We start from the raw sequence: 267,579 nt of genomic DNA, 5'->3' as shown, positions 1-267,579 counted from the left end.
TTTTGAACAAAAGCATCGGTACTGTAAAAATGTCACACAAGTTTCTAGGTATATCTAAAGGCATCTTTTGCATTTTCACCTTAAGATTTTCATAAAACTTGTACAGTTTTAATGAACTTACTAAATGTTCCACTTTGTTATTTTTGCACCTGTTCCACTGACGTACCTACTACTACATACGCTCTTGGCCCCAAAATGTATACTCCATTTCCTTTTACATATTTGACTTATTTCTAGAAATACCATTTAAAACCACACCATATCGTATCAAGTCGAGTATATATATTATAATCTTCTGTGTTCTTCCATAACATTGCGAGAATTGAAAAGAAACAAAAAACTTATAGGTATTTAAGTGCAAAGCGTTTTCAAGTTTTCTATTCTTCTAATAAATAATTTAAATCCTCTCCTCTGCAAAGCAGAGAAATGTTTAATTTCCCTTGCAAATGCATTTCTTACAAAAGACTTACCTCATGACCTAAAAAAAAAAAAAATAAAGCTAGTCAAATAAAATATACTTTGTACCAACAAAAATACGAAAATAGGTTTTAACTATACCTATTCTATACCTTTTGCTATAAACACAATACCAACAAAACTCTATCTATGTAGATATAGTAGCTATTTATATTAGTTATCCTGACTGCTATAACTACGAAGGAAGACAATAATATCAAACAATATATCTTCTGTGCCTTCTTCATTTAGCAGAGGAAAAATCTAAGAAGTAGAAGAAAATATTCCGTCTCTCTATTTAATTTCTACAGCGCCACTGTTTCGTCGTCTAAGTGGTGCCTTGAGACTTCCTGGAATACGAAAAATATACAAAATACGGAATAACGGAATCTACTCTCTCTTTACGTAAAGAAACTATATTGTGGTAGAATGGTAGTAGGTACATGTACAACATTTCAAAATGGATTTATTTTTTGTGTAGTTGTTTGCCAGTGTTTAAATATAGAGGTAGGCAAAATAGACCCCGTGCCAGTAGTACCCGTCAAAGCAAAAAAAAGGAAACAAACCAAAGCCATGGAACAACCAAATGAAATCCTCAAGTGACAATAACTCTCGCTCCTTCTCTATCTCTCTCCTTGGCACCGACACCATAGCATTTATGATGTTCATGGACCATGTAACCAACAGATTTATGGAAAACTTTCTGCCTGATGTATCCTGAGTGGCACAATGGCATCGGTCCACTTGAGCCTATTGTTTCTATTTCTTATTCTTTTTTTTTTGTATATATTTTTTCGTCTTGTTGTTTGTTGTTTATTTTAAAACAACGTGCATTGCTTTTTAGCATAAAATAAAAATGGATACTTTGAAAAATCTATCCCAAAAAAAAAAAGAGTAAAAAAAAAAATTGAGAATCCGAAGCCAAATAGCTTAGTAGACGAACCAATTTATTACGATAATACAATTCCTTGATCCTTTTAGGAGCTGCTTCTGATTTGTTTACAATTTTTCCACTTTCTCGCAACAACACACACATGCTAGAAGCCATATTCCAATATAGTAAATATGTAGGTATGTATTTTCGAAATAGGCATTATCCTTTTTTTATTTTTACTAGAGAAAGTGCGTGTTTTAGCTATATGCGATATGGTAGCGCACTATGGATGCTATTGGGGACCATATGTTGCCAAAACTTATTTATGGATTTGATTTTGTTATCCTTCGACCTGAAAATATCCTTTTTGAGTATCAATAGGATTCTTTTCATTTAACGCTTTATATATTCATAGGATATCCCTTGAGCAATGAATTGGATGTCCAATACTATTTTTTTTTTTGTAGGATATTTTTGATGTGAAAGAAACAAAAAAAAGGAAGGTCACACCATTGGCATTTTGTTGTGGAACATCTGTATAATGATTGTGAGAGAGATCAAATAATAAAAAATAAAAAATAAGGTAAATCAATACAATTTGGTGTATCCCAGTTTTGCAGACAAAAATGTTGGCAAAAAGTTGTAAAAGTTTATTTGTATTAAAGCACCAGCAGCGGTTTCCCAGTTTTCTAGCATGCTAAGGTATGGATGGAACTTCAATATAAAAATGATAAACGATGGATTTTGTTTAATTAAAAATTGTAATAGCCCCTAGTTTGGACCGAAAAATGATAGCAAAAGTGTTTTGTTAATGTGTGTGACATTGAGTGTTATGGGATTTGAAATGTGTCCCAAAGGATTTTTTTTTTTACGATTTTGCAAAATCGTTAAACTCGTGACCTTGTGAGAAAAAAATGTTTGAAAAATTAGTATCATTTAGGATAGTATTAAATTTGATTCCTTTTTTTATTAAGGACTTCTGCAAACAAAAGATTGAAGCGATATGATAACATGTGTACATAAAAACATAGTAAAGTATTGTAATTCTAAAAAACACATGGTGGTTTGAAAATAAATTTTAAAGAATTCGAAGGATCAAGGACGAAAATTTAACTATATGAGGTGCCTGTATAAACATTTGAGAAATAGCTTACAAAGGTTCCAATAGTTGAAAGCTAATTTATTTAAATAAAAACTAAGCCAGCTCTATTCTTATTAGATACACACGGAAAGCTAGTTGAGGTGGTTGGATTTAAAAGTGGTCCAACGATTGCCGTATCAGGATGGAAGGCCTTGAATCAGGCTGAAGGCAAGATACACAATTGTACCTTTTATGCAACAGTAATTTGCATTGCTATTATTGGACAAAAACGCCCAAGTAAAAATTAAATTTGAATAAAAAAAAAAACATTTCTTGGCCACCGCACCACAGTGAAATAGAAATTTTTGATCACGGTGCGGATATGGTGCGGCGGAATAGTAATTTTTGAACATGGTGAAGCGATACACCATCTGGTGCATTTGGTGCTTTTTGGCGTCAAAATTCATTTGAACGGCCATTTCTTGATGAAATGTCATGAAATTTGGGTACAGCGAAAGATATTTGTATGGAGAATACGAAATTCAAATCTTAAGTCGAATAAAATCTATGACGTCACGTTTAGTAGACAAAAATTCCTTTTTAACTTCTTATATCTCAAAAATGTGACGTCATAGATTTTTTCGGCTTCGGTTTTGAATTAAGAATGTTAAAATCTATTCGAAATGTATATTTTGGTTTACCGAAAAAATAAATTCTCAGTTTTATTGAACATTAAAATTTTTCAATACCTATATCATTTTTTAATATTTAATTAAAAACATAGTTTGGCAACCATATAACCCCAAAATACTCAATTTTTTTATGAAACATAAATGTAAAAGATGTCAAAATGGTGCTAATTAACAAAAATATCCATGAAATAGCGTAATACGAGGTTTAAAAGTGTGTTTTACTAATTTTGCACTTTTTGGACTTTGTTTAAAAAATTTTTTAATTTTTTGTGGAATATATGAAACCTTTTTGATCTGAAATTTCTACCTTATATACTATTTTGAAATAGAAAATTCTATTTAAAGGCCTAGTCTGGCCGCCATTTTGGAGCTGCCATTTTGAATAAAAAAAAAGTTGGCTGCTTTTTCGTATTCTCTATACAAATATAATTCATTGACATTTTATGAAATTACGACAACAAATGGCCTTGCAAATGAATTTTGACGCCATAAAGCACCAAAGGTACCACTGTGCGATGGTGGGGCGGAACAGAAATTTTGTATCATGGCGCGATTGTGGTGTGTCGGTGATTCGTCCTTCAAAAAGGTGGTACTGCGGCAATGGATCGGTGAAATTTCATTTTTACTCTGGAAGTGAAGAATTTTGCCAAGCTGAAGGATATTAGAGAATACAGAAAAACTGTCATTATTTTTTAATTAAAAATGGCAGATAGCGACCAGAAGAAGCATTAAAATTTTCTTTTTTAAAACAGAGTATAATTCGAAATTCAAGTAAATTGATACTAAAAAGGTAGATTCACGATGTTTTTATGACATTTCCTAATTTTTATTTTTTAAATTTGCAACCCAAAACTAAATACGACCATCCTGCACATCGAAAGTATAAAAGTCATTTAAAGATCGTCGCTTTAATTTGGATCCAAAGTTTTTGCAATTTTAATATTATCTCATTTGATAGGTTACATTAATTTAAGTAAAACTTGTGCAATTTTGTATTTTTAATGCAAAATCGTTAAAGTCATGAGGTCATCGCACTTAAAATAATAAATTTGTTTCTCTTTTCCTCCACGTCTATATTATATACCCACCATTTAAAGCCAATTTAACTTTTTATGTTTCCTTGTTTTTTGTTCAAGTTGAAACAAAAACCCTATCCGATATCCTCAACCCCCACCACTACTTGCCCACCCCCTCATCAAATAAGTTAATCATACTCGTATCTGATTAAAACGATTTCATGAAAACTTTTATTTTACGTTTCTCTTTTTTTTTTTTTTAATAAAAACAATGAGGGTCAGTATGAAGTTGAAATAAAAATAAAACAACAACAAAAAAAAAAAACCTCTCAGACAACCCCCTGAGGCAAAACCAGAAAATAGTGCATCAACCCAAAAAAAACAAAAAAAAATCCAACAACAACAACGAAAAAGCAACAACAAAAAAAAAATAAATAAAAAATATAAAATCTGGAACAACAACTCGCTATGCAATGGGCTACCTCTACCTACTGGCGTCCAATTATAGCCGCATAAAATACTTCTTGTTGGAAGGCAAAAACTATGTTTTTGGGTTTTGCCATTCAGAAAAGTGAACCTGGCCATATCAACTAACCAAATAGGTCTTCAGCTCAACACCATAATACGCTGCTGGCAGGATATGTGCGAGTGGCCACTATTTTGGGTTGCTTTCTCGGTCAGAATATTCGAGTTTATGGCGTTGTACAATATGTTTTGTCTATACATCACCCCGGACTCGACTCTCGACTCCGGCTCGGCTTGGTTTGGTTTGGTTTGGTTTGGTTCAGTTCGGTTCGGCTCTGGACTTGGCTAAGGTTGGGCATTGGGCATAATATAATACACCAGTATCCCCCAAACTCAAACCCAATTCTCATCCTTCACCCTCTCTTTCTCTTTCATTTCCCCCATTTCTCCCCTTTATTTTCATCGTCCGTCGTCGTCGTCCTCGTCGTCGTCGTCCAAATAAAGCGTTCATGGTGACGCAATGGACTGTTTACCCGAACATTATGTCCAGCAGGGATTTTATTTTCATTTGTGTTGCTGTTGCTATTGCTGTGGGTTGTATGTGTTGTGTTCTGATGTTGTGTTGTATACGAGAGTATTTGTGTGTTTTTTTTGGAGTTTTCATTTCGTTGGTAAACTTCACTATACTCACAGTACCGTTTATTTTCTCTTATACTTTTGTGGGTGTGCAGGTGCGGTGCAGGACGCAGGAGGACTGGATGACATTGGCCGGTAGCTATAGTATACCACTGTCAGAATTACCGACCGACCGACCACCACTTCGACTACCACCACTACCATTAGCTCTCTCTTTCTCTAACAAAAGCCTCTCTCACTCTCTGTATGAAATAAAATATTTTTGCGGTTCCACAAAAGTAGGTACGATTTTGGTTAAAATGCGGCCAGGCATGTGCTGCCTTTCCATAACATACCTAGCCGCCCCCTCTCACCTACATATATAATATTTAAACCTCCCGGCTGTTATTATGCCTATACCCAAACTGCACCTATAGCCCATCCCACTACGCCCCCCTGCTGGCCTGCTGAAATCACATGAATTGAATTTTATTTCTGTAATTATGCATTTTGGGATTGCTTTTGTAGTGCGAATTTGGTTGTCCGTATTAATTGGTTATGAGATATAAAACACGTGAACGTATGAACGCCAAGTATATTGAACCTCTAATTAAGCATTCATAAATACCTAATATCAGCAGTTTCAAATTATGTTCTCCAATTAAACGCCAACTGATTCGCATGTCTGCTTAAAAAAAATTAAAAAAAAAAAAACAACAACAAAAAAAGTTCAACTTTGTGTAGGGGGGAAGTATGACTATCATCATTGTGTGTTCTATTGGTATACTATAGGCTCAGTTTTAACTTGTATATGCCTGATAATGCCTTTAGGAAATTCGTTCTGGATATAACTTTAACAAATTGAACTTAAAAAAAATATTTTTTGGAGAAAGTTTAAGAAGTTGTTATTTAATAGAAATAGCTGTTTGTTGTATATCGAGTTTGAAAAAACTGGGTCAGTAAAATACATTTTACGTCTAATGGTTTTCAATCAAATCAAATCAATGGAAAAACACTTTTCTTGTCCTTCTGTTTTGGAGTAGTAGATGTTTTCTTTCTGTATATCCTGCAGCAGCAGCAGCACTACCATATTTAACATTGTATAGTAGGACAACAGGTCTAGAAATATGGAATTTTATTCTAACCTAAAAATATTGCATTGGGTTTGATAAATTCTATTATTCACTTAAAATTTCTTAAACCATAGCTATCAATTAATGATCATTTTGAATCCGCGAAAAATCAGAGATTAATTCCACTAATCATAAGGCTCTAAAGAAATGGACTCACCTATTTAGTAACTTCTTCTTATAATCCTCGATGGTCGTAATCAAGAGTTTTGTATTCAGTCCTTGATAAAGTTCTGTCGATAAGCCTCTTAAAGTTGCTTAATACAATAGTTTCATGAACCCTTAATATGTTTCCAAGTCGTAAAAAAAAATTTACGTGGGCGGATCTTATACACTCATGTTCAATTAATCAACACCTAAAATCAAAATTTAAAAAAAAAAATCAGTCTCCCGTTTTCGAAAATTCGATTTTTCAAAAAAAATTTGTTTTTAATCCAAAAATGATTTTTTTCAATATTTTATGTATTTTTTGTTTATGTTACCTAAAATCTTATAAATGCTTTTGTAATACAAGAATTTTGTTGAAAAAAAGTTAGTTGCTAAGGGCAAATCAGGATTAAATAAAAATAACGGTTCTATACCTCATAAGCAACGTTTGAAGTCCCAAAAAAATAAAATGCACGACTGGGTCGCACGTACTTGCTCTTGTAGTTCAAAGCATCTTTATCTTAAATATCTATTGGAAATTTAAGATTTTGTGGAGAAAAAAAAATAAAAACAAAAAAAAAATCGAAAGTTAAAAAAAATCAATTTTTTAAATATTTTTTGAAAAACTTTTTTTTTTAATTTTTTTTTACATTTTACACTTCAATACCTATGATGTCTGTAAATTTTGAAAAAATTGACTTATGCTTTGATGAAATATATGAACTTAAAAAACATGTCAATTTTTGGAAAACGGCAACGCCATATTTCCGCTCTCGGCATTTTTTGAGAAAAACTATAAATGCAGTTTTGTTAGAATCAATAAGAGTACTGCGCACACCAAATTTAAACGAAATCGTTAGAGCTGTTTTCGAGAAATTTGAAATACCTCGAAAACGTTATATGATAGATATGCGTTAAATTGGAGATATTAAAAAAATAAAAAAAACGGTCCTAGGGAATTACGTAAAAATCATCTGTTCCAAGTTTCAAGTAAATCCATCCATCCGTTTAGGCCTTAGCTCCATGTACAGATGGACGCACAGACGCACAGACGCACAGACCGACGGACGGCATGACGAAAACCACTTTTTTGATCTTCTCCGTCATCGTAATGTTGGTTTTGATTAAAACCTTGAATTTTTTTTTCTACACGAAACCAATACTTGCCCTATAGAGCAAGTAAAAAGGGTTGGGGTCGAAATTCTGTATGGGCCAAAATTCGGATGCCAAAATTCTGCATTCCAAAATTCTGTATTTTAAAATTCTGTAAATTCATAATTCTGTATTCTAAAATTCTGTAAACACAAAATTCTGGATTTCAAAATTCTGTAAATGATAAAAGAAAAATTGTTTTGATAATGAAAAAAGTGCGCACTTCTTTCATTATCAAAACAATTTTTCTGTTTTCATTTACAGATTTTTGTATTACAGATTTTTTATATTTTCTATGCAGAACCTTGAAGCAGTTTGCGTTCGACAGCTTATGTTAAGTGTTATGAGTTAATCGTGATATAAAATTAATTCAGAAAAATGGAAAATATTAAATCATTAAAACCTAATAAAGGAAAGGATAAATTGTGTGTCAATGGTTTTATGTTAAATAACGAAGAAAGATCAACTTAAAAAAAAACATGGAAAATGAAAATATTTTTTTAATGAAAATCTCGGAAAATAGGGTACTTAACTCAAATTAGTCAAGCACTTAATAACTCCATTCGAATTTTGTCGAAAAAAATTGAATTTTTTGAGAAAAATGAAATTCAAGCCAGCAGAACACGAAAAAGCCAGCAGAACATGAAAATCTCGGTAAATGCATCGGAAAGGTCCGTCAAGCTGGGTACGCCACAACCGAAAATCCAAAATCTGAGTATGCAGGAATTTGTTGCTAATTTGTTGCTAATTTGTTACCCCAATCCCGAATTTGTTGCTCCTGCCCTTACCCCTTAAATCTGTGGCGTGCCCAGCTTGACGTCAAGCTGGGTACGCCACAAATTAAAATTCAAAATTTCAAAAATGTAAGTATGCAGGAATTTGTTGCTAATTTGTTGCTAATTTGTTACCCTAATTTCGAATTTGTTGCTCCACGTTTTGTCCTTCAAATGCACATTAACAGATTATGCAAAAAAGCTAAATCGCCCAAAAATGATCGCACAGTCAAAAAAGTGGTATCAATAGAAAGAGGTCCTTGAAACCTTTTCAAAAAGGTCCATATCAAGTTTTTATTCCAATCCCTTCATGTCCAAAATGCCTTGTGGAGCTTGAATGCATTTGTGGAACATATGTGGATGAAACGAAAAAACGCAAAAACACGTAATACTCAAAATTTCAAAAAAATAAGTATGCAGTAATTTGTTGCTAATTTGTTGCTAATTTGTTACCCCAATCCCGAATTTGTTGCTCCCCCCCTTACCCCTTAAATCTGTGGCGTACCCAGCTTGACGTCAAGCTGGGTACGCCACAACGCAAATTTGAAAATCTAAGTATGCAGGAATTTGTTGCTAATTTGTTGCTAATTTGTTACCCCAATCTTGAATTTGTTGCTCCACGATTTGACCTTCAAATCGACTGCAACAGATGCAATTTTGTGGAGACTTTTTATCTATACGCTTTTTCAAAAAACTAAAAACGCCAAATTTTTGACAGAATTTGTTGCTCTGCAAAAAGCTATTTTTAAATTTTCTATCATTAATTAATCCCATCTTACAGGAGGAAAAATAATTTTTCGATGACGTCATCCAACAACGCAAAAAATCGTAATACTCAAAATTTCAAAAAAATAAGTATGCAGTAATTTGTTGCTAATTTGTTGCTAATTTGTTACCCCAATCCCGAATTTGTTGCTCCCCCCCTTACCCCTTAAATCTGTGGCGTACCCAGCTTGACGTCAAGCTGGGTACGCCACAACGCAAATTTGAAAATCTGAGTATGCAGGAATTTGTTGCTAATTTGTTGCTAATTTGTTACCCCAATCTTGAATTTGTTGCTCCACGATTTGACCTTCAAATCGACTGCAACAGATGCAATTTTGTGGAGACTTTTTATCTATACGCTTTTTCAAAAAACTAAAAATGCCAAATTATAGACAGAATTTGTTGCTCTGCAAAAAGTTATTTTTAAATTTTCTATCACCACCCAATCCCATCTTACAGGAGATAAACTAATTTTTCGATGACGTCATCCATCAAGCTGGGTACGATAAAACACAAATTTTAAAATCTAAGTACGCAGGAATCTTAAGCTATTTTGTTGCTAATTTGTTACCCTAATCTCGAATTTGTTGCTCCACGATTTGACCTTTAAATTGGCTGAAACAGATGCATGATTTTGAAACTTTATGATACAAAGTTAACAATGCATAGATTTAATACTCTTTGCAGATTAATGCTCAAATCTTTAATTTGATGTAAAAACTACCTTAAAATACTGTTAAAAACTTCCAAAAACAGAACATAACGCACTTAAACCAACTAGCTGCAGGTAATTCAATGCTCTTTAAAGGCTACGTCATTTCCAATATTTGGATATACATACATACCTATCATTACCCTTTCATATTTAAAAACCTTTAAAGGCTGGACCTACCTTCAACCTACTTTACTCCCTTCAATAAAACGCAAAGTAAAATTCAACACTCCAACTTGATTTTTATGGATGCTTCTCAATTCTTAGTTTAATAAGTGTTAGGTACTGCTACCCATTCAATTCCTATATTGCCAACAGCTTTTTTGTTCTATTTTTCCCAGAAGTTAGGTTCCTCAATTTCAATATATAAAAATAAATTGAATTTAACGTATTTTTGCATCTTCCTATTTTAAACATATTTACTATATAGGTAACTTCTTCAATATCCTAGAAAAACCCTTAGACATCTTTTGAAAATACAGTAAAACCCGGATAAGTACCTCACCTTAAATGCCCCATTTAGATAGGCACTAAAGCGGGTAAGGTACTTACAAGAACCCGCTTAAGTGCTCATAGGCACTTATCTCTATAATTATTTAATAATTAAAAAAAAGAGTGTGTGTACGTATGCACACGCGACTGAAGTTATACTTTTCACTCACTTTTGTTTTACATTATTATTAAAATAATCAAACAGCGTATTTTTTTAACAATCTCAGCTTATGGTATTCTCAGGAAATTTGTTGATGCTGTCTCCGTACCTTAACCCAAGACAATCTGACTTCCCTGAATATAGTTATGCATGAAAAAATCTTTATAATTGGAAATTAAGAGTCTTGCCACATGCAACATTCCATATGCAACTTGCCACATGCAACTTGCCACATATAACTTGCCACCTGCCACATGCAACTTGCGACATGAAACATGCAAATTGCCACGTGTTGTGTGTTTTTTTTTTACCGTACTGCGGAGTACTGCACTTTTAAATACTTAAGTACTACCAACTCTTAAGGTGAAACGACAGCCCTGCTGCCAATTGTCTCGGGGATGGCGATCGCGTCATAATCCCTTTGACATTCTTGTCAAAAAACAAATTTGCATACCCACCGTCCCATAAGAAGTATAACTTCAAAAACATGTTTGATTACTAAAAACATAATCTTCACAAAACAAAATTACTTTGAAAGTTTAAAATAGCTAACTAGTTAATTTCTACCTTTAGTAGAATTTTTGAATTTTAAAGCGGTTTAGAAAACGAAGTTTTTCTTGCAGTTCAAACTTGTTTCAAATGTGTACTTAAAAGAATTTTTTGCAAGTAAATTCAATTCTAAGTATTTGAAAAGCCAGGCAATTAAGCGGGGAAGGCAGTTAAGCGAAAGGTACTTAAAAGATGAATTTTATATGAAAAAATCCTTAAAATTTTGGTTCTTAAAAAACAAAGGCACTTATGCGGGTTAGGCACTTAAGCGAGAGGCACTTATCCGGGTTTTACTGTACCCCCAATTTTTTTCCATCTTTAAATTTATCTCTATAGCCCTAGTTTTGGAGAGATGCATTTCATTTACTACCACACTAACGACCTAAGACCTCAACTCAATTTATGTACCTACTATTCATCCAATCAGATTATTGCGATTTGCGACTTATTTTTATATTATAAAAACAAACCAAATACCTACATAAAAATGTGTACCTACCAGCGTTACCACTTGCAGAAAAAAAGTCGAAGTAGATTTGAAGAAAAAATGGAAGTAGATTGAGAAAAATCGAAGTTGATTTCAAAATATAATTTTTTAATAAAAATCCATCTTAAAAAAAAAAAATATTTTCTTAAATTTATTTAAATTAAATAATTTAATTAGTAAAAACAACTAAAACCAAAAAATTGAATTCCTTCAAACTCTATATTTTCGGTATAAATATTATTTCAATACATTATTTTATAACAATTTTTAGTCAAATATTTGGTTTTCTGCAAAAAGAAGTAGAATTGGCTTATATTTTGATAATTTGAAGTAGATTGTAACAGAGATTTTAAAATGAAGTAGAATTCGTTATTTTCATGATGGTGCGAAGTAGGAAGTAGATTTAATTTTTTTTTGAAAAAAAGAAGTAGATCTACTTCAATTGAAGTAAAGTGGTACCACTGGTACCTACATTATACTAAATACAAAAAAATCACACATTGATTTTCTATTTTCATAGAAATAATCGAGTGTGTATGCGTTGACTTTAAATTTGACTCCGCCCACAACGGTCTGCTTTGATGAAAATAATACATATACTATTACAATTAGTTAGTATCTATATCTACGCACTACGCCTTGAAATGTTTTTTCTTTAGTCGGCCTCAGACCTCTAGTAAGGTAAGTACCATGTACGTTCTTTAGAGGCAAAAATGTTATGAAATAGGAACCTACATTTATAATGTTATAAACACACATAGGTAGGTAGTTTCATAGGGTTTTCAGTTGAACTGAATTTAAAATTTTTAATTCTGGAAATATGTAGGTATGTGCAAGTTTTTTTTTATGTTTTGGGTCTGCTATTGATGTGATGAACAACGCTGCATATTTTTAGGGAAAAACTTTAAATTCTAATAAACTGAAGACCCGCTTATTGTAGGTATTCTAAATAAAATTAAAACTCTTAGGAAGGTTATAACGGTTTTTAAGTGAAGGTTGAAACGTCTATTTTTTTAACTTAAAGTTTTTGCTTTATATTATGTAAAGAAATGAAGAAATATTTTTGTTCATATGTTAAAATGTGCAGAAGCAATTATTATTGCTTTTTGTTTATATATATATATTGTTTTATTGTAGCAAAATTTACATTATTTTTTCTTAAAACTATATTGCACAATTTACAGAGATTGGTATATAAGCTACCTAACTGCTGCCAAGTTTATCTTTTTGAACAAGTTAGTGATTTATTTAATTATGTTTGAAGGAAAAGCTACTTGTAAAAACCTTCATTAAAGAGAAAAAAAAAATAATAATAATAATTACAAAAGAAGTTATAATTAAAATAGTAATACAAAAATATGGATACTAAAGATAGGAAAATTTGTTAAAGATGGAGAAGAGGTGGCTTAAATTTCAAGACCAACAATGAGTTTTCAAAATTAACTTTTACATGTATATAAACAGTGGCGTATTGAGGGGGGGGCTCAGGGGGCTCAAGCCCACCCCAAGCCTCCAAAATCATGTTACTATTTAGCTGATTTCATCATAATCTACATGATTAACTGAAACTTTTTCGTAAATCGTAGAGATTTAGAGACAGCTCAAATGATCGAGCCCCCTCCAAATTCTAAAATGGTTGTTTGTGTTTGTTTGAGTAAGTGCCTCAGTTGACGTTGAGGTTTGGGATTTTCAGGATTTTAGTCCAATTCAGAATTCTTCAAATAATGTGTTTGTTGTTTTGACGTCGATTAACATCACCGTTAAATTTTGCAAAGCTTCTTATGCAATCACGTCGTATTTTATTGTCTTGAGTATATTACTTTTTTTCAAAAATAATATTTTTCTCAAAGATATTGGAAATACAAATTTTTTATATCTCAATATCTTAGTGGTCAACATAACTAATGGTTTATTTAAGCAAATTCCAGTTTGTGCTTCTGATTTGTATTAAAAAAGAAACATATTATTAAAAAATATATATTTCGGATTAAACATCAAAAGAATATTTCATTGAAAACTAGTTTTTGAGACTTTTTCGTTCTGCATTTCACTTTTTGAGCATTCACTTGCGTTGCCGATAGTGAAATTATTTGTTCTACATTTTTTCGCTCATTTCGATTTTCTGATCGAATTTAATTCGCTTTGTTTCTGCTCGTGAACTTGGTATCTTTTTCAACGAATCTCTAATTTTTGGACAAAATATTATCAAAACTTATATTTTTTTTTCACTTACCTACATATTTCATATGTCTCGCAAAATGTGACTTCTTATTTTTTCTTTCAAATTCTGCTTTTTTCCAATAAAGTTGCCAATAAAATTGCATCCATGTTCAAAATAGCAGTAATTTAACTCTAGAAACAAAATAAAAATGGATGATCCTTTAGTTTTGACAGTTCGAAGCATTTTTTAAGTTTTCGAAATCGATCGAAGATCAATTTCACGTGAAATTGAAAAGTGATGCCAGTTCACTTTCGGTCGAATTGCGGAAATATGGGCATTTATACCGAAAAAAGTGAAACTAGACGTGATAGGAATAAATCTGTAATTTGAATTCAGCACATGAAAAAGTTCTAACGAAAAAGTGTTTTTTTTTTTTAAGATTACTATTTTTTTCTCACAAAATAAAGCACAGAAACGTCAAATATCAACAAAGAATAATTCTTAAAGTATAATGTACTTTATTTATTTATATTTCGGTATAGTTAAAGAAAAAGTCAATAATAGTTCCCAAAAATTATTTATTTAAGTTTTTGTAAAAAAAAGTCCGATTCTCCTAAATTTACTAAACACCTTGCTGTTTGTGTAAAATGTTTGGGATACAAGAACTTGGAAAAATAGCTACTTTGAATGTGAAAGAAGACAGTAGTACGAAGTTGTCGGGAGCAGTAAAATGCTACTATACGACTTTTAGTACCGCAGCACAGCGCTTTTCTCTCGATCAAAGATGAATAAAAAAAGAGACAAATTTGTAGTACATTTACCTTATCAAAAATTTTTGAAAAATTTTTCAGCCCCCCCCAAATTTTTTTCTGGATACGCCACTGTATATAAACTAAGATTATCAGTCTTAAAGGAGTTATAACTAAACGTAGATGAATAAATAAACAAACGCATGAATAAATAAATAATAGATAACAAACGAATAAATAGAAAAACAAAAAAAAAACAAAAGAATAAATCAATAAATAAATTAAAGAACAAACAAAAAACAAAAATATGAATATGTAAATAAATATATAAATAAATAAACAAATAAATAAATAAATAAATAAATAAATAAATAAATAAATAAATAAATAAGTAAATAAATAAATAAATAAATAAATAAATAAATAATAAATAAATAAATAATTAAATAAATGATTAAATAAATAGATTAAAAAATAAATAAATAAATCAGTCAGTAGATAAATAGTAATTAATAAGAATATGATAAGTAAATAAATAAATATTTAAAGAATTAATTTACAATTTAAAAAAGAAAATGCATATTGTAAACAAAAAAACAAAAAAGTATCATTTTAGTAAGTTAAATTTGAAATCAGAACATTGTCAGACATAACGCATGACAAATTATAGCGTTCTTTAAGATTTAAGATTCTGTTGGAGACATATTCAACATTTACTAACGCGTGCAGTTCAGAAGTTGAAAAACACCAAGGAAGGTTTAGCATCATTTTTAAAAGTTTATTTTGCATGACTTGGAGCCTTTTAATATGGCTTGTAGCACAACTTCCCCAAGCAGGTGATCCGTAAAACATGATAGCTTGAAATATAACTTTGAAAATTATAAGTTTGTTTTCTTCACTTAACTTTGATTTCCTGTTAATAAATGGATAGAGTATTTTGATTGTTATATTAAGTTTTCTTATGATTTCTTGAACATGAAGACCAAACGTTAATTTTTTATCTAAATGAACCCCAAGATACTTTACGTTTGATTTCCAATCAGTCGGTACGCTGTTGATAATGAGCGAATTACTAGGTAAGAAACAGGGTTTTCTTTTTCGAGTAAAAAAGATTGCCTGAGTCTTAGAAGCATTTATTTTAACTTTCCAACTGTTAAAATATTCTTCCAGGATATTTAAAGCAGATTGCAAATTGGTTCCAATAGTAGAACCAATAGAATCCGAAGAAAAGATACACGTATCATCAGCAAATATAGCTTTTTCGCAATTTTGCAATTGGGGAAAATCTGACGTAAAAACTGAATACAATATTGGGCCAAGAACAGATCCCTGGGGAACACCCGCAGAACTTACAAAATCATCGGAACAACAACCATTGACAAACACGGCAAAACTTCTCACAGACAAAAAGGACTTCACCATTTTAATCAAGTACATAGGAAAATTAAACATTAGAAGTTTGTGTAAAAGCCCTCTCAGGCTCTCAGAATTTGGTAACATGTTCATCCCAAATCCTTACGGTTTTCGATTTAATGCAATTCTTGTGAAATTTCGAAAAATCCCTACTTGGCAACAGTATTGTGCTTCCTACGCCCATAATTGATTTTTGTTTTTAACAATTCTTTCACTAAAACATTGCCAAATATTTAGGAACAATTAGTTGATCAAAATATTTTTTTTTCATACTCCATTTCACTGGAAATTAATTAACAGTTCCAAGTTTTATAATAACTCAATTTCTAACTTTTATTTCAGAGCAACACCGCGAAAAAAATTTGTATGGTGTTTATTATTTTAAAAACTTGCCCTGTTATTGTAGTTTTCAAAAATGTATTAAAGTGTCCAAAGTTGCAGTTAGATCGAAAAACATTACGGTTTGAATTCAACAAAACAGGATTTTTCATTGCAAAAATACAAACAAAAATAGAGGCTTTTTTTCAAAGAAAAATAAACAAATAACAGTTTGAGAAAATGTGTTTATTTTTGGTTGTTTTTTGTTCTGAAAAACCCTGTTTTGTTGAATTCAAATTGTAATATTTTGCGATCTGACTGCAACTTTGGAAACTTTTATACATTTTTGAAAACTACAATAACAGGGGAACTTTTTAAAACAATAAACCATTCTCACACTGTACAAATTTTTTTGCGGTGTTGCTCTCAAATAAAAGTTTGAAATTGAGTTTTCATAAAACTTGAAATGGCGTATGGAATAAAAATTTTTTTGATTAATTAATTGTTAATAATTATTTGGCAATGTTTTTGTAGAAGAATTTTAAAAAACAAAAATCAATAATGGGTGCAGGAAGCAATATACTATTGCAAAGTAGAGATTTTTCGAAAATTCACAAGAATTGCATTAAATCGAAAACCGTAAGGATTTGGGATAAACATGTTACCAAATTCTGAGAGCCCTTAAGTAGGCCTTTCAGCATATTTCGTTTGATCCATTACTTTTGGGACACCCTGTATAATATAATATAAATAAATATTGAAAAAAATGCAAAAATAGGATTTTTTATTTTTATCTTTTGGGCAATTCCATGGTAACTCACGTTCAATTCACAAAAATTTCCAACACATTAATAATTTTTTTTTTTCAATTTTAATGTTAATTGATAAGAAATTACTATCCATGAATGGAGCATAACTATTACTTTCATAATTAACTAAAAAAATTGTCTGTATTTTTAACATTTGCTTGGGAAAAATAAAAGTTTGATGGTAACTCACGTTACAAAAATCGGACACGAATTTTAAGAGTCCGACAGTATGAAGTTTTTATCTGAAATTAAGAATCTTAATTTGTTTTCAAAGAAGATTCCATACATACAAAATTACAAGCTTTTAATATGAGTGACAAAACCAAAGATTTTTTCAATATTTTGAGGAAAAATTTTAAAATATTTAGGTAACTCACGTAACATTATTTTGGTAACTCATGTTACCTGCGATTTGTGGTTCCAAAAGTAAAGAAAAGATGCATTTTCACTCAAGTTTTTTTTTAATCTAATAGTGTGTAACGAAGCTTGCTTAAATGTTAACTTATTTTAGCACTCACGAGGGGATATTGTCATCGTCACTATTAGACTCATCATATTTTCAGTTTGCTTGTTTTCCCGTCATTTTCATGTGAAATTCTTCTGTTGTTGGCAAGCTTATGCTATAAAAATGCTTTAAGATTATTAAACTCCCTGAATTTTATGTCTATCCATAAGGGAATACAACAAACAATCTTTTCTTGCAACTTGCATAAAGAGTTGCCGTTTGTAAATAGTAATTTGCTAATAAAAAAAGTAAAAAGACTGCATAATTTGTTCAAAATTCGTGTCCACTTTTTCATGAAATCTATCGAATATCTATTTAATATGTTTTTTTGAGAAAAAAGTTAATATTTGGATTTTTAACGAATTTAATTTGAAAAAATAGCCTATTTTTCAATCAAAAAAGTTACCAAAAAAAATTTTCATTTTTGAAAAGCTTGGAATGCAATTATGTATTTAGATTAAAAACTATTTTTTAAGATTAAGAAAACCTACACTTTTGTTTTAGAAAATATTGAGAAAGTTGAAAAAAAAAACTATTTTTAAGATTGATTTTTCCGTAAATGACAGTAATATTGGCGAGAAATAATTTTCCATAGAAACCAAATTATACTTTTCTAATGGCCTTTAACCTTCTTATTTTGAATCTAGCATTAGAATAGCTCTTACGTGAAAAGTTTTTGAGATATTGTATTTTGAACGTCCAAAACACTATTTTTGTGATGTTTTGGCATGGTAATATGTCAAAAATGTGAAGTGATAGATTTTTTTTTTGACTTCGGATTCGAGCTCAGCGCACAAAAAACATTAAACAAATATACTTTGATTTCTATAAAAAAAAACTGTTTGACTAGTGAACTCGAACAAGGCATTCGATTATTTCTGCCCGTTCGATTTCGCCAGTCAAAAAGTTTTTTTTTTATAGAAATCAAAGTATATTTTTTTAATGGTTTTTTGTGTGCTGATCTCGAATCCGAAGTCAGAAAAAATCTATCTATCTTAAACAAAAAGCAATAATAATTGCTTCTGCACATTTTAACATATGAACAAAAATATTTCTTCATTTCTTTACATAATATAAAGCAAAAACTTTAAGTTAAAAAAATAGACGTTTCAACCTTCACTTAAAAACCGTTATAACCTTCCTAAGAGTTTTAATTTTATTTAGAATACCTACAATAAGCGGGTCTTCAGTTTATTAGAATTTAAAGTTTTTCCCTAAAAATATGCAGCGTTGTTCATCACATCAATAGCAGACCCAAAACATAAAAAAAAACTTGCACATACCTACATATTTCCAGAATTAAAAATTTTAAATTCAGTTCAACTGAAAACCCTATGAAACTACCTACCTATGTGTGTTTATAACATTATAAATGTAGGTTCCTATTTCATAACATTTTTGCCTCTAAAGAACGTACATGGTACTTACCTTACTAGAGGTCTGAGGCCGACTAAAGAAAAAACATTTCAAGGCGTAGTGCGTAGATATAGATACTAACTAATTGTAATAGTATATGTATTATTTTCATCAAAGCAGACCGTTGTGGGCGGAGTCAAATTTAAAGTCAACGCATACACACTCGATTATTTCTATGAAAATAGAAAATCAATGTGTGATTTTTTTGTATTTAGTATAATGTAGGTACACATTTTTATGTAGGTATTTGGTTTGTTTTTATAATATAAAAATAAGTCGCAAATCGCAATAATCTGATTGGATGAATAGTAGGTACATAAATTGAGTTGAGGTCTTAGGTCGTTAGTGTGGTAGTAAATGAAATGCATCTCTCCAAAACTAGGGCTATAGAGATAAATTTAAAGATGGAAAAAAATTGGGGGTATTTTCAAAAGATGTCTAAGGGTTTTTCTAGGATATTGAAGAAGTTACCTATATAGTAAATATGTTTAAAATAGGAAGATGCAAAAATACGTTAAATTCAATTTATTTTTATATATTGAAATTGAGGAACCTAACTTCTGGGAAAAATAGAACAAAAAAGCTGTTGGCAATATAGGAATTGAATGGGTAGCAGTACCTAACACTTATTAAACTAAGAATTGAGAAGCATCCATAAAAATCAAGTTGGAGTGTTGAATTTTACTTTGCGTTTTATTGAAGGGAGTAAAGTAGGTTGAAGGTAGGTCCAGCCTTTAAAGGTTTTTAAATATGAAAGGGTAATGATAGGTATGTATGTATATCCAAATATTGGAAATGACGTAGCCTTTAAAGAGCATTGAATTACCTGCAGCTAGTTGGTTTAAGTGCGTTATGTTCTGTTTTTGGAAGTTTTTAACAGTATTTTAAGGTAGTTTTTACATCAAATTAAAGATTTGAGCATTAATCTGCAAAGAGTATTAAATCTATGCATTGTTAACTTTGTATCATAAAGTTTCAAAATCATGCATCTGTTTCAGCCAATTTAAAGGTCAAATCGTGGAGCAACAAATTCGAGATTAGGGTAACAAATTAGCAACAAAATAGCTTAAGATTCCTGCGTACTTAGATTTTAAAATTTGTGTTTTATCGTACCCAGCTTGATGGATGACGTCATCGAAAAATTAGTTTATCTCCTGTAAGATGGGATTGGGTGGTGATAGAAAATTTAAAAATAACTTTTTGCAGAGCAACAAATTCTGTCTATAATTTGGCATTTTTAGTTTTTTGAAAAAGCGTATAGATAAAAAGTCTCCACAAAATTGCATCTGTTGCAGTCGATTTGAAGGTCAAATCGTGGAGCAACAAATTCAAGATTGGGGTAACAAATTAGCAACAAATTAGCAACAAATTCCTGCATACTCAGATTTTCAAATTTGCGTTGTGGCGTACCCAGCTTGACGTCAAGCTGGGTACGCCACAGATTTAAGGGGTAAGGGGGGGAGCAACAAATTCGGGATTGGGGTAACAAATTAGCAACAAATTAGCAACAAATTACTGCATACTTATTTTTTTGAAATTTTGAGTATTACGATTTTTTGCGTTGTTGGATGACGTCATCGAAAAATTATTTTTCCTCCTGTAAGATGGGATTAATTAATGATAGAAAATTTAAAAATAGCTTTTTGCAGAGCAACAAATTCTGTCAAAAATTTGGCGTTTTTAGTTTTTTGAAAAAGCGTATAGATAAAAAGTCTCCACAAAATTGCATCTGTTGCAGTCGATTTGAAGGTCAAATCGTGGAGCAACAAATTCAAGATTGGGGTAACAAATTAGCAACAAATTAGCAACAAATTCCTGCATACTCAGATTTTCAAATTTGCGTTGTGGCGTACCCAGCTTGACGTCAAGCTGGGTACGCCACAACGCAAATTTGAAAATCTAAGTATGCAGGAATTTGTTGCTAATTTGTTGCTAATTTGTTACCCCAATCTTGAATTTGTTGCTCCACGATTTGACCTTCAAATCGACTGCAACAGATGCAATTTTGTGGAGACTTTTTATCTATACGCTTTTTCAAAAAACTAAAAACGCCAAATTTTTGACAGAATTTGTTGCTCTGCAAAAAGCTATTTTTAAATTTTCTATCATTAATTAATCCCATCTTACAGGAGGAAAAATAATTTTTCGATGACGTCATCCAACAACGCAAAAAATCGTAATACTCAAAATTTCAAAAAAATAAGTATGCAGTAATTTGTTGCTAATTTGTTGCTAATTTGTTACCCCAATCCCGAATTTGTTGCTCCCCCCCTTACCCCTTAAATCTGTGGCGTACCCAGCTTGACGTCAAGCTGGGTACGCCACAACGCAAATTTGAAAATCTGAGTATGCAGGAATTTGTTGCTAATTTGTTGCTAATTTGTTACCCCAATCTTGAATTTGTTGCTCCACGATTTGACCTTCAAATCGACTGCAACAGATGCAATTTTGTGGAGACTTTTTATCTATACGCTTTTTCAAAAAACTAAAAATGCCAAATTATAGACAGAATTTGTTGCTCTGCAAAAAGTTATTTCTAAATTTTCTATCACCACCCAATCCCATCTTACAGGAGATAAACTAATTTTTCGATGACGTCATCCATCAAGCTGGGTACGATAAAACACAAATTTTAAAATCTAAGTACGCAGGAATCTTAAGCTATTTTGTTGCTAATTTGTTACCCTAATCTCGAATTTGTTGCTCCACGATTTGACCTTTAAATTGGCTGAAACAGATGCATGATTTTGAAACTTTATGATACAAAGTTAACAATGCATAGATTTAATACTCTTTGCAGATTAATGCTCAAATCTTTAATTTGATGTAAAAACTACCTTAAAATACTGTTAAAAACTTCCAAAAACAGAACATAACGCACTTAAACCAACTAGCTGCAGGTAATTCAATGCTCTTTAAAGGCTACGTCATTTCCAATATTTGGATATACATACATACCTATCATTACCCTTTCATATTTAAAAACCTTTAAAGGCTGGACCTACCTTCAACCTACTTTACTCCCTTCAATAAAACGCAAAGTAAAATTCAACACTCCAACTTGATTTTTATGGATGCTTCTCAATTCTTAGTTTAATAAGTGTTAGGTACTGCTACCCATTCAATTCCTATATTGCCAACAGCTTTTTTGTTCTATTTTTCCCAGAAGTTAGGTTCCTCAATTTCAATATATAAAAATAAATTGAATTTAACGTATTTTTGCATCTTCCTATTTTAAACATATTTACTATATAGGTAACTTCTTCAATATCCTAGAAAAACCCTTAGACATCTTTTGAAAATACCCCCAATTTTTTTCCATCTTTAAATTTATCTCTATAGCCCTAGTTTTGGAGAGATGCATTTCATTTACTACCACACTAACGACCTAAGACCTCAACTCAATTTATGTACCTACTATTCATCCAATCAGATTATTGCGATTTGCGACTTATTTTTATATTATAAAAACAAACCAAATACCTACATAAAAATGTGTACCTACATTATACTAAATACAAAAAAATCACACATTGATTTTCTATTTTCATAGAAATAATCGAGTGTGTATGCGTTGACTTTAAATTTGACTCCGCCCACAACGGTCTGCTTTGATGAAAATAATACATATACTATTACAATTAGTTAGTATCTATATCTACGCACTACGCCTTGAAATGTTTTTTCTTTAGTCGGCCTCAGACCTCTAGTAAGGTAAGTACCATGTACGTTCTTTAGAGGCAAAAATGTTATGAAATAGGAACCTACATTTATAATGTTATAAACACACATAGGTAGGTAGTTTCATAGGGTTTTCAGTTGAACTGAATTTAAAATTTTTAATTCTGGAAATATGTAGGTATGTGCAAGTTTTTTTTTATGTTTTGGGTCTGCTATTGATGTGATGAACAACGCTGCATATTTTTAGGGAAAAACTTTAAATTCTAATAAACTGAAGACCCGCTTATTGTAGGTATTCTAAATAAAATTAAAACTCTTAGGAAGGTTATAACGGTTTTTAAGTGAAGGTTGAAACGTCTATTTTTTTAACTTAAAGTTTTTGCTTTATATTATGTAAAGAAATGAAGAAATATTTTTGTTCGCGTTGTGGCGTACCCAGCTTGACGTCAAGCTGGGTACGCCACAGATTTAAGGGGTAAGGGGGGGAGCAACAAATTCGGGATTGGGGTAACAAATTAGCAACAAATTAGCAACAAATTACTGCATACTTATTTTTTTGAAATTTTGAGTATTACGATTTTTTGCGTTGTTGGATGACGTCATCGAAAAATTATTTTTCCTCCTGTAAGATGGGATTAATTAATGATAGAAAATTTAAAAATAGCTTTTTGCAGAGCAACAAATTCTGTCAAAAATTTGGCGTTTTTAGTTTTTTGAAAAAGCGTATAGATAAAAAGTCTCCACAAAATTGCATCTGTTGCAGTCGATTTGAAGGTCAAATCGTGGAGCAACAAATTCAAGATTGGGGTAACAAATTAGCAACAAATTAGCAACAAATTCCTGCATACTTAGATTTTCAAATTTGCGTTGTGGCGTACCCAGCTTGACGTCAAGCTGGGTACGCCACAGATTTAAGGGGTAAGGGGGGGAGCAACAAATTCGGGATTGGGGTAACAAATTAGCAACAAATTAGCAACAAATTACTGCATACTTATTTTTTTGAAATTTTGAGTATTACGTGTTTTTGCGTTTTTTCGTTTCATCCACATATGTTCCACAAATGCATTCAAGCTCCACAAGGCATTTTGGACATGAAGGGATTGGAATAAAAACTTGATATGGACCTTTTTGAAAAGGTTTCAAGGACCTCTTTCTATTGATACCACTTTTTTGACTGTGCGATCATTTTTGGGCGATTTAGCTTTTTTGCATAATCTGTTAATGTGCATTTGAAGGGCAAAACGTGGAGCAACAAATTCGAAATTAGGGTAACAAATTAGCAACAAATTAGCAACAAATTCCTGCATACTTACATTTTTGAAATTTTGAATTTTAATTTGTGGCGTACCCAGCTTGACGTCAAGCTGGGCACGCCACAGATTTAAGGGGTAAGGGCAGGAGCAACAAATTCGGGATTGGGGTAACAAATTAGCAACAAATTAGCAACAAATTCCTGCATACTCAGATTTTGGATTTTCGGTTGTGGCGTACCCAGCTTGACGGACCTGCATCGGAAAATGGAGCACTTAATTCAAATTAGTCGAACATTCAATTATTTATGTCCAATTTTTTCGAAAAAGTGGAATTTTTTGAAAAAAAAAAAACAAATTCAAGTTAGTAGAACATGAATTTGTATGGAAAATGAAAATATTTTTTTTTAATGGAAAATCTCGGAATTTTTTTTCAAAAATTGGGTACTTAACTCAAATTAGTTAAGCACTTAATTATTCAAGATAATTTGAAATTTTTTTTTTTTTTTTCGAATATCACAGAAAAAAAAATATTTTTGTAAAAAAAATTTTTTTTTGAATTTTTGTTTGGCACCTAAATATTATACAAAACCCGAATTTTTTACTAACAGTTTAAGGCATTTTCTGGTAATTGCTCTGCTAACTTTAAATCGAGTTAGCAGAAAATTAAGTTTTTCTAAAAGTAGGGGAGCACTTGATATAATTTTGGGGTACTTGCTCTGCTTACTTGAGGGACATGTTTTAATGTAGAGATTTAGAATTACAGAATTTTTAAAAGCAGAATATTGGATTTGCAAAATTTTGAAAAACAGAATTTTGGATTTACAGAATTTTGAAATACAGAATAACGACCCGTTCCAAAAAAAAAAAACATTTCACATTAAAAGATAGACCCTGTATAAAAACTAAGATTTGAATAATTTCAACAAAATCGTTGAAGCCTTTTTTGAGACTCTGAGGAGTCACCAAAAAACGTTTCATACTATTATAGTGTGAAGACGAGAGTTCTTTTAAGACTGATTTATTCATCAATATAAAATAACTTAAAACTATGACATTTCTCTTATGTACTAAACTTATATACTAAACTAATAATAAGAACTATACTTCTCAACTTCATATGGTATGTTCTCACAACACATACCAAGTTTGATTGTAATCGGTCCATGCGTTTAGGCTGTAGCTCCTCATACAGACTGTGGTGAGATAATTCCCATACACTCAATGAGAACCTAGTGTTAAGAATAGGTGATACGAGTATGTGTTTTTAATATTGAGGATTATATAAAAATTTGTCAAAAATAATTTCAGTTTACGTAAGCGGATAAAATAAAAACGAATTGGCCAAAAAGCCAAGATATTCATTTTTAAATTTTTTTTTAGGGTGTTGTCCACAATTTATGTTTTTTTTTTTTTTAAGGCTAAAGATCAATTATCGGGAAGGCTTGATATGCACAAATGATATTAATTAATTGTTTCCGTAGATATATGAAAAAGCAACAAGAGTAACCCAATATAATGTAATTCTTTAAAAGCCAAATTATCAAAAGCCAGTTAACCTCCCTTACGGCTTTTACGTAGGAATAAAGCATTATGGTTTATAAAGTCATATTTTTTACGATAGCTCATTTGATGATTGAAAAATCAGCCCCAAGGAATTATGTAGGTAAGTTATGCATTAAAATGAAATAAAAGTAACTTTTATAAATAAAAATAAAAAAAAGTACGTATACGCCTAGGTGTACCTATGGTAAAACACTCCTCTAAGCACAAAACAGTGATTTGTATGTATTTTTTTTTTTTACACAAACGGCACCACACTATCAAACTTAGTTTTCTTAAAAAAAATAATACTAGAAGGTATAAACTGAATGTTTCAAAAAAATTAGTTCAATGCAAGTTGTAGTTGCATGATAACATTTTTGTATTTTTCTTGGAAGTTACTAAGAATACTGACAATATTGACTTGACAATATACTTAAAGAAATTCTCAAAATGTTTCTGGAGTACTCTAAATTTTATTTTAACAAATGCAAGACTATTCAATTTTTATTCATTTTAGTTTTTCCTTAAATAATGAAACATTAAATTCAAATTTTGTTCCCCTCTATAAAAAGATATTAAATTATTTCATAAAACATAAAAATGTTTATTTCTTCCTTTTACTGATTTTAATCCAGTTGTACCATCTAAATTATTCCACTGTTAACAGAGGAGCTTTCAATTGTTAACCACTGACAGATGATAACATTGAAAGATTTTATCTTACCCTGTTGTATTAAAGGATAAACATTCTCTTTTTTTTTTGCTGGTTTGTATTCGAGTATCGAGTATATATGGTTAAACTGGAAACGGGGAGTATATCCTCGCAAAAGAATTTTATATTTTCTTTATTCGATAAAAAATTGCGTTTTTCAATGTATTATTTTTTTTTTGTGGTAGCATTGGGTGCATTCTATTTGATATAAATAAGTTTTTATACTTGAGTGCAATTTTTTATTTATATTTTTATGTTTCACATTTTTAGTGGTTTCCTTGGTTTCTTTAATGCATCACTATTTTTTCAGTTTGAAACAAGAATACATGTGATTGATAAGACAAAATATTTCAAGACCGTAAAGAGGTAGGTACTAAATTATAGGAATGTTTATGATTCAAGAAAACGATCAGACGTAACACTACGGCAATGGAGAACGTAAAATAGATTTGCTTCTAACTTCGTAAATAAGGGTTTTTAGTGATTCCCTAGAAAGCAAATTGAACATTATTTTTAAGATCAAATTTAACTGTACTCATCAATGAACAATATCGAAAAGGTTGTTTTTCCTAAAAAACGAAGAGGATGAAAACACTTTTTGTCCTTTCCTGATTTCTGACTTTTCCGTAAGTCAAAGATTGAGAATGTAGGTAGACTGTTTAATGAATTTGATCCGCACAGAAAGAACAGAAAAGATCCGAAAAGTACAAGTTTTTGTGTTTCATGAATAAATCTCACCCCAACTTGTTCTACAATCTGTCATGTTATGTACCTTGAAGTTGTTCAGCACAGAAAAGTTCAAGTTTTTCTGCTCCTACTTTTGGGCTAGAGCAATTGAGTGAAAAGTGTCAATTGACTAGGGCTGTAAAAGTAACGACAAAATGAGTACCCGCATGTATACGTTACTATTGATACTAGTACCCGCATCAATAATATCGTTACTCGTTACTTTCGTATGCTTCGTATATTTCGTATGCTTCGTGTGTTTCGCATGTTTCGTATGTTTCGTTACTTTCGTTACTTTCGCATGCTTCGTACTTTTCGTATATTTCATGTATTTTATACGTTTCGTATGTTTGGTATTTTAAGTATGTTTCGTACGTTGGTATAAGAGTGAAAAAAAATTTTTTTTGAAAAAAACCAAAAACAATTTGTATAACCTAAGCTACATTTAAAAACCATAAACATTAATTTAAGTTGCGGCGTTCTCATGTTATAAGAGTTTGAAGGTAGCTATACTGATTTTTTTTTCGATTTTTTTGTAATCAAACGTGGAAACTTTTTTTTATTTTTTTCTATTTTTTTGACAAAACTTTGGTAATTTTTTGTTTAAATCCGTTCCGTAATCTTATCACAATTCTTTAGAGACCTTTATTTCAAAAGAACATCGCGCTGATCTCGGAATATTAGCACTTCAATACAACCATGTCCAACAATTTTTCATTTTTTTTTCTATTGACAGTGATTTTCAAACCTCGTTTTCTCGGCTTTTTTTTTTAGTTGAAAATTTTGCTCTGAATATTAACAAATTTTTTCAAAAACCAAAACACTTTTGTACATTCTTAAGCAACATTTCAAGACCATTAACAAAAAGGTCATAAACACATTGGTTTCGGCATGGGTATATTTCGGCCACATAGAGAAAATACTAAAACGTCTCTTTTAATACTTCTGTATAAATTATTATCGATAACTCAACTATACCTTAACACTACTGTTTTTATCGAGACAAAAGTAAACTCCAGATAATTATCTGGAGTTAGCATTCCGACTACGGTAATGATATCAATACGAGATGCTAAATGCGCCAAATTGAGTGTATAAATTCGTTTCGTATCTCATAATCGGATGATTTAGTACTGAAATTGGAATGGGGTCGTTACCCGTATGTTTCGTATCTCGTATGTTTCGTTACTTCAGTACCCAGTAACGAAACATGCGAGTAACGATACTGTTTAAAAAGTAACGTTTCGTTACTCGTTACTGAAGCAAATACCCGCATTTTAGTAACGAATACATACGATTTGCTACAGCTCTACAATTGACACACTAATTGAAAATAAGATTTTTTAAAGTGAATTTCTTAAGAATTTTTGATTAATAACAAAAAAAAAATTGAGGAAATATTAAAAGTGCTAGTACCTTAATCATTTATTTTCATTTCAAGAAATAATTTTTGAATTAAAAATTTGAAATTTGAAAGCGGACCAATGAATATGTCTGTTTAATGAATCTGATCCGCACAGAAAAGAACAGAAAAGATCCGAAAAGTACAAATTTTTGTGTTTCATGGAAAAAAACTCCCCCCAACTTGTTCTTAAATCTGTCATTTTATGTTTCATGAATTTTTTCAGAACAGAAAGGTTCAAGATTTTCTGCTCCTACTTTTGGGGAGCAAGTGATTAAAAAGTTCAACTGACAGCTGTTTGTTTGATTGTGGAAAAAAAGTAAAATTTTAAGAATTTCTTAAGAGTTTTTGATTAATAACAAAAAAAAAAAAAAATTACGGGAATATTAAAAGTGCTAGTAAATCATTTATTTTAGCATAAAATCATTAAAAAAAATGATTTTGAATTAAAATTGTTGCAACTGATATAGACAACTATCAATCTTGTTAAAAACGAAGTTGAAATTTTCTGTTCTTTCTTGTTCTGACAGTTTTTACAAACTTGTGCTGCTCTGATCTGTTCTGTCATAGATTTTTTTCATTAAACAGACCTAATATTTTAGAAGATCTTGATTTGTTTATGCCTAGATATCAATTTAAAACCATTCTTTTAAATATGATCCCAAACCACTTATACGAATATTTTTGAATTACATAATTATATTTATGTTTTGTTTAATGTAACTTATAATTCATAATAATGTACATTAAAATTTTATATTAAATCCAAGCAAAATCTGTGGATGAAATATCGTAGATTTGAATAAATAAATATTGTTGTCAGTGTATAAGTAGGCAAAAATCTATAAATTTGATGTTAATTTTTAAAATTTTATTAAGTGTCTTGTAAAATTAAATCAAAATTATTTTAAATGGATTTTAAAAACATTAACATAATTATGTCCTAAGCAACTTTTAATATAAAAGACAGTTGTGCATTTTTCTTTATAAATGGACGTAGGCACGAAAAAGCCTGACTCTTTCTGACGCCCCCTTGAACCTGTTAGTACTGTGGAACAGATGAATCGTTTATTTCAGAAATAGCATAAGTCCATGAGCACCAACTTTCCAGGAGCAACAAAAAACTGTTTTTTATGTTAAAACTCCAAAACACTTCAAATTTAGAGTATGTCGAGTTATAATAAAGCTAAAGACGCATTTAAAAACCTTAAAAATATAAACCTTTTTTCAAGTCTTAGCGGGTTTTTAAGCCTTTAAAGTCGCTGGACTTATGTCGTTTCTGCTCAAAACGAATTTTTGTTGGTAAAACTTTTGTTTTCTAGTTATAGCTTTTGAACCCTGCTTCTGATTTTAATGAATAAAATAGCAGTAGATAGATTACCTTTACCTATTCATTGATGTATAATTTTAAAGATTGAGTGTCATGATGGCTGCCAAAATAATTAAAAACTGATAAAAGGTCATATATTCAAGAGTTAAACACGCTGCCACCTCGAGGAAATCTGGCTATAACTTTTGAACCCTGAGTTCAATTTTAATGAATTAAATAGATATCGATAGAGTAATTCCTTACCATAACGAAGAAAAAAATAACAAAAATAATAAAAAATTATTAAAATTATTTTTATTTTAAGTGGAGTGATTGAATATAATTCAATATAAGTTCAAGTGAACTTATATTGAAGTACTTCCTTACCTTTTTAAAGACGTATAACAAAAGGGTGTGCGTTTCAAGATTGCTGCCAAAATAACTTAAAACTGGTAAAAAGTCATGTATTTAGCAGTCAAAAATGTTGTCACCGGGTGAAATATTTCCATATATTTTGAACCCTTTTCTTTCAGTTTTCGTATTTGGGGGGGTCCGACATACTTAATTTTTTTCCAGAAGATGAATAACTATACATAAATGAGAAATCTCAAAAAAAAAAAATTTTGGGAAAAATGGACTTATGCTGTTTCTGAAATAAACGATTCAGATTGGAACTCAGGGTGTTACTTAACTCATTTTGTAGGGAATTTGATTTTCTAAAAGTTAATCATATAACTTGATTTCCAGGTTCAAAAACACAAGCATTATGTGCAAAAATAAAAACAATGTTTAAAAACAAAATGTCCGCTATATGTCAACAGGTGCAACAGGTGGTTTTGGTATCAAAATTTAGCTCAGATTTTTTTTTTCCAGAGCACCAAATACGAAATCTAGTAGCCCCTGTCTATAACTCTCTGCACAACGAGAACTATTATTCATATAAGAAAATGTATTGAGGAAAAATGTATGTAATTTAATCTCTACCACTCTACAAAATTGTTTCTTACTATTTTTAAGAAAAGCACTAGGTATAACTTTTAAACAGTAGCAATTAGCGAAAAAGCTTCTTCATATTTTTGTTATGAAATATAACTTGATCTTGTGGTTTTCCGCTCGTGTATAGGAACTGATGCTCTAGGCTCTATCAAATACCAAAGTCAAAATTTGGCTCTGATTTTTTTTCCCAGCAAAAGAATAAATGCATTAATCTAACACTACACTACCACAGGGTTCAAAAGTAAAGAGTGACAAGAGATTTAGGAAAGAAAGAAAGACTTTTTTATTAACTTATCGTCTCTAGTTGAGAACACATTTTGTAAATTTTGGAAAAGTAAATAAGAAAAGTAAGAGAGACTCAAAATTAAGGTGAGTACTTTTAAAACGTGATATGTTGAAATATGATCCAAATGCCTCAACTGAATGCAAGGCTCTATGCTGACGATTCTCGATTGCATCACATTGAAATCATCATTAATAACTCCCGGACCGCGGAAACCCTCATTGAAACAATTCTATTCTACAAAAAATAGTGTGTTAACATCATCTCATTCAAGAGATCATTTACTGACAAAGTTAGCTGCCGAAATTAGAACTTCCAGACGATGCAATAGAAGCACAATACAGCGATAAATATCTACCAACCCATTTAAAAGATTGGAAGAGTCCTTATCATTTTATTACTTAAATTTCAGGATTTTAATTTAACATTTCTGTAACAATTCAAGACCACTTAAAAGACCTTCCACCCTTTATGTCAAGTTTTGGACCCATTAAATCTCAAGCTTTCATTTATTTCATCAAATAAACGACACAATTATCACTGATTGAAGCCATTTTGCCTTTTTTTTTTTTCTTTATAAACTTCAAAATTGAACTTCAATTATTTCCGATTTTTCAAAAGGATTATGTATGGCCTCAATTTTTAATTCTGTTTCAAAAGCCTTCCTATCCTATCCTCATGATCCCAATCACAATACGAGAAAAATAAAAGAACTCAACTGAACTCGCATTTAAAATCAATCCATGGCCCTTAGCTGTGCCTGCGTTAATTCCCAACTAATTTAGATACACGAGATTTCATTGATTTATGGATTTCATTTGGTTGTAATAATTTACCAGTATCTTTCGATTTCTTGTTACTGGCTATGGGCTATGCTCTTGTTATATCCTCAAGACCTTGCGAACTCCGCATCTCCGGTCGAGCCGAAATCCAAAATCGAAACGAATCGAATCGAGGGGAAAAAATGTGTGTGCAGAGATAAAGTGTGAGTGTTGAGTATAGCCTTTTCTGCAGAACACTAAATAATGTTTTCTTTCCTCCTATAAAATGAGGAAAGTAATCCATCCTGAACAAGGAGCAACATTCATCCTTTATTCTTCCAGTTTTCACCCGGCTTCCGTTTTTCATCCCGCATAAAAAGGGATACAACAATGATTCGCAATTCTCTTTGAATCGTCAGATTCTTTATTGATTTGTTTGCTGTTTGATTGAAGGTAGAGAATGGATGGATAAGATATACTATAGCTATATGGGAAAAAGGAAGAAAAAAAAAATAATAAAACGAACCTAACCTAACCGAAGGATATATAACACGTCAGGCAGGACTTCGATCTCCGACTTCGACTCGGAACAGAATTCAAGATATAATTTATATTTATATAGCTCCATCGATATAGGTTTATATCGTAGTTATGTCAAAGCTTCTGTATCTGTATATCGACAGTCTCTCTTTTCTGTTGGTCTGAAGAAAGTATTGCGGAGGGGTGTGCTCTATAAATAAACATTTTTAATACCGGTCCGACACGATAATCTGAGAATGTGATTTTCCTTTTTGTTTATTATTTGATAAATACTTCCGATTACGCCTTATGGTCTGAAGATGTTGTTTGTCATATACGGACATTTCAAAAGGTATTAACTCAAGATCCTGCCTTTCTTGCTTTGTCCTTTCGAGTGGGTTCGAAGACACTCTTGAGCTTTAGGAGAGGTGTTCCATACACTCGGCTTGACCTTGCCATCTCTCAGTTGATAAATGTGATTTAATTCTTTTTTATTTTATTATTTTTTTTTTTTTTCTTCTTCTTTTCTGTTTGGTTAGCTACGGATATTTATTATACCTCTATACTTCATATAGATATTTATTTTTATTTTTTTCGTGATGATTTGACTTCTTTTTATTATTTTTCTGCTTTTCCTCAAACCAAAGAAATCCATCAACGGAAATCAAAGATGGGGATAAGGGGGGACGGTTCTTCTTTTAGCCAACCTAAGGTGGATTATATTTTGCACTCGTTTACGAAATTCTATAATCCTTAGATTTTCTTATAAGATTTGTGCGAGTTGAAGAGGCTTTGAGAATATCGGTGTTTGGAGAAAAATATGTTTGCACAAAAGAAGGTAAGGTTTTGGTGTAATGTCTACTCAATGAACAAAATTTGGCAGTTTTTTTTAGTATATGGCTAAGATTACGGAAGAGGGTGTATGTTTTGAATCATTGAGAACTTATGTATTTTTCATTTATTTTGTTTCATTTAAGAAAACAGTAGGTACCTACCTAAATGCTGACAAAAAATATTTTTTCAAGTTTTTCATTTTTTTTATCCCATAACATACAAAGGTACTCGTAGATTACAATTATTTGACAAAATCAGTTCATGGTCCACATTCAAAATTGAAAAAATCCATTATTCAATACATAAGTAACTAAAAAATATCCGTAAACTTTGTAGTTTAGGGATTTTTGGTGATTCCATAGCGAATCAAATTTAGACTTTAATGCTGATTTTTTTTAAAGTAGAAAATTAAAACTTTGAAAATTTTCCAATTTCTCTTAGCCCCGGTTTGTTCACACTCGATTATCTTTTAATCAAGGATTTTTGTATAGAATAATCCGTGAGCCCAGAACTGCGACCTCAAAATTTTTTAACCAAACTTGTCTAATTCGTTTGTCCACCGTTTGTCCATGTTTTTTTACTCAATTTAATTTTAGAGCAAATTCTTTTTTATTATCGTTTTTCCCCAATCCGTTAAGGAGATATGTATTAAAAAATACATTTTTTTCAAAAATTCAAACTGCTGTCGTTTGTCCACCTCGAGAAATGGTTACAAACCAAAAATCATTGTTTGTTCACCCTGCGTTTAAAAGATAGGTACATATTTAAAAAACAAATTCTCAAAATTCGCAACAAAAATTACGCATACGCCACAGCCCAAGTAACAATTTGGGTTGCATAAGGTTCAATTTTTTCGATTCGACAAGCTATAGTTTTCATAGGTTTTGTTTAAGGCTTAATTACGCAAGTCAACCATTTTGGAAAGAAAGGAGTCTGCTTAAGACTACCTAGAAGTGTTTACAGGAAGCCTTGCAAATTTTAGTTAGAGAAGGCCTTCTTAAGACCTTTTTGAACCGTTCTAAGGAAGCCTCGTATTTTCAATTGACAGAAGGCATCTATAAGCCCTGTTCCAAGAGGTTCTTTTAAGTATGCAATGCTTTTATCTTTTAAGTATGCAATATTTTTTCTTTTAAGCATGCAATGTTTTTTTCTTAAAAGTATGCAATTTTTCTAGTACAATCGAAAAAAAAACATTCCATTTCAATGTGAGGTATCAAGTAGCTCCCTTTTTTCCACTCATCTTTAATGGTCGGGCTATTTGTGAAATTAAAAAATGTGTTTCAATTAAAATAAAATTCTTCCCATTTCAGAACAACAGAAAAAGCATTGCAACTGTCGAAAAGAAGAAAAACAAAATAGAAAAAAATTAAAAGAAAATTCAATGAAATCTTTTTTTTTATTCATAAATTCAACATCTTATAACAACCTCTATAAGGATTTATTATAACATCCAATGCAAATGATAGTTTCCTTAGCAAAGCTATAGCCTCGCTAAAATGTTTTGTTGATTTGTGAAAAGGCCTGCATAAGGTCGTTTTACGCTGTTCGTTACAAGCTATTAGCCTGTGGAGGAAGGTCTTGGGTAAATTCGATAATGTGCGCCAAAATGATTACCATAAGACTTGTCCTTCTTCTTAAACAAGTCAAAAAATAGTTTGCATTTAACCTTATGCGAGTTAAATTGTTACTTGGGAGTGTATCTACTGAAAATTTCAAAATCCCCAAAAATTACTTTTTTTTTCAAAAATTCAAACGGCAATCGTTTGTCCGCCTTGAAAAGGATGTAAACAAAAAATCATAGTTTGACCACCCTAAGTTTAGTAGATATTCAAAAAACAAATTTTGTACTGAAATATTCAAATCCTCATAAATTCCCCAAAAATTAATTTTTTTTTCAAAAATTCAAATTTCGTTTCTATTATACGACGTATACCAAAACTCGTCGTTTGTCCACCTTGCGTTTAAAAGATAATCAAAAAACTAATTTTGTACAAGCAGTTTGCAATTATGTCAGTTAAATTTTGTACAAATCTTTAAAACATTATTTCGCATAGAATTAGAATTTGTTGTAATTTTGTAGGTATTTAAAAATTTTAATTTTTTTTTTTCAAATTCATTGAGTTTTTTTATTCTTTTTAATTACTTTCAGTAGTCTTTTAGTAATAAAAAAAAAAACTTCTTTTTTAAGAAAATAAACTTAGCTTTAATAATAAGCGGACAAAATTTATAATTTATTTTATTTAAAAAAAAAATTGATGCAAAATTGCGGAGAAACGTTTGTCCGCAGAAAAAAAAGTTTTGGGACAAACTAAAACTGTAAAGAATTCTTGATTGGTTGTAAAAAAATCTTTCGAATGAAACGTAGTTTGGCAAAGATAAAGCCAATTAAGGGAAAAGAAAGCAAAAATCATAAAAACCGTCATAACACGAAAACGGGACGAAAACGAGAAAATTACCTCTAAAGTTTTTCGACTTAAAATGACCTAAGGAATCCATGGTTTTCAATTGAGGTGGTGACTGTGGGACACCTTGTATATAAATTACATACATACATCTATGTAGATCACTTTTAGGTTAGGTTGACAGATTGACAGATATTATAATATTGCCAAAGTACGTGTCACTCTATTAGGTACCTATCTAACCTATGCTATTCATACCTACCTACCGAACACTTTTCAGCTTAACCGTGGTAAGGTTTGGAAACAACCATATTCAATAACATAACCCTTAAACGCAATTAGCGGCAGGTACCTACCTACATATTCTTATGAAATATCTTACAGCTACCTGTCTACCTTTCTTACAAAAACCAATTGCTTTGGTCATTCTCTTTCCCACAAATAAATGAAGAGCTAAATTGGTACACATTGATATGAAGATTTGATCCGTCTAACCAAATGTATACCACACTATAGTTATACGGTTGGTTACGTTACATGAATATCATTTACCATTACCATTCAAAACTTAAACTTACATTCCCAACATCCACCTTTTACCTAAATACATACCTACAATGAATGAGTTTCTAATTTATATAAATCCCAATTCTAAATTCTAAATGACTTCATTATACTCCAATTAAATTTTCCTAAAACACTCAAACCTCTTTTATACCATAAATTCTCCCATACCAACCACACTGATATACACGCATGAATCACAATCTTTGCCCAATGAATTTGACTTTTGACCATATTACTTTTAATAAATTCATCATTTTTTAATTGATTATGCATCTCAAAAGATCAACATTCAACATAAATAACATCAAACAAAACAAAATAGAAAAAAAAAAACAAAAAACAAATCACACACATGCGTACATTGAATTTATAACCTACTATAAGTCATACTTAAGTAAATTTATATACCAACAAAAATATATATCAAAAGAAGAGTCAAATATCATCTCTTAAAAAAAAAAACCAAAAAAAGATCCACAAGTAAAATAACCCCCCAATTGCACAAAAACAGGAAACAAATTACCTGACGAAACAGGTACACACTCTGTTTTTTTATTTATTTTTTGTTTTTGTTTCTGTGCGAATTACTTCTATCCCATGCTAGTACACACACTGGTGTTTACTATAAAGAAGATATACGATTTATACTCCTATATTCATAGCTATGAATGTATCTCATCTCTCAAAAAAGCCTACAAAATTAACCCTTCTTGATCAAATCTATTTTGACACAAGCGAACGAGAAACCAACCAACGAACGAATGAACCTAAAAGACAAAAATCCCCCTTTTTCTCCAAACACCCACCACCCCACCTTCCTCCAAATCCCCCTTTTTTTTCTTCCACCTTGAAAAAGAATAAAAACAAAAAAAAAAAACAAAAACCTGTAAGGGCGACAACGAGTATAAACGATGCTTAGATGCCTATTTCTTAGATATTCTGGAATAGATAAAAAGTATCTACGAAAAAATTAAAGAAAGAGAACAATCATACACTTTTCTCTTTAAGTCTTTTTATTTTTTTCATTCTTTTGATAGATATCCTAGTGATAGCATCTCAGTAAAGTGTATCTCATAGATACATAGATAATAAAACAAAAACAACAAAAAATAGAAGAAGATTTTTTTTGTGATATAAGAAATAAAAGAAGAAGAAAACGGCTCCAACAAATTAACGAAACTACCTTATGTTCTCTCTCTCTATGACGTATGTATGAATTTTTCGAATTCGAATTTTTTTTTTAACCATCACTCATTTTTATCTATTTTTTCTTAAATTTTTCTATTTAAGGGAGAACAGCATCATTTTTTCGAATTAAATTTCGAATTTCGAAAAGAGTTTTTCAATAGCTGAATTCATTTCTATCTGCGAAAGAATAGTTTCGTTAAGTTTTATCCGAATGGCAGTTATTAAAGAGATTCTTTTCAAATCTCTCTTTAACCATCAACTTCGAATTTTAAATCGAATTCACTGAACAGATGGTAAAAAAAAACTTGATTCTTGAATTTGGATGCGGAGGCGAGTAAAAAACCTGCTGTGAAAATTCAAGTACTCTCTCTCTGTTCGTGTATAGAATAAAAAACAACAACAAATATAGAAATCCCAAAACTCGTCTCTTTATTTTGTGTGTCGTTTCGTTGGTATATTTCTCGTTCGTCGGATTGTGCCATTGGCATCGGAGTTGAGTTGAGTACCAGAAAAAAAAAAACCAATACCAAAACCTAACATACCAACAGAATTTCCATCTGCACTTGGCTCTTTCGAAAATAACGTTAGTTCGGTTTTGATTCTACAACGGGAGTGACGTATTCGTGCGGATGCATTCTAGTTCAATCTATATACACATCCTTTATTCACAGATACAAAAACAACAAGGCAAAAAAAAGGCAATTTTTTTCCCATTTGAATTCTAATACACATCACAAACCTTGAAGAGATATACGCACCCGCATCATCTAAAACGGAATATACCAACCAAATTTAAAAAAAAAGGATATTAAATAATTTCACACAAAAAGTGTATATAATTTTGAGTTTGAAGATATTTCTCTGTATTTTTTTTTATTGTTTCTTAAAGTAAAATAAAACAAGTAAAAAAGGAACAAACCGGGACGAATATTTCTTTTTCTTTTTTCATTTTGTCCTCTTTTAAGACGGTCGTGTGTTGTAGCAGAGCAAAAATTCTGAATTGGATACACACCTCCCGCTGTGAATACTCTCAAAGTGCCACAAGGGCACGCCAAAAGCTACCCCCACAAAGGACGCTCACTCAGTTCATTCTTTCTGAGTTTCTTTTTTTTTTCTTTCCTCTGATTGTTGTTGTTGTTATTTTGTGTGTCCTCTATGAATTTTAATAGTTTATTTTTTGATATATGAATGTATAATATATAATTGCCCCTCGGAAGCAGGCAAGTGTGGATACATTTAAAAAAAAAAAAAGCAGCACCTGGATATTAAAAAAATAAAAACACCAAAAAGTTATTTGCAAATTATACAAAAAAAAAAAAAGAAATAAAAGTCCTTCATGGCTTTTTGCTTCGGAGAACAAAAAAGAAAATATAAATTATCCTCATCCTTGTTGTTGTCGTCCTCGGCTAAGCTTCAACAGCAAGCAGGAGCATCAGCATCATCATCATCATCATGAGCATCAATGTTGTTGTCGTTGTGTGTTGTTTTGTTTGTGGTGTGATGTGGTCCTTGTAGTTCTTATCTTATAAATCCCATGTGCTAGTTTAAATTCAATTATACGAAAAAAAAAATTTATATAAATAAATTAAAGGATATAAGCAATTATCCTTTTTTTTAAGTTGTTTCGTGTTTTTGTTTTTTTTTTTTTAAAACGAATGAATAGAATTAAATTTATACAGGGAATAAAATAAAAAAAAATAAATATCGTAAATACTAAAAGTATGCAATAGAATTTATACATCTTAAATGCGGATATATATTCTAAAATTAAAAAAAAATAAAAAATAACAAAAATTTTTTCAAATAAAAATACAATATTTATTTATATCGTGGTTGTGTGAAAAATTGATAACAAATAAGAAAAAAATACAAAAAAAAATATTTTAACAATGATAATATCCTAGTAATCGGTTAATTATTTTTATCAAAACCCGCGCGCCTTTCTCCTCTTAGTAAAAAAAAAAAAAAAATATTAAATCTTTCCATCGAAAAGGATACATTTTAAGCTAATTATGGACTTTAAACATCAAAACTCATGGATTAAATTACTTTTTTGTGGTAAGTTTTTAATGTAAACGAAATAATATTACTCAAATTACAAAATTAATAAGAAAAAAAAAATTAAATCCCACAAATTAAAAAAATAATTCCGATTAACAATAATCTGAATTAATTGCTGAATAGCAGATTTTTACAGAATTGAGTTTTTTTTTTTTGTGTGATGGAATTACTTATTAAAAATTAAATGATTTTCATCAATCAATTTTTTAATCAGAAATTCTGATACCAAGAATGATTATTATTATGGAAACTCTAATTAAAACTGTGAGTTAAATTCTAACAAGACGAAATGATTTTCTAATTTGATTTTTCTAAGATATCTATGCACTGCTCTTGGACTTTGAAGACGAGAACGATGAGTATTTTTATCCTAAGATTTGTTTTCATTTTTTTTGTATTGAAGTATAGATTCTAGCCAAGAGAGTTGTATTGTAAGTTCGGTAAACAATAGATCAAAAACAAAAAAAAAAAGTACGAAACAAAGGAGTTATTTTCAGGTTCTTGGGTTTTGTACGTAAAAGGATTACTTTTTTTACTACACATAATTGCGACGAAATTTGTTTTGAAAACATCAAAATTTGTTTTTTAAGTAAAAGAGAGGTTTTTAAAAAATTACCAATTATTTTATTCGAATTAAAGAATATATTAGTAGGTGTTGTTCTTGTGTAGGAATTTTTAACCAGTAGGGAATTTTTTGTTTTCCATCTCAGGGATTCAAATTCCAAAATGAATTTAAGCGAATTGAAAGGATCTATGCTATGGACGAAACAGACGTTAGAAGTTTTAATAGTTGCAATATCTTAACTGAAATGGCATCAACTTGAAGGACAGGTGTTCAGGGGAATTTCTCTGAACAATTTCATTCCAGTGCACTTTGTTAAACGAGTTTTAGGTATTTGGATCTTGAAACTCACGGATTACTTATTATGATGATGCATTATGCTCAAAGTACTTGAGGCAATATCCTTGTTTTAGGAAGAATTTTGCAAAGTGAAGAAAATATTTTTCACAAAAACTCTTCAAAGTCGATTTGATCTTAAAGTTTTTTTTTTTCATGGATGGTCCATAGTTTAAAGTTGTTGCATAGCATATTTCAAAACTCATTTTCTATGGAAGAAAAATAGTTAAGTAGGTAGGTACATAATTCCAAGTAAGTTTTTTGTTGTTGGACTTTGTGTTAATACTTAATTACTTTCTAGCCTCACTAAAACATGGCTGATAATCTGCTTGTCGGCATGAGGTAAGAAGCCCAAAAACTTTAACAGCTCACCGAAATATTTTTGCCCGAACTTGTGATATAAGGTTACCGCCAATCTTATGCATTTATTAGAAAATAAAATAACGAAATCTTACTACAGATAAAATCGAATATGTCAGCAAAAGTCATAAATTTACTCTGAAGATAACTGCATTAGCTTAAAAAATGTCATCGAGGTTTAACTTGATTTCTATAAAAAGAATTGTTTTTAACTTCAAAATTCACGCTTCGATTTTCAGCGAAGTTATAAATAAAAATTAATGATCATTGCCTAAAGTATAGAACTCCAGGGATTTCCTTTCTCCCTGGCCACCTGCAACCCCCTCACTTTCAAATAAGAGTAGGGGCAAGATTTGGTGTATACAAAGTTTCGTTGGGATTCCAAGAAAATGTTAAGTTTATAAGAAATTTTTCCCTTACCAAAACTCGCACCCACCCCAAATCCTATAGTGAACCCAGGGCAGGGAGGCATCATGCCCCTCAAACCTACCTCCCTATTTTTTCAAGTTGCTGTGATTGCATAGCAATTTTTCTCTTCGTTCAGAAATGCGGCATTATTTCAATCTTGAATGAGGCCCTATTTCTATTATGCAACTGAAATAAGGCCCGTCGCGTCGTCGGATGTTATTTCCATTTTTTCAAAAACCGAGAGCCTTATTTCTAAGGGGATTATTGCACCTTCCATTCAAATCTTGCCTATCCCCGCCTATACCTAAAAATATCTTACTAAATGTCACCTAAATTCCCCTGGAACATTGATTGGCGATACTGGAGGAAAATTCTGGTAATCATTTTTGTTCCTTATTATTGTAACAAGGGAAATATATATTCACAATAGGCCCCAGTATTAATATTTTTTTATTAAAACCTTGAATTCTTTGAAGTAATTATTTCGAAAAACTTTACTTTACTCTAAAACAGATTATGTGATTTTGGCACAAAAATCTTGTGCCCTTTTTAAAACAAGATCTGTCTCTAAAGTTAAAACAAAATGCTTTCGTAGTTGATTAACTTTGAAATCAATAGTAATGTTTTTCATGTTTTTCATATTTCAATCAAGTATACACGTGCTAAGCAAACGTTATAAAATCGAAATTAAAATTATTGAACATGGTGAAATCAAATATTTTTATGATTTATATTACTTAAAAAAGTACCTAGGTACCTACCTTAAAAAAAAACTCATAAATTGTTGATTAAGTGTGACCCCTAACTATGTAGATAAAAGCAAGAACAAATTTAATTTTAAAATAACTACCATATTTTAAATTTAACATGCGACACGCTTAAATCAAACATGTTTTTTTTTTTTTGTGTAAAAATATGAAAAATTGTACTCTAAAAAAATATTAAAAGTGCAGTAAAATCTTTCCCTGAACTGTAACCCAGTTATACATTTTATACCATTTTTACAAAAACAAAACAGACGGAAATCGCAGGCTTCCTTGAAGTGATAGATACGTCACACAGTGCGGCGACTAGTGGAAAAAAATAAAAAAAAAAGAATTTGCCAAAAATGTGAAGCAAGTATGCCAAATTCAAGGTAATAAGTTTGAATGAATGAATCGACAGTTAATTTATGATAAAGTTCAATTTTCTGTTGTTAGAGATCCTCAGAAGATCAATAAAAAAAAAAAAAACAAACAATTAGAGTAAGATTTGTAGTTACCGGTTAAAAGAGCATTTACTGAGAAAAAAAGAACATATGATATTTTTTTTTGCTAGGTTCGCATCCAGGAGAGAAAATATAATTATTCTAAATGCATATTTTTTTTTCTAAATTTAAATTTAAATTTTTTTTGAGAGTCCAAAGCTTCTTTGCTCGTGTTAAGTACTAACTTTGATAAGCCATATATTTTGAGAGGGGTCAAATGGGAAAAAAGTGTTTTTATTTAAAGAAAGAAAACAATTATATCTTTTAAAAAAAGTAAGTTTTTTCTGCTTTCTCTTGCAACAAGTGTTTGTTTACGAGTATTTCTTACATAATGTGTTCAGCTAGGGAGCTTTTTGATGTTTGTTTTTCCAACCCAACAGCCCGATTGCGTGGTGTTTTGCAGTTAATGAAGTCAAAATTAAATATGCAATCAAATTTAGAGCCTGAAAATCAAGAAATATTAGCAAAACACTTGTTTTTTTGTTTTTTTCCCGAATTCCCATACAGGAAAGTTCCTGGATTGAATCATGTATACAATAGGGTCGAATAGGGTCGACACTATTTTGTGTTTTTGAACTCGCCTAGATAATCAAATTTCTTCAATTTTATTCAAATTGTGCGAGCCGTTTTCTAGATATAAATATGCACACTCAGAAGTGGGCGTGGCAGGGGGCGTGGAAATTTCCCTAAAGTTTGTAAAACTTGTTGTTATTACATTTAAAAACAATTTTTTTCCAAACTCAACTTATTTTTAAAAATTTGATTTTTTTTCCAACAAATCCATACAATCAACGCACTGTGCGTCATATTGTAGGTTTTAATAGTGAGTTTTAAATTCCTATTTAAATTCTTATTTAGACTGAGGTTTAACCTATGTTTTTCTAAGAAACAATCTTAAACAATGTCTATGAATATCCCTCATTTTATTCATTGAAACAAAAGAAATTGTGCAAAGCGCCTAAAAATATACCTATACCTATTAATGTTATAAAAATGTCATTGTGATAAATACAATATCACAATGCCACATCAAGTGAAACTTAATGATAATAATGCGTTTGAAAATGAAATTCTTTTATTTCTATATTCGTATTCATTTTTTCTTATAATAATGCATTTTAAAAGCTTAACAAAAGAGCATAAATAAGTCTCTTTTTGTGTTTATAAGTTTTTTTGTTTCTCTTTCAAATAATAGGTAATTCGTTTTTTTAATTAAAATTTTTTCTATATATCTTAAACATTATATTGTTAAACTTTAATATATAACCATGGTTTACAAGTGTTTTGTTGCCGAAACAAAAACATACTTTTCTGAAGGTTTTCGGTGTGCTGAATTCGAATCCGAAGTCAGAAACAACTAATCAGCTCTCGGGCAATAAAAAAGATATCGGAAAGATTAAACAGATTTAAAAAGGTGGAAAATAGTTCTTATAAAAACCGTTACTAAATATGCTCAAAAAATGTTCCTCATACCTATTTAGGAACTAGGTCCGAAGTACTGCATTTTCTAACGGTAATATTTCGAAAACGGGAGCTGATTAATTTTCCTTGACTTCGGACTCGTGTTCAGCGCACCGAAAACCTTCAGAAAAGTATATTTTTGTTTCGGCAACAAAATAAAAAGCTTAATTTTGCTAACCAGTGTAATAATAAGATTGTTTTGTTTCAATTTTTCGCCATCTGAAAGTATGCTTCTTATTTTAACTATGTATTTAATAAATCTGACAAACTTAACAATAATTTTTTTATACCCAAACACCATCACCCTTACCTTCTGACCAAAGCATAGGTAGGTATGTAGATAAATGGTTTTGGTTTCATTTCAAGTAATAACTTCTTTTAATGTATTTCTTTGCTATAATAATAAACAAAAGATACTTGTTATTTAATTTCTTAAAATTGTTACCGTCTTCAAATATAATTAAATAATTACATACATATTTACATACTTTTGATTTGTTTACCTTTTCAAGAGTTTTGATTTTCGTTTAGTTTGATTGTTCCAAGAAATATACGTAGAACATTGCCATAAGAAGTCTATTCTTGGTACAAAACATAAAGTAATCAAACTGTAGGGATATTTTATTTCACTTGTTGTTGTTGTTAGTAGGAAAATATTTACCTGTTCCTAATGTTCGACACGTGCAGAAATTTTGGCATGTGTGAACCGGATATTATTACCTTAAGAAAAACAAATATTATAAAAGAAAAACAAATATTCCTGTGAAATTTGTTTATGCTCGGTGAAGTAAAATTGATTCATAACATTATTAAGTTTACTTTCATTGATTTATTTATTATCCTCATTATTTTCTATAAAAAAGCTTGTGAAATTGTTCGGTAAATAACACAGGTCGACAAAAATAAAAACATTTTTTGTGCTTGGGTTTAATTTGCACTTTTTGGATCTATGGTAAACCAAAACAATAGATAATCACCCTTTCCCCTCCTAAGATTTGCTTTTGTAGTGTTGGGAGCAAAAATAAAATTTTCATACCCTGGTGAGCCTAACTCGAGTCTTATGAGCTATAGTGCAAAAACCGTGCATTGTACAAAAAAAACTGTTAAGCTATAAAATGTAGATAATTTAAAGTTCTACATTTTTGCCACAGCACTTTATTCGACTTAAATTAGGTATAACAAAAAATTATGATGAATACAAGGGTTTTTTGCTTCGAAAAACCCTTTTTTGTTGAGTTCAAACTGTAATATTTTTTTATCTATTTTCAACTTTGGAAACTTTTATGCTTTTTTGAAAACTGCAATACTGGGACAAGTTTTAAAAATAATAAACCAGAATCACACAATACAAATTTTTTTGGTCTTGTAGCTCTGAAATAAAAGTAAGAAATTGAGTTTTTATGAAACTCGGAACTGTTAAATAACACTGGTCAACAAAATTAAACTTTTTTTTTGTTACAGAAACCAAGGTATACTTTTCTATAGGATTTTGGTGTGCTGAGCTCAAATCCGAAGTCAACAAAATTCTATCACATCACGTTTTTGAGATAATCCCGTTAAAAAATCGAAAATGCCGCTTTTTACCAGTTTTCGAGATTATTTCTTAGCTTTTGGTTATTTGTTTTAAATAAATTTGTAACTATTTCTAATAGAACTAAATCTTGTCTTTCTAAATCCGTTTAAATCTTTTAAAAATCTCTTATCTTCTTTGAGAAATCTGAAATTGAAATCAACGTGTTTGGTATATCTCATGTTTATTTACTTTTAATAGCGAATCTCGAAAAGTTCTTTGCCAATCGCTTTCAAATTTTGACACAACGTTCCATTTAGAATCTTGCAAGTTTTTATATTTGCGAAGGTGGTGAATCGCAGTGAGATACATCAAAGCGTGACCGTGTCAGATACTTATACTAAATAATTACTAGTGAGAAAAATATAATTTTTTTTCTTGTTAAAAACAAGATAAGAACTTACTGGAATGTAAATGAAACGTTGTGTCAAAATTTGAAAGCGATTGGCAAAGAACATTTCGAGATTTACTATTAAAAGCAAATAAATATGAGATATACCAAACACGTTGATTTCAATGTCAGATTTCTCAAAGAAGATAAGAGATTTTTAAAAGATTTAAACGGATTTAGAAAGACAAGATTTAGTTCTATTAGAAACCGTTACAAATTTATTAAAAACAAATAACCAAAAGCTAAGAAATAATCTCGAAAACTGGTAAAAAAGCGGCATTTTCGATTTTCTAACGGGATTATCTCAAAAACTTGATGTGGTAGAATTGTTCTGACTTTGGATTCGAGCTCAGCACCCAAAAAACCTATAGAAAAGTATATCTTGGTGTCTGTAACAAAAACCTTGTTGACCAGTGTAATTTGCAAAAAAATGGCGTATGAAATAAAAAAATATTTTTATTAGTTAATTGTTTCTTATTGTTAGGCAATGTTTTAGTGAAAGAATTGTAAAAAAACAAAAAATCAAATATGGGCAGAGGAAGTAAAATACTGTTGCAAAGTAGGGATTTTTCGAAATTTCACAAAAACTGTAAGTATTTGGGATGAACAAGTAGTTACCAAATTCTGAGAGACCTTAAGTTAGCCTATCGTTTAATCCATTAGTTCTTAGACATGATTTATATGCAACAAAATAATAAAAAAAAACTATGCAAAAAAATTAATTTAACTTTTCAATAAATAAAGAATTTCAGTATGAACTAGTTTGGCTACAGTTTGGATACAGTTATTTGTGTTAGCAGTTATTTTTGTATAATAAAAATACCATCAGAGTGAATTACTTTTACCATAAATATTGAAAATAGAAGGTATCAAAAAATGCCTCAAGCTCCCATTTGATAAAAATTCGAAAAAAAACGAAAAATTCCATTTAATTTTTCTTTTTTCTTCTTAAATTTCCTTTTTTTTTATTTTTATGAATATGAATATGAATATAAAAACAGCATTAAAACGGGTAAGACGGTCTCGAGTTATTGCCAAAATTACGCACGACAATTTTTGTAAAAGACAGATTTACTTGAAAACCGGAAATTGTTCTGCTGACTTCGAAATGAAGCCATTATGACGATTCTGTCATCTGTCAATAATAAAACGCAGAAATCCAGTATTTTTTCTTTGCACATATAATCCAGTCTTTATATTTTTGATATGCACAAGGGCTTAAAAAACTTATTCTTTCTTTCATAATTTATTTTTTCACGATTTATAGACCTAAAAAACTGAAATAAGTCAGAATTTAATTCTAAAAGCAAAAAAATGAACAAAAATATTTTACCCAGAAGTACTGAAACCATGGTTATAGTTTTTTAAGCACAAAAGAGAGTGATCCTATATTTTTGCTCACAAGTGTACTTTTTTGAAATATGTTACCTACTTGAAATGCTTGAAGTGGTTTTATCTTTTTTTTTTGTCAAATAAATTCTTCTCATGAATTAATTTTACTCAAAGAAGTTACTATGACAAAAATTATATTCTACTCATATTTGTATACCTCTATATACAAAATATAATCAGTGGCGTATTGGAGGGGGGGGGGGGCTCAAGGGACTCAAGCCCCCCCCCCCCAAGCATTCAAGATCATGTTGTTATTTAGCTGATTTCATCATAATGTACGTGAGTAACTGAAAATTGTTCAGCTCAGATATTCGAGCCCCCTCCAAATTCTGAAACTGCTGTTGCTAGTTGTTGTTTGAATAATAGCCGTAGTTGACGTTGAGGGTTATACATTTTTTTTCTAATTTTAGTCCAATTCGGAATTCTTCAGATAATTTTTTTAGTATTTTGACGTCGAATTACATCACCATTAAATTTTGCAAAATTGCTTATGCAACCTCAAAACACCGTTTTTGACCGTCTTAAGTACATTTACTTTTTTTTTCAAAAATAATATTTTTCTCAAAGATATTGGAAATAGACATTTTTGTAATTCCAAAATGTTAGTGGTCAACATTTGTATTAAAAAAGCAGCACATTACGAAAAATATATACTTCGGATTAAACATCAAAAAGAATTTCATTGAAAACAAGTTTTTGAAACTTTTAAGTTCAGCATTTCACTTTTTGCGCTTCACTTGCCGAAATTAAAAATAGGTGTTCTGCATTTGTTCATTTAGATTTTCTGATGGATGTTAATTCACTTTGTTTCTGTTCGTGAATTTGGTACCTACCTTTTTCAATGAATCTAACTTAACCTAATTCATTTTTCTTTTAAAATTTGCAATTATATCGCCCATGCTCTGCATTTCACTTACATATTTGATTTGTCTCGCAAAATGTGTCTTCTTATTTTTTCTTTTAAATTTTTATTTTTTTCCATTAACCCTCTGTCGGCACACGGGTGCGAATTTGGCATTACAAAAATATAAAGTGGTCACAAAAAAGGTGAAAATAATTTTTTTGGAATTGTAAATACAATATTCGAATTCCGTGGAAAATTCTACATCAATTCCATATATGATTCACTATAAAATAGTGAGACCAAAAAAAGATCTAGCGACATGAAAAAGTATAAACCAAATTCGCAAAAAAGAGGTGTGCCTACAGAGGGTTAAAATTGCCAATAAAATTGCATCCATGTTCAAAGCAGCAGTAATTTCATTTCAAATGTTTGGGACACAAGAATTTGATGAAAAAATACTAGGTACTTTGAATTTAAAAGTAGGAGACAGTAGTACGAAGCTGTCGAGAACAGTAAAATGCTACTATACCAGTTTCAGTACCGCGTTACAGCAGCGCTTCACTCTAGATCAAAGATGAATAAAAAAGACAGACAAATTTAACGTGTAGGTAAATTTACACTCTTAAAAAATTTTTGAAAAATTTTCCAGCCCCCTCCAAATTTTTTTCTGAATACGCCACTGAATATAATATGTTTAGGTTTATATAGCTAACTTCTTGCGTAACCACTTAACCTTCTTAGCCCTTTTCAACATACATATAAATGAACTTTTTCTTCTTCAGGGATTAATTCTAGTAGGGACCTAATATATAAGATTCCTGCCACCTTCAAAGGAATTTCCTCATTAGCTAGTTAAATCATTTCCCAAAACAACCAACAAAAAAAAAAAACCTAAAAAAAACTTTCTTTAAACCTATTATCTAAACTCAATGTAGATATAGACAAAAAAGAAGTATCTTTTGCTGAATACCAAATTCTTATCTTCTAAATAAAAAATAAAAAAAAAAAAAAACTCAACGCCCTCCAAAAAAAAGTCAAATACTTTTTCTATAATCGAAGCTATAAATAAAATATGCCCAATTAAAAGTTCAATCTGCAGGTCCCTCTTTTGTCAAACGCCCCCTTTAATACCCATAGAAAAAAAAAAAACCCAGAATCTATATACCCTTCTTCATATTATATTCTCTCCGACTTCGACTAGAGCTATACGACTACAACACTCTCTCAATCAGAACTTTTCTTTTCGACTAGCTACGTCATGTCAAATGGAATCGACAAAAAAAAGCAGATTGCACTTAATATTCATTGTGGCGAGTTATTTTCTTTATGACAACTTTTATGCGGAAGTGTGGGCTAAGGCCGCCGATGACGACGACAACGATGAAATGGTTTTCGTGGTAGTGGTTCAATGGCCTGATTGATTGCATATGAATATAATATAGAGGAGAAAAGCCATCTTCGAGGAGTGTTCAATTCAGTCTGATAGGTTTTTTCTGTTTGTTTCTGTGGTTTGATTTTTTTTTTTTTTGTTTTGTTCAACTTGTCGAATTCTATCTCTAGACAAAAACACGTAGGTGCATATATTTAATATTTATATACGCCCCCTTTGACATCCGATTCTCCTTTTTTTTTTGGTTTTGATTTTTTTTTTATCACCATAGACTTATACCACGCAATATGGAAATACACAATACCGATTTGTGGTTTTTTACGATTTTGAGCATTGTTTGTGTATATAGCTTTTGTTTCCGGTTTTGTTGTTGTTGTTGTTTTGTAACATAATTATGTGTGTGTGTCTACTCATATTTTCAATCAAATATTAAAATTTGATTTTGTAAACAAAACACACACAAAAAAAAAGTCCTCTGGCGCGAAGCATACAATATACTTTGGACATGTTTATTGAACTTGTTGCGCAAAAATTTAAGTCCTCGCATCTGGAGGAAAGAAAAAAAAAGAAGTAAAAACATAATAAATAAGTTAATAAGAGTTTGGTTTGGTAGGTTTGAGAAATGGTGTAACGTTGTTGGTTGACGTTCAACAACAACACGCCTACACTTTTTTTTTTTTTTTTTGCTTGATACAGTCTGTGTCAGTAAATTGGAGTTACCTACATGTTTGAAAAAAAGTTTTATTTTACTTTTTTCTTGCTGGTTATTAGTAGGTGGATTTTAGTTTTTGAACACAATATTTGTAGGTATTTAAATTATTTTGGGTTACCTTTTGCTGATAAAGTATTAACAGAGCCGCTGTTTTAGTTCATAACATTGCTTCTAGACGCCATAGTTTTCTATATTAAATTTATAATGATGTCAAATAGCCCATACTAACATGCGGAGGAGCAACACATTTCCAACAATAATGTATTTTTTTTCAAATTATTAAAACTAACTTAAGTTATGATAAAACAGTTGAACACGTATACCGGTTACACAGATAAACTTTTTGAAGTGAAAACTTCTTTAGTATATTAGTGATTTGAAACAAGATGAAACGAAAACGCGACACGAACATTCAACTTGATAACTTTTTTTGTTTTAATAGATAGATGAATGAAATTTGTACTGTAGATAGGTAATTAAATAAACTCAAAATGTACAAAATTTCAATTAATTTCATATTCAAAATTCTGAGATAACGGTAAAAAGATGTTCTTCTACACACGTTATATCTTTTAATCTAGTGCACATACAAATTTGATTTAACTTTAATACGCATGCTGGTAATATAACCTTTCATTTAATATATCACAATTAACTGTACAAGCTCTACATGTTACACAATCTTAAATTGAAAAACTTGAAAAATACCTCAAAACACCTGTGGATATCTGTTGACGATGAGCAGTGTAGGAAGTACCGTAATCTCCTGACTAACAATTTTGCTTCTGTAAAGCTTTTTACATGCTTCTATTGCTTCTATAATACTTTATAGAAGCAAAATTGTTAGTTGGGCTCAGCTTGAAATTTCGACATAGTTGGATTTAAAAAAATTCTTATTTTTTTTCTAGACATGGTAGAAATATGATTCATACGTCATATAAAAGGTGAAATAACCTTTTATATGATATAAAATTTATTGTAGGTTGTCATTTAAAAAAATATATTTAATGGTGTTAAAAGAGAAAAAATATTGATTTTTTTTGCTTTTTTGATGAAAAGTGATTTGGTTTGAAAAAAATAAGCTCTTTTTGTAGATGTTGTATAGACATGGACGATATAAATATTTTGAGCTGAAACAATTGGCTTTCATATGATATAAAATTAATATAGGTTGTCATATAAAAAAACATGTATTTAAAGGAGATAGAATAAAAAATAGGTAGATTTTTTCTTTTTTTTAGCAAGAAAAATTTTTTTTTAAGGTTTCACTTCTACCACGTGTGAATTGCACACATGACTTTTTTTTTTGGATTCGCAGTTGTAGGATGACAAAAGCATTGAAATACCGATTCAAAAATTTTTGGGGTTTTGTGAGATAATTTATTGACATCCTCACTGATGACTGATTGATCCTTATTTTTTTGATTTAGTCTTTAGATAAAATTCAATTTGATAACTCTTTTGACAGTGTAAATTAGATATTTCTCTGTTTCTCTTATCATGTGGCAAAACACTTCAGGCTGGAAGGTGCACTTGAAATAAAAATGTTAGATCTTGCATACTCCTCGACTTGGGGCCTCTTTCCCGTCGCGTTAAATCTACTACACCAGCTACATCAACGACTTTAAACTTTAATATTTCCGCCCTATCGAACCAAACAAATAAAATTTTAGTTTTTCTGAATACGAGTAAGGTCTGTTAATGTGGTATAGGCGGGTAATGTGGCACACATTGTTTTTTAGGAAACTAAAGGTAATAGAAGGACGTCCTTTGAAGTAATAGGTGACAACTTTTGTTATCCGAAAAATGTGAACTCAAAAACATTAAAATATTCCATACTTAAAAAAAAAAAATTAAAAATCTTTATAAGCGATTACGTGGACTTTTTTGGGAGCTTTACAAAATGCGTTCTTAAACGTACAAAAAGCAATATTTACAAAAATGTATTTTTTAATTAGACGAGTTTACTATTGATTTACTTGATTTCGATATAAGTTTGGTACAAATTTAACTTTTAATACATTTTTTCAAAAATTTTTGTACAATAACATTGTTTCCGCTAATGTGGTATACTTACCATACTCTAATGTGGTAGGTATTGTAAATTCCTTCAAAATATACCAAAAATAAAGTTAATAATTTATCTTAAATTTAACAAACACAAGTAATTTTAATCTTATCATATTTTTTTTTAATTCTTAATAAAAAAAAAAAAAAAATATCTTTATTGGTTATTTCAAAAATGAAGACACTCATAAAATATATAATATTGTATTGAAAAAGTGTATAATACATTAGCAGACGTATGTGTACCACATTACCCTCCACTTTCCAAATGTGGCATTTTCGAGGTCAACGTACATTTTAATACAAAACTTCTTTTCAGAAACGAAAAATCACTGCAAAACATTCAAAACATTAAGATAATATACCACTGCACATCTTCACAAATTTGAGATTTATTTGATTCAATATTTTTTCCTAAATATATTTCAAAAAGAAACATGTATATCACAATACCCGACTTTACTCTATTCTGACCACAACCAATACTTCCCCAGATTCAGTTTACTTATAGTTTTAAGGGTCATCGATGTAGTAAATGGAAGCTCCGTGAAGCCAAAACTGCAATCTCAAAATTTTTGAACCCAACTTGCCTAATTCGTTTGTCCACCCAAAATTCTCGTTTAGTATGTCTGAAAAATGAAAAATCGCCTAAAACGTTCAAATTTTGAGATAGACGTATAAAACCAACTGCAATCGTTTGTCCACCTAAAGTTCTATATAAATACCAAATATTATCGTTTTTCCACCGTCCGATTAGGAGGAAATCAAAAAACAAAATTTGCACTAAAAAAATTAAAATTCCCCTAAAATCTCCAAAATTCATTTTTTAAACGTAGTGGTGATATTTGGACAAACAACGTAAAGAATTCAAGGTGGACAAACGATAGAATTTTTGGAAAAAATTAAATTTTGAGGATTTTAGGGGACTTTGAATTTTTCAGTAAAAATTTAGTTTTTTTAAATATCTCCTAAGATTATGGTGCACAAACGAGGATTTTTGGTTTGTATCCATTTCTCGTGGTTGGCAAACAATTGCCTTTTAAATTTTTTGGGATTTAAGGGGCTTTGTAATTTTCAGTAGGTGCACTGTGGTGTATACGTATTATTTTTTTTTGGGGAATTTTGAAATATGATTTTTGGTTTGTATCCATCTCCCGAGGCTGACAAACGATGGTTGTTTGATTTTATGAAAAAGAAATATTTTTTGGGGATTTTAGAAAATTTGATATTTTGTATGAAGGTTGCTTTAAAAAAGAGTTCGTTTTGGAATATCCCCTAAACGGAGGGTGAAAAACGATGATTACTGGTACCAGTTTTCCAAAATCAAGCGTGATTGAAGATGTACAAAAGTGTATTTTTATCAAACCTGAAAGCCTTAAAAATGAAAAAAAAAACGTCTTACATATTTAAATTTCAACTGATTTCATTTTGATTTAGCTATGTAATTGCTTTCTCTTTTCTACCCAATTTTAACATTAGGAGAGGAAAATGACTTTGACTGCATTTACACTGATCGTTTGATCAATTTATAAATTCAAATACATATAAAGCTTCATAACTCTAAAAAAGACCCTACGAGGTCAAATTTTTTCATTGGTTGACATAGGACCATTTTAGATATAAATACAGTTATCTCATGCAGACCTTCAAGTGCTGATGACATGAATATTTTTTAAACATATAGGTAACATAAGCTTAAAATCGCTTAAAATTATTTATAAGCACTTTTTGCATATAGAAATTAAACCTATAGGTTATATTTTCCCGCTAAAAATATTCCATACAAACTAATGAAAATAGTGCCTAACCCAACGACACACAGTGTATCCATATTGTTTTCTTTTTATTTTTCTTCTATATTTTTACAAAATTATGGAAAAAAGTATAGATAAAATTTATTCAATTTATTGGTTACTTATGTGGGAATTCAATTCGATTAGATAAATTTTTATTTTCAATTTTATTTATTTCACGTGTAATTTTGTAGACGCACATTGAAATAATGATCATTGGCATAAATATAGCGATGCCTACGCTAATTTTTTATATTTTGTATGATGGACTTTGCAGGCAGTCTCAGTAGTTGGTGTGTCTAGTGCTATAAGAAATCCGATAAATTAAAGTGGAAGAAAAACATGTTTTTTTCATCTTGTCAGTTGGTACATTTAATTTGACCGACTTTTTTAACTTTAACATTATTACGAAATATTGAAAGAGACAATGTTTTATTTTTTTTTTCAATGGGCGTTAAGTATCTTATTACAAGATATACAACTGGATGGAGGTGTTTTTGATGCAGCAAGAATTTATTATTAGAAAGTAGGTATACAGCTTCATTCAATAGAAAATCGGTTGGTTTTGGAAGTTTTGAAATTTTCAGGAAGTCAAAATTGAAAGGACTCATCATCCTACTTAAAAATTTAAATCACTTACTTTGATTTTGAAAATTTTCAAAAGAGAAAATAATAAATTTTAAATAAAAATAAATATTATACTATGCTCAAAGTAGCTTTAACTAAGTTCAAGTAAGATACTTCTTCAGAAATAAATTATTAATGATTAAGCAAAAGGATTTTAGGAGAATGAGTAAAAAAGTATATTTGAAGTTTCAAGTTGAGGTTATTGCATCAAACAAAATTCAATTAAATCCGTTTACTCTTGCATTTTAATATTTATAATAATTTTCAAAGAGTTCTTCATTATATTTGAGAATATGAATATGTGAGTGGACTAGAAGAATGTTTTTTGAATTAAATTCTCTTGGTACAAAAGGATTTATTAAATGATTAAACCAAAACTGTTGCATATTTTAAAATTATTTAATGGTTTCTCGAGAAATTTTATTGAAATATATGTATTTTAAATACTAAAATAAAACAAAATAAAAAAAATATAACAAACAAATAAAATAAAATAAAGTAAAATAAAATAAAATAAAATAAAATAAAATAAAATAAAATAAAATAAAATAAAATAAAACAAAACAAAACAAAATAAAATAAAATAAAATAAAATAAAATAAAACAAAATAAAATAAAATAAAATACAATAACATAAAATAAAATAAAATAAAATAAAATAAAATAAAATAAAATAAAATAAAATAAAATAAAATAAAATAAAATAAAATAAAATAAAATAAAATAAAAAAAAGAAAAGAAAAGAAAAGCAAAGAAAAAAAAAAGAAAAGAAAAGAAAAAAAAGAAAAGAAAAAGTTATTATAAAATATTAATATAAAAATTAAAATAATATAATATAATAATATAAAAATAAAATATAAGTACAAGTAAGCATTAATTAAAACGTGTTTTTTTTAATACAAAATAATCTTTGAGTTTTTGCACTTAAAAAAAAATTCAAAATAAAAAACAAAAAAAAGATTGCAAATGCACCTAACGAGTCAAAGAAATTTTCCTGGATACCAGTGAAATTAATGTTATGGATACTTTTTCGTATAATTTATATATTTATTTTTTTTTTTTTTTCAAGTTGAATTTCCTGTAATTTTCTTTCATTAGTTGAAAGCTACCCATGTGTATTTACACAAATATAAATTAATACTCTCAACTATATATAGCATCCAGGATTATCTTTACCAGAACGGCTAATTCTTTTCGGAAGAACTGTGCTTTACCCACGTTTATTGACCATTGGTGGAAAAATGTGTGTTATTTATTTATTATTAATATTTTCATTTCCTCGAATAAAAAAAATATATATACTGTATATACCTTGTACCTATAGATTTTATCAAAGTAATTTTAGTGGGGGCTTAACGTAAAGCATACATTCAATTTTAGCTGCAATATAATGTAAATAAACATAACATACAAATTAATAGCTTTATATGTTGCTATTAAAATTGGTAAAAAAAGAAAAAAAAATGAAAAACTCAAGTTTTTATGCACTAATTGGTCGCACGTACTTGCTCTTATGGTAAAAGTAAGTAATGTTAAAGCTTTTTATGAAACAAAATAACGAAAAAGTTAAAATTTTAATTTTGTAAGGTCCTCATTCTATAAAGTTGTGGATATTGCCTCCCCAAACATTTAGTAAAGCAGTAATTTGCATGGGCATGTCCGGAATAAGGATTGTTATGAAAGCATGGTAACAATTAGCGCATTTCTATACCAGACGATTTCATGATTTGAAAAAAAGTGATTTTTGGGGATTTAAGGGAATTTTTATTTTTTTAAGTGCAAGTTTTGTTTTTAGAATCTCTCCTCAACGTAGAGTGAAAAACGATGTTTTTTTGGTATCTATTAAAAATTCAAGATGGACAAAAGATTGAAATATAAATTTAAAAAAAGAAAAAAATAATAATTTTTGGGGATTCTAGAAAAATTGATGTTTTTAAATTTTAATATCCTCGGAATTATTGCGATTTATTTTTCTTTTAAAAGGAATAAGTTTTCGTGGTCACGGGTTGACCACTAATAATCGTGATATATTCTTAACCTGATATTTTGTATTACACAAACTATTGTTTTTTTCGAAAATTGAATTTTTGAAAGTTGTTCCTAACAATGTTCCAAATTTTTGGATCTCTAAGTTCAATTTTGTTAAAGTTTGAAAATTTGAGCATTTTCGACGATTTTTCTGACATACAAAAACTATCCAAAAATTTTTTTGAATGCTGGACAAACAAAAAATTTGTGTGGACAAAAGGTTAACAAACGAACTAGACTAGTTTTATTAATAAAAATTGAGTTCGCAGTTCTGGCTTTACTGACGTTAGCGTTCTAAACCTTTTATCTTTTAAGTGAAAATATACTTCCGTCAAATTTTGCCTACATCCATAATTCTCTCATTTAGGTCCCACTTTAAGGACATTAAATGTTTTAAACTTAAAAAAAAACATGCGGAAACTCTGTCCATGAACTTGTATCCTTTTATTGAGATGAAAACTATTTTCTTTTTTCATACCTATACTTTCTTTTTATGGAATTTCGCAATATCACTATTTTGTTTTTTTTTTTTTTTTTTATTTTTTGAAAAAAACATTTTAGTTCTGTTTCTTTAGAAATTAATATTCTACCCCACTTTTGAGACTGCTTCGACTGGCTTTAAAATCTGCATTTTTCTGTTTCTCCACCAAAAGTTCTACTGACTGAGTGAAGCATGCAAAACTTTTTTCACAAAAATAAAAAAAAAAGAATCAAAATTCACTTGAATTCAAAGATTCAAGTAAATTTCAAAAAGTGTAAAAGTATAATTAAGTCAAGCTGTTGCCATTCTTTTAGCACGTCATCGCCCAAAACTTTAAAAATATGCAATTTCTGTTTTCCTTGTTTTTTTTTTTAGAATATTCAAAAGAAAGCGAAGAAAATTGAATTAAGAAAAAAAAAATTAATATAGCTAGGGGACACAATTAAATCTCAAGAAACGGATACATTTTTCAAAGAACGCAACTAAGTGGGTCTGCCATTATTTAGGTTTTTTCGGCTTTACTTCAATATTCTATCATATTTGTGCCCTTTTTTAATAACCTAATTTTTTTTTTTTAATTTTGTTAAAGAATTTGAGGTATTTTTTTTTTTTTTTTGCATTTTTGAAGAAGGACATAGAAATATAGTGTAAATGTGTAGCTACTGTAGATAGATAGATAGATAGATAGATACGTGTCTTTGGGAAAAAGGAAAAACCGAAAGTACATTAGGGTTGCGCTTGCATTGGAGCATCTCTCCTTCTTCGTCGTCGTCTAAGCACTCCACTCTCTGCGCTGGTGGTGGACTAGTTTTTCATTTGGTGCAGCATACTTGGATATATATAGAAGATGTATACATTTTTTTTTGGCAGTATAGTGATGGTGTATAACTGCAACCAATGTACTTTGTATACTCTGAACAGGCGTTCTCTTCGTCGTCGTCGTCGTCGTCCTACATAAAGTCCTTTTCACAATGCTCTAATATCCAACAGGCCAATTTGTACGATTTAAGACAATTTAGATTTCCGCAAAAAAAAAAAAAACAGAAAAAAATAAAACTACCCTCGACCACACCCAACACCCAGATAGATATTCACTCTTTGAAAAAAAAAAACTTCGAGGCTACCATGGACTTTTAATAGAATGCAAGTGAGATTAGATATGGCATAGAAATTCACTTCATCTCTGTACAAACACCAGCTGCAAAAATAATTGTGGGTGTAAGGGCTAAAAGGGGTATAAACGTTAAGCTTTATGTTGGGACTTCTTCTTTTTATTTGAAGAGAAGGTCGCTGTGGAATGCATCTAATTGCATAATTTTTTTTTAGAAAGAATCTTACTCTGAAAATATTTTATGTAACTACTATCCTGTTGATTTTATGTTGCTTTGAATATGCTGTTAGGTATATAATTTTGGTGGTAGGAAATGATCCCTAGGGATATAACGCCCACTTCATTATGGGAATCAACGCCCTAGAAAATACAAACAATGTACCTAGTAGTATTGTTTGCATAAAAAGGTATATTAGTAGAATATGTTTGGGTAGTATAACTTTAAGGAAGTCTTTGACATGAAATATTTATAACCTTACTCTCCGAATAACAGGATTCGGAATTGTATCTAATGTTCTCGAAAGGGGAGAACTATGTTATTTACCATGCACCGTTTGCAAAATAATAAGGCTAAACAAAAAAAAAAAAGATTTTTTAATATTATTTATTTTTTATTTGTTTAAACAAAAAGAATGTGCACTAAATCGATAGAAAATGTTGTAACAAACAATTAATAGCTTTATTCTTTGCCGTAGGACATCCTGAAGTGGAGTTATTATCAAAAAACGATATTTTTGGGTGTTTTCGCACCGGTTTTACATGCGTTCATTTATCAATTGCTCGGCCATCTTTTTTTTTTTAAATGCATGTAATTAAAAGGGCTACAAAATAGGCTAGAAAAATGTTAATGATAACATAAGATTTTTTTCGAAATAAAAACGAAAATTTGTTTTTTAACAACTAGAATTTGACTTAAAGTGACTGCCATTTTGTAGTTACTCACTTTAATACAATGAAATTACATTTAAACGATAGAAAATATGATAAGAAAGAGAATATATGTTTATTTTTTGGTCTACGTCATACTGGAGCTAAGATATTCGCTTATAAGTTAAATATCCCAAAAAATGCATTTTTGTAAATAACTCCGCTTTAAGCCTTTAAGCCTTTTAAATATAACCCTATCGATCCACAAAATAAAAACTGACAGTGCCTCTGTGCGCAAGGTTAGACCGTTTTTTCCGACGCTTTGACTGGAGTAATAGGGCAAGTATTGGTTTCGTTTCGAAAAAAAATTTGAGGTTTTAATCAATACTAACATAACGATGATGGAGAAGTGCGAAAAAGTGGATCCCGCAATTTCTTCCGTGCGTCTGTACGTCTGCGCGTCTGTGCGTCCATCTGTACCCATTTCCACAGCCTAAATGGGTGGAAGTGTTTTCTTCAAATTTGGTACCTACAGATGATTTTTATATAATTTTGAAAGTTGTTTTTTTTTTTTTTGTTGATTTTATATCACGCTTAGAAAGTGTACCTCCCATACAAATTTTTCAAGTTGTAGCAAATTACTCGAAAACGGCTATAAAGATTTTGATTAAACTTTGCAGAAGTAATATTCGAAGCAATTTCAATAAAACTGCATTTTTAGTTTTTCTCAAAAAAGTCAAATAACAAATTTTTTTTTTTGATTTAACAAAATGTTGCCCTAATTGTCGTCATCAACAAAATTTCTTTAAAATTTTTTTGCAAGAGCAAGTACGTGCGACCCAGTCGTGCATTTTATTTCTTCTTTCCTTCCTCTAAACTGTGCAACCAGTTGACCTACAAAATCTACATTTTGGTTTGAAAATCTTCTGACTATCTTCTTCTTATTAAGTAGTTAGGATCATGTGAAGTTAGTCCCCCTTTTTTTTAAATTTTAATTCTGAAAGTTGTTCCTGATTTGTTCTGGAACATAACAATTTTTTTTTAACAAAAAACTCTAAGCCTCCTTTTTTCAATTTTTAAGGTTCGCTTTCGAAACTTTTTTCCAAAAAAACTAAAAAAAAAAACTTTTCGCATTTTTGTTTTTCAAATTCTTTTTTTTTTAAGTTCGAATTTTTTGCATGCATTTTACCATATTATCAGTCTGTTTCATTGTTTTACAGTTAAAGAGTCATCGGTCAGGATATTTTTATATTTTCAAAAATTACCATAGGCTCCCTTTTTCAAAAAAACAAAATCTCAAATGTTTCAAGTGGTGTATTCAAATCTCTTAAGCCAGACCAAAAAAATCGCTTATGTCTTTAAAACATATTTAAATCATATGTGTTTAAAAAATATAATCCCAAAAATTACACTTTCCACTCAAAAAGCGGGTAAGGTCAAAAACGGTTTCTTGGATGTAAATCCCTAATTTTTGAAAAATTTTTAATACAAAATTAGGAAAATCGATAACAAAATGGAAAAACAATAAAAATTAACATCATATAATTAAACGGCGAGCATAGTTTTTGTGGTACAAATTACCGGGCCCCCGAAAACCGAAGGGGCATAAATTATACACGGAACGAAAGAGAATGACGCGTAGATGTGCAGAATCACATTTTTTTTTACTTTTTATTAACTGAAATAACGAAATTAAACAAATTAAAACTCGATACAAAATAAAAAAAAAACAAAAACAAAACAAAAACAACTGGAATTCTATTGGAAAATTTCCAATCGACTGGAATGAAATGTCATTCATGAATCATGACTGAATGAATGAATGAAAGCATTCAGCGAAAATCAAAAAACATTAAGGTGGGTTCACATTGGTGCGTTGTTTTAAGATCGCACGTAAACTATGGTTAACTTTCATTGTTTTAGTTATCTAAGTTTAGAAAGTAAGATGTTTGTTTTATTACCATGATTTTTTTTGTTAAAATCGAATTCTATTAAAATCAAGTCTATTACCTTTGTAAACACTTTTGATACCAATGAAATCTATTTTCGTCCTTTTCTCTCTTGAAAGAACATAAGAATTTGTCAGCAATTACATGAAGCCTCAAGAGGCGCGACTCTTTTTAAACATAATGAGTGCAAAAGAGAAAAAAGATGAAAGAAAAAATTATCCGACCGGAGAGTCGTGGGTCGTGAGTCCGAGACTCTTTTTTGACGTTTCTTTTTCCACTTTTTCTTTTTTCAACATTCCCTCACATTTCTTTTTGCTTCTTGGTGCAATACAACAACAACAAATTTTAATTCAAAAGATAAATGTCAAATTTGAGTCCTTGACTCAAGAGGCATCGTGTAATAGTACGCGCCTCACAGAATGATTACACACTCGACAAACAATTTTGGTTCTATAAAGCTTTACAGATGCAATTGTTGCTTCTTTAAAGCATTATAGAAGCAAAATTGTTAGTAGGGCAGCCACACAAAAAAATATAAAAGTTCTGACCTGGGATTGCGACTAGATTTTTCATATAGTTTTTGGGTCGCTGAAACCGAATCCGAATTCCGTTTTGCTCCATCACGTCAGGTTTTCGAGATAACCTCATAAAATGTCACGAAAACAAAAAATTTGTTTCTCTGATCTGGATGTGCGAATATGTTAATCATATAGTTTTTGGATCACTGAATCCAGATTCGAAGTCAATTTCGCCCTATCACGTCAGGTTTCTGGGATATCCTCAAAAAAATGTCAAAACCAACAAAACAAAAGTTTTTACCTGGGGTTGCGACTAAATTTTTCATATAGTTTTTGGGTCGCTGAAACCGAATCCGAAGTCTATTTTGGCGTATCACGTCAGGTTTTTGAAATATCCTCAAAAAATGTCTTAACTCAAAAAAAAAGTTCTTATCTGACATTTTTTGAGGATATCTCAAAAACCTGACATGATACGGAAAAATAGAGTTCGAATTCGGTTTTAGCAACCCAAAAACTATATGAAAAACTTAGACGCAACCCCAAATAAGAAATTTAGTTTTTTTGGTTTTGACATTTTTTGAGGATATCTCAGAAACCTGACGTGATAGGGCAAAATTGACTTCGAATCTGGATTCAGTGATCCAAAAAACTATATGATTTACATATTCGCATATCCAGATCAGTGAAAAAAATTTTTTGTTTTCGTGACATTTTTTTAGGTTATCTCGAAAACCTGACGTGATGGGGCAAAACGGACTCCAGATTCGGTTTCAGCGACCCAAAAACTATATGAAAAACTTAGTCACAACCCCAGGTTTAGAACTTTTTTTTTTTTTGTGGGTGTGTTATCAAAAGAAATTTCGAAAAAAGAGTCAAGCCTCTTGAGGCTTCATGTAATAGCTGACTTTGACAGTTCCTTTACCATTTTACCAAGTTTTCACTTTTAGACGTTTACATTTTTGCATAAAAGGCACTAATATTTTATCGCCGCATGGCAAAGCGTTTTTCTTATGAGGTTCAGGGAAAACTAACAAAAACGTCTTTTTTGTTCCTTATCTACAATAACCTAAAAAGTGAAAAAAAAGGGAAATTTACAAAATTAAATTTTTTTTATTTCTTTCTAGCGCTATTTGTTTTTGTTTATTAAAGCAAAAAATAAGCTTTTTGCATCATTATTTTTGATTTTAAGGTAAGAAAAACTGTCAAAAAATGAATTTGAAAATTTTGTAAAAAAGAGTTAAGGTATAACTACAACGGCCACTTTTTGCAAAAAGTCAAAAAGTGAACATTTTCAAACTCATTTTGTGACAGTTTTTCCCATCACAAAATTAAAAATATTGATGCAGAAAGCTTATTTTTTGGTTTAAAAAAACAATTTTTTCTAAAAAAAATAGCGCTAGAAAGAAATAAAAATTTTTTAATTTTGTAAATTTCCCACTTTTTCACTTTTTAGGCCATTGTAGTTATGCCCTTAACAAATTGTTTTTATACAAAAAAAATATGGTTTTCGCATTTTTTGTTTTAATTTTCTAGCCCGAAGAACCATACAAAAATGCGTTTGAAAATTGTCACTTTTGTACTTTTTCACTTTTTGAGCCAATGTAGTTAAAAGCCACTTAATGCAAAAAGTCAATAAGTCAACATTTTCAAACTCATTTTGTGATAGTTTTTTCGACCAAAAAATTAAAAATAATGATGCAGAAATCTTATTTTTTGGTTTGAAAAACAATTTTTGTAGTTTTTTCCAAAACAAATGGAGCTTGAAAAGAAATAAATTTTTTTTACATTTGTAAATTTCCCACTTTTTCACTTTTTAGGTCATTGTAGTTAAGCCTCAAGGCTTTAAAAGTATAACTACAACGGCAACTTTTTGCAAAAAGTCAAAAAGTGATAGATTCAAACTCATTTTGTGACAGTTTTTACGACGACAAAATAAAAAATAATGATGCAAAAAGCTTATTTTTTGGTTTCAAAAAAAAATGTTTGGTAGTTTTTTCCAAAAATTAAAAAAAAAACAAATATTGCTAGAAAGAAATAAAAACAAAATTTAATTTTGTAAATTTCCCACTTTTTCACTTTTTAGGTCATTGTAGTTATGGTTTTAACATAAAAAAATAAAAAAAACGTTGTTGTGCGACGCAGTTGTCGTGGTAATGCCTTAAGAATTGATTTGTTTAACTAAAAAATGTCGCTTCTCACCACATAGTACCACGGATTACCTTTTTACTACTGTATATTATGAAGATCTACACCTGAACGCACCTTTAATAAATGTGAACATATCTTTAATCATTATTAAGTGTCTGAACGCATTCATTAAAATTTTCCTGGAAGATTTGACATTTCTCAAACGTCAAGCTGAAAGTTTTCTTCGTATTGTTAATTTGAGAATACCAACTTCAAATAAAGAGTAAATTCTAATTGAATATCGTGTTTTTATTGCGGAAAAATATAAAATAAATAAAAAAAAAACCATTTGCGATAAAAATATATTTTTTCCTGGCATAGTTATTGTGAAAAAGTCAAATTACTGTGACTTTTCTTCCCGTGCTTGTCTTCAGGATATTTTGTCTCTGTAAAACGACAGCATACGGCCAAAATAATTAACTTTCTACTTCATCTTCACTCAGATCTTAATAATATCTGCAATTTCCTATTGATTTTGATTTAATTGAATTTATATTACCGAAGAAAATAAACAAAATTATTGATCAAAGGAATCTCTGGTTTTATTTTGCAGAAGTTGTTTTGATTTCAGATTGACGTACGTGTTAAAATTGTTGTCAAAGGACACATACACAATCGCAAAAAGAACTCGGTCTGTTTCATGTTCCTACAAGCTAAATGAAAAAAAAATGGTGTGAATTAGAGATGAGCAAAAAATCACGACCTGTGATTTTTAACCTGTGATTGACAAATCACAATCACTACCTGTGAACAATCTTCAAATAACCTGTGATTACCTTAACCGTGAATTGGATATTCACTTTTTGCTTTACAGTTCGCAAATTTTTTTGTTAAAAGTTAATTAAAGTGCATTTGCGGGTTCAAAACAATTCCCTTTTATACTAGAACTGTTGTAAAAAGTTATTTTTTCCAAAATCACAAGTAAAAAGTCATTTTCAATGCGTTTTCGTGAATTCCGCGTAAAATAATTCACGTTACACAAGTGCATTGGAAATTCAAATTATAACCTGCGATTTTTCAAAACAGCTATTGCAACAGTTCTTTATTAAAAGTGAATTGGTTCGACTTAAATTCACGCAATTGCTTTGGATTTTTGTTTTTGAACTGTGATTTTTCCCAAAACAACTTTTTAACAGTTCTTTATTAAACGTGAACTGGTTTGACTGGAATTCACGTATTTGCTTTCCAATTATTTTTAACCTGTGATTTTTCCCAAAGCAACTTTTGCAATAATTCTTTTGTAAACGTGAATTGTTTTGACCGGAATTCACGCAAATGTTAAGGATTTTTTTTAAACCCGTGATTTTGTTCAAAATAACTTTTGCACCAATTCTTATGGAAACGTGAATTTAAAGCGGAATTCACGAAAATGCATTGAAAATTACTTTTGACCTTTGATTTTGGAAATAAATAGCTTTTGCAACAGTTCTTGTGTAAACGTGAATTGTTTTTATCGGAATTTACACAAGTGCATTGGAAATTATAACCTGTGATTTTTCCCAAAACAACTTTTCAACAGTTCTTCTGTAAACGTGGATTGGTTTGACCGGAATTCTCTTCACAAGTGCTTTGGAATTATTTCTAACCTCTGATTTTTCCCAAAACAACTTTTTAACAGTTCTTGTGTAAATGTGAATTGTTTTTTTACCGGAATTCACGCAAGTTCGGTAAAATTAATGTTTTGTTTACCCCTCACAATCACGTATGGCTCCAGAAGAATCACGGTTTGCCCGCAAATATTTGGTGTGAAATCGCAGGTTGCCCAGATTAGAATAAGGGTTTTCAACGTTACTTTTCCCGTGATATAATAAATTTCTCCCGTAAAATCAAGACTCGCTTAGACAAAATAATGTTTTCCCCAGTATAATCACGGGTGGCTTTGGTAAACCGCGGATCTGTTTGCTTAAACCAGGAGTTTTCCTCGTAAAATCAGCTCCTTTGTTTCAAATACACTCGTATTTGAGCTTCATTAGTACTTCCTACGTGAAAAATCGTAATGAAATGTGTATATTGGAAAATACAAACGTTAATAATGCTACGTGTAATTTTTTTTTTTTTTTTGGGATTTTCATTAATAAAAATTTAAATCACGGTTAAAAATCACAGGTTACAATCACCGTGAATTCAAAATCACAGTCACAGGTATACCTGTGATTGAAAAATCACGACTTAGCTCATCTCTAGTGTGAATGACAAATTTGAGTGAAGTTGGTGGAGGTTGAATGATTGACGGATGGAATTTGAAAAAATGGAACATGAAACAGGTTGAATTGAATTGAAATGCAAGGTGCAAACACAATGCCCTTAAGGAGATTACACTTTGCATTTTCTTTTTCGATACTTTTTTTACGTAGTTGAGCGTAGTTAAAACGTAGTTCAAGAATATCTAAATCAGGCTTAAAATATATCAAAAAGTAGGTATATTATATATTCCTGTGTAAAAAGTGTAGTTAATCGTAAGAAAACAACAACAAATACTATAAAAAATAAAGAAACTATTTTGGTATTATTGTGTTCAAAATTGTTGCAAATAAAAAAAATAAAGAAATTGGCACTCGAATTTCGAGGGCTGGGTCGGCTAGTTTTCATAAAAAGGGGGTCTAACTTCACTAATTCTTATTAAAAATCTTAATAATCCAATGTCCTCAAGTCCCTGAATTTCATGATGGAAGACTTGCAATTACTTCAAAAGTAGTTAAAACCCAACTCTTCAAACTTAATCTCTTAACACAATTTCTTAACTCTTTAATATTTCCAAACGCATCTCAACATACCAAAACCAAAACTTTTTTTTTGTTTGCAAAAAAAAAAAACAAACCCAATCTTGGAAAATTGATATAGAAATAAAGACATCTTGAGTTTATTGGAGGTTTGAAAGAGCACATAAAAGTTAGAGGTATAGGTATATATCCTCTCAAGTTTCTTTTTAATTTTAAGTCAACATGGGTAGACAGAGCGATCAACTTGTATTAGAAAAGCATTTGCATCCAAATGCTTCATACTCCCTTTTACCTATTTTCTTATCGCCCGTTACCGCGCTGCCATCGTCAGTCGTCGTCATGTTGTCGACGTCGTCGGTTGAAGTTAAAAAACTTTTCGAGTGCATTGTTATTTCATTGCAACAAAATGTCTTTTACTTTCACACAAAATAACATTTTCAAAGTTTTCATCGTTTGCCAAAATGTATAAATACACACACACACACATATACAAAATATACCTATACACTTTCAAAATTTCTTCAGTTTTCAAAAGTTTTCGCATATCGATGAGATTCTATATAGATACAGTTATGCTGTATTTCCTTTATATATACTTGTACCTTATAGATTTATGAGAAGACTCAGAAAACGCTAAGTTTTTGAAATTTATTAGGAAACGGCCGTCACACACAATATAATATGTATCTTCTGGATTGTTAGTTAAAAGATACACACAAACCTATATAGTCACCAATGTACCTACATATTATATTATAACTTGTATAGGTAGTCTTTTGCAGAAACCACAAAATTGAACTTGAGCCATACACAAGTCCCTTCCGTGAAAATGATGTGTTATTATAAAGTTAAGTTAAGAAGTTTTCGCCCTTTTGTATGAGTTTTGTGTGCCTGTGCTGCTCTACCTCAAAGTTTTCTCAAACTCAAACTCTCTCAAGCTTCTAGCTACTCCTCCTGATGCTGATGCCTCCTGACAATGTCGATGGGCGGAAATTGTTGCGTAATAGTCTCCTATTGCAAATAATTTTTTTTTTCTTCTTATTTTTGTTCGTTCCTATCTAATAACATCCTGTGAAGCTTAAGAAGCGCATTGAAACCAACCATCACCAACACAAACCAAAAAGAAGGACCCCGCCCCCTCCCATCTTTCCAGAGGATAGAGAATAAACGCAAGAGAAAATACGAGACAAATTATAGTGCGGGAGCCTACTTCTACTATACTCGTAAAAAAGGAAACAAAACACCATAATTAAAAAGTATCTTTCCGAACAACAACCTTTTCATGATAATCCAAATGAGGAGTTTTTTTGTAAGATCTTATAAGTAGGTAAGGTGTATAGTTATAGGTATATAGGGAAGGTGGCTTCTTTTGATTCCTTGATATAGCTTCTGGGTTGGCTTTTTGCGTTTGGCGTCTAGGGAAGAAATAATTTTTTGTTTATTTTTTTGTTATGAGAAAATTATCTTTTTTTCTTCTTCTTTATATTATATTTTTGTTGTTTTTTTTTTTTTTTGTTTTTTGTTTTTTGTTTTTTGTTTTTTTATTAAAAGTTCCCACACACCTTGCGGTGGGAAGCCACAAAACGAAATGAAACAGATAACCGATGTGTGGTTTTTCAATAACCCCACTTTAAATACGTTTACAAGCAACTTGTACGAATGGACATGTGAAAATTTCGTTCGAAGCTGATGATGTTCAACCCCAGCATTTGGCACATCTCAATTTTATAAAATTTTACAAAAAAAAAAAAAAAATTAAAAACATGAATTGAAATGAATAGAATGGCTTTGTAATTATATCCATTCTTGCATTGAATCTGCAATACCTTCTGCTGGCTTCGTATTACCAAACACACACTATTATAACCAACCGCCAACCAACCGACCGAAGGGTGCATGTTTCTTAAAGACAACGATGAGACGATTCCAAACATGGGAACACTGGCATGTAACTTCTTCAAAAGATCAGTTTGTTGACCATCTATGGGAATATCTCTTTTTTTTTTGTATTGTTTGGTAGTTTTTTTTTTTTTAAACAAGTGGGAAAAGTGCACACGTCAAGGATGACTTCTTTTACATTTCTTACCTTTACTTCTACCAACACTCTGAATTTGAAATTGTGAAGTGTGAAGGAAGGAAGAAAAGTTATAACCAAAAGACAAAAAAAAAATAAATAAACAACTTTGTGCGTTTAAACATATACAAAATTTTACCACCGACTGACTTTTTTGTTTTTTTTTTTTTTTGAGAAAGGGCAACTTTCTTTCATTCTTCTCATGGCATTCAATTTTCTGCCATTTATGTTAAAATAAACATCAAAGTCTTGAACCTTTAAGCATTTAATTTATTAAATGATGATGGCAGAGAGCTATACATTATACAAACATATAAACATGTTATATGTATTTGCCTTTTTCCATATACCATTTCTATAAACTTCAAAAAGTCCCTGAAGATACATTTTTGGATGTCAAAAAACATGTTAGATATATGTATAGAATGCGAACTCTCATCGAAAAATAAATAGCTTTCAACGCAATGCCACGCGACATAGAAACTTTTTGGGGAGTTTGTTGTTGAATGTTTAATTTATTGAAAGTTTAAAAAGTTTTTAATTGAAAAATTAAGAAGCAATGTTATTTAATATTAACTTGAGAGAGAGAGAGAGATATAGAAATTGTTTTATTTTTGTGTTCATTCATTAGAGAGTAGGTATATAAATCAACAAATATCCATTTAATGTAAGTAGAGTAGATGAAAATATTCGATGTGGAATGGTTTGTTGAGTTGGGAGTGAGTATATTTCGAGGAATTGACTGAAATTGAGTTTAAAATAAAAATATTTATTCAGGAAAAAGCTCTAAAAAAAATAAAGTAATAAATAAGAGAGGACTGCATAGCCAACGGGTTGTTTTTGGAAGGACTTGCTTATGTAAAAAAAAAATATGAAACTATCATTGCAGGATATAAATTTCAATGTGTATATTTATGCTAATTTGATTTTTAAAACAAAAGGGATACTAAAAGTAAAATTTGTTAGATACTATGCATATCAAAAAATACTAAATAATAAGATTATTCAGCAAACAGAAAGTTTGCTGAAATATGTTGCATATTTTTATTTTCAAACACCATAAATGTCATTACTGTGGCGTGTAACGTGTAACAGGTAATAAAAAAACAATATCATTAATTGAATAATGTACCCAGTAGGGTGGGTCAAAAATTCGAAATTCGTTTTTTTTGATTTGGTACCTCGAAAACTCGATTGCTAGACACCTCTAGAATATACTCACCAAATATGAGCTCTTTATCTTAATGGGAAGGTCCTCCGGCTTTTCAAAATATTTTTTTTATTAATTGAATTTTTAGCCAATTTTTTTACATATTCTTGTAGAAAATTGAACGCTCTACAAAAAAGGTTAAATACACTTTTCTGAATTATCTAACCGTTTAGTAGATATTTGAGGTCCAAAAATCGAGGAAATCTTTAAAAATTCGTTTTTTGTGCTTAATTTTGTAACAAATTGAAAAATTATAATAATCAAACGCGCATGACATATTCTTATAGGAAACAGATTGCTCCACAAAAAAGGTCTTGTTAACTTTTTTTTATTAATCTAACAATTTGAAAGATATTTGGGGTCAAAGTTAAACAAAAATATAAAAACTTTTTTTACTTTTCAAAATTTTCTACTTCACTGAAAAGTCATTATTATTAAATTAGTAAGATGGATTATTGTAAGGGCTTAAATGTTCTTCAAAAAAGTCCTTATCCTCAAATTGGTTGCTTTAACTGTTTAGAAGATATTCGCATCCAAGTTGCAATGCACAGGGACCATAAGATAATAAATCAGTGGGCATTGGTTTGGGTGCGAATATCTTCTAAACGGTTAAAGCAACCAATTTGATGCCAACGACTTTTTCGACCCACCCTAGTAACCAGTCTTTTAGACAAAATAAACACACCTAAGTATTTTTTCAGCTTGTAATAAAGTGTTAGTAGAAACAGAGTTATTTAGAAAGCATGTGTCTTATATAAAGCCGTAGCTTTTATGCCAGCTGTAGAAATTTAGCAAAATTAAATAAAAGTTTCTTGATAGCAACTGAATAGTTCTAGAGTTTCTTATACTTTAAAGAATAGTTATGCCAAATTTGAATAAATAAGTTGAATAAACAAAAATTGTTTGTTAACTTTAGGCAGAATGACAAAAAAAAAGTTCACGTTTTTTGATTGACAGACAGGACGTGTTCTAAGGTCCCTGATAGATTTTTAAAAAAAATTGAAAAAAATAAATAGTACCTACACCGAAAAAAAAAAACAATATCATTTTAACATTTTTTAAATATCAAATTAACATTTTTTAAATATCAGCCAAAAATGCTCTATAAAATGTGTTTTATGATATTTAAAATAATAAAACAACATTTCTATTATCAGGATGATATTTAAATGTCACATTTTGGAAATTTTTTTTTATATTTTATTATCATTTTTTCATATCAATTTCTCAGTTCAAATTATTGAAAAATATTAAATAAAAAAATCTGAATGTGTACTAATTTAAAGGCGCTTTGTGTTTTTTCGAAGTAAAATGTATGATTTACTGAGAAAATTTGATCGGCAATAAGATTTTACTTCACATAGTTTGGGAGAAAATAACAAAACAATTATATCACCTATAATAGAAAAAATAATATCACCATTATTTTGTAAAGAATATTCCCTTTCAGTAATGTTTTGAAAAAAGAAAGAAAATTCTTAAAATAATAAAAATAATAAAAATGATAAGGAAAGAAATAGGTTTCATTATAATAAACTAAAACGTAAAATCTAGTCAACATTGATATTTTAACTGTCAAAGTGAAATTTTCACTTTCCCACCTGAAATTAAAAAATGTCAAAATGATATGACAAAGTATCAAAATTGATATTTTAATTGTTGGACGACTTTTGTCACTGAAAAATGTTAATTTGATAGTTGTTATTATCAAATTTTTTTTTCGGTGTACCTAAAAACTAAAAAAAAAACTATAAATTTTTTTAAACATATTTACTGTTACTCAAATTCAGATAAATTTGATAATTTTTGATAAATAGGACCTTTTTCAAAAAATGCAAAATGCCTAGTTATTCAAAGTTTTAGGGAAAATCAAATATTTCAATATAACAATGTACCTAGGTTTTATTAAAATAATTCAATTGAATTTAAATATATTTTTTTTATAGTAGGTAACAATTGTAGGTAATACATAAAATCTATTTTTCTTGTAAATTCAAGAAGCAATAAATATGTTCAAAAAATTTTGAACGATAAAATATTTTTTAACGAAAAATTTTGAGTTTCAGCGCAAGTTTTCGCAAAAAAAATTCATTTAATTTACTTGATCTTAAGATTAACCCCTAGATATGTAACTTAATTTGAGAATTCTATCGCTTCGCCGAAGAGAGTAGGCTTTATAAGTTTGCGTTTGTTTCTTTTTCTGGTGAAGGCGACTATGGTCCTTTTTTTTAGGGTTGACGTTAAGTCCAACTTTTTAAGATATGAATTAACTAAGGTTTTTTTAAAATGTATGTACCTATCTAGGCGATTTTTTGATATTAATTAATTTATATTTTTTTTTTTAAGTGAAAACTACTTTAGTATCGTAGTGATTTGAAACAATATGAAACGATAAAGCGACAGTAAAAATTAATTGATTATTTATATCTTTTATGTCTTAATAGATAGATGAATGAATGTTATACTGTAGATAGATAATAAAAAGGTTTAATTTGTAATAAATTTCAAATAATCTCATACTCACAATACTGAGATAATGGTGAATACACATGCTAATATTACCTTTCATTTGATGCATCACACATAACGGTACGTGCTTTACAAGTTACACAATCTTAAATTGAAAAACTTGAAGAATATCTCAAAATACATGTGGAGATATGTTGCCGATGACCAGCCACCAGTGTAGGAAGTACCGTAATTTTAGTTTGAAATTTCGACATGCTTGGCTTTAAAAAATTGCAACTTTTTTTCTAGATGTCGTACAAATATGATTAAAGTGAATATTTAAAGCTTAAATAATAACCTTTCTTATGATATAAAATTTATTATAGGTTGTGATATAAAAAAATGGATTTAAAGGTGATGGAATAGAAAAAAATTAGATTTTTTCGATTTTTTTTTTTTTTCAAATAAATTATTTGTTTTTAACGTTTTACTTCTACTACGTGCGAATTGCATACATGATTTTTTTCTTAATCTGCTAATTATGTTTCAGTTTTTTTTTAACATATGAAAACTTTTCGGTACAGATATGTAAGGTTATTATGGTTTCTTGACACAAGTCAAAGTGCCTTGCAATTAATAGAAGTGTGAAAGAAACCTTCCGATAACTAATAGCAGAAATACCCCTCCGAGAGAACTATAGTTTGACCAGATTGATGATTACTGATGTGAAATCAATGTATTTTTTCCAATAATAAATCTCTATTTTGGCCCATAGGAAAACATGCCTATATAGAAACATGAACATAATCCGAAAAATTTTATTCCAGTAATTTCACAACTCGAGTCTTTGATGCAGTTTCCTTCAGGCTTTTTATTGCCCAATACTAGAACACTAGATCTAGATAATTTTCAAGAATGTTAGACTATTTATTTTTCTTTATTTTAAATTAATTATAATCCAATGTTACAACTTTCGTATCTATTTAATTGTATTTTTTGATAAAAGAAACTTCAAGTTTTCAAATTTGTTTTAATATCCATATTCCATATCCATATCCATATGGTTTCGATATTGAAAGACGATAAACGAAACTTTCCCTTTATTCTACTATCTATGTATGGCACTTCCGTCGAGGAAGCTAGTAATAGTTTCCTATTCTCGGTATTTTCAAGAGAAACAATTTCCTGTCAAATGAACATGTAATTACTTTCGCTAAACACCGCAAAATGGTTAAGTTTCCTCTCTAATGTAAATCATGGTGCCGTAATAAGAATGAATATCAACCTTACCTAAAGACTTATTTCGGACTTATCATTAGAAAATAATAGCTTTAATACGCGAATGTAAAACGTATAAAGCCTCCCGGTTTTTCCCTCCCATGTCAATATTCAGAACTCAAAAAATAGGGTTATTTAATATTTCCAGTGCGTGAAACCTCTTTGAGTGTAAACTTAACTCTGTCAATCGAAAGAGCAAACAAAAACCTGTTGTTCAATTTGTTGCCTATTTTAAGGCGATGTTATCATTTAATTATTAATATTTGCTAAAATTAGAGTCAGTTTCATAATTGACACTTAAGTGTAAGGGTGTTAAGATATTGAAAATGTGAATAGGCAAACTTGCAGTAAAGTGCTATTTACTCGACTGTGAAACTCAATTTTAATGAGTTTACTATACCGATTTGAAACATAAAACAGATACATAAAACATAAAAAAAATTCAAAGCATGAACCACTTGACCAGGACTCCTCCAACTTTGGATTTTTTTTTTCCAAAAACAATCAATTAAACTGCAATTGAAATGCATACTCTAAAACAAACATTTAAAAAAAAAAAAAATGGTTTGTTTGATTTCCTTTTATTTGTATGATTTTCATGATTTTCCCAGGTAGATATCTATTCATTCGATTAGGCATTTGAAAGTTCAGAGTGAGATTGCTATCAGTTTTTGGTAACTTCAGTTAAAAAAAAAATTATTAATCCAATTGGTTTTATTCAAATAGTCATATCGCTCAATGAATTTTGTTTTGCACTTCCTCAAACGTTTTTATAATTTTTTTTTTCTCACACTCAATTTAGTGAATTTTGATGAAAAAAAATTAAAGGATTTATCCATATTATTCATGAACACCAGTTTTTTTTTATACCAAAACGATTGGATATAGGTATGAAAAATTTTACTAATTGAAATCACTTCAGGTTTATGATCCATTAGCCTTAAATTTATCTATATAGGTTCTGATATGTGTACTAACATATCAGTTCCAATAAAAATTTTTGTTAGTTTTTTTTTTTTTCTTTAATAATAGCATGCAACTTTAGCAGTGTTATTTTGTTTTTTTAACTTGTTTATGATTTTTTTTTTTTTATTCTTTTCAATTTTTATTTTGCGATAAAAGGTTTGACCTATGCGTCTGTTCACATCACCTCTAGGGACTCTACACTTAGCTGCATAAAAATTTAATTCAATTGTAGCGGTGGTTTTTGCTTGATGGAGTAAAAATCATGCTGGGTCGACAGATATATCGTTTTAAATGTTAAAAAAAAAAAATAAATAAATTAGCAAAATTTTTATTTTTAAAACAAGAATATTTCAGAATGCACTCAATTTGGCAGATATGGTGTTTTTTTTTTTAATTTTACTAAATAAAAGTTGAATTGGATAATTGTTTAAAGTGAGATTCACTTATTTTATTTTGGTTTCATGTTAGAATAGAACCCAGTACATCAGTGATCTCACTTCTTGCAACAGACTGGCGGTGTTTAAAAAAGCAAACTTGCGTTGTAAAAATATAAGAAAAAGCTGTTAAAGAATTTTTGAACATACCTTATTACGTCACAACCGCTTAAGATTAGGTTAATGTAGTTCAGTTATTAGTTCTTAGCCGGGTTGTAAAAATTTTTTTTTTAATGCATTTGTTATCCATTAAAAATTAAAAAAAAAATATTTATAGCAAATAAAAAATGTTTGCATTGAAAAAAAAATGTTATTGCAACTCAAAAATAAAATTTTATTGCAAATAAAAATATTTTGTATTAAAAACTAATTTTATTTCAAATAAAAAATTGTCTGCATTGAAAAAAAAAAATCAATGCAAAATTTTTTATATTTAACATTCAAAAAAATTTGTATTGCAGTAAATTTTTGTTTTTCTAATACAAAATATTTGAATCTGCAGTAGAAATTCTACTTTTAATGCAAATATTTTTCAGTCGCAAAAATTTTTTTTTTTTTTTTTTTATTGCACATTTTTTTTAGTTGCAATGAATATTTTTTTAATGCATTTTTTTTTCATTTGCATCAAATATTTATTTTTCAATTTCAAATCCATTTTTTTTTCAGTTGATATTTTTACAACTCTAATTTTTAGTAAAAATTAATTTCTTAAAATTTTTTTTTTCTTAAAACTAGCCAAAATCATCTTAACCGTTTTAAGTAAGAACTATTTAGGAAAAATACACTAAAAAGCAAACATAAAAAAATACCTATGTATAAGAAAACACTACAATGAAAAATCGTTTCAATAAAATTTCTTGAAATATTTTTCAAATACCTACAATTTCTTTCATTTTCATCATGAGATTCCTTCTTATCTAAATGTTATTTACAATCATTGGTACAATTTATGTTCAATATTGAAAATGTAAAACTTTTCCATATTTGTTTTAGATTAAGATACACACAAAAGATCTTTTCAAACATGAAACAAAAAAAAAAACAATTACTGTATAAATATATTCTATAACGTAAGAAAGAAGCCATTCTATTTCAATTAATCGTTTCGATTATGCAATTCCGCTTACATCGAAAACATTACATCACTTCCTTTCTCGTTTCTATAGAAAAACATTATACCTACCTACTACCTACCTATGTATACACCTCTTATATATTTATATAAGATTTTCTTTTAACCCTTACTCAATGGAAATTCCTTTTATGCGAAGGTATAATTAAAAGAAAACACAAGAAAATAAAATTGAACTTAAGAAAATCAAGAAACTTGGATGGAATATTTTTAAGGTGACCATATTTTTTTTTAACTCAAAGTGAATGAAATACTTAACATTTTGACGAACTACACTGAGCCAAAAAACATTAATGAATCAAAATAAATTCTTTGAATCAGAGTTAAATGGATACAAAATGAACCAAAAGCGAATATTTTTAAATTAAAGGCCAACAACTTTAAAACTTAAAAAAAAGTAAGTTAGTTTTTTTCTAGTATTATTTCTAAAATTATTAACTTATGCACCAAATTACCTATAAATAAGAAGGCTTTAATATTTTTAATTCACGAGATTTGGTTCAGTGTATCACTATTATAATAAAAATCTTTGTTACAAATCTTACATTTAACTTTTAAGCACAAAACAAAACTCGCTAAAACCATGCATTCAATATTTAATATTTTCTCACAGCAATTGTTGAAATTGTGCTTCAAAGCGTCCGCCTTTATTTTTTTCTTTTGAATAAAAAATATTTGCCATTTTATGAGTAAATATTGAATTTAAAGCTTCAATATGTTAATTTTATTAATGATATGGGACTAGAAAACTCAAATTATAATCGTAATTAGTTAAGAAGAGTGTTTCCAAGAAAATCGGAAAAATTTTATAATCTCATTGAAATATACTTAAATATTATTTACTTAACGAAGGCGTAAATTTTGAGAAGGGTCGCATAACAAACCAAAGGTATAGTAAATTCTCTAAAATGTCCCAAAAACTTTATAATTCGTATAGTTCGAAGAAATTTAAAATTAAGGCTCCATTTGCGTTTATTGACAAAAATCATTTTCAATACCTACATAAAAACCCTATTAAATTCATTAATATTGATAAATTAGGATAGGAGCTAAAAATTTAAGGAGTCTAAGGAAGGGAAATGTGTTGATTTTCAACTGAAATTTTGCATACCATATTTTTAGTGCATAGTTAACAAATGTAAAAAGAACACAATTCGTATTGTACATTAATACCTATACAACAATTCAAACAAACTTTTACAATTAAAATATTATAATGTAATATAAAACTTTTTTCTTAGGTATCACTTGAAATTTCAATGAAATGATTATATTTTAATTTTTTTTTTAAATATTTGCTTTGAATTGTTTCCTTCCAAATAACGATTGACAATTCTTGTAATTTTGTCGTACCTACATTATGGAGTTGCTATTTTTTGGCATATTGGTAATTTTTGTTTAATTCGTGTATGTTTACATATTATTTCTTATTTAATTCTTATTATTAAAAATATCGAGCCCAAGCCAGACAATAAAACAACTTTTTAAGACATTTTTATTTTTACTAGCGATATTGGTAGTAGAGAGGGAGTACCTTACTTTCTACTAAAATCTTATGAAATCACTCAAATAACGAAATACTTAAGTTATTTTTGAATATCTTTGTTCTTTGATTTTTTTTTTCAAAATAGATCCATTTTTGTCGTTTAAATTTTGCTTGTTGTATATATGTATAATATACATTGTATATAGTTAATTTTGAAAATTTAGTAAATATTTTCAATTGTCCAAATCTGCCCCCCTCCCATTTTCATGAATTTAGACTTACTCGTAAACGGATTTTTTTGTTTAGAAGCGTTTTACTAACGTAATATAAGAAAAATTGTCAAAATTTTCAAATAAACACATTTTTGGATAGGTACCTATATAAAAAAATTTCATTTTTTTTTTTTGAAAATTAATTTTTCGAACACGCTTGGATGATTTTTTTTTTTTTGAATATTTTGATATTTGTGTCGATTGACAATTTTGAATACTTACATTTTATTAATTAATTGATTTATTTATTAATTTATTATTAATTAATTTATTATTTATTAATTTACTAATTTATTATTAAAAAACCGGTTCCAACGAATGATTTTTTCTCCACTTATTAAAAATTTTATGATTACCTAATTTAATTTTCTTTAATATTGTAAAATTAAAAATTGGAATTTAAAAAAAATTTTACCTTCTAAGAAATTTTACTACAGAAGTACGTGCATTCTATTTCTTACATAAACGTTAAAAAGCCTAAGCTTAGGATCGAAATCTTTCTCTCTTTGACAGGGGCGTACACTCCCTTGGGGCAAGCGGAGCGGCGCCCCGTGGCCCCCGACCGACCCCAGGGCCCCAACTGGAGACAATGCAGAGGAGATAACTTTTAGAATAAATTGAGTTACGAAGTAGATAAATTAAAATGTATTTGAATCTTTTCGGATACAAGGGAGACAAATTTTATCATTCAGTGTAATGTATAATGCATTGGTAGCCACACAATATATATTGATTTAATAAAAAGGTTACCCCATGGGCCCCAAAAAAATAAACTGCTATTTTAAAAGAAAAAAATTTTAATTTTATCTTAGGGCCCCAAAAAATATTACTTGAAAAATCTTTGCAACCACAAATAATACGTTAGGGGCCCCAAAAAAGCAAAAAAACAACTTCAGGCCACGGGTCCCAGAAGCCTTTACTTCGGGGCGTCAAAAAAAAATTAAATTAAAAAAAAATAGTTTTTTTTAAATTAAATTAGGTATATTTGTTGATGGATTACTAAATATTACTTTAGGAGCCCCAAAAAATATGACTTCGGGGCTCCAAAAATATTATATGAACTGTCCCAAAAAATTATTTTTCAGGAACCCCGTTAGTTGAGAGCCGATCAAATATTAATTTGGGGGCCCCAAAATCTATTACTATGGAGCCCAAATATATTCATTAAATTTTCTGATGTCATGACAAATATTATTTGAGGATCCTCAAAAGCTATTACTTCAGTGGTTCAAAACAATCAAATGGAAAATTAAATATCAATTCAGGGGCCCCACCATAAATACATCAGAGCCCAAAATAAAAACATTATTTTATAGGTGGCATTTCGAATATTACTTCAGAACAGAGGCCCCAATACCTATTAATTCTTAGCTCCAAAAAAATTATATTATATTTTAGGGGCCTCTAAGCACTCACTTTTGAGGCCAGAAAAATAGTTTTTCAGGGACCCCAAAATAAAAAAAATTATGTCTGGTGACGGAAAATCAAATATCTAACCTATAGTATGTATTTATTACTTCAGAACAGAGGCCCCAAGAACTATGAATTCTAAGCTTCAAAATTTTTTATTTTAGGGGACTCTAAATATTTAATTTTTGGGGCCCCAAAATTAATTTTTCAGTGGGCGCACAGTAAAAAAAAAATTATGTTTAATGATGGAAAATCAAATATGTACATGTTCATATTACTTCAGAACAGAGGCCCCAAGAACTATCAATTCTAAGCTAAAAAAAAAATTTATTTTAGGGGTCTCTAAATATTCAATTTTGGGGGCCCCTAGTATAAGGACTTGCTACTTTTATGATAAAAATTTTAAGTAAGTATAGCAAAGTGCATTACGAACATAATAAAACATTAAAATAAACCTAAAAATATATAAGCCATACAAAAAAAAAAAAATGTATGGCGTATACGTACTTTTGTTTTTGTATCTAAGTGGCCCCCAAATATCAAAGGGGCCCCAAAATTAAGTCTTGCCCCGGGGCCCCGGCAACTCAACGTACGCCACTGCTCTTTGAATAAGAATTTCTTTTTCTTAGACAATAACTTCATCTCTTTAAGACTTAGGGCCAATTTTTCAATAGTCAGTTAAACAGTCAGTTAGCACTTATTCCTCAAATAGAGAAAAAATCAATTTTTCAACAGCCGGATATAGCTTATTCCTTTAATAAAACATTTATTAGAGGAATAAATCTATCTGCTTCTTTCAGAGACGAATAAAAATTATTCTAAGGAATAATCTCAACAAAAATAGTGTGTCAATTGTCAAAGCTGTTTTAAAGAAAATATTGATGAAATGGATATTTTTGAGATTATAAATTATAAGATGCTTTTTTTCACAAATTTAAAGACCACTAAATTAAAGACCACGTTTAAAAAATATGAGGGAACACAAGAAAACAAAATTAATTATGAACAAAAATGACGTTTAATTTTGAATATTTTTGAATTTGACATTTTTTTTTGTTATTCTGTAGAATAGAGTTTTTTTCATTGAAAAATTCAATTTTGTTATCTGATTGTTTATGAGCCTAATAACTTTATTCGTCGAACAATTAACTGACTGTTTATTAGAAGATTGAAAAATCGGCTCTTAGAGGAAATATATAAATACAAGTAGATTCATATTATTCTCTTTGGCTTATTAAATGAAACTTAGGATATCTCGAGAAATAAAAGAGATATCGGGAAAATTTAAACAGTTTTTGAAAGAAAAATATCTGTTCTTATAATCACCGTTACAAATTTGTTTATAATGAATTACCCCACATAAAAACAGAACCTCGAAAACAGCCAAAATGACGATTGACGATTGAAAATCCAATAAAAAAATACTTTCGCAGTAGGTAGGTATTTTATTCGAAAGATCCTGAATACTGTTTATTTGATATCACACACATTTATGTATAAGTATATATTGAATTCTTATTGTGAAAAATACATCCGCAATATGAGCTTCAGGTGGTACATATTACCACGTGAAGCTCATCTCAAAATTCCATATTCTATTCATAAAACTCGCATAGTTTCAATGTTTTAACTCTTAACTCATTTTTTATACCTGACCCAGTGTACACAGTTAGCTCTTGGCCAATCTACGCCATCTCGGTTTTTCAAATATTTTATTTTTGTATATATAAAAATCCACAAAAATTACCCTTCCATGCGGAAAATTCGCCTAAACATTTTACGGAAAAGTTTTTAGAATATTTTTTTTTATTTTATAGGATGAATTTTCACAAAAGCACTATTTGGTCATTTTTATATGTACCAACAAAGTAAGAGTGATTACAAAAAAAAAAAAATAGTCTTATTGCCTCTTAAAAACTTTTTATATGAATTTTGAAATATTCCCAGCTTTAATCTTTTCACCTGTTAGAAGAAGTGTTTTAGAAACGTTATAGGACAAAATTAGATGAATTGTTTTTTACAATAAAAACACAATGGTCACTCTAACTGACACAAAAACTTCCATAAAAGTTAAAACAAGAACAAGATAATTTTCTAAAATATGATATTTACCATCTAAAGTTAATTAAACTTCCTTCAGGACTTTTCAACTACCTCAATATTTTGTTGTTTTTAATTTTTTCCTCAAATGAGCAGAATGATAACTTAAAAACGAAAAAAAACGGAAGCAATAGGAAGAAAACAAATTTATTAGGTACATAAATTGCCACATTTAATTTCACCATAGACAAAGATCTCTCATAATAACAACAGATCCGGAACACCCTGTACAATAAAAATAAACTGACAATACTGCATTGCATAAAGCAGCTACCAAAGAAAAATTGAATTTCCCTCTTAAATGTGTATGGGTATGTTGGCTTATAGCTGATGGTGGGGATGGCAATGGTGATGGGTGATGTTATAATAGTATATATGAAGCAAATTTTCATTCCTTCCTTAGCAGCAGCAGTGCACTTATCTTAGGAGGGGGAGGGGAGGCTGAATAAGTGAGAGTTGAGTGTAGTAGAAAAGTATCTAAAGGACATAAAGTCATCATACATATACACATACTTACCTACACCGCTGTATCTTTTCTTTCTTTCTTTTTTTTTTTTGTTGAAAAAATATAGCAAGAGAAAGGAAAAACACTCAACCAAGCAAAGTATAGGGACAATTCAGTATTCTTATGCGAATTCAAAATTGCACACCATATCCACAACCAACAAAGTCCCAGAAGCCATAATTATTTTGCAGCAACGAAATGTACCAGAGTATACCGAAAACCCAACTCGCAGAAATTGCACTAGCAAAAAAAAATATTAATACAAAAAAAAAAAAACAAGCAAATTGTTTGGAGGAGAGCTACAAAAGCTACATACCTTCATAGCACATACAAGCAAGGAATATACCTTCTGACATTATCACGGTAAAAAGGGATGCCCAGGTTGTCGGTCATGCTGCCTGTAACGCTGTGGCATTGAGACTTGAATCACAAACCGCCCTTAGTGCTTAGTCCTTAGTCCTTGGTGTGATCCAAAAATGCTAAGGGAAGATGAAGAACATTTACGTGCTACATCATGGTGTGTAAGTACTTGTACCTTGGTTCGCTCTCTTGTTTAATTTTTTTTTTTTTTTTTTTGTGTACGAGTATGCTGGATTTGCTAGCCTTGAGGAATGTCGTCTCCAGGATGGTTGGTTATGAACCATCTACTAGTGGATACTGCTACTGGTATACTGCAGGCTTACCAACCCGCTGATGCTGCTGCTGTTTGTCGAAAACAACAGAATTTTCCTTTTTCACCCTTTTCCTTGCATATAGGTAGTCTCTTTTTCCAAAACGTAGTAGTACTGTGTAAAAGCTACAAACCAACCAACCAACAAACCTTACCACCAGCAACCAACCAACCAAACCCACCGGGGAGACTACATTATAGTCATCATCACTTTTAATGATGATGATGATACATCTTTCGTGTGTTTTTAACTTCCAACCGCACCGCGCACTGTAAAAACATGGAAACAAAAATTCTTTCGAAATTTGAAGGACTTTTTTTTTTTGTTTGTTTTGTTTGTATAATATTTTTCTAAGCCATCTTTTGTAATGAAACTCAACTATCTCATTTTTCTTGATAGTTTTAAGCTCCTTTTACTATGAAATGCCGGTCACTCTAGTAACTACCGCAAAAGTAACATATAGTTACCTTCCACCGCAAAGTAACATGCACATTGCACATAGTTAAACTAAACAGTCAAAACCTCATTTCAGGAAATTTATTTTAAATTGGGATTATGTAGGTACTTATGTATGTAAAGTACTGTATGACAAGTTGGTCATTTGTTAAAAAAGTAACAAAAAAGAAATGAGGTTGAGGGTCCTTGAATTTAATATATATATCTAATCCTTCCTTACAAGAAGCTACAACCTAAACGAGAATGAACTTAGTTCTAAGAGGGTTTTTAACATTTTCCATAATACACACATTTTTGAAAAATTTTTCTGATACCTATGATTTCAAAACAAATAATTTTAATGTTGGACATTAAAAGTTTTTACGATTTTAGACTATTTAAACGGTTTAATTGAAAGGAGAATGGGCAATTTTGTATGGAACTTGGACGTTCCGCGGCCAAGAACGATTTTGTTATTTTTTGATGTACTTAAGTCTTACATACATTGTGCAGAAGTTTTATCCTTCTAACGTTCTTCACAAACGGATAAAATGCATTTTTGCATTTAAAAGTTAATACAAATTGTCTCAATGTTTAAAATTGAACGTGTATTTTAAGTGCAAGATATGATAATCTGTCATTTTCCCTGAGCCTGAAGAACTTAATCTTGGATATCTAACCAATAGAACCCAAAATATTGGCTTTTTAAAAAATCAATTTCGAGTCTATTTTAAGACTTTTTTTCAATTTTTTGTTTTTTTTTTCCTTTTGAAAACTCAAAAACAAAATCTTGAAGTGGTTGGCTTAAAAGGCTTATATTTTGAGTTCCATTGGTCGGATATTTAAGATTGAGGTTTTAAATCATAAAAAAAATGACATAACATCATATTTCATAATTTAATTAAAATAGTAATTCAATTTGCCCTTCGCACATTGCTCGATGCATTAACAACACTAATATTGCAATATCTTCCATTCCAAATACAATACAACGAAACGGCCATAGTAAAAAATTTTCCTACGTTATAGTTCTTTCATTTAATACCAATTTCATTACTGGCCGCCAAACGTCCAATATGCCCATTCTCCTTTGTTAGATTGTTTGTAAGTTTTTTAGTTTGTTATTTTTTTTTCACAAAATTTATATAAAATAAAATGCACGACTGGGTCGCACGAACTTGCTCTTGTAGTTCAAAGTATTGATATCTTAAATATCATACATTTTTATGATTCTGTTAAGTTTTGAGAAAAAAAAATATAAAGTTAAAAAAAAAATTTATTTCCTTTCATAATTTTTTTTTTTCAAAAACTTTTTAAAGAACTTTTTTACATTTTACAATTCAAAATGATAAGAAATAAATATTGGCTTATGCTTTGATGAAATATACGAACCTTAAAAATATATACCTACATAAAAAACGGCAACGTCATTTTTCCGTTCACTGCATTTTTTGAGAAAAACTAAAAACGCAGTTTTGTTAGAATCAATTAGACTATTACGTACACAATTTTAATCAAAATCGTAAGAGCCGTTTTCGAGAAAAGTGCAATACCTCGAAAACGTTATATGGGAGATATGCGTTAAAAAGGAGATATATAAAAAAAAATGGGTCTAAGGAATTGCCTTAAATTACCACTGTGCGGTGTAGCACAGTGGTGCCTTTGATAATTTTTAAGTGTCAAAATTCATTTGCATGGACGTACGAAAAGAGCTCCGTTAAGCCAGAACTGCGACCTCAAAATTTAGAGCAAATTCGTATATAGAACTCAAGGTGGACAAACGATTGCTTTGATTTTATTCGTCTATCTCAAAATTTGAGCGTTTTAGACGATTTTTCACACTTTCTATAAAAAAAAGAATTTGCTCTAAAATTTTTTTGAAGGGTGGACAATCGAAAATTTTGGGTGGGCTAACATGGACAACCGTTGGACAAACGAATTAGACAAGTTTGGTTAAAAAATTTTGAGGTCGCAGTTCTGGCTTCACGGAGCATACAAAAAGTGATAAAATTTGATATTAATATGGAGAATACAAAAAAAATTGCCAATTTTTTATAATATTCAAAATGGTGGCTTCAAAATGGCTCCCCGAACAAAAATTCAAAAAGAAATTGCATTTTCCAAAAAGTTTTTGATCGAAATTTCATAATTTTCCATCAAAAGAAATAGCATTTTGGTACCAAAAAGTATATAAGTTTGATTTACATTGAGGAATGATATTATATTGGCCAGTTTCCTGTGCATTCTGAACAATGCTGGCTATGTCATTGGTCTGTTTCTTCGAAAATTATGGATTCTTATCTCTAAATCGCAATTCTAGAGCTCTCAAGATCCCAATATGCTGGTCAACCCTGTGAGCCTGTAAATTCCTTAAGTTTCCGGTATAGGCTAAAACAACAGCTTTTAAAAGTTCTATGACTTAGAGACTATCACGCAACAATAATAAATACGAGATTCTGACTGTAAGTCATGTAAATATGTATAAAAAATTTCATAAAATACTTCAAACTTTAAAATAAAATAAAACTTTTTACATTCTTATCTCATTTTTTGGCAGCATAAAAAGATAAAAAAAAAATCTTATGAATCTAAACACGTTCTGGTGGTCTACCTCCTGGAACCACCCAGTATACTGCCCCCCACAGCACATCCGTTGATTCTTCTCACTGTATCTATGGTTCTTAATTTCGATAAGGAGTAAATTCTCCATCGTTCTTGACGAAAAATTGACACAGAGATTGAATTGAAGCAACGACGACGACGATGAGGACAAGGACAGTGTTTTTTTTTTTTTTGTATATCGTCCTTGTAGTCTAGGGATGCTTTTCTCATGTCGTGTTGTTGTGTCGTTGTTCCTGAGGAAACCGTTGCTAAATCTCAAACCATTAATTTAGGGACAGTAATTGTGTTCACTAATTTTCATTACCTTAACATTGATACATTTTCGTGTATAATGTATATACTATATATCTATACGTCGTCTGTACATTTATATAAAAAATGTTAATAAAACAAAAACAGAAAACAATTAACTTCTTTTGTTGTTTTTTTTTTTTTTTTTTGTTTTTGGTCTCAGTTTTTGTCTTTTTTATTGTATTTTTGGGAGATTTATGTTTTTAAGACTTTTTTTTCCTCTCATTTAGTGTGGCCAGGGAGGAGTTTCAAATAAATCACTCGCACATCTTTTAATTAATTTTTTTTTTTGTTTTCTTCTAAATGAACACCAGCTACTGGTAGTTGGTTGGTTCATTTTTTCTGACCCATCAAGCTTTATTCAATTAATCATCATTGTTTGGTAGCATTTTGGAGAAAAATAGCCAAAAAATTAATGTTAATATACCAACAACAAAAAAAAAATAAAAAAAAACAAGCATTTTAGTCAGGAAGCATTGTTTTTTATTCATAAAATGTAAAATAAACAAAAAAAAAAAAATTAATTGTCATGCCCCCCAGTTTGAAGCAACATCTTTTCAATGTGGGTGTGAATGGTATTTTTTTTTTTTGTTAGCTAAACTTTCACTTTATGATGAATATTGAAGATATTTTTTTTTGTGCAAAATTTATTGCCACGCAAATTATTTGCAGAATATTTTTTAAAATGGAACCACTCACAATTAATTGTGAAAAATTGCACAGGAATTTCGAAATTTTTGCTAAAAAAAATTGTTTTGAATTGAAAACAATGTGCAAAAAGATGCCAACATGTTAATTAAATTCTGACCGGCATTTTCCATAAAATTCAAATATATCGTATTTAAATGCCAAAGAAAGGTTTCAGTATTTAATTTGTAAGAAACAAAAATGTTTCAAAAAGATTTTTAATAGAAAAAAAGGTTACGCATACGCCACAGTGACCTATCGTTAAAAATCAAAAATAATTAATTTTCTTTCTGTTAAAATTATTAAACCAGTTGAGAGTTGGAAGGGTGAATATCAAGAATGATAACTAGTAAAAGATAGTGTTTTATTATAGAAATTAGGTGAGTTTTGTTGAGGAAACCAGGAAGTTAAAATAAAATTTGAAAGAACTTCTCAAAGATTCAGTAAGAACATGCCTCCAAATAACTTTTTTTCCCACCCGTGGCAGTAAAAAATCTAAATACTCGCCACAGGAGCATTCATTTTTGTTTAGTGTATGAAAATGAATTTTCAGAATAAAGAGTTTTTATTGCTGAATTTGATTCGTTGGCATAAAAGAATATTCCAGCCAAAAGTGCTATTAAATCCATCGGTGCATTTATGAGAAAACGGCAACACTGGTCGGTTTTCAGTTTTTTTGATTTAATTCGAAAACCAAGCCTAACTTTAAAATGGTTCAAAGACTTTTAAGACAGAAAATTAAATTTTCTATCAAGTTAAGATGGTTAAAAAATTTTAAAAATTATTTTTGACTAAAATTCTAACCTAAAATCAATGAAAAAAAAGTTAAAAAATTAAGGATTTTATTTTTTTTTTACTAAATCAAGGGACATTTCCTGTAGAAAGTCGGTACTTTGTACTAATAAAATAAAGCAGAGGTAAAATCCTTTGATAATATGCAACTTTTACTTTTTTTGTCAAGAAACGACTGAAATGTACCTTTTCAAAAATTAACACTTTTTCTACATTTTTTACTTTTTTGGTACAATTTGTTGCGATGATTGGACATTGAACGACTGAAATGTACCTTTTCAAAAATTAACACCTTTTCTACATTTTTTACTTTTTTAGTACAATTTGTTGGGATGATTGGACATCGAGAACAACCGCCATCTTGGAAAAGAGGTTGGCGCCGTTTTTATTTCATAGCTCCATTTTTACTCATTTAATCTAAAAATGTCCAAGGAAAGACTTATTCACAATAAAATTATCTAAAAAAATGATATAAAAATGAATTCCGTGAGTTAATTGAATTCAATTTAATAGTCGGTCAAAGTCTGTATTTGTCTCTTAAGATTAGGGCAAACTGATATTTTTCAAATGTCTAAAGAACTTTTGATTTGTTTGGGATTTTCTTTAAACACTAATCATATCACGTTAAATTATCTATTAAATGAGCCCTATATTGTTATTGTAACCATCACATTGTAGAAGAGACCAAACGTCGAAGTTCACATTGTAGTAATCAAAAGTGGTTTTCGAGGAGATACATAAATAAAGTGAGTTTTCCAATTAATGTGAATAAGCTAAATTGACACTATTTTAAATTCTAAATATAAGAACTGATGCTCTGTTCTTTTTCCTAAACTTGAACATCTCAATCTAAGCGATGCGATAAGTATAACTCAAGATATGAGCTGTGAAAGCCGTAATAGATAATTTAAAGTGATATAATTCATTCCTGAAGAAAATCCCAAACAAATCGAAAGTTCCTCAGATATTTGAAAAATGTCAGTTTGCCCTAACCTTGAGAGACAAGTCCAGACTATGACCGACTATTAAATTAAATTCAATATCTCCTAGGTCCCGATACAAGGCTTCTGCATTTTTTGCTTGAACTAGGTTGCTCTTCTTCTTCGTTCTTTGTTGCACTTTCTGTATTCCACTTCAAAATGTGACTTGTCTTCATCATTCCATCACCATATTCCTTTTCTTTGTTGGAAACAAAGTTACACGGAGAAAAAATAACGCCAGGAATAACTTTACTTCTGGTTTGTTTAATCATAATAAAATTAAATATAACAGAAATTAGTTAAATATACCAGAAATCAAGTTAAAAATACCAGATGTAAGGTTATCCCAGCGTTATTTTTTCTCGGTTCTGGTCTGTTGAACCTCATGAATGGTAGCAATTTCATCGAAGAAAACGCTTTAAGGTAGCAGGTCAACGGAATTGTTTAAATAGACTTTGTTGTGATCAGTTAATTCAAGCAAGTACATAATGAAATCAAGTTTTTTTTTCATTGGTAAAAAAGTCGGAAATAATAGTTGAATCTTTGTATAAAAGAACATAGCCTAAAAATACTCTAGGTACTTAACAATACTTTTGTTGCCGTAAACGATTTAACTATACACTAGATATTGTGGTCCTAAAAAATCCCGGATTTCAAAACTCAATATTTTTTCCTAGAATGCCATTTTAGTTTTATAGTTATTATGAATTAACCCTCTTCATTGTAGGTAAGTCTAACTCAATGTTTGCTCGACCCTCTCTATTTGCACAGAAAAACCTAAATTCCTCTTTCAAATATTCCAACCCATTTAAGTAACCACAAACCTTTTAGAGCCACTATCTATGTATCTTTCTCGACCGAACTTTTATCATTCAAATTTCCCATATTTGCCATATGAATTCACAAATTAAACTTTATCCTTATGAAGAATCACAAATATAATGGTTTAAAAATAACTTTACCACATAAGTTTTATCTTCACAAAAAAAAATATCATACAAAACTACGGTATGTGTGTGCAGATAAAAAGAATCCTTTTTTGCATATCCTACATTATATTTATATATATTTAACGCCAGTATATAACATCAGCAATGTTATTAACAACAACAGAAAACTTATGCTTATTTTTTGATTAATGAACACTTTTCTTTGTTTATGATTAAATTCCGAATAATTAATACAACAAAAGCATTTTTTAACTTTGTTTTGCTTTGTTGTTTTCTTTTGAAATCCCTCTGTAAGCCCATATCAACAACAGCAGAGAAAATAAATATCACAGAGAGAGAGAACTTAAGCTTGAATATACAATTGCTTGGTTGATGGTTTAAAAACGGTGTAAGTATATTTATATCCTTTTGTTGTATAAAACACACTTCAACTTTTATTTGAAAAAATAAAATACAAAAATACAAAAAAAAAATAAATACAAAATCCAGTCTAAAATCAGTGGCATTAAATTACGCACTCTGAAAATCCTTGGTCCTTCATCAAGATACCGTTGGCATCAACAGCTCTAAATACTCCTTTTGTGGCCCCTCTCTCTCTCGCTTTTTCTCTATCACTCCCACCTCACCACCACCACCACTCCTCTCTATGAACTGTGCCTATAAAGCGAATGAACCCTTTTTGACATTTTAAGAATGAGCTCGGTTTTATCTTCTTGAGATTTTATTGACATTCAACCCGTATGCAATATTAGATTACCTAAAAGTACAATACCAACGACAACGAACGCAAAAATAGATTCGAAAAACTGAAAGGGTAAAGTTTTTCAGTCCACCAAGTGGTGAGAGTTGAGTCCTCCTAGAGACATCCAAAGAGTGAGAGGTTTTTCGGCATTTATTTTTGTATATCTTTTTCACAAGTATAAGGAATTTAGAGGCATTTTTCGTTGGTTGGTTGGTGATTTTATACTTGTGTATACTCTTTTCGATATAAATTCTAAATCCATAATGTCAACGCGTTCCCTATTTTATGTAAAATACTTGAATATCTAATACAACACGCAACCCCCATCATCTATAAAGTGTGTATTTTTTGGGGTATGGGTATTATACTCTTCAACTTTCATCTATTTACCTACCTCCTTTTCGTAATGTACAATACCAACTTTGATGACGGGTAATGTTGTATGTATGTACGTAGTATTTTACATTAAATGTTTTAATATCTACCCTTTTAACGGTTTTCCTAGTTAACTGAACCATATTAGACAGAGATATAGATTAACAGCTAACGTTACGAGAGAAAAAATAGAAAATTGGGCTTCGCAAAGTTTAATTTCAATTCAAATTTGGATTATCCTTTGTGTAAAAAGAAAAAAAAAATATGTGTACAAGTGGGTCGCAGCAACTTGATTTTATATATGTTTGATGTATAGTTGAACGTGGTTCGTTTAGACCTATATTTTAGAATAAGGATAACTGGGCTACCCTACTTGATATATATAATGTTTACCTCAATTATTTCTTTTATACTTTAAGCAAACACATTTAGCCATGGTTTGTTGCTTCTTAGCAAAACGGGACAACTTTTCACATAAACAACAGCAACAGCCAGCTTAGCCAATAGACGTATTTTTTGTATGTAAAAATGTTTTTTCAATACAACGGATAAATCAATATTAGAAATCCGAATACCAAAAGAATTTTTTAACTCTTGATAGCCACTCAGCGTGATGCAAGGAACATACATAGATCCAATTTTCAACTATTTCCATAGAAAATACCTTGATGAATGGGCTTTAGGACAATGTTCAAGTCCACTTATCAACAAAAATATAACAACAAAAACGGTCACCCAATTTCAATGATTTTAACTAAATGGACTCATTTTCCATTCAAGTAAGACGAACGTCTATAATATTTTCTGTGAAAGGTGTTACATAAATTCACAATTGATTTGTCCACATTTTGTGCATAAAAGGAAGTGTGAAAAATAAAAAATTGTCTTAAACGCTCAAGATAGAGATGTCCATCAGGAGTTTGCTAAACACCAAAAAACATCGTTTGTTTACCCTCTAATCCAGTCAAATAAGGGTTTAACCTCGGAATGAATGTTAGTAGAATTTTTTTTTGCTCAATATCTTCCTTTTGATATTCTATAACATATCTCAAAAGTCTAGAAAAATCTCATGTCCGCTTGTCGCGATTTCAAGGTCATATCGCGAAATGGAGATTTTCAAAATTAGCAAAAATAGGCTATGGTAGTATATACACATATGATACATGATTTCAAGGTATTTTTTAATGCTGATTCCAAAAAATCTAAAATCAACACAATCTGACGTCTCTGGAAAAAGTTATACCTGTTTTTCATCTGTCAACTCATATTATTATAACAGTTGCAAACTTACTGCCGAAAAACCCTTAAAAGTTATGGTAGATGAACCAAATTTTGCATGAAGATTTTAAGATACATTATCATTCAGAATCAAAACAATGCAATGCAAAAAACATTCATATCTATGACAAAATGGTATTTTTTGAGAAAAGGGGAAATTTTGGGATGTGCACTAAAAAACATCCAGGTACAATCTTGGAATTAGTGCTAATAGGCAATTTTTTTGGTTTCTATGTTTGTTTGGATATTCTATAATTTATGTCAAAAATCTACAAAAATCTCATGTCCGCAAGTTCTTATTTTCCAGGTTAAACTAAGTTAGGTGCAGATTTAAAAAAAATAATAAGAAAACTTTAGATTCTTATATGTATACCAACTTAACCCATATCATTTCAAGGTATTTTTTAACGCTGATTCCAACAAAACCCACAAACAAATCAATATGACCATCCCTGAAAAGTAATGTACCTTGTTCATGTTGATCTGACACAAATATCTGAAGAGTAGTTTTTCAATTTTTTCAAATCTGCACCTTATCTTCAAACCAAGAAAATTAGGACTTGCGGACATGAGATTTTTTTAGATTTTTGAGGGTAGTTAAGGAATATCCAAGCAAAGATTAAAATGAAAAAATTAGCCTATTAGCACTTATTCCTAAGATGAACAAGAATCTTCTTTAGTGCATATCCTAAAATTTGCCCCTCCATAAAAAAATACCATTATTTCGTAGGTATATATATTTTTTGTGATGGATTGTTTTGATTTTTAATAATGATGGATTCTAAAATCTTCATGCAAAATTTGGTTCATCTACCATAACTGTTAAGGGTTTTTCGGCAGTAAGTTTGCAACTGTTATAATAATATGAGTTGACAGATGAAAAACAGGTATAACTTTTTCCAGAGACGTCAGATTGTCTTGATTTTAGATTTTTTGGAATCAGCATTAAAAAATACCTTGAAATCATGTATCATATGTGTATATAATACCATAGCTTATTTTTGCTAATTTTGAAAATCTCCATTTCGCGATTTGACCTTGAAATCGCGACAAGCGGACATGAGATTTTTCTAGACTTTGGAGATATGTTATAGAATGGCAAAAGGAAGATATTGAGCAAAAAAAATTTCTACTAACATTCATTCCGAGATTTACCCCTTTTTTCTCCTTATTTGACTGTATTACTCCGTTTAGAAAATATTCAAACAAAAACAAATTTTGTATAGCAAACTTCATACAAAATACTAGCATTTTTTTTTTAAATTCCTAAAAATTATTGTTTTTTTTTTTTTTGAAAATTCAAACGGCAATCGTTTGTTCACCTCGAGAATTGGATAGGTACAAACCAAAATTCATCGTTTTTCCTCCATACTTTTAAAAGATATAATAAAAATTTTTTACTTATAAATAAAATAAAATTCCCTAAAATCCCCCAAAATTACTTTTTTTCAAAAATTCAAATTTCTGACGTTTTTTTTTAAATTTGTCAGTACAATTTTTGTTTTTTAATTTACCTAAACGGAGGGTAGAAAAACGACGATTTTTGGTTTAAGTAAGGAACTTAAGGAGGAAAAAGGACAGAAGTTTGAATCATCTCAACGAATAGTGGACAACAGATGATTTTTCGTATGTATAAAGAACTCGAAGTGTAAAAACGGTTGATTTTGAGACGATTTTTCAGACTTATAAAAAAGGAATCTGCTATAAAATTTTTTTGCAGGGAGGACAAACGAAAATTTTGGATGGACAAACGTGGGCAAAATGTAAAAAAAAAACGAATCGGATTAGTTTGGTTTAAAGATTTTGAATTGGCTTCATGGAGCTTTAAGATAGGCATTGATAGCTTTAAAAGCTACATTTTAATCATATGTAGGTAGTTGTATCGTAAACCTGACGATAAATCGTTCGAAGGATTTTACTTTTGCTAGCAGAGTTTCCATCAGCCTGTGAAAGAGCCCATACTTCTGCACTATAAAACTGGACTGAGATGATTAGTAATTTGTACAACAACTGCTCAGTTCTCCTCGATTGACCTTTATTTCTAAATTTCTTGCCCATCCTTAAAGAGAAGAAATTTTATTTTATTTTGTGGATGATGACATATTTTGACCACCTCAAAGTTTTATGTTGGAAATCTGCAATTATTTGAAGATAAGATCCGTTTTTTCCTCTAACTGCATGATTAAAAAAGGTACTAGTAATAAATCGTGTATTTCTTCCCATCATGTCAATAACATTAGCAGGCAAATCCTGGGCCCCTGTTCTGGAACTTTATCACTAGCGATAAACGTTTTCCAACGTCTCTAAAATCTATTTCCTTCCATAAATAAAACAAAAATTTCTTTCAAATTTAGAATTTATGAATTAAGACATTATGATTTTGAAGGAAATTTCCTTTATTTTGATGAAATAAAATGGATTTTAAAGTCATTCAAATATTTTATCGCCAGTGATAAAATTTACAGAACATGGGTACTGGACCTTATTCTGAAGTGGCTTGTGAAAGATAGTTACGGCTATCGTTCTAAGAACAATATTGAAGCAGTCGTTTCAAATTTTTAAACTTGTAAAACTCTGCCTTTAGCTTATCACCGATAACTCTCTTATTGACCTCATTTTGTTCAGATTGATTTCTTTTAGAATGTTAATGCAATGTTGGACTTCATCAAATTATTGGTCTCTGGAAGCACACAACATTTTATAAAAACTTGATTTTCTGAGTTGTTGAGGATGGTGTTAATAAAAAGTTAGAGAATACTACGGCACAACTAGGTTCTTGTAATCGGACAGCTCAGGGGCACTTAATCAGCTAAACCAATGACTTTAAACATAAAGAGGTTCAATCGGACTCAATTACTGATTTTTGAGGTGGTCACTGATGTAGTTGATATAGCTGATATAGTTGATCTTGTAAGCTCTGAAATAGGCCTCAGGTCACTCGTCATTAATTTAAGGGTAGAGGACTGATCCAATCTTCAATCCTTAAGGCTTGAGCAGATCCAGTATGAATTTAACTAGGTATTAGAATAGCAGTTTTCAAGTTGAACGAAGTTTACAGTGAAGCTTGCTCTATTCGAAATAGTTTGCAAAAGTATTCACTTTTTTTCTTGAGTAGATATTTTTGAAACGATTTTTATAGCTCTGCTAAAAAGTAGTTGTAATTAGGTATTATTTTTTTCCTGTTCGCCTTCTGGCTTCGATCTGAAATACCTTTAATACTGGTATAGTATGGTATAAACGCAGACATTTTTTTCAACTATTACAAATCCTTGCGGAACCTTTATCAAAACCTATATCGCTACCATAAAAAAAAAAACATTCTCTGCGTTAAAATATAAATTGAAAAACAAATAAGAACAAGCAAGAAATTAACCCAACGCATTTTCGCTCATAAACCTATACATAACTACATAATATTGGAAAAACCGCATATACATACTGACAGAGAAAGCGAAAAAAAAAATTGACTTTGAGTAAGGTTTTATGTTAAGCCCCCAAACCGCTGCCCATTAGACAAAGGGCCACATGTACCACTAAGCCTTCATCACACATAGAAACGTGTAAGTAACGAATATGTGAACGTATTTTTTTTTTTTTAATATTCTTTATTTTTTGTATATCTAACTGCCACAAGGTTGTGAAAATTTTAAATAAATTTAATTAAACCGCAAATATTCGCTGTACCTTCTTTTTATTCCCATACACATGCATATATTTATATTTGAACGGATATAGGAGGCAGAGTATCTCTAGAATATGATTCATGAAACACATTCCTCATTCTTTTGCTCTTTAAGCCTTCGAATACCAGTTACTCTGGATAAGTCGTAAGCTGATAACTGCGTTCTAAAGTTCGCTATTACCGGCGGAGAATGGAACCCTTTTATTCATATCCCAGGATCTTGAAAAGCATTCATAGTGATAGTCCTTTTATACATTTTAAATGCCCTCGTTTGACGTATCGTGTATACCTTTAGCTTAAGCAGGTCTATATGTGGCTTTTAGGTTATTTTATATTAGTGTATGTGTGCGTGTATGTGGTTGGTTTTGTAGGGTATAGGGATGATATTTTGTACTTATTTGAAGTAATTGATTATCCTTTGCCTCCCATATTGTGCTAGGAGAAGAATTTACGACCTACATAGTTTCGTTTATTTTTTTTTTTTTTTTTTGATTCTTTCCCTTTAGTCTGTTTGACACATTTAAAAAAGTGGGTTTAGTTTATTTTTTTAGAGATATGTAGCGGTACAATATGTATTCAGTTAACTAAAAAATAAAAAAAAAAAAAATATTTTTTCCAGCTCGACAAATTTTATTTTATTCATTTCTCGTTTTTTTTTACTGAAGATAATAATTTTTGTTCATGATGGACAGTAGGGACATACTGGACGTTTTATAGGGGTTTTTAAGTTATTATATTTATTTTTTTTTTCTATTTACCCATTCAACAAGAACACTGACTTCAAAAATTCTTAATTTAATTTTATATTTTTTCTAGAAAATGTTCATCTCTCTCATATTTCTATTACATTGCGTTGATGCGGCTTTTACTAAATATGGTCGTTATCGGCTCCCCAGAGCGCAGTGCCGTGTGCTTTCAGTTGGAAAAGGACTTTTATTATATAGACACTTTTATACCTTTTTTTATTTTTATTTTTCATCTCATCCCTCAAGAGAATTGACTTAGTTTGTCACGTAGTTTGTTATTGAAGGTTTTTTTTTTTAGAGAAAGATAAAATAAAATTAAAAATAAACTACAAGCTCTGGAATAAAAAAAAAAACTGAAATGATAAAAAAAGGAAACGCATCTGGTTTTTTTTGGAATATAAAGTCTTTTAACTTTTAACGACTTAAGCTTCAACACAAAACTAACGTTTTCAGTTCGATTAGCTTGATTGAACATGATGTTGGGTTGTATTTCGGTTGTTCAGATAGGTTTAAGAAACTACGTTCTGCTTCTCAACGAAAACTGATTAAAGTGAAATTTTAGTAGAATCAAATGTCAGTAAAAAAATTTGTCTCATAATACAATATATTGATTAGATTCCTGTCCCGTTCTCTTCAGAGGTTCTTCGTTCAACATTGTCAAACTTCAATCCATCGAATTCCTCCGTTTTTCGTCAATTCTGCATTACTTTTTACAAATTAAAAAAAAATTGGTGACAGTGTGTAGCCCTGTGTGACTCCACTTTGAACATCGAATTCGTCTAACAATCTTTCTCCACGCAGGATGTAGCAACGTATTTCCGTATAATGAAAGCAATTAGATCATCTGGTATTTTCCCCTTCGCAAAGCAAGCTAAATTAAAATGAAAAGCTGATAAAGTGGCGATCGATATTCAACGCACGTTATAATATCCTTGGAGTGCTGATGTGATCAATTCAGGAACGCACGAGCCTGCTATAATTTTGACAACATCTGGCAAATCGCATATATTTCTCCACTACGTCAGACAGGTCACTCTTTTGTGAGGGCTCAACGATTGCCAAGGCTGGTCACTATGAGTGTTTGCAGTATAATTCGATGTCGTTGGCGCTGCTTTTAACAATTCTACAGAAATGCCATCAAGTTCTACCGCCTTGTTGTTGGTAGTTTTTTTTCTTCGAGCAATTCAGCAAGTGTAAGTTGTCAGTTCATAGAAATCCAAATGAAAACCGAACCAAAACGCTCCATCCACAACCAAGCTGCTCCTCAACAAATAAATAAATAAACTTAATAGATGCTCGAACGCTAGAGCCCAAATCACTTAGGCTATTTACTTTAAACTTGGTCACTAAATGAATTTTGTTGATATTTCTAGAAGCAAAATTGTGTGTTTTTTTTAGAATACAAATAAACGGCTCCTTAAACTAAAACATAAAATTTTTCATTTTTCAATAAAGACTCTAATGATTTTGATTAAAATATTTGTATGTATCTACCTACCTACTGTCGCTAATAACGTCCAATTTTTTAAACTTTTCTATAGAACCATTTTCTTGCTCTCAGATTTTCTCATAAATGACTTAACACTCCAACTATTTCCAGAAGTGCTTGAGTACCTACATATATAAATTTTCAGATTCAGATTTTTTTGATTGTGTCTTAAGTTTCAACTTTTTTTTATTTGAAAAAATGGACTTATAAATTCTTCAGGACGGAAAACCAATTTTTTAAAGTTAAAAAAAAATAAATTGCACGACTGGGGTTGCATGTACTTGCTCTTATGGTAAAAGTTACTCTAATGTTAAAGCTTTTCACTAGACAAAATAATAGTCCGGTCAAATTAGACTAAAATAAGGGGGTGAGGTTACATAAATTCCCAGCAAGCTGAAAATTGGTAGGATTGTTGGAAATACCATCATAAATTAAATCTTAAAAGTCCTCATCGATCCGAGACGTAGAAAAAAATTTACATGGGGAAGGTCACAAAAACTGGTCTTTCACTATTTTCAGCAAAACGGTAAGTCTTATCAAAAAAATTTCAATGCAAAAATTGTAGACCAGATTATTATCTATAAAAAGTGTTAAGACAGTTTTTTTCCTAAGACCCACCGTTTTTTAGGTATAACGATTCAAAAAGTTGAAGTTGAGTTGTAATCGTCATAATCAGGCCTATTCTGAAAAAAAAAACTCCCAACTGAAAAGTTCTTGAAAATTCATTATTTTTTTAGCTTTTGCTTTTTTGCATTGAAAATTTTTTGATAAGACTAACCGTTTTGCTGAAAATATTGAAAAACCAGTTTTTGTGACCTTTGACCCCTTGTAAATTTTTTCCAGGTTTCGGATCGATGAGGAATTTTTAGATTTAATTTATGATGGTATTTCCAACAATCCTACCAATTTTCAGCTTGCTGGGAATTAATGTAACCTAGGATGTCAAAATTGACCGGACTATAAGGGAAAATTTAATAATTTATATTTGCACGGAATTTCATAAGTGTTGAAAAAAAATGAAATCTGTTTTTATAAATAATTAAATACCCCTGTAAATAATCTTTTACAAAAAACTAAGTGTGCCATTTTATTTCTTGTATAAAAAGGAATTTTTAGCAAAAAAAAAATTTCTAACATTTAAAAAAAAATGGTATGCCATTTTGAACAAATAATTAATTTACACTTAAAAACGGATTTTCAAAATTTTTCACTAACCCGTTTCCAAAAAATTGATTTTTGAAAAAAAAAATTTTGAAATACATATTTTTTAAAAATCCAAAAAGGTGTTTTTTGAAAAAATTTTAGATTTTTAAAATAATTATTGCTTAAACGTTTCTGTATAAAAATTTTGGTTGAAATATATTTTGTCGTTTACGAGAAATTCATAAATCAAAAAAACAGTTCTATGGCAGGTACCGTTAATACCGGTACAAAAAATATTTTTTTTTAATTAAGAAGAAAGCTTCTATGTGTTTCACTACACACAAAAATTTTAATCAAAATCGTTGGAGCCGGTTTTGAAAAAAATTAACGTTCCTATTTCCGTTATATGACAGGTACCGTTAGTTTTGGTCCTAAACAAAATTTCAATTTGTTCCTAGGGAATCACCCCAAACTACCACCAAGTTTGAAGAAAATAGCTCCAGTAGTTTAGGCTGTAGCTCGAGGTTCCTACAGACAGACAGACAGACAACAGTACCTATATCGCAAGTAAAAATATTCATGCCTATTACCGAAGACGCAGAAGCACTGCGGTGGGAATGAGAGTCACTTTCGTCAGATTTCCTATTACTGAACTCGCCGGTGCGGAAGTGATAGAATGACATTTAACATATGTCGGTAAGCAGTTTAGGGTGGCTTCGTGGATCGGTAATATAGTTTATCCCGGGGAGTTCACGGATTGAAATTTGATGCGGTTGCGAGTAGATTGCGGGGGAGTGAATCACTGCGTTTTGGGTAATAGGCATGATTAAAAAAACAGGTCCTACGATTTTTTTAAAGAAAATATTCTATTTTTTTTTTTTTTTTTGAAAAAGTTGCTTTTAAACAAAAATAAAAAAACATTTTGCCTTTTTTTTTTACACATTTCTAATAAAATTAATTATAAATTTAAACTATTTTCTTTTTCTTTCATAAAAATCTTTAACATTCTTAGCAACTTATATTCAATTTACTTGATCCATTTTAGCATTCTTTTTTTCTGTTCAAAACATTATTGACAAACTCTTTAAAAACAAAAATAAGTACATTTCAGTCTTATTTTCAAAATTCCAATAATAACTATCAGCTCAAAAAATGTTAACATGTCAAAATGAGAAAAAAACACCCTTAAATTTTATTATTTTTTCTATAGACTATTATTATTTTTCGTTTAGTGTTTATCTGTTTTTTTTTTTCCTTTTTTTTGGAAAACAAACTGCTTATAATCTCAAAAACAATACTAACGATAATAATAACAATAAAAGAGGTCACTTTTCGCCAAGTTTATTTATTACAGGTATAAGTGGTTGATTTGATTCCAATTGCATTACTAGCTTAAGTAACCAAACTAATATATTTATTTTTACACACACAGTTTTATTGCAAAAACATTTTCAGTTCATTAACCAAACATGGTCTGAGTTAGCTCAGATATTTATTATTATCCTCATTGTCGTATATCTTTACCTACTCGAAGGACACAACATGTTGTATGAATTTGCTATGTCCTATATTGTTTTTTTTTTTTTTTGTTTTATTTTTCTGATGTTCTATTACTTTTTTTTTTGTTGTTATATAATCGTGAAAGAAGAAAAATTCTTTTGCCTTCTTTACACAAAGTCACAAATAAGTCAATATCTAACGTAAAGCACACACCCATAATAATCAGTCAGGGGCGGATTAGAGAAATGTAAAAGGCCTATCTAACATTAATCAATGAATTTATTCCTCTGTACTATTGTAAGAGATAATGACCAAACAAAATGACAAAATAATTGGAACGATTTCCCTTTTTTATTAGAACTAAAACAAAAAAAATAAACCACTTGGTCAAAGTGGACAATTTTTGAAAAGCAATATTTAAGAAACTATAACGCCAACAGAGATGATTTTTGTATATTGCGTAAAACATCAATTCAAATTCAAAGGTAATGTATGAATTAACTCTCTTAATGGCTTGATATAGCAAGTAGGTATAAATGCCAACGTAGTTTAAATTCTTCCCGCTCAACTTGTAATATTTTGATTAAAAATAAAATTGCTACCTATCTACTTTGCTTTTTTTTCCTATATTAAGGCCATAGTCCATTATTGTTAGTAGGACAAAAATAAAATACAATTTTTCAATATCTAATTTGTTCATCTATTTTTTGGGCGTTATTGTAGCGTTGATGAGTTTTCCCCACTGATGTTTTTTTTTTTTTCTTTTTGCTTGTTTCTTTCTTTAAATTAAGTCGCTACACTGTAACATTTTTTTATCAGCATAGCAGAAATTACTTTCGGTTAATTTTACAGAAATGGGCGTTTTATTGAAACCCAGGGGAGTGCTTTGGTTTTAATGATTTTTTTTGTTTTATTTATGGGGAACACGAGAAAAATGTTATATTTTAAATAATTTTTTTTTAAATATACATACAAAGTTAATTAAATGAAGATAACAAAAAAACAAATTATGTTAGGTGCAGAAAATGAGTCAAGAAATAATTATTAGTCTCAATATTTTAGTATTGGATTATGAATACGCTTACGTATGCGGATTTATTTCTTTTTTATACAAAAACTTCGTCCAAGAGTGTCTCTCGATCCAATATTTTGAATTCTGTTTTCTGTTTGGCAGTTCCTTGAATTCAGAACTGTACAATCAAGATTTTTGAACCAAACTTGTTTAATTCGTTTTTCGTATAGACGTATTAAAACCAATTACAATCGCTTGTCCACCTCGAGTTCTTTACGTATACTAAAAATAGTCGTTTGTACAATCTACGCGTAGCTACGTTTAAAATTTGTACTGAAAAATTCAAAATCCCCTTAAATACCTACCCAAAAATTACTTTTTTTCAAAAATTCAAATTTTCTGTCGTTTTTCCACCTCGAGTTCCTTACGTACACGTACTCTTTTATTCAAGAAAGATTTTTTGATGAGGTTTTTTCTTTGGATAATTTGAATAGGGTTGCCATATTTAAAAGCCTACATTCCTTATAATATATTAATTTGTTTTTCACTATTTTGTATTTCAAAAATTTTCTTATAGGGTAAATTAGGGCATTATGGCATACCTAAGCACAAACTCAAATAACTTTACTACGGATTAAATAAGTTTCATAAAATTAACGTTAAATTGAGGTTATTTTCAAATTTAAAAAAATGCAGAGTTACTTTTGAAATTAGTTTTACATAAGGGCATTATGGCGCAGTCGGGTATAATATAGCGCCATATTGCCCTTATTACATCTGCGCCATATTGCAAAATATACACATATTCACAAAACTCCAAAAACTAAACACAATTCTTACTTCAGTTAAAATATAACAAGTGATATAACCAAACCAAAACTGTACTCTGCGTTTCACTCTTTACAACAAACACGTGCACTGTATACTTACCGAGATACACACAAACAAAAACAAAGCGATATTATATTGGAACCCAGAACCGGTATATTTTTTTTGTTTTCTTTTTTGTTTGGCACAAAAATAATAGCACTGACCTGCGATCGTCACAAGGCTAGTGTTCGACGAAGGCCAAAGTTTCTGCATTGGTTTTATTTAAATGCGAGTATTGGAAGTATGGTAGTTGAGAGGTGCGCTATAATGCCTGGTGCGCCATAATGCCCGAAGTTACCCTACATAGGTATGATCATTAGGGTGCTTCTTATATGGTCGAAAAAAATTTGTTTTCGATTTTTTAATGGGACACTCTTGCATTATGTTCTACCATATAACTAAAGCATAGTAAATGGTATTTTGTTTCCGATTTTAATATTAAAATTTAAGGGTCGCTACCATTCACTAAAGATTTAAGTAAAATAAAAAATGATCAATTTCAACAATTTTTTTTTAATGATTTATAGTAGGAAAAACTATACAAAGTACTCTTAAGGGGGGAAATCCCTCTGGAAATTTTTATTTTTGCATTAATTTTTGTTTGCCTTATAAATTCATTTATTAACCGAAGAAACTATTTTCAGTGGTCTTAGCATTAAATGAAGCCTCAAATGCCCCAAGATAGTCCCGAAACCCATGCCCATTGAACCTACCTCAGTACGAAAACGAAAACGCTTTTTCCTCAAAACACGCTTATTTCCGCGCCGTGCAACGTAACTCAAAAACTAAAGAAGCTATGGACTTGAAATAAATTGCAAATTACTCTTTAAATTTTTACAATAAATATTTTTTTAACAATTTGTTTATAAAAAAACATTGTGTTTTTTTCGTTTTTTTGGTCTCTAATTTTTATTTTACACTTTTTTTTACTAAATTTAGGTTCATGCAATGCGTAGGTATAAATATATTTTATTGGAAAAAATTTCTTTTTTGATTATAAATAATTTTCTGGACCTGGACATTGCACGGCGCAAACTCGAGGCGTCAACTTTAAAGAGCTGTAGAGCCACCATTTTTATTTTTTTTGTACTTCAAAAAAAATGTATCAATACTTTATAATGTCAGTAATATCACATACTTTCCCAAATTTCAATAAATGCTTTCAGTTTTCCAAAAAAAATTATTGAAAAAGCTGTCGTCCCGAGGGATTTCCCCCCTTAAGACCCGATTTTTCAATTTTCTAACAAACAGTCAGTTAACTGTCTGACGAATAAAGATATTAGGCTCATAAGCAATCAGATAAAAACATTGAATTTTTCAATTAAGAAAGATCACTCAGTTAGCTATTCTACAGAATAACAAAAATGTCAAATTCAAAAATATTCAAAATTAAACGTCATTTTTATTCGGCTGTATTTTTCTCTAAATTTCTTTCAAAACAACTAAAGATTTAATATAAAGTATTTAATTCTGATAACAAATTTTAAAATTTTCTGAGAAAAAAAAAACAAAATTTGCTGTTTTTTCAAAACTTTGAATTGTGTAAGCGACCCCTAAAACGTGTTTAAATTGGACCAAATTTTACCCAATGTATCTATATTTAAGGCAGAAAGAACAAAATGAAAGGGTGTCCCATTAAAATTTCGAAAATTGATTTTTAAGAAGCACCCTAATGATCATCCTTCATTTTTTGTTTTGAAATAGTGTTGCCACATAGAAATTAAAATTTTAAAAGCGGTAACCCTATTTTTTTTTCATTTTCTCTGTCAACTTATCTTTCACTTGACACCAATTTGAACCCCTAACCTTATGAGCTTTAATTCGACTATTCTTACCCTGTTCTACGTTTATGTCTTTAAACTTTTTTCCCACAGCCAGCGCATTGAAGCTTGTCGCTATATAAACAATTGAACTAGGCAAAAATACCTTTTCAATGACATATATAACTAATGCAATCGTGTTAATGTAAAAGAAGTGCTATTAGATTTAACTTAACGTAACTCTTTTAATTCTTTGGATTTGGCCAAAAAAAGGGTGGTCCTTTCCTCTTCTTCTGAACACACAGTTAATAATAATAGCTTTAGTAGGATCGCCACATCATAATACATCACATATCATCATCGGAAAACTCATCACGTACAGTCGATCATGAGAAAAGTCATCACAGTTCTTAAATAAAACAAATTCACTTTGAGTTTATTTTATTTGAATTTCGGTAAGAGACACTTTTTGTTAGTTATTATTTCTATTGTGTTTGTATTTATTTATTGCCTTGGTATTTCACGAATTTGTTGCACTACAATCATATTTGAATTGAATTCTCTTTAACACTCTGTCAAACCTGACTGAACACATTATATAACAAGAAAATGTATGTTGATAAAATGACACAAAGGATACATTTCGAAAACATGACAAACGAATCACATGTTATCGAATTCCAATTTATATGTACTACATGTCATAATCCCCTTAATTACAATGATTTTTTTTTTTACTGATATCAATATCAAACAACAATTCAGAGTCAATTATTTATGAATTAAAATGAAATAACTTAATCAGAATTATGTAGGTAGAGCCCCCAGGAGAGATTTGTTAAGAAGGCCTTTAAACACGTGCTTACTGTTCTTATCTGATAATCCGGAACTGCATACACACACACACACACACACACACACTCAGATATATGACTTTAACTGTGAGGCTGCTAATAAAAATTGTTTTACCCCAATAATCATTCCGATGCCATTAATTTTCCGTCTGACCCATCATGAGGACTTTTACTCTCGGATCATACATCGTACACACATTATTTATCTCTCCTTCGTATAAAGTTTTTTTTTTTTTCATTTTTCTGTCCTCCCTTTATACCTATTATAAAGAGAAAGAAAGAGAAGATATAGAATATAAGGATACGATATAATCAATGGATGGTAGCCAATTTGAAAATATCTTTCTATAGTCCTTGAGTATATTTTTCGGTGTGTGTCCTGTTTCCTGTGTGAGAGTTAGAAATGTTTTTTTTTTTTTTTTTTTGTGTACTTTTCTACTCTATATAGTGTCGTCGTCCTTATGGTGATGCCTTAAAAATTTCGTGTTTTGTTCGAACTCGAAATGGAGAGGTCTAGCGTTAAGGACATTCTCTCCGGAGTGGGAGCCAAAAATAATTCTGGCAAGTTTTACTCCATAAATACAAGGCATCCGTTCAGAATGTGCAATAATGACGTTTTGAAAGTATCGCAATTTGCATAAACGCAGTCGACGATTTTAACATATATATAAACATACATATATCCTTTGTATATGTTACTCCCATTTTAGTTGCTGAATTAGAGAGTGAAATGATGTTTCATCCATTCATACTTGACTCGTATATATGTATGTAATGTATGTAGTATATTTATCCTTATCCATCCATATGTGACTGACTTATATGACTATAAAACTATGGATGCTATATGGAATGGAACTGTGGATATGATGATGGCATCAGAATCACATTTCAAATGGAACAAGAGTAAACATATGCCCTTGTGTGCTTATGTAGGCAAAAGGCTCCAACACACTATAGAGCTAACGACGTAATGTGTTATAGAGGGGTTTGGTTATATGAGATGGGAATGGGAATATGGAATGGAACATTTTCATCCATATACTTATTTTATGCTTTGGAATGGAATTTGTCTGCTTCGTATGCATATAGTATATCTACCTACCTACTCCAGAATTCCAAATCCAGCTGGCTGATGATGATGATGATGATGATGATGGAAAAAAGGATACATAGTACGATCCTTAGAAGACCATATATATATAAAAATCAAAAGATATCCTTGTTTTTCCCTTTAATATCCCTCGAATCACTGATGCATTCATTATAATATATGCTGGGGCAAAACATCACAACTCCCCAACTTCCCTAAAAATATTAATTTGATTCAGTATATTCATCGTTAAGAAGGGAGACCTTAAATAGCGCGTTGGATTAAAAGAAAAGATGGACACACAAATTCGAATAAATGTATATTATGTATAAAAAGTTGACAAAGTTCAATGATTAATAGCTTCCGACGAGAAGTTCTTTGGTTAGAGACGAATAATTATTAGAACTTCTGGAAATTCAACCAAAAAATTAGGTGTGGTGGTATATCTTCTTACCTACCTCGAGGTATATATACAAGCTCTAAGCCAAGACCTTTTAAATGCGATAATATAACTTTAAGCCTAGAATCACAAAAAAGATGGATAGATAGGTTATTATTATGTAACAACTTTTGAGGAAAACTTCTTCGTCTTTATTCATTTTTGTTCCTTCATTAATTTTTATTCATATTTTTCTTTACAGGCTACTGAGCAGAATTTTATTTATCTGTTTGATATGATGCTTTATGTTGCAAGTATTAATTTTGCTTTAATTTAACTTTAACGCTAAATGGATAGGATTTATAAAAAAAATTTTTTATGACATGAATATAAGCAACAGTGACGGTTAAAAAGATAACAGTAAAATATACATTCATATAAACGATGATGTGTATAAAAAAAAGTAGGTAGATAAAAATTGATGACAAACTGGACATAAAAAACTGGACTTACTCAGATACAAAAAAAAAACACGAACAAAAAAAAATTGAATGAAATACGCCTCCACATCAATATCATTTATTTTAAGGATTTTACTTATATTTTTTTTTAAGCTCATAAGAGATTTAATTTTTTTACTTTTTTTTTTGTTTCGTCATGATTTTTTTTTTTTTTTTTTTTGATTTTTAAGAAGGCGTATATAGTGAGTTAAATGGAGCAGCTAAATCGGTATAGATATCGTCTTACACGTGTAAAATCATTTTTGCTTTATCTTCAGTTTTTAATTCACAAATAATTCACAAAAACAGCAAATGAGTTTGGCAAAAAGACCTTTGATATTGTTTTCTTTTCTTTTTTTTTTTTGTAAAATTAGGAAATAACATTGAGATTTAAAAATAAATGTCTGCTTCCGTTTCTTCTTTTATTCAATTGATCCTTTAAGATAATGGAATTTTATTTGTTATTTTTGGATAATGTTCTTAGGTTTTATATTTTTTATTTTTTTTTTTTTTCAAATAATTTTTTTTGTAGACTGAAGTTAAACCGAATTATTGCCAAACATGCGTAGGTTAGCATTAAATATGTTTTGCTTGAAAGAATTTTAGGATCAAATCGGTTCATAATTGAGATTTAAATTCATATACTTACAAATGTATTGTATTTTATGTTGTAGATTTAATTTTTTGCGGTTCTATTTTTGTTTTGCGATCTAACTTTATCAAATTGTAAACACATAGTTTGAATTTTATCCAAGTCGAAAATCACCATTTGAATTGAAATAAGAATTCAGTTCCAATAGAATTATGTTAGTTCGTAAAAAAAATTTTGGTAGAGGTATTACCTAGTCCACTACTGGAAAAAAGTGCGTTTTTGAGAATTTTTTTTTTTAATTAAAAAAAAGGTGGTAGTAAAAAATTATACGAGTAAAAAGCATAACAAATAAGTACATATGAAACGTTGTATTTGAATGTGGTATAGGTAGGTCCATTTTTTCACGTTTCGAGACATTTAAGGGTTTGCGTTTTTTAATTTTTAAAAATATAGATAAAGTTTAGGGAACTCAGGTTATGCATTTTAGATTACTAAAATGTCAAATTTTAAAATGCAATTAAATTTATCAAAATTCTTAAAGAAAGTTAATTTTTCTAACCTTTAACTAATTCTTTCCAACTGCTCATTAATAAATATACTACTGCATACAAATTTAATTGAAAATTATCATAAAATGGGATCCCTACAGTGAATCTCTATACACACCCGATAAAATAATGACACTGCAGTATAACTCAAGGAATTTTCAAATTTTTTTTTGTTACAAAAATGTATTTATTTATTGAAATTCAATATTCTCAAATAAAGTATAGGTATGTACGTAATCGGATTTTTTTACGGAGTGTCCTGACTGAAAATATTTTCGGTACTAAACAACTTAACTCATTCTTTATTCAGTCTTAAATTGGTATGTTTTTCGTGATTTATTTTTTTTTTTTATTTATTAGGTATACATTTTCAATTTTTTCTATTGGCCTCTTTTGCCAATTTTACTTTCTTAATAAATATCCTTCTTAAAGAAGAATGTTAGAAGCGTTTCAAAATTCTGAACTTTTTTCTTAAGACTTTTCGTTCCTGTGTGCGTGCAAATAGTTTGCAAGAATGGAAAAGATCTAAATTTTTCTGCTGAGTGCAAACGACTAGGCTGAGATACAATTATTTGGACGATTTAGTACCTCTGGAAAAAAATCCTGTACAGGTGGTTGAGACCAGGTATTTTTAATATTTTATTAATCTGGCTAAACTAATTCGAATTTAATTGCTAATAAAATATAAAAGTTGATTAAATGTTGAAAAAACTTACATTAAATATCCTTAAATTAAATTTAAAACAGCTTAAAAATTTTTGTCACACTTTAGCTTTAGTTGCAGTTTATTGTACTTATTTGCAACATTGAGATAGTGTGATATGGTAAATCACTCACACCCAAGAATTGTAAAGTCGATCCTCAGTGGGTACCTATTTTTTTTTTTTTTTTTTGTTTGCTATTTAAATTAATTAATGCTTTTTTTAACAAACGTCGTTCTACTATGTTCTTAAAATTATCGCCTTTAACACTAAATCATTCCGAGAAATAGTATAATCAAAGTGGTTTTCGGAACCTAAACAGAAATCAACTCGCCTGAATGAAATAAGGTTCATTGATCGTTAAGATGTTAAGTAAAAATAATACGTATACACCACAGTGACCCCTTTAAGTTAAACTATAAAAACTAATAAAAATATTTGTTTAGTTGACTAGACAACAAACAAGTTGATCGAAAGCAAAAATAGGTACATTTTGTGATTCAAGCCACTAAGCCAAGTGCGCAGGAATCGGTAAACTTATGTTCTAAAAGTTTTGGTAACTTTTTAGTCAGAATTCGCTGATTTGGTTTGATAAGTTGGTTACCAATTTTATATAGGGTTTTAATTAACTTCAACTTCTCTTAATTTACATATAGATTTACCCTGTCATACTAGACCATTGACAACATTTTTAAAAATTTCAATTCTAACAATATTAAATTTAAAATGAGGAACGCACATAGAATTGAAAATTTCCTTGTATTGCTTTAATTAGTTAACCTCAAATCAGTTCACCATCATTATCATCATGTATCCTCAACGAATTTCTACAAACGAATTATATTATTTTAAATTAAAAAAAACCAAATGTTTTTTCGCCCCAAAATTAAGTTAAAGAACCAAAAAGCCACCTTCATATTTTATACCTGCATTCACAAGATTTCACAAAGGATTTATATTTTTGCCTCTTTGTTAATGAAAATATTCTCTTTTTTGTCCAACCAGAAAAAAAAAAACATACATAATTCCCACCTTCTTCTTTCCACACAATTTAAACATTCTGACAGCAAAGAGAAAACAAGAAATCCTATTGCAAGGACATTTACCAGGATGTGTTTTTTTCTTTTTTTATTTTCATTTTTAAAGCAATTCATAATAAATTCACATTATGTATTTTCTTAAGTTTTTCGTTTCTGCAGCAAAAAAAAAGCTTAGTGACATAATGGTAATTCCCTATTCTCTTGGCATACTAGCCAAGAGGATGAGTGACAAAAAATAATAAAATAAAATAAAAAAAAAATCCTGGCAGAAAATGGCGTATGTTTATTTTTCATTAAAACTCTTCAATAGAGACTTGTAGTAGTAGTATTTAATTTTTTTTTTTTTTTAACTTTTAATATAATACTAACGCCTAAAGCAAATAAGAAAAATTGATAAGAGAGTCACGTTTTTAATAGAATGCAAACGAAAAATTTATTTCATTAAAAAAGTACCTACTCATTTATTCTTTCAAAGCAAAGCAAAAAAAAAATGACAAAAAAGGGAAATAATTAAGTTTTCACAAAAAAGACTTTTGCTAATCCTCAAGAGTCCCCGTGATGAGAAACTGATGGAAGAATACGACAAGGATTTAAGGACAAAAAAAAAAAAAAAACTGAAAAGAAAAAATCACAAAAAACAAAGGATGAATGTGTGCGATGAAAAGTAGTCATGGTAATGAAAACAAGAAGAACAAAAAAAAAAAAAACATTAAATTGATTTCGGGCTACAATTTAGCTTTGAAAATGCAAGATTTATAACGCGCAAAATCTCATGAGAATGGGAAATATATATTTTTTATTTGCTTTAACGAGAAACGACAAGGATTCTGAGAATTTTGTACCTTAAGACTTATTTGTGTTTTATATTATTTTCTTTTTTTTTTTTGTTCAGCTTAATTATGTATATATCACAAGGACACACACGAAAAAATAACTGTTTTTAAAAGGTAAATTCGATGTTCTTGGAAAGAGATTTTGAATCATTATTTGAAAGACATGTCAGGTAATGAGAAGTGATTCGGTTTAGTACGTACATAATCTATTCTTTGGGGTTTTATATTTAAAATTGAGAGAAACATCTTAGGAAATCAACATTATGGTTTAGAATACAAAGAAATAAAGTACATTTCACTTAAGGGTTCTCTGATTAAATAAATTACTGTTCGATCTTAGTGTTCTTTGTCTTATTAAATTGTTGATTAGATTTAAAGCACATTGAAGGAAATATTTTACTGAAATATGGGAGGAAAATGAACAGCTGCTGGGATAACTTTGCATCTGGTATATTTAATCATAATATAGTTAAATTAACCAGAAATTAGTTAATTATACCAGAAAAAATATTAAACATAACAGAACTAAAGTTATCCCTTCGGTATTTTCTGTCTGTGCATGCTTATGCTTACCTCGTTATATAGTTCGGTTTATGCGGGTTTTTCATCATTTTTGCGTAACGAATAATATCTGAGCTACTATGTCATTTTTAAAATGCACAAAATATTAATATACAATAATTCAAAATATTAATACTTATTTCTATTATTCAAGACTTAAGCATATTGGCTCTAAAATCAAAAAAGTGAACATTTTCAAACCTACTTTAGTGGCCAATGTAGTTAAAGCTAAAAACGAACGAAAACGCGACACGAACATTCAACTTGATACAACTTTTTTGTTTTAATAGATAGATGAATGAAATTTGTACTGTAGATAGGTAATTAAATAAACCTTAGATGTACAAAAATTTAAAATTAATTTTATATTCAAAATTCTAAGAAAACGGTAAAAAGACGTTCTTTTTCTACACACGTTATATCTTTTGATCTAGTGGACATACAAATTTGATTTAACTTTAATACGCATGCTGATAACAAAACCTTTCATTTGATATCGTGGGCACAACGCCAAAACCACGAATCTGCAAAATTGTAGTTTTGAGAAAAATGGCTTCAAAGTTTTGGAAACTCATGCAATCTTATGGAAACTTGTGCAACGAAAGTTGATAGTTTAGGCTTCTAGGTAACAGATCGAGGATAGGGGTTGAAGCAGTGAATAGAGGGACCGATAACAAGGTAAATGACGCTTTAAAGTGAAAATGTCAAAAAATGCAGATTCGCGGTTTCGGCTTTGTGCCGACGATATATCACAATTAACTGTACGAACTCTACAAGTTACACAATCTTAAATTGAAAAACTTGAAAAATACCTCCAAACACCTGTGGAGATCTGTTGACGATGACCAGTGTAGGAAGTACAGTAATCTCAGCTTGAAATTTCGACATAGTTGGCTTTAAAAAAATCTTATTTTTTTTCTAGGCATAGTAGAAATATGATTCATACGTCATATAAAAGGTGAAATAACCTTTTAGATGATATAAAATTTACTATAGGTTGTCATTTAAAAAAATATATTTAATGGTGTTAAAAGATAAAAAAGATTGATTTTTTTGCTCTTTTGATGAAAAGTGATTTGGTTTGAAAAAAATAAGCTCTTTTTGTAGATGTTGTATACACATGGACGATATAAATATTTTGAGATGAAACAATAAGCTTTAAGATGATATAAAATTAATATAGGTTGTCATATAAAAAACATGTATTTAAAGTAGATAGAACAAAAAATAGGTAGATTTTTTCTTTTTTTTTTTTTTGCAAGAACATTTTTTTTTTAAGGTTTCACTGTGAATTGCACACATGACTTTTTTTTTAAATATTTTTTCACTTGTACCTAGGTTGTTATAGTAATTGAAATTGTTCACATAAATAGTTCAGATATAAAATATTAAATATTTATTAAAGTTAGGTAGATTTATTTTTTCATTTCCACTTTCTCATTTTATCAAGAATTAAAACTTTCTTACTTAATCTATTTTATGACAAAATTCGAAGAAACGCCTTCAACCACATACCTAACATACTATATTATTTTCTTTATTCTAAGAAATTCATGTGGTGTGTTTGCTTTGTTTTAAGAAAAGAAAAAAATTCTGTTTATATCCCTAAAGGCAACTTAAGATCAAACAGATGTGTGTTTGTATCTGAATTATATACTACATATATGGTCTATATAGACATTAAATCCATAAACCTTAAAAATTCACAATGTACATACACACGCACAATATAGCCAATTATTATTAATATGATTTTGATTTTTGACTTTTTGACTTCTAAGAAGAAAATAAGATTAACGAAACAATTGGATTATGTTAAAAAGATTTATCTATTAAATTTAATAAGAAGAATGAAAGTTAAAACAAACAAAAAGCAACTCGTATGTTTCTACCCACGACGCACGGTTGTCCAAAATGACTTATCTCGTTGCAAAAATCATAACTTTTGAACGGATTGAGTTAGCGGTACAATTTTTTTTTTTATTTGAAGGACATTTCTAGGGCTGTTATACCAATGAATTTCAATAAAATTATTTCACAGGGTGTTTCGGAATCATCGGCCAAAAACAGATTTTCTTTAAAAAAAAAGTTTAAATTAAAATTGGTATGCCATTTTGTAGAAATCACTAATCCACATTTAAAAACAAAATTTCAAAAAAATACAATGTCCCGTTTTCGAAAATTTTATTTTTCAAAAAAAAATTTCAAAATTTTTTTAAAAATCCAAAAATTATTTTTTTTGAAATTTTATTTTTGGCTTATATTTGAGTTATATAAGTGCTTCTTCACAAAAAGTTTCGTTGAAATCGAATAAGCCGTTTTGGAGAATATCGGATTTGAAAAAAAAACGGTTTTATGGCAGGTACCGTAAAAAATCCATTCGGTTCCATTCATTAAGCCGAATAGGGTATGTGTACCAATCAATTGTTGATTCAAAATAAAAATATTTAGCTGCGCATGCTTGCGCACTGCCGAGATTTTGTACTTTGAAAAAAAATGAAGGCAGAAGGAACAAATTTTCTTTAAAAAAAATGTTTAAATTAAAATTGGTATGCCATTTTGTAGAAATCACTTATCCACATCTAAAAACAAAATTTCAAAAAAATACAATGTCCCGTTTTCGAAAATTTTATTTTTCAAAAAAAAATTTCAAAATTTTTTTAAAAATCCAAAAATTATTTTTTTTGAAATTTTATTTTTGGCTTATATTTGAGTTATATAAGTGCTTCTTCAAAAAAAGTTTCGTTGAAATCGAATAAGCCGTTTCGGAGAATATCGGATTTAAAAAAAACCGTTCTATGGCAGGTACCGTTAATAATGATTTTCCAAAAAAATTTTTTTCATTAGAAGATAGACCTTGTTTTCAAACTTACATTTGAATTTTTTAAACAAAATCGTTGGAGCCGTTTTTGAGCAATTACAGCTTTACTGAAATTGGTGTATGACAAGTACCGTTATTTTTGGCCCAAAAAAATTAATTCCAAAAACACCTCTGGAGGGTCTCCAAAAAATGCTACATACCAAATTTGAAGTCAATCGGTCCATCCGTTTAGGATGTAGATCCTTATACAGACAGACAGACAGACGGACTTCCGGGACCAACTTTTTTGGCATTCTCTATAATCGTAATATCATGGAAAAGTGTAATCTGAACTTTTTTTAGATGTGAATTAGTGATTTCTACAAAATGGCATACCAATTTTAATTTAAATATTTTTTTTTTTAAGAAAATCGGTTTTCGGCCGATGATTCCTAAACACCCTGTAAAACAATTTTCTTGAAATTCATTGGTGTAACAGCCCTGGAAATTTCCTTCAAATTAAAAAAAAAACTGTACCGCTACCTCAATCCGTTCAAAAGTTATGATTTTTGCAACGAGATAAGTCATTTTGGACAACAGTGCGACGTTCCAATAAAAATTAAATAAACGAACATTTTGATTTCAAGTTCTAAGAAAATTTACTTTGAACTTGTTAAGCGAACAAAAAATGTCCTTGCAAGTATGCAAGTTAATTTTGAAGGGTATAAAATAAATAAAGAAGAATATTTTATTTTTCTAAGAAATTTATGAAAATAAATTTCTACAAATTCAATTTTTGATATTTTGGTTTATCTGGGAAATAGTGAAAAGTAATAGTGAGAAGTACATAAATAAATACTTCACATTTTTTTTTCAAAGTTGAATAAAAGAAATTTAATTGCTTTGAGAAATTAAAAGACTGAAGTGGAAGGATACCAGAAATAAATCCAGATTCCAGAATATAAAAAAAAAATATAATAAAAAAGAGAACAATTTTCAGAATTCATTTTATTCTTTAAAATTAGAAAGTTTCTTTAATATATGTAAGTTTTCAAAATTCAACTAAAGTCGACTCAATCTAAGTCGAATTTCCCTCGAATTTTTTCACCATTGAAAATGGAAAGAAGATTAAATTAATTCCTTTAACTGGAATCAATTCTCGTCTCCTGTGAAAATTCTATATAGTCAACTGTATGTTATTTGCAATTTATTCATTAAACATCCAAAATTAATTTGAAATTATGCACAACTTGCTTTTGAACTTTAAGTTGAGCTCTTAAATTTAAAAACAATTTAAAAAAATACAGAACAACAAATCACAAAAAAAAAGGATTTTTAAGTACTTTTCCAAATTAAGCATACTGGTACCAAATTTATAAAAATTGAGAAATTTAAAATTCAACAAACTAACTTTAAAAAAAATGAATTTTAATATTAACTTTGATTTAAAAAATTATCAAAACTTTGGTTGATCTGTAACAAAAGTATGTCAAACCGAAATCATACACCGAAATATCTAGAAATAGTACTTTTTTCTCGTATTAACCCCAAAATTGCAAAACATTATCTAATTCACATTTAAATCTAACAATTTACCTCTTGCCTCTTACTTTTTGCCTTTTACCTCTTACTTCTTGCCTCTTACCTCTTACCTCTTACCTCTTACCTCTTACCTCTTACCTCTTACCTCTTACCTCTTACCTCTTACCTCTTACCTCTTACCTCTTACCTCTTACCTCTTACCTCTTACCTCTTACCTCTTACCTCTTACCTCTTACCTCTTACCTCTTACCTCTTACCTCTTACCTCTTACCTCTTACCTCTTACCTCTTACCTCTTACCTCTTACCTCTTACCTCTTACCTCTTACCTCTTGCCTCTTACCTCTTACCTCTTACCTCTTTCCTCTTACCTCTTACCTCTTACCTCTTACCTCTTGCCTCTTACCTCTTACCTCTTACCTCTTACCTCTTACCACTTACCTCTTACCTCTTACCTCTTACCTCTTACCTCTTACCTCTTACCTCTTACCTCTTACCTCTTACCTCTTACCTCCTACCTCTTACCTCTTACCTCTTACCTCTTCCTCTTACCTCTTACCTCTTACCTCTTACCTCTTACCTCTTACCTCTTACCTCTTACCTCTTACCTCTTACCTCTTACCTCTTACCTCTTACCTCTTACCTCTTACCTCTTGCCTCTTACCTCTTTCCTCTTACCTCTTACCTCTTACCTCTTACCTCTTACCTCTTACCTCTTACCTCTTGCCTCTTACCTCTTACCTCTTACCTCTTACCTCTTACCTCTTACCACTTACCTCTTACCTCTTACCTCTTACCTCTTACCTCTTACCTCTTACCTCTTACCTCTTATCTCTTACCTCTTACCTCTTACCTCTTTCCTCTTTCCTCTTACCTCTTACCACTTACCTCTTACCTCATTACTTACATTTAATTGAAAAAAAAAAACTAATCATATTTTTCTTTTAATTTCAGCAACAATCACACTTATCAGTTCATCCACGAGTCATGCGCAACAACAAAAATTCCGCGTTACCCCACACGACCTGCAAGTGCTGGAAGGCTCAGAGGCACTCTTACGCTGTGAGGTGACGAATCAAGCTGGTGCCGTACAATGGACAAAGGATGGCTTCGCCTTGGGATTCTCTGCAGTTATACCCGGCTTTCCGCGATACTCAGTGCTGGGCGACCGAAAGCAGGGAGTCTATAATCTACGAATTTCAAATGCATCCATCATGGATGACGCGGAATTCCAATGTCAAGTTGGACCAGCAAGACTTAACTCAGCGATACGTGCTAACGCTAAGCTGACCGTCATATGTAAGTGTTTTCTTTTATTTTTCTGTTTACTTTTGTCTTTTTTTAAAGTTAAGGGTTTTTTTTTTTTTTGTTTATAATTGCAAAAGGGTTTTTGTTGTTGTGTGCATTACATTTTTTTTGTTTGAACTCCTTTTGCATATTATGCAATCTAGGCATGTTGTGTATAGAGGATACCTTTGCTTCTGCTCTGTCTCTGTGTTGTAACTACCTCGCTTGATGCTTGTAATGAACAAAGATACATAAAACAATGAATTTTTTAGACAAGAAACTCTGCAATGTTATGCTTCTTCCTTTTCTGCTCATTTGAAAATGAGAGAATGAGAACATGCTAAAAGGAAGAAAAATATTAAAACAAGAAGAAAAAACAAAAAAAAGATCACCCTGAAGGCAATTGAGCCCTTCTTTCCTTTTTATACTTGGTTTACTTAACCCAATATACTTGCAGCTATTAAGGGAGCAACATAGAAGTATGAACTAATATAGTATATAAGCATTTCACAGTGAAGCAAAGGTACACATTTATAAATATATTTAAACGTAGGTATCTACTTTATGTAGACAGGATAAGTGGGTCCATTTTATTTTTACCCCCTGGCTTATTGCTTCTTCTTGCAGTCAAGTCAGTGTGTATTAATTTGAAGCCACCCTTGTTTCGTATAATAATAATAATTTGTATAAGCATCACTTTTTTTGCGTATATATACAAAAATACAACACGCGCTTTATAAATAGCCATCAATTTGAGTATTTTATTATTCTTCCTTGTTTTCTCATCAATCCACCTGTCTGATGGAAGTTACATTAAAAGTTAAGTATTTCTTTAATGAAGTTAATTTTTTTTTTTTTTTTTTTTTCAATTTAGTCTTTGAATAGTTAAAGCTGCATGAACTAAAGAGGAGTCTGTTTTTGTTCATTCACTGAGTTATCAATAGTGAATGAATAATGTCCTGGCAGTTCATATTCTTATTTTAAGGAAATGTGTAAAGTTATTAATGGATCAATGGATCCTGTACCTGTGTAATAAATTGAGTTAAAAAAAAAATCGGAGGTGAATTCAATGACCTTAAATTGTTTAAACAAGACTGATATTATGCTTTATTGATTTCATTAAAAAGAGAAAAAAGGTGATTACACTTTGATAAAACTCTTTTGTTCATATTAACATGGCCGTCATGTTAACATTACTACTTTCGAATTTTAAACAACCTCTGGTAGTGCTTAATTGACATATGCTCAGCTCGACCAAAAAAAAAAAAAAGACTTCAATAGTGGTTGTGTAGTTGTAGTTTGTAGAAAGATATCCCTTTAAAAAAAATTGTCCTTTGATATAAAAGCATTTTTTATTTTAAGCCCACAGTTTTACTAGTTGCTTTTGCAAACCAAATTCACCCTTTTGCAAATCATATTCACCTTCTTGTAAATCAAATTCTTCTTCCGAATATCATAAAACTTGAACCAATTCACTTTGAATCTCATTTTAAATATGTTAAGAAAAAATCTTAGTGATCATAGCTTTAAAAGTAGATATTTTTTTTTAAGGAAGTAGCAATTCTTTATTGGAATGCATTGTCATGTCAGGATTTAAATCCAGTCTTCACCACTTAAAGGTTTTTTTTTTAGAGATACTGTGTCTTTCGAAGAGTTATTGAAAGTCTCACTTCCTTGAAGCCAGAACTGCGACGTCAAAATTTTTTAACCGAATTAGTCTAAATCGTCTGTAGATTTTTTGTCCACCCAAAAATTACGTTTGTCTTAAAATTTTTTTTAGAGCAATTTAATTTTTTTTTAGGAAATTTGAAAAATGAAAAATCGTCTAAAAGGGCCAAATTTTGAGATAGACTTAAAAAACCAAAAGCAATCGTTTGTCCACGTAGATCTGGATGCAAAAAAAGACCAAAAATCATTGTTTGTTCACCCTCCGTTTAGGAAGTATTCAAAAAGCAATTTTTGTATAGCTACTTTCATATACAAAATATCATTATTTTCAATAACACTGGTCTGCAAAATTTAACTTTTTTTTTTCTCCTTTAAATAATTTTTTGATATTATGAAAGATTAGACTTTCTTGAATCTAAATCTGGTTTCAGAAAAATTCTATCAGGTACCATTTTTGTAAAAATGATTTTTGAAAAATGTGGGTAGTTTACAAAAAATCAACCTTTTAGATTTATTTGAACTCGTGCAAAATTAAAACTATTTTTTAGCATTGAGCTCAAATTTGGAGGACTTATTCCTCGTAATATAGCCTATCGATTGACACCAAATATGTCCTTTTACATTAATGTTTACTCATATTTTAAAATACTGATTTATAAAAAAGGCAGAAATATCGAAATCCTTTACTTTTTAGTAAATCCAACATGAACAAAAACACCTTAATTAAGGAAAATGTAAAATATCAACGCCCATTTTAAAAAAAGTCAAATATGTAAAGAAAACCATAATAAAATACATTAAATTTATCTATTAAGAAATATCTTATTTGTAATAAACCATTCGATAAACTGCCTTGTAAAGCTTCAGATTTGTTTTTCCTAGAAACAAAAGTATACTTTTCTTATAGTTTTTGATGTGCTGAGTTAGAATCCGAAGTCAAAAAATTTCTATCACGTCAGGATTTTAAGATATTCGCATTAAAGTATCACAAAATCAAGTTTTTTCTTAGAAAATCTCAATAAAAACTACTATATCTCACAAACCAGAGCTGACCGAAATTTTTTGAGGTCAGATTCAAAATCAGCACATTATAGTTCATTAGAAAAGTATACCTTTGTTCTAGGGAGAAAGATATACATATTAATTTTTAGAGATCAGTTTTTTTTATGATAAGATATGCCAAACCTACTGAACTTACTTAAATTAAGATATCTCGGAGAAGAAAAGAGATATTGAGAAGATTGAAACTGAATTTGAAAGAAAAAAATAAGTTATTTTATAGACCGTAACAATTTTAATTGAAAAATATTACATTATGCCAAAATATTTCTTCGAAAACAGCAAAAAAAATGGGTTTTTGAGATTATCTAACGGGAATATCTAAAAAAAAAACGTGACGTGCTAAATCAATTCTGACTTCGGATTCGGAATCAGCATACAAGAAAAGTACAGTTTTATTTAAAGGAGGATTTCCTTATAATCGCCAAAAAAAAAATTTTTTTCGAAAATTCAAAATACCTACAATCTAGAACAAAAAATTATATTACACTAAAAATTTTACTACCCTAAGCACGTTTAGAAGATATTCAAAATAATAAAAGACCCCTATGATCCCCAAAAAACTTATTACCTACGAGTACTTTTTTTCAAAATTTTTCGCTTGCCCCTTCGAGCTCTTTACATAGGTATAGCAAAAATAATCTTTTGTCGACCCTATTTAGAAGATATTCAAAAAAGCAAATTTTCTACTGGAAAATTCGAAGTGCACAAAAAATTACTTTTTTTTAAAGGTTCAAACTTTTGTCATTTTTCCACCTCAAATTCTTTACGTCGTTTGTTCATCCTACGTTCAGAAGATGTTCAAAACAAATGTTGAATTGACAAATTCAAAATCCCCTAAAATACCCAAAAATTACTTTTTTTCAAAAGTTCAATCTTCTGTCGTTTGATTACCTCGAGTTCTTTACATACCTGAACCAAAACTCGTTGTTTGTCTAGTCTACGTTACGTAAAAAAAAATATTCACAAAAACAAGTTTTGTAGGTACTGATAAATTCCGAGTCCCTTAAAATCCTCAAAAACTACTTTTTTGTCCAAAATACAAACTTCTGCCGGTTGTTCAACTCGAACTTGTAATTTTGTCACCCAAAAATTATTTTTTTTTTTTTTTTTTTTTTTCAAAAATAGAAACTTTTATCAATTGTCCACCTCGACTTATGTATTAACATTTACAAAACATCGTCGTTACGAAGGTATTCAAAAAAAAAAAAAAAACAATTTTGTACTGAAAAATTCAAATTCCCCTAAATGATCCAAAAGTTTCTCGCTTACACTAACCGTATACAGATCAAATGTTTTTTGGTTAGTAATTGCAACGAGTTTGACTAAGATTCGTTGGCACCCCGCGTCTTAAAAAACTATTTGCTTACCCAGTCTTTCCTATTTTGAGTGCCGAAGTTATGAAATATGAGCCTTTTGGAGAAGGGGACAGTTTCGACAATCTGCAATGTTAAGTCACTGTCAATGAAAGTTCCATTACTTTGTGTATGCTTTGTCATTTGCGATATCACTTCAAGTTGTGCTTAAATAATAACTGTAGCGCTTAACTTTGTTTGTGCATTTTCACTTGCATACCAGTTATCAAAATAGAAAATAAAAACAGTTTTTAGTGAGATTGTTTCTAAAAGGCTCAAAAAAAAGTTAAAACTAAAGAAAAACTTACTATAAGCCTTTTCGATATAATGTATAAAATAAAGTTTTTACAAAAATTCCACAGTTTTAAAACAGTTTTTTTTTAACATTGATATGACCCTATTCTAACAATTTTGGGATTGTTTGGACTTTTAACAAAAAAAAAAAATACTTCGAAAAAAAATCAATTAATCCACCATATCAGTACTCCACATGATGAAATTGCAAAAATAAATTACTTTAAGCTTCTCTAACTCATTTAAAAAAGTTGAATTTTAGTTTTCCTCGAAATATTTCACTTCATTACTATATGACTGTGAACTCATTCCCATCAGGGTTTTGCTCTTTTTTTTGTTGTTTTTGTTTTATTTTATTTTTAATCCAAAAGCTGTTTCCACACTGCGTCATTTAAAAACGCCTGAAAAAATAAAATTTGTCAGGTGTTTTTGTTTGTACTCGTAGGTACGTACTCGTACATACTCCATACTCGTATATAAAATACGAGTAACCTATGTTGCATCAAAAACTCTCTAAGGAACTAAAACAAAGTGTGACATATTTTTGGCATTCCCTTAGGACACATTGCCAACTTAAAAACACAAACAAACCTACACACACACACACAAGTTTTCTAACATATAAACGTTCATCAAATATGAAGATGGAATTTTTCGTAACTTTGTCATTTGCAGTTTATATACATTTTTACTTTCCATCCCTTATATCGTTTGTTTTGATTTTTTTTTGCAAATATTCCCTTTAAAGGAGGAAAACCGGAAAACATTTTAACATCTCCATCCCCTGAAACCTATTTTTTCATTTTTTTTTTTAAGTATATTATTGACGCAACAGGAAAAGCTTTGATCATCCTTTTTTTTATATTCTTTATGTCAACATAAATATAATTCAAAGAAATATTGGAATTATCGTTGTGGGAATATAGATAAAGTTAACCATAAAGTTGCATGAATCTGCTTTTACTTAGAATGTTGACATTTGAAATTGAAAGATATCTAAAATGACATTTCACATAAAGAGCAATTTTGACAGAATTCTGTCAATGATTGTTTTTGACAACGCTGACAACGTTGCAACGTTTAAAAATAAATTTAACAAATAGAAAGTAAAACAGAATCTTAAATTTGAGTTCTGGTTTTAAGGACTGAAAAATATGAAAGGACGAAGCTCAGTTTTCTGTCAAGTTTCAAATTTTTTCTTATCGATTTCTTAGCCCATAGCTTTTAAAAGGACAAAATTTTGGAATTTTCTGATTAATCTTGTTCAAGCTACTGAGGTTACTGGGAGCTCTTAGATCTAAAAAAAATGAACTAATTTATTCCTCTCTAATTATTCACATTTGTCTATGTCTATTACAAATAAATAAAATTAAAAGGACGACTGAATCGCACATTATTGTTCTTGCGAAAACGGCAAAAATTAAAAAAAAAAAATTTTAAATTAAAATTTTTGATTTATACACAAATTTTTGAATGAAGTATTTGAAAAGAATTAAAAACCAATAAAACTGCATTTAAAATTATGTGACAGGTGAAAGCAAAAACAACGAAAACAGCCAATAATTTCAAAAACCGAAATAAAATATAAAAAAAATTTTTAACGGGAAATTTTGAATGTAATCTTTTAAAGGAACTATTTTCCAACCAGAATCAAACATTTTAAAAATAGATGATTTAACTCGAGAGAAAAAAAATTTTATGTATGAGTTAAAAATTTCCCATACAAATTTGTATGGGGAAAGTATGACCTTAGAGGCACGGGTTAATGACCTCCAAAATTTTTTTTTTGCTAAATTCCCCTTATTTAGGCCCTAAACTTTCGATCTGGGGGTGTCTCCCCCGAAAACATCACTTTGGGTAATAACGGTCACCCTAATGTATATCTGTAGTTTTTTTTTTAGAAAAAAGAGATAATTCTTTGAAAGTTATCATATTTTTTTACAACCAAATTTTATTATTTTTAATTATAACTTATTATGTAAAAAAAAAACACTTTTTTCTTTTATCATTTTATCAATTTTGTTATATGAAAAGCTCACAAAAAATTATGTACCAACTAAAATCTAATATTTTCACCATTATCTCAGAATAAATGATGATGATAAAAATAATTGAATTTTTTGCACAAATATTTTATATTAATTTTATTCATCTATATATGAATGAATGAAAATAAATAAAAAATATTAATAAAAAACGATGAAAACGATCAAAAAACTAAAAACAAAAAAATTATTTTTCTATTTATTAATTTAAAAAATCCAATTATTTGCACAAGTTAAGTCTGAGGTTTTGTGCAAGCATTTGAAAATTCCTAAAAATAAAAATTAACCTTCGAAAATACCCCTAAAAAATAGTTTCCTTTCCAATAATCATATTTCAAAAATCAAGAAATTAGAAAAAATCCATATAAGAAGCCGTTTTCACTATTTTTATTGGTCTGGCTCAAGCTATAGCTGTTTTAAAAATTTCCCAAACTTATAACAACCACTTTGTCGAAGGTCTATCCCTTGCATAATTTTTGAAAAAACCTTTTATAACTCAGTATTGAAATTTTTTTAGAATTTTCTTAACATTTCCGCAATTTTTCTAACAAATTTATCCAGCGGATAAATAATTTCTACGACTTAGAGTTTAGAAAATAATTTTTTTGTTACCCTGTCATTTTACCCCTCATTACCCTATTTAAATATTGAATTTTAAAAAATCCTTTCTTTTTTAATATAACGTTTCAAATATAGTACATTTTGTCTTAAGTTAGAATTGGTGTATGACATGGCCTTTAAGCTGAAATTAAAATTTATACCATACGAGATATTGAGTCGTCCTTTTTTTTGTGAATGCAGCCGGGGTTCATCGATTTGTAAGACGTTTTCACCTCAAAAACTTTTCTATTTTGGTTTAGCTGTACCTAGTCCTAAAACAATTCAATTTCCCCTCTAGGAAATTCCAAAACTATTACCAAAAAACCTCTCCAGCAGTGGTTAACGTTTTAGCTCGATGTAATTTATCTCTCAGAAAATTATCTTCAAAATGTGGTTAGGTCTAAATGATGTTAATACAGTCAATGCCACCGCCTTGAAAAAGTTATATTCTTTTATCTTTCTGGTCTGGCTGCAGATTTTACAGGTAATACAAATTCTTTAAATTCAACTCTTGTTTTTTCTCCTTTTTTTTCTGGAACCACAAAGTGCACCAGAATAAAAAGAGAATTCAACTTCCCTCCAGGCACATACTCAAAATAAAATTTAAAAAAAAATCCTATCAAGGGTTGTTTGATTTATAAAAAATGTCGATTTTTTTTGTTTGTAAAAGCTTTACTGACCCTTAACACACCTAACTACTTAAATTGCAAGTAAAAATAAATTTTTTGTTTGTGACTCCTGGCTACTGGTAGTTTGATAGCCGGAAGGCTAGAAAAAAAAGAGAAGTTTTAAATAAAAACCAAAAAAAATGGATCGAAACCTGTCATACATACAAACAAACGTTATAAAAGCAAAAAAAAAAAAAAAAAGGATGTTGTTGTCTCCTTAGGCTCTTATTAAATGAAGTTAAAAGTTTTTTGTTCGTTTGCGCAAAGCATTTTCTACAGAAGTTTTATAATTCTATTCGAAAGAAGTGTTTTTAGCAAAAAGTATAAAAGATAAAACTACAAATAAAATATAAAGAAATAAAAAAAAAAAAAAATAAGCAGAAGATCTTAAGAAAAATGTGTTGTGTTTTCACATACAAAGCAAAGAACCGAAGAAACAGCAAAGGTAAAACTATGATGGTGTTTTTGGAACACAACACAAACATCACATCTCGCGGAATGGAGGGGCTTCTTATGCTTTACCATGCCTTGCCATCATACCTCTTCCCATAACTAAATGTCCTTATTTCTATCCACTTTCTAGTCCCTGCAGCTTCAGCGCCATACACTAACGCAGTTAATGGAAGGAGATGGTCTTAAGTGCACGTGAATTATTTTAATGCTACCTGAAGGAGTTTTACGACAATCTCTTACGTCTGTGCAATGTTCCTTTTTTTCGTCTATGAAAAAAAAATATATTTATTTGTTTTTTTTTTTTTTCTATATTTTTATTTTTATTTTTATTTTTTTATTTTATTTCTTTAAAACGCATTTCGTACGAATGAGACTTCAAATTGAAATACTGCAATGACGAGGCAAATTCCCTCGGGGATAAGTTAAGCTCTCTTAGTTTAATCCTTATTTGTATATATACACATTTTGAAGGGTAGGTTGAATATTTCATTATACATTTATAGTCGAGTTGGAAAACTGGGGGGGGGGGGGGGGGGGACTTGACGAGGCTTTATGCTGCTGATATCTCTGCCTGTCTGAGATTTATTACTTTCGAAAGCTTTATCCTGCGGATGCAATTTTCAATTATCCCATTGAGCAACGAGAGAGGTAATATTGTTAAAAAAAAAACTCGAAGTGTATCTATGTTGTTAGGGAGAGAAGACTCTCGAAGTACATGTCTCATGGCAGCAATAGGGATCTATTAAATTTATTATTTCGTTAGTGTAATTTTATGTTTTTATGATAGTTGTTTTCTTTTCTCTTCAAACTTTTGAGCTCTTTTCCAAGAGTTTTTTTTTAAGGAAACTATAACTTAGTCTCTCTATCATTTTTTTTATAAATGAATTTTTTAGCAACTTAAAATTGTATTTATTAACAAAAACTACTAATCTGAACAAACTTCTTGTAATAAAATAGAAAAGGATAAACATATACACTGAGTAAAAAAATAAATTGAAGTTGAAACGTCGTTATTTCAAAGTTGAACTACTTTGATTTATGTGACTTTAAGATACGAAACCATCAAAAATTAACCTATTTTCCACGTTGATTTTAAAATGTTCATCTTCAACGCAAAATCATTCTGAATATTAGTTAAATCAATGTGGTTTTCATTGATTTCACGTTGTTTTATGGTGGCTTTTCCCTCAGTGTAAATATTCAGTTGAAGTGGAATTATCCCGAAGAGAATATGAAATCCATATTAATAAATTGGGGTTTTATGCTGCTGAAATTTGTTACTTTCGGAAGATTTATCATCCAATTATTGATAGGGAATACCTCAAAATGCCGATGACGATTGAAATTTTTTTACAAATTTCATCTACAAGTACCTACCTTCATTTCACTCTTCGGTATTCGGTTGCTGATCCATTAAAAATAAACAAACTTAAAAAACTCTCAGTACATTGATTGACGCAACAACTTACTGTATATTTAACTCTAGATAGCTGAAAACTAAACAACTGATTTTCTCGTGAACGACTTAGCCAATTCAAAAGAAAACTTAAAATATTAAAAAAACTTAAAATCGAAAAAAATGTGCCATAATGGTTCGTATGGTCGAATAATACCAATACCCTCCATTTTTTTTTTTATTTACAAAAAACCATTTTTACAGACTTTACAATGTAATCTATCAATATCTCAGTCATTCTTACAAGTGTATTGTTTAAGCAAATTGAATGTAGGTTTTCATCCCATACCTAAATCTTGAAAAAGTGATTTTTTCCTCAATTTTTTCAACCTCATCCATTTTTTATTGCACAATAAAACAAACAAAAAAATAAAGTAAGGTTATATTCTGAAAGAATATACATTTAGGCACAAACTGTTGTATTTTATTGAATTTGACCAAAACTGCGGAATCTATGCTACTTTTTCGTAAATAGAAAATGTGGCTTTTCATGGTGTGAATTGCAAGGTGCACAATATAGGGTGTTCGTTATTTAAAATAATAAGAATTTCTATGCTCTTAGGAATGGTTAGAAATAAACTAAAAACAATATTCCCTAAGTTTCAAGTCTCTAACTTAATTCTAACCCGTGCCGCCAAGCGGTTGAAGTTTCTTATGGTAATAACATGGGGTTTCTTGGACCTTGTTCGATCAATTTTAAATTCCAGCCAAACAATTCGTTCAAAAAATTTAAAACTTTACAGACTCAAATTTAATAAGTGTAGCTATCATGTGAACATTTTTCAGATTTTTAATTGTTATAATTTTAGAGATTTAGCTTGTTAAAAAAAATCATTTTTTTCAGACTTTTTCAAAAATCGCTTTTTACACGTTTAATGCCAAAAAATTAAAAACCATACATTTTTATTCACAAATAAGCATAGCATGTATATTTAAAATGCATATTCAATTTATAGTTATATAAAAAATTTGTTGTGTATTAGTTCTTCAACTCACATCAATATTCAAATGTCCGTCAAGTTAGCATTACCATTTTAGAATTTCGAAAATCTAATGATACAGTTAATTGTCGTGAATTTGTCGTAAATTTGTCGTGAAAGAAAAAAATTTGTCGCGCGCGTTTTTTTTTAAATAACCCCTGGTAGTGCTATCTTGACAGTCAAGTTAGCACTACCACCCCTCAAAATGTCTTAAAACGAATTTTAAAACGAAAACTGAGTATGCAATTAATTGTCGTGATTTTGTCGTAGACAGATGGCATTAAAAAAAAATTGTCGCGTCACTATTTTGGAAACTAGGCCCCCTAAACTGAATTTCATACAAAGGGAAGTTTTTTTTTTGTTTAAAATGCCTAATTGCTATAAATTTTTCCATAATCTACTGTCCCTCGATGATTTTTAATAGATTATGCAAAATAAAAATTTTTCCCACCCTTATTTTGGAAATAATGCTCAATTAAGTGAATTACCCAAACCTAGCACTTCCATATGAAATACCAAAACCTAGCACTACCATATGAAATTTTTTTGTTTATGGGACTTTTTGATAAAAATTTGTTATAAACAATTGTCGTAAAACGTCTACTATGAAATTCAATCATAAAAAAATTTGTCGCGTCCCTACTTTAGCAACCAGACCCCCTTAACTGAGGCAACTTAAATCAGAAATTTTTTTTTATATTTTATTGTTTTTCTTCTTTATTATAAAATTTAAAAAAAAATATTTGATTTTTAAAAAAATTTGGAATTTTTTTTTTTTGAAAAATCTAATTTTCGAAAACGGAACATTGAATTTTTTTTGAAATTTTAGTTTTAGATGTTGATTACTGATTTCTAAAAATGGCATACCAATTTTATTTAAAAACTTTTTTTCCAACAAATTATTTTTAAAGAATTAGTATTTTTTAACGATTTTGAATTTTTTTTTTTTCTAAAAATGCATCTTAATATATCAAATAAAACTGCACTTAGAGGGCAATTTGATTTCAGATGTTGTTTTATTGCTTTGAAAAGCGAATTTTATGTTCCTTTTTTATTTTTTGTGTTTTTTTTTTGTTTTTTTTTTTTTTTTTTATATATACCTACCTATAAGGTGGATTCGATTTCAGATGTTGTTTTATTGTTTTTAAAAATGAATTTTATGTTTTATGGTTTTTTATTTTTTTTTTTTTTTGTTTTTTTTTTATATATAGGTATCTACCTAAATTTCCCAAATTTCTATATAAAAAGTCTTAACAGTTTAAACAACTTGACCTCTAAGAGCAAGTTCGTGCGACCCAGTCTTGCATTTTATTTTCGTTCACGAGCTCTTTAAAAAGTGATAGGTCCCGAGAAAAGTAAGTTTTTCTGTCTTGCCATTATATTAATTTAGATATAATTGAATTTTTGTGAGTGAGAAAGTATAACTTTAGTGGCATTTACCATGTATTAATATTAAAACACTTTGTTTTCAATAAAACTTGGCGGTAACTCCTGCGAACCTTTTAATTGACTTGCTCTTTTTCAAAACATCTCATTTCTAGTGGTGTATCGAACCTTTTTTAAATCAAGTTTTTCGATTTTTATACTGCTCGTCAGTAAGCCCCGCAAATGCACATCCTTTATCCGGTCAGCGGGTACCAATAAGGTACAATCGTTTACCTTTTTTACTTGTTAAATGGGAGAAGGTAAAAATCTTGAGCCCTCAAGGCCTCTAGAACTATGTGGATGTTTCGCTAAATCGATCAATTTTTGTTTTTTAATTTCTTTTTTGTTGGGTTTATAGGCTTTGTTAATTAGGCACTTTAAAAATCTTATCTCCAGAACGCATCTTCTTTGTTCTTTGACTTTAGTTTTGCAGAAAGCTCTACCCTTTTTAATGTAGTAAAACACAGTAAAACTTTTATTTAATTTTCCAAAATGACAACGCCTTCGGTTATGCAGCCACGATTTTCAGCAAGATCGGTCGGGGGTTCAATTTGGTTTGGTTTTTTGCTGCGGTAGCCACTATTTCGCGGTTTAACAGACGTCTAGACAAGGATTACTCTAAATCCTTGGTATTGAATGAAAAAAAAAAACATTAAAATAATTGCTTTAATTTATATAACCCTTTCAAATACTTACCAAATCTTCTTAACCTTTTCATTGATGTATCGAAATAAAAGCAAAAAATTTTGAATACCTTCAAACAGTTTAGGTCTCCTCGAATCATTGATTTTTTAAGCGTTTTATCCTCAATTTTAATATCCGGCGACCAAAACATCAACCTCAAATCTCTCAATTCAAAAGAAACTAAAATCTTTTATTTACCAATTTTTTTTTTTTGTTTGTCATTTCAGCACCACCATCATCAATCGAAATACAGGGATATGCACACAACTCTAAAGTAGAAGTAAGAGAAAATAAAGAACTGACATTAAAATGTACCGTATCCAGTGCCAAACCAGCATCACAAATTGTATGGTACCGTGGAAATATTGAATATAAGACAGGTAAGCGCAGCATTTTATATAAGTATAAAGCTGAATAAGAGGTATCTAAGTGTATAATAGTATAGTATAGTAGTTGTGTTAGTAGGTATAGGTAAAGGAATTTAAGTGTATGTGTATGTAGATGTTCGCTTAAGCTTGAGATTGAAACGAGAGGACTGTGGTACTTACGTATAAGACGTTAAAAGCATCGCTTGTAGCATAAAATGCAAAGCCACAGACATTCTCGCACCGTTGCCGCCACCACATCCAGCAGCATCAGACATCCAGGCATATTACCGTGGTTAACAGCATTTATAGTGGAACATGACATTATATTTGAAATTATACTTAATGTTGGTGATGTTGATATTTTATATACTCGGGTGTATATTTAACTATCTAGGTTAATTTTGTTGCCGTAATAAAGAAATTATATCAGAATTCAAACGAATTTTGAGGTTAGGTTAGGTTAAATGGGCTGACAGTTGATCTTGTTACCGTCACACTTAGATCAATGTAGATCCCTTGTGATACCCTGAAGTATTGTAACTTCATGAAAAAGTGATAACCTATGAATGCTATGGTTGTTCGAGCCATTTGGAGGACTTTACAAAGTTCAGTAGGCTATTGCCTGAAAGTTCCGAAAGTTCTTCTAATTCATTAAAGAAGTAGTTTCCTAAGAATTTTGAGGTTAAACTGATTCGTAATCAATTTTAAACTACTTTGAAACCAACCTTAAATTTTTATCAAAAGTATTAAAAAAAAAACTGGGTTATAAAAAGTTTTATTTTTACAATTATTTTTAACCAAAAAAATATTTCATCTAAAAGATATACGATTTTTCGTATCAACACTCAAATTTGACCCTTTTGCAACCAATTTGCAACTGCTTAATGAATTTTATTTCAATTCAAACAATTCTGAAGTTAAACCAACTCGTTGACAATTTCAATCTGCGTTGAAATCTGTTACAAATTTATTTCAAATTTATATAATTTGTTTACTAGTTTGCAATCAATTTGGAAAAATGTATTTACAAAATTATAAAAAAATTAATTCTTATTTTTTTTTATTAAAAGGTTTATTAAAAGTTATATTTTTAATAAGCAGTTATTTTTAAACAAAAAATTTTACTTTTTAAATTGTTCAAGCTTTTGTAGATTAACACTTAAAATCATTTGCAACCGGTTTGCAACTTCTTGAGAAATTAGATCCTAACAAAAATGTGTACATTTTTTAATGTTAAAGTTATAGTGAACTAGCAAATTAGTAGCTTGAGCCAAAAAAATCCCAAATTATGATTCTTTAATGTCTCAAAACCTTGAAATTAAGTTTTATTGACGATATGCAACCAGTTTGAAACTTTTTTAAAACTTAATACAATTAAGTTTTTTAATGTTAGATTCTCCAGAAGTTGCAGTTTCAAACTCAAATTCTTTTATGCACTTGAGTATAATACTACCCATATAGAATATAGATAGAAAATCCAACTCACCTCCTTAAACATCCTTTAAGGAACGCGTTGTATCTCATATGTGTCATGAATGCTAGTGACAGAAATTCAATCGGATATTCGTCTATACCACTTGTCAACATAAGAGGCTTTGCACTTCTACAAGAATATATATTGCTCCTGGATGTATCCTTCTTCTTCTTCTTCGTCATCATCATCTTGTATGTTTATGTATAGAAATGTGTATATAATAATATAATCGTGTTCGTGTATTAAGTTCTCATCACCGCAAAACTTTATTATTAATCACACTCACTATTCCGCCGCAGCACATTTCTTCGACTCAAGTCCTTGCTCATCCTACTTACTACCTTCTCTCTAATACTATACTCATACTACACTCTAAATGTGTTCATCTTTGTAATGAATGTAATGTTCATTTTCGGTACTTGACACACATATCACAGCAGCAGCAGCAGCATCCTTTTCTCTTTTGGGCCGGAAATGTTGAAAAGATTCATACATTTTTTTTTTTTTTTATTTTCGGATTTGTGTGTTGCTTTCTTTTTAATATTATTTCTACATTTTCTCGGTGCCTTGAAGCTAAGTACTACGACGACAACGACCAAAGAAGGCAAAAGATGCGATGGTTTTCTTAAATAGAATTAAAAATAACAAAAATCCATTCCATTGCCTTTGTGGATGTTTGATATTTAATGTTTTATTTTGTTCTTCTTTCTAATTATGCCCATGATTGTAGCTGGAAATTACAGTTCATGGTTTTTTTCATGGATAGCTTTGGGATATAGCAATGAAATAAAATGTACAGTACTGGCAGTAAATATTAAGAAATAAACATTAAAATAATGAGAATTATAAAAAATTATTGAAAGAAGTCACTAAAAATGTATACAAAAAAAATAATTTGATGAAAAAAATAAATAAAATTTTATTTTACTGAAAAATTTTATTGATTTAACTATCAAGTGCCAAATATCATTAAGATATTACATAGAAACCTATAAGAAGGCTGAAAAAATCAAATCTAAATATAAAAAAAAAAATGTTCTTGCGTATTCATGCAGAGTTTTTTTAATTTAAAATTTGAAATTAGACCAAATTTGGAGTTTACCCTACACAGAAATCCTTTTGAAACGTTTATATTTCTCCATTCTCCATGAACAATTTTATTAATTTATTTAAATGTGTACGAAAGAATGTTGATTTTCTAAAAAATAAAATGCCTATTAGAAAGTACCTACACATGATATTTTTGATCAAAATCGTATGAGGCTAACATTATACTAAGTATTTCAAATTTTTTTAAGACACCTAATTATCTAGTGATCGGAGAGGACTATGTGAAGTTGGGAACCCTTAATGCTATTTTTTTTTTTTTTTTCAAACCTGCCTGGTTCGATTGCACAAGTTTAGAACAGGATAGCCCAAGATTTTTTTTCGCTAGCCCACCCTTAGTTCTAAAATTATAACGGAATTATTTTTTCACCTCAAAAATCACAAAAAATAGATTTTTGTATTGAGTGTAAAAATTCTTGGTTTTGCACTGTGGCTCGTTTGCCCAACGTTAGCCCAAGATAGCCCAATTTTTATTTTCACTGCGCTTAGTTTAAAAATTATAGAAGAATTAGTTTTTATTCACCACAGGAAAAAAAAGTACGCATACACCACAGTGACCTTTTTTTAATTTATAATTATTAAGAACAATTAAACCCACTAGTGTTTGCATTGCGCCTCAAATGTAATTAATTTGATTTTAAAAGAAGCTTAAGTTGACATTTCAAATTAAAAACCACAACCTACAAAATATTTTGTCAAGTGTAAAAATCATTGATTTTTTTGGGTTTGCCATATAAGAACCTAGAAAAGCTACATGCTAATAGGCTATTGATTATGTCGAAAAAAAACAGGGCAATAAGGAACTAAGACGTTCACGGGTTTTTATTCCAGGAATCATTCAATGGGTTATAAGAGAAGATAAAACCGCGGAGTGTTATTAAATGAGAGGGTGGAAATTGAAGATGTGGGTGCAAAAGCCCCCTTTTTGGTTTTTCCAATATATCCCGTAAACCGAGCAAAATTTTGATATATTGCCCTTAAAACTTTTTGTAGAGAATTCAATTTAGTTATTGGAAAAATGTTTTTTAAAAATTGCTTCAAACTTGAAATATTTTTTAGGATACCAATTAACAACACCAAAATGATAAAACTGCTTTAAGAATCCTGCATAAAAAAATATTTAACCGTTATTAACGGTACCTTCTAAAGAATCATTTTCTTGATATCTAGATTCCTCTTGAATGACTAACCCAATTTCAACGATTTTTTTTTTTTTGTTCAAAGTGTTTTAGTAATCTCAATTTAATAAGAAAATGTTTTGGGAAATCATTTTTTCAAAACGGATTATTATTAAATTGAAATTTTGTTTTAATATTTGGATTAATATTTCTTCAGAATAGCATTTATTATTTTTTTTGTTTTAATTTTGTTTGTAATTTCATATGTAAAAAAATACTTTGTTTTTTTTTTTTTAACTGTCCCTAAAAACTTCAAAAAAATCCAAAAATTCTTTGTTCTAAAAGAAATTCAATGGCATTTTAATAAAGTGTGATTCATTTTATTGTTCGTCATGTTCGATGATTTTTCCTGGTCACTTTTGAGTCATGATTAATGAGACATTATTTTTGTCTTTCGTTTTGCAAAGATACATAACTGGATTCATTAATCACAACTAAAAATATCATTTGGTCTTCTATAAAGTTAACTTCACGAATACCATTACCTATTCCAAGCTAATAATGACTTGCTATCGATTTTAATCAATATTGATCGTTTTATTGAACACTTCTTAATGTCAACATTAAAAAGTTCAATTAAATATACTCCGAATGAAACATCAAAACTTTCATTACCCGAATTTTCTTTATATATAAAACCAGAAAAGCCCTAATTCAAAATTCTTTCACAGTACTGTGGATAATTTGAAATTTATTGCATCATCAAAAGCAATGGAATCGTGCCAAGGATATTTTTAAATACACAAATAAATACAAAAAATAAAAATAAAACCAAAAAAAAAAAATGTAAAACACTACGAAACATTTTGACACATTCGTGTTACAAATGCAATTAGAGATGTTTATTGAAACTCATCGCATACAAATTTAGCACTCCCCTTAATACATACATAGAGATATACTTTATACTCGTACTCCATCGTTTATTGTTACATCAGAAACATTCGTCCTGATGAAGGATCATAACAAACAAAAAAAAATAAAAATACAAAACAAAAAATAATTATTTCTATTTTTGTTGGCTTTTGATAGCGTTGATGTCTTTTATATATATATATTCGTCGTATAACTAAAAGCATTGTCCTTTCGTCGTTTTTGGTCCGTCAGTCGTCGTCATTTCCACCATCATCCAGCGTTGTTAGTCAGTGAACATTGGCGTGTCGGTGTCGTTTGATTTAGATACTACGGTTGGAGTAGGTATATACGGAATTGAAATAGCTTAAAGGACTTTCGTTTAATTTTTTTTTTTTTTTTTCAATGTATAATAACGTAGAGTGGGTAAACCAACCAATCTCAAGCAAAAAGAGAGTAATTATGAAAATTCAATAACGTAGTCGTAGTCCTATTTTAAACTACATTAAAATTTAAATTACTAGCACAAAGGAAAACGATAAAGAAATATTAATTAAAGAACCCATGGAGGGAGAGTTTTTTGGTGAGAAATTTCAAAGAGAAGTTAATATTGCATAAAAGTCTTTAATTATTCAGTTTTTTTTTTTTTTTTTTTTCTTATACTCTTGAATTTGACCTAAGAATGCAAAATATAATTTTTATATTTTTTTTTTTTGTTCGGGTTCTACTAATGGATATTATAGGTCACCCTCATTTGGAAGTCAGTTAAAGTTAAGGGTAGATTCGGTAGAAAGAAAGAGAGAGAGAGAGAATGTGGAGAGATTTTCGAGATAGAAATTTCACTTTTCCAAAGTGAAATTTCCTTGAGTAAGGAAATGTATAATAAAATATGTATCCTGTTTATGTTGTACTATTAACATTTCTCTGAGTAGGATTATATGTCAAGGTATAAAGTTTGTCATTTAAATTTTAATTTACTTAAAAACTGCCTATAGATTTATTTTTAAAATAGGTATAAAGAGGGTTTTTGGAAATGTTTTTCCTTTTTTTACTAATTGAGTGATATGTTGAATATTTTTGGAGTTTTCAATGAATTCGTGTCAGTTTAACAATGAAGTAGGGTCAAATGGAATGTACTTTTATATGAAAAATCTGCAGTTCTATTTACTTTCAAGTTAAATTCAATAAAAACTTGAAATGAGTATAAAAATAAATAAAAATAAAAAATGATTAAAAAAATGACAAAAACTTGTTATGAATCCATGTTTTTAGATATAGACTTAATTCAAAATTTGTGGATGAGGTTCTTGTCTACATTAAACAACGTTTTCAAAAAGGTATAAACCATTTTTCTAGGACCAGGAGTTTAATCAGGGCATACCTATTTCGAATGAGAAAAACTTTAACCATCTTGGGGCGCCATCAAGTGTCAAAATAAAAATCTGATAAAATTAAAGGATTTTTTTTATTATTTAGAAACAGTTTTTCCACTTGATTCTCGAAAAAAAACCTAAATAACGAACGCCTTAATGTACTTATATGTATACAGAAGATTATTTTGTGTGATCTTCATATGAATGCAATCGAAAACATTTGAGTTTTCAATACATTTTTCTTAACATTTTCGTTACTGGAATTTTTCTGGCATTATTCCCTAAAGAAGGGTACATGATTCTACTACCCCAGATAAAATTTGGATAATTATGCAAAATATAGGTAGAGTATCGGTATGTAGACCAGTGCCAATAATATATGAAAATAAAAAAAAATTATGAGCAGTATGGGGTACATATGGGTCGTTGGAAAATTTAGGATAAATGGTATTTGAAAGGGGAAAATAAATTGCCCACAAACAAATTGGGGGAAAGGGGTGGGTGGGCGAAAAAGTGGGGTGGGTGTCAAATTTCGTGTTTCTTACGATTTCTGTGAAAAGTAGACCTCTTATCAAAAAAAAAATAATGTGTGCAATTCACACGTGGTTGAAGTGAAACCATTTTAATTTTTTTGATAAGAAAAAATATAACTTATTTTATTCCATCAATTTTTGACAACCTACAATAAATTTTATACCATCTGAAAGAAAAATTCAAAAAACCGAGTTTTTGGTTTTTTATTTTTATCTTTTTCAAAAACAAAAATTTTTCTACGAAATTTGGTGAAAACTTACCTTATTATGTCCCAAATACACTGTAATTTGTTTGATTTAAAATATTAATTTGTTCACCTTATTTTGACTTAATACCAAAAAACACCCTAATTTGCAATCGAAAATTCACGTGTCAAAATATCAGCTTTTTTCAAAAAGTCGGTGGGTATTACATTAGTATACTATAGAACATGTTTTAGTAAAATGCAAAAAATGAAAAAAGCTGGAATTCGAAAATTTTTTTTTATCATTATTTACAATTTTGGCCTATTTATTCAAATTTACACTTTAATTACTCAAAAACGAAGGATTTCATGTAATATTGATTAATGTTACGGTTTTGAGTACTTTAAGTGTAAATTTTAATAAATAATCTAAAATTTTAAATAATGATAAAAAAATTTTCGAATTCAAGCTTTTTGCTTTTACCGAGAACATGTACTATGGTATACTAATGAAAAATTTTGTTTACACTATTGGAAAGAAGAGATTTTAACGAACAAAAAACCCACCGATTTTTTGTAGTTTTGCCGGAAATCGAGATATACCATTTTTTACCATTAAAAACTCAACCCACCCACTTCCCGAACTCGGCTCGCCCGTAATTTATTTTTCCTTTAATTTTCATCATATTCACCTAATTTTCCAATGAGTTTCATTGTACTATATTTTTTTTTTGGTTTCAAAAATTATCTACCCTGGTCTAATAGTAAAAGTGTCTATAACTTTTACTCAAACTATTTTTTTATATAATCCCAAAAATATTGAAAAAAAAAATGTAAAAATACGATTTTTTTATTTTTTATTTTTATCTTTTACAAAAATAGTTGGATTTTAACAAAACTTGGTTAAAAATTACGTAAATGACAGTAATATTGGCGAGAAATAATTTTCCATAGGTAGAAACCAAATTATACTTTTTTAATGAATGACCTTTGACATTTGAATCTATCATTTGAATAGTTTATTGTGAAAAGTTTTTGAGATATTGAATTTTGAACGTCCAAAACACTATTTTTGTGATGTTTTGGAATGGTGTTATCTCAAAAACGTGATGTGATAGAATTTTTTTCGACTTCAGATTTGAGCGCACAAAATATAAGAAAAATATTTTTGAAACGTTCTCGATATTAAATGATTCAGTGACATTGTAGGAATCATATCCAGCAATAAAAACCCTTAAACGATTTTTTTTTCTATTTTTTGCTCCGGAGCTCAGTTCTATTAAATAAGATACATAAGCATTTGTTTTTATTATTAGGGTAGACAGAAACATAATATTTATTAATGTTACCACAACCACAATGAAGCATTCCATACAAAAATGCCAACATTTTTCAAATACAAAAATGTCCAATCAGTAAGTCTACTTTATTTTGAAGTTGAAAATACTTCGTGAAAAACAAAGTCGAAGATATTGAAATATTTTTGTCAGTACCTAGAAAAGGCTTAGAGAGAGTTTCTGAACTGTATTTTGTGAAGCTGAGCAGTGAGCCTGAGCATGTATTGTTTCTATTGAATTTTTCACACTGTCATCAGAGATGGGTTTTGAAATCGATAACAAAAGTGCAGCAGTGACAATCGATTAGACGAGTACTATCTCTATTCTCTGTGGCTTTTGCCGGATTTAAAGACGTGTGAATATTTGGTAGATGTCTATTGCAAAAAGGCCCGCTGCTGATCTATTATTTCATCGTCCGGCGGCGACGTCCATCGTCGTCGTCTCTGCATATGATAAAAGATAGGCAAAAATTCGATGGTTAAAAGGACGACTATGAACATCGAATAACTGGGAAATCTTTCTATAAACGTATGTGAAGTGCTGGTGGTCATCATCAACAGCATAAAAGGTTCCTAGCCAGATGAACCCCATTATAGTATGTCGACAGTGAACGGTATAGAGAAGCAAAAACCGTTTATAAAGTTGACTATTTACAAAAAAAATAAGTTTTTCCTTCGTGAATGGTTGGAAATTGTGTGCATTCGACCAATGGTAATGGAGTATATGCTGGGTGAACTGGTACACCGTGCATAAACCAGATAGATACATTTATGTGTAGAACATTGTCAATGGGTCACAGGAGAAGTGTTTTAATATCAGAAATGACAACAAATATAATCGAGTTCTAAGGAAGAAGTGCTTTTTCGCTTGATCCTTACAACAGGAATTAAACCACACATGTAGCTATAATTAATGGGAGTCAGTTCTTTACTGGTGAAAAGGTACATTACCACCTTGAAGTAAAAAAGGATATCTTTCGTTAAACTCTGAAATTTTGAAAATGATTTTTTTGTCAAAGGTTCAAAACCCATTCTGTTTGTTCGATTTCGTTTCAAGAAAAATAATCTCTTTAAAATGTTTTTGATACATCAGCAACCAAAGGGAAAGAACTCAATTCAAAAAGACGAAGAATTCCTGAATATTTTACATTTTACATCAAAGACTTCATTAAAAAAAAATTAAAGAAAAGGAAAAAAGTCCTTAACACAGAAAAAGATACCTAAATGTAACTTCAAATTAGAATAATGATAAAATTAAACAGAAATTCTAAAAAAAAAGAAAAAAAAAACACATTCAACTATGTTCTTCAACATTACTTACAACTTGTAAACTTCATTATATCATTTTAGCAATTTAGATGAGAACACAAAACTAGACAAAATAAATAAAAAAGAAAAAAGAAAAACGCACCATCATCACATTTTTCTCATTAGATTCGTAATGTTCAAAAATGGTGTAGCCATTTTCATTAATTCAAAAAGTGTACCGAAACGGAAAAGCTTGAACTTTGTTTTACATCGCAGGAAGAATTAACATAAAAATATATATATCTATATAGATGGATAGATAGAACATTTTGTCGACCACAGGATAATGTTGATAAGATACTTTTGTACCAATGCGATGACAGTATAAACAAAAATATCATCATCAACATAAATTTAAGATATACAAAAGGGATATTTTATAATAAATGATGGTATTTTATTCAGGACCGCAATGAGATGTTAAGGCGCCTGTTGATTCTTTTTTTTATTGTACCTATAACTTTGTTAAAGATAATAAAGAAAAAAAAAAACAACAAATATAAAAATTGTTGATTGACAGGCTGAAACGGCGAATAATGGACTGTTTTTGTTTTATTGAACAAGGTATTCAATTTGACATAAAACCAACTGAATACTACTAAAATTTGTTGTTGCATAGCAGATGCTCTAATATATTAGATTAACTAAAATATTAAAAACATATGCAAATTTAAATGATGAAACCTAATTTAACAATGTTTCGCCCGGTTTCATATAAGTCCTCTTGCGTTGCGTATTTTTTTCAAGTGAAACAGTTTGCTTTTTAGTGGACTATTTTAAACGAGAAGTGCAAAGGTTTTTTCAGAAAACGAATGGAAGTATGTACGAAACAATGTTTTAGTAACAGGGAAAATAAAATAATTTAAAATTGTGTTAGAAGAAAAATGTTCTGCATTACATGAAGGACTGTTGTGTTACTTGAGCATTACGTAGGTAGATACATCAAATAAGCCGGTGATAGTGGAGAATTGCACTGATAGTTCAAAAAACCGACAGAGGGCTCTTATGTCTACTAAAGATAATGCTGAACACGATGGCGTTCTTAGTTTTTCTGGATTAGGTCAAATAAGAAAGATTTTTGCGTTTGAAATTTTGTTTGCACATGCCAAAACTGCACCGAAAAAAAAAATTGATAATAACAGCTATCAAATTAACATTTTTCAGTGACAAAAGTCGTCCAACAATTAAAATATCAATTTTGATATTTTATCATATCATTTTGACATTTTTTAATTTCAGGTGGAATAGTGAAAATTTCAGTTTGACAATTAAAATATCATTTTGACATTTTTTAAGTTTAAGTGGATAGTGAAAATTTCACTTTGACAATTAAAATGTCAATGTTGACTAGATTTTGCGTTTTAGTTTATTATAATGAAACCTATTTCTTTCCTTTTCATTTTTATTATTTTTATTATTTTAAGAATTTTCTTTCTTTTTTCAAAACATTACTGAAAGTGAATATTCTTTACAAAATAATGGTCATATTATTTTTTCTATTATAGGTGATATAATTGTTTTGTTATTTTCTTCCAAACTATGTGAAGTAAAATCTTAGTGCCGATCAAATTTTCTCAGTAAATCATACATTTTACTTCGAAAAAACACAAATCGCCTTTAAATTAGTACACATTAAGAATTTTTTATTTAATATTTTTCAATAATTTGGAATGAGAAATTGAAATGAAAAAATGATAATAAAATATCCAAAATGTGACATTTAAATATCATCCTGATAATAAAAATGTTGTTTTAATATTTTAAATATCATAAAACACATTTTATAGAGCATTTTTGGCTGATATTTAAAAAAATGTTAATTTGATATTTAAAAAATGTTAAATTGATATTGTTTTTTATTTTCGGTGTACCTAATATTAAAATTTAATAAAATTTTCCAAAGTGTTTTTTGATTTAAAAAACATCAATTTTTTTTGAAATTTCAATTTTTTGAAAAGTGAGTAAGGAAATTTGTATATTTGTATAAAAATTATTTAATTCCACAACGATCAAATGACATACATATAATTGTAAATTGTAGTCAAATTTTTTAAAAGGTGGTTAAGTTTTTATGTATAGAAAAAAATGTGTATATTTTTTACAATTCCTTAAAATTTAATTAATTCAATGTACTTTCCCTGAAATTCTTTAACATAGAGTTCTGTTGTAATACAAGAAAGAAACATATAAGTAAATATTAGGAATTGCATTTTAAAGCAATTTCAATTAAAACTCATTTTATTTTTGATGTATAAAAATAACTTTAAAAAATGAGTACCTTTTATTTACGAACTTATAAATGCAAATTAAAACCAACATTTAAACGTGAAATCGTTATGGTTAAAACAAAATTAGTTTTTAAATAAATTAGGCCTCAGTAATTGTCCATCTTTACCATTAATAACAATTGTAGGGGGCCCCATTTTTATGTGAGAGCCTCAATTTATTTTCTTACATGGGATTAATATGTCTCTGTCTTTAATTTTACTCTACTATATTAATGAGAAAAAAAATTCCAAGCAACAATAGCGTTTTGTTCATTTAATCATAAGTTTTGTTTCAATTCAATTCAATTCAATTTAAGTTTTGTTTTTGTAATAATTATTTGACTTTTAATAAATTTTTCACAGCTATTTTTAATTAATTTTCTTTTTGTTTTCTTTTATGTTTTATAGACGATCGTGAAGATAAAGTGGATGAAATTTCACCAAAACGATTTACAACAATTTCACAAATCAAATTAAAACCAACAGCAGACGATGATTATACAGAGTATTCCTGCCAAGCCAAACACAAAGCTCTGCCGCCAGATATGCCTATGCGTTCAACAGTTCAATTATCAGTTTTATGTAAGTAGTACCTGCAGTTAATTAAAATCAAGTTATGTATACCTTTAGCACAAATGAGGTTAAAATGTTAGAAGAAAAATGTTTCTTTAACTATGTTTTTTTGCAGAATAAAAAAAGTGGAACATAACATTTCGCTCTCATTCACATTTTAAGAAGCATTTTTTATACAAATTTTACTCAAAAAAAAATGCATTAATCTTTTGTGAAACAAAAAATTATTACGTTCGACAATTTTGGAACCACTTTATTTAATTATGCTTTTCAAAAAAACATAACTATATGAATGCGTTCCACAATAATTTCAAAGCCTTCAATTTCGATCTGAAATATTTTTCATATCTTTAAGTAATTGAACAGGTTCCACAATTTAGTTTTATTAAATTTAAATTTTAAATCCAATGCAAAAAATCATTTGACAAATTGCTTTTAAGTGAAACTTAAATATTTAACTAACGTATCAACAAATGGGCCTACAAATACCATTTGTCTATCTCTATAAGCTAAAACTTGTAGTTTTTTTTTCTTTCTATAGAAAGTAACATCTATCCATTTTTCATTTCAAATTTTATTTACAGATCCACCTGGCCCACCATACATTGAAGGCTACACACAAGGTGAAACACTACGAAGAGGTCAAATAGTTGAACTTATATGTCGTAGTAGAGGTGGTAATCCTCCAGCTCAATTAATATGGTACAAGAATGGTTCTCAAGTTCGTATGGCATACAGGTAAAGAATTTATATACTCTTACATACATTTATCTCTCTCTTTCTCTGTTTATGTATGTACATTTTTTGAAAAAGCAAAAACAATTAAAATATTTAAAACATTTATTATTTTGTTTTTGTAATAACATAGGACATCAGGACGCCTGTCAGAAAATATTTATACATTCACAGCTGAAGCTGGAGACAATAAAGCAAGATTCCGATGTGAGGCTAGCAATGTAATGTCACAAAATGCTCTCAAAGCTGAAGTTGATTTAGCTGTCCTATGTAAGTATTATGTAGTTGTATAGTAGGTACCTATTCTTATATAGAATGATTGATGTTGAATACATATCGTATAAAGTATAAACAATTTGCTTCAAACTGAAGATGCAGGGTGATTCTGGTTTTATAGATACGTTAAAAAAAATAAAACGAGTTATAATGTAAACAGGAGACATATGTGATGGATGTATGGGCTTAAATCAAAATAGATAAATTGGGACTTTTATTCACAAAAAAAACAAAATCATGTGTGCAATTCACACGTGGTTGTAGTGAAACCTTAAAAATCATTTTAAAAGAATCGAAAAAATATAACTTTTTTTTATTCCATCACTTTTTTTTATATAACAACCTACAATAAATTGTATACCATCTGAAAGCTTATTATTTCAGCTCAAAATATTTATATCGACCATGTCTATACAACATCTACAAAAAGAGCTAGAATTTTTTTAACCCAATTAGTTTTCATAAAAAAAGCAAAACAATGAATCTCTTCTAACGCCATTAAATCCATTTTTTAAAAGACAATATATAGTAAATTTTATATCATTATTATTTTACCTTTTATATGACGCTTCAATCATATTTCTACCATGCCTACAAAAAAAGTAGGAATTTTTTAAAGCCAACCATGTCGAAATTTCGAACTGAGATTATGATTATGTAAAAGTGTACCAAGTTCTAAAGCTTGGCTTTAAATTTGTATAAATAAAATGTTGATTGTTCTCTTGACAATTTTTCTTTAAATTACCGATTTTTAAAGCTATTTGAAAAATTGCCAAGCAAACAATCAACATTTTATCTATACAAATTTAAAGCCAAGCTTAAGAACTTGGTACACTTTTACATTTCAGTACTTTTTGTGCCAGCATAACTTCAATATAGGAGAACTTCGCTCTTTTTACTTGCGATATAGGTACTATAGGGCAAGTTTAGGATTCGTAAAAAAAATCGAACTCGAGATAACAATTTTACATGACATTACGATGATGGAGAATGCCAAAAAAGTGGGTCCGGCAATTCTGTCTGTCTGTCTGTCTGTCTGTCTGTCTGTCTGTCTGTCTGTCTGTCTGTCTGTCTGTCTGTGTGTCTGTCTCTATCTGGAGCTGCAGCCTAAACGAGTGAAGTGATTTTCTTCAAACTTGGTAGTTAGCAGTTTTTGGTGATTCCCTAGAGGGGAAATTGAAATTTTTTTTTTATGACCAAAACCAACGGTACCTGCCATATAACGGAAATAGAAAAGGTAATTTTTTTCAAAAACGGCTCTAACGATTTTGATTAAAATTTTTGTGTGTAGTACTACACATAAGGGCCAACTTTTTAAATAAAAAAATTATTTTTTGTACCGTTATTAACGGTACCTGTCATAGAACGGTTTTTTTCGTTTCTGAATATCTCGTACAAAATTAACCCGATTTAAATGAAAATTTTTATACAAAAGTGTGTAAGTAAAGATAATATTAAAATTTTAGAAAATTTTCAAAAAACGCATTTTTGGTTTTTTAAAAAATATTTCAAAATTTTTTTTTGAAAAATCAATTTTTTGAAAACGGATCAATGAAAAATTTTGAAATTTAGTTTTTAAGTGTAAATTAATTATTTCTTCAAAATGGCATACCAACTTTTTTTTTGAAAAATGTTAAAAAAATTTTATATATAAAAAAATATTTTTTTAAAAAACGGCTCCTACAATTTTCAAAATTTTTTTTCTAAAAATACCTTTTTATACGAGAAATAAAATGGCATATTTGTTTTTTTTTTTAAGATATTTTAAAAAGGAGTTTTATTAATTATAAAAACAGATTTAATTTTCTTATACTACTTATGAAATTTCTTCAAAATATCAAATTTTAAATTTCTTGAATAAAAAGCTTTAACATTATAGTTACTTTAAGCATAAGAGCAAGTACGTGCGACCCCAGTCGTGCAATTTATTTTAACAGTAATGTTTTTGTTGTGATTTCACTACTTTTTGCAAGGTATTGCTGTAGAACTTAAAATCTCTATAATTGATGAACACTCAGAGGCGGTTACCACGCCACTGTCTAAAATTCTCAAATTTTAAATTTTTTCTTTTGTTTAAACAACTAGGTCTACCATTGTACCAAATTTTAAGGTTCTACGACAGTTAGAAATGCTCTTTAATATTTGATGAAATGGGCTGTTGCCAAAATTCTAAAATCTTAAATTGTTTCCTTGGTATAACTTACTTGCTTTACCATTCTACCAAGTTTCAAGATTCTACGATAGTTAGAAGTGCTCTATAATATTTGATGACAATTCAGCGAAAATGGGAGGTTACCACGCCCCCTGAATTGAAAATCTCAAATTTTCGATTTTTTCCTCTGTATGCACATCAACACACATCACTGTGCAAATTACAAGTTTTTATGATAACGGGAAGTTCTCCATAATTTTGATGATCTGTCAGTGAGTGAATCTGTCAGTCAGTCAGTCAGTCAGTTACGGTTTTTGAGATTTTCGAAGCCCTATATCTCAGGAACTGCCCATCCTAAATAGTTGAAATTTTGTAAATTTTGTTGTTTTCGACTAGTTTAACAAATGGAGCGAGTTTAAAATTTCTGACATATTTGGTTTAGAAGTTGGAGGTGGAGGGGGGTCGAAAATGGCCTGAGTTGTTTCCTGTAAATAATGGTGTAATGCCAAAAATGCTAGAGAACTTGGCTGGGCACTACCGTGACCTTTGATTATCGCCTTCCCCCGAAGGCTGTGAGGTTTATTAAACTTTTTTTGAACGTGTTGTATTTACTAAGTGTGAACCCATTAAGTGTGAACAAGATTTTTAATTTAAATTAACTTTTAAACATGTGATTTATACCTGCATTGTTCTGTAACACGTCATCAACTTTAATACTTTCTTTTTTTTTTTAACTCAGTTGTCCATTTTAAGATACCTAGTGCCTTTTGTTTATAAAATGACAGTGATTCTAAAATCGCAGTTAGATTTTTCATCCCCATAATATATATAAAAACAACTCGTTGATCTTAAAATCTGTAACCTCTAACGTTTCAGCGGAGTAAGGAAACAGTACTTTCAAATAAACAATTTTTGTTGTATCAAAAATGGCCAAGTTATTCACTAAAACTTGTTTTTCGTTAAATCCAAGAATTTGGCTCAAGCTCGTTTTATCCAGGAAAAAAAGCTGGTTTTAGGAAAAATAAAAATTTTAATCTAGGTTTAGCAAAATTGTAAACGAAAAAGATCAAACGATAAAACAAATGAAATGGTGTAGGGTAAAAGCGGGTGAGATAGCATACCTTTTTTGTTTTTGGCATATTTTTCAAAATAAACCACATTTCATATTTCTAACAATGCAGAAATGTTCTATATTTAATGTGCAACGTATTATTTGTTTTACAGAATTTTATACATATTTATTATTTATATTTTTAAATTAATATAGCAAAAAAGTTTAAAAAAAAACCATCTCTGATGGTTCGGATTCGAGTTCAGCACACCCAAAACCTTCAGAAAAGTAAATTTTTGTTTCGGCAACAAAACCCTTGTAAACCAGTGTAATAAATAATTATATGTAATTAATTTATGCCAAAAGGGTAAATTTTTCGAACGTTATACCTACCTAATTTAGTTTTAAAAATCAATTTTTTGTGTAAAGTAGTATTAAATTTTTCAAAAATATACTGTTGAAGTACATGACTGTCAAAGTCTGGCCACGGTTTCCGAGAACTCCAGAAGCCATCAAAGCCATCAAAAGTGTGATATAGGTACGATATTTTTTTGAAAAAAATCTCCTACCTTCGGCAAAATTTACTAAACCGCTGTTTTGGAGAACGTTTTTAAGTTTCTTAACCAAACAATTTTCGCAAACAAGAAATAAACATTTCAGCAAGATTCTACTCCTACTACTTAAAAGGCAAAACACAATCAAAAATGGCTAAAAAAAAACGAACCCGATTTCATACTGGAATACCATTTAAATGTTATTTGTATGCTGAACACTGTTTTTACTATAAATAAGCAAATAAAAGAATAAATAAAAACATATTTACAAGTTAAAAACGTCGAACTACAAAATAAATTCGTAGAAAACATCGATTAGGTATGCAAAAATGTAGTTCTTAATTAAAAATTCTTCTTAGAAATAAAGAAATAAACGTTGCACAAAATATGCCCCAATTACAAATAAAAATGTTTTTATTTCTCCTGGCATACATTTTTTTTAAGCAGGAGTTAGTTCCGTAAAAGCCACAAAAATTAATCTAATTTGAATTTAAACCAAACAATCATCCGATCAAATTCAATTCTTAACTCTTTTATAAGTCTGTTTAATGTAAAATAAATAAATTTCCTAAATTGACTTTCAAAAGAGTTCAGACAAAAAAGTTAAAGGTCAAGAATCGAATTAAAAAAAAAATAAATATAAAATAAAACAACATCCATCGAGAAAAACAAACAAACAAACACAATCATTGTCAATTTTTTTTTTGCTTTTATTTTCCAACCAGTTTGTCCCTGTTAATTACACTGTGATAGTTTTTAGAACTTTTTTTTTGCAACAGAGCGGAGACACATCGATTCTAGTTAATTCGAGTATGCTGAATTCAGTGGTGCCAACCGTTTTGAAAGTTTGGCTCAAGTTTTCGAGATATTTCGCAAATAAAATCTTAGGTCGGGACTATTAAAATACTGATAATTTCGAATAATTAAGTTTTTTTATGCAGTTTTTAGTTTAGAGAAAAGCTATTCCTGTATATAGCTATATGTTTAACACTATTCTAGATTGTTATGTTTCGGTCGCTTACAAAGCATTTTATAAACGAAAACTTCACTTTTTCATGTTTTTTTATTTTGTTGACTTTCAAAGCCTTTAATATGGATGCAATTTGAGTTTAACATTGATTCGGGATATTTTATATTATTTACATAGCATATAATTCCAAAAATGAATAAAATACTGCAAACCTGAAAAAGTTCACTAGTGAAAATCAGTCTATTAAGCTAAGGAAATGTATTAAATAACACTGGTAAGCAAAATTAAACTTTTTTTTGCCACAAGAACCAAAATATACTTTTCTGAAGGTGAAAGGGGTGCTGAACTCGAATCCAAAGCCATAAATATTTGACTTCCTTTTTTTTAAATATTACAGTTATAAAAGGCAAAAAACGTTATTTTGACTGCTTTTATCCCGGCATGATGTAAGTATATAAGAACGTTGTTTTGTTCTTCCAAAAACTGTTTAATTCATTTATTATCTGATATATCTTAAGCTTAAGCTGAAAATCCAAAAACTATCTTAACTTAATCTTAAGTTAAGGTTTTGATACATTTCCGTAGCTTAGTAGGCTGATTTTCACTAGTGAACTTTTTCAGGTTTGCAGTATTTTATTCATTTTTGGAATTATATGCTATGTAAATAATATAAAATATCCCGAATCAATGTTAAACTCAAATTGCATCCATATTAAAGGCTTTGAAAGTCAACAAAATAAAAAAACATGAAAAAGTGAAGTTTTCGTTTATAAAATGCTTTGTAAGCGACCGAAACATAACAATCTAGGTTGGAATAGTGTTAAACATATAGCTATATACAGGAATAGCTTTTCTCTAAACTAAAAACTGCATAAAAAAACTTAATTATTCGAAATTATCAGTATTTTAATAGTCCCGACCTAAGATTTTATTTTCGAAATATCTCGAAAACTTGAGCCAAACTTTCAAAACGGTTGCCACCACTGAATTCAGCATACTCGAATTAACTAGAATCGATGTGTCTCGCTTCTGTTGCAAAATCGAACTATCACAGTGTTATTAATTGAGCAAAAACTTCTCCTTAGCACTCATCTGACAGCCTTCAATTTTCCATTTCAATTCTATCTTGTTTGGGTGTCTCTGTCTTGTCCCTTTGAAAGTTTATTGAATATAAAAACCGATGTCACCCTGTGACAAAGCTCCTCTCCTTTTTCTACCTAAATTAATAATGAAAACAACAAAAACACAATATGTAGTTAGATTATTTTATATGACAAAGTACCTACAACAGTGACGAATATACACCTACTTTATATGACATAATATTGACTTGCTTTTTACTACTTGTCATATACGAAAAATGTATGTCAAACCATTATCGAAGACTCGAAAACAGCAAATGTGTCTTTACCTTTATTGCGGGTTGGTAGGTATGAAAAAAAAAATAAAATAAAGACAAAGTTCATTAGGTTTACAAATATACCATAAGGATATGTTTACTTTACTTCCATATAAAACATCTACTACATATATGTTTATATGTGTGTGTGTGATGTTTAAAAAAAAATAGTATGAGTGGCAGGTACAAAGTACGGCTTGATTAAGTATGATATCAGACACATGCAAAGCCGACTCAAAGGACAAAGTATGAAAAGACAAAAGTACACACAGCAGGATATTTGCCCGATATAGCCCAGCAAAAATAAAGAAAACCTTATTTTTGCTCCTGAATGCTATTAAAAAAATTAAATCCCCCCCACTTATGGAACCCATCATATATGGAGGGTTCATCTCTATCTCATATAATGTACCTATACCTGTTCGATATGCCCTTGATATAGAGCATAACACCTCAGCATTGAGTTCTCCTTATAGCTCAAACCTCGAAATTAATTCGAATCGACTTTGGCTCAACTGGAAGAGACGTGTTTTTTTTATTGGATATTAGGGTGACCAGATTCTTGAAAAAAAAAATGAACAAATTGGACAAATATTTTGAATATAAAATTTTGTAGTTATCTATTTTTGAAAAACTTGTTACTCACTTTGCATTTAACTTTAAAATGTTGGAAAATATTTTTAGCTTCTCGTGTTTAATTTTACATATTGGAGTTGTCTGTAGGAAAGAAACAAATAATTTGTTTTAAGTAAAATATCTCAATTTGAAGCAAATTGTTTGTAAAGAAAAAAAGTATTTTGACGAAAAGTTTATAAATTAAAAAAAAAAAAAAAAACTAAATGATTTATTTTTATTTGAAAAATAGAAAAATATCTTTAATGAAACAAAAAACAAATGTTGGTCACACTAAATTTGTACTACTTAAATATTAATGAATAAGACGAACAAAATTCTAATTTTTTACGATATTCTGCATATGATGCGGGACATTTTCATTTTCATTATTTTTTTTTTATTTTTTTTTTTCATCATTTTGGTTTTTTTTTTGTTTTTTTTTTTTTCTTTTCATGTCAATCTTATAACAAAAAGTTGCCCCAACCCATGTGTCAGTGTCAGGACCAACTGAAGCGAGGGTGGGTGATGTTGTGCCACTCACCTGTACAACTGCTCCATCAAATCCTCCAGCCGAAGTGAAATGGATGGTGGGAGGACGTCAGATACGTAATGCGACATCAAGGACTTCAGTTAGCCCAGATGGTAAGGCAAAAAAAAAGAAGAAAAAATGTGGAGTAAATATGAGTAGATATTTTTTTTTTGTAGACTTTACATGTGTATAATATACATAACGACACACATTCAATTGATACAGTGCTGTAAGATAAAAGTATTGAATTTTTTTTTTTTTTTATTTTCAATTTTACAGATTAAGTTAAGATAAATTGTACACAATTGTAAATGAGAATGTGTGGACACAAAACTGAAAAATATTTGTGCCTCTCAATTGTGCCTTTTACAAAATGGGGCCACTTAAGCATTAAGGTGTGATTTATTTTTGTTTTAACTTTACTTTGTTTAAGGTTCATAGACATGTACATATTTATTTCAAACCTAGTTCAAATTGAATAATTAATTCAATTTAAAAAAATGCATTTGAAATTAAAAAACGAAATATTTATTGCAAATAAAAAAATTGCATTAAAAATATTTTTATTGCAACTGAAAAATATTTGCATCACAAAAAATATTTAACACAACTAAAAATATTTTGCATTACTAAAAATGTTATTGCTACTAACAAATATATGCATTGAAAATAAAATTCTTATTGCATTAAAATAAAATGTTATTCCAGATAAAAAAATGTCTGCATTGAAAAAATTCAATGCAAAAGCTGAGCATTAAATATTTTCTTTTAATATTCGTCGAATTTCAACTACAAAAAATTAAGTGTGCTGATTCCGAGAACAACATAAGTTTTTTTTCTAGCAGCTCTGGTTTTTAAATTATTCACACATGAAAAGGCATTGAAATTCGTACAATTTTTTTGTTGTTAATTTTTCTTTTTATTAAAAAATTTTTTGTTGTATTTTTATTTTACTTACTGAACCTAAATTATGTACATTACATTCGAAATACATTTTTCCAGCAAAACTTTAAAAACACATTTAATAATAAAATCTAAAAAAAATAGTATGAAATTACCCCCAAAATGTGAAAAATTAAAATATCTAAAAAAAAAATAGAGCTCCTAGAAAGCAACCAGTGTGATTTTTAGGCTAAGTGAACCCAAATGCATTGGGATCGATTTTCTGGAAATGTTAACAAAAAGTTAAAATAAGCATAACTTTAAAATTAGTACGAAATAACAACCAAAATGTGGAAAACTAAAATATTAAAAAAAAAAAAAATAGAGCTCCTAGAAATAAATGAATGTGAGTTTTAGGTTAAGTGACCCCAAATACAGTAAATTTAATATATTTTTTTCTGGAAAATTTTAATAAACACTTAAAATAAGGAAAACTTAAAAATTAATAATAAATATTCCCCCAAATATGAAAAATTAAATATTTCAAAAACTAGAGCTGCTAGAGAGAAACCAATATAGTCCAGTAATTTTAGGTTTTATCTGCGGAAAAATTCCTACTGGGCTGAATTTTAGTATACAGCTTAATGACGGCTTTGTTATGAAGATGTGAAAAATCGACATTGATATCGTGTCCGCGTTAAGAGTTATAGGGGTCAAAAGGTCACAAAAACTGGTTTTTCACGATTTTCAGCAAAACGGTAAGTCTTATCAAAAAATTTTCAATGCAAGAATTGTAGACCAGATTATTATATATAAAAAGTGTCATGACACTTTTTTTCCTAAGACCCACCGTTTCTTAGGTATAACGATTCAAAAAGTTGAAGTTTAGTTGTAATCGTCATAATCCTATTCCTGAAAAAAAACTCCTAACTGAAAAGTTCCTGAAATTTCATTATTTTTTTAGCTTGAATTTCGTTCTTCAACTGTTAAGAATATGGGGAAACCAAAAAAAAAATGGAAATTTTCGCCATTTTTCCGATTGGGGCCCTTCTCCCGAAACCATTTCCCTGGGAATTTTTGTTTAGAATATGTCTGAAAATATACAGGGTGTGCAATAGAGAATGAACAACCCTAAAACGGCTTAAAGCTACACTTATGATTGTTCTAAAAACAGATAGAAAAAAGTTCTATCGCAACCAGTTCATAAAATATGGACTTTTTTTCGTTCAGTGTATTTTAAATTTTATCATCTTATGTTTTCGTTCACTACAACCACGAATGAATGAATTTTATTTATTTCTTTTTTTTATAATTTTCTACAGTAATTGGATGAGTACATAAACGCTTTAGAAACTGCAAAGCTATTGCACATTTTCGTAAAAAAAATTTTGAAATCTGTTTTTTGATGCAAAATGTAAAAAAAGTATTTTATGAAAAATTTTAAACACCTGTGGTATAAAATAAATCTATAGAAACCTAGGTGGCCATCTTTCTTAAAAATATTCTCCTTATACCAGAATATTTTTAAGAAAGTTGGCCACCTAGGTTTCTATAGATTTATTTTATACCACAGGTGTTTAAAATTTTTCATAAAATACTTTTTTTACATTTTGCATCAAAAAACAGATTTCAAAATTTTTTTTACGAAAATGTGCAATAGCTTTGCAGTTTCTAAAGCGTTTATGTAATCATCCAATTATTGTAGAAAATTATAAAAAAAAGAAATAAATAAAATTCATTCATTCGTGGTTGTAGTGAACGAAAACATAAGATGATAAAATTTAAAATACACTGAACGAAAAAAAGTCCATATTTTATGAACTGGTTGCGATAGAACTTTTTTCTATCTGTTTTTAGAACAATCATAAGTGTAGCTATAAGCCGTTTTAGGGTTGTTCATTCTCTATTGCACACCCTGTATATTTTCAGACATATTCTAAACAAAAATTCCCAGGGAAATGGTTTCGGGAGAAGGGCCCCAATCGGAAAAATGGCGAAAATTTCCATTTTTTTTTTGGTTTCCCCATATTCTTAACAGTTGAGGAACGAAATTCAAGCTAAAAAAATAATGAAATTTCAGGAACTTTTCAGTTAGGAGTTTTTTTTCAGGAATAGGATTATGACGATTACAACTAAACTTCAACTTTTTGAATCGTTATACCTAAGAAACGGTGGGTCTTAGGAAAAAAAGTGTCATGACACTTTTTATATATAATAATCTGGTCTACAATTCTTGCATTGAAAATTTTTTGATAAGACTTACCGTTTTGCTGAAAATCGTGAAAAACCAGTTTTTGTGACCTTTTGACCCCTATAACTCTTAACGCGGACACGATATCAATGTCGATTTTTCACATCTTCATAACAAAGCCGTCATTAAGCTGTATACCAAAATTCAGCCCAGTAGGAATTTTTCCGCAGATTGGGCTTAAAAATGACTAAAATGACTGGGCTAATATGATTTTTGAGCTTAATGAACCCAAATCTATAAAATTTCATGTAGATCTTTCTGGAAAATTTTAAAAAGTTGAAAATTATTGACCAGTGTAATGTAAGACCAATTAGTCAAAATTGTAAGAAAATTCGACGAATATTTAAAAACCGTACCGAAGATCTAAGCAAAAAAAGAGCCAAAGGTCGAACTTATTCCGACAAAAATGATTTATGGCACAAAATGTAGGTGAGAACAACATATACAAAATTGTCATTCGTACTTTTGGGACAGATATGTTTTTTTGGACATAATGGCCAAAAAAACGACCAAATTTCACAATGGTCTAAATATAGCAATATGGGTATCAAACGATAGATATTTTTATACTGAATCAAGGAATGGTCATTTTTTTTTTTGTTGCCAATTGACAAGATGGCGGCCGAAGAAACGCCACATTAAAAAAAAAATTAAAATTAAAAAAAAAACACATCAAATACCCAATATTGGTTTCAAATGAAAGGTATTTTCTTACTGAGCAAGAATGTGTAAAAATTTTGATTAATTTTTAAAAACTGGGAAGGTGATGGCCAAAAAACTTAATTTAATTTAAATCTAAATAATTTCCACGAGTAACAAAATAAATTAAATCCAAACTAAACAACTTATTTCGCTTATTGTCTTCATATATCTTATAATGTCGCTTATATCTAAGTTTAAACGTTGAAAAAATAAACAAATTCTTTAAAAAAGACTTATTTTTTACTTTGAAGTCACAGAAAAGCGTGACTGAAAAGTTAGCCATTAGCTGAATAAAAATATCAAACAAATTATAACTTAGCTAAAATCGCACAGCACTGTTAGAAAAATATTTATTTTTATTTTTAACAAAAACAAAAATTGTTTATTATTGACAGTGAGCAACATTTATTACATATTCATAAGGACAGATGTTTGTTTGTATGCAAATTTAATATTCATATTCTATACGCAACTATGAAAAAATGCATTTGTTTTACATTCCGCATAATTTTTTTATTTTATTTGAAAAAAAATCTCAATTTCTGTTATATAATAAAAATAAAGAAGTACCTTTGCTAAATTAACTTAACATTTACACTTTTTAATATATATATTTTTTTCCAGGAGGTTGGATAACAACATCAAACATAACAGCTCTCGTTGAACCGAATAAGAAGTCCTTAGTTGTCATATGCCATGGACTGAATATGCAGTTGACTGAAAATGTGGTGTCTACACACACCGTTAATGTTTTATGTAAGTATTCATATCCTTTTCACACAAATGTACACACACGTACGCAAATGATATAGTATATTTAAATTAAAAATAATACAGTTGATTTATTCACTGTTTACAACTCGAGAAGCTGTAAAAGCTGTAAACGGTTTTTACAAGTAAACCTAGTTTATTTCATAAGGAGTCCATTTTGAACACATTTATAGAAACGTGCTCTCTTTTTCTCTCTCGTTGTGACATTAATACACTTGTTGTTGGTTTGTATATATAAGTGTTATAGCTTGATAGTAGAGGATAAGAATAACTTTAGTTATCGTTGTTGTTTGTGGGAGAGAATTTTGAATTTTAATTTGTGTTGAAATTTAGATTGTTAGCATTGAATTAATAATAAAAATATCAACCTCAGGCAATTTATTTAGCAACTTCGTATTTTTGATAATTGATTTTCATTAACCTGCTGCTGCAGTCATCATCATGGCCAAATAAAATAAAAATTTGTTGATTGAAACTTTATACCTGCCCCAGCAGCAGCATAATTGATCGAATATTGAACAGACAAAATGTTTTTTATCGTTCAATTTTAAAAGGTGTATAAGCACATAACGGTATCTTAACTACATATATATTGGCTTCGTTAGTAAAATATTTTCAAATTGATTTCAATTCTCTTTTGTGTATATTGAATATATTTGTGTCAGGTATATTTTTTTGAACAAAAATAATGGCAACAAAAATAAATTTTATTTTAATTATTTTTTATTTATTGTATTATTTAAAAGTGTGCAGATGTACATATATATTTTTAAATTTATTTAGTTTATCATTAAAAAATGGAATAAACAATCAAAAAAGCTTCACAAAATAATTAATTGCTCTTAATTTTTATTATTAGACAAAGTGAAAAATAATTAAGTTTAATACAAACTTCTAAAGCCTTGTTTGAAATGTGAATTGTTTAATATGAGTGAATCCAATTCCTTTGAAAAGCTTTTAATGTAAAACTATAAAACCAATACATTTAACAATTTTGCTACTAAAATCTTACTACTTTATGCGGTGTATAATCTCAAAAGCAAATATCTGTCTCTAAATCTGACTTCTTTATCGTTATTCTTTACTAACACAATTGCGTGATTAAAAAGTCGTACCACACCTGAATTTTTCACATTTTACCTGTGCTTTTATATTTTGCATTGATCATTAAAATCGAAACATAATTGTTAAATCTAGAGTCAAACGAAAAAGTATTATCGAACATGGGCACTCTGGTGTATACGTAATTTTTTTTTTAATAAAAAAAATATATGCTGCATATAAGACATAAAGCTAAATTTTATTATAAGAAAAGTACCATTAATTACTGATTTTGAAATATTATTTGTATTATAAATTGTATTGTTAATTGTAGCACAGGTAAAATAGTACATGAAATAATGAATACAAATAAAATTGTTACCTTAATGAAACTTGGCGTCAAGTTTTATGTTGGAATAAAAATGAAAAATCAAAAGAGTGTAGGTATACAACATTTTGGATAGAAGAATATTTTTCTCCGAGAAGGCAGTTATAAGCCAATGATTCGTTTGAACATTGTAAAGACGTTCTATTTATAAAGAGAACCAAAAAAGGTGTTTTTTTTTAGCAAAAAAAAAATTCCTCCTTATGAAATGTTCGTATAAAATCCCTATATTTTTCTTGCTCCAAAAATAACCCTTTCATTCAAAATAAATACCTGAATTCTATCCTAATGTAACATTATTCCTACTTCAATTCTATTCTATTTTTTAAACTTAATTTTGGCAATAATTACTTATGTTTCCTTCACCCTAAAAACTCCTTTTCTCCCAAAAGTTTATTTTATTCCGATGGCAAATTAAACGTTTGTACTAATGTTCTTATAGGTACGAACTACAAGAATCTTTGGTTTTTTGAGACTCTCTTTGGAAAATAAATTTTCACCAAAAATTTTATAATGAAGTTTTTTTATTCTTGGCTTTTATCCTAAAAGTAACATTAATTTCATTAGGGTAAATAATCAATTTTGTTTGCAATAAAAAAAAACACTTTTTTAACCTTGATATTTTTATAAACACTTTAGATTTAGATCCTTGGTCCCAATCTCAAATGTAACATAATTGCAATAGGGTGCCACTATTATTAGTCAAAAAAAGGGACATTTTTCTTTATCTTAAAAAAAAAACACCCTTTCAAATGAAACAATTTTAAGACTTATTTTATTTACGAATATAATTCCCATGGAAAAGACAACATCTTCTATAAAGTTAATAAGGATACCATTTATACAATTGATTTCTTGTTTGTTTTACTTATCAATGATTTTTCTTATTTCCCAAAAGAACACCCTATGAACTAAAATATTTTTATGCTTTTACTTACTTAATATTTATTTTGATTTAATTTTTTCTTTTTTTTTCAAAAAAATACGTACCTACTATATTTTCAACTATGTATTTTCTATTCAAAAATATGCTCGGAAATTTTAATAGCAGTACAAGTGACATTTTAAACACCAGTTACTAGGAAACACAAACGCAAATTAAATCGCTTGGAATTCTTAAACATTTAAAAACTTGAAACCGTCTTAATGAAATTAAATATTTCATTTTTGCTCCTCAAAGTATTAATTCAAATAAAAAAAAAAAAAAAAACCTTTAAAATTGATATGAATCTTTCTGTTGGAACTCAAAATAATATTCTTGCAAGTATCTAGCATATTTTTTTTTTGTATTTTTTATACAAAAGAAAAGAGAAGAGAACTTCAATCTTAAAAATCAACCCAGAGAGCTCAGAACTCGCCATAAAAAATGTCAGGCATTTTCATTTATTTTCACAACCTATTTAAAAACGAATTTTATGCACAAATATTTTTGTATATTAAATTGAAGCTTCATAAGATAATAAAAAAATTGTTTTTTTTTTCCAACAATTTTCTTGCAAACAAGTATAGAGAACGAAAAAAAAATGAAAAGTGAAAAAAAAAGCAAAGAAAAAACGCAACAACTGAAGTACTCAACCCATTTTACCACCTCCAATTTTCTATGATGTAGCGCATAAAGAAAAAGCTATATGAATGTATGTTTAAGAAATTACACTCTTTTCCTTCTCTCATCTGGATAAAAATAAAAATTCAATTTTCTTTATGAAAACACTGCAGGAACTTGTCCCATATTAGGAGTAAAAAAAAAAAAATTTGTCTACATAAAAAAAAAAACTCTCATGTAGGTACCTATTTTTTTCTTCTTCTTTTTCTTATTTTTGATAAAAAGGAAAAAAAATGACAGTGCAGAAATTAGATTGAATAAAAAATATAAGAAAAAAAAAATTTATATAAGGGTTGATATAGGACAGTGTTACACGTTGAAATTGCCGACATTCTGCAAGGTGTATTCCAACACTCTAAATCGGTTGATTGAGGTCGTTTTAGGGACATTGTTAGTAGGTACACAAAAATGAAAAATAAATTTTAATCGAATTTATTTTTTATTTTCAATTGTAAAGCATACATACATGTTCAAGTTTAAGTATAAAATAAAGGAGTAACATTTTCCTTCTTTTGAAGAAATCGCCTATTTGTGTTTTGAAATCAAATAATTGGACTGTTACAATTTTTATAGAACATACTTAATCGTTCAATCAAAATTTCATTTATGTTTTCGTCAAACTGGTACTCAGATAAAAAATTTTTAATAAGAATTCGGAAGTATAAAAATATGCTAAAAATTTTCAAGTAGGTATTATTTATTCAATTTAATAGTATTGAATGAAGAATGTTAAAAAAAGTAGGAATTGGGTAAGAAAATTGGTTCAATGACCCGGTAAAATACGATGCGTGAAAAAACTACAGTTTGCATTGCTTTCCCCATTGCTATCTTGTTATGGTTTGAGTTAGGAGGCTTTTAATGATAGATAATGATAATGATTACTTAATGATCAAGGAACTTCTTATTCCTTTAAACTCGATAAATTATATAAGTGACGAAAACAAGAAGAAAGCCTTATACCGCAACCGCTTCGTGAATGTAACCCGAACAAAATTTGTACGTCAAACACTTTCGAAACTCTTGCCGCTATTAGAATTTTTAATCTAACTGCCTTTTTTGCGAACTCAAGCTTGTATCCTATATCTAAATTTTAATGTCGCACTAAATCAGAAAAAGCTTTTCTCGGTAGGGACGCAATTCTAGCGGAAATTTGATCAGAAATTTAATTCATTCTAGAATGAGACTCATTTTCTCCCGAATAGTTTCACAAGAAAAGAAACGAATGAAAATTTAAAATCAACCAATCAAGCAATAAGAGGGAGACTAGTAAGCGCACATTTTATAAATCCAATAGCACCGAAGAAAATCAAAATCGAAAGAAAAGTTTTAACAAGCTAGAAATGCTACCAAAACCTTTATTCAAATAACTAAGTTTTTAAATAAGTAATATTTAAGCCACGATGCCAAAAACGTAGTTTGTAAAAAAAAACAGTAGTATACGTTCATATTTTCAACGAAGCAAACTCCGCTGAAAAACGTTAACTTTTTTCTGTCAGTTCGTTGGCTACTCAATACTGTTCGACTTAAAGAGTCGAATTTCCCTTAACAAAAACAAAATTAAAATCGAACGACTCAACTGATACAGGTGGTCAAAGTTTCCTTATTTTTATCAAAGAAAAACTTTTTTTATGAAAATTTTAAGAGTTTCTGTGAAAAATCTAAAAACCTAGCTCAAAAATTAAATTTTTTTATTGGAGCTTTTAATAAAGACTATTTTTATTACAGTTATGGCTGATTTTATTTTCCTCATGATCCAGATCAGATCATTGTTTTTGTCAGCTTTACAATAAAAGAAGGGTTTTGTTTTGTTATTGTTATTGTTTCGAAAATAAATACAACAATCTGACCTGGATCACGAGGAAAATAAAACACAACTTATGATCCATTTTCTTTTTCAAAAAATTTAAAGAATTTCGGAAAGCGTTCTTGACTCAAGCAAAAAACTAGCAAAAAATAAAAAAAAAAAAAATAATTTCAAGAGATGATACCTACACCCTGTGAACAAAATTTATTAAAACTCATCAAATTCATAATTGAAAGTTTTATGTTTATTTACCGAATAAAAAAAAATTACTCAACCCGTTCAAAAGTTATGAATTTGCAACGAAAAATTTAAATTTGGCCCACTTTGCATTGGACTAACTCGCTTCTGATCCTACAATGCTGAATGAGTGTCTGAACCTAAGGCAACAGTCTGTCATGTAGACGATCGATGCTGGTCATAGGGTCCTAATTGAGTGGACAAACTCGGCTTTGGGCTGAGCCTGTTGTTGAATAGGAGCCGGAACCTAGTATCTAAAGCGAAATATTTTTTTTTTCTGGAAATACCAAAAATTGTAAAAAAAAGCATGTGTGTACTATGTACACGCGATTGAAGTTATACTTCTAATTCACATGCTTCATGCATTTGCAACATGCAACTTGCCACATGTAACTTGCCACATGCAACTTGCCACATTTAACTTGCCACATGCAACTTGCCACATTCAACTTGCCACATGTAACTTGCCACATGCAACTTCCTACATGCATCTTGCCACATTCAACTTGCCACATGCAACTTGCCACATTCAACTTGCCACATGCAACTTACCACATGCAACTTGGCACATGAAACTTACCACATGCAACTTGGCACATGAGACTTGGCATATGCACTTCTACATATGTTGCATGCTGAATGCATGTAAAATGGTACCTGCCACATGCCACATGCAACTTGCATAATCCCTTTGACATTTCTTGTCAAAAAGTAAATTTTTGCTCCAACGCCGCATAAGAAGTATACATAACTTCAAAAAATTTACAACTAACTTTTATCTTATGATTCAAAGTGTATAAAGATGCCATAAGCCACATGTACAAAAGAAGAACTCTATTCTATTTATCGCACCGGTAGGTAGTCTTCTTCTTCTACACTGGTACGTTGATTAATTCGAAGCATTTTTGACTTAACAAAAAAAGGTGCTGCTGGTGTGTAGATAGATAACTTTAGACTTTACCCTTTGCAACAAAAAAAAAAAAGAACTTCTATTGATTCGACTACATATACCTACCTCTACTTTCTACCTTTTAACACAGAAGAGTTATAGTCAGTAGAGTCACATCACATTTTAGGAAGTGATTTATGGAAAAAGTATCACTTATAAAAATGTCGCTAAGTCATCGTTTTGTAGAAATTGAAAAATTTCTAATACCTAATTGAAGGAGTTTCTATTGAATAAGTCAAACATAAATAAAGGATAGTCAATTTTCTAAGTGGTTTTATTTCAACACAAACAATATTGATTGGATTTCTAAATTTTAGAAACTGAGACACAAAAAATTGTCTTGCGGCTAAAAAGATATCCAAGATTAATACCTCGATTTTATTTACAACTCTAACTCTCAGAGTCTCCAAAAAATTGTTTTTTCTTCATTTCTATCAAAATGAATTTCCATCAATCTCGCAAAAATAAAGGTGCAAGCAAATATTGGAACTCATATTTCATGACTATACGTAATTGAATTTCCTTTTGACCTGTAGCACTTGCAAAATTATTTCTTTGCCACATTCAATATCTATCTCTCTCTTTTACTCTCTCTCTCTCTCACTATCTCTCTCACTATATCATAGAGAGATATATAAAACAAATATCAAATTGACATCCTAGAGGCTTTTTTGCTGGGTAGAACCCAGACAAAAAACTCAATTTGTCCTCTTTGATTTCCTGAACTTGTGTCATAAGTTCTTCGTTTTCATTTATGTGGGTGCAATAGTGAGGCAATTTTTGCTAAAACAGTCTCCTTTTCTACTAAAATGGCAATTAAACCGAAAGAGGTGATCAATAAACAGTTCCGTTCCTTCCGTCTGCCATTTTGTCCAATGTTGTTTCCTTTCCTGTTTTTCTATTTTTTTTTTTTTTCTATTTTTACTGTTCTTCTATTTTTCTGTATCGAATGGTATATGAGTTCTATGAGTTTCGATTCAAGTTTTTGTGTGTTTTATATACCTTTGGAGATCTTTTGTTTCAAAGGCTATCTCCTAGGTAAGAAATAAGGTACACATCAGAGTTCACTTTTTTTTGTGTTGTTGTTGTAAGTATTTAAAAGGAATTGAAAGTAATCAATAGCTAGTTGTTTTTATATAAAAAGGATGGTTTTTTTTTGAGGATTTTCCCTGAGCGTGTATATTTATTTTATTTTACAATGAACTTTGGAAATTCCAATTTATATTTTCTTAATATTAGAGAATTAGAAAACAGATATGGAATCTTGTTGTTTCCATGGAACTGAAAAACAAATTGTTTTTGTTGAAGTTAAATTTTAATTAAAATAAAAGTTACATGGAGAACAGTAAAAGGATGTTTTTGAAAATGTGTACGGATAATCTTTGAGGCAGGTTAAGCATGTATGCTATTTGTTTTATTGAATATATGCATGCGTTATGAAGGTATAAAATCTTTATCTTTACACATGCAGTTTTGTTATCTCAAATATATTTGTAATTAGTTGTATCAGGTTTATAGAAGGTATAAAGGAAACAATTTTTAAGATATTTTGAAAGTATTGCTAAGGACATTCAATTACACATACAAATATGATGGTTTTGTTAAACTTCATATAAAACAGAATTCTAAAATAGATAAAGTAAAACATATCAATATTCTAAGATTTTATGAATTTTAAAGAAGAATTTTGTATTGTTTCTAAAAATTTTGGTTATTCTTCCCTTGAAGTCAGAATTTTTATTAATTCCAATTTCTGAAATTTTGACGTGATGTGTAGGTGTCTGGAGGATAATAATAATAAATAATAAAAATTCACCTGAAAAATTATTATTAATCTTAAATCAACAATTTGGCCTTCAATATTGTTCCGAAAAATTGGATTTGCGTAGGTATATCAGTTCCCAATGCCAACCGTTATTGAAAATTCTTAATACTTCCCGAAACTTTTTATCCGTAATAGAACTTAAAGTTATTCAACTAGGGTCATAATTTCTAGAAATTCATCCCACCTAAATCCATATAGATTTATTAAGTTTGATGAAATTCAGCAAAATCATATATTTCACAAAAATATTTCTTCAATTTTTTAAATTTATTAAGAAATTCTATGAGGCTGTATTTTGTAATATAAGATATTTAGGATTCAACTTTTTTTGCAAATCTGGATATTATTATTTCAGAAAAGTAATAATAGAAAATCAATAAAAAATGGAAGTTCTTAGAAAAGTGTCTGTTGACTTAACTATTTAATACCATTCAATATAAAATTAACTTAATTCTTATTAATTGAGTCATGACAAATATTCTTGTAAGTAAATAATGATATATTAAGATTCTGAACAGTAATGATTAATTTATTTTCATTAAACAAACGTATAAAAACAATACAACATGATAACATTAAATAAACAAAGTATTTTATAACAAAGTACAAAATCTCTAACTTCAACACCCCCACTAGATTTTTATACTTTTAAAAAACCAATAAATCTACAACAGTTGTTGCGTGTTTTGTTGCAGGAAGTCCTTTAGTCATCACGTCTGCAGGCATCGCTTCAGTTTTCAAATATGTTACTTTTAATTTCTTTTCTTCAACAAGATCTCGAACGAAATGATGCCTTATATCAATGTGTTTTGAACGTGCATGATATATGTTATTTTTAGAGAGGTTTATTGCACTCTTGTTATCACATTGTAATATTAGTTCTTGATTCCAATTTATGAGTTCTCGCAATAAAGATTGAAGCCAAAGCGCTTCTTGAGATGTTGAGGCTAAAGCCATATACTCAGCCTCTGTGGTGGAGAGAGCGACAGTAGGTTGTTTCTTTGCATTCCATGAAATAGGTCCCCCTTGGTATTTAAAGAGGTAACCAGTAGTGGATTTTCTGTCATCGGAGTCACTAGCCCAGTCAGCATCCGAAAAACCTTCTAGACATCCTTCATTGTCACGAGAGTATTCCAGTTTATAGTCTAGTGTTCCTTTTATATAACGAAAAAGTCGTTTAACCGCTCCCCAGTGTGATTTTGAAGGATTGCTATTAAATCTTTATAAAGCCCCCACTGCAAAAGATAAATCTGGGCGACTTACTTGTGCTGCATATAAAATGCTGCCGATTGCTTCTTGGTATGGAACGGTTTTCATATAATCAGTTTCTTCTTTACTTGGTTGACATGTTTCTTTGATGAGTTTCTGATTGATATCTAGGGGTGTGGACACCGGATTACAATCCTCCATATTAAAACGCTTGAGGATGTTTTTTAAGTACCGTTGGTCTATCCACAACTTTCCCTCTTCTCGATTGCGTGTTATTTGCATGCCAAGCACAAATTTAGCTTCTCCAAAATCTTTCATCTCGAATGATTTAGCCAAATTTTCTTTGATTATTCTTTTTTCATCTTTGTTGTTGGTAAAAATCAGTATGTCGTCAACGTAAATAGCGACAAAAGTCTTGTCTTTACTTTTCGTCTTGTAATAGATGCATGGATCGGTTTTAGATTGTAGAAGCCCAATTTGTTTCAATGTTTCGTCCAATTTCTTGTTCCAAACCCTGCTTGCTTGTTTGAGACCGTACAGTGATTTCTTGAGTTTACATACTTTATTTTGAACATTATCAAAACCTTCTGGAAGATTCATGTAAACTTCTTCGTTAAGTTCGCTTTGTAGGAAGGCAGTCACAACGTCCATTTGATCGATATCCAAATCATAGCGTACAGCCAAGCTTAAAAGTACCCTTATGGACGTGTACCTTACGACTGGAGAGAATGTTTCTTGATAATCGATCCCTTGACGTTGCGAATAACCCTTTACGACCAATCTAGCTTTATATTTTTCAACATTACCACTTGCATCTTTTTTTGTCTTGAATGTCCACTTGGAATTTATGGCTTTTTTTCCTTTTGGTAATGGAACTAATTCCCAGGTATCGTTTTTCATAAGAGCTGCATATTCATCGTTCATTGCTTTTTTCCACTCAGACATATGTTCACTTTTCATTGCTTCAGTGACTGTTTTTGGGTCTTCTTCACTGTCGCTAGCCATGTAGGATAGATAACCGTATCTTTTTGGTGGATTTGTTATTCTCGTAGATCGTCTTATTGCTTCTTCGGATATTTCTTCAGATATGATTCTTTCTGGAAAATCTTCATCGATGAAATCATTTTGTGCATCAGAAAAGCTATTTTCACTAGCCGAATCGTCACTTATTTGGATTGGTATTTCATTACTAGTATCTTCTGATGAATTTTCATTAACATTACTTATTTGGATTGATAATTCATTACATAACCTGATATATTAAGATTCTGAACAGTAATGATTAATTTATTTTCATTAAACAAACGTATAAAAACAATACAACATGATAACATTAAATAAACAAAGTATTTTATAACAAAGTACAAAATCTCTAACTTCAACAAATAACATAATTTAATTTATGAAGGAAAGAAAAATTACACTACTTGCAGGGAATGAAAATAAGGCACTTAAAATAAACAGAATCCGTTCAAACTCTGTTCAATTTAAATGGATTTTCATTTCATTTTAATAAGAATTTTCTCAAAAAAAAATCTACTTGAAATTTCTTATTACCAAACTCTTTTTGCAACCTTATTAATATTAAAAGGCTTTCTTAAAAAAAAAAATTTTTTTTGAGTGCAAGAGAAAGTTGGGGTCGATATTGATGTTGCAGTTTATCATAGTAATTTTCTAACAACTTGTCTTAATAAAAAAAAAGTACTTAAAATCCACGGTTTCGGTCATAATAGACATTGAACCCAGAAATAATTCGCATAGAGTTGAAAATTGATTCAGGGTATTGAGATGTCGATTTAAGGTAAATGTCAAAAGTCCCCAAAAGTTATATAAGGTTAAATGTCGAAAATGAAGGTTTTTCACATAATATAACTTTGAAATGGGCGAAGCTTTAAAAAAAAGTATGTGCAACACTTGTGGGTTTTTTAATTCCCTAAAAAAAAACGTAATGACACATGTTTTTCACCATTTTAAAATGGGTCAAATGTCGAAAAACTGTTTTTTATTATCTATTCTATTAGTTTTAAAAGGTGAGTCCCGTTGTAAAGTTTTTTGAAAAACTCGTAGATAATTTGCTCCTCTATTTATATAAAAACGTTTTTTGTTAAAGTAGTCGTTGAAAAAAAAATTTATTTAGTCAAAAGTCACAAACACTCGAAATCAAAATTCAAATGTTGGACGCAGACAAGTATTTTTGTAATCCAGATCGTTAAAGCGTTATTGAGAGTAGCAACCTTTTCAATATTTGTCATTAGCAAGTACCGTTAATTTTGGTCCAAAAAATATTCAATGTCAATACATACATATATCTACCTCAATGTGGTCCTTCGAAAAATTTATTGTCTCTAAGAAGATTTCATATCAGCTCTCTAATGAGTGTCCTAACAGGTAGTCTCAAACGACTTCTGTAGAAGTTGCTTTAATAAGGAAGAAGAAGAAACAATCCAACATCTTCTCTGCTCATGTCCTGCCCTTTCCAGTGGACGTAAATTATACTTGGAAGAGTACTTCTTAGAAGATACTAGTGAACCAATTAATACTGACATCTTCAACCTTCACCGCTTCATTAAAGGCTCCAACTGGTTTAATTACTGAGGAATTTCCTTGCAAAATCATGGTATCACAACGTACTAATAAGTGGTCTAAGTGTGTCAGTTGTTTTCCTGACAGCCATTTCTACCTAACCTAACCTAAGAGGGCTCTATATCTAACTGCATGTTCCAAATAAGGATCACCCTAATATACCTATATAGGTATTATAAAGCAAATTTATATGCTTCATTACTTATGGTCAATAAGCGTCTCCAGCCAACTTTTTAAATAACTAGCTTTTTCCCGTTGAGCAGGAAGCACGTCAAGATTTAGGTCCCCTTCACCTTGCGTTCGCCACCTTATGCGTGGTTTTCCTCTACGCTCTACTGTATTTTCTGGTATGACTAAAACAAATCAAAATACAAAAACAATTATCACATTTAATTTTCGTTTGTTTCGTCTATACTGGCAGTTAGGCTAGTGTCTTGTCAGTTTAAGTTTGCAGTCTTTAAAAAACAATTCCCTTTTTTTTGCCAAACTCAAAATTATTAAAACAGCGAGCGACATATAGGCAAAATTTTTATATTAATTTTTTTCCAAAATCTCAGTATCATTATTCTCCATAAACAAAATGAAACTTTTTTTGTTTTTATTTTATTTTATTTTATTTTTATTTTATTTTATTTTATTTTATTTTATTTTATTTTATTTTATTTTATTTTATTTTATTTTTATTTTATTTTATTTTATTTTATTTTATTTTATTTTATTTTATTTTGTTTTTATTTTATTTTATTTTAACGTAAAAATTGAATGAACCAAGACAGTTGTATTCTGAGTTTGAAAATTTTACAACGGCAACTTTTTGTATAACAGACAATTATCTATATTAAAACAAATAAAATTAAACAAAAATAAAAGTTAAAATATTCTAAAATATAAAGTAGGGAATTAAAAAATTTAATTAAAAGGCCGTTACATTTTTCCTGATTTAATAAAAATATAATTTAAAAATATTTAATTTTAAGAAAATTTAAATCAAAAAATATGTTAGTTTTCAGTATTAAGCCTGGATACACAAGACAGTTAATTAGAAAATTTTACCACATCTATATTTTGTATAGCATTTTTTTGAAAACATATAGGTATTGTACAGGTATATAAATCTTTGTGAATATAATGTTGAAATTTGAACTAATTTAATGAACAACCATGTATTTTCAACAAAAAAAAAAACCCACAAAATAAAATTAATAATTGAAAAATCTGTTTGATGCTTTGTCAACTGTAGATATTCCTACATAAAAACAAGATTTCGAAGAATCTACATTTCCACCATCAAACTGCAACGCAACAACCCTAGAAAATTATATCTCTCATATATACTTTTTCAAAAGAATCCTCTGAGGTTTCAATTAAAATCCTCATGTAACAAAGACGCAAGTTTACTACTGTGCGTTGTAAATTATTTTCTGCATTTTCAAACACCTATAAACACCCTCAAAAGAGGTATACATTTCATTCCAACAAGTCTTTTTTGTAAGAATTTTTTACACAGAATATTAAAATATATTTTCTATACGTTTTACATTTACACTCTTATACATTTTTATTCATATAAAATTTTTGTTCATTTTCTTGTTTGAATAATAAATCTATGCTTTGCTCATTTTTTTTGTTGTTTCATTTCTCTTTTTAATATTTATACAGATCCCCCTTCAGCACCTTTAATTTCGGGCTATGTCGAAGGACAAATTATTCCAGCTGGTTCTGTTCAAAAATTACTTTGCGTTTCATCAGGCGGAAATCCTTTGGCTACTTTAACGTGGTACAAAAACGATAAAAGGGTAAGTTATTATTTTTATTTTCATTTTTTGTATTTTTTTCTATAAAAAACTGTTATACACTTACACATGTAAGAGTTTATAACTTTGAAAAAAAAAAAAAAAGAAATGGGAAAAAGGAAAATTTTCAACTTGTTAAAGGTGTCTGGTCTATATGTAGGGTTTACTGGTTTCTGTTTGTAGTAATTATATACAAAAACTAGCAAATTAATTACACTTTTTATTTTTATTTTATTTCCACTTTATGAATGTTAAATGGCAGAGAAAAACATTCTTCGAAAAACTATTTTCTATTTTCAAAAGTAATTAATTTTTTTTTTTTTTTTTTTGTTGGTGTTTTTTGAGACATTTTCAACTTGAATGTAGTAGGCAGGGATAACATGTGCTGTTCTTTTTTTTTGTAGTAGATATAAAAGTGGTGTTCGTCCACATTGGAACATACAAAATAATATGCAAAACATACACACATAGCAAACTAAAGGGATAAGGACACTTAAATGTCCTTTTAAACTGTTTGCAAGTCTCTTTTTTATTTTTTTTTTTTTTTGAAGTATAAAAGTCGGTAACACACATCCATCTGAACAGTGAACATGGTTTGTTGGTTTCAACATAGTTTTAACAAGCTTCGAGGACGACATATCAGCAAGACAGTTTTTCGAGAAAATGATGTTTGCCCAAGTGTAGGACAAACAAAAGCCAACTCTTAGAATTTCTCTTCGAATTGTTGCCTGGTGAATTTTACGTAAAACAAATTACAAATCCGCATTGGCGTATATAAATACTTGCTAGGTTTTCAGTTACAGTACTGTGGAAAATTTAGAATATTAAATAACGCCAAAATGAAGTTCTTTATCGCAAATGAAAAAGTATGTTCTGTTCTGTGAAATGGAAAACCGATCAAGAAAGTGTGCTACGAGAATAACGAAAAATTCATAATTTAATTTTATTAACAAATTGTACTAAAGTGTTACATTTCCTACTATCTTCCTACTTAAATGATTAACGTACAATTATAGCCGCTAACCGCAATTTATCTCGTACTCCAGTTGTTCAGCAGTAGACCCTTTAATAATATAGAAAATTAAACTTTGCATTCATACAAGTCGCAGCGAGTTAAGTAGAACATGAATAATCGGCAAAATCGCGATAAGTCACGATTACATAAATTTGCGTTGATTGTCAGGGAACATCCGTTAAATTGAGAGGCTCTCCTGTTGATTTGTCTTTTTCGCCTGTTTTGCTGAATTATTCCGTTTAATTGCCGGGATTGTATTCCTGAATCAACCTGGAGTCACTAGAAGAATGACCATCACTTCTAATAAAATTGGTAGCCGAAAAAAATCCAAGGAACAATAAATCAGTGAACTCCCGAACCAGGATCTAGAAGAAACCTACATTAAGTCATCAAAATTTGTGGTCGAAAATCTGAGGCCGTAAAGAAGACACCTTATACAGCTTAAGTCTTTGAGACTGGGTTGCAAAAGTCGATACGATTGTACTTTTTTTGATACACTTGGCTTTGCTAAAGTACTCAAATACACTTTTACTAAATTCGACACAGTTTTGCACTTCCGCTTATATCAATGTAAAATGTATTATCCATCAATTTTTCCTTTTGGATTCATCTAAGATTTTATTGAAACTGCATTATTTGTCAACCATACTTTTGATTTAAAAAGAACATTCAAAGGTATATTTAAAGCCTTAATTCCAAGAAATTAAATTTACTTTTGAGGACATTTTCTTTCAAAAAATTGATAAATTTAAGGCTTTTTCATTTGTTTTTCCTTAGTTTTATAGCTATTGACGCTAAAGCGTAGTACGCAGCTTAAGCGAAACGAAAAAATTTCAAGTCTCCAAAGTCGACAACGAAAATGCTAACGAAAAAATATCATCGAGTTGTCTATCAAAGTCAAAATAAAGAAACCCAAATGCATTAAAAATCAAGAAAAAACTACAGAAAATAATTTTTACCACAAGAAATAAATGAATTAAAAGTGAAAAAAAAACGTCAAAACTGCTCTTGGAATCAAGAAAAAGGCAGAGGACAATAAAAAGTAAGTGGCAAATGAGTGAAAACTCTCCAAATTTTCCCTAAAGCTACGTACCAAAAAACGAAATTTTTTCTTTCAAGATTTCGTTATGAAATTTTTGTATGGAAACTTTCGTTTTGCTTCAGCTGCATACTACGCTTAGCAAAAAATTAAATCTTGTTATGTAAATATTTTTTTCCGAATTTTTGAAAAACAAAAATATTTTTTTTAATCTAAAAATTGTTTGTTCATTCAAAATTAATTTTTATTTAAGTTATTCTTCAATTAGGCCGTGTGTGAATTACGTTAAATAGTTAACACCGTGTAAAAATGTTGACAATATTGAGGTGAATAAAAAAATTTCAGCTGTTAAAAATGTATTGGGCTCTGGGACCTGGTTAAATTTGAGTTATGTAAATTTGTTTTGCAGATGGTTTTGTTTTTTTTTTTTTTTTAGTAAAAAGGAGTTTCTTGGCAGAAAAGAGGCAGAGAAAATTATTATTAAACAGAAAGCCATACCGCTGAAAATTTTTTATTCACTTCAATAGTGTCAACAATTTTACACGGTGTTAACTATTTAAAGCAATTTACACACGGCTTTAAAGTTGAAAGAATAAAAAAGTACAATTCGATACACTTTTTATTTCACTTTCGATGCTGAAAGACAATTTTTCATCCCTGGTTTGAGAACAGAAACTTTTAAAATTCTTGTATAAAACGGCATTGCCACAGCCGCCTTTATATCCTTGGACATTTAACTTGCTTCTTAAAATTTTGATTTCCAATTTATCAAAATTTGGATCTTAAAATTTTGAACTAAGCTATTACAATAGAAATCCGCCAGAGATGTAAACTTCTATGGAACGAAACTTAGATTTATGTTTTTGTATGCATTCTACTGGCAAAATTGAAATGGGATTACAGGCAGCAGCTTTCAAGTATAAAAAGAATTTTCAAAATCGGTTCACCCGACTAATTGATATACTCCTCCTATTTGAAGTCGGTTAAAAAATACAGAGGAATACGAGGTTATCAACCTCCCTCCTTCTTTGGGAAGTTGGTTAAAAACAAAAAGTTTTATTTGAAGTCTGTTAAGCAAAAGTTATCTGAAAACAGTCAAAAATCTTAACAAAAAAAAAATTAGTGATGCGTTTTTTGACCATTTTTAAAGCGGCCATATTTTTGGCTCCAAGATTTTTCAAATCCGGCTTCTAGCCTCTAAAAGATTTTGGCAACACGTTGTAATAAAGTTTGATAAAATAAAACCTTAAAATTGACTGGTAGCGTTGGCTAGAATCCGCAATTAATTAAAATTCTGTCTGGAAATTTTTCGATTAAGATTTTCCAATCGCTTAAACTTAAAAGTTGGGTTACGGTGACTTTAATTTGTGTTAACATCAATAACAAAGATGAATGTTTTCTTTTAAGTTTTTCAAAAGTCAAAAATGGGAAGAGCAACGTCACTCCATTCTTAGAGGGTTTGACGACATGCATGACAAAACTACCAGGTTTTCACCTGGAAGACCTTTGAATTTTGAAATATTTCGAACGCATCATTTCATTTCAATGGTTAATATTCTAATAAAAATAAATATTCCATACTTCTCGAAAAAAGCCATCGCTATCAAAAGTTTCTGGCCAAGTATTCTATAATAAATGCATAGTCGAAAAGTTCGCTGAAAAGTTCACGAATATATAAATTCTTTTTTACCGTGGCCGATAAGTTCAAAACAATCTTTCAAGAAGTGACGAATTTATTCTTCAACGCAATGCACTATTTTTCCGCTACCAAAATTGATGTTAAACTTTTGATTATAAAACTAACCCATTCATTCTAAAGTTTTCCTTCAAATATTCGAAGCCTTGACAATTTTGTTTATGAAGAATCAATTTTTAACAAACCTTTTCCACCTTCGCACACTACTGTTTTTATTTGAATACATTTTTATATTACAATTCGTTGGGAATGCACATGTGTTTTTTTGTTGTTGTTTACGTTGTTATTTCGTATGTGTGTGTGTGTGTGTGTATTTATGCCCTGTAAGTTTGCTTACACAAAAAAGTGCCACACTACACAAATATAATTGGAGAACAAAGGCAAATCTTGCCGTAGGACAAGGGATTACCAGCTTCCGTTTCAATGCTTTTGAAAAAAAAGGTCCTTTTATGAGGCTAAAGGTTATGTTTCTCTATTTTGTATTTATATTTTTTGAAGCTTGTTTCTGCTTATTTTTTTTGTATACCATGTTGTTTTGTTTTGAGTTCAACGTTTTAATATGTATGATACGTTAGAGGGCTTAAGGGGGGAGGGGTTTTTTTGGGGGGGGATTTCGAGATCAAAAGATGATTGCTTTTTTTTTATCTTCTTCTTCTTCTCATATTCTTCCTAAAATAAGATAACAATGTGAAAGGACTTCTTTTTATTTTTGTATATGAAAATGTATGTATTTATTCGATTCTATCATCATTACAGGTGAATTCTGTTATCCGGGCAGGCGATAAGACTGTATCAGCTGAAATAACAATATTGGCAAATGTAACTGACAACCAAGCACACTATCGATGCGAATCCCACAATAGTGCCACTGAAATTCCCTTATTCGAATCTACAACTTTAAGTGTACATTGTAAGTAAAAATAAATTGTTTAAAAAAAAAAAAACAAATTAAATTTAATAAAAAACTATATTGAAATTCTTTTCTAACATGACTTTGTATTTTGTTTATATCGTACATATAGTTGCACCAGAAACAGTCAAAATTCGTGTTGAACCTGAAGAACTTAAGCCGGGCAATGAGGCAACCCTTATCTGTGATTCCAGTTCAAGTAATCCACCTGCAAAACTATCCTGGTGGAAGGATGGTATTCCAATAGAAGGTATATATAAGATAATGTATTTGGTATTGAGATTTCTTTTGTTTGTTGTTATAAAATTGTTTCAGAATATTACTTCTTTCAGAACTTCACTTTCGTGTTGTATTTTTTTTTTTAGGTAGATATTTCTCACATCGTCAATGTCGAAAATCATAATAAATCTTAGGTCTCTATGCGCACAGAAAATCAAACATCATAAATGAAGGATATTTGAAATTGTTTCCTTGCAAGAAATTGTTTGAACATTTCAATCAAGTTTACAAGAAGGAAATGCAGAAATGTGTATTTATGCAAATCTTTCATACCTTTTTGATAGTTCGAGGATATTTCATAGGCGGATTTATGAATTTTTTTTTTAATGTTCTAAAAATGGCGCCCAATAAAACTAGGGCGGCCATGGTTCTTGTAAAAATTGTATACATTTTTACTTCATGTTTTGTTCAAAAAAATACTTCGTTTCGATATTTTCATTTTATTTATTGTTCACGGAAATGAAAAACTGTTCTACTGAAAAAGTATCAATATGAAAAAATATTATTATCCTTATTTATCATTAATATTGACCAACTTTTTAAAATTAAGATATCTTAAAATCTTTATCCTTAAACCCAAAAACTTGCAAAAAAAAAATCTAAAAATGTTTGATCCAGAATATTTGTGGAGCCTTCAAAAATCACAACCTTCGTAATATTTCATTTATCCTTGTGGTATAATAAATCCGCTAATGGTTTTTGGCCTTTACTGCATCCAATATGATATGATTCGCATGTTATTTCCCATGAGTTGTGCTGTCAAGAAGTTTATTTTTTCTGAAAATTATTCCTCTAAACGCATATTTGCTCTCAAAAAGTTTTGCTGCTGTTCTTTTTTTTTTGTTTGCTTCATGTGTGTGCAAATGAGAAATTGCAGTCAGTTGGGAATTAATATGTGCAGTATGTGTGCATATCCTTTATATCCTGGTTTGTTATGCATAAATATGTATAATATACCATAAAATTGTATAGCAATTGGATTTTCAAAGTTAGTAATACTTCTTTTTGGTTTTGGTTGAATTTGAAATCAGAACTCTTTTTGTACAGATTGTAAAGTTTTTAGTCGGGCGCCACTTAAAAAAGAAAATCAATTTCACAAAAATTCGAATCAATATGTTAAAAAGTTGTTAATGTAGATTCAAATACGCAAAACATTCAAATCTTTAACGAATTTTAAAAATGGTCTCATCGACTTCGTAAGAAAAGAAGTTTATTATGAGTCACTAGTATTTGTATTGCTTTTTTCTCCATCAAAAACAGTTTTCTTGGTTTTTTTAAGTACCTGTTCAAAATAGAAAAACATTTTTTTACCAAAAATATCGATGCGTTCTTGAAGAAAATTTTTACAATTTTTCAAAATGTATCTTTAATTCTGTGTGCTATTAGTTGTTAATGAAATAACGATGATCTAAGGCAGAATGATTTCTATTTTAGTCAAAGTTCAATTTATCAGCCAAAAGTGATCGAATAAAAATAAAGTGATGAACAAGTTTTTGAAATACATAGCATATTTTGTACAACCTTTTTGCCGTCCCATGGAAATTCAGTTTGAGAAATTCTTACAAAAAAATTTTAAAGATGCTCAATTTAAAAAAAAAATTAATATGAATTTCGCAACTTGTGAAGGCATACCAGTTGTTCATTTCAATATTCAAACATTTTTTTTCACCATACATTTTGTAATTTTTACGATTTCTTATAGTATTAAAATTTTTAAAAAATTAAAAAATTGGAAAACAACTTTATTACACATTAACTGAAAAATCTATCACAAAAAAGCATTTCTTACAACATTTTTCCTCAATAGCAGAGTTTTTCTAAAAAATCTTGAAGTTAAAGTATCAACTTAAAAATGTTATAAATTGAGATTTTCAAAACCCAAAATTTATACCAACTGATTGTAAACTAGGCCATTAAAAAAAAAAAAACTTAGAAATCCAATATTAATACATTTTCTCCAAATGAGCTTGGTATGCAGTTTTAGAGACTGTAGAGAGTGTTTTTTTAAATTACTTGGACCAAAAAAACTGTAGGTATCTTTTATAGTTTAATTTTCCAAAAAAAAATAATCCCACAATAATTTTTATCTTTTACTGAGTGGGTGGATGAAATTTTGTTACGATAATTTTTTTGTAATTTCAAATTTTTGATTTTTTTTTTTTTGCTAGAATGAATCTTGCCAATACTTGTACCTCCCATACAATTTTTAAGTTATAGTAGTTTTCTGGAAAACGGCTCTAACGATTTTAATTAAATTTGGTATACGTTATGGTGTAAGTTGTCTGAATGAAACTGTGTTTTTAATTTGGATAGTGGATTTTTGTTATTTGAACATACATATCTCGTCCAATACTGGAACGATTTTTTTCAAAATTTACAGGCAGATATTTTTGTTTTTATATATATTTTTAATGTTTGTTTAAAACTTTTGCATAAAATTAGATTTAGTTGTTCTAATTACATAGGAAGAAAATTAAACCATTAATTCAAACAACCAAATTCATAAAATATTCAGAAATGTAAGAACGAGGATTTGCCACATTTGACCTAAAAACTTTAAGTAGGCTATTCTATTTGATTGAAAAAATTCCTAAATCCACATAAATTACATACCTATACTGACGGGTTAACCAGATTTTTTGATGATCTACATTTCCGCTCTTTGTATGCCAAAAAAGCATTTCAGCGACGGCGTCGCACGGTTTTCAGGTATTTTATTCGTTTAATGCCTATCTACTTCGCCTGTGACACGTCAAATAGTTTCGCTCCTTATTGGTGCAATGCGTCGTACGTTTGATATTCGTTTCCAATATGCCTGTAAAGCATATGTAATAGACAGACCAACAGGACTTGGATGATGAATATTTTATAAAACGTCTAGTTTCATTATTACCTTATTTAATTTGTCCTTTATATGAGAATAAAATGCAACGAAAACCAGCTCTTCAAAAATTTTTAAAAATTTCAGTTGAAGTAGGAAAATTCATTCTTCTTGTACTTTTTCTCAGAATCGTAGTGAATACCACACCGGCAATCGAAATCTCGCCGTTTCTGGGAAAAAGTGCAAAAGCAATGCATTTCTAGTCTTCCATTGAAATACTTAATAGTGTACAAGCAAAATTTTCGAAAAATTTCTGAATTCCATCCTGTTAGTTGTTCATCAGAATATAAAAGGAGCTTACAGGTTCCTGAACAAAAAAAATCTGTCAAAAGTGGTTTAAATATTTTAGGTCAGTATTGGTTTTAATTTTTCCAAGTTGTTAAATAATTTTCTTGGCGACTGTATCCCTTGAGAATTTGTAACACCTTATTAAAAAAAAAAAAAAACGAACAAATAATGACACTGTCCGATCAAGTCAAAATCTTTATGATTTTTTTTGTCAAATACTACAAAAAGTGAACCGCAAAATTATTTTGTCCTAGATCAAAAACAATAGCGTTTGCATTAATGCCTTCTAACAGACATCCTCTACACTGTGCAATTAGCAAGTCTTCAGTATTTCATCAGTTTTAACTTTCATTTGAGTAGACATACATTCTCGTAAATTTATAAATTTTTCGACAATTTCCAGGAAATAATCTACTACCAAAGCAATTTTCGAATCGAATCTATTCTATATCACAAGAAATTTTCATTGCATCACACACACACATAAAATATATGTATCTTTTATTCCAGGGAGCAAAAATCATTCAAAATCAGGATTATGGGGAGGCACTGTTTCTACATTGAAACTCAAAGTCAATGTTACACAAGAAATGAACGGAGTTGTTTACACTTGCCAGAGTTCAAATGAAGCCCTTCAACGAAGCGTACATGAGGCCATAAGCCTTGATGTCTTATGTAAGTATAAATGCATCCAAACACACACACAAACATATAGTGAAAATATATTTTAGACCTTTTGTGTCCTGTAATACACACATACACACAAAACTACATATAATAGAAAATATCATTCAACATCATTAATGATATGGTTTTCCTTTCCCAGATGCTCCGAAATTTGTTCCTCCACCTTCGTCAACTGTTGTAGGCGTTGAGGGCGAATCAGTTTATGTTCCATTGATGGCAAATGCAAATCCAATGTCAATTAAATACACTTGGACTAAGGATGGTCTACCTATTGTGTCCAAAGCCGGAGACTCCTTGGATCAACGAATATTTTCAAATGGCTCAACTTTGAATATTACAAAACTGCATCGTAACGATGCTGGAATATATAAATGTGAGGCATCCAATACTCAAGGAACTGCTGTCATCAATATAACTGTCATTGTTGAATGTAAGTTTATATCTTTACCTAAAAGTTTCCTTATCCTTACATATGAATGTCATTTCTGAACCTTGGCCTTTTTTTTTGTAAGGATATGAATGAAAAGTTGCAAAATTTCTCATTTTCTATCCAAATTAGAGAAAAAAATGAACAAAAAAAAAACTCAATTTTACACTATCCTTTTCCAAGAAATACGAAGAAAAAAATTGTAATAATGATGAAAAACATACCCTCTCTATATTCATATGTGTCATCTATTCTAGATGGAACCGCAATCAAATCGGTTTCTGAAAATGTCGTAGTGAATCCTGGCGAGGATGCAATGCTGTCATGCACAGTTGAGGGAAAACCATTAAACGAAGAACATGTTAAATGGGAGAGATTGGGTTATAACATGAGTGTAAAGACATCAACCGCATTCGCTAATGGTACATCGTTTTTGCACATAAAAGGCGCCCAACGCGAAGACGTTGGAAATTTTCGCTGCATTGCTGACAATAGAGTTGCGAATCCAACAAACAGGGATGTTCTACTAATAGTTAAATGTAAGTATACCTACATCCAGACATCTTCAGAGAGATGGTGGCAAGCTAGAATTCCCGATAGTCTTTTTTTTTTGTATTCATATCAACAATAAAATGTAATTTTATCTCAATGTGTATATATGTAGTTGCTCCAGAGATCGATAAGTCACCTACATTATTGCGCGCTGCTAGTGGAACTGGTGAACGAGGACGATTACCGTGTCGGGCACAAGCTGCCCCCAAGCCCTCATTTAGATGGATGCAATCCGGCAAGGAACTGAATATCAATCGAACTTATAAATATCAAGTCGAGGAGAAGAAAATTGATTCTTTAACGTACGAATCGATTTTGATTATTGAGAAAGTTGCTCCAGCGGACTATCAGGAGTATGAGTGTGTTGCTAGAAATGAATTGGGTGAGACACAGGAGAATGTTCGATTGGTAATAACATCACCACCTGAAACGCCATTGAGTCTTAATATTCTTAATGTGACACATGATTCGGTGACAGTTGCATGGACTCCTGGCTTTGATGGAGGACTGAAGGCTACTTATCGTGTTCGTTTCAGGTAATTATTTGTTCGTGTTGATTTTTTTGTGTGATTAATGATATTTTAATGAGAAATACAAATAAATATAGAAAGTAACAAATTTTTCTTTGGGCTGTTCGCTAGACGAAATGATTAATATTGATATTCACAAAAAAGGTTTTTAGAATTAATAGAATAGTGATCAAAGATAAAATAGAATACCAATTGTGCCAACGTGTGGCGCAGACTTTTTTAGAAGTGTGCATTTTCTTTAAGGCTTTAGAGACGTAAATCTTTTGCCTGAGTTATTTTGGGCTTAAACGCATAACTATTCGACTTCGGGAAAACAGACAACACAAATTTAAGTGGGTTTAAATCACACGATCTTGTTGGCTAAGTCACCCACTTTTCCGAAAAATGACTATACCCTTAAATAATCCCAGTAAAATGTGTATTTTGGGATCAGGTAGCTTGCGACTAACTGCAGCAATTATGAACATTGTTATTAACTACAACTGGGGCACTGTTTATAAAGTAGATTTGGTACTTGTTATATTTTTTTAGTACTTTTAAGGCATTTTGTGGACTGTTACCCCATAATTTGGTGAAATGCACTTTTGACCATTTTTAATTAAAAATGATGGATCGATGTAGCAAAATTTTAATTTTCCAAACATAGTCGATATCTAAACAACTTGTAACAAAATTTAAATGAGGTCACCATTTGATGGACGAAATTTCCTTCTGACGATTTTCATCAGTTTCAAAGCCATCATACACTGTTTTTGTCAGCAATTAGTTCTTAAGGCTAAAATAAACAAAGACTGAAAAATTTTTGTATTTTTTTTTTTGTGTGCATTTTTGACAACGTTAAGTTTGAGTTTTGCTGTCAACCTTCTGGCCATATACCTTTGGAAAGTTTTTCTGACTAGACTATAGTAACAAATAATTAAACAGTTGATTTTTGCTTCCTAGAGTCGCTGATATATTAAAATATATTATAATATTAAATGCACTGATTACGAAACTTTATTTAAAAACTCCGTAACACCCCCAAAATCTGGAGTTCGCGGCAAAAAACGGTTTTTTGAACCTTCACCCATTAAAAAAAAATCTAGCTTCGTCAAAATTTTTACCCATTTTAAATTTCCTTACAGTTTTTAATAGAAGACAATGTATAAAACATGTGGTTTGTTTAAACCACCTAGAATGTATATGCTGACAAAGTTCAAAACTTAACTTCTACATCAATTTAAAGTATACCTATGTTTTCAAAACAACATGCTGTTTTAAAAATGAATTCTTTAAAAACATTTATTTTCAAATGAAACGATGTATTTTTTATGAAAATTTGTTCAAAATTGGCTTGGAAACAAAAAATTTTATACGATTTTTACCCAGCTACAGAAATTCGAACGTTTAGGCGCCGAACAAAAATGCTATATAACTTGGGCACCAGGATTTGATAATGGGTTTTTGTAGAAGAGTTCAATATCATCATTTCATTTCATATCAATCATTTTTTACTATGGGAGGGGGGTCTACCTCCCCCCTTTAGCAGGGAGGGGCAATTTTATAAAAAATTAATTAAAATAAAAAAGATATTAAAAAACAACGGCAACACTTACTGTTATAAGTGATACCATTTCTAAAAGATAAAATTGTACATTTAATTCTAATTTTTAAACCAATTGTTTTTGAAATAATCAATTTCAAAGTTAAAAATAGGTGAACATTTTTTTTTTTACCCATTGATTACTATTTTTATCCAGACTGTGAATTTTAATAAATAATTGACTAATGCATAAAACTGCCTCAATTGATTCATTATCGAACAATGAAAACTATATGTTTCTTTGCCTTCTAGGCTTTGAAAAAATTAAAATAATTATTAGGCTTGTCCCATTGATTACGAAATTTTATGCATATATTTCACTATACCCCTAAAATCTGGACGTAGAGGTGAAAAAATTTAGTTTTTATGTGTTGAATAAAGTTTTTTAAAAATGGCATCTATATTTAAAAAAAAAAAAAAAAAATTGTGAAAAATCAAACCTCACACTTTCTCACATGAGCAAACAATTGTAGCCAAAACAGAAATGTATGAAAATACAAGAAACTCAAAAATGTATCTATTCTTCAGACCAAACATACAAAAACAAGGTAAACACATATAAAATCTTTTAAATAATATGTCATGTGACCAGATTTTATGAACCTAAATTTTCTAGCTTGAACCGCCTTCTCCTTCCCTATACATACATTGTTAGATATGCGGTTAAAAAAAAAGTACGTATACGCCACAGTGTATCAATTTTTAAGGATTTCTAAGGATTCAAACTTAAATTTAACTTGGATAGGATTTTTTTAAACAAAGGGTTTTTTTAGAAATTTTGGAATTTTGATTTTTTGAACACTCTAGGAGTATTCCGTAGACAATACATGCCTTTATGATTTAAAAAAATCATAGAAGTAAAATTTCTCTTTCCATTTCTACAATAAAAGCTTCAAGGGTTATTTTTCATCAATTTCAATAAATGTTACTTTATTATTTTCTCTATTAACCAAATTCCCAAAATAATCTTCTAATTATCAATTTATTTAATTTTAAAACGATTCATGTTTACTTTTCTAGGGAAGCAACATCCGAACAATACAAGTACATTGATGGACCACCAAACAGTCACAAAATTACCATAACCAACCTACGAATGGACACATTGTATCTTTTTTCAGTTATGGCCACCAACGAACTTGGCAGCAGCAAATATTTACCCGATCTCCAACGAGCCCATACAAAAGGTAATATTTGTTCCCACCACCACAATATCCCTATGAAAACATAATTTCTATAAACTAATCGCTTGTGTCAAAGACGTTAAGCCTCCGATTACAATCCTCAAAATCCAAAAACCTTATTATCAGGCTCAATCCATATTATTATTATTATAATTATATTGTGTATTATGTGTATGGTAAAATAAGTTGTGCAATTATATATCTTGTATGTGTATTGTAATTTAATTTTACTGCTGCATTAATATGTGGACTTGTATAGAAGCACCACCTCCATCACAGCCAGCCTCATCCCTTGGTGGTCCACCGACTACCAGTTCGACGCCAATAGGTGGCACATCAGGGATGCTGCTTCTTGTTGGTGTAGCATCTGGAATTATCGTAGTATTACTCAATGTTTTCATAATTGGATGTTGCTTGCATAAGCGCAATCAAAAACGGATGAAGCGACGAGGTAAAGTATTTTCTATATGATGGCAGAGAAATGTGCATTGGAAAGCTTTTTCTATTCTTTTGTATATGTTTTTTTTTTTTTATTTTGTCAGGATTCAAGGATTTATGTAGGATAGATTTATAATGCATAAAGAAAGAGAGTTTGAGGAAAGCAATAAATGTACTTCTTATACCCATGACATGAAATATTATCTTCATGAGTTTGACAGTTGCGATTAGTTTTGATTTTTCTTCTTTTCTTATGAAATTTTTCTTTTCTTTTGTTTATTTAATATTTTTTTTTTTTTGTTTATGTTTCTTTTTGTTTTTTTTTTATGACAATGATAAAAAAAAAGGACTTGAACTATTGCCAGCGGAGTATACTGGAACATCAAACACTCCGGATTTGGTTATAATTGGCATTTCTTTGGCTGCTTTTGGATTTTTATTGGTTAATGCAGCTTTAGTTGCATGGTTTTTTGTTCATCAAAAACGTAAAAGAGGTTTGTTTTTTTTTTTCATTGTTTTATTTTGATTTATGATTTTTTGTTTTTATTTTGTTTTTGAATTTGATTCTTAAGACAGAAAAAAAACTGTGAGTAAATTTTATCTTTATTTGAGCTATTTTTGAGTTATATTCCTGCATTGCGATGCAAAAAAAATGTGTGCTAAAGGAGTTTTCAAAAAAGGAAGAATACCGAATGTTATAAGAGCAAAGGGAAAATAAATACATAGGTTAAAATAAAAATAAAAAAAATGAATATTAGTTATTTATTTATTCTGTTTTGAAAAAAAAAGACAGCATCCAAATAAATTTAACAATTTTAATGAAATTATTTATTCCATATTTTTTCTTCATTTTTATTTTAATAGAAACATCAAATCAAACAAGCAAAACTGCCACTATTGAAATGTATGCACCGAGTTCATATAACGATACAGTCACAGGCGAGACTTTATCAAGTGTTTCAGAAAAAAGCGATTCCTATTCGAATGAAGGAAGTCAACCTGAATATATCGTAAGTACAAATTTTATTTTTTTTTCTTAGAAAAAACCTAGAATTTTTTAAAGATCTTTTTGACCAAAAAAATATTCTTAATATGTCTTACATCATTTATCTTTTATTTTTTTTTTTTTTTGTTTTCTAGGATGAAGCAAGGAAAAAAGCTGCCTCCACATATTTGGTTGAAAATGCGGATATGCCACCGCCTCGATACCAAAAAGATGGAACTCTACCTTCTCTCTATCCAAATAATTTAAGTAAGTTTTTGTTTTAGTAAAAATTTGTCGATAAAATGGAAAAAAGTTGATTCAATGTTGAAAATACTTACACAAAACATCGTTAAATTAAGGTTGAAATAATTTAAACGAAAAATTCAAATTGTAATCAGACTTGAGCGTTAGTTCTAGCTTTGTAGAGCCTGATTTAGATTTAACGATTGTTTAGTTTAAAAAAATTGAATATATGTCGTTTATACCTCTTAATTAGGTTTAATGTTTTTTTTTTGTAAAGCTACGTAAAAGATTAAAAAAAAAACAAGTTAACATCCACTCAACCTTAACTGAAAAAGTCGAAAGTAGGTCAAATATGTATCACCTTTCCTTTTCTGAAATATTTTTTTCAAAAATTACATACTTTCCTTCAAATGCTGGATGTTATATGTACATGCAGAACATTGCATGACCAATGAAACCGTTTGAAAAATCAACCCTTTGGTAAATTTCTCAACGGCAGAAACGCATGTTAAATTTTGCCCATAAAAAAAAATGCGCATACGCCACAGGGACCCCTGTAAGTAGTAATAAAAAAGTGTATCGCTGACTTAATAATGAAATAAATTTTCTACTCATAAAAAAACTGACTGTCACAATTACGACATTATGGTTCTTCACTCATAATTTTACATGTGAGGTCTAAAATCCTGAAGTCTTTACACGGAGAAAAAAAAAAAAACATATTAAAAACAAATGGAATGTGTATTAGCGAATTTCTGCATGGTTTCTTGCCAAAAAGACTGCCTTCTGAAAATAAGTGATACCTAAACAAAGCATCTACATACATCTCAAAATGTATGTCAAAATAAAATAATCTTTTTAAGTTAAAGTGAAAATCCTTTTATATTTGTTTAATATTTTAATTTAATTTAGAATGTAGATACAATGAGTAATAACTACTTCATTCTTAGCTGATACACTTACATTTTTTTAAGAAGATAATTGAATCGTCAGTTGTCCACTTTTTTCGAAATTGACTTTTTGATGCAAATTTCATCTTAAGGCGTAGACACATCTTCCAAGTTGAAAAAAAAAAAACAAAAACAAAATTATTTTGGGTGTCGAAGTTACAGGGGTTAAAAAATTATATAAGTTTGAAGAACAGAATAAATCCAGGATTTCAGGCTTTTGATTATATCTTAACTAAGACTTTCACTAGTTTTGATTTCAAAAAACGTTGAATGGGTTATAAGCAGAGACCAAAAATAACAGTCAACCTTTATTTTCAATCGGTTTCTCTCTGAGAGTTACCACATTACTTTAAATAGTTTCGGTTAAGGTTTGAGATTTATTTTTAAAAATCAAAAATAAAGGTTATCGGTTGAGATTTATTTTTTATTTTTTTAAATACATATCTCTCAATGGTTGAGATTTTTACAAAAAAAAATAAATGGAAAAGGTCAACCTTTAACCGTTTTCGCTAAAAATAAATCAAAAATGGTCAATTCAAAGGAAAATGTCGAATATGTCAAGAATGTCTTTATATTGCAAAAATAAATATGAAAAGCATGTTTTTTTCTAAGTTTATGTATTAAATATTGTATGAACTAAATAGACTCTCAAAGTTCCTTAGACCCAAGATTATATCTCTTTTCGTTTAAAGTAAAATCTAAAGACGAAAATGTGTTTTCCACTGTGATTTGAGTCGCTGGAACGACAAGCACAACCAATGCAATTTCGAATATTTCAGGAGACCGATGTTCTAATATCTAGGTCAAAGCGTTTAGCTTCCAGAAGCGTTTTCGCCCGCCCAAATTCAAACGGCTATATCTCGGAATTTTGATAAAATTAATTTTTTGATGCCAAAAGGTGGCGAGGACTCTAACCTACATTTGGGTACCTTTCCCATCCCTGTAGGTGCACGCGTTCTCAAAGCGGGAGAACTTAAAGGTAAAAAAAAAGTTAAGCCCGATTCTGGAAAAATAGGCATGATGTTTAACATAAAAGATAATTTTTTTAAAATCTGACAATGTGCAAAGCGTAGGCCCATGACACAAGCTATCATTTGGCATCACTCCCAAAAATTGCTCTCAAGCGGTTTAGCTTACAGGAGCGTTCAAAGATTTTTCGGGGATTTTTCGAAAAAATATGTTACCCCAACTTTCAAACGCGATTTTTTCGCAATTCAGTTTTTTGCGCTTTTCCAACAATTTTGCAGAATGGACTTATTAAGTTCTTACAACTTACGATTCAATTGTTTTAAAGATGAAATCAAGTTCATTTTAAATTGAAATTAAGTTGATTTTAACAGAGCTTAAACGGATTCCATTTATTTTTATAAGAAATCTTATTGTTTAAAAAAAACAAAAAGATAAATCTAAGTCCCTTACTTTTTGGTGTTTTTAATTCGCATGTAAAAAGAAATCAATAGTGCAAAAGTGGATTGAGCTGTTTCTCACTCATTTCATCTAGAAAAAGGTTTAACACTATTACATTAGTTAATAAAAATTAAAGAAAATCTATCCTTAATTAAATTACTACTATAGTATTTTTGATCAAAATTTCTAGAAATTAAATTGATTTGAAAGATTCATCGTTATAATTTAGGTAGTAGCCCTGTAATTATCAAATATGTCGTCATTTAAGATCCAATTAAATTCAATTCCCATAAATGGTGTTTTGACCATAAATTGTTTTAATCTCACAATGTAAAACGAAATATTTTTTAATAATAATTTTTAATCTAAAATTATCTCTTTTGCCTTTTTAAAAAAAATCTTTTTTTAAAGGATATTTTTTTGTCAAAACTTCTTTCTCATATTATAAGCTTCAAGGATTCAAAGATTTTGAATTTTTTTCGAGTTAAATGTTTTTTGCCAGAAACTTTCTTAAACAACGATTTCTTAAACATGTTTTGACTCAATGGACTAAAGTAACCCAGAAAAATTATTCTAATACTTCTAAGTTTTCTTTGCTTATAGGTATATCATGATCCATTTGCAATTCACTTCAAGTCTTACTTTTTCTATATTATCTTAATAAAATAGAATATTATTCTGTATAAATCATGTCACTAGAAATATCATTACTTCTTCCTTAATCAGTTTTCAACTTCTAATTGGAAACGAATATCCTTTTACTTTTTTTCTCTGATACCCTAGAACCCAAATTCAGTTTGTAATTAATTGAAATTTTACATTACTCGGTATCCTTTTATTACACTTCATTACAACTAATATCGTTGAAAATAGGTACAATCTGACGGAAATAATATTTTTTAACTACCTACAGTAGCGAGCAAAAAAAATGCAAACAATAAAAACATTTGCATTTTTTTGCTCGCCCAAAAACGCATATTTAGGTAGACTTTTGACAAAATAATGGCTTTGGAGTAAAATATTACACAAATTGAATCTGTTTAATGAAAATAAAACAGTTTCAATATGCCAAATTTGGTAACTTAGTTCTTGTTCCAAACTCTTTAAACTTTTTTCGTTTGCATTTTTTTTGCTCGCTACTGTACATAACGAGTTGCAAAAAAAAAAAGAAAAAAACAACAACCTGCATTGTCAAAGTGTGAATTAGCTCTCTGCAGAGAATTGTTAAATGTGAATTGGGAACAAAGGATAGAAAAATAGAATTCAGGCTTGAAGAGTATATACCGTAATGGGGGGAGTAGACTAAGCGGAAGGGGTAAGGCATAGAAAGGGTAATAATAAAAAAAATACAAATACAAAAAAAAAAGTCTACTACATTGCCTTCGCTAAAATGGAAAATCATAAAATGTACTATTTTCTTCTTACAAAAAAAAAAAAAAACTAAAAACAAAAAAATTAAACCAAACGAAAAGAACGAAACGAATGAAGAGCCGTCTTTTGTATTTTCTTTGCAAGGACCCCTGGGGCCAAAAAGTGACAACATGACGACTCCCGTTGAGATTTGAAAAATGAATAAATAGATGGATGAAGAGATGGAAAGTACCATTTGGTGCTTCTGGCTGCTATTTCTGCTGCTGCTCCAGCTTCAGCTACTGTTGCCATTGCTCCTCTTTGCTCTCTCGACGTGTTCCACATGAAAAATTATATGTTACCCTATGTTGTGTCTTTCAGTAGTTTGGTTTTTCGTTCGGATGGATGTGTCTGAGTTTTGCAATATATAGAATATAAGTAGCGTTCTCTACTGTCTTTCTGTTAAAATATTCAAGGATCTTCTTCTAAGTTTGACATTTCAACCCGCATACATGTACGTGTACAATAATATACTATACCTACATGTATCATATGTAGGAGCTTTCTAGGAGCAAAAGAGCATTCGAAATCCCGCCGCGCACTAAACAACTGCCATATAGTGTAGATACTGCTTCTACACACAAATCATGGGAAACTATATTTCCTGTTTTTCGTCTTCATATAGTACGAGAACTTGTTTTGATTCAATGAAATTAAGAAAACACATTGTTACATGTATTTTTTTTTCTATTTTTTCCTATTTTCCATTTCATTTTTATTTATTTCCTTTTTTTGTGGTTTAACATGACATTCAAAATAAGAGAAATTATAATAATATTCAGGATGTCAGTTTTTGTGGTTTCTGCAATGTAAGCACATTTTGAAAACTGCAAAAAACTTCTAAACGAAATTATATTTACTTTTTTTATGAACCAATCAAAAGATAGTTCTTTTTTGGTTATCTTGTTTGAATTTCAATAGAAATGTGCTCTGTAGATCAAATTATATAATTTTTTTTTTTATTTTCAGCAAATTCAAGAACATTGCCACATCCAAGACATAATACAACGAATCTTGACCATCGAGCACGTGATGATCAAATGCTCCTTAGTAAAGGAGTATATATTCCGTCCCCATCGCCGGCGCCACCGCCAGATGGTTCTTATTATAATATGAACAGCGATCGATATCTTTCCTATCCACCTATGGTAAGTACAAATTATCACCATCAAACATGATCAAATCATCGAAAATCAGAATTTCCAAAAAAAAATTCGAAAATCCTAATATTCAAGTTCTAAAAAGTCCAACATTTTCAAACATATATTCAGAAAATCGAACAAACAGCTATTATGAGTCCCTCAAATTTTGATATTAGGATTTAATTTAAGAATGTCAGATTTTTGGTGTAAGTAAATTATTAAATTAACCCATGATACTGCTTTGCTCTATAAAAAACGTTATGAAAAAATTTCGTTTTTCTTACTAATTTTTGAGAAGCTGTTTTTAAGTAAAAATGGTCGAATTAAATATTTAGTACAGAATTTGAAAGTTTAATTTCTTTCGGATCTTTTAGTAAACTGATTTTAAGAACTACCGTTATCACGTTTTAAAGAATAGTGCTCAACAAAAAAAAATAAAATTTCATTTATTCAAACAAGATCGACGCGACATCGATGGTCGATTGCTTTAGTGTCAAAATAACGGTCGGTTGAATTGAGATTCCTTCAAGTATATGAATGAAAAAAAAAATTATAGGAAATAAATCTTTCAAAAAGATAACAGTTTTCGAAGTGCATGAAAATTGTCGATAGTTTCTAGAGCCACAAATTTTATTTTGTTCGGTAATCAGATGTACTCAAAAAATTCCCAAAAGGAATGGAGCTTGTCCTAAATAATTTGTTAAAAAAAATCAGATTCGGTTTCGCGGAAATAAAAACGAGGTTGAGATTTTGTAATAGGTAAAACGTTTTTGTGGTCGCTCTAAATGAATCCGAAGTCCGTTTCTCTCGATCACGTCAGATCTTTTAGATAACCTCAAAAAGTGTTCATAGACACCATGAAAAGAACATCTTTTTGAGGATATCTCGAAAACCTGACTTGATAGGGCAAAATAAACTCCGTGTTTGATTTCAGCGACCCGAAAAACATAAAATTTTTCTTTTGTTTGCCTGTGACATTTTTTTAAGTTATCTCATATATCTGACGTAATGGGGCAAAATGGACTTCGGATTCGGTTTCATCTGCCTAAAAAACATATCGCACCCTCAGTGCAAAAGAGCGATAAGTCAAAAAATGACATTTTTGAGATAATGATGAGGAAATGTTGCTTTTTAAATTATCTTTCTTTTGAAGGGCTTGTTGTTAACGTAAACGAAAAATTCGAAAGATTATGACTGTTTTCATCCAATTCCTACTATATTAAAAGTCAAACTCTTTCCTAATTTAAACAATTTAAAAAAAAAATGTATTAAAACTACAAAATAAACATAATGGTTCTTGTAATAGAGCTTTGACATTATGGAAATTGCTGTCCCATGGAAAGTTATAGGGGAAAGTTTAGAGTCAGTATGTATTTTGCAGAAGCGTTTTCTCGAAATGAACTTTTTTGAGTTCTCGCTCTTTTGCACTGAGGGTGCGATATGATATACATAGTCTCAACCTCAGATTAGAACTAGTGATGGGAACTATCGAATGATTCCAACTATCGATAGTTAGTAACTGAATGATTTGAACTATCGAATAGTTCATTCATTCATTCATTTATTTATTCATTCGAACAAAAACTATCGAATAAAAACTATCGAATAAACTATCGGATAAAAACTATTCAAATGAAAAAACTATCGTTTAAGAAAACTATTCCAATGAAAAAACTATCGTTTAAGAAAACTATTCGAATGAAAAAACTATCGTATAAAAAAAAAACTATTTAAATAAAAAAACTATCGTTTAAGAAATCTTTTCGAATGAATAAACTATCGAATAAAAAAACTATTCGAATGAATAAACTATCGAACAAAAAAAAACTATTCGAATGAAAAAACTATGGAATAAAAAATTATCGAATGAAAAAACTATTCAAATGAAAATAGTAACTAAATGAATGATTTCTTTCTTTCAAATGAATGAATATTTTACAACTACCGATAGTTTGATAGTTTTTATTCGATAGTTCCCATCATTAATTAGAACTTTGTTTTTTGTTTTTTTGTGTGGCTATGTAATGATACACAAAAAGTAATAAAGCCCTTTCTCCACAGTTCTTATTCGCTTGTATCAGTTTAAACTAATTAGCGAAGTAGTTTAAGCTTGTTATAGCTTAGCCCGGACAAAATTTTTCAATTTACCGCGACATAAAATATTTCACAACTAAATAAATGTGGAAAAAACGTTTCATTCAGGATTATAAAATTATGTACTTTAAAACAATTTTTCATATCCCCAGATTTCATAAATAAAGCTAGCTACATCAACCGTCTTCTCTTCCCCCACTCTTTCACATGCAGTATAAAAAAAATCTAGTAAATAAAAATATAAAAAATCACGTATACGCCACAGTGTACGTTGGCAACTTGCAAATAATCTTAATTACAACTTTGGCCAAAGTGTCAACATACCCAAATTGATACTAAATAATACTTACACTTATAAAATGAACGAAATATTCCTCCTCTATTTAAATAAACCGAAAAAAAACCTTTTGAGTCGTTTTCGAGAAAATTGCAATTACTAAAAATTTTTTTTTGGAGGTATGTACATACTTTCTAAGTGGGATATTAAAAAACGAACAAAAAAAATCTTAGAAATTACAAAAACAAAAAAAAGCTTGAACCTACCAAATTTTAAGTTTTTTTTTGTAAACGGTCCTTAAAAATTGTTGTAATCGAGAGCGGTGAAAGTTTTTTTTTAACTTTCTTACTTGAACTTTTCGTAGTTTTACAGATTCATCAACTTTCCCTGGATTCCGAAATTTTGCAAATTTTATGCTTAATTTTACTCGACTATTTATTTGAATTTGATAATATTTTGTGAAAATGTTAATTTTCGTATTTTAAATGATTTTTTTGTGATATTTTTTTAAATATTACCAAGTTGAAAACTAGTTACTGAAAAATTGTATTTTTTTTTTTTTTTTTAATTTTTTGTTGAAAATTTAAATTTAAGATCCAATCGATAGATAGTGCCAGTAATGAGGGATTTTTCAATCCTAAATTTTCTCATCACTCATATACTGTAAATAATTTTAACAACTTTTGGCCTTTGAAAACTGGTTTCACACTGTTCTATGTGACTCAGATGAAATTAATATTTTGCGCCAAAAAGCTTAGGTACAAAAAAGTTATAAAATAGATGCTTCTCCATTTTATGTGTTCGTGTCCAAATAATCACTCTTAAAGTTATAGTTCAGGTTTAAATTTTATGAAAACCAGACACTTTGCAGTAAAGTATAAAAATAAAAATGTTAAATAACCAAAGTTAATCCAACAAAATATATCTAAAAGCGTAACCATCATGCAACACCTGCCAAATGTTTTGAGGTGATCACTGATGCATATACATATACCTACCTACACTATAACACACCCCTCAAACTCGTATAAATTTATCCCACAGAAGTATGAATGTTATCAAGCATGTATTAAGAGAGAAGTTGAGGTGCTAGCTGCTAGTATCTAGTTATACGTTACACATTACAACTTTTTCACAATTCCGTACTCTTTGTTTTACAAAGGATATCCACCACTCGCATTGCCACAAATACTTACCTACAACGCCGCACCTTCTAGTAGAAATACACCTAGAAACTAGATGGGTTACCTTCGTCCTTGTATATATTCTTTGTGCCGGAAAACACGCAAATGTTCGATTTTAGTTTGCAAACGTAACGTTAAAAATGTTTTTTCCCCACATAAAAAAAGTTCATATATGTATGTATATAATGCTCGTGGGGATTTTGTTTTCTCTATTTTTAATAACTGTACACATTATAACCCCCAAGAGGACGCTTTTATCCTTATCCCATTCCATTCAATCTCATCCCATTCCATCCCATTCCCATTCTATATATCTATACGAAATATACCAATCCCCCATGCATTGCACATCAGGCACTCTGCAAACACAATGTAGCAGTCTAACCGTCTGTTTGTCTTTCGGCTCTTGCTCTCTGGCAAAGTTGTTTGTCCAAGGACTAAGCTTCCAAGGGGAACGGGTAGTGCAGTGCACCCATTTTGAATAAGTGATTATTATGCTGAAAGAATATTGTAACGCCCATGCATACAACACACACATATAGCATCATCTAACTAACCATAGAGGATTGCAGTGCAGTTTTGCAGTACACAGAGAACAGATTCTAATGTCTCTGAGTTTTATATTATAGTTTTTATACTCACTCACCTTACTACCAAACCAGGATATTGAGGATATTACACTATAATATCAGGGTGACCATATTTTTCAATGTTAAACCAAAAAAATGCAAATCGATTTTTAATTGAGATAGGTGTCATGCGGATTTGTAGAACTTGTGATCCCAATCAAGCTTGACATATTCATAATTTAGAATGGAACAAAACAATGATGACCTGGGTTTAAGAATGATTGAAAAAGGTACAATTTAGATACTGTAGGATGCTGGGATAGGAGATAGAGCAGAAAACAGAACCAAAAAGAAAATAAGATAGGATCATTGGCGTAGTTTCTTCTAAAGAAGAGGAAGAACGGGAAGTAATTTTGATTACATTGCCAGACCAAATACATATTCATTTTTGTCTACGAAATGAATGAAAACGATGAAAAAAATTACCCCGCGATTATTTTTAAAGAAGTTTATTATTTTTTTCCTTTGGATAGGCAATTCCATAGGGTTCACATTTCAGAAATTCCTCCAGGATTGATATTTTTTATAAGGTTCTTAAAATGAAACTTGAAATTGTTTAATGAAAATTCCGAAAAGACCATAATCAAGGTTGTCCAACAATCATTTTAAAGTTATGGCACTTAACAACTCAAATACGGCTTACGGTTTACAAATGAACCACAACATATTATTATTACTGCTCATATTTTCAGACGGTTTTGCTTTACTCAAAGTCTTGTAACCTTGTCGGTTCTATAGAAGATGAGCGTACCTGCGTTAAATTTGTTAGTACTGATTTTTGGTAGAGTTGTTTATGGCTAGGGGCCAATCAACATTTTTGGTTTTTGGAAAAAAAAAGTCAAATGCCTGATTTTCAAAAATTGATGAGAGTTAAAAAAATACCCAAAATATTCAGTCTTTGATTATGTAGTACCCCGTGGCGAGATGTTTAGTCCGATAGACTACATATCCCTACTAACAAGTTTGCTTCTATAATGCTTTACAGAAGCAACAATTGCATCTGTAAAGCTTTATAGAACCAAAATTGTTTGTAGGGATAGTGCCAGAGATCTGGGTTCGATTTCTAGCCTCCACCACCAAAAATAAATTTTTTTCAGGGGTGCTACCGCTTTCGATGATTAGCCCTTCGGAAAAGTTGGTCCCCGTGAAATAGCTATAACTCAGACCTACAAACTTGGTGGTAACACACAGAAGTTGTTGTTGTTCATTCAAAACGCAGCAACACTGCGCTTATGAAAGAGCAACACACAAACCCCTTCTAAAGTTAGTCATGTTTTCGTCCCTGGCGTATAATGTACCCAAGTTTATTCAAAGGCCTCTTCTACTACACATGCTTAAGTCCTTGTCATTCAGCGAGAATGATGTTGTTGACGAAAAAGCCTAAAAAATGCTTTAAACTGCAAGAAATTTGCACTTGGAAAACATTTCACAACTTGTACCCTTATCTCTGCAAAAACAATGTTTTTAATGTTTGCATTTTTTTAATTTATTACACTGTGTTACAAAATAAAAATCACGTCAATTACTTTCTAAATGACCTAGCAGAGGTTGAAGGTGTTACTGAGTACATCATATTTCGGCACTTGAAATTTTTCGTAGACCTTAAAAATTACTAGTTATCGTCAAAAAAACGTTTTTCAATGGGGTGTAGATTTTATGGGCTGAATCTCAAAGTACAACCTTTTTTTCATCGTTTTTTAGAGTTCGGAGACCGTTTTGCTACATTTTGTGTTTTGGAAATTTTTGTATTAACAGTTTTATTGTTCTATTTATCTGAAATTGACCGAAAAATGGCTGAGTAAAAAATCGTCCAAAATCTGAAAACATTGAAAAACGGTTTTTTGACTATAGCTTGAAATTTTGAGGGTCTACGAAAGTAGACCAAAGTAATTGACATGATTATTATTTTGTAACACAGTGTTATTTTTTTTTTTTTTAATGTTCAGTTAATGCCCAGTCTAGAAGGTACCACATGATTTATACATTGTTGAAAAGGTCTTAATGTCTTCTTTTCAAAACAATAAAAAACTTAATAAACCCCTTCTAAAGTTAGTCATGTTTTCGTCCCTGGCGTATAATGTACCCAAGTTTATTCAAAGGCCTCTTCTACTACACATGCTTAAGTCCTTGTCATTCAGCGAAAATGATGTTGTTGACGAAAAAGCCTAAGAAATGCTTTAAACTGCAAAAAATTTGCACTTGGAAAACATTTCACAACTTGGACCTTTAAATGTGCAAAAACAATGTTCTTAATGTTTGCATTTTTTTAATTTATTACACTGTATTACAAAATAAAAATCATGTCAATTACTTTAGAAATGACCTAGCAGAGGTTGTAGGTGTTACTGAGTACATCATATTTCGGCACTTGAAATTTTTCGTGTTATTTCAAAATTTCAAGTTATCGTCAAAAAACCGTTTTTCGATGTATTCAGATTACAAAGATTTTTTACTCAACCATTTTTTGGTCAGTTTAAGATTTTTTTACAGTTCTAAACAGAGGAATACTTGTTCTTTTTGAAAATATTTGTTTATTATGCTCAAGCACCAAATTGGGTGTAGATTTTATGGGCTGAATCTCAAAGTACAACCTTTTTTCATCGTTTTTTAGAGTTCGGAGACCGTTTTAAGCTACATTTTGTGTTTTGGAAATTTTTTTATTAACAGTTTTATTGTTCTATTTATCTGAAACTGACCGAAAAATATCTGAGTAAAAAATCGTCCAAAATCTGAAAACATTGAAAAACGGTTTTTTGACGATAGCTTGAAATTTTGAGGGTCTACGAAAGTAGACCAAAGTAATTGACATGATTTTTATTTTGTAACACAGTGTTATTTTTTTTTTTTTTTTTTTAATGTTCAGTTTATGCCCAGTCTAGAAGGTACCACATGATTTATACATTGTTGAAAAGGTCTTAATGTCTTCTTTTCAAAACAATAAAAAACTTAATAAAAGTGAAAATTTGACGAATCTAGATTCTTTAATGGATGAAAAAATGGTTTTTGGCATAAAGTTCAAATTTTGGGGGTGTTACGAAATTTTTACATATATCTTTTTTAAATCGGTGCAAATGAGCCACCTCCTTAGGGTTTGCGGGTTAAAATATTTCCCCAAACCTTAAAACAATACGGATTTCCGCTTAAAATAAGTGGAATGCACTTAAATTCTGCTAAATTTAAAGTGAAACTCATTCCATTTAATACGAGTTTTCTTCTTAAAAAAACCGAAAAAAAAAATTTTTTAATTATCGTCAGACTTCAGCTTTAGGTACAGTTTATCATACTTATTTCCAACAGTGTGATAGGCTGATAGCAAAGCACTTACCTTGTTAACCAACACTGAAGGAAAAAATAAATTGAAGTTGAAACGTCTTTGTTTCAAAGATGAACTATTTTGAAATTTATGTTGTTTTAAAATAGAAAACCACAAAAATTAACCTTATTTCCACGTTGATTTTAAAATGTTCATCTTCAACTCAAAATCATTCCAAATAATAGTTAAATCAATGTGGTTTTTATTGATTTTACGTTGTTTTATGGTGGCTTTTGCCTCAGTGAACAGTTGAAGGATCGATCCTTAGTGGCTGATGCCAGTTTTTTTTTTGTTTTTATGTTTTAATTAAAATGTTTCCACATAAAAATAATATGATTTTTCGCTTAAATTAAGTGGATTTCTTTTAAATTTAAGAAATTAAGATTTGTCCGCTTAATTTAAGAATTAAGACAGAAGTCTTCTTGGCAAAAAATCATGCTTTCCGCTTTTATTTAGGAGGTCATTTTTCTCCGTGTAGTACTGGGATGGATAGGTAAGTATAATAATATGAATTTTTTTGTAGGATAAATAAAGTCTGCGTTTATTTTTTGCATGTGTATGTTTTTTTGCCACCATTCGTTTAGAAGATATATTGCTTTTCAAAGAAATGTATAACTCGAAAATCAAGCCGAAATTGGGTTTTTTTTTATGTTAGAAATTAATACAAAAATAGAAAAAGTTAATAAAAAAGAATCTTAATTAAATATTAAAGATATGAATTCTTCAATTTGTTTTGCTAAATCGATAACTACTACAAGCAAGGCTTTGACAGATAGAAACAAAGCAAATTGATATTATTTTTCTTCAGTTTTTGCTCGAAAGCATGTTTTCCTAATAAACAATTTTATTGTTAGTTACCAAATTTAACCCGTTCGTCTGCCTTTTTATATGATGTCTCAGTTTTTATTTTTCATAATTATTATTTAAATTAGATCAACGAAAATTCTCCTAGTCTAAAGGGAAAGGGACTTGGGAAATTAAAATAAAAATTGATTTTTTTTTTTTTCAAGGGCAAATTAAAATTCTCTTGAAAATAGACAGATGGTAACCAGAATTTTAAACTAAAGTGTCGTCATCGTCATTTTTGTCGTCCTTCCTTTTATCCATATGAACGAGTGCAGTGACTCGCATCGGTTTTTTCTTTTGATTTTTTTGTTTTTTTTTTTTTTATTTTAACTTCTTCTCATCTCCACCTACTGCATTTATGATTTTAGCATCTTTAATGTGTCCTTTGGATCTGCTTAAAAAATGCCTCACAAACATTATGTGCATATGGGCTGCTCACATGCAATTAATGAGAATTTGCCCTATTATTTCATTGCACTCTGGCGGAGTGGCGGAGAATGTTTGTTTGTTTTTTTTTTTGTGTTTTTCCACTCATTTTCAGAAGAAAAAAAAAATTATAAATTAAAGTTTAATATTTATGAGAGTCATAAAATGCTATAAGTACAAAAGTGCAATTTAAATATTCGACTTTCGGAACAGCCATATTATTATTTTTTAACTCTTTTTTCCTCATTTTTGACACGAGAGGTAAAGATATAGGTACCCATAATAATAATAATAATTCGAGAATGCATTCCAGCACACAGAAAAAAAAAAAAAAAAACAACGATTTTCAAAACTGATGATGAGGCTTCAGATATCATATTTTTTCTTTACTTTTTTCAAAAGGCTATAGGGTTTTATGACGAAGGATTTTATTTAATAGCACCATCGTAAAAAAGTTGTATTAGATTTAATGATGAGAAGATGCTGAAATATTACACTGCTCATCGTTTCTATTCTTGATAAATGATGGTGGCAAAGGTTGAAGGCTGTCTTGTATAATTTTAAAGCATCGAAAGGGTTGAAAGTTCGTTAAGGGCGGGTTACACAAATTCACACTTTGATGGAAATACGAGACATCGAGAGTAGCCGTGTGTTTTAACTTGCCAACAAATTGTGTTATGTTGAAGTAAAGTGAAGAAGGTGTGTATAAAATGCTATGTAAATGGACAGGGACACAGAAATGAAAGGCAACATCACAGGGGGATAAAATGAATACTTTCAAGTAATAATGTGGATAGGATTGGAGTCAGGTGCTTTGTCTTATGGCTCAACAGATAAAGTTTTAGGATTGTGTAAAATTAAATTACAAAAAAAAAAAAAAAAAACTGAATGGAATAGAATTCCGAAAATTAAAGTTTGAGAGTTAATTATGTAAGTTTTTCATATTTTCAACATTATGTGTGAATTTGAAATCCTTTAAAAACCGATCAAAAGTCTATAAATCTAAGTTTCTTATTTCAAAATGATGATGACTTAAAATATAAAACTGATTGATTGTGCTTCACGTATATAAGGTGCCTCTTAGGGTCAAAGATATAAATTATTGAAAAATTTGTAAAATCAAAAAATATTGCCTTGGAATTGCATTTAAAAAATTGTGAATTTGTAATAGCATATATTTTATTTGATGCAATTGGTTTGAGATGAATTAAATTGGGAAAATCAAAACATGTCAAAAAATACTTGGTATTGTTCCTTTTTTTTTAATTTTGATTATTATTGAATTTTGGAAACAAAACAAAACAAAAATTGTCAATTTTTTAAAGAAAATATATTTTGAAAACTAAGATAAAATTAAAAAATCGGCACGTAGCGATTGGAGCCCTATTTACTACCTTAAAATTACAAGCATATTTCTATGAACTCATTTTCTGTAACTCAGGAAGTGGGCGTCCATTTTTTAATTTTTCGCTTCTTTGACAAAACCTGTCACTGGATTTTCGGAATAGAACAACAACAAAATCAAAATTTAAAATCGGCCAAACAAAAATTAAAGGTGACATTAGGGTGGAGCGAATTTATTTTTTATTTTCGAATTGTCATAGTAATAAAAAGTTGAGCCATTTAGAAACGAACAAAACTGTATTCTTAAAATTTTTAAATAATAATTTGGTGCCCCAAGCCATTTTTTTCACTCGGAGTTGAACATAACTTGAGAATTTTTATATTAAAAATTCTTAAGTTATGTTCAACTCCGAGTGAAAAAAAATGGATCTAAATGCTTAAAAAGGGCACTTTTTGACTTTTAAATTAAATGAAAAAGTTTGCATTAAAAAAAAATATTTATTACAACTGAAAAAAAATTTGCATTAAAAAAAAAATGTATTGCAACTGAAAAATATTGGCATTGCAAATAAAATTTTTATTGCAAATAAAAATATTTTACAGTAAAAAAATTATATTGCAAATAAAATATTTTCTGAATGAAAAAACTTTAGCTATTTCACCTACCTAATGTAAGGCCAAATAGTCAAAATTGTAAAAAATTCGACGAATATTAAAAAAAAAAAAAACTATATTTAGTGCATACATGTTGCATTGAATATTTTTTGAATTCAGAAAACTCGTATTTGCAATAAATTTTTTTTTATGCAAAATATTTTTATTTACAATAAAAATTTTATTTTAAATGCAAATATTTTTCAGTTGCAATAACATTTTCTTTTAATTCAAATTCTTTTTATTTTTTTTAAATCAATTTTTTTTTAGTAGAAGTGAATATTTTTTTTAATATTTTTAAAATTTTGTAAATACAAATCTTTTGAAATTATTAGACAGTTTCAACTGTCATCCCTGGAATGTTGGATAAAACAAAATTCTAGTTTTCTCAACAAATTTTATATGTCAAAATTTAGCTGGGAATTTAGGTGATGTTTAGAGAGAAAAAATTCAGCTAAAGTTTTCCGCAATCTGCATTCTAGGCTTTAATTAGAACAAAATTACATTCGAAATTTTTGGCTTTCTGCTTTGAAAACATGTTTGATATGAAAACTTGAGCTGAACAAAAAATGCTAATAATTGACAAATAATCCATAAAGTTCTAAAAATTATTTTTGGTAAAAGGGTATTGTTTTTTTTTTTTTGAGGAGCTGATTTCTGTGTGAGAAATTTTTCATGACAGAAGAAATAAATTTTGTTTATGTTATAAAATTGGTGAAAAAGTATTGTTTGTTATAAGATGAAAGATAGACAGTCTTTAAAATTATCTTTAGCGAAAGGGTGTTTTTAGTATCAAAAAACCTTTGATACCCCAATCAAAATTGGTGAAAAGGATTAAATTATTACAGAAACCAAAAGATTCTAAGCAGTCTATAAATATATCATAAGTGAAAAGATGTTTTTTTTTATAATAAAGAAAATCCACGACAAGTCCCAAAAAATTAACGAATTTTATTGAAAATGTTGTCTTTGCTATGTGAACTACGAGTATAGTAAAAGTCTACATTTTTGTATGTGAAAAGGTGTTTTTTGTTTAGGTGTTGTGAAAATTTCAAAAAACAAAGTTCCTAATAATAATGGTACCGTGTTGCATTCCAGCTATGTTACATTTGGAATTTTTACCATGCATCTAAAGTGGTAAAAAGGGAGTTTCGATTTAAAAAATGGTGAAAAAAGTAAAACGAATAGATTTTGAAATTATATTATTTTGAATGTGTTACATAATCAAGGTAATAGGCATTTAAAAACCAAATAGGACTTTAATATCTTGTTCATGAACTCTTTCCTTGTTGTTTGTCTGAGAAACGACATTGGCATTGACTTTTAAAAATAAGCGATATCCCTTACCATAAATTCATTTTCAACCGATACATAACAATTTATTTTACCCGTTCAAAAAATTTACGAAATCAATATATTTATTTATACCAATTTTATTTTATTCTTCTTCCAGGACTATCCTCAAGTTGATTTCCCAACTCCGCCACTGCCTCTCAATCATCTGCAGCAAAATCAAGCAACAATGATTAGCGGCGGTGGTACACTAAGACGTGGAATAATGCGCGGCATTGTTGGCGTCCCACCCCCCGATGTCACCCACCATACGAACATTCATTTGGGTCATCCACATCAGCAATTAACGCTCGATCATTTGCACTTGGGCAATACAATATCATCGTCAACACAAACTTCTACATCGAATGGCGGCTCTGCCCAAATGAATAATTTTTCACAAGGGCCACCACAACAACAATCACATAGCACACCAACACCAAAGCTGCCACAAAGTATCCTCAAGGATCCAAAACGTAATATGCAATTACAATCGCAGCCACCTTTAAATCACAGTACAACTGGTCAAATAATGGGCATTGGAGTTAGTCCTGGGATGTCCCATTCGACCAGTGGGACATCGGGCAGCATGCAATTACTTAATATACAAAATTCATCAGGTATTAGTAACAATCTATTAGTTGGAGGATATGATCCAAGTGCGCATATTTTAAGTACATTCAATACATCACAAATGGGCTATACGGATGCCGATGGTCATTTAGTGTAGTAGAGAGTTTTATTTTTCTGACAATAAAAAAAAAATAAAAAAAAAAAAATTGCATAGCATTATATAGCATTTATAATAATATAATTTTAATTTAATTAAAACAAAAACAAATTTTTTAATTTTTTGTTTTTTAATAATGCGTCAGAAATAACAATTCTCTCCATTTAAACAAATTATATATAGATTTTAAATTAATTATTTTTATTTTGAAGAAGATTGTGAAAATAGAAAAAGACAAAATAGAAATTACTGAGTTAAATTCAGGTCCTCTATCTCCCCCTCAACAAAAAAAAAAAGTAGAAATGAAAAGAAAAAAAGAAATGTTTGAAAAATTGTGATATATGTATTTTCCTTGACGCTAATTTTGAAATTTGCATATTAAAAATAGTAAACACGTAACTTATAAATTTACTGACTACTGATGATAATTCAATTGAAGCCAAACAAAATTGATTGGAACCTTGCTCTGCTTGTCGAAAGTTTCAATTTAATTTTTGACAAACCAAATTACGGTACAACTCTTAGCTGAATAACACTGTGTCAATTTCTTACAAAATTGCCAACGAACAAATTCTCGAAATGTTGATGAGTCTTTAAAACAAATGAGATTATCTGATGAAAATCAAGCTTTTTAGTATCTTTAGAAACCTGTCTGTAGAAACCTGTCTTCGAGATCATACTTCATATTCTTAGCGACAGGGTTATTATTTCTCAATGTCGTTTTTAGAATAAGGAAACAACGATTCAGATAAGTTATTTTAAGCTTGATGTATTTCGTTTCTGGGCGTGACAGTGTACCTAAATTCTTTCTTTCACTAAGATTTCTTCAGCATACATCGAAGAAGTTGTGTAACTTTTTAATACATTGTATGTGATGTGTCTGCTGTTGTTGAGCGAAAGAGTCTGCTCCTCTACTGAGCAAAGAACAGTTGCGATTTCTCTTCAAAATAGCTGCTCAATGCTCTGCTCAGTACTAAGCCTTACAGAAATTAAAAACCCTATCGAATTTGCTGTAGGTATTCATTTTTTCTTAAACATAAAACGAATCGAGTAAACAGGGAGAACATTATGATCTGAAATATTTCACTGCTTTTATAAGCAAAAACTGCTCTCTATTCTTCATTACTAAACTGCTCTGCTTCAGAAAATGTTCTCAGCTCTTTAAAATTGCACTTATTTTTTTTTTTTTGTGAGCATTCATATCATATAATTTAACTAGCTGACCCGGCGGACTTCGTTCCGCCATTTTTTGTATTTATTTTTAATTTTCGACTCTATAATTAGTTAACATTTTAAATGAAAAAGGGAATCAAAACTTGAAAAGTTCGTAAAATGAGTTTAAAAATATTTACTTTTAAACTTTTAGCAAAAGTGACCTATGTAAAATATGGCCTATGTTAAAAACGGCCAAAAAACTTGGGATAAAAAAACTTGTTTTTCCCGTTACTCGGTCAAAAATCATTTTAAAAATTTTAAAATTTGTAAATGCTTGCGCTACTCAAAAATGTCCCTAAAAATTAGTTGTTTTTCAAAAATTCAAATTTCAAAATACAGGGCCTATGAAAAAAATCCGTAAAAGACGCCTAAATTTTTTTCTTAGTATCTTTCCAATCGTGTAACTCAAGTTTCCGTAAAAAAATTTCCCTACCTTTAATAAGCCTTTTGTCGAAGTTCTACCAGATGTTTTCACTGCACAAAAACCTTCACAACTTAGTTTTGAAATTTTTTAGAATTTTTGCAATACCTTTTTCAACCTAACAATAAATGTATCTATCATTTAAAAAAAAATTCAACTCTCTACAACTTACCGTTTAGAAAATAGCCTCTTTTTTCAATGTCGTGTTACTCCTATTTACCCTATAAAATCTTAAATTTTTTTTGCCTTAAACCTTCTCCTCTTATACCTCTTTGATTTAAAAAAAAAATTAAGAAAATAAGTCAGCCGGTGTGGCCGGTTAGCGAACGTACACAAAACCAAACTTTAATATATATAATAGATTAATTAATTAGTTCATATCTAATGATTTAATTATAATGATGAAAAAATAAAAGATGTAGAAAAAAGTTTACCATGATGACTCAAGGAGTTATTTCTTACCTATAAAAAAATCAAAAATAGTTACTTTCTTTTTATTTATTTTGTATTCTTTATTTACAATCATATTGCAAATCAGGAAGAAATATAAATATTAAATTACGGCTTTTACTGTTCTATTTAAAGAGTTATTAAATAACAGCTTTAAATAGCTGCTCAATGCTTTCACAGCTCTTTTTAGAAGCGCTACTTACCACACCTCTATAGTATAGATATAGACCATATCCTGACGAACTACAATTACAGAATATTTTGAAGCTGATTACTGACTGCTTTGAGTGACTAACAACTTATTGGCCTAGTCCAATTTCATAGCCCTTTTCTTGAACAGTACATTGTAGATAGCCGCAGGCTAATTTACGTTATTATAATCTACGAACATTTTTACGTCTGGAAGTCTCAAGGCCATATTTCTGCAAAATAAGCGCAATGGCTGTTGGCTATTGAAGTTCCGAATAGGGCTCAGTTAGTAACTCTAGATTAATTACTCGACTGTTCTACGACATGAGCTTCTCAGTCTTTCGACTTTTCAACCCTTTTAGGTGAGCGGTTTGCACTGCATTTGGTTTGATGTCAAAGATACGTAGTACATCATCAATAAAAACAAAAATTGGTGACAGTATTCGTCTGACAAGCTTTTTTCAATAGGAAAACGGGACAAGATTAATAAAGTGTAGCTTGCAGAACAAATTCTGCTATTATATTGGCAGTTGCAGGCAGAATGCAAATCTCTCTCTGGTTTTTGTAATTCGACAGGTCTTCCTTTTTTTAAAGCAGTGTATTAAAAGTATGTACCTACATTAGGGTGGTTAACATTTTGTTATTTTCGAAATTTCACGTTGTATAAACTTGAATTAGTTCATAATAACCAAACAAAAATTCTCTAATTTTTACGGATTTTTATTTCAACTACTAAGTCTCCCGGTAAAATCCGCGAGTCTAATGGAATACCCCAAATAGAATTACTTATACAAACCAAAGGAAATGTTTCAAGACGTTTACAATGTTTAGAAGACGGTAAAAGATTGACTCACATAGAAGTTAAATTTCGTATCCCAAGCACAGCTTACAAAATTTGGTTTCAAATTGAATTCATATTTGGCTAAGATTCCTATAAAGCTTATTCTCATTTTAATATACTTACGCCAAGAAAAATATCTCAGTAAATTTCAAGCAATTTCGCTCCTTTTTCTTCAAATATTTACCCTCTTAAAAATTCTATCAAATTTAATTTTGTATATCATCCCATAAAGCAAATCCGTATTTTCCATTCTAAAAAAAAAGCTCATCTTAGCCCCCAAGAGATCAATAGAAATCCACTAAAATAACATTACAAAAAAACACAAACACACACAAAAAAGTCGCTTAATGATATATCTACAATAATACAAATTTTGAATGTGATCAAACATTTAACAGCTTTTAAGTATGATACATGTAAAATACTAAAAATAAGTATACATACTTTGTAGTCCACAAAAAAAAATACAACAACAAACAAAACAAAAAAAAAAACAAAACAAAAAACTGTTAAATCGACAGTTAAAAAAAAAAGATATAATGTAAATAGTTAAATTAAAAATTTAATTAAAAAAAAAAAAACACCTTAACTTAAATGTTTCAATTTTCTAAGTTTATAATAATGTTAGTAATAAAAAAATAATAACAAAATAAACAAAAAAAAAACTTAAAACATCATCAAGACTTCCGCAAAACATAACAAAACAAAAATAATTAAAACAAAATCTAATTAAATTAACAATATCAATGCCAAATTCTTATTGAAAATATTAAAAAAAAAAACTTGTGAAATTGCAGATAATAATATTAAAAAAAAAAAAAACATAGGTATTTGCGTTTTCCACCAGAAATATAATGCATTTTATGTATTTTTTAATATCATGAATTGAAGATCAAGTCTTCCTAGAGAGAAACGTAACGTTATAAATGAATTAAAAGAAAAACAAAAAATAAAACAAACGAAAATAAAATTTAAAAAAAAAAAAAACAAAAATATATATAAATAATAAAGCTAGTGTTAAAAAAAAAGTGAAATGTTATTGCCAAAGAAATTATTGTTTTTAAGTCACCTCTTCTTGTTATTGTTTAGTTTTAAGTATTTTTAAATCCATACTTTTTCAGTTTGTTTTTTGAAAGTAAATAATTAAAATTTTTGATTTTATTTTTAAAAACCTTAAAAAGAAAAATCATTGTGAAAAATAATCATAAAATAAAATTAATAAAAAAAAAAAAAAAAAAATATTTTATGATTTAAAAATGTGAAAAGAGATAAATAATGGATATATATATATATAAAATATAAAACAAAGAAAAAAACTTTTTTGATTACTTAATTGAAATAAAAAGTATTAAAAATATAAAAAAAAAAAAAAACACTAAAAAATAACATCACAGAAACATATTTAATGAATATAAAACAAAATGAAAAAAAAAAAAATATTATTAACAATTTTACATCTCAATATAATAAGACTAAATCAATTTAGCTTAATTGATAATTATTAATTAAAAATTTATAGAAATATATGGAGTGAATGAATGGATTACGATTTTTTAAATCTGTTAATAAAACTATTTAAAAACAAAAATTAAAATTTTGTTTCATTTAATTTATTTTCAGAAAAGACTTTATTAGGATGCATTCAACTGCGAAACAAAAAATGATAAGGCTATATTGTTATTAAAGCGGTTTTACATCTGAAGAGAAGAAATTTACTATAAAAAAAGACATAGTTCTATCAATGGCAAGTTATGCATAGTGTCAAAAAAGTAATGGATCAAACAAAATAAATGCTGATAGGCCAACTTAAGGGCTCTCAGAATTGGGTAACTTTTCGAAAATCTTAAAAAAATAAATTAGTAATTTTTTGCGCTGAATGCAAATCCCTGTTCACTGTGATCTCATATCTGTAAACCAAAACTTGTTTCTGGACTTTGATCCGAAAATAGGAACAAAAAATATTTCGATTGCAAATAATTCAGCAACCCGAAATCCTACAAACTTTTGGTTTTCAGTTATGAAGAGATTCTAAAGAGTCCTTTCTTTTAAATTCTGATTCGATGGATTTAGAGAAACTTTTTGAAAACTCAGAATTTTTAGACAAGGGATAATTTTCGAAAATCTTAAAAAAATAGATTTGTAATTTTTTTAGCTGAATGCATGGGCCTTTTCACTGTGATCGCATATCCGTAAACCAAAACTTGTTTTGCGACTTTGATCCGAAAATATCTGCTTCCGAATGAAGGAAGAAAAGAATTTGTTGATTGCAAATAATTCAGCAACCCGAAATCCTACAAACTTTTGGTTTTCAGTTATGAAAAAAGTCTAGGGAGTCGAAAATCTTAAAAAAATAAATTTGTAATTTTTTTAGCTGAATGCATAAGCCTGTTGTTGAATAAACAATAGTAAAAAAAAACATATTCTTAAAAAGAAAAGCCAAGATCAAAGGGGCCCGAATTAAGTCTTGCCCATGCCCAGGTGTGCCACAGCAGCTGAACGTATTCCAATTGCCTATGGTACTAATTGAATTTATAATTTAAAAAAAATATTCGAATAAAACAACCTGTTATATAGTGGATTTGTTTTTTTATTCAAATATAAAACGTTTTTATTCTTTAATAAAGATTGTCAACAAGTTAAAAAGTATTTATATATATTTCTTCTTTTATTTTTTATAAATCGAAAAAATGAAAATTAGTAAAATATGTTTTGTTTTTTATTTTTTTTTTTTTATTTAAATAAATTAATAAATATATATTTTGAAAACTAATAAATCGAGAAAAATTCTAATAAATTGATATTTCTTTTATTTTTTATAGATTATGTTTTTTATTTTTAATCAAACATTTTCCATCTCCTCTCCCAATAATACTCTAATTCGTTCAATTCGTTTTAACTATTAATCAAATTTTTCGTTCAAAAGAGAACCAATTTTACTAAAAAAAAATGTTTAGCCTCCACTGCCACCAGACAATTCATCTTCATATTGCTTACGGAAGCAATCACCAACTGGGAAGAAGTCCCAACTTCTTTGTTGATACATATTCCAAACATAAGTTTCTTGTCCCGTGTACTCAGTGTCCGGTTTATTGATAAGATGCATAAGGAAGAACATGTAATTGGCCAAATTATGTTCTTTCTGAACGTGCGTATCAAAACCATGCGGTACTATGTCGAAATAGTCCTTTCCAATACCACATATAAAGCAATTTGACTCCATATTTTCTTTCACCGATTCCAATTGATCACGAAGCTCACCAAAAGCATCAATAATCAAACCTTGAATAATAGCCAGCAGAATAATAATGATGAAGAAGAAGAATGTAATATCGAAGATAATACGATAGAATTCATAATCATCACCGTCAGGATCACCGATCTCATCACCAATACCTCCACCAGCTCGTACACCCTTGTACAAATGGAAGACAAAGCACGTCAACATGCCATGACACTTTTTGTCAACTTCATCATCTTCTTCTTGAATATAGAACTTACGGAAGAAGTTGAAAGCAATTACGGTGTAAATGTATACGACGATAGTCAAAAGTAACACTGTCAATACCAACTGTTTGCCGTTATGCGTTACAGACTGCAAGATTGTTCGTAAGGTCTTGAAACCAACAGCTACATCCAGCAAATGGGCAGCAAAGAAGAAATTATTGAAATTACCCATAACCGAAAAAGTGAAATACCACAGTGAATACAAGAAAGCATTATCAGTAATTGTTACTCCAGCCTTCCACACCTGATATCTCCAATCAATGTTAAAGATGTACTTGATGAATCCGCCTTCTTCACTTTCTTGCGCTGTAAAAGCACTCTTTTCCATACCCAAGAGATTCGATATCGAGTCAAAATCATAGGTCTCTGAATACTTTTGACGAACCTTCTTCTTGACGAATTTATCCCAATAATTGACAGGGAACGATTTAGCTGATATCACCAACTTATCCCAATGTGACTTTAAATCATCATCTTCCGGTTGTTCAGCAATAAACAAACCATCGAATTCTAAACGTCTAGCAATTTCCTTTTCCCTCTTGAAAATAGCCAATGGAACCTTGAGATGATAGTAAGCAATCAACATCGCTAACGACACCATACTATGCAAGAAAGCTGCTATTCTGATAACGTGTTCCATATAGAAGTAATCTTCATCAACATGTACCAATTCCGGTATATCATCAATATCTTCACCATCTTCACCTGAACCCTCTCCCGAACCAAATCCAGATGACGAAAGTCCTCCTCCTGAGCCCGATCCAATGATAAGATCTTCATCGCCTGAACCGTCTTCATCATCGTCAAATGATGTAACCTTATAGAAGAGCAACATAAAGTTGATACTGAAAGCAAGAACCAAAGCAACATATTTCAAATTATAGAAATTCCTAGCCAAGAAACTGACAGCACGATGTGTGTATTGTGAGAAATCGATTTGATGAACAGCTGGGGTTTCTTGAGGTGCAGCAGAAGATTTCTTTGCTTCAGCTTCAATTGATGCCATTGCTGCTTCTTGGGCTTTTTGAGCTTCTTGACGTTCTTGAGCAGCCTTTTTGGCAGCATCGCCACCAAGTAAATCAACAATCGACATTGGTTCCTGTTGTTGCTCATCAATTACTGCTTCAGATGTTCCCGTACCATCTTCAGGGCTAGATTCACCAGTTTCTTCCATTGACGAACTAGGGCTTACACCCGGAGACTCATGGGGGGCAACCTTATACTGGCCATTTTCTTCTTTGCTAATATCCAAACCAAATGCTTGAACAGTGCCTGGAGGTTCTTCAATTGGTAATGGAGGAAGTGATCTTCCACCAAATTTGTCTTCTTCAATTGGTAACATAACTTCGGGCTCATCAGATCCAGATCCACGCATAAGATTCATGAGAATTCCAAAAATATACTTAACCACGCACACATTTCCATATCCGGTGTAGTAGAACATGTAGAAGATGATCTTAAAGAAGCCAACAATCAATTCCGGTATCGACTTGGTTTGCATAACACCGATTTGATGTTTGATATTTGCCGGACTTAACATGTGTATAACAAATTTGATACCATCTTTGACAGCTTGAATACTCCTTCGGATTGGATCTCGAGCTGCACGTTCTTCTTCCTCCTCACTCATGTAAGAACTATAAGATGATTCCCGTTTAATATTCGATCCACCATCATCGGTAGCCATTAATCCAGAAGCATGAGTCATTTCAAATATAGCATCTTCACAGAAATTAACGAAAGCCTCAAGCTTCTCCTTGTCGCCGCCTTCTGTAACAATTGAATAGAAGAAGGCTCGTTTCGATTCCTTAATTTGGGGTTTCTCCCATTGTTCGATATTCGATTCCTTAATTTCGAAGTAAACACGTTCGATACGTTTTGAACTGCCTAAAATTTCAATACGACCCAAAAATGGTTCGAAGTAGTTGAGAACTGAACCGGCTGTTTCGAGGAAACGAGCTAATCGAGGTTCATTGGGCATATGTTCGCTAAGATTGGTCAATAGTACAGCCAAGTTGAAACCGATTTCCTTTGATGGTTCATGGAAACGGTCGACGAAAGCTCCGTAGTCGATTTTCCCTTCGTGATTCCGTTCGCAACATGCCAAAAGGAAATCCATTTCTTCTCTGTAAATTTAAATTTAAAAAAAAATTGAAATTCCAGATTTTAAAAGTTTTTTGATCAAAAAAACTTACGGTGTATAATTTTTCGATTGTTCCATTTTATCTCTAAAATCTTTTGGTGTAACCCATCCTTCATTTTTAATATCAATTTCTTGGAAGCTTGGTGATTCTGTTAGATCTTTCAATTTCAAGAACATATCGAAATATTTCAAAATCAATTCCACATTCGATGCTGATTCAACCAAAGTGTCTACCATTTGCTTTCCAATAGTTCCTAAAAAAATTTGGTAAATAGAAATATTGCCTTTTTCACTCTAAAAGTCAGTATTCTAACCGTTTACAACATTTCCTTCTAACATAGACAACATCATAGTAATCATGTCCTTTTGTAAATTTAACAATTCCTTTAGAAGATCAACCTGACTGGAATGTTTTGATAGTTTCTCTTGCATGTGTGAAAATAAGAATAAGAAACCACCAACAGCGTCCCACAATCTTGAGTGAGCCAAAGCCTGTTGATTGAGTGTACAAGGACCTTGAATTACTTCAGTTAGGGTGTTGAAAACTTGACTTGCTACTCCGATGGCTTTGAAGAAGTTTGCTTTTCCGGCGGGATCGATGATTTCCTGAAATATTAAAAAAAAAACAGATTTAAAATATTAATACAATTTATTACGTTACGTTACAAATTCATATCTAAAAAAAATTGTCAACTTATTCTCACTAGCTTAGATAAAATGTTAGTTGAAACTTTGAAATCTTGACTGAGTAAAAACGATAGTATTTAAAGAAAGTGTGATTCTATATTTAAGTTACATAATAGTGTAGATCAAAATTTGTATTTCGTTAACTTCCACTTAATATCTTTCCACCTCTTCGTTACGTAATGGTGTAGAAAACAGTTCAGAGAAATAGAAACAGAAACTTATAAGTAATTATACTCTTTGCTCAATATTTAAGCAAAAAATAGATTCAAAGTTTTAATAACGTTTGCACCGTTACGTTACATTCCGATTTTAGAAAAAAATATTCATGAAATACTTTTCATTGATTTTGATAAAATCACAAACGAAACTTCAAAAATTTGTGGAAAGCATAAAAACTATAAAGAGTTATATTTCTTTAGTTTTCACGTAATATCGTTCCATCCTTACGTTACGTTGTAGTGTACATCACAATAAGACACAACATAAAATAGTTAGCTAATTCACTTATATTTTAAAGTTACTTTTTTTTAATAATAATAATTAAATTCTACACTCTTTGCTCGGTATTTGTATATTTAATTGTGTTACGTTACTCTATTTTACGTTTCGTTTAAAATTTTTAAGAACACCTTTTTCCTATTTGCTAGTTTACTCTGCCGTTAACATTCTTACGTTATTTTAAACATAGATAAAATGATGAGAATAGTTTCCTTTTACGTTACGTTATACTTAAGGAAATTAAAACTAATGGCAAAACAAACTACGTGCAAAATATTACCAAATCATATTAATTCCCATACAATTTTAGATTAAAATGTTGTTACAATGTTTTACGTAACATTACGTTATGGTAGTTGAAAATTTGTTGAAATTTTTGTGGAACTTCTTGTTGGTTAGATTCTTAATTTAACAACATAGACTAGCATTTAGAACCATTTAATTTTTTTTATAATAATACCTATTGCTTTTTTCTACAGGGTGTCCCAAAAGTAATGGATCAAACGAAATATGCTGATAGGCCAACTTTAGGGCTCTCAGAATTTGGTAACTTGTTCATCCCAAATCCTTATGGTTTTCGATTTAATGCAGTTTTTGTGAAATTTCGAAAAACCCCGACTTTGCAACAGTATTTTGCTTCCTCCGCTCATAATTGATTTTTGTTTTTCACAATTTTTTCACTAAAACATTGCCTAATAATAAGAAATAATTAATTTATCAAAATATTTTTTTATTTCATATTAATCCAGTCAAATAAGGGTTTAACCTCGGAATGAATGTTAGTAGAAATTTTTTTTGCTCAATATCTTCCTTTTGCCATTCTATAACATATCTCAAAAGTCTAGAAAAATCTCATGTTCGCTTGTCGCGATTTCAAGGTCAAATCGCGAAATGGAGATTTTCAAAATTAGCAAAAATAGGCTATGGTATTATATACACATATGATACATGATTTCAAGGTATTTTTTAATGCTGATTCCAAAAAATCTAAAATCAAGACAATCTGACGTCTCTTTAAAAAGTTATACCTGTTTTTCATCTGTCAACTCATATTATTATAGCAGTTGCAAACTTACTGCCGACAAACCCTTAAAAGTTATGGTAGATGAACCAAATTTTGCATGAAGATTTTAGAATCCATCATTATTAAAAATCAAAACAATCCATTACAAAAAATATATATACCTACGAAATAATGGTATTTTTTGATGGAGCGGCAAATTTTAGGATATGCACTAAAGAAGATTCTTGTTCATCTAAGGAATAAGTGCTAATAGGCTAATTTTTTCATTTTAATCTTTGTTTGGATATTCTTTAACTACCCTCAAAAATCTAAAAAAATCTCATGTCCGCAAGTCCTAATTTTCTTGGTTTGAAAATAAGGTGCAGATTTTAAAAAATAATAAGAAAAGTTTAAATTTGTATATGTATACCAACATAAGCGACATGATTTAAAGGTATTTTTTAACTTTTATTCCAATAAAACTCACAAACAAGTCAACCTGACCATCCCTGAAAAGTAATGCACCTTATTCATGTTGATCTGACACAAATATCTGAAGTGAAGTTTCTCAATCTTTTAAAATCTGCACCTTATTTTCAAACCAAGAAAATTAGGACTTGCGGACATGAGATTTTTTTAGATTTTTGAGGGTAGTTAAAGAATATCCAAACAAAGATTAAAATGAAAAAATTAGCCTATTAGCACTTATTCCTTAGATGAACAAGAATCTTCTTTAGTGCATATCCTAAAATTTGCCGCTTCATCAAAAAATACCATTATTTCGTAGGTAGGTATATATATTTTTTGTAATGGATTGTTTTGATTTTTAATAATGATGGATTCTAAAATCTTCATGCAAAATTTGGTTCATCTACCATAACTTTTAAGGGTTTGTCGGCAGTAAGTTTGCAACTGCTATAATAATATGAGTTGACAGATGAAAAACAGGTATAACTTTTTAAAGAGACGTCAGATTGTCTTGATTTTAGATTTTTTGGAATCAGCATTAAAAAATACCTTGAAATCATGTATCATATGTGTATATAATACCATAGCCTATTTTTGCTAATTTTGAAAATCTCCATTTCGCGATTTGACCTTGAAATCGCGACAAGCGAACATGAGATTTTTCTAGACTTTTGAGATATGTTATAGAATGGCAAAAGGAAGATATTGAGCAAAAAAAATTTCTACTAACATTCATTCCGAGATTTACCCCTTTTTTCTCCTTATTTTACTGTATTATATGCCATTTTGCTGCAAATTAATTAACAGTTCCATATTTTATAAAAACTCAATTTCTTTCTTTTATTTCAGAGCAACAGCCTGAAAAAAATTTGTATGGTGTGGCACTGGTTTATTATTTTGAAAACTTGCCGTGTTATAGCAGTTTTCAAAAATGTATTAAAAATTCCAAAGTTGCAAATAGAACGAAAGATATTACAATTTGAATGCAAAAAAACAGACGTTTTCAGAGCAAAATAACAAACAAAAATCGAGGCTTTTGTTCAAAAAGAAATAAACAAACAACACTCGAGAAACTGTGTTTATTTTTCTTTGTTATTTTTCTCTGAAAAGCCCTGTTTTGTTGCTTTAAAATTGTAATATCTTCAGTTCTAACTTCAACTTTGGAAACTTTTATACATTTTTGAAAACTGCAATAACACGACAAGTTTTCAAGATAATAAACCAGTGCCACACCATACAAATTTTTTTCAGGCTGTTGCTCTGAAATAAAAGAAAGAAATTGAGTTTTTATAAAATATGGAACTGTTAATTAATTTGCAGCAAAATGGCATATGAAATAAAAAAATATTTTGATAAATTAATTATTTCTTATTATTAGGCAATGTTTTAGTGAAAAAATTGTGAAAAACAAAAATCAATTATGAGCGGAGGAAGCAAAATACTGTTGCAAAGTCGGGGTTTTTCGAAATTTCACAAAAACTGCATTAAATCGAAAACCGTAAGGATTTGGGATGAACAAGTTACCAAATTCTGAGAGCCCTAAAGTTGGCCTATCAGCATATTTCGTTTGATCCATTACTTTTGGGACACCCTGTATATAAAAATCATTATGAGCTCAGGTTCACGTTGCGTTTTCCCTGATGTTCAGAATGAATGATATTTTTGAGACATTCCCTTACAGCATTTAATACATACATAAAGAGTTCCATGGTAAATACCCTTATGTTACATTACGTCATATAACGTTATGTTACGTTACGTTGCGTTACCTTACGTCAAGCTATAAATAATGTTATAACCTTTTTTTTTCTATTTGTATAGCTGTTAACATTCTTCTTATACAAGACATATATTTGTTCTATACTATTCACTTTTGACATTGCACTATATCACGTTACATTACGTTACCTTGCTCGAGTAATGCCAGTAGAAATCCATGATTGACTCTTGGAGTCGCAGTAGATAATCAACAGTGCAAATAACAACGTTCACAGTAGTTGTATTTCCAGCTTGAGTCCTCAAATAGTTTTGCCATTCTATAAAAGAAGTTAAAGAAAATTGTTTAAGAATATGGAGATGGAGAGTTTATATTTTTTTGGAACCTACCCAAATTGTGACCCTCGCAAGTCAGTTGGATGAATCGAAACAGGGCACACGTAAACTCCGCATCATGCATATTCTTCTCGCCAGCAGCTCCCTCCGAACCGACACCTAGACCTGCACCCGCACTTGGAATATATTCTTTTTGTTTTTTCGAATATTTTTTTTTTTTTTTGCAAAGTACAATTAACAAACAGTCAACAGGAAAAGCAAGGAGCGCCATGAATTGTAATATTTTTCATGATAACACAGGACACACGCATATAATTATGTATAATGGTGCATTTTATATTTATTTTTTTTTTTTGTGTTGAACAGGGTGTTATTATTAATTGATTTTAATTTATTTTTTTTAGGACATTCGTGCATTTTATTTTATTTGGTTGATCAGGGAAAGGTTTTTTGATTGTTGCCGATCGTTTTGGTGAATGAAATTAGAAAATAATAAAAAAAAACAAAGATTTTAATTTGGTTTTACTTGAAAAAAAAAGAAAAACATTAAAAAAAATATTAATATTGAAATTTAGAGCGAATTAAAAGAATAATAAATTGCATTAAATAGACAACAACACGAAGCAGTTTAATAAAAAAAAATTAAAAATGTGCAAAAGAACTCACGAATATACTCAAAAAAATAAAATGAAATCGAATGAATTACCTTCAGCTTTGGTATTACGTTCAAAAGCATCCAAATCTAGGACACTGCATGAATTCATTAAACCAGCAATCGAAGTGAAGAAACCTACATCCTTTTTCTCCTTAAGATGATTTAACATTCCCATTTGAATGTCAATGTTACCACCTCTTAGAATTGAAATTCCCAAATTAAGTGTTGTCATAACCATTTCAGAGGGAACTCCTTTAGATGCGGAAATATGAAGTAGAACCATTTCAGCTACACCACGATTCGATAAACGTGCTTGGTGGAATAAGAGTTTTTGTTTTTCCATTTCTTGTTCCTTTGAAAAATAAGTTAAATAATTTAAATTAATATTTATATTTTAGAGTTAGTTTTTAAATAATGAATATATACATTGTGTAGAATTAAAATTAAAACAAAATAAAATTTCAATTGAATCTAAAATTAAAAAAAAAAATAGATAATAATGAATTAAATATAAAATAAGTATTTACAAAAATACATTATGTACAAAAAAGACCTTAACCTTATTTTCATAAGCCGACGTGACTCGTATATAAATTAGTTTAGCTTTAGACAAAAGATTTTAAACTTGATCACAATTGTTGCACTTCAGAATATGACACCTACCACAAAAATATTAAATAAGCCCTTTACAAAAGAAAATTGAGTTTTGACTGAGTATACCTACCTAATGTCAAATTTGAAAGTTTAGTTTTTTAAAAAGTCGCTACTGTTTTTTTTTCACAATTTTAATTTCTTAAAAACCGCTCGATTCGATTGAATTGAAAATAATATTGGGTTGACAAAAACGTTTTTCGACTCAAATGCACAGAAAGTATGAAGTTAGTTATTTTTGAAAGTTTCTCCAGGTTGTTCCTGATTTGTTCCATTTTTTTTTTTTTTTATTTTCAAAAATGGGAGTTTTGGAGCCAAAATATCGTTCTTGACCAAACACCCCTTTTTTCGAAAATTTAATTTTTAAAAGTTGTTCGGGGATTCACAAGTTCTTTCTAAAAATATTCCAATTTTTTGTACGTCTGGGTTCAATGTTTTGAAAATTAAGGGCATTTTTCCAACTTTCAAAAATTGAGGTCGCAAAATTTATACTTTAAAAGATATCGTGTTCAAAACTTTTTTTCAGTAAACTCACAAAAAAAATCCCATTTTTGTTTTCCAAAAATTTGTTTCGAATTCGAATATTTAACCATATACAAATATTCGGAGTGAGTTTCAATATTTTACAATAAGAGCATCAACTCGAAAATGTACTTTCCATGTACATTAGGGCGTTAGTTATTTAGGTTTTTTTCCGGAATCAAGTTCTTGTGGAAAAACTGTTTCTAAATAATAGAAAAAAATCCCCTAATTTTTTCAGATTTTTTATTTTGACGTTAGATGGCGCCCCAAGAGGATTAAAGTTTTTTCTCATTTGAAATAGGCCATTTTTTTTAGATATAGCCTAAATGTAATGTAATGATGAGGTTCTATTCTATTTATATCAAATACCCTTTTCGAAAAGGTATAAATCATTTTTCTAGGACTAGGGGTTTAGTCAGTCAGGACATGTATGTCTTTTTTGGGCTTATTAAACCAAGCATGTTTTATTAAAACAAGCATATGAGTAGCATGAAAAATAAAATAAAACAAAAAAAAGACATGAATGTTCTGACTAAAACCTTAGTCCTAGAAAAATGGTTTATACTTTTTTGAAAAGGGTTTTTAATATAAATAGAATGGTTTCCAACACAGTGGGGTTAGATTTTACTAAAATCTGTTTTTTTTTATGTTTAAATGACTATTTCTTTATTTTTTTTTAGCTATTTTTGGTTTGGCTTAAGAAATTTAAAGTTTAAACAGTTTGAAAATTTTCAAAAACATTTTTGAAAAAAAGCAGAACAACCTGCACCAACTTAAATATCAATTTCAAAAAATTTGCGCAGCTTTGGGTTGTTAACTTTATTTAGTTTTAAATATTTCTTCGTTTTATTTTTACTGGAGCTGAATTCGTAGACAAAGGACAATTTTGAAAAATAAATCAGCTCAATAGTTATCTATCAAAATATGTAGCATCATTTCTGAGAAATATTACACAATCATGTCAGTGGATCAAGACGTGCTTCTAGTTTTGCGGAAGTTCTCGTCGCCGGACGTTTGCTTTCTATGTTTGAGGTTTTCGGTCACAACAGGTAAAATAACAGGTTTTAAAGTTTAAACCATTTAAAATTTATCTCAGAACTTCTTAAAAGCATAAACGACAGTAAAAATTTTCAAGTTGGTCAATTAAAGGCGAAAACTTTGAGAACTTTGTTTTGTTAAAAAAAAAACATCACTTTTTCGAAGGATATTGCTGTGCTGAATTTGAATCCGTTGGTATATTCAATTATGCTATATACGATACCACACTTATCTTTCGATTTACAAAATAAGTATTCCAAGTTAACTCAAGTTCATTGTTTAACAGATTTAATCAAAAAAGTAGAATAAAAAAAGTACGTTCGTAAAACGTAAGAACAAACAAGAATCTAATATTGAAAAGACCAAATGTTTGCGGTCTGGTTTCAGTAAAAATGACAAAAAAAAAACTGCAAAGCTTCTGAGGGCTTATAACTAAACATCTTATGTTTTCAAAAAAACAAAAAGAAATCTTGATAAACTTTTTTACAAAAAATATTAAGAAAATCAAAAATAATTTCAAGACTTTTTCCTTGACAGTTTTGACTGGATAATTCAATCAAAACAAATTCTTACCATAAGTTTATCCATTTGTTGCTTTAATCGTAACTATTTTTGTTGTTAGTTTAAAAATACTTAAACAAATTACAAGAACAAATAAACTTACATGAATACTAGTTCTTTCGCCTTCTTCACCACCCTCAGCTCCACCTTCTTCATCGCCACCTTCCTCTTCTTCTTCACCACACGATTTAGCAGCAATTTGAGCATAAGACATATACAAAAGATCCTCTTGCAAAGCTCCACTTCGTTCTGTCATAGCTCCACGACAGAATGTTGTTACCAACTGAGTCAAAGGATCTGGCTTTCCTTCCTCTTCTTCGGCATCCTTCTTTGATTTTTCTGACTCCTCGAATGTTTGTGTTAGATCTTCAATCATAACTTCTTGGCCAACATTTTCCTCTTGTAACCATTGTTCGTGGTAGGTTCGGGCAAATATATTACAAGCTCGATGTCTATTGTTAAAATTGAATTGTATAGTTCAGGAATAGGAATATAAAGTTTTTGGTAACGAGAACATTCAAAACGTTAGCACAAACAAGACAAAAAACTTTGGTTAGTAACAGTTAGTTAGCATTAACAAAGCAAATAAAGCACCTGCTTAGTCGATACAGATGTTTGGCTCTCAAACAGCGCATTGCCGCTTGGCGCCTTGCCAACGACAACCTTGAGATCCAAGAATTACTTCTCGATTTAAATCGACTAGCCTAAGGGTAGGGTTAGATGCAAAAAATGACATTCATTAGGTTTTTTAATGGGTTTTAGTTATTTTGTTTTTTAGATAATTTGGTTAGGTACTTCGTTTTTTGTTATAAAAACATTTTTTTTAGTGCTGTTAAATTTTTATAGTTTGGTGTTAAATAATATATTGATATTTTTAACAAAATACAAGAGCACAATAACATTAAAAAAAAATTAAAGCTGATATGTTAATCCAGGTTATGAACCAAAATTTTGTTTCAAAAACTCTTTTTTTCAAAATTTTTGAACAAAAACTTTGATTTTTTTTACACAAATAGGTACAAATACATTAATAAAAATAAAACAAAAATAAAATATAACCTTGGAAGTGAATGCAGAGACGTCTGTCGGAAGCAAGCAATAACTGCACGCTTTCTCTGAATTGACACACAACTTCTGTAAACATTTTTACTTTGTTGTTGTGGATGATCAATCTGTCAAATTAAATTTGTGTATATGATAAATTAAATGAATTTTCAAATAAAGAAAAATTATAAATTTAAATTATTTAAATTAAATAGGTATTATAAAAACAAGCATATGAAGAAAAATATTACATTTGTGAAAATTGAATTATTATTTAAATAAAAAATTCTAAGATACAATAATAGATAAATTGAGCTACATAAGGTATGTTTAATTAAAAAAAATTAATTAAATAGAATAAAATAAAATTAAGTTACGTATTAAAATAAGAATAAATTAATATGAAACTTAATTTAAATTAAAATTTGGAAATAATTGGAAATGCCGACGTAAGAGTCCTCACACTTAAACGAAATATCCACCTCTTCATATCAAAAAAGCGTCCGAAACGCGTCCTAAACGCGTCCGAAACGCACCAAAAACACGTCCTAAACGCGTTCGAAACGCGTCCAAAATGCGTCCTAAACGCGTCCGAAACGCGTCTTAAACGCGTCCAAAACGCGTCCGAAACGTGCCCAAAACGCGTCCGAAACGCGCCCAAAACAATTCACAAATTCTTAAAGAAATATTTAAAATAAATATATCATAGGTAGATAAAAATGATGATGATCTTAAAACATTAACTTTCATACACTGTCTCCAACTTGTACAATTTCTTGTTTACCCTTAACTTTAAATAATGAAATCACAAAAACTACAACTCAAACTTACCATATGCAACCCAAAGAGCACCTTCGCCATAGCCACAATCCTATCGACCGTTTCCTGTGTCTTATCTTTCTTTTCATTTTGATTAGATTTCTCCACCAAAGCTGCATCTTCTTGTATCTCATCTTTTTTGCCAAGCTTTGAGTACAAATAATGCTGCCATGACATCTCATCGGACGGATCAAGTTTATCAGGTAAAGTCAGTTGCATATGAGCAAACTCAATAACTTCATATTCAGGCATTTTCTTCAAATACCTATCCTTACAATGTTGCACCAATTCTTGTTCACGTCCAGCAAACAAATTAAGACCCACCGGAAGCAAACGTTTAAGACAAGCCACCATAAGACTAGCTTGAACTTCCTTATCTTTATCACGTTTCTTATCACGATTCTTCTTCTTCTTTTTAACTTTCCCACCTGTGACTGGAGCGCCATCTGTAATTGCAGCTGATCTACGTGTTGCCGTTGGCATAATCAGCGCCATGTTATCAATTTCATTTGCTGATATAAAGTTTTGTTCTTCTTTGAGGAAATATTGACTCTTTGACCAAATATTGAATATTTCAGCAACATGATTGTAAAGTTCTTCAGCTTCGGGAACGTTATCCTTTAGCCAATGATTACGTTGCAAATCAACGTATTTAATCAGCAATGGATAGAATGAGTAAATATCGCGGACCAAAAGCTGCCAATCTTCCTGAAGTTGGGTCTCAACTTGAGAAGTATCATCGGTCGCTGATTTTATGAATCCTCGCATACTTTCTTCTTTGTGGAACATGTTTTCTGTACGTTTCTTGACTCTTTCAGCTAATGGCAAGAATGGATCCTTCAGAAGCTCTTCCGAAGTATTGATGATAATTTGTTGAGTGTAGGCGGCAATTCTTGTCATCCATGGAGCATTATCATTGCCAATATTCTTCTTGATCATTTTCAAGACATTTTTAAGAAGAGAATTCATATGATCAGCTGTAACCATTGTTACATGATTTCCACTTGTCGGACTAACATTATCCGGTCCTTGAGCCCACCAAAACGGCAAATACGAACACAAAAGTGGCAAAATTACATCAATGATAAAAGGTGCATCGATATAGGTCTTATCCGATTCCACAAACTGATCGACTTCTTGCAGAATAGTCTCAAGATTTGGCATACTGCTCTCCATTTTGACCATAATGTCTTGAGCTTCTAGCGAATGATCAGCAATTCGATTAAGAAGTGAAAACTGATTGTGTTTGTTCAAATGAGGTTCTAAAAATGCCACTGGGAAACATGAACTGTAAGCTCCCAAGCACGACCCCAAAGCTGGACGGTGACGTTCAATTTCTGTCTTGAGATATTTTCTCTCATGAGTCAAAGTCGGATCAGTACCAAGATTGTAAAGTGCTGCTAGAATTTTGTACGAAGCTACTTGAATTTCATCAAGCAAAAGATCACTTCCATAGTCGCATGCAGCTAAATGATCAAACATGGCGGTTAGTACCGGCAGAATCACTTGATTGACATAAGCAAGTGATGTTGATGTCTTGAGATGTGTGCCTCGTAAATGACTATATTTGCCATCTTGCAAATTAACAATGGTATTTCCCAAATCGTCAGCTGTTTGATTGAAGAATGTTAACATTGAAGTTCGAATGAACTCAGGGCAGTTCTTCACCAAAGACTTGGCATCAATTCCTTTAACTAACACTTGAAGACAGCGGACTGTAATTCTGACATCTGGTCCAAAAGCTGCCAGTCGATTTCTTAGCAAAGATGCTAGTTTACAGAATATCGATGCAACCATTTCTTTTTCTTTCAAAGATGCAGCACCGATATTATTTGTGGCAGTGGCAACGGCAATGAAATAATTTCTATGAGTGGAGAAGTATTTCTCCATCAGAGGAAGCACGACTTTGGAGAAGAATTTGATATCTCGCGAGGCGGTCTTGAAGGAACTTCTTCGGCTAAATGTTGTAGACGGTTTCAATAGTTTCATGTTGATAGTGGCTCGGTCGAGATATTGGATGAGTTTCTCTAAGAGAGAATAGGAGAATCTTAATTCGACAGCGGCTTGAGTGGCGACACCTTCACCTTCCATAGCGCCACCTTTAGTAGGCCTTGAGAAAAAAAAATATTATACTTTCAAACTTAACATTTAAGATGTTTTAACTTACTTGTGTAATTTGTATCCTTGATATTGCATATATTTCAAGAACTCTTGTGAACGTTCACGATCCTTTCGTTTCTCTTTGTCAGTTAACAAATCATAAGGAACCAATTGCGAATGAATGATACCTCCACAAGTATTTAATTCTTCCTTCTTCTTCTTGGCCCAAATATCATGAGAGTTTTCGGCCAATCGTTCAGCCATATTTTGCATTTCTCTGCTTAATGTTAGATTTGTCATATCCACAGGATGTGGATTGTAGTTAAAGGCATTTCCTTCATTCTGAAAATCATTCTAGTAATCAAGAACCAAAAAAAAAAAAATACAGGAATAGGGGAAGCAGGGATAACAGGTATTATGGACACAAAATGGAAATAAAAGCAAAGTAATATGAGAAAAAAAAAAAAAGATTTGTGAAAATATATGTTTAGTATTGACGGACATCACTCGATATGTATATTTATTGTAACATACGATTTGTGGTTTAGAGGTGCGTCTTGTTGATCCTCCGCGATTACTGAGTGGTACATCTAATTCGGAGTGTTCAATAGTCCAGCCGATGGAAAGGAGAGCTTTAAGGCTTTCACGAACTGGGTCTCGATAACGTTCTCTTTCCTAGAAGTAAAATAAGCAAAATGATTAAGACACTTGAATAAAATAAAATAAAATAAAATAAAATAAAATAAAATAAAATAAAATAAAATAAAATAAAATAAAATAAAATAAAATAAAATAAAATAAAATAAAATAAAATAAAATAAAATAAAATAAAATAAAATAAAATAAAATAAAATAAAATAAAATAAAATAAAATAAAATAAAATAAAATAAAATAAAATAAAATAAAATAAAATAAAATAAAATAAAATAAAATAAAATAAAATAAAAAAAAAGTGTTGAGCGGATAGGTAAGAATGCAAATTAAGAATGTTTCTTAAATTATTTATTTATTATGAGATCTGCCTAACTTTGTTTTTTGACGGGCGCATAACTTATGTTTTAAATATGAAAATGATAGAGACCATCTCTAAAGGGTTACTATAGTAAATCAGACATGATGTGGCTCGAGTTCAAAAACATTTCTTACTCGTTTCTACACAATTTTCTTCACGAAAGAATTCAATATTTTGAAGTAAAGTACGGGATGATAATTATCTCAAAATCTGACCGAACACCTCCAATTTTTATGAATTTTTTAACGCTAGTTATTTAAACTTCTATAACATTTCTGTCTGTATCGCAGAAAATTCATTCAAAAAATTCCTTAATATTTTTTTAAATAAAGTGAATGATATACAAAGTTCTTTTTTCAAATTAATTTTGAGGGAATAGGATTATTTTCCCATAGTTTAGGTTGCAGAAACAATTTTCATCAAAACATCAATTACACCTACAACTCAAAATACAGTTCACTCCCTCTAAGTCGAAATTCCCTCTAACTCGAACAAATTCTTTAAATTCTTGGACTATTTTCAATCCCTTTTAGTTGAATTTTTACTTGCTCTATAGGGAGGTTATTGGTTTCATGTCAGAAAAAAATATCATAAGTTGTATGAATTTTTTTTCAAAATTGTCCGTGTCATTTTTTGTGCAGTAACCTTGTTGTTTCTCTACGGAAGAATGCACGTTGTAGTTTTGTTTTTATAGAGTTGTTTATAGTAATAGACAAAATCATCGCAAGATTTTCTTAAAACATTTTTGACAAAAGTGTCAAACGCATCATTGTACCTACATAAATACATAAAAAATTAAAATACCCACATTTTTCAGTCTTTGATGGTTTTACCTTTTGAGGACTATTTTTTAACAAAAGGTTTGTATTACGGCTTTTAAGTTTACAAAATTTCCCAAAAAACGCGATTGTAACCCGAATGGTTTCCAAAATATTGATTACAAATTTCGTAGATTTCTTTGAAATCATAAGTACATTTATGTATGTTTCCAAACTGTTCTTAGCCAAAAAGAGTGGCAGCGCCAGAGGGTAGTTTCGCTTTTCAAAAGATTCCAATTTATGTACAGACTTAAAAATTCGGGTTTTTTTTACACTTTATGCATTTTTGACTCCAAAGTAAAAAATTAGAAAAGACAAGAAGAATGTAACAATCTCTAAGAATTAAGATCGGAGCAAAAATGGAAGATATCAACACAATTTAATTGTAGATGCAATTTTTGACTTTCAACAAATTTTTTAAAAAATATTTTTTTCAAGATGACTCAGTGTTACTCTCACCTAACATATATTTAAAAATTTCTTAAAAAATATTCCATTACAAAATTTCTACGTAATGCTAATTAGGCATTACTGGATTTGTACAAAAAGTTAGTCAAATGTCATACTTATAATTTTTTTTATCGTAAAAGGGACTGAAATTCACATTTTTTTTTTACAAAAATTTTTTTTTTACTTTATGGTTATAATTTTGAAAAAAAGATAAAAAAATGTTAATACAGAAAGTGTTTTGTTTTTTGGCTCAGAAGAAGTAGCATACATTATCGTTCTATAAAAAGTTATTTTCTCAGTTGTACGATTTTTTTTTTTTGTGGTCATACATGTACATGTAACATGAGAGTAACACATTAGTTTTACTATTTATTATTTTGGGAAAATAACTTTTTGCGGTTCATATTTCTTAGTTGTGTTGTTTTTGACACGATAACTTGGGTTCGAAAGGGTTTATCGTTTTCATTTTTTCTGTTTGCCACCAACGAAAACTATTTTTTAAGATAGAAATTTGAAAATTATTAAATTTTATTAAATCGTTTCAAATTTTGAGCCTATAATTGAGGCTATGAGAATAATAGTGGCGTAAGCCATAAAATTAAGTTTTGAGCTACTAGAGATTTAAGGTACAGGATTTTTTAAAACAACATTTTTTTAGTGCCATCTAGTTTTGAGTGTATCTAGCTGCATAAATCTATTTTTTGTATTAAAATAGATATATTAAGAGACCCATTTTTATGAAAAACTCATTTTTGAAAAAAAAAAAAATGGGTTACGCCACTATTGTTTTCATAGCCTCAATTCTAAACAATTGGTTTAACAAAAAAATAACACTGTGATAGTTCAAAAAACCGACAGAGGGCTCTTATGTCTACTAAAGATAATTCGAGTATGCTGAACACGATGGCGTTCTTAGTTTTTCTGGATTAGGTCAAATAAGAAAGATTTTTGCGTTTGAAATTTTGTTTGCACATGCCAAAACTGAGGGTATAAAACACCATATATTTTCCAATTTTTGATTTTTTATCGATGAAAAATGATGGAAAATCTATTTTTTCGCAAGTGTTATTCATAAAAGAAGTTATTTGAAAAAAAAATCTGCCGAATGACATTTTAAATCATTATTTTATGGCAAAAAAACGTCGATTTTTCTTCAATTTTTCTAATATTTTTCGTATTACTTAAATTTAAATGCAGCACTCGGTGGCAACGATTTGATGTTGTATTTCAGGATAGAATATGGCTTTGTTTACAAATACGAATAGGCAGTTCCTACCTATCTACAATATTGGTTAAGCTTAAGAGTGAAAAAGTAGCAGTAAAACACTGTTTTTTTTTTTTTAATTTTTAAGTTTATAAAATAAAAAAATTACAAAAAGTTTAAATGCAATACTGCCCATAATCTCGTAAAGGCCCTAACTACAAAATTTTCGATTTTGATTTTTTTGCATATTTGGAGTTAGGGAATTGTCTCTGATTTATCCTCATTTATTTTTTTAGCCTAGGTCTTCAAATAAATCAGAAAATTCAAAATGAACTTTTGATTTTTTTCATTTTTATATGCAAATTGCGATATTAGATTTAGTGTTTCCCTCTATAACTCAGAAGTAAGAAAAGTGTAGTTAGGGCCTTTACGAGATTATGGGCAGAATACATATGTAGGGGAAGTGGGGGCAAAACGCCCATGGGCTCAAGTAGCATAAAAACCCGCTTAAGAGAAACCCTCTTAAGAGAAAAACCCGCTTATCTGAAACACGTTTCTGATCTTTAAATATTTTCTTCAGTTAAACGGGGACTGTGACAAATATATTATGTGTTGTGTATGTAAGCTCATATAACGCAGATGGAAGTAATAGTAAATATGTTTTAATTTTAAAACAAATTGAAAGAAAAATGATTTTTTGAACTTAAACAATTAAATAAAAATATTGATACCATGCCTGATTTTTTAATTAAATATCTACATCTACATATGTATAATATTCCAGAGTACTAACACATACAAGGTGTGTACAAAAAAATGTTGAGTTTTCGCATACATTTGTACCTTTATAGTTAAAAAATGTAAGAAAAATTGAAGAAAAATCGACGTTTTTTTTGCCATAAAATAATGATTTAAAATGTCATTCGGCAGATTTTTTTTTCAAATAACTTCTTTTATGAATAACACTTGCGAAAAAATAGATTTTCCATCATTTTTCATCGATAAAAAATCAAAAATTGGAAAATATATGGTGTTTTATACCCTCAGTTTTGGCATGTGCAAACAAAATTTCAAACGCAAAAATCTTTCTTATTTGACCTAATCCAGAAAAACTAAGAACGCCATCGTGTTCAGCATACTCGAATTATCTTTAGTAGATATGAGAGCCCTCTGTCGGAAAAAAAAAGTTCCATTTTCGAACACAGTGTAATTAATAATCTTTTTACTAGATAATAACATAACCTCTTAATAAACTACTTTTTGATAGCTTCCACCGCTTAAGAGTTATAGACGGAAAACCGGTCGTTATTTATACATATATCTTGAGTAATTTTTTTGCAAATGTCGGATTGGTAGCGACTTTTTAGTTTTTGCAATCCATTTTCAATAATGAATCAAGGGTTTGTGCTGATTTTAACCCCGCTGTTAAGTTTGACCTTTTTTATGAATTTCCTGCTCTTATATTAATTTTCTTAGGATCCTAGAAGTTATGAAGCTCGAAACATCGTGGAATCAATTTTTTTTTTTGTACGTCAGAGTAATTCCCTATTTGACTTCAAAACTTATTTCGTTAAATTTTCGAATATTTTCTAACCGGTATTTTGATCTCTTATAGTTTTTGAAAACTGTGTTTTGTTTCGCATTATTTTCAGAGAATTTTAAATAGAGACAAAAATTTGATGATCCTATATTTTTTTAAACTAGGTATCAAATTAAAGGTACGAAAGGAAAGCAGGGTTTCCAAAATCAAAACTTACATATTCACTCAACATATTATACGGCTTCAATCTAGGATGTTTTCTTTCCGAATCCGATCGAATATCTCCATGCACCCATCCACCTTCCAATCGACGACTTGCCCAAGCATCATGATAATGTTCACTAAACTTCTGTACCAATGAATTCAAATCATTATCCAAATGAACCACTGACGTATCAATAGGATTTGGATCATATTGTGGTTGATCTGGTGCTCCCGTCTGTCTTCCATAATAATCTTCATCGGTATTCTTTGACAAACTATAATCAGGTGGCAAAGCACACCCGATTGCAATTAAACATGGCAAAGCTTTGCCAAACAATTCCGGATCATAATCCATATTGCTAAGTGAATCGAAAATATTCGAAAATAGTAACATTGTAAGACGTTTCTCTTCATCCGATGAAGCACCATAAGATCCTTGTCCTTGTGTCGAGCCATAATATTTGGCACAACGATCAAAATGAAGTGTTAAAAGCTAAAAGTAAAAACAAGTCAAAAGTAAGATTTTGGTACCAATTTGTTTATAAAAAAAAAAACTGTGATGATCGATGATGAAATTAACCTGTTATGAGAAAATGGAAATTAGAATTGAAATTAAATAAAAATTATATTATTATTGAAATTAGTAAACAAATTATTTTGAGGAAAAAAAAACTGAAAATTTGTACCAAAAAATAAAAAAAAAGTTTTCCAAAAAACTGAAAAACCAGAATGTTTAAAAATCATGTTTGGATTAATGTTTTGATCAAAATAAAAATCCAAAAAAATAATTATGACATTGCCAGAAACAGTACTGATCAATCTAAATTTTAGCCCTTTTAAAAAAAAAAAAAAAATAAAAATCTTCTAAAAACTCTACCTTCTATTTAAAAAAAAAAAAAAAAACTTAGTTCCCAAAGAAGCAACTATTTAAATTGATCAGTATTATTTTTGACGTCAATTTTCAAAAACAATTGTATCTTACTCTTAAAGCCACTGTTGTGTACTCAGAAAGTTTCGAGACATCCACAGTCAACTTGCGTAAAAGTTTTAACAACATCGCAGGTTGCATCTGAGATGTCAGCGCAACAAGAAAATCTGATACAGCTTCTCGTTGACCTTTCGTCAACATACGATTTTTCGACAATCTATAAACCGTATGTAGCGTAGCATCCAATAAGCTTGCATAATTTTCAGCTTCATTATAAAACTTTGAATGTTTTATCAAAAGTGGCAGAATTGAATTGCCAATATAACGATTCATTGATAATGCCATATCACTCTCCGAACCATCACTCTTATCCAACATAGTAGCAGTTCGTAAATCTGGCAAGAAGGCATCTTCCAAAAGCCTATAGAAGAGTTCTTGCACTTCAATACCATAAACACGCTCCAAAAACAACACTATACTCTGTTTATTATTTGGCAACAAACCCGACGGCATATCTGACTTGGGTTTCTCTTCACCCGGTGCTGTTTGCGTTAGAGTAAATTTCAAACTTAAAACACCTTGAAGATCTTCAAGTGGCACCAGAGATCTCAAAATAGCTCTAGCCCTCAGCGATTCATTTTTGCCCTGTTCAATTACTGATGCATCTGGTGCACATCTGCCAAGAAGATCTACCAATGTACAATAGAAATTCAAGATAGCAGCACCAGTGTCAATGTAATCTTCATCTTCTTCGCCTTCGGGCAGGGGATGGGTAAAGTTGAGGCCAGCAATAGTACCTTCAGCTTCGTCTTGTAATTTGCAACGATCGGCAATTTTCTCGGACATCTTATTGGCCTCAACAATTGCTCGAAATAGACCTTCCCCTTCTCCTCTTAGAGCCGGCCCTAAACATTCTGGACGTCGGATAAGAAGACGAATGACAAGGTTAGCATTTTCTTCAACGCTTTCTCCATTTACCCATACGCAATAACGAAGGAAATCTAAATAACGTTCACCCTCAACTGGGTCCCAACCCAGATCTGGATATCCTTTTTCGACAAGTTCTGAGTTGCTTTGTAATCCACACCTGGATAGGTACACAGCAATTTTTTCCAAATAGTGTTCTCTAAGCGCCAGAGCTAATTCTGTGTTCTCCATTAAACTCGAGTATGCCACATCTAATGGTGTGGAACCGCGTAAGCTCGGACGAGCTAGCAGAATATTTGCATTATCTAACAGAAAATCAAAGTGATCGAACATGGCTTTTTGATTTTGACGGCCAGTTCGGCAGAAATAGCAAAGGAAACGACAACATGCCACAACCATTTCGTGGGATGTGTCTTTTTCTTTGGGCGGTGCACCTTCGGTGCCTTCACTTTGTGCCGGAGCATCACTTTGTGCTTGGGCACGACGTCCTAGAGTATTCATCATTACGGCCATAACGTTTTCATGAACCCTGAGTATGCGAATTAGATCAGGATGTTGGAAAAATGTAGCATTGTTAACTAATTTCCAAAGCCTCTTCCGCATGAGTTCTTCTTCTTCTTGACTCATTTGGACCGGAAGAAGGGCCCGAATTTGGCTCAAACCAACCCACATTTCAGCAACATCATCGCGGGCCTTACTGTTAATGACGTAAGTTTTTTCTAAGGCACGTACTAGCTCGCCAACTGTATCGTATTGACGAACTAGTAAGCTAAACATTTCTCTGACAAGTTTTGGATTTTCTATTTGTGACTCTTCAGCCCATTGTACTATTGTTTTGATGAGAACCTTGCGGAAGACCTCTTCGGGAGTTTTCTTTTCTGGTTCTTCAGGTTCTTTTGGACCTTCTTCGAGTTCTTTGACAGTGTTTATGAAGTTGAATATTTTTGTTATTGGTCCCGTTTTGATTTCTTCGATGGCATTAGCACCGTCTCCTTCTTCGGGCTCTTGTAGAGCATTTAGGGAAACTTTGTTCATTAGACTTTCATGGAAGTCGTAGAGACTTCCACGAAGATCAAGACCGCATGTACAGTTTTCTTGATCGTCAGGTTCGAGATTTTTGAAACATAAGATCTGATTCATTTGTTCTCGCGGTGGACAACGGAATTCCTTGGTCTTTTTGGCAGCAACGGCACTTGGAAGATCGGATTGTTTGATTTCAATGTAACGACGGAGCTGATCAGCTTGAAGGTCTCCAACGAAGTCGTGTGAGAAAGCTATGATACTTTCAACCCTGTGTCGCAGTTGGATGTCATATAAATGATGGAGTAGATAGCACATTTGCAGTTTGGCACCCTCGGCCATTTTCATCGTCAGAAGACCTTTACGGTGCTCATCTTTACCATCTGGAAGGTTAAGTGAATAATTTTGAGACTTACTTCTGGAGAAAGATGAAGATACAAACCTTTTTCGAAGGAACTGTCCCAGGTTTCTGGGTTAACCATCACGAGAAGCTTTTGAACATCTTCATCTGTTAGAACTCCAACCAAAAGAAGGCGATCCGTTAGTTTAATCAGTGGCCTGTGTAAAAAAAAAATCGATTTGCTTAATCAGGAAATCTTCTTGAGAAGTAAAACTTCAACTTACAAAAACAAATTTTCATTCGACCAACCAATCGGATCACGATTATGCACCTGATTCACTTCGACAGCCTCTTTTAAAGCCTCCATTACAAATTCACGGACAACTTCCAAGGGGAATTTCGGTGAATATAGCTGCTCGATCGTCGGGATGGGTTCACTGGAAGCACTTGGCGCTAAACCAATTGTTTGAGGGCTTGTGGGGGGACTGGATTGTTTTTGGTTTTTTTTTTTTTTTTGATAATGTACACAAGTGCAAAATGTGGGGGGCATATAAAAAGATTCAAATGCATCATAACATTAAGAATGAAAAGAGAGTAGTTAAAGTATAGGATAATGTTTTTTTGGAGGACCATCACCATGATTGTATAAAAAGAAGTGTTGAAAAGTGAAGTTTCTTTTTTTCGAGTTCAAAAATCAAATAAAAAATAGTTTTTTTTTTGAAAATGTTCTGTTTTTTTTTTTAGAGTGTGTTCTTTTGTATGGCAAAAATTATAAGAAAAAAAGCAAAAGTTCAAGGTCTTCAAGAGATAAGTTCTCAAAATTTTCATAATTAAAAAAAATATTTATTACATCAAGTAAAGCTTTTTCGTCGTTCCCATATGTATTCTTAGTCAGCCAAACGAGGCTTAAGTTTTTCTTTGAAGACTGTTTTTGGGAGGTATTAATTCTATGATTACTATTTTTTTAATCCAGTAAATATCTTAAACTAAGATGTTCACTGAACTAAGAAGTTCTGCGTGCTCAGGTTATTATTTTTGATAATTTAAATGGCGCCCGGGAAAGGATTTTCAGTTTAAAGCAACCAAAATAAAAAAAAAATATACTTATCTTGGTTCGAAAATTCGTTTTTGTGAAGGTATGGAAATTTTACATCAAACAAAATCTGTCATTATGTACGAAAGCTAAATTGGCACCCGGCCATAAACTTTCGTATGATATATCTACCTTCAGAAAAAAAAAGGGCTAAACTAATACAAATCGTGTCTACCTATCTATCAAATACCTAAATGGAGCCCAAGCCTGGCTCTTTAGTATCGAAAATAGTGGCGACCAGGCACGGACTTCCACGAACATAACAACCGACGCTTTAAAACTACTTTTCGACAGCTAATGATAAACTACACAAGTGGCTACTGAGCAAAGATCATTTGTTATTCAAATAAGTAAATGGCGCCCGGTTACGGAGTTCCGTATTATTTAACAACCACAACTTTTAAATCTACCTGTTTTTTGGCAACTTTATGTTAAACTAGTTAAATGGCGCCCAAGCAGTGAAAAAAGGGACCAGATCACGCATTTAAATGTACCTTCAAGAAAAAAAAAAAGAACAACAACTAATAAACTGTGTTTTTGGACACATTAATGTTAAACTACCTAATGGACTCCGGTGCAGATATCATATCTTTCGAAATAACTGGCGCCCAGGCACGGACTTATGGACAACGAAAACACCCAAACAGTGATCGTTGTTTTCGAAAGAAAGTGGCGCCAAGGCACGGACTTCAGTTGAAATCACAACTACGGCTTAATGTTAAACTACTTGAGTAGCACCCGCGCAAAGGGTCCAGACTTCCATGTTATTAGCAACCACGAGCTTTAAATTTTTTTACAGCAAAAAAAGAGCTGAACTAATTAACTACTTGTCATCAGCCAAATTTTAAACTAGTTAAGAGCGCCCAACCAGAGATCATTACTATCAAAATAAATGGCGCCCGAGTCGGGCCCGGATTATAAAAAATCAATAACTTTTAAATCTAGCTCCAGGAAAAAGAGCTGAACTAATGAATTGCTTTTAGACAGCTTAGTTTGTAACTTCTGAAGTGGCGCCCGGGCAAAGAATACTTCTGTCTTATATAACAGTACCGAGAAAAGGACTGAACTTATAAACTCCTTGTCTATAGATATAAAAGTAGCACCCGGGCAAAATTCATCACAACCGAAGTGGCGCCCGGGCACAAAATTTGTTGTTATATAATAATCACAAATTTTTAAGTGGCGCCGCCGCCGGTAACATTATTATTATATTGTTATATAAAATCGACCCTCAGGAAAAAAAATGCAATTATCAACAGCTAAGGTGGCGCCCGAGTAGAGATCAATAAAATTTATTGGAATAAAAGCTTTACTTGTGCCAAAAACCAAAAATAGAAAAAAAATTAATTCAATTAAAAAACCAAAAATCCAATCGAACTTTGAGAACAAACCAAGTTGATAGAAAATATTTCAAGGTAATTTTACTCACTCGTCAAAAAATATGAACAAGATGGTGGGCTTCATAGAAGTTCAAAGAATGTTTTAAAAAAAATATGTTTTACTTACGTTATTTCAGTCATTCTTAACTGTGGTCTAACGGACTCTGTTACCAGAGAACGCAATGAATGACACATCTCTTCATCTCCATACAGTTCCTTAAGTTCAGGACCCAGAGGTGTAATATATTCATTTTTGCAAACTTCCATAGTAGTTGCATGTGATTCCAAATGCAAAGCAATCAAAAGATCATAGAATCCTTGTCTCAATGGTCCACTCATGTATTCCGAACGAATAGCATAAAGAAGTTGTTTTTGATCGACATGTTGACACAAAGCATGTGCAGCTCGATAATTTGATTGGTAACATAAAGCTGCATACAGGGTTAAAGTGTGGGAATGGAAAGATAAACTCTTGTCCATTTCAATCAGTTCTAAAATATCTATGCAACGATCTTCCTCAGGGATGTGGAGAGCCAGCATTGAAACTGGATCTTCACACAGCATTGACCAACCACGGATATCGGAAAGTTTTAGAGCATGAACCTGCAAAGCTGTATTGGGAACTCGAGCCCATTGATGAGGCTTCAAACATTGCACCTTCAGACGAGGTGGTGATTGAGGATTAACGTGTTTGTCACTTGTTGGAAGAACAGCTGCTGAAAGTGGAAGAGTTGTTGGTGTCCTTCCCAATTCGATTTGAAGGATTTCCTTGCTAGTAGCTTCGACAAATATCGCCGGAAAGAGTTTTGTATCCGGCTCCATTAACCAACGATGAGAAGTTTCTTTACCTTCACAGGTAAATCTAATTATACCCGTTGCTGTATCGACAAAACATCCCACAAACATTCCCTGTGAAGCACCTTTTCCCGATGCATCCTGAGTGACTTCATTGAAGAGCTCATCAGCACGAACAACATAACAACTTTGACGATCAATATGTTCCATTATTTGCTCGTAGTAATCTTCAATAACTACAGAAGCACAACGGACTTTGGACTTGTTGAATTCTTTGCTGTGCAAATGATATTGTGTTGTCACCCAACCGACGTATACATGAGTTGGATCTTGTCCGGGGAAAATTCGGACTCCATAAAAGTATTCATTGATGAGTCTTAAGCAATCGGCATCGAACATTTCATTGCCGGAAGATTCCACTGATGGATTTCCTAAATTTCCACCACTCATTGCTTTTGGGCCAGCTTGACGTTCAGGAGCTGCTGGAGGTTGTACGCCACCACCTTGCTCGTTGGTCTAAAAGAAAAAAGAAAATCTTGAATACTGAAAGATTCAAAGCTTTTGAAACCCAAACTTACGTTTGTTACCCGAACTGTAGGATTTCGGGTTGTCATTTGGGAATTTACAACATTCCTTCCATGAGCAACAGTATTCCTCCTCTCCATTGGAGAAGTTTCCCTTGGCCTAACTTTGTCTTTACTTTGATCTCGGGACTTTTTGGAGAAAAATTTAAACGGACTTCTTCCACGTTTTTTCTTATCTTCAGCCTCGTCTAAACCATTCATCATGTCCAAGGCAGTTGTTGATCCTCGCATATTGTCAGACATACCGTCTTCAAATGTGATATTCCTTGTTAGTGAACCCTTTCGTGGGGGTCTTGACGGACCATTCATATTATCTTCGGCTTCAGTATTATCGTTATAATTTCTATTTAAACCCTTTATATCGTTCATTGTAAAACCACTCTTTAACATATGATCAACATGAGCAGCTTGTGATGGTTGAGGTTGCATAGCTTCTTGACTGTCTATCATAAGACGATATTGACGAATTTTGATTTCTTCCCAACGACGTGATTTTTCACTTTCACTATGAACCAAAGATTGATTTTAGATAATGGTACAATATAGAGTATTTTGATATTTACCTGATAAATTCACTCATACAAGTAACAGGAAGTGATAAACGCAAAAATTCCCAATTGGCTTTTTCCATTGTTTCGAATGTATTGTGTGAAATTTTCAAATGAGGTGGAGTATCTGCACCGCCAGGAATTCGAGTAACATCAATACGACAATCGGGCATTTCTTCGGTATTTTCGAATATTGGCTGATCCTTAGTGTACCAATGTGTAACAGGACGTCGCATGTTGCTAGAAGAATTAAACATATTTATTTAATTTCTATTGATCACTGACAATAGGACACATGAGGCTATTGGTTTTTAAAACACTCAGTCGGGACCGAAATTCTGTCTCTATGCCCTTAATTTTTAAGGACCAACACTAATTACACTGGTCGGCAAAAAATTAAAAAAAGTCGGGAGCAAGAACTTTATAAGGTAATTTTGATTGACTTTAGTGTGCTGAATTTGTTTTGAAACTGTTTACAGATTTTTGCTATCACGTCTAGTTTTTGAGCTATACTCATCACTATTTTTGCTATAAAGCTTCAAAAACTAATTGAGTTTTTTTTTATGTTTAGTCAAAAATATATATTTTCCGTAATATGTTGCTCTTTATAAGTCCAAATCAGAAGACGCAAGATGGAATTTGATTCAAAAAACCATTCATTACTTTGAAAAAAATAATCAAGATTTTGAGATATCTATCATAAATTTCTTTTTTCAATATCTTTGAGAAAAAAAATTGTTTTGAAAAAATATAAATACCTTTAGGACGTGTTAATATGGCGTTTTGAGATTGCATAAGTAGTTTTACAAAAAAAAAAATTAACGGTGATGTAATTCGATGTCAAATGTACCCAAAAAAAACGCGTTTTTGACCTATTAATATTCAATTATTTCAAAAACGTGACGTGCCAGTGAAATTTTGACTTCAGATTCGGACTCAGCACACAAAATTCCTCTCGAAAAGTAGTGTTTGGTTCTTGCTCTATATCCGTTGCCGACCAGTGTTATGCACGGAGAAAACAAGAGAACCTAAAAATATGATGATGCTCACTTTAAATCCCAGTTTGAATCAATAAAAAAAATTTGAATCCGCTTAAAAAATTCTTCATTTAATTTTAATAGGAATTCTCATCATTAGAAAACTGACTAAAAATGTAATGATTCTTTATTAATTCTATGTGCATACGTTGGAAAACGAGGTGAATATGATAAAAATTAAAATAAAAATAAATTATTAGTGCAATTTATAATTGCAACATGAAATCTTACGGTTTTTCAGTAATTAAAGTGTAAATTTTAATAAATAGGCCAAAATGTTAAATAATGATAAAAAAAATTTTCGAATTCAAGCTTTTTTCATTTTTTGCATTTTCCGAGAAAATGTACTATAGTGTGAGTGCACTAATGTAAATTTTTTCTTTCACCATCTAAAAGTAGATATTTCAACGAACAAAATGCCCACCGACTTTTTGAAAAAAAAGCTGATATTTTGACACGTGAATTTTCGATTGAAAATTAGGGTGTTTTTTTATATTAAGTCAAAATAAGGTGAAAAAATAAATATTTTAAATCAAATAAATTACAGTGTATTTGGACATAATAAGGGGATCGGGTCAAAATTCTGGCTTCAAAATTCTGCTTTTCAAAATTCTGCTTTTTCAGCGAAAATTCTGTTTTTCAAAATTCTGCTTTTTTTCTATTCTGTTTTTCAAAATTCTGCTTTTTAAAATTCTGCTTTTCAAAATTCTGCCAGCATTATATTTGAACAAAAAAATTCTGCTAATTCTGTTTTTTTTGTATGGCATATGCGCTGGCTAAAGAAAAATACACCTCATTAATGTAATTAAACATTGGTACTTTCCTAAATTTTTTTATTTAAGTGTCGCAAATATTTTTTGAAATGCATATACTGACTTTCTTTGAAATAAAATATGTATACTAATTGGAACCGATGTTGTATATTCCTTTTCTTATTCAAATTTTTGAATATTCATCTTTATTTGATAAATTAATAAATTTTTAGTTATTTTCGGAAATGTTTAATATTAAAAACCTTTTCTTAATATTTTCAAATGTATTCATTTATAAAACAAAAATTAATTCGCATTTAAAAAATGCCAAATTATGTAGGTAAGTAATCAAATAAGCAGATAATTTTTTCAAAAAGATGATTTTACAGAATTCTGCAAAAAATTAAAAAAGGGTTTGGAAAATGTTAAAAAGCGCGCGCTTTTTAACATTTTCCAAACCCTTTTTTAATTTTTTGCAGAATTTTGAAAAGCAGAATTATGAAAAGCAGAATTTTGAAAAACAGAATTTTGAAAAACAGAATTTTAAAAAGCAGAATTTTGAAAGCAGAATTTTGTAAAGCAGAATTTTGAAAGCAGAATTTTGACAAAAGAATTTTGACCCCGGCAGAATTTTGACCCCAACCCTATGTAAGTTTTCACAAAATTTCGTACAAAAAAAATTGAAAAAGATAAAAATAAAAAACCAAAAACTCGTTTTTTTAATTTTTCACCTAAATTTTGAGGTTATGTGAAAAAATTATACTTTTTTCCATAGGACTTGTAGTTTTGCCGGAAATCGAGATATACCATTTCTTACCATTAAAAACTCAACCCACCCACTTCCCAAAATCGGCTCGCCCGTAATTTATTTTTCCTTTCATTTTTTTCATATTCATCTCTTTTTCCAATGCGTTTCGTTCTACTATGATTTTTTTGTTTTCAAAAATTATTCACCCTGGGCTAAAAATTGGGATATGCACTAAAAAAAATTGTTTGAAAGCTACATAGCTATGTACCGGCAAAAGGAAAAAAATTAAAAAGGAATTTCTTTTAAAATGTCTCCACTGGTCTTATCAAACCGGATGTTCACTTTTTAAACTTAAAATTGAAATACAAAGTGACTGAGGGAGAGCCACAAAATTAAATTTTGCACAACCAATTCGTATTTAACAAATTAAAATTTTGTAGGTACATCGAAAAAAAAAAATTAGGTAAATGACAAATGGGTGAAACTCTCCAACCTTTTTAATTACCACTTTTCTCGCCTTATGACTTTTCTTGGCATCTAGCAATTTTTTTATACAAAAATGTGTTTTTTTTATAAAAATATTTTTTTCATTTCGGATCGAGATTCTTTGAAAATTAAAAAATGTACTTATTAACAAAACTTAAAGGGCTGCAAATCATCTTTGAATGGATGTGTTCCTTAATCCTCCAGTTTTTCGAAACTTTTTTTTATCAAAAGTGGTCATTTAAAAAGTCATCTTGTAACAAAACAGTTAAAAATTGGACACTTTTTGGTGTTAACTTAAACGTACCGTAGAAAAAGTCTAAATTAACAAATGTGAACTTAATACCTACAATCCTACATAACTTCATGTATTTTACCTACCCATTTCAATGTCTAGACATTTTAGACAAAAGTACGTCATTATCCCTAAAACGACTCTTCCTACATAAAAAATTAAACTCCTTTACCGTCCCTTAACTTAAGTGATATTTGTCCCCCAGTGCTATTTGACATTAGAAAAATATCAAAAATTAAAAGAAAAAGTCCAATATATGTATAAACTCCCGTAGGTATACAAAAAAAAACCGTTGTTTTGCAAAATTCTCAAAAAAAAAAAGTTCAAAAAAGACTTATTCCAAAAAAATTAACTTACACACAGAATGGTTCGTAACCCTCTTGCAAACCACAAGTGGTAAAGAACTTCAAAGAATCAACATCTTGTCCATAAATCAATCGAGCCTTTTGACCAACCTATTTTAAATAAATAAAGTTAATTTTTTTTTAATTCAAAAGTTATTATTAATTTCGGTCTCCTTACACCCAAAGTACAAGCTGGAACAAAACCAACTCCATCAGCTGTAACATCAGCAAAAGTCGTTTCACCACCTAATGCATCCATCAAAAGTTCACCATTCAATGAGAAACCTTAAAAAAAACGCATTATAAATATTAAATTAAAATTAAATTTAAGGCCTACAAAAAAGCTAATATAAAATATTTTTTTTTACAAAAAAAAGTTAACACTATAAAAAATATTAATAAGCGAAAAACGCATGCTGTTTTTTGTTATGAAAACTTTGTCGAAAATATTTCAGAATCAGTATTGTTTTCATGAATTTTTGATTTTATTTAAAAAAAAAAAAAAGCTAAAAATTTCTATTCAAAAAAATGATTTAGTATTTAGTGCAATTTATTCGTGGATTAGTTAATAGTCGGTGAATAGATTAGATAAAAAATTAATAAACACCAAGGTTTTTTAGTCAAAAATGTGTCTGTTTCAAACCTTTTTGAATTTTTTTTTATATATGTATATATTTTTTTTTGTGTTGGGACAGAATTACTCCATTGTCAAAATAGAAGCACATAAATGCATGTTTATTTTTGTGTTTTGTTTAAAGACGAACATTGAATACGATATTGGTTAAAAAAATGTATATGTAGGTTTTTTTTTCTTATTTTTTTAATAAAATGTATCACTGCAGGATATCAATGATTTCGATACTTTTGTGTTCAAAAAACGAAAAAATAAATCAAATAAAAATGAAATGCAAACGTTTTTTTGGGAAAAAAAATCCGTTTTTGGCGTACCAATTTTTTGTACTTATCTATAATAAAAAGCAAAATATTGAATTCGAAGTGGAAAAAAGAAGGGTTGCATAAGAACTGTTGTAGATATTTTTTTTTTGTAAGGAAATAATACTAAGCAGGATACGAAAAAAAAACGCCTCATAACTATTTTTTTTTTTTTAATATCTAATAAAACAAAACTTTGACTCTTACTAATATTGTGATCAGCGAGATCGAGAAACACACCGACGATATCACCAGGTCCACATTGTTTACCAAAGGACTCACTTGTCCCGCCAAAGACTTTCTCTTCCTATAATTTGATGGTTGAACGAAATTGTGCGGAAAAAATTTGTTTGGCACATTAAATATAATTTTTATCAATTTTTTTGTTTGTTTTTTAAACGTTGAAAACCCTATATTTTGAAATATACGTATTTTGCTTTTTTTGAAGAAGATATATATTTGTATATGCAAACTGACCTACTACAAAGTTAGACACAAAATTTCATATTTTTTCGCAGGATTATTACAGTCGTTGAATTAATAAATTAAATATAAAAAAAAAACAATCGAGTTATATAAATATGTAAGAGAAAAAAAAAAACGTTTACAGAAAAATTATTTAAACACAAATCAACTATAAATGTAGATGCGATTTTTTTTTTTGCTTTTTGCGATTCTTACTTATAGTTTGTTCCTTGACGTCTATAAAACAACCAATTACGTCGCCTGCTTCATAGCGAACACCAAAATGTTCAATCGAACCTCCATGCACCTTAGTAACCTGTTTACATTACGTGTTGATAATTTTTTTTTAAATTACGTTTAAATTTTTTTTTAACAAAAAAAAATAATCCAATAGAACTTTTGAAAATCATAAATTTTCTAGGCGTATCTCTATAGCGACCGTTAAGTTCCAAAATGACCCTTTTTCTCTCTCTAAAAACAAAAAATAAAACAAAAACTCAAAAAAAAAGCTTACATTGTGTCCATCGAAAGCCCAACTGCAATCGTCACTGCCCAACATTGCTCCTGGATGACAATCGGCACGGGCCCATCCAACTCGCATTGGACCTGATGTCAAAACTTCGAATTCGAAATACCATTTGCCCGATGTGACAGCATAGTTTTTCTCCACTCGATATGTCCTGAAGGCCGCGAATTTTAAACGAAGGGCTTCAGCTAAGAGAGCTTCATTGCCTTCTCCAGTTGGTGGGTCAAGTACATATCCATAAACCAAAAGTGTTCGAACAGTTTCTGAAGCTGTATCACGATTAGCCTTCTTAATAGCTTCATCGACTTTGGAATATGGAACCAAATGAGGACTTCGATGGTTTTCCGAGTCTTCATTCAAGCCATAAGTCCAGCCTTGCTGAATTCTCTCCTTAGCCCAAAGGTTATGGGTATTTTCAGCTAATTGATCAACCAATTCTTCCAATTTCGGTGTCAAAGTCACAGCACTTAGGTCCAACGGAGCTGGCTTATAGCCGTTTGCTTGCATGAAAATTTCATTTGGCAAACGTACCGGTCGGATTCTAGCTGGTGGCTTATCCATTGTGATGTAGTAACCCAAAGATATGATAGTTCTGTTGAACAAAAAAAACTTTTATCCTAGAACCGAAAATTTTCAAAAAAAAAAAACCTACTTCAATGTTTGTACAGCAAGTTGACTATCATAACGTTTTTCAGCTGGTGGAAGTTTCTCAAATTGCGTCAAACATGGATGTATACGATGATAATCATCGCGATGTTCACCCCACGACCAGCCCGATTCGATTTTATTCAAAGCCCACATTTCGTGTATGTTTTCAGCTAATTTCTCCTTGATCGAGTCAACGGAAGATGGAAGAGATACACCTGACGTATCAACTGGATTTGGTACGAAAGCAGTGTCATCCTCTATCATCCATGGACCAGCAAGGACATTTTTATTTAAATTTCCAAAATAGAAACACGGATCGAGACTTAAAATTTGATGGGGCATTAGACATTGTACGAGTGGGGAGAATCCAACTGGTGGAGGGTATTTCAAACGACCATGATCTCCACCGAATAGGAAACGACAACTAGAATTTTTAAGTTTGAATTAAGTTTTGAGTAGGGATTGTTCAAGACAAACCTTAGTTTTGATGAACAACTCATAACAGGGAAGAACATTCCATCTAAATTGAAGCCTCTGAAGCTTCCTCTAACTTTCATGCCGTTGAAAGAAAATGTGATAATTGGTACTGCCAAGTCAAGGGCTACACCGATAACATCTCCTTTCCTAATAAATGGTTCTTCTGGAAGATTTTCAACAATTTGGGTTTTTCGACCTCCAGTCCAGAAGTAAGCTCCGTCAAAACCGAAGGAGTAAAGATCGTCACCAACTCCATTACCACCCCATTTCTTACCTCCGCCAGGGTATGGTACATAGCTGGAAAATAATTAAGAATTTAGAAAATAATCAAAAATTACTTGTTTAGCGCGATTTTTTTTAACGGAACTACAATGCTTCGGGCATTACCAAAAATTGCTTTTTCGCAGAATTATCTCCGCACCACGGTCATATAATACTTATCCGCCGAACCGATTTTGCCAAGTTGTTTACGGCTATGGCCAAATGAGCAAGGGTTTTTCAAAAAAAAAATTGAGACAACTGTGCAGTTGACTGTTCCCCCCAATTTCGGAACTGAGAAATCGATTGGCATCGATTTATCGGTACCACTTCGAACAAAATTTTTTTCGGAAGTTTTTTCAATAATTTTAAGCATTTTGCCCGGTTTAAAGTCATTTTTCTTGTTTATATTGCTATTTATTCGACACAATCGTTGTTTACTACCAGCATAAAACAAATAAACAATTTTATGCAATTTATTTAACAATTTATCAAGTTTTTGTTGAAAAAATTCAAAAAATTTGGATTTTTTTGCATTGTTATCGTTTTATTATGTTTTAGTGGAGTAACTAAAGCAAATTACAGATTATAATCTTTGAAGAGTCATAGCTTTAAAGTTTAAAACCATTAGACCAAGAGAGAAGATTTCAAGCTTCAACCATTGGATTTTGTTTAAGCTTTTAAACTGTGTTACATAATTTTTGTAGAAAATATTTCGTTAAATTGACGATTTTTGAAGAGCCAAATCTTGGAAACCATTAGACACACCATTAAGCTAAAATTTATTTAATATTGTAATCTCGACTGTATAGGTAAAGTTATTTTAAGTCAACTCAAAATACTTCGCGATATATGTAGGTAAGGGCATGTTACAAAAAAGACCCAATTTTTGGAATAAATTAAGGGTACCTGCCATACAACCGTTTTGTTTTTTTTTTTTTTGTTTCTGAATATCTTGTAGAAGACAAACCCGGTTTCAACGAAAATTTTTATGCAAAAGTGTTTAAGTAACAAAAATATTAAAATTTTCGAAAATTAACAGCTGAAGCGAAACGAAATTTTCCATACAAAATTTCGTTAACGAAATCTTGAAATTAAATTTGTTTTGGTTTTGCTTTAAGACTTATTTTCAGTTTTTTGAAAACGGGTTATGACTAGACATTTTTGTCAACGTCATTTTCTGAACCAAAATTTAGACAGGCAAGTAAATCGAGTTAGAGATCGAAAGATTTATTTTTGACAGTTAACCAATCAGAAAAGTGAAACTTGACTAAATATTTAGTCCCTAACAAAATATCTTATCTTAACATAATATTTTGAAAATTGAAATAAAATAGTACTTTAAGAAAAGCCAAACTATCTTATATCATATTTTAATGATTTTTAATGGAAGGCAGCTTTGCTTTACCTTTTCAGACGAGGTATACCTAAGCTTCAAAACCGCGTTAAATAATTTTCGCAAAAAAATAGTCTTTATGAGCTTAAAAAAAATTTAAAAACTCGAATATTTTGCATTGCACATCTGACAAAGTCTGCAAACTAAGAATGTGCAGCGAACAGGGTTGAGAATGAAGAAGCTCAGAAATGGACTACGCAAATGACTCAGAAGTTGGCTATGAAATATCGCCAAAGAAGTTTGGAAGGTGCTGAAAGTAAGTTTAAATTGGTTAAAGATTGTTTTCTAATCAAAAATTCGAAGCTATATGATCTGCTACAATATTTAAAAAGAAAAACCTAAAATCAGGTTTTTAATTCAGCTCTTTCGTTTTAAAGATATTCTTAACCCAAAGTTGATTTAAATTAATTTTTTTACTATAATGCTTCAGTAGTTATACTAAATATGTACCAAATAATTTAGGAAGTAATGAATTCAAGTTCAAAAAATTCTTTTTTAAGTATAAGTTCAAGAAAAATTATTAATTTTTGTTAAAAAAAACTTCCGAGTTGAAATAAAATTTTTAAAACCATGTCCACCTTGTAAAATCAACCACACAAACTGTAATTTAATGTTTCCGATTAATACAATTTATCAAAAATTCACTGAAAAAGTAGTTTCCATTCATATGAACACTAAAAAGGCAACCTAAAACTTTCTCGGTCTTCAAATAAACAACTGCACCAAATATCAGAACTACCGGATTTTAGGAACGGTCTTATATAAAGGGTTAATGAACTCTTTTGAATTATGAATCTTACCCAGCAGTATTGGCCCAACCAATTCTAAGATGCGGCATCATGTGTGTTGTCCGTTCAATATGATCCATAGTGACTTCAAAATACCATTTCTGATACATAGCAGAACCTTCAACTCTTCCAACAAAAATATTTGGTCGAATACTAGAAATTAAATTATTATAAAAAGTTACAAAAAGTCTTAAATAATCAAAACCAACCTCGCAACATGATCAACCAGCTGGGTTTGTAGAAGTAAATTTTTACCAGGCAACAAATAGTCACAGATATTATTCTGAGACGATCTCACTGCCACACCATTACCAACGCACAGTGAACACAATACATCAAGAACCTTTGGATCTCTTCCATGCTTTTCCAACAAAGATATAATAACTTTAATATGTTCATCTCTCATCATATTCAAAGCTTCTGGCGAATCAATCAACACACAATGAAGTACATCCAACATTCCGGAACCTTCACTAGATGCCTGCGATCCCAATCGAGAAAAAAGCCAATTCAAACGATTGCTATTGGCAAATTGAGCACAATTTGTATGATTGCCTTTGATAATGGCTGCCAAAAGTTGATACAAATACGTCGATATTAAATCCCAACTTTGACCAATTTCATCACTGGCAAGAAAACTTGCCAAGAAGCCTTGCGATGTGATGATGTTAATTTTATCAATAGCCTCTAGAATGAGATTTAGGACGCCCTCTTCTTGGAACAGATCTTGACGATTTCTCAAGGCTCGGAATTTGTTTTGTTTCTCTTCGTGTTCCATATCGTCTTCGGGCTGGGAGAAGTAATTGATCAAATCTTCCAGACACATAACCATTTCGCCAAGATTGACTTTTTGGAAGAATATCGAATGCCTTCGGTTCGATTGTAAAGTTTCTAGGCCACTAGAAGAAAAAAAAAATATACCATTAAACCCTTGTTTTTAAAAGACCTTTTATTGAAACTTACTTAATAAACTGCGTAAACAAACTACTGCACTTTCGAATAACTCGAGCAGTTTTTGATTCTTCTTCTTGCGATCGCGAAAAGTCTAAGCAATCGTCCATTTTTCCTTCTTCGTGTAGAATGGCTTGTTTCTCTTCGACTTTTCCCACACCTTTTTTCTTTGTCTCATAGCTTTTATAACTGAGCCATAAGCTTGACTCACAATGCTGAACAATAACTGTTGTATCACCATATTTGATAATTGGAGCTCCAATAATTTCCAAATCCTTATCTTCGAGGACAACTTTTTGATCGTCTTTTTCTTGTCTTAGACAGAAAGTTGTTGAAGCAATTGTTGCATCTTCTTTTTTAACCTTTTTTGAAAAGAATGTTAGGTTATTTTTAAATCTCAAAATTTGTTTTCAAATAACTTACCAAATTCAATTCATTATTCTCATTTACACCTAAATATCTGCCAGTTGTAATGTGTCTTATTCTCATCGGATGTAACCAATTTATAAAACCACCAGTCCATTTTGTTCTTGCCAATTCTAGTCTCCAAAGTGATCGAGCTTGGGACATTACAGAACCTCCTTCATAAACCACAATACTAAAACAAATGGTGTTAAATAACTTTGTTTTGTAGAAGAAGTAATAAATTTATATACTTTTGACCAGCTTCTCGACCCCAAGTACTTGGTATCGTAAGACACTCATCACCACCATGAAAGAATCTCAAGACATCACCACCAAAAACATAACCAACATACTTCATACGAGATATACCAGTACCATAGGGTTGCACCGACCAATGGGTAACATGGAAGCTTGCATTTACAATCGATTGTTCATTTTCCTTAGTTGTGTGCTGGAAATCAGAAAAAAATTAAATTAATAGTATTTCGCGATATTATTAGCTTCTAATTTCAGTAGTTCAGATATATTTTATATAAATAGACAAAATGGTAAAGAAACAAGGGGGAGATTTTTTTTTTTTAATTTTTCATCAAGAAAACCCAGAATTCCGAAAGCCCAGAGTCAAGATTCCCGAAAACCCAGAATTCCGAAAATTCAAAATCCCGAAAATCCACAATAATCTGCAAATCCAAAATTCAGAAAGGCCAAAATCCAGAAAATATAACAGAAAAAGTAAAAAACTTTTCAAATTTTGGGTTTCGTTGATTTTGGATTTTCGGGATTTTGGGTTGTCGGGATTTTGAGTTTTCGGTATTTCGTGTTTCAGGATTTTGGCCCCTATACGGAAAAAACGGAACTATGGTCTGGAGAGATTATATTTTTACTCGGCGAATTTTTCTGCTTTTGGGGGGCTTGGTAAAAACTATTTTAAGGCTCTCAGACCCCCGATATGGTGATGGCTACAGTCACTGCATCTACCCATATTTAGATCGAAAACTTCAAATAGATAAATTTTCAATAACAAGTTTTTGAGGAATTAGGCTTCAAAAGTAACAAAATTTGGGACTTACTTATTCATTGATTGACATAAAGAAATACTAGGAGTTAAAGTCTTGTTATAAAGGTGAAAAAACATAAAACGAAATTAAGGACGCCTTTTGAATTTGAATTATTATCAAATATAAGAGTCTGTATTAATTGTGTTTCCAATTAAAGTATATCGGATCTAACCTGCATATCTCACCAAATGAAGATGGAAAGTTGAAATCTGTTTTGATCAAAACAACCAATTTTACAACCAATAGAGATTATTAGAACCTTGCGACAAAACCTTTAACAGAGGAAACAAATTCAAAAGCATTAACATTGTTTCTATGATGAAATGCTATAGAAATTCTTCGTTTGGCTGTGAATGTGCTCATTTAAATCAATCCAAAATGTGGAATATGGTTCAAAAAAAACTCAAAAGGTTTTGAAAGTTCAGAAGAAAGAAAGAAAATCGCTTGTTAAGAAAGAACAAAAAACGCAAGGTCTCAAATCCTTGAATTGAAAGTCACGCAAGATGATACGAAAAAGAAAATAAGTTTCCATTTTAGCAATTAAATGAATTTTTTAGAGGTTATCTGCAAACGACTTGGCCTACAAATCAGAAACTGAGAAAATTTTTTTGGTTTAAAAGATATTTTGAATCCTGTACAATGAGGGAAAAAACCACTTAAAATCAACGAAAACCACGTTGATTCAACTATTTTTCGGAATGATTTTGCGTTGAAGACGAAAATTTTAAAATCAAAGTAGAACATAGTAAGTTTAAAGTGGTTTGCCGTTATAAAACATTTTTAAATCAAAGTTGTTTCAACTTTGAAAAAAAAAAGCATCAATTTATAAAAAAAAAAAAGAAAAAATTGGCAGCCGCGAATGCTTTACCAACGTGCTATCTCACTGTTGGAAATAAGGGTGATAAAATGTTACAAAAGCTGAAGTCTGACAAAAATAATTAAAATTCTTACTTTGTTTCAATTTTAATTTAAAGATGTTTCATGTTAGTTTTTTCAACATTTAATCAACGTTGAACATATTACATTTTACGTTGCGCTTTTTTCCTCATTGTAAAATATGAGGTGAAAAGTTTTATCTAGAATACAGAAAAATGCAAATGTAAGCGACCTCTTAGGTCTCTGGCACGAGTATTTATTAGAAATACGGTTTTAAAAATGTTTGCAAAAAATTTTAAAAAAAATTTAGAAAATGTTAGAAAACGCGCACTTTTTTACATTTCCAAAAATTTTTTTAAGTTCTATAGAACTTTGAAAAACAGAATTATGAAAATCAGAATTTGTAAAAACAGTATTTTGAAAAAAAAAGAATTTTGAAAAGCAGAATTTTGAAAAACAGAATTTTGAAAGCAGAGTTTTGAAAAAAGAATTTTGACCCGTGCAAAATTTTAATTTTATTAAATGTGATTTCCGTATAATGAATAACAACCTCAAAACCGATAAAACGGGGTTTTGAATCTTTATGTAAAAATATTTTTTCGAAACTGTGACCTATTATAGACTTTTTCTAACTTCTTCAGAAAAACAAAAAAAAAAAAAAAAAAAATAATCTTACCAAATATCTCTCAGTTGCAACTGACACCAAAATAAGATCATCACCGACACGGACTTTCTCACCCTCCGAACGCTGTTTGCTTGCGGGATGAACAGTCCACCAACACGCTTCTCCCTGACTATGCTCCTGTAGACCGACATCAAAGGACAGCTTATCATTCGATGAAGACGTTGAAAGGCACGCTAAATACTATTTGAACAAATTAATAACAACATTTATTTTTGCTGACGATCTTTATTAACATTTAAACTATCTTACCATATCACTGTTATGATGACGAAGAAGAATAGCATTGCCATATAAAAGTGTTCTATGGCCTGAACCAGTTCCTTTACCCTGTTTTAGTACAAAAAAAATGACAAACAGAAAAACAATCATTTTAATAATAATATTTTTTTATTTATTTTGATAAAAAAAACTAAAACATAAAATTAATCAAAAAAATAAAAAAAAAATGTGTGAAGGGGGTCTAAAACGACTCAGTGCCAAAAATGAAAAAAAAGGAAAAAAACTTAAAATTGTACCAATATGACTCGGTTCAAAATTTGTTGTTTTTTTTTTTTTGATTATATTTTGGGTTTTTGTTTGGTTAGGTGAAAGCATAACACACCGTTATTTTTGTTTGTGTAGCACATTAAGTTAAAAGGAAAAACTTGATCATAATTTTGAAATTTCATGTACAGAAATTAGTCATCCACAATATTGTTGTTCAAAATTGTTTTTTTTTTTTTTTCTATATTTTTTTGGCTTATTGTAGATTTTTAAAAAATTGTTGTATACTTACAAAAGTCTTGTCCTTTTTTGCGTAACGGTTTTTTATTTTGGATTTTATGTATATTTTTGGTTTTTGATGGATGGAAATATTTTGAAAATACAATGTCATTGTTTTTTTTTTATATTTCCAAAATTTAGGAAACAAATTTTGACGTTTTATATGCAGGTGGTATACCGCGTGGGGATGAGATCGGAAATAAAAATTTTGGTAAAAGCAACCGGAAATTGGAACAAAAAAAAAGAGAAATATAGAGAATCAAACGAATGAAGGTATGTTTTTGATTTTTGTTTTGTTTAAATGGGTTTCAAAAATAGCAAAAAGTAAATGCAATAAATAATATTTAAAATAATTTTTTTTTATATATCCTTTTTTAGCGAATTGGTATATATTTTTTTTTTTAATTTTTGTGAGTTGATGAAGGCTTTTTAATAAAATTGTATTTTAAGAAACAACTTCATCTACACAAATTTTATAGACTTAAATTGTACTTGAATTTTAATTGAAGCTTTCTAATTTTGTATTTTGTATATTGAAAACTAGCTTTTTTGTTGCTTTATGGCAAAATGAGAAAAAATAAGAAATTTAAAGAAACGTACGGTTTCCGATCCAGCTGCTGTAACCAACTCCTGCAAGGCACGAACGGACAATGCTTGTTCAATAACAAAAACACATTGCGATAAATCAGGAGGAATATTTTTATCAGCTATATTTTCCAGGAAACAATGTCTGTTACCAAATCCTTCAGCTGCAAGACAAACTCTTTCACCAGTTGCTGTACACGAAAGACACACCATGTCTTCCTGCAAGGATATTATTTTAATATTTAATTAATGCATATAGAATAGTGCAAGTAAGATGTGTAGGTTATAAATTATTACTTACCGTACGCAAGAATGAAACATCATCCTGCTCTGAGCTTCCTTCTGCCTCAGCCATAATTTTTAATTACAACGAGGATGTTTAATATAAAATCCGCGATGTTAATTTATAACTTTTTAGGTTGTATTGGCTCTGAGACATTACCTGACCTTAAAAACTTACGAGACAACCTCTTTTTCTTATTTAGTTGTATTACTATCCTGTGAATGAAACAAAAAAAAAAAAAAACATCAAAATAAAGTAAAAATTGAATAGAATTGAAAATATATTTTTTTTTTTATTGGAATTAAGAGTTATTAATATAATAATTAAACTTTTGTTCTTAAGTTATAAGTTCTCTAAAAATCAAAACAATACTTTCAAGCTATCACGTTTTAAGCCCTTACTATCTATTTAACAAACTACATATTTGTCAATTAAGTTATATTCTGAGCCATTGTTGTTAATTTGATTAGATACATTTGGCTTTTTATTTGACAAACCACCTCGAGATTCTAATCCCAACATAACTATGGGGTGAAACTTGGTGAATTATTTTTTTTTTTTAAGTTTAATGTAATGCCCCAATCCCCCATTGAAAATAGATATTCCATTGTGTAGCTTAATACTGAAAACGGGATATTTCGAAAAAGCTTTTGCGATTTTCCAATTTTATTTGAGCAAACATTGTATATTTAATAAGTTTTTTACTTGCGATATAGGTAATCAAGTTATGCATTCGTACAAAAAAAAAAGTTGAGATAACATTTTTCCATGACATTACGATGATAGAGAATGCCAAAAAAGTGGGTCCCGGAATCCGTCTGTCAGTCTGTCTGTCTGTATACGAAGTAGAGCTCTTGATTTCGACCGGGTAATACCCGTCCTCACAAATACCCGGGTACCCGGGTACCCGAGTTTTCGGGTATTACTCGAGTACCCGGGTACCCGGGTATTCGGGTACCCGGGTAGTTCGGGTACCCGGGTACCCGGTAGTTTCATGTATCATAATACCCGAATACCCGGGTACCCGGGTACTCGGGTACAATAAAGCCATTTGTTTGTTTTATTTGGAAGTGTTTGATTTAAGAGTATTAGGGCCATGGGATCTATGATGGGTGGAAAATTTTTTTTGATTATTTTTTTCTATGAGAGCTTTTTTCAAACCTCATTTTCTCCGCTTTTTTTTTTTGATTTAATATTTTGGAAAATTTTTATGGATAAAAATCAAAATAAACAAAATGAAAGGTATCTTTGCACACGGCAAGGACCCTTCTCCGGTGGGAATAGTTCGGCCACCCAGAGGAATGGAGACGATGCGGATGTTGCGTCTTTTGCTTTTTGCTAGTAAAAGAATTTAAAACTCTTTTTGACGACGATTCTTTGCTTTGACTGGAGAACTGTTTTGAGTTTAATTTTTGCCTTCAATCTTATACCTATGGTGTGTTATTTACCGTTTAAAATGCTCAGTATTAACAATTTTCCTAACAAATCCTTTTTTTTTTCTTTTGATACCCGAGTACCCGGGTACCCGGGTATTCGGGTAACTAAACAACCGGGTACCCGGGTACCCGAACTACCCGGGTACCCGAATACCCGGGTACCCGGGTACTCGAGTAATACCCGAAAACTCGGGTACCCGGGTACTCGGGCGAGTACTCGGGTATCCGGGTATCAAGAGCTCTAATACGAAGCTACAGCCTAAACGGATGGAAGGATTAATGTCAAACTTGGTATGTTGCATTATTTGGCGACTCTCCAGAGGGGTTTTAGGAATTAATTTTTTTGAACCAAAAATAACGGTACTTGTCATATACTGATTTTAGTAAAGTTGAAATTGCTCAAAAACAGCTCCAACGATTTTGTTTAAAAAATTAAAATATAAGTTTTAAAGTAAGGTCTATCTTCTAATGAAAAAAAAAATTTGAAAATCATTATTAACGGTACCTGCCATAGAACCGTTTTTAAAATCCGATTTGTTCCGAAACTGCTTATTCGCATTTATATAGTCTCAATATAAGCCAAAAATAAAATTAAGAAAAAAATAATTTTTGGATTTTTAAAAAAATTTTGAAATTTTTTTTTTTTTTTTTGAAAATCAAATTTTCGAAAACGGAACATTGAATTTTTTTGAAATTTTGTTTTTAGGTGTTAATTAGTGATTTCTACAAAATGGCATACCAATTTTATTTTAAAACTTTTTTTCGAAAAAATTATTTAGGGATACAAAATTAGTTTTCTTAAAAACGGCTCTAACGATTTTGAATTTTTTTTCTAAAAATGCACCTTAATATATCAAATAAAACTGCATACTTTTTTCGGAGGGAAATTTGATTTCAGATTTATTATGTTCATAATAACCGCTACAAAACTTACTTTTTCTCGAAAATCGTTTTTTCGTTTCTAAGTCCAGATTTTGGAGGTCTATTAAATATTCAAGGTATAGAGTTTTATTAATTACTTTTATTACTTTTACTTAAGGTGTTATAACCATAATTTTTTTGTATTATTCTGTTTTATCCACAGATCCGCAATAGAGCCAGATGGTAGGCTCTGCAGCTTTTATAAAAGAAATCAGGAAATTTTTTTAGACACATTTAGAGGTGTTATGTAGCTTTCTCTTTTTTACGCCCATGTTTTGTTTAATCCAAATAAACAATGTTAAATATGTTTATTCTCTCACTGAATGTTCATTGTCCAGCATATATGAATATAAATGGTTTTTCGGAATTTTCAACGAGTCATGCATTTACCAATACCTTAGTAATTTTGGATTATAAGCTATATTTTTGGCTAATCAGTGGAACCTCCTTTGTTTTGCTACTTCTCTAAATAATTTTATTTTAATAATAATTATAATTAGTTCCACCAGCATACCTAAATTAAATAAATGTGGCACTGTAGCTGAGCAACGCAGTTCTGATTTTGTCCACGAGTCGCCTAAATTTCAATAAAACTCAACAAAAAATTGATTTATCAAAAAAAAATTTTTGAAATATGTATGTATTTTTAGAATATCCAAAAATGTTTGAAATATTTTTTATACCTAACGATTATTTTAACGGAACGCGATGTCCACAGGGTCAGAAAAAAAATTATAAAATCTCAATAAATACTCATAACTCAGAAAACCATTGTTCTGAAAAATTATGAAAACCCAAAATCTCGCAAATTCTGTATTCGATATCTCCAAAATATCAAATCAACATCCCACATTCGAAAATAAATAAATCTTGACTGTACAAACTTTAATCCTTAAAACTCCAAAAGCATAAGCCTTAAAAATATTAAATCTCAAAAACGGGGAATTCCAAAAACTCAAAATCTCCACCTAAAAAAACCGAAATCCAAAATAGCGAAAGTTCAACAAAAATAGACGAGATCCTAAATTCCAAAATTCTGAAAGCCGTTAATACCGGAAAAACCTTTCATCCTAAAAACCCAAAACACCAACATTCCGAAACCGGGAAAACAAAAACTTCGAAAATCTAAAATGTCTTAAACGCAAAACACTGAAAATTCAAAATATCGAAAAATTTAAAATAAGAAAAAATGCAAAAATGTTGGAAATACAAAATCTGGAAAACTCTGAATACCAGAAACCCAAAATCAATCATGACATGTTACAATAAAAACCACAAAAACATAAATTCTATGTAACTTTGGCACATTGCAAAAATAAAATTCAAAATGTGTGCTTCATTTTTAAAAAATCTAAAAATAATACATTTCAGGAAACAAATTTATTTTTAAAGACCGAATGTTGTGTGTCAACGTTCAACAATTATTTTTATTACCAAAAATAAATTTTTCATTCATCTTGATATAGACTATTTATATATATATATATAGATATAGACTATAGCTTAAAAACCTTGGCAATGAACTTTAATTATAATTATTTGTTTACGTTTACCTATCCGAGTCATTGAACCTCATAGATGTGGTGAGTTATTTATATCAGATTGTTTATTTATTTTTAGCCACCGGCTTTTTTCATTCACAAATAAAAAAATGTGTGCCAATAACCTTTTTCAAAACATGACTTTTTTCACACAATAGAACAAAAAACATGAACATTTGTTATCAAACAATTTAATTTCTCTCGAATAAACAAGTGTGGTGAAGGTAGATTATAAATTGAGAATTGAGAGGTAATTACCACATTCCGAAAAGAGAATAAAAAAGAGCCAACTTCAATTTTCCGAAAGAGAGTGAAATTATGTTGGTGGTTGTGAGAGTACACGGTGTTGTGTTAATGTGTATTGGGAAAAACCATGTGGTTTTATTTATCTGCAATGGAGTTTTGAGAAGAGAAAAATTGAGATACCCAAACGTCATCATGCGATACCTGGTGGGTGAAAAAAGCATTTAAGTTAAAAATAAAGCAATTTTAAAAATGTTTTGGAAATTCATCAAAAAAAAAACTTTAAAAATAAATTTTATTCAAAAATATATTTATGTAGATACTTATTTAAATAATATTTGTTAAAGACTATAAAGTATAAATACAATTTTCATAAGGAATAAAATCTATATGCAATGTTGCCATTTTTATTGGAAAAATAGGGATCTTTGAAACACCTGTTTAATCGAAAGATATATTTATAATATTCTCCTGCAAGATGGCATATTATAGATACATATCAACCACAAACTTGTAGATATTGAATTGTATATAGTTCAAGTGGGAAACAGAATATCCTTTTTTCTTTTTACCAATGCAATTCAAGTTATTCTGAAAGGGCAATTGTAGGACAAGACGCAAAAGTAGGTATCTTATAAGCAATTTTGTATATATTCTGTGCTGCACAGCGAAATTAAAATCGATATTTTTTTTCTTTTCTTAAGAAAACAAAACACATGCCTATAACGTTTTGCTAAACAACAACATGATTAAAAAGGAAGGAAGTAGGTACTTGGTCTTGGACTGGAGGTCGTTTTGTGTATAAAATTAGGACAATTTGAGTTGTCTTCAAAGTACAATTGACGACTGAAACAATTAGAATAAATGCACTGTGCCTGGAAAAAATTTATTTATAGGTAAACTTTCTGAAAGGTCAAAAGTAACTTTTGACGTCTTATAGTTTTGGATTTTTTATTCGTTTATATTCGTTTATATAATTATGTTAAGAATTATACTAAATTCTTTTGGAAAATTTTAAATAGCTATGAACCTTATAGTTTCCTAAAACACATAGATATAATAACCTTTGAAAAGTGTCATTAAAATTAAAATATGAGTCCTTAAAAATAACAACGGAAAATCATAGAAATAGGTACTTTATAAGTTGGGGTAGTAACACATTTTATAACTCAAACACGACTGATGATGTTGAATGGAATTCTTTTTTCTCATACCCATTTCTTAATTGATTTACGTGGCTTGTAACTACACAGTTTGTTAAAAAAAAGAGGTTGTCTGTAAAGCCGGTTTACGGACGATGATTTTACGTGATAACGTCGTCAGCAAACAGGTTGTGTGCTTTTGTTTAAAATGAGTCAAGTGAAGCGTTTACTTTTTTCAAACAATCATAATTTACTAGAAAAGGCTAAAAAAAAAATACCTTTTTTATTTTCTCATTACCTATATTAATTTTTTTATTTTAAAAGCTTACAAAAAAATTATGCAATTTAAAAGCCAAGTATTTCTTCTTAAGAATAAAACCATTTTCAATTTTTTACAATGCGCAAAAAGTATAAAAATAATTTATTGAAAACAATCATTTTCATCAAAAAAAAGCAAAGAAAACATGAATAGTACAGGAAAGTTAGTAAAAAAACAGGCATTTTGTGGAACGAAATACAGGACGGCTGAATTTTTCAAATCTGAAAAAGGGGTATTAGAAAAGCTTAAGTCCTGGTTTTCGGGACGCCACCCCCCTGGCGAAATCCGCCATTTTGGAAAACGCGAATCACTCTATATCTCCAAAACTATGGGTCCTATAGAAATGGTTGTCAGACCAAAGTTCTTGGAAATTTAATTATCTTTTTCTTTGTAGTACATTATTTTTCTCAGGGGGCAATAGTTTTGAGGTTATGTTGTTTTAATTTATTTTTTTTTCGGTTTTCTTAAGATTATAACAATCCCAGTACTAGTTACATAATTTTTTAAACAGTAAAAGTTATAGACCATCAAATTTCCAATAATTTGGTATATTTTCAAAAGTCATGCGATGTATGAGTCGAAAGTTATTGAATTGAAAACTATAGTCTAAGTACAGGAAAGTTAGTAAAGAAATCAGGCATTTTGTGGAACGAATTAAAGGGAGGCTGATTTTTTCAAACCTGAAAGAAGGGTATTAGAAAAGCTTAAGTCCTGGTTTTCGGGACACCAACCCCCTGGCAAAATACGCCATTTTTTAAAACGCGAATTGGTCTATATCTCCCAAACTATTGGCTTGATCGAATAAGTTACTGAACCAAAATTGTAGGTAATATAAATATCTTTTCTTGTGCATGCACTGTTTTTCAGCGAGGATATCACTTTTTAGGTTATGTTGTTTAATTTTTTTATTTTTTTCTGTTTTTTTTTTTCTTTAATTTTTCTCAGTAGAAGATAGAAACAGATAGAAACATAATTTTTTAGCATCATAAAAGTATGATGTTTGACTTAAAACAAAATATGTGTACCTCAATATTGTAAGTTTTACCATTACCCACCATAATAACTCCCCCTCATATCATATTTTTCTTGTTTTTACATTAGGTTTTTACATATTAGTATATTTTTTGAAAATATTGAGAGGGATTGCTCTTTAAGTTCCGTATCTTTGGTTTGAAAAGTCATATAATCTTCAAAAGTATCCCAAATTAATGTAAATTTGATGTTCTACAACTTTAATGATGCTACAGAATTATGTTTCTATCATAGAGACTGAGAAAAATTAAAAAAAAAACAGAAAAAATAAAAAATAAAACAACATAACCTAAAAAGTGTTGTCCTCGCTGAAAAACAGTGCATGCACAAGAAAAGTTATTTATATTACCTACAATTTTGGTTCAGTAACTTATTCGATCAAGCCAATAGTTTGGGAGATATAGACCAATTCGCGTTTTAAAAAATGGCGTATTTTGCCAGGGGGTTGGTGTCCCGAAAACCAGGACTTAAGCTTTTCTAATACCCTTCTTTCAGGTTTGAAAAAATCAGCCTCTCTTTAATTCGTTCCACAAAATGCCTGATTTCTTTACTAACTTTCCTGTACTTAGACTATAGTTTTCAATTCAATAACTTTCGACTCATACATCGCATGACTTTTGAAAATATACCAAATTATTGGAAATTTGATGGTCTATAACTTTTACTGTTTAAAAAATTATGTAACTAGTACTGGGATTGTTATAATCTTAAGAAAACCGAAAAAAAATAAATTAAAACAACATAACCTCAAAACTATTGCCCCCTGAGAAAAATAATGTACTACAAAGAAAAAGATAATTAAATTTCCAAGAACTTTAGTCTGACAACCATTTCTATAGGACCCATAGTTTTGGAGATATAAAGTGATTCGCGTTTTCCAAAATGGCGGATTTCGCCAGGGGGGTGGCGTCCCGAAAACCAGGACTTAAGCTTTTCTAATACCCCTTTTTCAGATTTGAAAAATTCAGCCGTCCTGTATTTCGTTCCACGAAAAAGTCTATCTTTCCTGTACTAGAATTTTTATCTTCTAACGTCATTAATTTTATACAATCTGAAAGCTTATTGTCTTAGCTCAAAATATATATATCGATCAGGTCTATGAGACATCTACAAAAAGAGCTAGAATTTTTTGAACTCGATCAAATTTCATTAAAAACATTTATTTTTATGTTCTCAAGCTATGGAATCAATTTTTTTGTTTGACAACCTTTAAAAAGTATATATAATCCAGTTAAATAAGGGTTTAACCTCGGAATGAATGTTAGTAGAATTTTTTTTTGCTCAATATCTTCCTTTTGCCATTCTATAACATATCTCAAAAGTCTAGAAAAATCTCATGTCCGCTTGTCGTGATTTCAAGGTCATATCGCGAAATGGAGATTTTCCAAATTAGCAAAAATAGGCTATGGTAGTATATACACATATGATACATGATTTCAAGGTATTTTTTAATGCTGATTCCAAAAAATTTAAAATCAAGACAATCTGACGTCTCTAGAAAAAGTTATACCTGTTTTTCATCTGTCAACTCATATTATTATAACATTTGCAAACTTACTGCCGAAAAACCCTTAAAAGTTATGGTAGATGAACCAAATTTCGCATGAAGATTTTAGAATCCATCATTATTAAAAATCAAAACAATCCATTATAAAAAATATATATACCTACGAAATAATGGTATTTTTTTATGGAGGGGCAAATTTTAGGATATGCACTAAAGAAGATTCTTGTTCATCTTAGGAATAAGTGCTAATAGGCTAATTTTTTCATTTTAATTTTTTTTTTTGATATTCTTTAACTACCCTCAAAAATCTAAAAAAATCTCATGTCCGCAAGTCCTAATTTTCTTGGTTTGAAAATAAGGTGCAGATTTTAAAAAATTGGAAAACTACACTTCAGATATTTGTGTCAGATCAACATGAATAAGGTGCATTTCTTTTCAGGGTTGACTTGTTTGTGAGTTTTGTTGGAATTAGTGTTAAAAAATACCTTTAAATCATGTCGCTTATGTTGGTATACATATAAAAATTTAAACTTTTCTTATTAATTTTTTAAAATCTGCACCTTATTTTCAAACCAAGAAAATTAGGACTTGCGGACATGAGATTTTTTTAGATTTTTGAGGGTAGTTAAAGAATATCAAAAAAAAAATTAAAATGAAAAAATTAGCCTATTAGCACTTATTCCTAAGATGAACAAGAATCTTCTTTAGTGCATATCCTAAAATTTGCCCCTCCATCAAAAAATACCATTATTTCGTAGGTATATATATTTTTTGTAATGGATTGTTTTGATTTTTAATAATGATGGATTCTAAAATCTTCATGCGAAATTTGGTTCATCTACCATAACTTTTAAGGGTTTTTCGGCAGTAAGTTTGCAACTGTTATAATAATATGAGTTGACAGATGAAAAACAGGTATAACTTTTTCTAGAGACGTCAGATTGTCTTGATTTTAGATTTTTTGGAATCAGCATTAAAAAATACCTTGAAATCATGTATCATATGTGTATATACTACCATAGCCTATTTTTGCTAATTTGGAAAATCTCCATTTCGCGATATGACCTTGAAATCGCGACAAGCGGACATGAGATTTTTCTAGACTTTTGAGATATGTTATAGAATGGCAAAAGGAAGATATTGAGCAAAAAAAAATTCTACTAACATTCATTCCGAGGTTAAACCCTTATTTAACTGGATTACAAAAGAAATCCCTTTTTTATAAATTTGTAGATTTTAAATCGTTTGACATTGTCCTATAAAAATTTGAAAACTTTGAATGTTAGCAAAAAGAGGCAATAAAAGTTTTTATTTCTGCAATGCATTTTGGTAAGAGTATGATATGATGTTTTGAGTCGCGACGACACTCCATGAAGTGACTTACAATTTTTAACCATTGTGTGTGTGTGAAGGGGGAACTCTAATATGGTAATATACCTACTACAATATATTAATGTGTCATACTTCGATTAGGATGAAAAATATTTAAAGAGATGTTTTTGAAGTTATACTTCTTTTGTGGCGGTGAGCCATGAAAATTTACTTTTTGACAAGAATGTCAAAGAGATTATGACGCGATCGCCATCTCCTAGACTGACAAATGGGCAGCAGGGCTGTCGTTTCACCTTTGAAGTTGGCAGTACTTGAGTATTAAAAAATGCAGTACGCCGCAGCATGCCAAAAAAAAGACACATAACACGTGGCAAATTGCATGTTTCATGTCGCAAGTTGCATGTGGCAATTTGCATGTTGCTACTACTAGTACTCGAGCACAGACAATTGTCATAAGAATAACCATATCGTACATAGGTATGCGCGATTCGTTTACTTTCGTTAAGCATATGCCGATCGTTCTGAACCGCCGATATGAGTAATTTTCACAGAATAAATTGAAAACAACATGGATGTTAGGGAGATGGAAGAATTAATTTAGTGTTAAGTTGATAAATATGTAAAAAAACGAAGTGTGGATTAATTTAAAATTATCTTTAAAATATTTTTGTGTAACTGAACGTGCTTTTTTGTATCAAAAATAATGGAAATCAAAAATGTAAATACCCAGAAATAAAAGGAAAAAAAAACAACATAGACTAAAATTAAACCTGTATTGAAGAAAGGACATCAATCGTAGATAAAATTTAATTTTTTTTCTCAAAAAAATAGTCCTGGAAATTGGTATGAAGATTCTTAATTTCCAATTATAAAGATTTTTTCTTGCATTACTATTTTCAGGGAAGTCAGATTGTCTTGGGTTAAGGAGATCTAGCATAAAAATTTTCTACGATCACTATAAGCTAAGATAGTTAAAAAGTTACGCTATTTGATTTAATTAAAATATAGAACAAAAATAATAAAAATTAAAAATATCAAATGGAATTCACTTACATAGTGAGTGAGAAGTATAACTTCAGTCGCGTGTACATGCGTACACACAATTTTTTTTGTAATTTTAAAATTTTAATAATTTTTTTTTTTATTAATTTCAAATACAAAAAATTAAAATGTATTAGTTTCAAATAAAACAAAATTTAAAAATGTACCTAATCAAAAGTATTGAAATATAAGAAAATTTGAAATTAAAACTAATTCCTTTGCACCTAAATTACAATTTTATCTGGTAAACAATTAAAATAAAATACTCAAATTTTAGTCAAACTGTATAAAAAACGTGAACGAAAATGGAAGCCGTTTTAAAAAGAAATAAATTTTGTATGTCTGGATTTAGGGTTATCGCTGAAAAAGTACCTTTATAAAACAATTTGGGTTCAGAAAAATGCATTTAGTAAACTTTTTTCTTTTAATAAATAAAAATTTTATCGGCACTAAGATTCCACTTTACATAATTTGTGAAATAAAAATTTGTGAAAAATGGTGAGTAATCACGTTAAGAAATGTTTTGTTTTATTTTTAAGAAGTAAGAAAGAAAATACTTAAGATAATAAAAATAATAAAAAAGTAAAAGAAAGAAATATCATTATAATAAACTGAAACTCTAAATTGAGAAATACGTCCTTGATTTTCAATACAAAAATATTTAAATTTCAGTAAATTTTGTATTAGACTCAAAAATGTATGCAATCAAAGTATTAAATTCAAATAATATTTTGGTGTTGCCTAACATGTAACCAAAATTTTCGTAGAATCTTCACCCAAATTTTTAAACATGAAAGTGGGCTTTTCTCAAAAAAAGTACCCGTTGCGCTTAAAATAGTAACAACATTGAAAGGACTTTAGTAGTCACTTGAAGTAGTAGCTTAAATTTTAATTTTGTTAGATTCAGCATACAAATAAGCTTGTTTAGGCTTTCAAATGGCCAAATTTTAGGACTTTGGGTATGTGAGTAAGGGGTAACGAACAAAGTCCACCAATCAAAATGCTGTATATAATTTTGTCCCATTCAGGCCTCAGGATTTTATTTTTCGAATTATTTACTAACCCTCATTACAAAGGGTATAGGAAGATTTTGATCATTTAATAAGTACAAGTGTAATTTAATATCGATTAGAGTATTTTGGCACCTAGGCCAAAGCTGCAATTCACATTACATATTTGCATGTTGTCAAAGTTCACTGTGGCGTATACGTGCTAGTTTTTGTATTTATATGTTTTTTTTTTTATGTATGTGAAAAAGTGAGGAAGAAACGACGATTGACTAAGCTAGAAATTGTATGTTCATGTATCTGGCGAAGTGATAAATTATTTCAAAATATTTTATAATGCTGAATGGAACGAGAACCTACCACTCTAAAAAAAATTGTGTGTTAATGTAAGGTACGTGCAAATTTTCATTTTTAGTAATTTATTTTGTTGTGTAAAATTTCAAATACTTCGTTTATTTTAATATTCTGATACAAGCAAACAATAAATGTGGAGATAAGGCTTTGTCCCTTTATGTCCATTAAAAGAAAATTCAAATATTAGCAAAAAAATTGTTAAAATTGATGGCGTGGTATTAGAATTTGGCATAAAGATTTAATTTTACATGCACATAAAGAATCAATAAAGTCCATTTTAGAGTCTCACGTGATAACGTAGATATATTTTGAGGGGAATGAGAGGATTTGCAACTATTACCGAAACACCTTGTGAATAAAATGCAACCCTTGTGAAATTTTTTGAAAGTGTTGCAATTGAAGTGATAACCAGGAACCAAAAAAAGTTTTTACAAATATTCAAGGTGGTGGTTTTTGGATAGAAATGAAAAAGTCAGATTGAATTACTAGAATAACTTAAATTTTACTATGGAAGAATTAATTTACCTCTAAGTCGAATTTTTACGCGACACAAAATTTTTTTTTATATTTTATTTACTTATAGCATGTTTTCACTACAGCATGAGAATTTCTCAAATGAGGTCAGTTCAAATTTCAAATTAATTTTTTTTTTTTATACGATTTTGCATTCGAAATGAGATAATTTGCGAAATTATTTTATTATTTTTTTTTAGAAATTTGACCCTCCAGGCTAAATGGGGAGGATAGATTCCCCCCTCCAATACGATTTGTTTCTTTTCTCAACCCAACCTAAACGCTCTAGCTTTTTGGCACATTCTTTCAGAATCACCCTTTAATGGTTCTTAAACTAACTTAAAAAAACTTTATACTAATTAATACACATAGAGCAGAAGAGACTTATAAAAAATGTATGTATATAATATTGATATTTAGAAAAATTTTACAGTTTTGTTCCACTCCACATACGTTAGAGTGTCCACTACTAGAAAAACTAGATTTATTTTATGAATAAAAATTTTACCAAAAATTCTTATTATGAACTTATTAATTTTTGTTGGAACTGTCCTGATTAAATTTCCAGCTTTTCTTACTCTAAACATTTTGACTTGACTTTTTGTTCAAATTTCATATCTATCATCTAGGTAGGTACATTCTAACATGAAAAATATACACACCTATTCAATTTTCTATTCAAACAATTTTTTACTTGCGATATAGGTACTATAGGGCAAGTTTAGGATTCGTAAAAAAAATCGAACTCGAGATAACAATTTTACATGACATAACGATTATGGAGAATGCCAAAAAAGTGGGTCCGGCAATTCTGTCTGTCTGTCTGTCTGTCTGTCTGTCTCTATCTGGAGCTGCAGCCTAAACGAGTGAAGTGATTTTCTTCAAACTTGGTAGTTAGCAGTTTTTGGTGATTCCCTAGAGGGGAAATTGAAATTTTTTTTTTATGACCAAAACTAACGGTACCTGCCATATAACGGAAATAGAAAAGTTAATTTTTTTCAAAAACGGCTCTAACGATTTTGATTAAAATTTTTGTGTGTAGTACAACACATAAGAGCCAACTTTTTAAATAAAAAAAATATTTTTTGTACCGTTATTAACGGTACCTGTCATAGAACGGTTTTTTTCGTTTCTGAATATCTCGTACAACATTAACCCGATTCAAATGAAAATTTTTATACAAAAGTGTGTAAGTAAAGATAATATTAAAATTTTAGAAAATTTTCAAAAAACGCATTTTTGGTTTTTTAAAAAATATTTCAAAATTTTTTTTTGAAAAATCAATTTTTTGAAAACGGATTAATGAAAAATTTTGAAATTTAGTTTTAATGTGTAAATTAATTATTTCTTCAAAATGGCATCCCAACTTTTTTTTTGAAAAATGTTAAAAAATTTTTATATATAAAAAACTATTTTTTTAAAAAACGGCTCCTACAATTTTCGAAAAATTTTTTCTAAAAATTCTTTTTATACAAGAAATAAAATGGCATATTTGTTTTTTTTTTTTTAAGATAATTTAAAACGGAGTTTAATTAATTATAAAAACAGATTTAATTTTTTTATACAACTTATGAAATTTCTTCAAAATATCAAATTTTTAATTTCTTGAATAAAAAGCTTTAACATTATAGTTACTTTAAGCATAAGAGCAAGTACATACGTGCGACCCCAGTCGTGCAATTTATTTCTTCTAAATTTCATTTCAGGAGTAGGTACACATTTTTACGACTTTCAAAAAGGAGGAGGTATTCAATTCGTCTGTATTTTTTTTTTTTTATAGTTTGTTACTTCACCAGAGGGTTGGTTTCTTTTAGATTTGAAAAAATCAGCCTTCCTTTATTTCGTTCCACGAAAAAGTCTATCTTTTTTTTTACACTACAGATTCTTTGACGCAATCAGCTTAGAGCAAGTTGTATACCTACTACTATTAGAGGGCTCATTATTAGTGCATGTGTTAGTAATTAGTAGGACAAAAACAATTAAATACTATGCACATGCACAATATACAAATAACAGTAGCTAAAAATGATATAGGTAGGTACTAACATAAATACAATTCACAATTTCCTGTACTATAAGTCCGTCTGAAGAAATTTTTGATTTTAATTTGAAAGGATTTTGTTTTTCGATTTAACTTTTAACACTGACTACAAATGGGAGGACGATTTATTCATATAATAAGTGCAATGTTACAAGAAAGAAAACAGAAAACGAAAATATTATTAGAAAGGGTACAACAGCATCTAACTGATGAGAGCAACTGTTGTACCTGGGCGAAACACATTTTGGACTACAGGTCATAAAAAACTTTTTAAATTGAATTGCAAGTGTTAATTTATATCGATTAAAGTAAATTGGCACCTAGGCCAAAGTTATAATTCACATTATTTGATCTTTGTCCACGTACACTGTTGCGTATACGTACTTTTTTGTTTTATTGTATTTTTTTTTTTAATGCATGTGAAAGAGTGGGGTAGGACAAGACGGTTGATCAAGCTAGTTATTCACGTGAGAACGTTTACATATTTTTTGAGGGAAATGAAAGTCTTTGCAACTAGTACCAAAACACCCTGTGAATAAAATGCAACACTTGTGAAATTTTGTGATATTGTTGCAGTTGATAATATAACCAAGAACCAAAAGAGTTTATGAAAATTTTTAAGATGAAAGCGTGCTTTTTGGGTAGAAATGAAAAGTTAGATTTAATAAGTTAAATTTAATTTTGGAGACTTGAATTAGGTATGTTGTTGAATTTTGATTTTGAAAATAATTTTTTTTGTTAAAAGAAAAAAAAAAAACAGATTCGAAACAGAATAAAAGACGAGGGTTTTAGATTCTTAGGTATAGCGCTAAATTGCAGATGAAACCGTTGATTTTAATACATTTTTCAACAAATAGATTAAATTTTTTTAGATAATTGCCTCTCCTGGCTGAAGGGAAATAGGAGGATCGCATGGGATTTTTGTCTCAACTCATCGGACACATTCCTTCTGAATCACCCTGTATAAGTCCTTAAACGCATCGCATCTTAATAGGTAATAATAAATAGAGGCATCTTCAACCTACTGCACCACCACTCAGAGACTTAAGTGTCACAAAAAATAAACCAACAAAATTTATAAAATTCAAGTACCTATTAGTAAAGATAAACTTTAGATGCTGTGCTATTATGTATATTGAAAGAAAAATTTTACAATTTTGTTACACATACACCAGAGTTTCCCAAACTAGAAAAACATTATCTAAAGAATGATTTACGCCATAATTGAGTAAATTATAAAACCGTATAATTGTTTTATAGGTACTATAAATCTTCTTGGAACTGAAATCGTTGAATTTCCAGTTTTAGTAGCGCTACATTTTGACTTGAATTGTATTTTATTTAAATGTTATATCAACTTCATTCTTACATCAAAAATTTATATTCAATTTTTAATTCAAACTATTTTTTTTCTAAATTTCATTTCAGGAGCAAACATTTTTACGAACTCTATTTCATCACATTCGAAAACCGGAAGATATTTTATTTTCTTTGCTCCCCCGGCAATTTCATTTAGTATTTTTTGTTGTTTTATATTTATTTTTAGATTATTTCAAAATGCTCTAACCAACATTTTTGATTCAGTGAAATTTTCTCAAGAAAAAAATTCATGACCAATTCAAAGATTTTAGTAAATATTCTTAATATTTTCAAATATATAATGAAATATTCGTACATACCCGTTCAAGTTGTTAAGATTTACAGACAAAATATTTCTAAAATAACCTAATTTTGACAAAAAGAGAAAAAAAATCAGCAAATAATTAACATATCCGTTTCTATTTATAAAAGGAAACACACAGTAATTTGCACATTTCAATTAAAATCAAAAATGTGCTATCAACAATTTTCGTATCCGGATCATAACCAAAAGCACTTTTTCACTTCAAAGATAAGGAAAACTTGTACCGAACAGGCTTTGACTTAGGGGATTTTCAAAAATAGATACAGACAATATTTTCATTTTGGCAGAATTTTATTTTTAAATTAATTTTACACTTTTTTACTTTGAATATTTTCTGAAGTTAAAAAGAAAAAAACCGTAATCCAGGGTCGGCTTTTTCCTTAATTCAAAGATTTTTAAATCACTTTTTTTTTTTTTAATTATTTAACAAAATCAAATTTCATATTTGACAGTGGCAAACATATTTTCTCTTAGTTAAAATTTCAATTTGTTTTAAAATTTGAAATGTGCTATCACATTTACCCACACTCTGCACTTAGAGCCAAAAATAACACATTCCCATTGCCTGGGAGGAAATTATATGAATAAATTTTATTTTCACTAAAATCACTAGAAAATCAAATAAATTCAAGAATATTCTTCCAAAATACCTTAAAAAAGGTCCTTAAAATCATAAATCACTATCTTTTTTCAACTTTTAACTCTTAATTCCAATAGAAAATTTACATATATATTTTTTTCAAAAATACATATAGATCTATAGACACTTAATTTCACAAATGAATTTTCTTTTTCACGGAACCCAAACTTACTTGTCGTATCGAAATCTCGCCGAAGACTGAATAAAATTAAATTTTAGAAATAGAATCAAGTATTTCTGGTATATTTTGAGGACTTTTTTTGAGAAAAAATAGAACACGGACCTGCGCTGTTGAATTTTAGAAGTTGTAATTTTTAAATCGCATGCGTTTGGAAATGTTTACAAGTTGATTTTTGAAATGTTAGTTATAAACAAACGTGTAGGAATAGGGAAGTTAGAGTTTTCGGAGTCCGTTTTTGGAGTAATTTCTCATTTTGTTCGAATATGAGTGGAGTCAGTTGGAGAGGAGAGATATTTAAAAGAGAGAATCGTTATTCTCACTTAAAAATTATTTGTTATTATTATGAAATGGAAATTCATTTTCAAATTTAAAAATGTGCTTCATTTTTATTTTGAAAACTTTCTTTTTGAAGTGATAACGTCTTATAAATCGATGAACCATGGCAACAACCATGAAAAAGTGACGCCATTTTTTTCCGTTCCATCTGAAATTTTAAGCAGTTAAAACTATTTGAGATACAAAAATCTTCTATAGCTTATTTGAAATATAATAACTTAAAGCTGAGTACTAATGAAGGATTTTTAAAAATTCAATCACTAAATAGGGTAAATAGGGGTAAAACAAAATTGCAAAAAAGTTGCTATTTTCAAAACGCGACGTTGTAGAAAATTGAATTTTTTTTTAAGTGATCAATAAATTTATTGTTAGGCTAACAAAGAATGAATGAAAAAGCGTTGTTTTTTCGGATGAAAACAGTATAACCTTGACACCCCCGATTGTTACAACTTTTATTTACATGATTAAAGAAAAGAGGAACTAATTTTGTGAAAACATCACAGCCGTATAGACGACACTTTTTTTGAGCATTTTGACTCTTTTGGCCGAAATTTCTTAAAAACGGTAAATAAAAAAAAAAAAAACTAAAAAATGGCGTATCGAGTATTTGTTTAAACGAAGCGATAACCGTTCAGTTTTTTTAAAATCAGTTGAGTTTTACGGCAGTGGCAGAAGTCCAAAGACCAGCAGTGTTATGGTGTGGGGAGCTATCACTTTTCACTTACTATGGCAAAATTGAGTTGGAGTTCTTTCTACAACAATGAACGGAAACAGCAACAAATGTTTGTTGGAAGGGTCATTTCCAAAGATGAAAAACATTTTGCCTTGGATTTTCCAACAATACAATGCCCCCATCCACACTTCCAGGGTTGTGAAAAGCTGAATTTCCTCAGAAAACGTAGAGCCTTTGCCATGCACACCCTATTCACCAGATTTGAACATAATCGAAAACGTTTGGTCATGGCTAGGTACATATATCGAAAAGTTTATGAAGGCGGTTTACAATTTGAAGACAAGGACACCTTAATTGAAGCTATCCGTGATGCCTGGGACGAGATTTCGCTAGACTATTTAAAAAAAACTTTATGATTCAATTCCCAACCGTTTTTTATTTCGTGACCACCTTAAGAGCTTCCTTTACTATCATCTCATTTGCAACTAAAGGATATAGAAAACACGAACCTTTTTACCTTTCACGCAATAAAATATTAAATATTCTAATATAATAAAACAAAATATTAAATATTAAACAAATGTTAATACAAAAAAATAGCAAGTATACACCACGGTGTACTTGGACAGAGTGCAAATAATGTGAATTAGAACTTCGATCTCGATGCTTACACACTCTAATCAAAATAAACAGTTGCACCCAATAATTGAACAAAATCTTCACCTTCTTTCCATCTAATAAATAACAAAAAAAAATCCTTTCAACTTATTTCACTAGCCAGATGAACCACAGTTAAGGCTTATTCCTATGAATAATTTTTTTTTAATATTGACATTATTCTTCTGATAGTCTAACTGACGCGACGATTGAAAAATCAGGGCTAAC

The 267,579-nt window shown here is 29.9% G+C and overlaps 2 protein-coding genes across 15 annotated transcripts; one reads left to right on the top strand and one right to left on the bottom strand.

Moving 5' to 3' along the window:
• Window positions 1–38,946: 38,946 nt before the first annotated feature.
• Window positions 38,947–201,289, top strand: LOC129920315 (nephrin). Of its 3 annotated transcripts, XM_056001654.1 has the most exons (22): window positions 38,947–39,170; window positions 115,929–116,273; window positions 129,176–129,328; window positions 141,338–141,511; window positions 142,087–142,240; window positions 142,371–142,507; window positions 149,729–149,896; window positions 154,243–154,374; window positions 167,685–167,821; window positions 172,325–172,478; window positions 172,591–172,728; window positions 176,437–176,601; window positions 176,753–177,043; window positions 177,298–177,579; window positions 177,705–178,128; window positions 180,725–180,891; window positions 181,148–181,339; window positions 181,674–181,820; window positions 182,191–182,336; window positions 182,467–182,578; window positions 187,291–187,469; window positions 199,684–201,289. In XM_056001654.1, exons 1-22 carry the CDS (start codon window positions 39,125–39,127, stop codon window positions 200,290–200,292), a joined length of 4,452 nt encoding a protein of 1,483 aa, XP_055857629.1. In that variant the 5' UTR covers window positions 38,947–39,124; the 3' UTR covers window positions 200,293–201,289. The 3 variants fall into 3 exon arrangements, with proteins under 3 accessions (XP_055857629.1, XP_055857627.1, XP_055857628.1); XM_056001652.1 differs by lacking the exon at window positions 181,674–181,820 and having other exon boundaries at window positions 38,948–39,170; XM_056001653.1 differs by lacking the exon at window positions 181,148–181,339 and having other exon boundaries at window positions 38,950–39,170.
• Window positions 201,290–206,044: 4,755 nt separating this feature from the next.
• LOC129920266 (ryanodine receptor) lies at window positions 206,045–265,751 on the bottom strand. 12 transcript variants are annotated; one of them, XM_056001558.1, is made up of 35 exons: window positions 265,677–265,751; window positions 248,770–248,966; window positions 248,484–248,687; window positions 247,371–247,448; window positions 247,113–247,301; window positions 244,754–244,953; window positions 244,521–244,695; window positions 244,110–244,459; window positions 243,356–244,045; window positions 243,159–243,299; window positions 240,705–241,001; window positions 240,232–240,651; window positions 239,568–240,171; window positions 239,270–239,369; window positions 237,834–237,940; window positions 237,669–237,766; window positions 234,012–234,236; window positions 233,443–233,953; window positions 232,197–233,380; window positions 229,882–230,082; window positions 229,700–229,815; window positions 227,365–229,640; window positions 226,396–226,875; window positions 221,688–221,828; window positions 221,221–221,507; window positions 219,066–221,163; window positions 218,250–218,362; window positions 217,294–217,642; window positions 217,203–217,235; window positions 214,470–214,770; window positions 213,818–213,952; window positions 213,620–213,747; window positions 209,370–209,661; window positions 209,108–209,309; window positions 206,045–209,038 (listed from the first exon to the last, which is right to left on the bottom strand). In XM_056001558.1, exons 2-35 carry the CDS (start codon window positions 248,821–248,823, stop codon window positions 206,359–206,361), a joined length of 15,459 nt encoding a protein of 5,152 aa, XP_055857533.1. In that variant the 5' UTR covers window positions 248,824–248,966; window positions 265,677–265,751; the 3' UTR covers window positions 206,045–206,358. The 12 variants fall into 12 exon arrangements, with proteins under 12 accessions (XP_055857533.1, XP_055857537.1, XP_055857536.1 ...); XM_056001562.1 differs by lacking the exon at window positions 239,270–239,369 and adding an exon at window positions 238,796–238,895 and having other exon boundaries at window positions 229,882–230,034; XM_056001561.1 differs by lacking the exons at window positions 217,203–217,235; window positions 218,250–218,362 and adding an exon at window positions 217,785–217,894.
• Between the last annotated feature and the right edge of the window lie 1,828 nt (window positions 265,752–267,579).

This window comes from Episyrphus balteatus, chromosome 4 (genome assembly GCF_945859705.1).
Source record: "Episyrphus balteatus chromosome 4, idEpiBalt1.1, whole genome shotgun sequence".
Lineage (NCBI taxonomy): Eukaryota > Metazoa > Arthropoda > Insecta > Diptera > Syrphidae > Episyrphus > Episyrphus balteatus.
The sequence above is the reverse complement of the archived record's forward strand: the minus strand, read 5'-3'. Positions and strand labels throughout refer to the sequence as shown.

Bases quoted from the DNA above. Each gene is read 5' to 3' on its own strand.
- LOC129920266 (XM_056001558.1), bottom strand. From the start codon at position 248,823: ATGGCTGAGGCAGAAGGAAGCTCAGAGCAGGATGATGTTTCATTCTTG. The intron at 247,302-247,370 runs GTAAGATAGTTT...TTGTTCAAATAG, and splicing joins GTCATCATAACAGTGATATG to TATTTAGCGTGCCTTTCAAC. The intron at 221,508-221,687 runs GTATGTTACAAT...CTTGATTACTAG, and splicing joins GCACCTCTAAACCACAAATC to AATGATTTTCAGAATGAAGG.
- LOC129920315 (XM_056001654.1), top strand. From the start codon at position 39,125: ATGGACTTTAAACATCAAAACTCATGGATTAAATTACTTTTTTGTG. The intron at 129,329-141,337 runs GTAAGCGCAGCA...TATGTTTTATAG, and splicing joins AAATATTGAATATAAGACAG to ACGATCGTGAAGATAAAGTG. The intron at 167,822-172,324 runs GTAAGTTATTAT...TCATCATTACAG, and splicing joins GGTACAAAAACGATAAAAGG to GTGAATTCTGTTATCCGGGC.